Source organism: Cervus canadensis, chromosome 1 (genome assembly GCF_019320065.1).
Source record: "Cervus canadensis isolate Bull #8, Minnesota chromosome 1, ASM1932006v1, whole genome shotgun sequence".
In the NCBI taxonomy this organism is placed as follows: Eukaryota; Metazoa; Chordata; class Mammalia; order Artiodactyla; family Cervidae; genus Cervus; species Cervus canadensis.
This window is the reverse complement of record NC_057386.1, coordinates 50,541,578-50,792,381: the sequence shown is the minus strand read 5'-3', so window position 1 is coordinate 50,792,381 and position 250,804 is coordinate 50,541,578. Positions and strand designations below refer to the sequence as shown.

General features: G+C 45.5%; 7 protein-coding genes, 1 long non-coding RNA gene and 1 pseudogene across 24 annotated transcripts in view; 2 read left to right on the top strand and 7 right to left on the bottom strand.

Moving 5' to 3' along the window:
* Positions 1-15,338: 15,338 nt before the first annotated feature.
* SUPT4H1 (SPT4 homolog, DSIF elongation factor subunit) lies at positions 15,339-20,672 on the bottom strand. The gene is made up of 5 exons (XM_043483033.1): positions 20,556-20,672; positions 20,034-20,140; positions 17,116-17,171; positions 16,778-16,831; positions 15,339-16,348 (listed from the first exon to the last, which is right to left on the bottom strand). The coding sequence occupies exons 1-5, from the start codon at positions 20,622-20,624 to the stop codon at positions 16,281-16,283; spliced, it is 354 nt and encodes a 117-aa protein (XP_043338968.1). The 5' UTR covers positions 20,625-20,672; the 3' UTR covers positions 15,339-16,280.
* A 1,452-nt stretch (positions 20,673-22,124) lies between these two features.
* RNF43 (ring finger protein 43) lies at positions 22,125-87,522 on the bottom strand. Of its 4 annotated transcripts, XM_043483029.1 has the most exons (10): positions 86,955-87,522; positions 85,267-85,903; positions 38,802-38,924; positions 32,782-32,856; positions 32,526-32,657; positions 31,837-31,941; positions 29,203-29,364; positions 28,320-28,422; positions 26,149-27,504; positions 22,125-23,504 (listed from the first exon to the last, which is right to left on the bottom strand). In XM_043483029.1, exons 2-10 carry the CDS (start codon positions 85,516-85,518, stop codon positions 23,461-23,463), a joined length of 2,352 nt encoding a protein of 783 aa, XP_043338964.1. In that variant the 5' UTR covers positions 85,519-85,903; positions 86,955-87,522; the 3' UTR covers positions 22,125-23,460. The 4 variants fall into 4 exon arrangements, with proteins under 4 accessions (XP_043338964.1, XP_043338967.1, XP_043338965.1 ...); XM_043483032.1 differs by lacking the exons at positions 38,802-38,924; positions 85,267-85,903; positions 86,955-87,522 and adding an exon at positions 33,956-34,175; XM_043483030.1 differs by lacking the exons at positions 38,802-38,924; positions 85,267-85,903; positions 86,955-87,522 and adding an exon at positions 32,980-33,872.
* LOC122450780 lies at positions 33,621-53,616 on the top strand. The gene is made up of 3 exons (XR_006272228.1): positions 33,621-33,730; positions 36,867-37,001; positions 53,387-53,616. It is a non-coding gene; the product is annotated as an uncharacterized LOC122450780 (long non-coding RNA).
* A 2,900-nt stretch (positions 87,523-90,422) lies between the features above and the next one.
* HSF5 (heat shock transcription factor 5) lies at positions 90,423-140,324 on the bottom strand. 2 transcript variants are annotated; one of them, XM_043483027.1, is made up of 7 exons: positions 139,593-140,324; positions 132,597-132,971; positions 123,941-124,038; positions 120,667-121,188; positions 118,623-118,800; positions 92,631-92,697; positions 90,423-92,376 (listed from the first exon to the last, which is right to left on the bottom strand). In XM_043483027.1, exons 1-7 carry the CDS (start codon positions 140,236-140,238, stop codon positions 92,244-92,246), a joined length of 2,019 nt encoding a protein of 672 aa, XP_043338962.1. In that variant the 5' UTR covers positions 140,239-140,324; the 3' UTR covers positions 90,423-92,243. The 2 variants fall into 2 exon arrangements, with proteins under 2 accessions (XP_043338962.1, XP_043338963.1); XM_043483028.1 differs by having other exon boundaries at positions 90,423-92,697.
* Positions 140,325-141,232: 908 nt separating this feature from the next.
* Positions 141,233-165,498, bottom strand: MTMR4 (myotubularin related protein 4). Of its 5 annotated transcripts, XM_043483025.1 has the most exons (20): positions 164,769-165,295; positions 164,579-164,682; positions 164,112-164,150; positions 160,386-160,475; positions 159,920-160,036; positions 159,320-159,402; positions 156,406-156,566; positions 156,208-156,304; positions 155,911-156,024; positions 154,925-155,121; positions 154,555-154,686; positions 153,948-154,059; positions 153,276-153,471; positions 152,856-153,041; positions 152,617-152,787; positions 152,314-152,468; positions 145,581-146,985; positions 143,988-144,098; positions 143,706-143,794; positions 141,233-143,482 (listed from the first exon to the last, which is right to left on the bottom strand). In XM_043483025.1, the coding sequence occupies exons 3-20, from the start codon at positions 164,112-164,114 to the stop codon at positions 143,305-143,307; spliced, it is 3,597 nt and encodes a 1,198-aa protein (XP_043338960.1). In that variant the 5' UTR covers positions 164,115-164,150; positions 164,579-164,682; positions 164,769-165,295; the 3' UTR covers positions 141,233-143,304. The 5 variants fall into 5 exon arrangements, with proteins under 5 accessions (XP_043338960.1, XP_043338957.1, XP_043338958.1 ...); XM_043483022.1 differs by lacking the exons at positions 164,579-164,682; positions 164,769-165,295 and adding an exon at positions 165,306-165,498; XM_043483023.1 differs by lacking the exon at positions 164,579-164,682.
* A 1,488-nt stretch (positions 165,499-166,986) lies between these two features.
* On the bottom strand, positions 166,987-178,502 carry LOC122450607 (septin-4). Of its 5 annotated transcripts, none has more exons than XM_043482991.1 (12): positions 178,353-178,475; positions 173,162-173,455; positions 172,719-172,812; positions 172,000-172,086; positions 171,404-171,527; positions 168,621-168,755; positions 168,390-168,507; positions 168,197-168,298; positions 167,901-167,997; positions 167,645-167,807; positions 167,393-167,492; positions 166,987-167,209 (listed from the first exon to the last, which is right to left on the bottom strand). In XM_043482991.1, the coding sequence occupies exons 1-12, from the start codon at positions 178,353-178,355 to the stop codon at positions 167,150-167,152; spliced, it is 1,377 nt and encodes a 458-aa protein (XP_043338926.1). In that variant the 5' UTR covers positions 178,356-178,475; the 3' UTR covers positions 166,987-167,149. The 5 variants fall into 5 exon arrangements, with proteins under 5 accessions (XP_043338926.1, XP_043338948.1, XP_043338918.1 ...); XM_043483013.1 differs by having other exon boundaries at positions 173,412-173,455; positions 178,353-178,463; XM_043482983.1 differs by lacking the exon at positions 178,353-178,475 and adding an exon at positions 175,541-175,749.
* Positions 178,503-185,561: 7,059 nt separating this feature from the next.
* Positions 185,562-189,735, bottom strand: LOC122436692 (uncharacterized protein C17orf47 homolog). Its single transcript, XM_043460705.1, has 3 exons — positions 188,163-189,735; positions 187,391-187,491; positions 185,562-185,579 (listed from the first exon to the last, which is right to left on the bottom strand). The coding sequence occupies exons 1-3, from the start codon at positions 189,733-189,735 to the stop codon at positions 185,562-185,564; spliced, it is 1,692 nt and encodes a 563-aa protein (XP_043316640.1).
* Positions 189,736-190,474: 739 nt separating this feature from the next.
* Positions 190,475-192,507, top strand: LOC122436638 (annotated as a pseudogene).
* Positions 192,508-204,573: 12,066 nt separating this feature from the next.
* The window catches only part of TEX14 (testis expressed 14, intercellular bridge forming factor), a 151,014-nt gene continuing 104,783 nt past the window's right edge, over positions 204,574-250,804 (bottom strand). For 3 of the 5 annotated variants that reach the window (XM_043482934.1, XM_043482938.1, XM_043482948.1), the window contains exons 14-33: positions 239,098-240,026; positions 236,118-236,224; positions 233,659-233,784; positions 233,371-233,456; positions 232,151-232,417; positions 231,208-231,308; positions 229,014-229,142; positions 227,555-227,621; positions 223,086-223,167; positions 221,093-221,155; positions 220,445-220,572; positions 219,096-219,304; positions 217,745-217,841; positions 216,316-216,390; positions 213,364-213,441; positions 212,325-212,424; positions 208,641-208,733; positions 206,640-206,749; positions 205,348-205,399; positions 204,574-204,930 (exon numbers count right to left, since the gene is read on the bottom strand). In XM_043482934.1, the coding sequence (XP_043338869.1) occupies positions 204,894-204,930; positions 205,348-205,399; positions 206,640-206,749; positions 208,641-208,733; positions 212,325-212,424; positions 213,364-213,441; positions 216,316-216,390; positions 217,745-217,841; positions 219,096-219,304; positions 220,445-220,572; positions 221,093-221,155; positions 223,086-223,167; positions 227,555-227,621; positions 229,014-229,142; positions 231,208-231,308; positions 232,151-232,417; positions 233,371-233,456; positions 233,659-233,784; positions 236,118-236,224; positions 239,098-240,026 (2,936 nt within the window). In that variant the 3' untranslated portion in view covers positions 204,574-204,893. The remainder of the gene's footprint in view (positions 204,931-205,347; positions 205,400-206,639; positions 206,750-208,640; positions 208,734-212,324; positions 212,425-213,363; positions 213,442-216,315; positions 216,391-217,744; positions 217,842-219,095; positions 219,305-220,444; positions 220,573-221,092; positions 221,156-223,085; positions 223,168-227,554; positions 227,622-229,013; positions 229,143-231,207; positions 231,309-232,150; positions 232,418-233,370; positions 233,457-233,658; positions 233,785-236,117; positions 236,225-239,097; positions 240,027-250,804) is intronic. The other 2 variants (XM_043482959.1, XM_043482967.1) reach the window with 2 other exon arrangements.

Here is a 250,804-nt window from a genome sequence, read left to right as displayed (position 1 = left end):
GTGGAAATAGGCTGAGATAATTGCTTTCGCTTCCTCCTGGCTGATGCATTTTGGGGGCAACCTGGCATCTCAGGCCAGCGGGGAAGGCCACGTGGCTTGTGAGGCTGGCTTAGCCCCAAACTGTCAGGAAGCTCACCTTCTGTCTCATCCTAAGACTTTTCGTTATGGTAAAATGGCATTTTGGGGACAAGGATGTGGAACTCCTCCACCGTTAAACCAGCCTCTACGTGGTGGCAGAGACCTAGATGGAGTCCCCAGGGACACGGATGTTAGGATGGACCTCAGAGAGGCCTCTGGACCGGATTCTCAGTCCCTCCCAACCTGAGGCTCAAGCCAGTCTCGCCTAAGGGAGGGGGCCCCCGTGTGGCAGCCCCAAGGGATAGCACCAGTAGTGCTAAGCCACAGAGCCCCTGATAGTGAGCTCTACCTAGGCCAGAGCTGATGGAACTGTTGGTGGTGGGGGAGCATGAAGAAGACGTGTCATCCTCACTTCCCTAAATCAGTATACAGATCCATACATGCAGGGTGTATGCACGTGCCATTATGTGCATGCATATGTGTAGTACACATACATAGGACATAAATTTGTCTCTGTGTATGTGGGTAGACATTGTGTTACTTTATATACACATGCACACACATATATGTATGCATGCATGTATGCTATTATGTGTCTGTGGGCCTCATTGGGTATACACGTATGCATGTTTCTGTGTATGTGCCATTGCATATATACTTGTCACATCATCCACATGCTGTGATGTGTATGTGAGGCTATGATTGTGTGAGTGTATAAATTACAACATGTAAGTCATCATAAATGTATATGGATGACATCACACAATATAGCACACTCTCATATAGTCATGGATATGTAATGACATACAGTGACATGGTTTTATTTATATGTAGTTATATATATAACTATATACATAGTTATATATATATTTGTAGTTATATATGTAGTTATATATATCACCATGTCTCTCTTGTGTATTGTGTATGAACGTGTCACTATATGTGTATGTGTACACATACGTGTCACTATATGTATATGTGTATGTGTACAGAAGCAATGTGTTTATTATGTGAATGTCACTATGTGTGTATTTGTATGCTCTTTTGTGGCACACATTATATGTATTTATATCATTGCATGTGTGTATACTATTGAATATATCTGTGTCCTGAGTGTGGGTATATCCCTGTGTGTCACTGCGTGACATGCTGCCATGTATACGTACCAGTTCAATTTTTTTTTTCTTTTGGCTGCACCATACAACTTGTAGGGTCTTGGTTTCCCAACTAGGGATCAAACCCTGGCCCCCACCCCTCATACTGGAAGCGCAGAGTCCTAACCACTGAACCATCAGGGAAATCCCGACACAGTTTGTATTGACAGCTTATGTATACTGGGCCCTGTGTGTGATTGCACTCATGTGCTGGCGTGTGCTCTGTATATTAGCATCTGTGCCCTTGTCTTACGTATAAGACACTTTTTGTGTGTGAGACACAGTGACTTTGTTCCCAGTTCTTAGACTACCAAGGAGCCCCTAGACTGTCTGAGATTACAGCTTAAAGGTAGGCCGCCTTCAGTCTGCGGGTGTGAAAAGCAGGTGGAGGGCAGCGCAAGGCCGGAGCTCAGGTAAAGGGCAGGAGGTCCTCAGAGCCCTGCCCTTGACGTCCTGCCCACTCTCCTCCTTTGCAGAGAGGTCCTCCCCCCCGGATGGCCCTCCGCAGGCCACCAGCGGACCAGGCCCAGAGCGCCCTTCTGGCCCCTTAGGCAGAGCCAAACCCATTTCTCTCAGGAGAGAGTGACTTTCCCTCCGGCCTTTCTGCGCATCCATGTGCCCATTCGCCCCACCGCACCCAGCAACAGAGTCTCAGACAACAGAGAGGAGTCCAGTCTTTATTATTGTCGGGGTCCCGGGCACCGCTCCCGCCTCCATGACGTCTCCTCCCCCACTTTCCCGCCTCTTTCTCATCCGGCATTCGTCCACCGACGGCCGGGCCTCTCAGGGGGCGCCTCTCCGGCTGCATCGGGTCCAGATGTCCACCTGCCGGCCCTCGGGGCAGCCGAGGAGCCTGGGCCGCCTTTCTGCGCGGGCCACGGCAGGCAGGGGCGGCCGTTCGGGGGTCCGGGCGGCGTGCGGGGGCGCCTGCGGGGCTCACCTGTCCCACGCGGCCCCGATGGCTGGGGAATTCGGCGGCGGGCGGCGGCGGCGGCGTGGTCTCCGAAGCCCACAGTACACTCATCCATAAAGTAGGAAACACTACACCCTCCAGTGCTGTTAGTAGTGCTTTCTACTTTATGGGTGACTGCACTGTCTGTCTGTCCGTCTGCGGTACTCTTCAGGCCGCCGGCTCTTCCTCCAGGCTCCGGCCCGACGGCCCCCCGGGCCTCCCCCTGCGCCCCGAGACCCCGGCCCCCTGCCTGCCGGCCCGGCCCCCTGCCCGCCTGGGCCCTGTGGGCGGTGACTCAGCATGGCGCCAGACCGGGCCTCCCTCCCCCACTTCCTCTTTGGTTCCCTCTTCCCTTCCCCCTCACCCCCGGACCTGACTCCACCCCGTCGCCCCCACATTCGGGGCACTCAGGTGGAGACCGTGGCCACTCAGGAGGCCTCACCCTAGTCCCCGGTTCTGACCCCTGACGTGATGCCCTCCAGAGCCAGACCAGAGGCCTGGATCCCCGGCCTCCTCTCCAGCCCAAGGCCAGAATCCCTCACCACCCACCTCTGTGGCTCCCCACACAGCAGCCCAAGGCCTTCTTGACAGAGATGGTGGCCATGTTGGGTGGAGGGAGACCCTGAGCACCTCTCAGTGACACCAAATCCACCTTTCCAGCCTCTCGCCAGCCTCTGCCATCCCCGCCCTGTTCTCCCGCCCTTGTCCCTTGAAGCCTTGGACCCCTCTTTCTTCACTGAGGGCCAGGAGCCATTTTCACTCCCTTGTCTAGAGAGAAGTCAAGGATTTTGAGGTGCTGGCCTACCACAGAAGCTGTAGACCTGAGGGGTCTTGCCCCTCTTTGCCCAGCGCTCGGCTTGGAAGCCTTGGCACCAGAGCCTCCCAAGCCCCTCCCCAGCGCCTCCACCCAAGGCCTGCCGCCCACGTCTGCGGCCCAAGCCCCTCATCGCCCCTTGAGGCCCGTAGTCGGGGAGCCCCAGCTGGGGCTGAAGTGAAGGTTCAGATCCTTACCTAATGCTGCAGGGCTGAAGGGTGCAAGCCTTGTGCGCCAGGCTCCCAAGTGGGGTTCCCTTCAGGGCGGGCAGGGCTTATAACCCCGAGGCCACGTGGGTCAGATCTCAGGGCGCCCAACGGTCTTGGAGCCCGCCCCCACACTGCGGTGCCGATTAGCTGCCCCTCCCCTCCCTGGGGAGGACAGACTGACAGGAAACCAGAGACAAGGCTGGGTATTGGCGGGAGGGGGCTGAAGAGACCATGGCACACACCCTGGCAGGTGGCTTCCGGGACCCCAGGCCTGCCCTTCCCCCCTGACACCAGCCGCGGGGGTTGTTCAGAAGTCTGGGGGCTGCCATGGGAGTGACCCCAGGACGTAAGGGCTGTCTCTCAGGGCCTAAATTCTAGCACAAAAGAAGAACCTTTTCTCCGAGCTCCACCCCCACCGACCCCAGCCCAGAAAAACTCCCTTCCCTTTGGGACAGCTGTGGCGCTCAGACCGGGCTGTGGCTCCTCTACATGCTGCCCAGAGAGGCCACCGAGGAACAGGTGTCCAACGGGGGTCTAGGGCAGCACGCCACAATACCCTCCAAGTTGCCCCCAGCACCCCACAAGGCACCCCTCCCCCTGCACCGCCTGCAAGACCAGGCCCGGCCCTCAGCACGCTGTGGGGGTCACACTCAGGCCAGGTGGGCCTGTTGGCCCTAGACTTGGTGTTCCCATGCCCCGCAGGGCCTGTCAGGATAAGAGGGCAGGGCAGGGCGGTGATGAGGTCTGGGGTCTCAGGCAGGGCCTGGGCGTCATTGGGCTTGGAGGGCTGGAGGGAGAGAGGCTCGGAGAGCAGAGGTTCTAAGCTGCTACCGGATGTGGGCACGGGGCCCGCCCACCTGCATGCCACCCCCGCTTTCCCCATGGGGAAGGCAGGAAGCTGCCCATCCCAGGGCCCCTGGCTGGGGGGGCAGGGGGAGCGGGAAACAGGGTGTGGGGCTGGCTGGGGGGCTAGGGTGAATGATTCTCCAAGCCTTTCAGTGGGCTTGGCTCTGGCATCAAGAGGGGTGGATTGGGCCAGGGCCAAGGAGGTGAGGGAGCAGGTAGGAGTGGATGAGAATCACCTGGGGACTCCTTCCCATGGGCATCTTCTCTGGGTCCCCCATTCCGGACCAGGCATGCACAGACTGCGGGAACTCTCAGATTCAAAGGCCTAAAAGAGGACTGGCCTGCCAGGGAGGCAGCAGGGGAGAAAACTGTCTTGCATCTTTTCCTTCAGGCTTGGCAACCTGGAAAATCGTTACCCATCTCCAGGCCCATAAATAGGACGGAGAAGGGCAAACACAGTCCTTCACCTGCAGGCCTGAAGGGACAGTGGTGAGGAAGATGAGCTGGCCAGAAATGGGACAGTGCTCCTTTAACAGACCACTGCAGCAGACCCTGGGTGGAGGGGAAGTGGCTGCCCTGGGCGATAAGAGGATAAGAATATCAGAGTCGTGCAGTAACCTGGGTTCCTGGACTCCCACCCTTCAGGGTTCCTCCTCCAGGAGCGTCTTGCCGCCCCCCTTCTGTCTAAAGTATCGCTAGAGTCATCACCTTAGAGGTGTTTCGTCCCAGCTAACGAGTCACAGGCTGGAGGCCAGGGGGCCTGGCTTTGGGGCCCAGCTCTGCCGCAGGCTCCCTCAGCGTGTGACCTGCAGCAACTCAGACCTGAGCTTCCTTCTGAGAGACACGCTTGTCCCTCAACAGTCCCCAACCCCAGCCTGGCCTCTCTCCTGACCCGAGCTGAGTGGGGGGCACCCCTGATGCCTGCCCGTCTGTGACGACAGAGGCTGCTTTCCCTGTTTGTCCTCAATGCTCTAGGCCAAGGACCACTGATTTTTTTTTAAGGAGAGAGCTGGAGGCTCAGCCTCTCCAACCACAGAACTTCCAGGGTTGGGCCGTTTCTGGACGGGTTGGGCCTTTCCCTAGTTCCATCCTGAGGCTGGGGTTGAGGACGCATGGAACTGGTGCAGGGGTGGTCAGGACCTTCATACCCTGGACTTCTCCCCCAGCACTGCTGGGCCTCAAAGGAAGAGAATGTGGACACCAGAGACAAAGTCAAAGACAAGGGAGGGTCAGGGTCTGAGATAAGGACACGGAGACAGTAAGAACCACCCAGGTGAGTCGAGCAGGAGTGCTGGGCTGGAGGCCCTGCTCCGTGCTGCACAACCCGTAGGTGTGGCCTGAATGAATGGCTGAGCAACAAGAGCCTCAGCGCAGGCATGCACACACGCACGTACACACATGCACACTCATACACACATGTATATGTACACACACGGATAGACACATGCATACACATACACACATGCATATACAAACACACACAGGCACACACATATACATATACACACACATACATATACAAATACACACACATACATATACAAATACACACACACACAAGCATGCACATATACACACAGGGCCTGGAGAGTCCAGAAGGCTCACAGTCCCTAGCCTAGAGAGCACAGCGAGCCCACAGACAGATCCACACAGACGCCCTGCGAGTGACACCCCAGCTCAGGCCTACACTCTGAGGAAGGCCCCCTGTACACTCCTGGACACAACCTGCTCCCTAGAAAAACCCGGGGAGGCTCACTTGGGAATCTGAGGCCTGTGCTTGGGAGGGTGACTAGGCGGAGGTGGGAGTAGCTTCAGGACACTGGCACCCTTAAGAAAGGAGCAACTCTCACTCCTGCCTCCAGAGCTCCCCAGGATGAGAGAAAACAGCCTTGCTGATGGCCTGTGGCTGAGTGAGGAGGTGGCCGAGACAGGGGGCCTCTCTTTGTGAAGGAGAGAGGAGTTTGAGTCAATCCTTCCAATTCCACCCCATGGTGACTGGCAGGTCTGGGCTCAGCCAGGCACTCAGTGGGTAGCCTGGGCTCACTTAGACTCTGCTAGAAAGTGTCCTCCACGGTCCTTCCCATTTCTGACGCTCCTGGAACCCACTCAGAGGCAGCAAGAGGGGAAAAGGAGTCGGGACCAAGCTAAGAAGGAGTAGGGATAGGGCAGCTGACATCAGAAACAAAGTGGGAACAACCTTTCCACCAGGGCAGGGCCCTGAGGCTGTTGGGTCTGGGCCTGGCCTCCTGGAGGGCACGAGGCTCACAATCTCCAGCGCCACCCGACCTTGCTGACCTTGGGGACAGTCTGTTTTGTGTGCCGGGCTGAGGCTGCAGGCAGGTAAAGGTGAACCCGAGGAGAAAAGGACATAGCCCTGTCTTCAGGGCTCCCCAGTCTGAGAGATAGGACATATACACATGCAGGGTGTGGGAGCTCCACGTGTCATGGTGAGCGAGCAGCTTGTACCTAAAGCAGGCGCAAGGCTTCAGGCCTAATGGGGACACAGGACTCTTGCTTGAGCAAGCGCTGAATCTGCGGGGTGGGGGGGGGACACACACACGTGCCTTCACACATGCCAACATCTTACAAAACGGCAGCAACAAGAGCATGTCAGTCCTGAGTGGAGCTGAGGGGCCCATGGGGCTGGACGGACAGATGCTAAAGTGGCTGGGGCCCGTAGGAGAAGGCTTCCCGGAGGAAGTGAGCACGGATGGAAGAGGATTTGGAAGGGGAGGAGATAAAAGGGAGCAGTTGACCAGGCAAGGAGAAACGGAGAGCAAACGGCCTTTTGAAGGCGTAACACCTGCAAGGGAGAACGGACCCCAAGGGTGGGAGAAATCTGAGGGTCTTGTCTGCACAGGAAAGTACAGCAGAAAACCAAGCCTCCTCTCCAGCTGCATGGTCCCAGGGCCCTCACTCAGCAGGGAGGCAAAGATGGCAGCCCAGATAACCTGCCTGGTGCAGAGACAACAAGACAGAAGCCACGGGGCCCGCTGCACAAACAGGAAGTCAGGGGAGAGCGGCCCGCCCTCCCTCAGGCGAGGCTGGGGGACGGGCCTGGCCACAAAGGAGGGAGATTGAGCCCCCGGTGCTGCACAATGGGGCTAAGGGCGATTGTAGCCCCAAATGTTAGGATGTCACACTCCCTGAGGCGGGGGCTGCCAAGGGAAGCAGGGGCTGAAAGAAGGAAGCCCTCCGAGAAGCTGACAGGCTAGGTCCCCAAGGACGCTGCAGCACCTAAGAAGGCCGGTGTCTCAGCCCAGAGCCTGGGGGAACGGGAAGGGGCGCCAGGAGTACAGAGCAGCCTTCAGACAAGGAGGGTGGGCACCCTCTGCCCTTGGCCTTGCCTGCAGGGCCCAGACACCCTCTAAGTTTAACCTCATGCCCTCCCACGCTGCTCTGTGAGGGGCGGCTGCGGTGAACCCTGGGAGGCCAGCTCCGTTCCGGGACGAGGTCAGGATCAGGCAGCAAACTGTCCTGAGTGAGGAAACGGAGCTGCAAGGCCAGAGACAGGCCAAAGGCGGCCTGAGGTCACAAAGCAACACAGGGCCAGGTTCAGGGTTTTGTCCGCATCGTCCAGGAAGAGGCAGGGTGGGCTGGGTAGGAAAGGGGGTGTGGGTGTGAGGAAGAAGGACACCCTGACCACTGCCGTGGGAGTGCCCATGGAACCAGACACATCCTCCACCGGGATCCCCTAGGGACACAGGAAGGACAGGGAGAAAACAGCTTCCTGGCTCCCTGCACACATAGGTACGAAGGTGCCTGGTTTAACTGCAGATCTGCACGGGCTCCAGTTTTAACTGCTACATATAAACTCTGTGTGTGTGTGTGTGTGTGTGTGTGTCCCTAGAGTGGGGCTGGTCAGCTCATCCCTGCCTGGAACCCACTATGGTCTCTCATCAGGCTAACTGCCTACCCCCAACATCAGGACCATGGAAGAGAGGGTAAACCTGGGAGATGGGAGACCAGGAGTCCAGTCCCCACCCTGGGGCTATTCACAGTGTAACTTTGGACCCGTTCCTGAATCTGGCCCCCAGCCCCCAGCCTTTGTTCCTTTGTCTATAAAATTGAAGAAGAGGTTGACCCAAGGACCTGTGTGTACTCTAGGAAGTCCCCAAGAGCAAGGGGCCCCAAGGCCCTTGGAGGAAGAAACAGCAGGCCTGGGTTCCAGGGCCTGCCCATGGATTTCCCCACTGAGTTCACAGGCAGACCTCCCACAGCTCAGAGACGGCCGTGGCTGGGAAGGCAGCTGGGGCTGAATCCACCCCTCCTCGTGGCTGAGAACAGGGGCAGGGGGCTGGGGGTCCCCTCCGCCTGTCTGTTCCCTCCTGCCCACATCCTGCCCTCTGCAGCCCTCCTCACAGCCCAGGGGGGCAGCTGGAGAAGCAGAAGGTGAGGGGGCGGAAAGAGCCGAGAGCTTTATGGGGACTGCTCCATGAACCGCCCTGGGCTGTGTCTTCATTCACCTCCACGGTGTGCACACTGAGCTGGCAGGGCGGTGGGGGAAGGACGGCAGCCAAGAACTTTATAAAACCTCATTTGATCATCATGCTGACCCAGTGATGTAAATGATAGTATCCTCATCTCAGAGATGAGGAACCGGAAGCTTAGCGAGGTTAAGTTTCACCTTCCTGAAAATCAGCCAGCAGCCGGCAACTCATTTCTGTTTCCCTAAGGAACTCTGTTCAAGTATCCCCCAGGGGACCAGGCGGACTTCAGCGTGGACACGAAACAGGACAGGGAGAGGCAGCCTGCCTCCCTCCTCACCAGCCCAGCCGGAGAAGAGGGTTGGAAAAAAAGCAGAGAGAGGAACCCAGGGCAGACTTCCCAGGCCCCCAGGCTCAGGAGTGGGGGGAACAGAGGGGTCTAAGTGGGTCCCCAAGTGGTCAACAGCAAGGGGCCACCCGGCTTCTTCCCTCGGAACCCGTTAAAGCAGTCGGGTGGGGGGCGGTGGCCACCAAGGCCGGGAGCTGCTTCTGCAGCCGCCGGCCACCGCCGCGACAGCTCACAGCCCTGGAGCCGTTAAAAAAGTGACTCAACCAGAAAGTGCGTTTGAAGCGACGCCCGCCAGGGCCCCAGAGCCAAACCTCAAAAAGACGAAGTGAGAGAGACGGGCCTGCGGGGGCTGGGCTGGGGGTGGAGGCGGCCTGGAGCAGCCTGGCCAAATAAGGGCAAATGCTCCCAGGCCGGCCAATGGGGCGCGGGCCGCTGTGTCCTGGGGTTGCAGCTGTGGGGGGAAGGGGTGCTGGGGAGAGTCCTGGGGCCAAACGGGGAGCAGGGACAGGGCCGGGGGGCGGGGGGCCCAGGCCCTCCAGGAAGGGTCCACGGGCCAGTGAGTCCGGGAGTGAAGCGGACGCCTGGTCCCCAGAGACCTTGGTGCTGCAGTCAGCAGACCCGCACCTGCAGTCTGGGGCTCAAGGGGGCAAAAGGAAGAACTAGCCCTCACCCCTGCCCCAGTTTTGTGCCCCGGTCCCCATCTGCCGCGGAGGAACCGAAGAGACCCCGTGAGGACAGCTGCGCTGAACCCCACCCCACCCCACAGCCTTGCCTGGCCACGGACCTTGGGCAAACGATGCTCCCTGAAACTCAGTTTTCTCATCTGGGAAAGGGAGATAATGCCCCACGGGATGGTACTGACGAGCAAAGGCGATCATGCAGGTGGCCAAGTCTTTGAACCGAGTAATTGTCATCCTGACAGAACAAATTATGACTGTGGAAGCTCTGGCCCAAAGGCCGCTTCTCCCTTCTCCTCTTCGCCTCCCAGTGGCTGTGAAGAACCCTGGGCTGGGACACCACGTGGTCCCCAGTTCTGGCCTCTGGTAGGGGAAGGAGAGGTGCGGAGGCCGGGGCGGGCAGGGTGGGGGCGGGTGGTCTTTCCAGTCTGAGCTTAGGCCCCCCCTGCTGCAGACGCAGTAGGTTCTCCCAGGTTCCGTAAGCAGGCGTATCAACGCCCACCTGGACCCCCTCTAGCTCCTCACCGCTGGCCTGGCTCTAGGGGTTCCAGACCCCACCCCCCTCCCCTGCTCCCCCAGGGTGCAGGGCTGAGGAAGTGAGTCTACTCAGATGCCCAGAGAAAGTGCCAGTGCCACCGCGTGGCTGCCTGCCCAGGGTGGGTGGGGGCAGCTGCTGGCTTCTCCCCGGGCCTGTGATCACTCCCTGGCCTCAGGCCCCGCAGGAGGACCATCAAGCCCAGGAGGAAGGCTGAGCCCCGGCGGCCAGCGTCATCCTCCCCATGGACTTCTTCTCTCTCCCTCTCTCCCAAGCACAGATTTGCATTTTCCTCTCTGCCTTCTGCCACTCAAGCCCCAGGGGACCAGGTGACAGTTAAACCCCCTCTTCCGCCTAGTGGCCCAGAGCACCCACTTCCTTTCAGGTATTTTCCGGGCTCAGGGGAGGGGTCGAAAAGGCGGCAGTGGCTGGGTTTGGGGAAGAAGGGATGAGGACTCCATTTTGCTTAGGAAGCTGGGGTCTCCCCACCCTGGTGTCCAAAGCTGTTCCTTATCTCCCCCACACCCAGTTCTCTCTGGAGCACAAGACTCAGTGCAGAGGAAGGAGAGGAAGCAGTCAGGAAGCCGCACAAGGTCTCGAAGCGGCCTTCTGGCTCCCTGACTTCTAACAGGCCTCCCTCTGCTGTGGGATGACCCCCCTAAGGAAAGTCCGGGCTTCAAGTCCTGTGTCCACGCCCCTGTAAGGCCTGCCGTCCTCTCCACAGTGGGCAGTAGTGAGACTAGGAATGCCTAGGTCTAGAGGGGAGATGGTTTCTGTCGTATGCTCAGAGGTTCTGGCATTGCGGTGCCAGCAGCCCAGGGCAGCGTTTTCTCTGCACTCAGTCCCTGCTTCCTGAAATCTCAAAGCAAAGAAAAACACCAGTGTCTATAGGTGAAAGGTGCTCAGTCAGGCAGTGGAGGACATACAAAGGCGTAGTGACCCCTCTTGAGGGCAGCCTGACCCCTGACTCCGGGGCTCCGTCTCCATGCCCACACAGCGAGGCCTGTCGTGACTCTCCCAGCCTGCGTATTCTCTGCATGGCCTGCCTTCACTCTCTCCCCCGCCCCAATGCTCTGGACCTCCACCTCCCAGTGGTGAAGGCCTCTGAGTCCAAGGTCCGTGTGCTTTCGTCCTCAGTCCAAGTCTTACTGGCTCACACAGCAGCGATTTTTATCAGCGTGGCTATCTGTTCTCCTAGTTCGAACGAGAGTGAGGACTTCCTGAGCGATCCGGTGGTTAAGAATCCTCCTGCCAATGCAGGAGACATGGGTTCAATCCCTGGTCCAGGAGGATCCTACGTGCCTTGGAGCAACTAAGCCCAAGCACCACAAGTACTGAGCCCGCGCTCTGGAGCCTGTGCTCCATGAGAAAAGCCACCGCAATGAGAAGCCTGCACCCCCAGCCAAGAGGAGCCTCTGCTTGCCGCACCTAGAGGAAGCCCGCACACAGCAATGAAGATCCAGAGCAGCCAATAAATAAATAATTTTTTAAAAAAACCTGAAGGGGCCAGCCATTCATGAGCAGCAAAAGTTACATCTGACAGGCTGACATGAATCCAAGAGGTAGAAAATTAATTAGTCCTGGAATCATTTCACCACATGATACAAAAATGGAGGTCTTATAACAAATGATCAAAGCCAAGTAGAGGTTAAATGACATTCACAATCTCAGATCCAAATAGAAAGGAAGTACATATTTTAAAAAAACACAAAGTAGGTCATAAAAAATGAAAGAACAAAGAGAGTAAGATAAAAAGCCATGGTACTTGAAGGAAAATGTTGCAGTTTTGATATATTTGTGAATGATAGATACACTTGAAGATCTATTGCCCAAGAAGGTTAGAGTGATGACATTCATAACTTAGAATTTATCTAGAGGAGGACAACTTTACATGGAAGTCCCATGTATAGACTTAGTAGTTTACAGCTCTCAAATTGCTCTTACCTGAATGCTTACATTTGATTCTCAAAACTATCCTAAAATAAGAAGTGCCGATTCATCTTTAAGTATTTCAATTATAACTTACAAACAGAAAAGTGAACAAACGGTGAGTACATAACTCGGGAAATTTCCAGAAAGTGAATCGACCTGTGTACCTAGCATCTAGATCAAAACACAGACTGTAACCAGCACCTCAGGGGCCCCTGTGCCCTTCTCCAACCCCGCCTTTCACAAGTAACCATTGTCTTGTCACCTAACACCAGGGTTTTGTCAACTGCATTTTATAAAGAGGAAACTTCTTTTGGAGAAGTCAAGTGACTTAGAAAGGTCAGGGCTAGTGGGTGGTGGAGGCAGCAGGGCTGGGAGGCAGCGACATTGCCCCTGGTTCAGTGGGAGGGCGCAGATGGAGGGTGGTGGCCAGCAGAAAAAAAGGCAGGGGAGGCTGGAGAGGGTCTGACAGAGGGCAGCAGATACCTGAGAGCTGATGGATGGAACAGAGGATGCAGCCAGGCGGGAACTGGAGGCCTGGACCAGTTTCCCAATGATCCACTCGGGGATCCTTCTGTAACCCCCAAGCATCTCCTCCCTGGGCCATTCTCCCCACACGTCCTCCCCCTCTCTGGCCAATTTTAGACTTGAAGACTAGAGATGTAGGTAGTGAGAGTAGGGTGGTTGTGGCGGCTCCATGTGCGGGGACATGTAACTTGCTGTTTCTGTGGAAAAATCATGAAGGGAGCAAAGCTGCTGTGTTTGGGGTGAACCGTGTCAGAACGCAGCCCTAAACCGGGCGTAGGCAATGCATTTCTCGAGCTAAGGCTCCACCGCTTAATCGTGGCCCAGGCACTTTACTTCTTAGAGCCTCAGTCTCTTCATCGTTCCCTCAGGATGTTAACCACGACACAGGGGGTTTTGTCGGGGGTCAAATAACAGTGGATGTGAAAGCCCTTTTGTCAACTTGTAAAATGCTATTTTTTTGTTTTGGGGGGTATTTTGGGAGGAGTGGGTATTTCTTTTTTTGGCTGTTCTTGGTCTTTGTTGCTGTGTGCAAGCTTTGTCTAGTAGTGGTGAGTGGGGGGCTACTCTTCATTGAGGCGCTCAGACTTTTCACTGTGGCGGCTTCTCTCATTGCAGCAGCTCTGGGTGCACAGCCTCAGCAGTTGTGGTACACGCGCTTACTTGCCCCGAGGCCAGTGGGATTTTCTTGGACCAGGGATCAAACCCATGTCCCCTGGATTGGCAGGTGGATTCTTAAGCACTGCCCCAGCAGGGAAGTCCCTAAAATGCTGCTTAAATGAAAGACTTTACGAATTCTAAATATGAACCAGAGTGCCAGACAGAGTGAGATGTTAAGCTGTTCTTAAACATTTTCTACCTGACTCTTTTACACACACACACACACACACACACACGCATGAACCAGGTGTCATGGAAGGGACTTGAGGACAGAATTGCCGGTCACAGACAGGCTGGGAATATGAAGGTAATGACCAGGCCAGAGGAGTGAGGCCTCAGTGCCCAAACCTGAAGAGAACAGTTTGAATTTAGGCCCGCGCCAGTCCATCCCATCACTCTTAGGGAAACTGCTCCCTCCAAGACCAGAGTCTGCTGACCCTTGTTCTATCAGCTACCTATCCCTGCTTTGGGCTGGAAGCTGCATGCACCGTCAGTCAACCCCTCCATTTTGGGGAGACCCACTCTTTGTTCCCCCATGAACTGTAGCCCGCCAGGCTCCTCTGTCCATGGAATTCTCCAGGCAAGAATACTGGAGTGGGTAAGCCATTCTCTTCTCCAGGGGATCTTCCTGACCCCGGGATCGAACCCATGTCTCCTGCGTTGCAGGCGGATTCTTTACCATCTGAGCCCCCAGGGAAGCCCAAATCGCCTGCAGTGCAGGAGACCCGGGTTCCATCCCCGGGTCAGGATTCCCACTTTTTCAGGTTCCTGACAGGGGATGGGACTCCAGCGCCTTCTCGCCTGTCTGGGCTGCCGGGTGGGTTCCAGGACCAGAGAAAGCCAGAAGGTAGGTTCAGAGGCAGCTCCCAGGAAGAGGCTGCCAGCACCCTGAGTCTGTGAAATCCGGTCACCGTGACGGGCCGGCCCTCCCCCACAGCCACCAGCGCCCGTGTCTCTGGCTTCCTGTGGAGCTGACAGTTAGGGCCCCTCTGGTATGGGGCTGAGGCAGCGTGAGTGCGGTTATTTGTGCACAGCTCCTCGCCCCCCCTCCCCACAACTGTTTCCATTCTCACAGAGCAGCCACGTCCGGGTCAGACACGCAGGACGGCGGCCGGGGGATTTCCAAGGGACTTTCTGAGAACGCCAGTGAAAGTTGGGCGTTGGCTGCATGGCCTGGGCACTCTTGGTAAAACCCACTTCTTCCCTGCAGGACGTGTCAGCTCCAGCCTGGTGGGGCTGCTTCCCAAGGTCCCCTTTCAGACTGAAACTGAACAACAGAAACCACTACCCCTGGAGCCCGGTCAGCTTGCTGGGCTGGGGAAGTCCTTTAAAAACTCAGTTGGGGTTGGAGTTAACAGAACACTCCCTGAGCTCGAAGGCATCAGAGAAAATGGTTCCAGTTTGAAGAGGACTTGGCAGTGACGTGAGCAGCCTGGACGGTCCCAGCTTCCTTCCCTGGGCCTGTATGCAGAGGGTCACTGGAGAGGCAGCACGTCCCCACCTTCCCACACACTCCAGGTCACAGGTAACCTGAGACACTGACTCACTAGCAACACCAGGTGGCCGAGACACACACAGCCCCAGCGCAGGCACCTCGGCTCCGAGTCAGAGCTCGGCGGGCCTGCCAGTCCTCACTTCCCCACTATTTTTGGTTGTCTGTATACAGCTCAGATAGTCAAGATTCCACCTGCAATGCAGGAGACCTGGGTTTGATCCCTGGGTCGGGAAGATCCCCTGGAGAAGGGAATGGCTATCCACTCCAGTGTTCTTGCCTGGAGAATTCCATGGACAGAGGCTCCTGGCAGGCTAGTCCATGGGGTTGCAGAGTCAACACAACTGAGAGACTTTCACACATGTTGTATGTATATTTAAGAATGGCTAATAAAAGAGTGAATGTTTTACCTTTTATAAAACTGAAGTTACAGAATTTTCACATCACTTTATTTTCATAATCACAAAAATCCTGAAGTAAATGAAATCACTTTCGTTCTGAACAGATGGGGAGCAAGAAACGCAGGGAAATAAAAATGAGGACCCTGGGGCTTCCCTGGTGGACCTGTGGCTACGACTTCATGCTCTCAACGCAGCAGGCCTAGGTTCAAACCCTGGTCAGGGAACTAGATTCCACATGTCACAACTAAGACTTGGAGAAGCCAAATAAATAACAACAATAACAACAAAAATGGGGACACTAACAGGATTTATTGCAGAAATTTAAATAGATGAGAATGTATGATAAATATTTAATTCTAAAACAAATAATTCACCTTGGCCAGTAACATGACATGACTCAAGAACCCCTACTAGGCCAGAGAGAAAAGGAGAGGCCCCCTCCTGGGGAGGCCGGAACTAACCAGAGCAGGACCCAACAGTAACCTGAGGGTCTCCAGTTAGGGGAACGTAGGGAAGGTGGGTAGGGGGAGGTCAAGGGTGCCACTGGTGGGCCTAGAGTATAGGAAGAACTGAACAAAGAAGGGAAAAAAGGTATTAAACACGGTCAAGGGCCACTAATACTCACACAGGTATTATCTGCCCTCAGGATTTCAAGGGATACCTGCTGTGCCAGGTCTAGAGGGCAGAAGGCTGCAACCACCAGACACCAGGACTGCCGGGCTGATACGGTTGCCTAGACTCGGGACAGCAGACCTTCTGAGACCCCAGGAAGCACATTCGAAAGGCTACAACCCCGGAGGCTCAGAGGTGGATCACGAAGAGCAGAGAGCTCTGCTGCTCTGGGAAGATGCCGACTGGGCAGTGCGTTCTTACTGCGCCCACCTAAGGGGAAGAGGGAGGGAAGGCTTCAGTGTGGGCTTAAGAACATTCCTAGGGCTTCATGTTTATTGGCATCTGACCCAGAGTCCTGCCTGTGAGCAAGGGTGCAGCCCTGGGCTGAAGGTAGGAAAACTAGCATCCTACTCCCCACTGAATTCAGTCTCTACCCACCCCCACAGTCGTCCAAAGAGGGTAAAAATGGCCCAAGGACACACTGGGCTGATCTGGTGACAGTCGGCTGAGTCTAGTATCGGAGGGCAGGATGTGTTTTAAGTTCTGCCCATTTAGCTCCACGACAGAAAACAAGCAGCGGCAGAGACGAGGAGCCAAGATGCTGGCAGCCGTGCGCCTTCCTAGGTCTTTATGGCCGTATCTCTGGACTTGTAGGCCACGCCTCGACTCTTCAGCTCCCGTACAATTCCTGCAGTGGGAAGAGAAACAGCTCTGTGAAGGGAGAAGACTCCAGAAGACAAGAAGTGTCCCCTGGCTCCCATGTGGGGAGGAGAGGGGATGGTACACTCTAGGCAAACTGGAATTTCTGGACTGCTCATCAGGAGAACTGCATGGCTGGCATGTCACCCCCTTGAGGACTCAGGCATGTGCTTGTCAATGACTTAGTAAGGTCGGGAAGACCACACCGCAGCTGTCAAAAGCAAGGGTTCTGGAGCCAGGATGCCTGGGTGGAAATTCTGGCTCCTTACTAATTGAGTGACCTTGGTCAAGTTATTTAACATCTCTGAAGTTTTGGTTCCCTCACAGAGCCGTGAGCACTGGCATTAATTCACATGAGAAACCTCCATAGAGCCTGGCACAATAAATGAACATGGGCTGTTACTGTAATTATTACTACCTTGGGGCAGGCGACCAGTGACGGACACTGCATACACGCCTGGCTTAAAGTTACCTGAAAGAGAAGAAAGAGACTGTGGTTAAGTGTGAGTTACGACGAAAGCCCAAACACAATCTTAAGCTAAAAATGAAAGAAATGCTGGAACTCTAAGAGAACAGCAATCGCTTCCTTTGGCTACAAGTTTTAAGTGACAGGGCATAGGATACTTTTTGTGGCTTTCCTCTGACCCATCTTTCTCACTCTGGGGCCACTTACCTGCTGATTGAAGGCTCCCCACCCCACCCCCCCACCCCTGACAATACATCTAGGCCAGGATAAAGACAAAGGGAGACACTTACTGACTCGCTGCCACTTGGAGACCCAGCTGTCCTCTGGACTCATCATCGCGATGATTCTAGGAAAGGAAAAGAAACAAGAGTCAGCCTGAGCCACCTCCACTAGAGAGTGAGATTGAGGGCACCGCCCACCCCCAGCCCCACCCCCACTTTACTCTGCTCCCAGCCAGCACAACAGTTCTGGGAGAGGAAACCTCGGGAAAAGCCAAGACGTGAGTTTCTACTAGGAAGCACGGAAAACTCTGCAGAGTTCTAGTGCTGGCAAGGGACTGACTCAGAGCTAGTACTGACAGTCCTTGGGTTTACGTCCCCGGCCCCCAGTCACAGGTCAGTCATCACCCGCCCCCCGAAAAGACTGATGCCCTGGGGAGTGGGACAGCTTTCAAGGTAGATGGCTGATTACAACCAGCACGACCACTGAAGGCTGGGGCCTAGGGCAAAGGGGAGGTTGAGTCTAAACAGTGGGTCCCCTTAGTAGAAACAAGTTAGATTTAATCAAGCTCTGTCTCTAATGAGCTGTCCAGCCTGACTTGCATATGAAGAGCTCCCTCAGAACTTAAGATGAAATTAAAAGGGTGAGCTAATACCTGAAAGAGCCCTAGCACAGAGTAGATGCTAAATAAACACTAGCTCTCCTTACTATCCTAATCATTCCTCCCAGGGTAGCTGTAAACCCAGAGCACAGGCCACAGAAAGGGCCAGAAGCCTGCTACTGAGCATGACAGGTAAGCTTCAGGTGCTTTCAGAAGCTACAGAGGTCATTTCTGTCATCCCCCCATTCAATCAGATATTTACTGACTGCCTCCTGGGACAGACCTGCACAGAGCACTGATATCTGCTGACTGCCTCTTCAGTATCCACTCCTCCTTCTCTTGCTAACCATCTTGGATTCTTACTTAGGAAGCCTCCCTCCCCAGCCAAATCCTATATTCACAGTCATATGCTTCGAGCGGAACTGACCTCACCTCTAGAGGTGGCAAGTAGGATAAGGCCCACTCTGGCCTGGCAGGCCAATCTGGGGTAGGCATGCACACAGGCTGCTCTCATGACCAAATGTGTATTTTCCTCTGGCCTTCTGTCCTTCAAAATCTATCCTTCCAGCCTCACAGTGCCTGTTAATCCAATCTGATGATTTAATCTAATCAGAATCCCCACCATTCTCCAAACATACCCTGCTTTACCCATCCATTCCTTTGCTCAAGTCAATCCCTTTGTTTAGAATGCTTTTTCTTCCTTTTTCTCATCTTGGCCTCCTCAAAAATCCTACACTTCTTTCCTTTATTAAGAGCCTGATTCATATGCTATCTCCTCCACTTCTGGCTGACTTCATCAAGTCCTCCTCTAATCTTCGTTAGCCTTCGATATACTCACTGTTTAAATCCTAATATGCACCAAAATACATAAATAACTCTTACAACTCAATAACAAAAGACCAAAACCCTGATTCAAAAATGGGCAAAAAACTTAAAGAGACGTTTTACCAAAGAAGATATACAAATGGCCAATAAAGATATGAAAAGATGCTCAATTTCACTAATCATTAAGGAAATGCAAATCAAAGCCACAATAAGATAACCACATCACACCCAATAGGATACCTATTACCAAAAACAAAAAACAAAGCAACAAGTGCTGACAAAGATGTGGAGAAACTGGAACCCTTGTACTCTGCTGGTGGGAATGTAAAATCATGCTGCTACAGAAAACAGTATGGCAGCTTCTCAAAATGTTAAACATAGAATAATCCAGCAACTCTACTTCTGGATATATATCCCCAAAGAAGTGAAAGAAAGCAGGGACTCAAAGAGGTATTTGTAAACCCATATTCATGGCAGCATTATTCCTAACAGCCAAAAAGTAGAAGCAATCTAAGTGTCCATCGATAGATGCAGATTTGGTATATACATAGAAAAAGATAACATTACACTTAAAAAGGAAATTCTGACACATGCTACAATGTGGATAAACCTTGAAGACATTATGCTGCATGAAATAAGCAAATCACAAAAGGACAAATATTGTATGATTCCACTTATATGAAGTACCTAGAGTAATCAAACTCACAGGAAAGTTAAATGGTGGTTGCCAGGGGCTGGGCGAAGGAGAAATGAGATGTGCTAACAAACGAAGGAAAGAACTGGAGTATCTGAACGTGTACATGCATGTGTACACATGTACAAAGTAAAGGTTCCATGAAACATCTTCTCTGCCCAATCCTTCACTCTCCCTTAAAGGAAAACAAAGAAGAATGAAGTGGGCCCACCTTGAAGTAGTTTTAGCAAGCACTGGTTTGGGCCCAGTTTATGTATAAACTGTTCATTGGCCTAGAGACCAAAAGAAACTTAATAGTACCAACGTAACGGCCAAAGAATACTGCCTCCTGGCTCCTCCCTTGGGGAAAGAAAACCGAGACCCATCCAACTTAGGTTTCTCTCATTCCCCTGCCTCCACTGACAATCTCACTAAGTGAAAACTTTTCTCATAGGTCCTCTTAGACACATCTAAAGGTATCAGCTTTGGAGCCAAAATTTACCCTTCATTTTCAAAAATGATCCTCCTGCATTTAATAAACATGTATTAAGGCCCTATGCCAGGTGATGGTGCACGAGACAAATACAATCCCTACCAGAAATTCCCTAATAGTCTAGTGAAGAACTGTCCAGTGAAAATATAATGAAAGCCACACAATTCATTTTTAAATTTTCTATAGCCATGTTAAAGGAGTAACGACAAAAAGTAAATTAACTTCAGTAATATAGTCCCCTTAACCCAGTATGTTCAAAACGTACTGGACAGCACAGCACTAGTGTGTCTCAAAATAAGTGAGACCAACTCATATTAGAGTCTCAAGAGTCTGTCCAAATTTACTTGGTGGGGTTGGGGTAATATAAAGAATGAATGTAGCAATCCAAAGGGCTCACCCATCAAAAGAAGAGCTGGTGCAGTCATATACCATCTCTCGGTTACCCTTCATCTGAAGGTATGCATCACAATTGTCACAGCCATCATATTCAAACTGGTCTATAGTCTTGGGAGAGGAAAAAAAAAGGAGAAAGGTGAGCCAAAAGAAAAAACAGCCTTTCCATACTTCTACTTAGTGAAGCACAAAGCTCCCTATGTTGGCTGTCTCATCATGTCCCCCACCCACCATTCCTACAGCTCCTTTCCTAAGTTCCACTCTCACACCCCTTTTCTTGTTGTAGTTATGCCTCTGCTGAAAGCTGAAGTTGCAAAGGCATGTGAGAGCCCCCCGCCCACGGCTTCACAACCTAGCAGTGTCCCTGCTGAAGTAAACGATGGCTTCCTGCTCCTTCCCACACTCTGCCACCGCCCCGAGTCCTGGATCCGACTTTCTTTTTCACTGTTCCCCCCAGATCTATTCCACCCTCTTTCCCCCAGCTTGGTCTCCCGTGAGCCCGTACAACCAGGTCCCCGACAGACACCTTGACCAGCGAACACAGCAGACACGCCCGCAGATGCCGCAGATCCTTCGGCACCGTCTCCAAAGCCATCCTCTCGCACCGAAGAGCAGCGAAGGAATGAACCACAATCACCTCTCCCTACGGATAAATAGTAAAAATTACCCAGAATGCCTGCACTTCCTCTGCCTCAGACTTCCCCTTCCGGCGCGGCGGCCCCGCCCCGCCCCCCGCCTTTGATATGGTTTCTCCCGCCAGGAGGCGGGGCCAGCCGAGAGGCACCTGGGTCGGCGCGGGGGCGAGACTGCGCCGCCGTCGAGCGTGTGGGCGGGGCCCGAGCGGCGGGGCGGCACGGTTGGCGCCTGCGCGGGAGCACGCCGCGGGCCGGGGGGTCTGTCCTGGACCGCTGGTCCCCTGGAGCGCTCCGGGTGACAGCAGAGGTGTTTTTTGTCTTCCTGTCTTAAGAGTGAGGGCCAGAGAGCCCACTGTCTCCCTCTGGATTATCTCAGCGGAGCTGAGAAGTCCACGGACCGCCCCCCTCCTTCCTACCAGCGAGAGCGTGATTGGGTTTCCTACCTGCGAGTGATCGGGTTTCCTAGAGTGTGGTTGGGTTTCCCTTTGCGTCCACAGGAATGCTGGTTTGTGAGCCGACTTCCGAAAAAAAAAGCATAGTTATTTCTAAAAACTCTTTATGTAAGTTTCCTCGTTCCAACTGATAATTTACGCTTTGTGCAGCTTTTAGCGTTTAGATCCAGTTCCTCTACTTCAGATGGTCTGTAGGAGATCGTGTCCTTTTTATTTTGCACCCTATAGGAAGATTTACAAATGCTTCGTTGTCTGGTTCAAAACTGGCACCAGACAGCCCCCACCTCTACCAAACCTTTGCCGAAGTAGCAGGAAGGGAAAACGCTTTTTGTGAGAAGAGGATAAGCCCCTGCAGGCTCTATGGAATTCTCCATACCCACGTAGCACCAGCTCCCTTGAGCTTCACGGTAGGCAGAGGACGTGTCTATCTAGACTGGAACTGTGGGATATAGATGGTTTCAGGCCCTGCTGTTGTATCCTCCCAGCCAGGCCTCCTGAATTGAAACGGAGCTTCTTCAAGGCCGGTCTGCGCCTGGGGCCCGTCCCATGTTGTGTTCAGATGGGTGCTGGGCCTGGTTTTAGGATGTTCTTTATCACTGCATACTCTATACTTTGAAACACACTTCACCCTGTTTGTCTCAGGAGAGCTCTCCAACAACTCTGTGAAGTGGGCCCATTTCATGGGTGGAAAAGTGAGGCAACAGTGTTTTGCAGGGTCTCAAAGAAAGTCCCTGAAGCATTATAGAGTGTGAAGTAAACATACAGTAGTAGTACAGATGACACAATGAACCACAAGGAGAATCCAGTCACACTTTGTCTTTCCCTGATCTCACTAAACAGTGCTTTTAGGGGCTTACCAGACAGTTCTTGTTGCCAAGCCCACCACACTACTCTGTCCTTTCATAAACCAGAGCCTAACCTGTGATGTCAAGAGTATTTTTGCCCATGTAGAAGATGAAGTTGTTACCCTGAGCGACAGTCATGACAGAAGAAAACCATGAGACCAGATCAAGTTTATGGATAAATATATTAGCAAATAAATACATTTCTCATCATAATGCCTGAATTCAAGCGTCTTTCTGCCTGTTCAGATATAAATACCCACGTGGGTGCCTAGGTGCTAGTTCCCCACTGACTCTGAGGGAAGAGGATCCCCAGGTGGGGTGCTGCGCCCACTCTGTTCCCACATTCACATTCCAAATGGGATAACGCCTGAGGGGGCCAGCGATGGTCCAGCTGCCCTAGGGCGAACGTCGCCCCGAGGAGGCCCCTCAGCTCTTGCCCACTTGGGATCAGCTGCCCCAGGCCCGACTTCCTTCTCTGACCCCACTCCACACTGTGTGGATCTGACCTGCATGGCTTATACTGGGAAGCTGGGCCTCCGGGCCATCTAATCCAAGGGCCCCAAACTGCTCCTCCTTTGTTCTACCTATCCCTGCTCTGAGAGGAAGTGTCGAGAGAAAAATTCTTTGTTCAGCTGTAATTCAGCCTTTTCTACCTTCATCCCTTCCTCCCTCTTCCTAAATAAAGTCCAGCAGAAATCCTCTTCTTCCACTTCCTTTGGGATTTCCAGCTAAGTGATCTCCAAGGAAGAGTGAGTCCCTTCCCACTACCCCCACCACTCTCGCCCAGAGGGACTGGGGCTGCTGGAATGACCAGGGAGCCTGAAGATCAGAGGCTTCACCCCAGGTTCTCAGGGACTGCACACCCTGGCCTCTCCTCGGACTGAATACAGAGGAGCTGACAAGTAGGGACAAGGAGGGAAAACTCCTCTTGTGCACCAGGGCAGGCCATGCCTGGTGAGGCTGCAAAGCCCGTCATCTTTTGGCAAAGAAGGAAAACAATAAGAACCGGGTTTGCCATTGATACAGCAGCCTTACTGAGGGGAAGCCAAAGCTGGTGCGCAAGACTGTCTTCAGGAAGGAGGTGAGCAGGGTTCATTCATTCAGCTGAACCCATTTGCTGGTATGAACATGAGGCCTGGGATGAAGGAGAAGTCCTTAGGCTGGTGAAGGAGCACCACCTTTATCACACCTGTCTACCTGTGCCTAGCTTCCTGCTCTCAGAAAAGTACAGCCTGCAAGGGAGCCCACCCACACCAGTGGTAGCTGGTTGCCTGGCTGGACACAGATAGTTCTGCAGACAAGGGCTGGAGCTGGGAGCAGGAGAAGATACCTGCCACCCACCATCACCACCCTCTGCCAGTGGTTCCAGGAATATGGCAAAAAAAAAAGGGGGGGGTTGTTTTCTGAAGTCCTTTCTTTTCTGAGGAGCAGGACTCTGTGCCAGGGAGGGCCCCAAGTCATCCGGCGAGCACTCTTGGTTGGAGCCAGGACTGAACATCTCACACGGCCTGTTCACACAGCTCCTCCAGCTCCTCTTCTGTGCCTGCGTTTAGAGAGGGGAGGAGAGAGGTCACTCAGGGTCAGGCCAGCCTCTTACTTGTTCTACCTGTAAGAGAGAGGCAAGAGCAGGGAATGGGTCCAGAAGGGTGACCAGATTGAAAGCTGAGAGGGACTCCCATTGGGACACAGGGGAGAGAAAAACAAATCCAGAGTAAGACACATATATAGCAACCAGTGTGTTACCAACACTTACTATTCATTCATTCACCCAATAAATATTTATTAAGCACCAGTGGATCTGGCCTGCAACCTTGTGCCAAAGAGAAGACAAAAAGACTAAGCAGGGCCCTGGCAACCCTGTAGGAGAGGTGTGCGTTTAGTAAGCTGCAACTATGCCAGGGGGGGCAGACTGGGCTCATAAGAAACGAATCAAGGGAGGAGAGAAACCATGTCTTAAGTGGAGCGTCAGGAAGGGCTTCCTGAAAGTGGAGATGCACGAGCTGGTCCTACAGGAATAGCGAAGAATTCCATCTATGGGAATAGGAAGGCAGCAGAATATTCTGAGCTGCAGAAGCTGCAAGAAGTGTTTACCTAGTTTGGCTAAAGCTTGGAGCAGGGGAAGGAAAGGCGAACAGTGGAAAATAAGGTTGGGAAGGCAGATGGGGGCTAGCTGGTACTACAGCCTTGAAGGTCAAACCAGGTTGGGTTTTTCTTTACTCTGAACAAAACAACACTTGAAGATTTCTGGACAGTTTATTTGAGGAGGAGGACACTGGCCGCAGCAGGGAGGGGACGTGAGCAAGATCACTGTACTGCATGGCTCGACAGGGTGGGACACTGATGCTCCATGCCCGGTCTCCAGGGCCCTGTGAGAGGAAAGGAAGGACCCAGGAGGTTCCCACTTCAATCTTTAGGCAGCACCTAGAACACGGACAGGGGCCAGCAGTACTGAAAGAGAATATGGCAAAGCTGGCAGAGATACGGTTAACAGACCCTGGGGTGGATTGGGTTTGAAGGGCAGGGGACAGAGAGGCACTGAAACTAGTTATGAGTTTGGGAGAGAGAGGAGGTGGTGGGTCTGGCAATGGTGGCAGCGAAAGTATAAGTAAGTGCGACAGGATCCACATGGAGCCATCAAACACACGGTCAGAGTCTATGTCACGTGGCCCTATGGGAACAATTCTTTTCTATATGATAACAGTTTGCATGCCCATCTCTCCACAGACCTGGGTCTCCTGGTTGACAAGTTCCATGTCCTGAGAGTCTGGGACCTAGCACATAGCATGCGTACAATGCAGAAAGAAAAATGGAAGGAAGAAATGAATGAATGGATGACAGCAGCTCCCAGGTCCTGCCTGTGGATTCCCAGACCCTAAAGTCTTATAGTTCAGGACTTTCAGGGCCCCTTTAGGGGCGGAGACATCCTCCTAGCAGTGGCAAAGAGCACTGTCATCCACACAACAGGAAAAGATGGAGAAGGACTGGAGTTGGGGGACCGGGAAGAGGAAGGGGAGGATTTGAGCAAATAAACACCAAGTTAAAGTTGAGGATCTACATTCTCACCATCGGCTGCAAATCAGTAACAGGGATGCATGAAGTCTCCAAGAGAATAATGTTGGTCTTATCAACAAAGGTAATAGAAGGGAAGCCCTGGTTCTTTTAGTTCCTTTAACCCAAGGGAAAGGAAAAAAGCACAGGGCTGCTGGGAACCCCCTGTGATCTCCACTTCCCGCCCCCCCTCCCCGCATCATTCACATAACTCTTCTCGTATAGCCCAGAAATGTGTGTGTGTGTGTTAGTCACTCAGTCCTGTCTGACTCTTTGCAACCCCATGGACTGTAGCCCACCAGGCTCCTCTGTCTATGGAATTCTCCAGGCAAGAACACTGGAATGGGTTGCCCTTCCCTTCTCCAGGGGATCTTCCCAACCCAGGGATCATATCCAGGTCTCCCACAATGCGGGCAGATTCTTTACCATCTGAGCCACCAGGGAAGCCCAGAAATATGGTTATCTCTAGTTATGTCTCCTATAAGATTTCATATGGCCTGGAATTATGTTTTTCAGGAACTATTTGTCCATACTCTTCTTGGCTTCCTTTGTATTTACAGCTAACACTGAGCTATATGCACTGGTATAGCTGTACCAATTTTTAAAATATTGAAACACTTGTGTTTGGACTATGCTGGTGGACTAGTGGTTTAGAACATGGGTTCGATCCCTGGTCTGGGAAGATCCCACATGCCACAGGGCAGCTAAGCCAGGGCTTCACAACCAGAGCAGCCCGCAGGGCACCGAAGAGCAGCCCCTGCTAGCAACAAGTTGAGAAAGCCCACGTGCAGCAACGGAGTCCCAGTGCAGCCAAAACAGATAAATTATTAAAACCAACAAGCCAAAAGAAACACTTGGGTTTGCGTTGCTGCCGCAAACCACCCCAAGTGCTTTCTGGTGTCAACCACACTCTGACCTCACCTAGACCTCCCTACAATCTGGCAACGGAAGGATTAACACTTGGCAGAGCCAGACCACTCAAGCCAGCATCCCACACTATGCCAGTTGTCCAGTATTTGAAATGTCACCACGTGGGGCCCTTCTCAGCTTCCATCAGCCCCCTGGATGACGCCAACCGTTCTGCCACATCCAGCTCTAGCCCCTTCTCCCCACCAGCCCCACTTCCCCTGAGAACTCACCAGGCTGGGCTGGTAGCACCTGGAAGTGTGGGTAAGGGCATGGCCTGCCCTCCGGGGTGCCAGAACTCCACGCGGAAGGCCCCTCCCCAGATGGGTGCGGTCCGAGGGGCTGGCGTGGAGTCAGACACAACCACACTGGCTGGGAACTCGGGTATGTGGGGCCCAGGGCTTCTGGTAGCAGCCTCCTCTCCAGGCCTGGATGTCCGAAGATCAGTGGGTGGGCCTCTGGGGACCAAGGGTGTGCCAGACTTGGGCCATAATGGGGGAAAATCTGGCAAGTTGGGTGGGTAGTCAAGTCCTGGGATCGAGAGGCTGGGGTGGGCTCCGGGGGTCCCCCTCGCCGTCTCCGCTGTGGGTGTCGGACAGAGAGGCTGGATCTCTGTAAGTGGAAAAGGCTATTGGCTGCGGGGCTGGGGCTGGAGGCGGCGGGTGGCCCGGGGGCTGGCTCGGTGAGGGCCCGGGGCCGCGGCAGGGCGGGAGGCTGCCCTGAAAGCGCTGCTGGGCTGCACCTGGCCGCGTGCAGATCGGGCGAAGGCGGCTCTGGCTGGAGCTGTGTCCGAGGAGCGGCAGGCCTGGACGGGGGGACTCCAGTTTCGGGGTCAGCCTTCCTGCCGTGCCACTGGAAACGCCTTCTGTAGTGGTGGTGCCGGTGGCGGTGGTAGTGGACGTGGCTGGAAACCTGCGTTTCCCCCGCGGGCACCACTGAGTCCAGAGAACGGGGCCGGGAGGCCAGGCGAGGCGGAGCCGCCCTCCCCGCGGGCTCCCCGTCGGGGCTGCAGTAGACCAGGGGGTCGAAGTCACTGCTCAGGGAGCTGCGGAAGGTGGAGCTGCTGCCGTGGATGCCCTGCAGGCTGACGTCCGTGCAGTTGACCACCGAGTCGCTGGAAGAGCCGTGACAGGGCCCGGAACTGGAGTCGCTGGCTGGCCCGTCAGCCAGGTAGCCGCTGCGTTCCGTGCGGTAGCTCTCTCCGGACCCGCTGCTGTCGTGAGGCCTGGTCCGGCGAGGGGGCGCGGGGCAGGTGGCCGGGTGCTGGGAGGTGCAGCGGAGGTGGCTCAGCCCCCAGCCCGGCGCGTAGGGGCGCGGGGCCGCCGCCAGGCGCTGGGGCTCGCCCGGAGCCCGGGGGTGTGCGGTTCTGGGTTGGCGGTGGTGCCGGGTGCCCACGCCTGGCTCCTGGGACGGGAGGAAGGGGCCGGGCCGGGTGGGCCGAGCCACCGCGCTCCGGGAAGGGCCCAACAGGTAAGCAGCGGGCAAGTGGTAGTGCGCGTGGCCGGGGTGCTGGCGAATGAGGTGGAGCCTCCGGCCTGGTTCCTGGTAAGCTCGAGAGGGTCCCAGGGACTGCGAAAGCGAATCTCCCTCTGGAAGAAAGAGCCAAGAGCATAGGTGTTTGACTCCACCAGCCGACGGAGGGTACATTCAGGAAAGTGGGGCTCTATTGCACGTCTTCAGCCTGCAGTCGCCCACAAGCTCCGTCAGAGTCTGGAGCACCCAGGATGCTCCTTCCCTGCCTGCGCCCCGGGACGCCATTGCCCCTTCCCATCAGCTGTCCCCTGGGGGGTTCCGCTGAGCACGGCTCCTCCCATCAACTGTCCTTTGGGGGCCACCGTGAGCCCACACTGAACCTTTGGGTGAATTAGGAAAAGGCTCTGTTTTCGCCAGATACTTCCCTCTCATCTTTTAGAAGATGGTCATAATATCCTGGTTTTGTTAGAATAGGATACTTTATTGCCAGAAAAGTGGAGTAATAAATATACCCATCGGCCAGATTTAGAATCAACAAAGCTGTCATGAAAATACACAGTAAAGCTGTCTGCCCGGCTCAGGGGAGGTACCCTCAACCAGCGCACAACTTCTATTTTGTAAAATTTTATTAACTACTGTTGTTGTTTTGGCTGCACTGGGTCTTCATTGCAGTGTTTGGGTTTATGTTTCTTAGTTGCCCTGAAATGTGTGAGATCTTAGTTCCCTGACCAGGGATCAAACCCACATCCCCTGCATTACAAGGTAGATTTTTAACTACTGGACCACGACGGAAGTCCCAAGGGCACAGCTTAGAGAACAACTGAGGCAGTCCCGCCTTCTGCTCCACTTCAAGGCAAACCATTTGCCCAGAAGGCAGCCCCTTCTCTACCCATCTGCCTGCACACAGGGGAGCCCTTGGCCCACCTCCTACCTACGATGTTGAACATGCAGAGGGGGCAAGTGCGATGCTGATGCAGCCAGGGGTCCACACAGGTACGATGGAACTCATGGAGGCAGGAAATAACCCGGAGCTCCTGGAGAAAACAGGGTCAGAGCCAAAGTTGACGGCAGCTACCCCCGTAGCTAGGAAGCAGGGCATCCCTGACTCCCTCGCCCTCCCCTTTTTAAAACTTTGTTTATTTTTGGCTGCACTAGGTCTTTGTTGCTGCTTTCCGGCTTTCTCTGGTTGTGGTGAGCAGGGGCTACTCCCTTGTGGTGCATGGGTTTCTTGCAGTGGCTTCTCTTGTTGCAGAGCACGGGCCCTTAGGGCACACAAGCTTTAGAAGCTGTGGAGTGGGCTTAACTGAACCTGTGGCATGTGGAATCTTCCCAGACTAGGGATTGAACCCATGTCCCCTGCATTGGCAGGCAGTTTCTTAACCACTGGACCACCAGAGAAGTTCTTGGCCTCTCCTTTATTGCCAATACCTGCTTTCAAAGAGCTCCTAGCACAACAGAACAAGTATGGGCTTTGGTATCAAGAGAATCTAGACTTTTGCCACTGCATATGACCTTGGGCAAGTTTCTGAACAGTTTTCTTGTGTAAAATGAGGCTAAAAAACTAATCCACCCCCACCCTTCACTGTCATGAGGGTGACAGACGATGCCTCTAGAGCACCCACTGCAGAGCTTGGCATGTGGTACACACTCAACAAACAGAAGTTCTCTTTCCCTGGAAAACCAGGAAAATGACCAAACCTCAGGGTTGTCCACGCAGGATACACAGGACACAGATGCAGACCACACGCCCACACCAGCTTCACCCGCCTCCCTCTCCAGCCTGGGCACAGGGGCGAACCACAGCCTGGCCTCACCTGGCCCTCGGAGAACTCCTCCAGGCAGATGGCGCACACCGGGGCGGAGCTGCAGCTGCTCCCGGAGTCTGGCCACTCGTTCCGGGCGCCCCGGCAGCCGGCCCGGTACCTCCTGGTGGTCAGCTGGCTGATGGCCCAGGCTGTTCGCTGCTGAAGGGGGTCCTGGGGAGAACAGTGGGCCAGAATGGGGCCAGGGCTCCTCTCCCCGAACCCCTGGACCCTGCCCTGTGCTCAGGTCCCGGTCACACAGTTAGGTCACACGACCACTGGACCACCTGGGGAGTTTATACCCTCAGAGTCCTTCCATGGCCCTGCTAAGCATCCCCATCCCATTCCCCCATGCATACTATTAACTTTCCTTCCCTTGATGACCCAGGAGAGGTACTTTTCTCCCAACTGCCCCACCTTAACATCGTATCCTGAATATCTAACAGGCACATCCAACTTCACAAGCTCCACATTCCTAATCCCATGAATCACCTCAACCACACACTTGTCCTTCCCCAGTCATCCTCCCCTCAGTAAAGGGCAATTCTGTTCTTTTAACCCCTCAGGCCAAAAACATCGGGGTCATTCTTAACTATTCTCTCACCCTCCATGATCAATTCATTAGAAGACCTGTTGGCCCTGAGGTTCTATAGAAGTGATGGTTCCAGGAGTTAACCTTTTCTCCTAATAATATTTTGCCCATTTAGAACTTTACTGTTAAGAGTGGAAGAAAACCCCTATGAAGGAAGATCCATTCATACCATGGAGTAAGGATGCTTTGGGCATGGGTAATAGCTGGTGGTAAGGCTGTGATGGTTTTGATCACTTGTTAAGGAATGCTAAGGGGGATCTGGATTGACTGGAATGCTACCATCTGATGGGCACTTGGGATCTTGTGTTTTTGAACACCAGGGGAGTAACTGTGGGTATGGTAGACCCGTTTTATGGAAATCTACAGAAGGGAAGTGGAGAAGGCAATGGCAACCCACTCCAGTACTCTCGCCTGGAAAATCCCATGGATGGAGGAGCCTAGTAGGCTGCAGTCCATGGGGTTGTGAAGAGTCGGACACAACTGAGCAACTTCACTTCCACTTTTCACTTTCATGCATTGGAGAAGGAAATGGCAACCCACTCCAGTGTTCTTGCCTGGAGAATCCCAGGGACGGGAGAGCCTGGTGGGCTGCCATCTATGGGGTCACACAGAGTCAGACATGACTGAAGTGACTTAGCAGCAGCAGCATAGAAGGGAAGGCTGTGTCATACAATGTTATGATCCATTAGGGTGGATGGAGTCTTCCTAATACTGGCACCAAATACACTGAGTTAATCTTTTTATCAAATAGATTCATTAACTACAGTAAGTCTCCGATTCTTGAATGGGTTATAGGTTTTGCATTTTCCCTTTTAGTTTACTAAAGTAGTACTACTAATTCTCTTATTTCAAATAAAGAAAGAAAAAGAAAACCTGTTGGCTTTGCCTTCAAAGTATGAAAAGCTCAGTCGTGTCTGACTCTTTGTGACCCCGTGGACTGTAGCCTAACCAGGCTCCTCCGTCCATGGGATTCTCCAGGCAAGAAATACTGGAGTGGGTTACCATTTGCTCCTCCAGGGGATCCTCCTGACCCAGGGCCCAGGGATTGAACCCGGGTCTCCCACACTGGAGGCAGAAACTTTAACCTCTGAGCCACCAGGGAAGAATCTAATCCTCATCACTTTGACTCCTCCCTGAGCCAAGCTACATTACTGTCACCTGCAATCTGGTAATAGCCTCTGTGCTGGTTGCTCTGTCTCCAGCCTTGCCGCCCTGTAATCTGGTCTCACCACAGTGGCATGAGTGATCGTGTTAAAAGTTAAGTCAGATCATGGCTCTAGTTCTGCTCAAAACCATCCCATGGTTCTCATTTCATCCAGAGTAGGGAAAAAAAAAAAAGTCCTGACAACAGCCTAGAAGTCCAATACCACTGGGCCCGCATGAACTCTGTCCTCACCGCCTGCTCTGCCCTCTTACTCACTGGATTCCACCGCATGCCTTCGTGCTGATCCTCAGACATACCAGGCACACTTCTGCCTCAAGGGCTTGCAGTGTCCTGTTTTCTCACCTCAATCACTTTCTCTCCAGGCATCTGCACGAATCACCCCCTCACCCACTGAGGGTCTTTCCTGTAATGTCACCCTCTCAATGAGGCCTTCCTTGACCTTACTTTTAAAAATTAACATTGTTCCCTTTGCATTCCTTCCCCTTTTTTATTTTTCTCCCTGGACTTACCACCATGGAAGGTATTCTATATTTTACTTACTTTGTTGTCTATTCCCACTGGAATGAAAGCTCCCGGAGGGGAGAGAGCTTTTGTCTTTTTGCTCACTGCATGAGCCCCAACACCTGGAATGTGCCTGACACATAACAGGAGCTCTCTATTTGTTGAATGTTTTGTTGAATGAATGAACAAATGAGGACACCTGTGCAGAGAGGCTGCTGGAAATTAACGAAGTCATTTGCAAGCAGGGAGCGGGGGAGGGGACAGAAGGGGGGTTGGTGTGACTGTTTCACAGGCATAAGGCACCTTCTTTCCTTACTTTTCCCTTCCTGCTCCCCACCCTCCCCCACACGCGCTTGCCCCCCTCCACCAGGAAGCCCACCCTGCTCACCGGCCTGGTGTGGCGGGGGCGGCACCGGATACGCAGCACCGAGGCCAGGATGACCACAAAGATGGTGCCCACCACCGTCAGGAGGATCCATACATCGTAATCTGGCTGGGGGAGTGAGCAGAGAGAGAAAGGGTCACACCTGTGGAAGGAGTGGGGCCAACTTGGGAGAAACACAGGAGATACATGGGGAACAGGGGGGCCCCCTGAGTCTCCAAGAAGGGGTGGTGAGGTTGCAGGTGGGGTTAGGTGGTCCCTTTCTGCCTACAGACACTCACTGGGGAGGGTCCTCCAGACGCCAGTTGTGAGAGGTATGATCTCAAGGTCTGTGTGCTGGGGGAAAAGGGGACAGCGACCCCGCTGCAAGGTGGGAGCTTCCCAGTGGGTGGAGAAATACCGGCCAGGCCTCAAGGGGCCCAGGGCCCAGGGTTTCATTCTGGCTCTGCTACTGTGTTCCATGAAACCAAGATGCTGAAAAACCACTTCAGAACTCAGCTGGCCCAATCTGTTCATCCTACCCAGACTGGGGAAGAAACTTGCCCAGAGGAGCACAGCTGGAGATAGAGTTGGCCTGGGGGACTTCTAAGGTCTATTGAGCTCCAGGAGTCTGAGGGCTTCCGTGAGAGTCACACAGGAAAAGGCGGGGGTGACTGCAGGGGCCGGGGCCAGGGCTGGAGACTGGGCCCGCTTACCCAGGTCGGGGGCTCCTTCAGCTCAATCCTCACGTGCGCCTTTCGGTTCTTGTACACAAACTCCATCAGCTTCTCGGCATCGTGACCCCAAATCAACACCACGGGCCACGTCAGCCCCAAGGGCTGCTGCAGCTGCAGGAGAGGAAGTGCCCACGAGGGTGGCTGTGTCCTGACTTCTGCTCCCGCAGCACCTCTCTCTCCCTTCTCTTCCTCCCTCCGCCCCCCCCACCCCCCAGGCACCCCTCATCCAGGGTACCTGCTCAGCAGCAGCACGATCCTCTGTGATGTCAAAGAGGACGGCGCTGGCTCCCCGCTCCCCCGCCATCCGGGCCTGCAGAGATACACAGCAGAGGTCTGGCGGGGGGGTCAGACACAGCCCGTCCACACCCCGGGCTCACCCCCTCACACGTCCACCCCTGCCTAAGGCACACCCCACACCTCTGCACACTCACACCTTTAACACACGCAAGGGGTCAGTAGGGTTAGGGTCCTCCTGCCCCGCCCTGAGCCCAGGGCCACTGCCTTCAAGGACCACATTCAGTCCTTCCTTTTGTAACAGAGCAAATCCTTAACAGGGTTCAGTAGGTGCCAGGGGGTGGACTAGGCTCCAGGCCAGGGGACAAGTAAGATGGCCCTGCCATGGAGGTATCTCTAGTCTGCCTTCGCTAAGAAGGGTGAGAACCGAGAGCAGGGAGTGACCGCGGTCCCTCAACCCCGGGCATTGGGGGATGACCGGTCGCCTGTTCAGAAGGATGGAGAGCTGCTTCAGAACAGAACTGGGCTTTCCAGGGTCCAGCGGTGCCCGACAAGAGGAGGGCGCAGGGCATCCCCTCGCCTCCGCAGCCTCCACAGGCCGATCCAGGAGCCCGGGGCGTGCTCTCCCCAGGGGGTGTCAAGGACAACCCCGGGACCAGCCCATCTGTCTCCCACCGAGGTCCAGTTGGCCAACTCCTCCTCGGCTCCAGTTCGGGGCCTTACTTGAGGCCCCGGCCTTCTGCCCTTCACCCCTCCCTGAGGGGGGCGACAGAGCCTGGGCCGGGGAGGCACCCTAGGGGCTGTTCCCACAAGGACGCCACATGCGAGCTCGCCAAGCTCCCAGAGTCGAGCCAAGCGGGCGGAGCAGACGGCAGAGCCAGAGAGAGAACCAAAAGCGAGAGTCGAGGGGCTCTGGGGGTGCCGGAAGACGCCGGAGCTGAGAGCTGAGGGTGCGGTGGGGGCGCGCGGGCAGAGGACCGGCAGACAGAGCGCTCCGCGGCCTCCCTCGGGCGCAGACGTCCTCCAGGCCGTCTGCCTGGCGCGGGGGCACCGCCCGCCGGCCTGGGGCCGGAGCCTCGGGGGACGGGCCCGGGGCCTTCCTGCAGGCGCTGAAGGAGTTAACCGCTCCGCACGCGGTGGAGGCAGGAAGAGGAGCCCGCGCCGGGCTTACTCACTCGCTCACACCCCCGGCGCTTTGATCTCGGCTTCCCTTCCCGGGAGAGCCTGTCGGGGCAGGTCTCCGGGCAGGTCTCCCGCCGGGCCGGCCGGGGGAGCGGCTGCTGCTCCCGGCTCCCGGCTCCCCACTCCCCGGGCAGCCGCAGGGACCCCTCAGAACAGGCAGGGGCGCCCCGGGAGACTGGTGGAGACACTCCAGCGGGGCTTTTTCGGTCAGGAGGGCAGCTTCCCCCTTCCCTTCCTCCTTCCCTGCGGAGCTGGGCCGGGCCCTCCACCAGCGCCCAGGCCCAGGCTCGGCAGGCTGTACCTGTGCGAACTGCTGAAGAGGCGGAGAGCTCACAGCTTTCATCCTCCTCTAGCCTGCTTACGCGCTGGAAGTCTCCCCTAGGAGACCCCCTAGGCCATCTAGGTGACCCCAGGAAAAAAAAAAAAAGTGGTCCAGGGACTTCCCTTGTGGTGCAGTGGTTAAGACTCTGCTCTTTTAATGCAATGGGCGTGGATTCCATCCCTGGTCAGGGGACTAAGATCCCACATGCTGTGAAGGTGGCCAACCAAATTAAAAAAAAAAAAAAAAAGTTGTCCAATCTTCAGAGACCTCCAAACCAGAGCATGGGAGCTACCCCAGGGGAATAGGAGAAGGACTCCTGCTAATCTCCTAGTCCATAAACTGGCCAAGAGGTGGGCACAGAACTGAGACTCCTGGATCCTCAGTGCTACCAAGGCCTTCTGTTTCTCACCCCTAGGGTGAGACCTTGAACCCAGCCCAGCCGGGAAGAGCAGGAGGGAAGGGCATAAACTTCCTCCTCTGGAGATGTTCTGCCTTCTCCACCTCTCTCTCTTTGAAGGGTTGGGGTAGGAACAGTGGAAAGTAATTACCCTGACGTTCAAACACCCCAGCCGAATACAGCCCATAATTACAAAGTTGTAAAAGTGATCAAAGAGAGAGGGTTGGCCAACAGGGGAAACAAACAGGACTTTCAGGCAGTGGGTGCCTGTGTCCAGAGTTCTAGGAATCAAAAAGCAAGATTTAGGGCCAGATGGCTGCGCTCCTGCACCTGAGCAAGAGGGAGGGAGGAAGAGAAGCATTTCTTCAAGACCAGAGCCTGGAAGAGAGGAGATGGGCAGGCCCTCAAGATAGAAAGATAAGCTTTAGAAAGACATCCCAGAGGCCTCTCTGGGAGCTGCAGAGGCAGCCGGCCTTCTAAGAGCAGCAAGCAGGCTGCCCACAGCCTAGAGCAGGGAGGCCAGTGCGTCCCAGGACTCGGGCACGTCTATGCTCTGCACTGCCCCGTGCCTTAGATCTCCCTCTCCAGACACATCACTGTGGATCTCCCCCTCATCACTGACTGACTGAGCACCCCCTGTGCCCAGGACACCAAGCTGGGGAAGGCCAAGCCCTCCAGAACAACTCATAATCTAGTTGCAGAGACAAGGCATATATGTAAAATTATAATGCTGATAACAACATTCTAGAATACAAATAAATGAAACAGACCAGTCATTTCCAAACCTTTTTTCGCTGCAGAAAGCCCTTTCCTCCATCTCCCCCCTGCCCCCCTCCCCACCACACACACGCACACACTGACAAATCTTCAACACAAAAGAGATAGAGGTGAGTTGAGGTTGAGGGTGGGACTGGGGGTAAGAAGGACCCTTGGCTTCCCCGCCCCAACCCTGCCCCTGACAAGGCCCTTCCATGAAGCCTGGTGTGTAAAGCATGGCCAGAGACCCTGGCAGCATGCCTGAAGGTAAGGGCTTCTGCTCTCAGTGGCCTAGCTGGGCTGAGTCAGCCAGGACAGATTCAGTAGAAGAGGTGGGCTTCATCTCACCTTGAAAGTGAGGGTAGGAGGAAGGAGAAGGGATAACACCTTTATTGAGAACCACTCTGCCCGGACTGAATCTGCTATTATTAGCTGTGAAACTTTGGGCAAGTCATTTAACTGCTCTGTGCCACAGTTTTCCTTTCTATAAACTAGGGGTAATAATTGAACCTACTTCATAGGGTTGTTTTGAGGGCTATATAATTTAATCCATGTTAAGCCTTATAATAAGTGCCTGGCACAGAGTAAATGTTCCGTAAGTGTTAGTTATTATCGTATTAGCTATTGTCATGTGCTTTGCGTGCGTGATTTCATTTGCTCCTCACAACAACTCTATAAGACAGTCATCAGCCCCACTTCTGAATTGAGGAAACTGAGGCTCAGAGAGACTGAACAACTTGTCCAGGGTCACACAGCTGATAAGCAGTGCAAGCAGAATTCCCACCCAGGACTTCAGCCTTCTGAGTGCCTGGTTACCAGGGGGTGGTCTCTATGGTAAGAGAAGCAGGGCTTATATCCATCTTTTTGCCTCCAGAGCCAGCTCCTCCCACCAGGCAAAAGGCCACTTTCCAGTCCAGGCACAGGGTGGGAAGGGCCTGGGGAATCACAGGGATGGCTGTGGAGCCACTAATAGAGAAACAGGGACGGGGACTTCCCTGGTGGTCCAGTAGTCAAGACCCCACCCTTCCAGGGCAGGGGGCTCCGAATCCATCCCTGGCTGGGGAACTAAGATCTCACATGCCATGAGGCATGGCCAAAAAAATATTAAATAATAATAAAAAAGAAACCAATCGGGGTGACTGGGCAGGAGGAGGAAGGTGGTGGTGCTGACAAGAAGGAAAGAGTCCAGAAGAACTACAGTGAGGGTTTCAGAGATGGAGAGAGAACGGGGAGAGAGAAAGACCAACCTTGTTGCCTGTGAAAGTACAAGATAAAGATGCCAATAACCAGGGCCACGATGGCCGCTGCAATCATTTGTTGAGTGATCGCTGTGTGCTAGGTACAGACCAAGAGCTTCCATCCGCGCTGTCTCTTCCACCCCTCCTAACTACTACATGACGTCAGCCCCTTCATTGTTCCCCTTTTACAGATGGGGAAGCGGAGGCTCCAAGAGCTGAAATGTTCAAGTCACACTGAGGGCAGCGGAGACGCTGGGCTCCAGACGCAGGGCTGCCTGGCTCCGGAGCCCCACTTCTGGGGATACACCAACGCAGAGCTGACGGAGGTCAGTGGTTTTCAAGTTTCCTCACCAAAGAGCCACCTTTCCCCTATTCCTCCCATGACCCTAGTTTTAAATATGTTTAACCAAGCTAACTGCATTTCTTAGGCACAGTTCATTTTCCTATGAGAAAACTCGTATTAACACATGGAACTGATAGAATTCCAACCAAAAGCAAAAAACAAAAAAACACTGAAGAGTTTAGTTAAGCCAGTGGGGTGTCTAAAATTTTGGGAAGTCAAGGTGCTTCTCCTGAGCTGTTGGTTTGGCATTTGATATAGCTCAGGCACTACTTGGCACTTGGCAGACACTATTTCCAACCTCACCTTGGTCACCAGGGTAGGAAATCAAAGTCCCATTTTATGGGAGTGGAAACAAAGGCCCAACCAGGTTCATTAAGTACCTCAGAGAGCACTAACCGATGTTCCTCGTGACCCAGCATCTCTGCACGTGGCTCACGTCTCCTACAGAAACCTGGTCCTCTAGGGGCGACAGGAAGCCTTCTGTCCTACATGGGCACATCCTGACGGGTTGCTGAGTGTCCACGTGTGTGTGAAGTCACTCTCTGCTTCAGAGGGACAGCAGGGCTTCTCAGAACCTGTCCTCCCCATCCGTCTGTCTCCCCACCTCTCTCTGCTCACACTACCTTCCTAACAGCAGGCAGTCATTTACCAAATACACAGTGAGTGACATTTGCCCATACTTTGTCAAGCGATGGAAATGAAATAGCCAGAAGCAGGGCAGCTTTGGCCTAACAAAACGCTGCTGCCAGCAAGGCCCCGCACCATCCTGCAGACACACCACAGTCTCCAGCAGCTCCGGTGGGCCCTGGCCCCCATCTCCCCCTCCCTGGGAGCCCCTTCGGCATCACCATAACCAGAGAATATTCTCACCGGTCCATGGGTACCACTCTGCCCACTGATTCCCCTGGGGAATCAGAGAAGAACGGAGGCTCTTCCCTTGAGACTCCTAGCCCAGGAAATAGCCCTCAGGAGGACCACAAACCCCCCGGGTGGGCCTGGGCCTAAGCACAAGGAGCAGGCCCACAGGGTGGGGCTGTCACCCCCCTCTCACCCCTACCCTGCGAGCAGGAACCCCGCCCTGACATCTGCCTGACTTGTCTTCTACGTCAAATAGAGAATGACAGTGTCTAGTTTTCCTGATCGTTGTGGAACATAAATGAGAATTAACATGCAAGAAGTGCCTGTGCTGGGTCCCACCCTCATATCAGCACAAAGAAAGCAGTAACTGATGTGAAAGCAGGGGTCGTGAATGCAGATGTGTGTGGGTCCGTGAGGTGGCAGGCCGGTGGGCAGCGTGCCAGCCAGAGAGCCCGTGCCAGTGGACAGGTGGCAGCGGCTGCCAGCTCCAGCCAGGGGCGCCCTGTGGAAGCACGGGCCGCCACTCTGCAATCTCAGAGGAACAGTATTTTAAGGGGCACTGGCTCTGTTTCTGCTCCTTCTGCACGGTGCTCAGTGAGTCCACCTGAAAGATGGAAAAGCCCTCCGGCTGACCCCTTCTTTGCGCTGATGCTGGGCACGGGGCGGGGTGTCGGAACGTCCACATGATGGGGAGCAGGAAGGAGGGGGTCCCAGCCCTAGGGGCCACCAGGAGGTTCTGCTGGCCCATAGTTGGTGGGGAAAGGACGGGGGCCTGCATTTCCATGTCTCTCAGACTCGTCATGGGCTATAAAAACCTCAGCTGAGCACATCACTCTCGAGAAACGAGTAGACGATGAGCACAGGACCTCTCACACCCCAGAGCTGGGGGACGTTCCGAGGGTGTGGGGGCCAAGGGTGACGCTACCTTGCTGGCCAGCGACAGGCAGGGGCGGGGGGCCCGTCGGGGACTCTCCAGCTTGACGATGCTGATGAACCCAGGCTCCAGATTGTCGTCATCGCTGGCGTTGCACAGGTATAGGGGGTGGGACTGCGGGGAGAAGGACAGAGACAGGTTAGGAGGCTCTGGGAGCAGAAGGCGCAGCTGGGCACACCGGGCGCTTCCTCACTGTTCCCACGGGGGCCTGGCAGGCCTCCTGGTGCCGCAATAGAGGGGGCTTCCTATCAGACGGTCTCATAGCAAGCTAGGAGCCCCCAGTTGTCGTTTCAGGGGCACCAGGACCAATGATGCATGGAGGTGGGGGCAGACAGGAGTGAGGGCTGTCCAAAACGCGCACCGAAGTAAAGAGCCTGTGGCAAAGCTGCTCCAGCCACCCTCAAGCCCTGCTTTTCCAAACCGGTCAGCTGCAGAGGGCTCTCCTGGCCCTAGCCTCTCCCACCTCCTAATTCTGCTCCAAGACCCCAGGTGCAGAGCCACTCTCACTGCACTCAGAATCTCGCCTTCCCCGCTTGCTCTCCAAGGGCAGTGCTGGGCGCCGCTGGTGCCTCCTGTCCCCTTGGCAGCTGTTGCCATGGAGATGCCCATCGCTCCTATGGCCTGAGTCTTCTCACTGGGTGCTATCTTGCTCCCCTCAGCATCCCCCTGTGCCTACCCTGGGAGCAAGCAGGCTGCTGATAGGGAGAAGAACTGTTTGGGGATAAGGTTTGGCTAAGAGTTAAGCCTCGAGTAGCACAATTCCTAGGAGCTCATCCTGTGCCCTGGAAGGATGGATAGGAGGATGCAGCCTGCTCTGCCCACCTGCTCTGAGGGTATGGCAGGTCCAGCCAAGACCTGGGGCCTCCAGCCTGGCTGGTGCAGAGCAGTGACTCAGGGGAAGCAGGCCAACAGGCCTAACAGAGACTACAGGTCCCCGTGCCAAGGGGATGAGACTGCCCTTCTGCACACTCTCTTCTTCTTCAGGGTGACTTTTTTTTTTGGCCACACCTCACAGCATGCAGGGCTTTTCTGAAGGCTCAGCCGCTTGCAATGCAGGAGACACAGGAGACTCAGGTTCAATCCCTGGGTCAGGAAGATTCCCTGGAGGAGGGCAGGGCAACCCACTCCAGTATTCTTGCCTGGAGAATCCCATGGACTGAGGAGCCTGGTGGGCTATAGTCCATGGGGTCACAAAGAGTCAGACACGACTGAGCAACTTCACTTTCATGTTTCACTTTCATGCGCTGGAGAAGGAAATGGCAACCCACTCCAGTGTTCTTGCCTGGAGAACCCCAGGGACAGGGGAGCCTGGTGGGCTGGCGTATATGGGGTCACACAGAGTCAGACACGACTGAAGCGACTGAGCAAGTACACATGGCATGCACGTTGGATCTTAGTTCCTCAACCAGTGATTGAACTTGCTACCTCTGCATTGGAAGCATGGAGTCTTAACCAAACTTCCCTAGACTGCCAGGGAAGTCCCTCCTTCAGGGTGATTCTAATACCCACTCAAACCTAATTTTCCCAGAGTACTGTGAGAGCAAAACATAAGTCTATGGGCCAGGGATTCCCATATGGCAGAAACCCAACGTATCCTGGCAAGAATGGGACTTCCTACTAGGGAGTTGCCCATGATTCCCTGGTTCCTGCTGTTGAAGTCTAAAGGACTTCCAGGAAGAACCAGAGAGAATTTGGTCAGAGGAACCAGAACAATTTTGAATTTATGAAGATGTTTATGAACATGATAATGCCAATGCTGGATTTAAAAGCACAATCACTTTTTGAAAGCATTTTTGGGCTGTTTTCTCATACTGTGTCACTGCAGCCCCTTGAACATAGTAGGTTCTCAATAAGTATGCACTAGCTCACTTTGAATTGTATCCCTGTGAATAAAAATCTCTGAGCAGGGGGTGTTGAGAGAGGAGTGAGTTCCATTCTTGCTGCCAGAAATTAAGGACTATCAGGCCAGTGGTGATCAAGATTTAGTGTGAGAGAAAGTTTCTATATCCCCCAGCCCCCGGAAATGGTGTGTGGCATAAAGTTGGGGGCTGTAGTGAAGTTTGTAGCCCCATCTCAACAAGCTCTACAAGTCTGTCCATCTGCTCATTCATTTCTTCATTTTACCAACACCGAAGGCCTTCCTGGGGCCAGGCACTGTTCAATGAGTGGAGGAGTCAACAAAGAATACAGTAAGCTCTTTGCCTCAAAGAAGCTCAGCATACAAGAGTGCAAACGCATTGTATTGTGCTGTCCTGATGCAGGTTCCTTCAGGGGCCCACTGGAGGGCCTGGGGAGGGGGACCTCCAATCCCACGGGAGGTCAGAGCGACTTGTGCTCCTTTGGGGACTTAAATGATGTGTGTTCACCCAGGGGACCCACAACAAACGGGAGGTCAGCTTCCTGGCAGAGGAAGCAGCCTGTGCTGAGGGTTGGGAGGGACCGCAAACCGAAGAAACCCACGGACTCAGGAGCCTGACAGGCTACAGTCCACGGGGCCGCAAAGAGCTGGACAAGACTGAAACAACTGAGCAAGCATGCACGTAGGATCTTACCTACGATGTAGGCCGTACGTATAGTCCGACTTTCTCCAGATAACTCCAAGATGCTTCTCCCTGACCAGAGGGTCAAGGGGGACGGAGAAAGTCACTTTGGAGAGGAGCAGTCTTTAGAGAAGGATTTGCGAAGATGTAACCACCACACTGCCCCCAGGTCTTCTTGCAGGTGTGGGAACCAACATGTACTTGCCTATAGTGCTCAACAGAGGGTGCTGAGATGGAGGGGGAAAATATGGTGCAGCGTCACCAGACTTCCCTGGTCCTGAACTAACAACCACAGAAGAAGGACATGGAGGAAATTAACCATTAGTAACTGCCTTTGGCATGCCAGAGCCTGCAGATATTATCTCACTACCAGGTAGGTGTGCTCGTCCCTACTGAGAGGAAGAAGCTTGAGGCTCAGAGAAATCAAGGTCACACAAGGTTAGAACCTGGCTCTGTCTGACTCCACCCTCTGGAGTCATGTAACTCTAATTGTCAATCTAGATTGTCAACGCCATAGTCAATCTAATGATGAGGATGATGATGAGAGTTCACATGGATTGAGTAAATATGGTGGACCAGTGTCCTAACCACTTTTGTGTATTCTTTTTATCCTCTTAACAACCCTATAATCATCTCCATTTTAAAAATGAAACTGAGGCACAGAACAGTTAAGGAACATGCCCAGGATTACACAGCTGAGAGCAGATCATTAGAGGGATAGAAAGAAGTAAGATGAAGTTTAAAAAAAAAAAAAAGAACAATCCGTTTGACTTTGAAAACATGGTACCTTCCCCTAACTCATAAGCAAGAAAACCTGGCTTTCTAATTATACATTCCTAAAGCATACGACCCAAACACAAGTCCCTGAAACGCTGGTGGTGACTTCCAGGAATATTCCAGGCTCTCTTTTAGTGAAGAGTGCTCCATGGTCCCCCCCGGGTGACCCCAGCCAAACCCTCAACTTTGGTTTCCACACTGAGATGGTTAATTACATTAGTGCAGCCCAGACCTCTCTTGAGTTCCAGACCCTCAGGAGGGGCCTGGACATTTCTGCCTGAAGAACCTTAAATGAGACACCTCAAACTCAGCATCAAACTAATCATTTTATGCCTCAAAACTGCCCCTCCAGTGTTCCATTTTTGAGGGACTGGAACCACCATCCACCTATTACTCAGGCGACTTCCTAGTCTCCTCTGAGCGCCTTCACCTCCTACCACCACCTCCAACAACTGATCACCAAATTCTTTTCTTAATATTTACTTATTGGGCTGTGTCAGGACTTAGTTGCAGGACTTAGTCTCTTCACTGGGGCACATGGGCTCCAGAGTGCGCGGGCTTAGCTGCTCCGAGGCATGGGGATCTTAGTTCCCAGACCAGGGATTGAACCTGTGCCCTGTGTTGCAAGGCAGATTCTTAACCTCTGGACCACCAAGGAAGTCCCCAATCATCAAATTCTAGCAATTCTATCTCCTAAACATTTCTATTCTTTGTCCTCTTTCTGACATTCCCATACTAACTCTAACACAAGCCACCATCCGATTTACTGAAATAACCAGTTAACTGGGGTCAACCCACCTGGCTTAGTTCCCTATACTGAAGCCAAAGTGGTCTAATGTGGGCATCTCTCTTCCCTTCTGGGCTTCCCTGACACCTCAGTTGGTAAAGAACCCACCTACAAGGCAGAACACCCTGGTTTGATTCCTGGGTCAGGAAGATCCCCTGGAGAAGGGAAAGGCTACCCACTCCAATATTCTTGGGCTTCCCTTGTGGCTCAGCTGGTAAAGAATCTGCCCACAATGCAGGAGACCTGGGTTCGATCCCTGGGTTGGGAAGATCCCCTGGAGAAGGGAAAGGCTACCCACTCCAGTATTCTTGCCTAGAGAATTCCATGGACTGTATAGTCCATGGGGTCACAAAAAGTCAGACAGGACTGAGCGACTTTCACTTTCACTCACTCTTCCTCTCTAGGAGCTGAAAAGGCTCCTCATAGCTCTTAGAATAAAGGCTGCACTTTTAAACATGGCTTAAAAGGCTCTGCCCACTCCAGGTCAAGCCTTCATGCCTCCTCATGGCTTACCACCCCTCCAACACCTCTCCCCGCTGGCAGCCCATGCTCCAGAAAGAACCTGTTTCATGTCTTCAAAACCTTTGGTGTTGCTGCTCTGTCAGGGTAGGTTGGAGACCCTCCTCAGGGCCTTTGTGTGTGTGCTAAGTTGCTTCAGTGGTGTCCAGCTCTTTGTGACCCTACGGACTGTAGCCCGCCAGGCTCCTCTGTCCATAGGCCCTTAGAGCACTGTAATTCCCCAGGCCTAGACTTACCCTGGCCTGCCAATGCAGGAGACGCTGGTTCTATCCCCGGGTGGGGATGATCCCTTGCAGGAGAGCATGGCAACCCACTCCAGTATTCTCGCCTGGAGAATCCCATGGACAGAGGAGCCGTGCGGGCTATAGTCCATGGGGTCACAAAGAGTCAGACACGACTGAAGTGACTTAGCACACACACAGACTTACCCCAAGGTATTTTAGTTATCAACTTACTTCCCTCCCTCCCTCCTGCAGCCTGTGATAGACCTCCACTGCCCCTCTAGTGCCTGCTACATAGGTTTTATTTATTTCTTTTCAAAAAGTATTTATTTGGCTGCGCTGGATCTTAGTTTTGGCATTCGGGATCTTTTCATTATGGCACGTGGGATCTAGTTCCCTGACCAGGGATCAAACCCAGGTCCCCTGTATTGGGAGCTCAGAGTCTTAGCCAGTGGACCAGCAGGACAGTCCCTGCTACATAGGTTTTAAAATTAAATACTGAATGCCTACAACCACATAACTGATAGTTACCTATGAAGACAGCACGAATTACCAAAATCCTGATAACCATGGCTTTGGGAGAGGAATTAGAGAAGAGATGGAGAAGAGACTTTGGTGTTTTGCTGAGTACTTCAATCATAGGACAATGTACAAAAGATATTAATTTGAGTTTTATTTTGTGTTGTTGTGGAAGAATAAAAAAGAACAAGAGCTATTTATATATTGCTCCTGTTTTTTCCCTCCTCTCATTCCAAGAAGAGAGGCTTGCATTCTCTTTCCTTGCCTTGGGGGGCATTTACCAAAAGCAAAAGTTGCTAAAGGTCTCTCCTCCTGACTTTGGTGAAAGACTGAAGTCACTGAGGACACGGGAGTGTCCTGAGGGCAGAAAGGAGTCTGTCTGCAGAGCTGGGTGGGCGTAGCGGGTAGTCAGAGTCCCCAGAATCTGAAGGATGGGGAAGGGGCCTGGACAGTGCCACGTGGTGGGAATCTACAGCCTGTGCTCCAGAAGGAGGGACCCCGGAGGCTGGATCCTGGCAAAGATGCTGTGCCCACCTGGACTCCAAGGGAACACTTGTGCTCAGACAGTGGTCACGTTGGTGGCGACCAGTGTGGACAAGTAAAAAGTATTAGTTTTCTCAGTTTTGGCTGCTCTGTGAGGAGGATGCTCAGTCGCTTCAGTCGTGTCTGACTCTTTGGGACCGCATGGACCCAGTCCCCTAGGCTCCTCTGTCCATGGGATTTTCCAGGCAAGGGTACTGGAGAGGGTTGACATGCCCATCTCCAGGGAAACTTCCTGACCCAGGGATCGAACCTGGGTCTCCTGCAAAGTGGGATAGGACCTTTAAGTCAGGAATTCCATTTAAAAAAAATAAAGTACCATGGTATTTCTTGCATAGTCATATCTGTGGCATGAAAATCATGCTGACTGTGCTTCTGTGTGGAGTCTTTTACAATGAGAGTTTCTCAAGTACGTATTCTCAGTTTAAAAACAAAAGCCAAGAAAAGGTCATTCAATTCCTAGCAAGGCAGGGTTGGTCTCCCTGGGGTGTAACACAGAGACTGTTTTTACCCCCTCCTCCAGGGAATTTTCAGCTGGGAAGAGGGCTCCTAAGAAGAAAGCAGATCTAAATGCATCCACTTCCTTGGGAAGCAATGTCTCCTAATAATGCAGATGTAAACATGATTTCCACATCGGCCACCCGTCCTGTCAGTGATATCAGGAGAGAACCAAGAGAAATGGGCTTGCAGGACCTGGAGATGGTGTGGCTGGGGAGGGCTCCTAGAAACCAAGCCAGCTTAAGAACTACTTGCATCTTGCTGAAAGGCCAGGAGACCCAATGCCCAATTCCAGACACTGCTATGAGGAGAGAAGCAAATTACAAGGACTTCTTCCATAGGATCCAGGCCACTCCAACTGAGAACTCAACTCTGCACACACATTTTGAACACCAATGTAAAGGTGCAGGTCTTTGCTGGTGTGTGCTGCATTTCATGCTCTGGTCTGTATGTTTCTGCCCTCCTCCTTCAACTTATTTGTTCTGATTTTTCCATTCCCTTCCCAGCCTTTAGGTTCATTTTCTGACTCCATCATTTAGCTGTGTGACCTGGGACAGGTTGTCACTTAGCTTTCTTGAACTTCCTATTCTTCATGTTCAGAATGGAATAAAAAATGCCTCCTGATTATCATGAAGTCTGGAGAAAATGGCCCTAAGTGCCTAGCATGGAGCCTCCCGACACTAAGTGCTCATTACTATTTTGAAAAATATTTATTTGTATGTATTGATTTATTTGGCCGCACCACGTATTAGTTGCAGCCTGTGGGATCTATAGTTGAAGTATATGAACTCTTAGTTGTGGCATGCGGGGTTTAGCTCCCCTGTATTGCAAGGACTAAGTCTTAGCCCCTGGATTATCAGGCTTGTCCCAATAAGTGCTCATTAAATGGTCATTATTTTTATTGACACCGTTGCATCCACAATAGTAAAATGCCTTCTTATTCTCGGAAGGGACAAAGCCCATCCTGACAGCTTCTCCCTCGGCGGTCGTCACAGCACCTTTGAATGCCAGCGCTCCCCTCAGCCCTGTCTGGGACAGCTCATTATCCACGGTCACTTCCCTCCTGGGCTCAGCCCTCCAACCCCACTGAACAAGCTCTTCCAGTTCTCAGCCCGCCTCCTTCCCGTGTGATCTCATTACCTCCTCACAAAGGGCATTCCAGGGCTCAACTGAGCCCCGAACTTAACGCGGGTCTTATTTAATCCATGGCATCTCCTCCTCTCGGGGTGTGTGCTCTTGCAAGCAATTCTCTGCTGTCTCCTATTTCCCAGCCGCCCTCGTCCCCGCCCAGCTCAGCCGCAATAATCTCTTATTCTCTGAGTCCACTCACAGACCTTCACCCAGGCCTTGGACGGGTAACTTTACTGCCTGCTACAATTTTGCCTTTGTAATCGGGAACATTGGCCAGGCATCAAAGGCACCTTCTCCCCATTTCCTCTTTTCAGATTTTATAATGATCCTCTCCCGTGCAACCTCCATTACCTGAACTTGGAACTACCTGACTTTTATCTCCGGCGACAGGACCCAGGAGCATCGTAAAGTCACGCCCCTGGAGCTGGGCGTTGGGAAAAGCAGACTGGCCTGGAGTTGCTGCTGCTGCTGTAATCTCTGGGGGCCAGTGTGGGCATCTTGCCCGTTATTTAAAGAGGCCGATGCGCACCTCTACAGTGTAGATCCTAATGGCAATTGTTTAGGATTTGGAAACTTCTAGACTGCATTTCCATCCATCCTTAGACTGCATCTCTGCCTCTTTGGGGTGGCTGAGTTTCCTAATCAGTTAAGTTGGGAGGCTGGAGGATTGTCAAGAGGAGTTTCTTTTTATCTATTTGTTAAAATGCTTTTACAAGGAAAATGTATGCCGGCTTGATGGTGTGATTTCTTTTTTAAAGATACGAAAGAAAATAATGTTGGTGGGAGGAGAGAAACACAAGCATACCCTTGATGGAAAGGGACTAGCAGAGACAGGATGGATGATAGAGGCCTCCAGTATCTCTTGCTTGATCCAGAGAACACTTCCTGGGGACAGGGGTGCTGGTGAGTAAGAGGGCTGATAAGAGAAGAGATGAAAGGACCCGCCAGCTTCCAGCAGAAGGCAGGGGGCAGTCTGAGGTGAGGAGCTGAGCTCGCCGAGGGTCCAGTCTGGGACTTTGCATCTGGAAGCTCTTAGAGGGCTTCCCACTAAGTGGGTGGCTCAGATGGTAAAGAATTCACCTGCAATGCAGGAGACCCGGGCTTGATCCCTGGGTCAGGAAGATCCGCTGGGGAAGAGGATGGCTACCCACTCCAGTAGTCTTGCCTGGAGAATTCCATGAACAGAGGAGTCTAGCGGGCACCGAATCAATGGACCTGAGTTTGAGCAAACTCTGGGAGATAGTGAAGGACAGGGAGGCCTGGTGTGCTGCAGTCCGTGCAAGAGTCGGACACGACTTAGCACGCAAGAACAACAGGCCCTTCGTATTTGGCGAAAGAATGAATAAAACTCAATTTGAATCCAGTTGCCATACAGTTTATAAAAGAGATGTGAATTGCTAACAGTTGAGCCTGGTTCAGACCTGTAAGGTACCTTTAAAACTTGCTTTACACAGACAAGGAATGTGAGCTTCATGCTACAGACGGCCATGGTTACATAAGGGGGTTACAGGAGGCCAAGTCTCCTAAATTCAACCCCAGTTCCCTGAATATTATACCAGTCCGCCTCCAGGTCTATGTGTTGGGAAGTATTCTGGGTGGTATACCAAACATCAGCTGAGTACTAGAAGGCCTGGACGGAAGGCTTCAGGATCTACATTTCTAGAATTTTCCAACTTGAATCATTCTTAACAACGAGACAGGAGTTGTCTGCTCCTTTTCCCTCTGGGCCCAGGCTCTCTCTGCCCAGCAGTCTCAGCTTCCTTCTTCCCCTCTAGGGCTTATCTCATCTCTCCTAGCCACAACAAGGCAGTCAGACCCAGACGCTGCTCAGAGATGCTTTCCCAATGAATCGTCCATGTTTGTCTAGGATGAGAAAGGTGTATCCTGAAATTAGAGGTCACACAAGCTCAGACCTAGATAATGGACATTCAGGCAGACTGCCACCTCTCTCACTGTCTCCTCCCACATTAGTCTTCATTCTTCAAGTAAAAAAGTTACCTCTCCTTGTCTCAGATCGTGTCCAACTCCATGATGTGACTGGACTCCTTTACCCTACGATGGTCCTATGGTGGGCCTTTCCCGACCCCATCCTCTGCCTGGCATCCTTGTGGTTCACCAGGGTCATGCATGCTCATGCTCAGTCACTCAGTCATGTCCCACTTTGGCAACCCCATGGACTGTAGTCCACCAGGCTCCTCTGTCCATGGAATTTTCCAGGCAAGAATACAGGAGTGGATAGCTATTCCCTTCTCCACGTGATCTCCCCAACCCAGGGATCAAACCTGCATCTCTTGCATGAGCAGGCAGATTCTTTACCACTGCATCACCTGAAAAGCCAAGGTCATCACCACCTATCTGTAATTTCTTTTAATAAAATACATATAAGGAGGAAGTATAATATTAAGTATTACTCTATCTTTCTGGAATTTTAAAATGACACATGCACACATTTTTAAAAGTTACACATATTAAATAGATACAAACTGTAATTTCTTTTTTAAAAAATCTATTTACTTATTTTGACTGCACCAAGTCTTAGTTGTGGCATGTGGGACCTAGTTTCCTGATCAGGGATCGAACCCAGGTCCCCTAAATTGGGAGTACACAGTCTTAGCCACTGGACCACCAGGGAAATCCCCAAGCTGTAATTTCTAAAATATATCTTACAAATTAAGCAGGAAGGAAGAAGAAAGGGTGGAGAAAGAAGAGAACTGACTATCTGGGTTGATTTTGAAATAAACTGATATCAGAGAAGAAACCTTATTTGGTGGAAATCAGAAAAGGAGAAAAATCACAACCACCAAAAGATAGAGGTTTTAGTTTTGTTTTGTTTTTTAAACTTTTGGCTGCACCCCATGACATGCAGGACTTAGTTCCCTGATCAGGGATCAAACCCATGCCCCCTGCACTGGACGGTGGAGTCTTAACTCCTGGACCACCAGGGAAGCCCCTCAAGAGGTAGATTTTTTTGTCCATTACATTCCCATAGAGAACCAGGGTTTGTCCTGACTCGGTCCAGAAGGACCTCTAGTTATAGGGGCACCAAGAAGCTATGCATGATGTTAGGAGCAAAGGAGAGGGAGGAGCCCATCAAATATCATTTTAGTTACATCAATGTGTTTTGGAAGGAAGGCTGGGAAATAGAATACTAAGGCTCTGAGGCCAACAAATGTCAAGACCTTAGAAGACACCTCAGTCATGTGGTTTGGAGTCTCTCCCCACAGCAGGTAAGGAATTCACCTGGCCTCAAATGCTAACAATCCTACCAAGAGATCTGACATGTCAGCTGCATTTTGCTGCTCAGCTAGTGACCACTGTCGTGGGAGATTTTGACACCCACATTGACCTCCATCCTATAGGAGGCACCGAGGCCCCTCATTTAGCCAGGTCTTGTTCAAAGAGGTCCTCTGCAGGAAGGCTGAGGTCTGGACACGGGTGGCAGCATCACAAGGGTTTAATACCTGTTCCGCATATTTCCAGGATAAGGGTCTAAAGAGGCTTTGGACAGGGCCCTTCCCAGGCCCGGCCTTCACTCTTCCCACACGTGAAAGTTCACTGAACTCTCCACTTAACCCAATGTGCTGCAAACAGCCTTGACACAGTCTGCTTTATTATTTTGCTTTTCTGTTCTAGCCAAATGCATGCCAGAGATGGTAGGAATTTAGAAACCTGCTGGAAGCAGGCAGTGTTTGTTTTTAAGTAATTATTTAGATTCAGATGTTAATGCTGCAAAGGCCAAAGACTAAAACCAAACAGTCCCTGTGGGGGGAAAAAAAAAGAAAAAGACCAAAGAAATGAAATTTGAGGAAGTCAGATTATTCATTTAAATATGTCATCGGTATATGAGGACTATCAGCAGGGCTACTCAAGCATTGCTAAGTTCAGTGATTTCAGTGTGTGTGTGAAACGGCCACATAAACCTGGCTGTTTCACACACACTTCACGTGTTTTTCTGCTCAGATGTTGTAGGAATTTCCAGCTGCCTGCAAACTCTGCTTCATGCTGCTGTCTTCCACGACTGGTTTGGAGGCCCTCTGAGGGCAGATATTGTATTCAGTACTATATTGTTCCAATACTTTGGCTACCTGATATGAAGAGCTGACTCACTGGAAAAGGTCCTGATGCTGGGAAAGATTGAGGGCAGGAGGAGAAGGGGGCCACAGAGGATGAGATGGTTGGATGGCATCATCGACTCAACAGATACGCGTTTGAGCAAACCCCGGGAGATAGTGAAGGGCAAGGAGGCCTAGCGTGCTGCAGTCCATGGGGTGGCAAGGAGTCGGACACGACTGACTCAACAACAAATTGTATTCACATGGGCCAGGTCAACCAAATCTGTGCCCAGGTTGTTTCCTTGTTGTTGTTTGTTTTCTTGGTTTTTTTTAAAATCTTTATTGAATCTGTCACAATACTGCTTCTCTTTTGGTTTTTTGGCCAAGAGGTAGGTGGGATCTTAGCTCTCAGACCAGGGACTGAACAACCCCTTGCGTGGGAAGGCAGTGGGCCCCCAGGGAGGTCCCTCTGCCCAGGTTTTAACGGTCACACTGTGAGTGGGGATGAGGTGAAGCTAGGGAGTATGCTTGCCTGATCCCAATCCCCAGATCCTGGGCAGTCACAGACTGCTCCATTTACACTGCAAAGTGGAAAAAAATATGGATCATGGGCCAGTGCTTCAATAAAGAAACAACAGAGGAAATACAGGGGCAGCTGCCTTGAGAAATTACATCAGGAGGATGAGGAGGACACAGTGGTTCAGGCCACAGCCAACACAGATGCCCAGAGTCTCTCCTCGAAAGCCACTGGGGTTTGAGATTGGGCCAAAGAGGCTTCTGTTCAGAAGAGGCAGCAGCCAGGGGAGGCTTGTGTTGGAGACAGCCCAAGGGCTCCAGCCTGACTGCTGACAGTCCTTTGACCACAGCTCTGAACCCCCGTCCACAGGGTGGCCCTGGGGAAGAGGCCTGCTCTGGGGGGACTGTTTAATGATTTGCCAGCAAAGAACAAGGCAAACAGACTGCTGGCAGCTGCCTGGATGCAATGGGAGAGTCGATTTTTATTCCCACCCGCAGTGCAGCCTTCTAGGCAGGGGATAAAAGAAAAAGTGAGAGAGGGTATCATGAGAGCCTAGGAGAGACTACCATTCTGGGCTCGGCATTTACTGGGTCTCTATGGATGGAGCCTGGGCATCTTGGCATTGGTGCCAGTTAGTATTTCCATCCTCTGAATACTTGAGTAATTCCTAATAGCATCTCTTGAGCTCCTAGGAACTACAAAGTAAGATATCTAACTGGCTTCTTGTAGCAGAGTTCTAGACATGAAAGACCTGAAAAACACTGTCTTTGCTATAAGAAATCTTTTACAGGAAGTGTATAATATGGGAAAGTAGTTTGGTTCGCTAATAAATTCCTTTTACTTTCTCTTCCCATGAACCTTTCCCCTATCTCCTTGGCTCTACAGAAAAAACAAGTGGCACCTCCCAGTCTCCTGTGAGCCAGAGGCTCCGAGATCTAAGTCCTACAGCTCCCCACCCTTTTTATCCTTGACCTCTCAGCCCAGGCCAAACTGGGCCCCTCTCTAATCCTTTCTCCAGCCTTCAGTCCCCCCAGTTACTTTCTCCCGTAGAGTCTCCTGGGCTTTCCTGGTGGCTCAGATAGTAAAGAATCTGCCTGCAACGCAGGGGGCCTGCGTTGGGAAGATCCCCTGGAGAAGGGCCTTGCTACCCACTCCAGTATCCTTGCCTGGAGAGTTCCATGGACAGAGGAGCCTGGCGGGCCATCCAGGGGGTCACAACGAGTTGGACGTGACTGAGCGACTAACACATATGTGGAGTGTCCTGAAGTGATATATTCAACATTCTTAAATGACACTTAATAACCCTTACAATTAGTTGTATCAGTGTTTCACTGTGACCCACCCTCTCTCCCATTTCCTCCAGGAGAACACCTGACTCTTAAGAGATGTTCCACAAAACTACTTCACTTCCTGTAAAGTCGACCCTGAGCTCCTTCAAGTAAGAAGGACTTGTACATGCTAGATGTTAAGAAAAATGCATGTTGAATTATCTGTTCTAATTACCATATTTGAGATAAGTTTGGTGGTTGCCGTGTCATTTGATCAGGATATGATTATTTTCGTATTTCTGCTTTCTCTTTAGAAACCTTCTCTATATTCCCTGTAAGTTTACATTTTAAAGCCACTTTTATTATATTTTGGCCTCTAAGCAGGGGAGAGTTCTCTTCTTTCCCTTTTATATAATGCTTAAATCTCTATAACCCTGAACAAAATCACTTATTTTAGGAAGAACTTTCTGCTTAATAACCCATACCCAGGTTACTCTTATTTATGGTCTTTCTTCAGTATCAATGTGCAGAAATGAGCAGAGTCCTTAATGCATTGCCTCACCCCAAAAAAGGGACTAGTTCCTGCTCTCAAAAGATTAAATCTGACAGTAGATCTATAGCCATGTATACACCCACTTATGTACAAGAATCCCAAGGCCATCTGTGAAACAATACACAGGGAACGGACTCACAGAGCACAGCGCATGTGTGCTGGGAGACCGTGAAATGAAAAGGGAGACTCACTTTCTTACTATGTCTCTTTTAGGGGATCCCCCGTCACTTTGGGTTCTTTGGTCTGTCCCCTAGATCTGATCGGAAGCTCTTTCAGGGCAGGAGCCATTTAGAGACTGTTAAAAACAATTTTATTATTTATCACCCCTACAGAAATGACGCAAAGTTTTGCCTCCCATTGGGTTTAGCCCACAGTGTTGGCTGAGTATCTCTGGTTCTCTGGTGGCTTTAGTCTCTACTACTACGATTTTACAAGAACTTGGACCAGTGATCTGCACGGAAAATTCATAGTTGATTTACTTTCAACGGTACTCCATGTTTTTTCTGAGTGGTTTCTTTTATCTTACCTTTAGTGGAATGAGGGATGAATTATATTTCTTTTCTCTATTTTTTTAAAGATTTTTTTTTTAATGTGGACCATTTTTAAAGTCTTTATTGAATTTGTTACAATACTGCTTCTGTTCTATGTTTTTAGTTTTTTGGCCACAAGGCGTGTGGGATCTGAGCTCCCAACCAGGGACTGAACCTGTACCGTCTGCTTTGGAAGGCGAAGTCGTAACCACTGGACCACCAGGGAAGTCCCTCTCTTTTCTTTATACCTTAAAAAGTTGATGTATCTGAAGCCCAAAACGTAAAGACTTTAGTTGAGGGGCCATTTGCTATCGCCCCCCTTGCCTTTGTTTCAGGTTCCCGGGAGCCTGATCAGCTGTCCAGTCTCTACTGGCCCTGAGGACATGGCATGAGGCTGCCTCACACCAAATGTGACTGTGTTCAAATATTCCAACATCCCCTGACTTGCTCTTTGTGAACTATAAGTTCTTTGTTACCTCATAATTGCCCAAACCTCTTTATTTTTCCTGCTAAGTGCAAATGGTAAGAGATACCAAAAGATAATCAAAGTGCTGATAAACAGAAGAAGAATCCTCTCAGTTATCAAGTTAGCTCTGCTGAACACAAGCTCCTGTTTGCATTTGTCAGGAGATTTGGGGAGGTACCATCATCAGACTGAGTGGGTGAGGGAAGTACTTAGTCAGGGAGGTGAGCCAAATTCCTGGGTTGAGAGTTCACAGTGCAGTAAGGATCAATAGGCACTTCTGATTTGTACACTGATTATCAAGGTACAAAGCAACACTACCCTTTGTCCTTTTTATTTTCACTCTGCTAATCGAACCCTTCAACCTAAATTAAGACTATTATTCAGCTTTGATGTTGTATTTTATATTAGCAAAGTGCTTTATAATCCTTCATTAGCTATTTTATTCTCCTTTATTACTACCACCCATTTTAACAAATTAGGTTGAAGATACAACGCAATGCATGTTGGGCTTGCAACCAGGAATCCTGAATTTCAGGCGTGAATTTCGTGTATAATGAAAGGATTGACCACAGGAAGAATCACAGAGTAAAAGAACAGAAGCACCAAAATTGTAAGAACTTTCTTGGGAGCTAAACCTCCAGTGATTTAGGGCAAGACCTGAATTTTTTTATTTTATTTTGGTAGCACAAAAACAGAGCTTTCACTAGCTTCAATCAAAAATGTGACTACCAAACATGTCTTTAACAGACAATTCCCTTGATTGAATGTGGAGTGGCGGGGGTGGACAAATCTGAACCCAGGGGTGCCAGCTGTTTCCTAAGGAAAGGGATTGAGGCTAGAGGAAGACATATATCTCTAAATTCCTTCTCATTTGTTGGATACCCATTCTTGACACCCTCTTCACTTGCTGGTCATGACATAATGCTACTTCTCCGAGTGCCCCTCATGTGTTGCCTCTTTTTGTTCTCTTCTTCTGCTCATTTTAATATAAGGATATATCCTCCGATTTCTATTACAGAGAGTTCTTATCATTCCAATATCTTCAATGATAATTCCCAAATTTGCTTCCAAAGTCAAATTCTCGTGCACTTCCTGTTTGACATTATTTCTTAATCATCTTACTGGTACCCTCTAATCCACCTTAAACCAGTAAGCCCTCTTAACTAACCCATCTTTGTTAATGACACCATCATTTTCCTAGAGATACAGCCTGAGCACCTCAAAGTCACCATATCTAATCACTCAAACTCATAGTTGGAAACCTACCTTCTCTATGTCTCCGGGGTCTGAACAATTACAATAGACTTCTCACTAGTCTCCAATGTCTCGCTTTTCTAAATCACTATACAATCTCCTAAAGATAGCCCTGATCATGTCACTGTCCTGTTCAAATACCATAATGATTCTTGTCTGCCTTCTGAATTAAACTCAAACTCAGCCTACTGAATCAGGGCTTGGCACTCGCTTGGGAATCAGACAACTTGGTTTCACATCTCAACTCTGTCACATACAAGATGTGTGTGACTTTGAAGGGTGGCCTAATCTCTTGAGTCTTGGTTTCCTTGTGGGTAAAAAAAATGTGGGTACCACCACCTACCCAAGAGCATTGCAGAGATTAAATGAAATGAATGTAATTAAAGTACCAACCATTTCTGCACACAATAGGTACTCAAAAAGTACTAATTCTTTCCTCTTCGCCTCTCCCTTTTCAGCTTTATCTCCACTTCCCTTCTAAACATACTATATACCACTTGTCCAAACCAAATCGTGTTACTCACTCTTATATCCTCTTGGAATGCCTCTTACTTCTATCCTGTCACTTTCAAACATCCTACTTATCCTTCAAGGACAAGTTTACATGCCACCTCTTTCATGAAGACTCTCTTCTTCATCTGAAATGTCCCATTGACTTGTTTGTATTTATTGAGGTACTTTACATCTTCAGCATAAATTTATATACTCATCCACCACATTGAGGTCAGGGGTTTCCTTATATCCCCATATATAACACAGTGCCCTAACAGGCAATCAATAAATGTATGCTGAATTAAAACTGAAAGCTTGAGCTTTTGGTCTCCCGAGACTCCATTCATTTGTGATTCATACTTCACACTGAGAACTCTTTAGAAACAATCTCTGGCGGGATATCAGAATTTCAAACAACTTTAACAGAGAAGCTGAGTCAGTCTAGGATTAAGTTCAGTCCTAGTTCAGTCAACAGGAATTGTCTGGACCCTGTTCCTGCTTGAGATATCACAATTTGGCAACTTGTGTGAACCATGGGGGCTCATTTGAACACATTTATTTTTAATTTTTTGGCCATGCGGCACTTGGGATCTTAGTTCCCCAACTATGGATTGAATCTGCACCTCCTGCATTGGAAGCAGAGAATCTTAACCTCTGGATCATCAGGGAAATCCCTCATTTGAATATATTTAAATGAGAACATGTGTGTACTTAGTCGCTCAGTCCTGTCCGACTCTTTGTGACCCCATGGACTGTGTAGCCCACCAGGCTCCTCTGTCCATGGGATTCTCCAGGCAAGAATACTGGAGTGGGTTGCCATGCCCTCCTCCAGTAGATCTTCCCAACCCAGGACTCCTCCATTGTAGGCGGATTGTTTACCATCTGAGCCACCAGGGAAGCCCATGAATACTGGAGTGGGTAGCCTATCCCTTCTCCAGAGGATCTTCCCAACCCAGGTATTGAACCAGGGTCTCCTGCATTGTAGGCGGATTCTTCACCAGCTGAGCTACCAGAAAAGCCCCAAATGTGAACATATATTTGTCTTCAGAGGCAAGAAAAAATGCATAACACCCATAAGAATCAACCCCTATTAGGCTGACAATAACAATTGCTTCACAGGTACAGAAAGGAGTCCTGAAAAGCCATTCAGCTTCATAGGTCCCGAGTGTGGCTCAGCTAAGAGGTAACTACGCCTCACTCTGGCTTTCATCCAGTCCATTTCCTCTTGGCTTGGTTACAAATGGGTAATTATACAACATCAGCCACCATGGGGTGGCGGGAACATAAGGTGGCTTCATGGTGCCATATAATGTGGCACCAAGTTTCTGAATCACCAACCACAGGTGCATCGGCGGCTCTTCCCCCCAACATACCTCTCCCCATAAAAAAAAGCACCTTATCTGATATCACTGTTGACTCAGTGACTATACTGAGATCTTGGGCACTTTCCTTAGCTTCTTCTTAGTGTTTGTTCGGGTGGGTACCTCTGTGCGGATGCCTATAAATGAGTTCTTACGGTGTAGGAGTCATCAGGCAGCCAGTCATCAGGCCACGCTTTTGCCTTTAGATAGGCGTACCTCAGAAAGTATCAGCATATCTCAGTGCTAAGCCCACACCTACCTGAGATGCTTCAGAGGCTGAACTCCCTTCCTAGCCAAATTCTTAACTCGCAGAGTTGCTGTCTGTCACTAAATTTATCCTTAGCCTGGACTTTATCAAGCCTGTTTCTGGAGCCATCTTTCTCCCTAAAATAGCAACTGCTACAATTTCCCCCCAAACCATTTATAACAGGGAAGATAAACAGCTCCCCAGTGTTCCTTGTCAAGATACAGAGTCACATGATGTTACTATTGAGTAGGATGCTAAATGGGGATGTGTGGAGATTCTCCCCAGGCATACTTCAGAAAGGGGCTGTAATGTGGCCTCTTAGTTGGCAAGTATCTCCCTCTTAAAATTGTGTGAGGTCCTTCCCAGGAGTCACAGTCTCATCGGGGAGATAACACATACACAGTAAATGGTGGGACAAAATGATTTATTATCAAGTGACACACGGTAAGGGAAATAAGTGTCAGTCGCCCAGTCATGCCTGACTCTCTGCGACCACATGGACTGTAGCCCGCCAGGCTCCTCTGTCCTTGGGATCCTCCAGGCAAGAATTCGGGAGTGGGTTGCCATTTCCTTCTCCAGGGGATCTTCCCGACCCAGGGATTGAACTCAGGTCTCCTGCGTTGCAGACACGGCATAGTACAGCCAGTAAAGTCCTATGAGCTTTATGGAGGAGACAGATCTTAAGCCAACTCTTAAGGTTGACAGGATTTAAACAGGAGAGAAATAACCGCGTGAGTAAAACAAGCGGCATCTGGTCCACAGGCATCTGTCAGGGGCCTCCCTGGCAGTCCAGTGGTGAAGACTCGGGGTGTTTTCACTGCAGGGGGCATGGGTTCAATCTCTGGTTGGGGAACTAAGATCCTGCAAGCTGCGTGGCCAAAAACAAAGCCATGACAACAACAACAAGGACACTTCTATGGGCGCCTGTCAAATGGATTTGGGAGATTTCCCATCTATGACCTTCAGAGAAAAACAAGGACTAAGTGAGAGGAAAAGTAGGGTTCTTGACCAGTTTTTCTCAGGTCTTCAAGGTACATGATGTGATGACTTAAAAAAAAAGAGGTCTGCAGAGACAGTTTGGATAGCTGAGGTAAGGTCTACTTGCAAAGGCCATGACTGACAAGGTAAGAATTAGACCCTGCTGGCCATCTGTGAAAAAGGAATCATGCTAAATCCTGAAGCAAGGGGAGCTCGTGATCAAAAGAATACTCTAAGCAGAACAATTTAGTATCAGAGTAAACACTACAGTGGAATGAAATTCTAACTGGTGGTGGGAAAACCAATAATAGATCTATTCCAGTAACCTATTATTGGCATGATGAGAGCCTGAACGCTGGTGGTAATGGTTAAAAGGCAAAGGGATGAATCACAGAAATTATGACGGAAGTGTTGAAAGCACTTGCTGACAGATTGAACTATAGAGGTGAAGGAGTTAAAGGTTTCTAAGCCTAGAGAACTGGGGCAAAATGTTGCATCACCCAAAAGAGGCATGTTGGGGAAAGAAGTTAATTTTGAGCAGGTAAAATTTAATTTGGTCTTGGGAATGACAAATTTGAGATGAACATTCAAATCCTATAGGCAATTTGAAATAAAAATTGGAGTCTGAGTGAAAAGACAGGCCCGGAGCTATTAATACAAACTTGCCAAACACTGTTTGTACCTTCAGATATAGTAGTATTGATGTAACATATTAAACGTTAAATTTAATGCATGAAAACACTTAAGGTTAAAATGACTGCATAAATGAATCCTATTAAAAGTAGAGCTTGTGGTTGTTGGTTCACTTGAGCAGGTCCCACTACAAAAAATCCAGAAGGGCAGATGCTGTGTAGGCTGCTATGCTAGAGTAAAACTTGAATCACTTAGCTTCTAAAATGATCAAATGTAAAACCTGAGAGGTCCTGTAGTTAGGGAAGTGGAAAGAAGAAAAATGAGAGTTCCAAAAGGCAAGGCAACCTTGGAATCTTTTCCTTGAGGATGACAAAGAAATTAATCAAAAGCACTGGTTTTAACCTACTGTATTAGGACATGAAACTCTGCTCAATGTTATGTGGCAGCCTGGATGGGAGGGGAGTTTGGGGGAGAATGGATACATGTATATATATAGCTGAGTCCCTTCACAGTTCACCTGAACCCATCATGACATTGTTCATCAGCTATACCCTAATACAAAATTAAAAGTTATAAAAAATTAAAAAGAGCTATAAAATCCATGGACCTAAAAAAAAGCATTGGTTTTATTCCCCTTATGTCATATTATTAGTTCTGTAGTCCAGCTAGTCGATTTTCCAAAAGCAAACTCCCACCTGGTATCTGCAACCTGCTGCTTAGAAGAGTTGGTAAGCCATCTGCCTGGTGCCTGCAGGTAAGTGACCCAGCCTTCAGGCCACTCTTAATCTCTGCAAGTAGGCCAAAATCTCTCATAACTAAGCATTCACTTTCAGAGAGGAAAGCCTCAGTCACTTCAACACAAGTTGGATGTTCTGGCCCTGTGAAGATGGTCAATCTCTGTTAAAGTCATCATGGTTATAAAGTAGGCAGTAACCTCAGCACACTGGATCTCAAAATGTGGTCCCTGAGACTTAGCAACATCAATATCAGCTTGGAATTTGTTCAAAAAGTGCAAATTTTCAGGGCCCACCTCCGACATACCATATGAGAAACTCAGGGATAGAGCCCAGCCATCTGAGTTTCAGGAAGCTGTCTAAAACTGATTCTGCTACATATTAAATTTTGTAAACCACTGACCTCAAGGGGCCAAAATAACTTGAGGAAGTTTCTTTACTAACAGGTCCAAGGAAAGGAAGGAGGCTGGGGAGCCAGAATTTAATCATTTCCCAAAAGACAGGCTCTAGTCAGGTGGAAAGAGCAGGGACTTCCATTATTCTCCATCATATTAAACCCGTAAATGACCTCAGAATTCACCAAGGCATTGAACTGAATGGATCAGATAGTGTGCCTCAAAGCTTCCTCATAGAAGTACCTTATAAATTTTGTATTTCTACAATTCTGCTGTACAAATGTGATTTAACACACCCTTTCAAACCACTGTTTACCATGAACAAATAACAATGCTGAGCAAATGGTAAAGAAACTTGATTTTGTTTGCTCTAGTGCCTTTTTTCTTCTAAAGGATTTAATTTCTTTAAGACTGAGCTTCTTTGAAAATACTGTCAACCTAGGTAAAAGAAAGGATTTACTGGAATTCGTCCTCGGCAGGCTGGTAAATCAGAAGCTGAGCCCAGGATGGAGTACAAGCGTGCACATCTTCAAGGCATGCCTTCTCTTTTCTTTTATCCACGCTCTTCTAAAGCTGCATTCAGAATCAAAAGCTTGGATGGTAGGACAGAGGCAAACCCCAAGTCCAAAATATGAAAAGGGGATGAGAAGGTCACCCAGAAAGCTGAGCAAAATGGAAAATGAAACAAAGAAAGTAAGAGGCATGAGATCAGAACTTTCTAACTAACAAATCAAGAGATCCCATTAAGTTAATTATATCAGGCCACCCCCTCCACCCCTGAATACCCCTTTTTCCTCTGGAAAAATATCTTGGGCTCTGTCACTTTCCTTTAGTTGAAGTTAAGCGGGGCAAGTGTTAAGACATTGCTTTGTAGAGGAAAAGAATACAGCTGCTTTATAGTTGGGATTCTGGTGTAAGGGGCATAACCAAGGCTTTGATGCTCACCTGTGATTACGAGGAGCATACGATTTTATTTCACATGTTTACTTAACATCTGTGGCCTAATCTAAATTTTGCTCCTATGCTTTGTGGAACATGGGCTTCCTGGGTGGCACCAGTGGTAAAGAACCTGCATGCCAGTGCTGGAGACTTAAGAGACGCGGGTTCCATCCCCAGGTCAGGAAGATCCCCTGGAGGATCCCCTGGAGGACATGGCAACCCGCTCCAGTATTCTTGCCTGGAGAATCTTATGGACAAAGGAGCCTGGCTGGCTACAGGCCACGGGGTCACAGAGAGTCGGACAGCACTGAAGCAACTTAGCACACACATTCTTGATCCATATCTAGAGAGAAAACTGCTAGGTTGGAGAGGATGCACACATATGGAACAAACTGTTTCAGCAATAGTGACCTTAAAACGAATCTGGAAAACTTCAAATATAATCTTCAATAAAGGTGCCTCTGCAATTAAGATGCTTAGAGTAAGTTGTGCTTGGTTTTCGGTTTTCCTGCACTGTCTTCTAGTACCAGAATGCTCAATAGGAAGACAAGTCCGTATTTCCACCTCTGTAAAATTCTACTTATCAGAATAATTCTAAAAGAGGCTTAGTGACTTCATTCACTAAACACCTAGATCACTCAGTGTATGCCTAGCATAAACCTGCAATTTAATGAAAAAGGCAAAAAGACAGTGGATGAGAAGATGAAGGAAAACAGGTCAATTTTCTTTAAGTACTGAAAACAGTTATCTCACAGAATTGGAAAGGAGTTTCCCTGATCAGCCTTGTTCACACTGCTATGAACACCAGTAGAAACTCAGTGTATACCATGCTCAGCACTGATAAGCACTCGTGGTGGTATTCACCTCTAGTATATGTCTGGTATCATCTTAACGTCTCCATCAGTAAGCACCTTGAGGACAGGAATGCTTGTAATTTTCATGCTCCTTTGGGCTCAGCACTGTGGCTTGCACTTGGGATCTAGTAACACTGAATAACTTGAAAGCTTAATTGGAGGCATGAGGTACACTGAGGACCAAACTGCAAATCTGTCTGGAGGGACTTCCTTGGTGGTCCAGTGGCTAAGACTCCACACTCCCAGTACAGGGGGCCCAGGTTCAGTCCCTGGTCAGGGAGATCCTGCAAGCTTCTACCAAGACCCAGTGCAGCCAAATAAATAAATATATTTTTTAAAAAAAATCAGTTTGGAGTAAAGGGGTAATAAAAAGGTCAATGGTTAGCTATAAAGCTTTCAAAACATGAATGTGGGTAGAAAAATTGAGCTGAAAAATAAATTTCCAATCCCAGATAATATAATTCCTTCCTCACTATTTTATTCCTAGTGAAGGGTTTTCTGGGGGGTTTTTTCGCCTCTTTTTTCTTTTGTCCTTCCAGCATCATTCAGGTGTAGAACAAAAGGAAATGAATGGTTTAGTTGCTGCTCTAGTGCTGAAAGCTTGAAAGGCAGTAACTGGAGCAGCCTCCGGCGTCCGTCCACGGTGGCTTCGGCCTTGTGGGCTGTGCAGAGGGTTCCAGGGCTCCAGTGGCCACCGTAGGGCCAACGCTGGACGCCTGGCTTCTAAGCAAGAGAGATGAAAGGCTTCTTCTAATATAATAACTGACGGCCTCTCGGTGCCGTTTGAACTGTTTACAGACTGAGTTAACGATTACAGGCAATGTGTATCTTGGCCAGGCGCCCGAATTTGTTACCCACCCATCAGATAGTATCAAAAGAGCCCTTGCATGCCTGACTGGAGTCCTTCCAAATCACCTCACAGGGATGCCGACACAAAAGGAGGAGTGTTCAGAATGTACTCTCTCTCTCGGGGCCTGAGTAAGAAAATCGGAGTCCCAAGCATGAAGCAGGCACCGAGGGGGCCGAGCTTCAGGGAGGCGCGGGGCTGGGGAATGGTCAAGGTCAGCTCTGGGGTCAGAAGAACCTGATTCTTTTCCAAGCAGTTCAGGAGGTGTAGGCAGGAGTCCTCACGGCTGACAGCTAGAGGATGCTGGGGGTGGGTCAACTAGACCTTGAGCTGAAGCAGAAATCTGCACTGCCACATGCGCAGAAGCCTCGAGGACAGCAGAGCTGCGAGGCTGGGTTTATTATTGCAGGGTAGCAGACACAGGAGGAGGGACAGTATATTGTATTTTTTTTTTCTTTTTTCTGAGAGCAATGTGTAAGCTGAAAAAGAATATCACCTTGAGACTAAGATAGGATGAGAGACTCCAAAAATGATAGTAAATAAACTTCGGAAGCTAAGGGTGACCCTCTTCATTAGGGTGACTCCCAAGAGACTGGCATCTGTTTGAACACTGTCAAAATATTTTTTACACAAATACAAATGAGTTGCAATATGAGTATTAATCATGACTTACAATGGGAAACCAGCTAGCTTATGATGGGGAAACAGACCTAGCACCAATAATGCCAGAAAAGCTTTCTGGGGTCAGCAAGTAGTAAAAGACCACTTAAGCCAGGGAACATTGAGTCTAATTATCTTTGATTACATGCTAACTTATAGACTTCAAAGAATGATAGCAGAAACTTTGACTATTTCTTTATTAAGTACCTATTGGCCTCTGAATACATTTGAAAGCAGAGGAAATGGCAACTAAGACCTATAAGTCTGAAGCCAATATGTAAGATAGTTGCATATTTACTCCAAAGTTATTATTACTACAACTCTCTCAAAAGGAAATACCTATCTTCAAAATCTAAGGGGGGGTTAGATTTATGGCTTTTTAATTTCCATACATGGTCTGATGTTGAGGGAACAGATACTGTATAACATCACAATATGCTCTCACAAGAAAATCTGGGGACAGTGGACCAATTCATGCTCTTCTGTCCATGCATGTATGATAATAATATATGAGATCATTATCACATGGTGCTTCCTTGAATTCCTTTGCTGCTTCCACTGGCCGTGGTTGTTTTCTTCTCCTGTCCTAACTTGCTGGTGATGCTGCTATTACGGGACAGTGAGTGACCCACCCTGTGTAGTGGGAGATAGCCCTTCATGTTCAAAGACAATTCTTCAGACTGTCTACTTTGAGGTGGAGATGAACTTGACATTACTATTTTGATTACAGTGTAGGTCAGAAAACTGACTGATTTTTGAGATTCATTATAATGTTTTGTATTTTCTGCAACAGAAATGAGCATTTACTCACACCATGCCTTGAGCAGAAACACAACTGGATATTGTTGTAGTGTTTCCAACATTCTCTGGACTCCTACCTAGTGAGGGTACCCTTTTCTCCTAGGGAAAGATTAGAGTTCATGTTAAGTTTTAAAATATAAATTTTAATCTTGGTTGCACTGAAACTGTAGGGAGAAAATGAGTCAGAAGTAAGTTTGAGAAGTAGAACTACAAAAATAAAACCTCTTCACTGATGGTGAATTTTATGAAGAAATTCCAGACAATCCCAAAGAATCTAGCCCCAAACACTTTGAGAAAAACAGCCTCAAAGAGGAAACAGAGCATGTCTCCAGTCTTTCCCTACACTGGTGGTTAACAATGACTTGACATCAGTTAGAATGAAAAAAAAAGTAATGCACTGGATATTACACAAATGGAGAGAAACCATTAGAAATTTATTAGGGAAACAGAAGACATCACGTGAGAAAGAACTTTTCTCTCGCAGTTTTGAAATGCAGAAATTGACAGTTGGACAACCCTCCTCACACAGCGTGGCTGAGAGTCTGCCTAGAGCATTTACTGTCCCTGGTTTAGGGCCCTTCACTTTTGTAAGGGAGATCAGTACACAAGTTCAAAGCAGGACTGCAGAAGGATAGAAGAACTTGAGGAAGTGATTCACAGGGAAGGGCAAGGGCCACCTAGATGAATACCTTCGAGGATAACAACGGAAGACCATGGTGCGACAGTTACTTTTCCAGTTCCTGGGCTGTTCCTGATACACTAGCTCTACAACGCCAGCTGCATCTTTGAACTTTAGGGCTCTTTAAGGAAATGGCACCCGCGCATCTTCCAAATCCTCTCACCTTTAGGGTTTTGAAAAATCTATGGAGGCTCAATGGTTCAGCTCTTTTACAGATATTCTGCCTTATCTAGAGAGCTGAAACTCTGCCATAGGGTTCTCCAAAGTGGGGCATGGTGCTGAGTAGGCAAGTATATCAAGAGAAAAACAATGTTCCTTATCAGGTTTCCATATAGTAGGTTTGTTTGGACAGATTGACAATATATGGAAAATAGATAAGAAATACTGATTTCCTTCTTCATGAGAATACTACTACAACCTCTTTGCCTTGGTACCTAGTAAAACTGGCAAATATTAAACAGGATGTTATGGTAAGTTCCCTAACTTTAAATATACACATGACTCAATTATTCCAGAGGTCTGGACCCATGGTAAGATGCATCCAAATCTACTATCATAGCAATAGCTATGAAATTATTCCTTATTTCGAGGGACAGTTTATTGCCGTGTACCCTTGAACTCCTATAGATAGTCACAGTTCCCTGATAAGCAAATCGACCATGGCAATGAAATTAGAAAGCCATAAAACACAAAAATCTGAGAAACATCCTTTTGCAAGGAAGATCATGTAACTTAAGTCTCTCACCATAAAGATCAAGTGTTAAACTAAAAAAAAAAAAATTAGACTGGTTTTGCAGCTTGAGAAAGAAAAGAAATGTGGTTTCTCTAGCTAAAAGTTTTCTAGATGATGCAGGAACTTCTGCTTAGAAATTACTTTCTAAACAACTGCAAAGGGATGACTATAAACATTCCCTCAACCTATTACAATAAAATCCTCCAGGAAGCTGCCTTACCATTAAGGATAGAGAAAACCGCAGATGCTATGATTTCAGTTCTTCTCTCTCATTTTCTGTATTTTGTAGTTTTCTCTAAAATCTAAGCTTTCATTTGATAGGGAGGGAAAAAGGATCCTTTTCTGATGGGAAGGCATGGCTGTCAGCATGCAATCTGGCATGCAGTCGCCTGTTAATGCAGCCTGCAGAAAGCAGTCTCCAGGTGAACCGCGGCAGCAGCACACCAGTGTGTTCAACAAAGTGATGGGCATTTGATGACATCCACTGAACACATACAGTGAACCTGTGCAGTCCATGACATAGAAGGGAGTAGACCTGGTCATCAGAATGCCAACTGAGTAAGACCAACGTAATATTGAGGATACAAAAGTGATAACTTTGCATAGTCAGAAGAGACATTTGATCTGACAGTGGGCACAGATTTTTTTTTAGTGGCTATGAGATGCAAAGGAGAGAAAGGAAACAGAAGCACCATCATGTAGGTTAACATTCTTGAGAGAGACAGCCAACGCAACCTGGGTGAGGTGAGGGAGCAGGGCTTAGAAACTTAACTCCCACACACTGAATCTGAGACAAGGCTGAAACAGAGAGAAAGACATCACTTTGGGGGGGGATTAGACCTGATTGTTTGCTGCTAAGTGATATTAACTAAAATCATAAGTGGAAGAAGGGACTTCAGGAAAGAGAACAGAGAGGGGGGAGTGTATTAAATTTATCCATTCAGATGTGACCATCTTCTCAATAGGCAAAATTTCTCAAAGGCCAGGTGATTAATTTGGCTGCAGGGTCTCCAAAGGCAGCTGTTTTCAGACACTGATCCTAGGTTTGCTTAAAGGAAGGAGTTTTCCCTAAAGGACTGAAAATACACAGTCATTTTCAGTCCTTTGTATGTGTATCATACAAACACATATATTAGCAGAGTAGATTCAGGGTGATTGTTTTTACATAAAGCTAAAGATGATGTTAATTTCAAATAATTTTCTACTGGTGGTTAACAAACACCATCCTCATCTTCAATTTCTGTGGAGTTCCTTTGATTCTGATGGAAATCTCAATTCTTTTTCCATCTTTACATTTATTTGGTGACATCTAAGCTTAGAAATAAAAAAAAACCTGTCTATGCAGAGATGCTGAAATTAGGGTGGGGACTAAAAAAGAATAAAACAACTCAACTGAAAAACTAGAAGGGGAAAAATACACGTGTGTATAAGCAAACTTGACTGTAGAATAAGTATTTTAAAAAATAATTCATTAACTAATTAACTAGAGTTATGAAGAATGTGTCCACTTTTTTACAAAACATGCAAACCCCACAAACCCAAAAAAATAAAAAAAGGACTGGCAGCATTTAAAAAAAAGAAAGAGATAATAATTGATAATTCTACTCAGTTCTCAAAAAGAACTGTCAATCAGGGAACAGGATATTCTGACTAGCACAAGTCCTTCAAGATAGAAGGCACAAAATAAAAGTTTGTGATTTATTCAACCCTCCAAAGACCTGAAGGAAGTCCTTTTAAATTCAATTCACACTAATGAAACCCCTTCATGTTGGTTTTTTTTTTTTTTAATTTAAATTTTTACAGAATTTATTTATCTGGGGCTGTGCTGGGCCTGGGTCGCTGCACAGGTTTTTCTCCAGCTGCCGCGAGCGGGGGGCTCCTCTCCAGCGGTGGTGTGCGGGCTTTCCCTGCTGCGGGGCACGGGTTCTAGAGCGCGTGGGTTCAGTGTTGCAGTTCCCTGGCTCCAAGTGTGAGCGCAGGAGGTGTGGTGCACAGGCTCCCTTGCTCCATGGCACGTGGGTATCTTTGCAGACCAGAGATTGAACCTGTCTCCTGCATTGGCAGGGGGATTCTTTACCACTTGAGCCACCAGAGAAATCCTGAAACCTTTTCTAAAATGTGTACATACTGAGACTTCCCTGGCAGAGCCCAGGTTCAATCCCTGGTTGGGGAACTAAGATCCTTAAGCCATGGTGCAGCCTAAATAAATGAAATGAAATGTAATGGTATACTTTCCCATTTAAGTACATTATACTGAGCATAATTTAGCCTTTATTTAGTATCTTTGATATCTTGTAACACTAGAAGGATATCATTATGGCCATTTTTAGCATGAAATAATTTAACCTTCTGATGTGCAGGAAACTGGAATGTACAGGATCCCTAGAAAGTATTTATATTATTTCCATTAGTTCTCATAGTATTTGTTTTTTAGATCTTTTATATCTGCTTCATTCTTTTATCTCTAATTCATAAGCAAAGAATAGAAAAAAAACCTAGCTAATTTGGTATTTATTCTACTTGATGAAAAATTTCCTTTAAAACTCTGGTTCCAAGGTAAAGAATAGAATTGGAAATAAAAAAAAAAAAATCAAAGGATGAGGTATTAAGTTTGCTACCAAGATTGTCAAACTTGGGAATAACAGGTGTCCAAAACAGAAATCTCTATTGTTCATTTTAAACACATTTTAAAAAATGGAGTCTAGCAGTTCATTCATTCTTAACACACCATATTGCTTAGGATCTCAAGACTTTGTCCAACAGCCTCAATAAATGTATAAAGATATCAAGAGGTAAAGGTCAAAAAAGGAACTAAGAACATCAAACAAGACCGCTGGAACTGACCCAAAACATCACATGCTGGGCTCTCCTTTTTAATGATAATAACAGTGATACTGAGTGTTTATCCATGACTTTATTTCAAAGAGCTTCAAACGCTTTGCAGACATCTCTCACTAATCTTTCCTAGGCCTTGAGAAGAAAACAGTTTTCCCCAAGAAGTACCTTCAGAGGAGAAGGACGCTTCCCAAAACCAATAGAAGAGATAACATTTGCCTCTTTCCATCATCCCCCAAACACACTTGCCTCCGGATTCCCACTATGCCACACTGCGATTGAAAGGGATTATCATACCATGCAAGTGTTGAGAGGATAATAATGGTAAGTGAGTTTGTTTCTAAAAGAGTTAGAAGCTACGTGTATTTAATCATAACAGCGACAGGTAAGTAGAAAAGATGAGAAAACCCATAATTACGTTTATCCCATTATTTACCTATTTGTGGGGGGAGTTTCAAATTGGTAAGGTTACAGGATGGAATACAGATTTTCCATACTGCATAATAATAGTCCCTGAGATGGCTCAATGATGATCCTTACCTGAAAATGATTTCCAGACCACAAACACTTGATAGGTGCTACGTCTGAAACTGCGCACTCTCATTTTGATCTAATACTTCTCAGGTGGGGGACTGGGAGTCGCAGGGACTTGTGGGATAATTTCCAAGCAGGCTATAGAACCTCATCTGCTGAGCTTCAAAGACCTACATGTTGGGACCAGCACAGTGCACGTATAAAGAACTGGGTGAATTGGTTCCCTGATAATCCTGAACTCCTCTTCCAGCCCTTGGAAAATTGCTGCAAAGCTGGGCAGCTGAACCTTCAGCAGTCTGAGCAGCTGTTCCAGGGCAGCAGTCATTAAAACAATACTCTAAAAACTTCAAATATGAAAATGTGAAAGTGATGTGTAATACGGCTCTAGGATCCTCTGACTCTGAGAAGTAAAAACTTAGACAGTAGCTGTTTTACGTTGTGTCAGTGATTATTACCTCACTGACCACGGAAGGAAGGTCATGGGCTTACCCGTGTGCAAAGGTCCAAGGAGGGCACGTGATTCACCACGGCACAAGGAAGGCAGTTATGGAACTTAGGTTCCTACCCTAGAGCCTCCACACACTTAGTCACTCTCTAAGTCACCATGGCTATCTGTTACTGTATTATGGTTAATGTAATCAGCTCTTTGGCCCACAAAGTTTTGAATCTAAAGCTTTGTCTTCTTAGCTACAGAAAAAACACAAATGGTCTTGCTTAGTTATTTCGGGATAATGCCAGCTGAATTCAAACAGGTCAACTGAGCCAAAATCAATAACCCTCAAACTTAATATTTCTTACAGTAATTAGGTGAAGAAGAAACAGTTCATGTCAAATTACTATTAATAACAGTACCTTATATTTGCAATTTTCAAAGACAATGCTCATATATTATTTCATTTCAAGTAGGCAGGCTATTTATTACTATTATCCCCATTTTACTCATGAGGACACAGACCCAAAGAGGTTAAGCAAGTTTCCTTAAGGTCACAAAGCTAAGAGGGACCAGAGCTGAGACTGAACACAGGATTACTGAGAGCTCTTTTCACTGCAGGATGCTGCCACTCATTTTGGAATGTACTTTATGCCTTATTATCATATTATATCATCATATGTGGATACTGTGCAAAGAGCACCATTTGGTGGGCATAATTATCTTCAATTACCCGATTGGTGATAGAAATTATGCACTTAGGCCAGAAGGTCTCCAGTTATACATAAAGTTAGAAGATAATGAAGTAACTCTACCCTAAGGGAACCCAAGAAATGCTCTGATAATTCAAAAGGAGAAAAGTCCTCATCAAGGGAGTTCGATTGCTTCCACAACAACTGCCTAACCAGACAGCATTCAGCTGGAGGCCCACAGGGTAATTTACACATCTGGGAAAAGGAAAAAGCAGCAGGGACAATGGTGACTCCTCACTCCTGGAAATGCTGCCTGGTGTTCTGACTTCAGAGACACGTTCCTGATATCCTTCAGGTAGATCATACTTTCCTTCATGCTTACTAGGTGTATAACTGCACAAGAAAACTTCCAAATAATGAATTACCAAACGATTCATCATTATTAATCAACCCTCACAAAAATCCTGAAAACCAAGTGGACCAGGGAGTTACATCTCCTCCATTTGATAAACAGCGATCACTGAATGCTCTGCAAAGACTACGTTAGAAGTCAGTGGGAGAACTAGCACTGGTCTTCCTGAACTGCAACATCTAAGTCCCCACCTGGGGTGTATGCACCCCCTGTTCGGGTGTCAGCTACGGTAGTTTCTGGGTAGAGGTTGGCAACAGGAGAAAATCAGAACTTCTGGCAGCACTTATAAGGCAGGTGCAGTCATAAAGAACTTGACTTTTGATTCCATTGTCTCTGCCAGGACAGGTGGTTTGGTAGAAGTATGGAATCCTGCCAGACAGGCTCCAATTCAAACATCCCTTTAGAAAACAAAACAATAAAAATGGAAACAAAACACCAAATCCTGTTCCATACCCTGAAGACTGATACTGCCTGAAAAACGGCATTTTCTATAATAGCATTAATTTGGTTCAATCATACACCAACTCAGGAAGAAATGACATGACGAAAATGAAAGGTCTGCTGCAGGTTGGGTGCTTCCCTTATAGTTCAAGTTATTCCTGCATATAAGCTAAAGGGACACACACTTCAGTGAATTTTCTCCATATATGCTTAGTGTTTAAAAAACCTCAAACCAAGTGTGAACCCTATATAACTATGCAGGTGACAATGATGTGTGGGTTCACCGACTGTGACGAACGCACCACTCTCCTGGAGGACACTGATAATGGAGGCGGCTCCGCGAGCGTGGGAAGGAGGGGCATACGGTTGATTGCTATGCCTTCCTCTCAGTTTTGCTGTGAACCTAAAACTCCTGGGCCGTGCTGCGCCATGCTTGGTTGCTCAGTCGTGTCTGACTCTTTGCAACCCCATGAACTGTAGCCCACCAGGCTCTTCTGGAACTGTGGAGTGGGCTGTCATGCCCTTCTCCAGGGGATCTTCCCAACCCAGTGATTGAACCCAGGTCTCCTGCATTGCAGGTGGATTCTTTACTGTCTGAGCCAGCAGAGAAGCCCAAACCTCAAACTCCTAATAAAATAAATAAAGTCTTGGGACCTCCCCGGTGGTCCAGTGGCTGGGACTCCATGCTCCCAATGTGGCAGGTGCCAGAGTTCAATCCCTGGTCATTCACATACTGCAACTCAAGATCCCACGTGCTGCAGCCAAATATGTAAGCATTTAGAAGATAAAGTCTTAAAACAATCAAAAATAAGTAAATGAAATAAAACCCCTCAATTGCAATCTAATATCTGCATAGGAGTAACACAGGCAAGTTAGCACTACTGAGTAGAATAAAAACCTTTGGTAAATCCTGCTTAACCCACCCATTCAGACAGTTTCCTAGTACTATAAACTAGTGTACTTAAAGTTCTGTGAAAATGGTCAGTTGATGAGTCCATCAAAGAGGCTGCATTTCTCTCTTAAAAAAAAAAAAAAAACTATAGCATGTTAGTTCACAACAGAGTAAAATATAAAGAATTATTTCTGATGGCAAGGACAGATAACTGACATTTTTAGCAGGTCTGTCTTCAGGGCAAGCCTTTGTGATTGATGATGTGGGCTCCTAACCACAAAGAGGCCACAAGAAGGCCCTGAGGAAGAATGCTCAGAGATCCCTGTGGGGGCACTGTAGCTGCCACTACTGAAATTGTGAGCATTTTTGGTGTTCCTGGAATTCTATTTCCAACCACTACTTTGTGGTTGCGATGAAGGGATAGAAAGAGATTGGAAATCTTCTAGAGCAATACTCTTTTCTGTTCATATTCACAGAGCCAAGAGTAAAATAACAAGAATGTACTTTACCCAGGGCATAATTCTGCCTAAATCTGCTTGATCCATCACTTTATTTTTCCTAATTCTTGTTTTTGTTGTTGTTAGAAGAAAAGTTAGATAATCTGCAAATGGGTTCCAGAAAAACTGGAAAAAATTTGTGGATTCAAGAGAAGGATATTTAAGAAGGAGCCATAATCTGAGAACAATGCCCTGTGAATGTCCCTAAGCACAAGAACCAAAATATCAAGTGAATCATTGTTCTTACCCAGAAAATAATTTCTTAAAGTTACAGTCTTAATTTTCCCTAAATGATAAATTCTCCCTAGTCAGGCCCCAGAGATGAGACTAAGAAGCTGGTGCTTAACATGGTCGTGTCTTTTTACGCCTGACTCAACCCAACAGTTTAAGTTCCTCCTTCATTTACCTGCCAAGACCTGAGTTCAGGCCCTGGGGTGCTGAGGGTTTCCTTTGTGGGAGAAAATGACATCATCAACACCTCGGAGGCAGTGGGGGAATGCAGGGAATGCGGCTCCCAACACTGGTGATATCATCAACCGTCCTGGGAGAAGTTAAAAGAGTTGAAGTACTGAAGGTTAAAAAAGAGGGGGTTTTGTTTCGAGTTTATCAATAGATTTTGATGTTCCCTAATATCAGATTTTAAAAGGGTAGGTGGAATAAGGGTACCTTTCCCCTTGCGAAGAACGTCAAGAACCAAACATACAGGAGTTAAGTCCTGACAGAGTTGCTCAGCTCATTTGTATCTTACTGGGGTACCTGACATGCAACCAAGGAAAAACAGAGCCTTGGCTATATTAGGCTCGCTCCCAGTCCTTAAATGAGTATATTCTTTGGGAGACTTGCTAATGTTGCAAGTTTGCATTCAAAATAAACTCTAGGCACTCACATAATCCCCCAGTCTCCTCCAAACTTTCTTTGATGTCCAACAACTAAGGACAAGAATCTTTGATTAGAAAACAATTTCTTTGGTTGGAAGAAAATTCTTTGCAGGGCGTGAACAGCAGGAGAAAGAAAAGATTTTTCTGAAGTGCAAACTAGTTGGAAACCCCCTGGGGAAAGAATCTGATTCCCAGTCTTTGAGAGGAACGGGCCTGCCTGTACAAGCCGCCTCCGCTGCAGGCCTCTGAGAAGGCGCTTTTGTGTCTACTGTAGGGCCCTCAGCAACAGCACGGCAGCCCTTCTCTTTATTTTTGCCAGCGGAAGTTTTCCAACTCTGGGGACACACAATGCAGAAAGTCACGGTTTAATAACAAGGCACAGTTACTAATCAGATGGCCCCACTTCCACTCCTCCCAAATGCCCCCATATGCTCACATACTAACGCTCTAACCCCCAGCTCCACACAGGAACACCCATCAGCTATCCTGAAATTTTATTTCTAGCCTAACTATTCAGCTTAACTTCTAATAATTCAACTTTACAAATTATTTTAGGGGCAGGTTCATAATCTTCCTTTTACTACAATGGTTCTGGGCTATCTCTGGCTTTTTCAAGCCTTTCCAAAGGTTCGGTCGGATTCACTTAGACATAAGCTCGTCATTGATGTCAGTGTGATTTGGTCACTGGGAGAGCCTTGATGAAGGATTTAGAACAAGGGTCCTCAATCTACTACACATATTTTAAAATATGAAACTCCAAAGAAAAAGTCCTTTCTATGTGTGTTAACTGAATGCAAACACAGTATAGGACCAAAGGACTAAAGTGCAACTGAGTTTAGGGCTTAGTTTGGCTACTAATTTGTTGTGTGACTTTAAGGAATTTGGTCAGATTTTCTTCTGACCAAAAAAATCTGTGACCACCTACCAAATAAATTTTATCTCAAGGGGAAAAAAATAAGCAAATTGCATGTCCTTTTGTTTAATAAGTCTACTTCTGAAATAAGTATAACCTCTAAATGTCTAGAGCTGGAAAGAAACTTAAAGGTTATTTACTTATTCCACCAACCCTAACCCAACAGATGAAAGGTTAAATGACTTGCCTTTACCTTTTAAATGGTCACAAAGCACCTGTGAACTTTTCCTACGTCCAAAGGGAGACAACTAAATTTCAAATAATCTCTGACAGCAATAAAAATATATGATGTATACAATACAGTTTACTAAGTTCACAGTAGGTAACAACCTAGTGTTTTTGTCATAGCATACAGGTAAATTATACTAAAACCAAGAGAATGAGAATAACAGTTAATAATGACTAAAGTCAATGATAATAATAAAAGCCTTGGTATTGAAGGCTTTTTCTAAATTTTCTAAATATAGATGATATTCAAATATTTTTCCTCCAATTAAATAAATTAATTTAAAAAATATTTTTCACCTTCTATATAGTCCTAGTATTTATTTTTTCTTTTATGCAGTTTATGAAGATTTAAAATGAGCCAATGAGATTATCAATTCAGACAGAACTCCCAATGTGTTGAATTCTGTTTAAACCTAAAATTTTTTATTTAATTTTACTACAATTTAACAGGAACTTCTCATTTTAGAAAGCCAGTTTGCAATTTTAAAAGAAAGCCATTGTGTTTAGTTATTTGGACCTCTAAAGAAAATGCTACTGATGAATATTATACATACAGGCACTATTATAACCTATACTTAACTGATAAAAGTGAAAATTAGAAGGTATGACTGTTTGGGCTGTAACTGTCCTCTAGATTTAAACTACTTGAAGTTGCCTGGGTTAAATTTTTCATTTTTTGTTTATTTTTTTCTTCAATCATAGTGGACCTCGAGACAGAATCACCAGTCATTTGAATGACTGCTGAGAAAATGAAAGTTGGCACTATGATGCATTTATGCCTGCACTTCTTGTTTGGCGTTCATCACATACTGCTTTCCACTGTTAAGCTGTATCTCCTCAGTTGGTCTAGGCAAGGGTGCTGTCCTTTGTATCATTCCCACAGGACCTGGCCCAGAGTATGGAAGTAAAGACCCCACAGCAGAAGACCCCAAGTATAAGACATGGAGAGACTCCAGAGCAGTCCCCACTCTCAATAAGGATCTTGGCCTAGAGTTCATAAAGAGCCTCTGTTGTTCTGAGAACACAGTCCAGGACCAAAGGCCACCTCGTGCAGTGATTCTGTGGCATAACTTACTGTATGCATAGCACCATGTAAAGTAATGCTAAGTTGCAGCAAGGTATTTTTCTGTCTGTTCACTTGTTTTTAAGTATGCCTTCTAGTTGACTAGGGATCAAAGACGAAAGAGACCCTACGGCACTCCATAATATCTTCTTAATGGAATGTTCAGGGAGAAAATCTCTGCCAACATCTGCTTTTTAATCTTCCCACAATGACCCAAAAAAGTTTAAAATACATAAATAAGGTTTGCTAAAAATGCTGGCCAGTAAGATATGGCAGTAGATTGGCAATTCTTTGACTGGCAAAGCACTAATCTGAGTTTATTTCTTCCCCTGTAAAATGAAATGATTGGATTAGGTTTTTTCCTAACTTGACATCTGATGATTATATTTTACAAATGGGGGCTAGTCCTCTGCCCTCCCACCCAAAATTGTATTTTACCCTAGGTAAGGAAAACTGAATAGGACCTAATTCCAGTAAAAGGCCAATAAAGTCCTTCACAAAATTTAAAAAGAATTTGGCCACAAGATTTTTAAAGTTAGATTAGCCAATATGATTCTAAGTAGAAGATATAACAGTGAAAGAACACAAAACTGGAACCATGTGAAAGATTTCTTTTTAAGAATGGATAATTCATCATACTGTGGAAAGCAGGAGGAAAAAAAACAGAAATCTATAATCGATTTTTAGGAAACAGCAAGATTAGTAGGCATAAAACATAAGGTCTTCAGTCTTATCCAAGTTATTCCACAGAAATAACAGCAGCAGTGTTTGTCAATTTTCAACTATCATATAGTTAGTTATGCACAATAGTGCCCTTTTGATATATTAACATACACAAAATTGATAGGTAATGATAACTGACTATGCTATTTTAAATTACAGTAATATATGGTTGATTTCCATCAAATAGAGGTGCTCTAGATTTTTAAAAAACAAACAGGGGTCTTGAAGATAGTTATATTGCCATCCTGAAGAAAAAGCACTGCTTCAGATTCAGGATCGTAGTATCTAAATAATCTAATTTCCTCTCTCCAGGAAAACTGTGAGACTTTGTGTTTACAATTTTAAAAATCCTAATTTAAATCACTTTGATTATTTTGATGTTTCTAAATTTGAAATTAAATACAAACTCTAATATATTTAAAAATATCAAAAGAAAATGAACTGTAATGTTTAGAACCCAGATAAAAAGAAAAGAGTATGTAAAGTAGCTTACCTGTTATTTAAAAACAAACATACAAGAAATAATAAATGTTTTTTAAAGAGATTCAAAGTTTTCCGTTATAGCAAACTGAAATTGAAGTGCCCAAGGCCTCCTACCTTAGGAAAAGCAATGGAGCTTAAAGGATAGAAGACAAACAGATGTGGAAAAGTCACCAAAGTTAGCTGGTTTTACAGCCTCTCTTCTCTGACTTCAGGGACCAAATGGGCACACAGGGCCACAATTGTTCTGCTTATATCAAAACAAAGTAGTAAAATATCTTTTATTCTTATGTGTCTTTGAGTGAAACCACCATGATGAAGGGGTGTAAGGAAATGGCACCCCACTCCAGTATTCTTGCCTGGAAGATCCCACGGACAGGGGGAGCCTGGCGGGCTGTGGTCCATGGGGTCACAGGGATTGGGACATGACTCCAGGGGCTTAGCACACACGCACACACAGGCATTTCTTGATGCGGTTTCACTTAATATTTGGGGAGCATAATTCCTTAACCACACACAAGCAGTCTTGGTCAGATACCAATTTTTGTATCTAAGGTCATCTTAGGTCAGGCCAACCTTCTTATAACAGCACCGTAATATTGTTGTCTGTCTGACTTCTCCTAATGTATACAAAGATTTTTCAAATTAAGTAAACTCAAGGTAAGTTAGTTTTGAGAATTTGGTTTCATTTCTGAAATAACTGGGATTATTCTAGGATAACAGCTCTTAATCTAGAATCTTTAGATTCTTACATGTGTCTCAGAGATTCTCTCCACTGGGATTTTATACAAAATTGTACGTTAAAACGTACATTTGGTCAATCACTTTCATCACATTCTCAAAGGGGCCAGTGATCCCCCTCCAAAAAAGAAGATCAAAAACCACTGTGTTAGGGTATCTCAGAATCAGAATTGGGATTCACAAGCCCTAAGGACTAAGAAGGTAAGGTCCTTTGGATGCATGCTAATATCTTATAATCAGGTTTGCCAGCTGGTTGAGTGGTAAAGAATCTGCCTGCTAATGCAGACGACATGGGTTTGATCCCTGGGTCGGGAAGATGCCTTGGAGGAGGAAGTGACAGCCCACTCCGGTATTCTTCTTGCCTGGAAAATTCCATGGACAGAGGATCCTGATGGGCTACACTCTAGGGGGGGTCGCAAAGAATCAGACATCACTGGGCACGGCACACATGCACATACCATCTTATAATCACAGATTTAACAGCAGTACCCCGATGCATTTTTCTTGGAAAATGAGAATTTCCTAAAGAGCAGGGATTGGGCTAGTTAAACTATTTTAACTAGTTTAATTAACAGTTAAACTATTGGGCTATTAAAACTAAGTAAGTGCTGTGTAAAGGATATTGATTAAACCAAACAAATTGTTTATAGCCAAATTTACAGTTTGAAAATGACAATCAAGGAGACACTATGCTGTCAGTAATAAGTCAGAGAAATAACAGAATACAGCATGCTCTATCAAGCCCAAAGCACTCAATAATTGACTTCAAAAAATGTACTTAAAAAATGTGATGAGATAAATAAGTCTGTTTCATCCTAGAGTGATCTCTGACCAATCGCAGCCACTCAGCACCACCATAATGTTCCTTATATTCGATCAGTAAATATTTACTGAGTACCTGCTATGTGAAAAGCACTAACGTATACGAAAGCCCTATTCCCCAAAACACAGCTCTGAACTGAAGAGATGAAATCCCTGCTTGCACAGAGCTCACAGCCTCCTGAGGGGAGACAGCATGAAAGTGTGTGCCCCTGCAGCAAGTTTATAAAGAAGAGAAAAGCGGGGACGGAGAAGAGGAGCCCTGGGGAAACAGGAAGAGTCCTCAGAGCAGGAAGGCCCAGGAAGGCCTCGTGAGAAGGTGATTTGACACTTGGGGCTGACATTGGAGGGACTAAGAGAAGAAAGTGCCTGGGATGTAAATGGGACGTGGAAGCGGAAAGGCCCTGAGGTGGGAGCAGGCCCGGTTCAGCTGAAGGACAACAAGGTCACAGCGACTGGAGCAGAGTGAGGGCTGAGGAGGTGAGAGGTGCAGGTGCCGGCCAGGTCCTGCAGGCCCTCAGCAGCTCATTGTAAAGGCTCTGGCTCCCACTCCAACAATTCTCAACAAAACAATGAATGCAGGTCACAGAGTCAGCTCAGAGGGCTTTTTGAGACATATATTTGGCACTCTGCTTCACCCATAGCTGAATTGCCAAATTGAGCAACATAGGTCCCAACAGAGGATACTGGGACCATATCCCATATCTCAGCCATTGACAATATTTTAGCTTTTGAGGATTTCCCTGAGAAAAGCACATCCGTGGATAACTTAAAAAGTGGACTACTAAAAAAAAAAAAAAAAAGTGGATTATTCATCTATCTCCTGCAAAATACACAGGGTCCATTTATTTCTGTGTGACTTTGTTCTAAGATAATTAACTTGCTTTCTCTCTCGTTAAGTTCCCTTTTCTATAAAAGGGAGTATCACCCATATTTGGTTTGCAAGTATTTGTGAATCATTTTAAGCTCCCTGGAAGAAAAGCACTACAGAAATTTGATAGAACATCATCACACACTTCTCTAACAATAATACCCTGCTATCAATTCTGGTTCCTGACAGAACATTTATAATAGTACACTGCTCATTTATAATATCTTTTCCTCTACTGTACTTAGTAATTTGAAGGGAGTAAGGGATGGGGGGGAGCACATAAAGTTCCAATAAATACTTCTCAGTGGATAAAATGTAAAGGCTTTTTTTAATAGAAAACAAAACAAAACCTTGAGCCTCACGGATATCTTTAAAACTGTAAAAAAAGTTAACCATGACTAATTTATAGATAAAGAAAATTACAACACACACACACACAGTTTACCACAAAAACCAAGGAAATGCCTACCCCTGGAATCAGCTCAAAGGACACTAAATAGCCTGATAGGGGCAATAACCAAGGGCACCGCTCATTCATTACCTCCTACAACCAGAGAGATTTATGAATTTGAACATATAACAATTCTGCTGGATTTCCACATGAAGTGCAGAATGATTATATATACAAATCTGTCTGATGGGTGCTTTTACATAAGTGAGATATCTCCTTAACCTGAAAAATTATCATTAAAACAATCTGCAGCTTTCTTCTCTCTTCTGGGTGCCACGCTTCTAACAACAAAGCCAAGTCAGGCTGGGATGCCAGGGGGCAAGCACCTCAGCCTGCTTGTGCGCAGAGGATTTACATCCGATGGTACACTTCTGACTACATGCCAAAGTCAGTTATCAATTATAAACATAAACATAATATAAACATATAAACAATTATAAACATAAATAACTGAGAGTTGACTGTACTTCAAATAGTTATACTTCTTTTAAAGGCTGGCCTCAAAGCAAAATTACAAAATCTTTGAAATCTCTGCTTCCAAGAAGCTCTGACTTGAGCAATGACAGTTAGATGCATGCTACTTCAAAGTTTATTATTTCATGTTCCTATATTAAATAACTTACTGTTATAAAATGAAGAGACAGGTAATAATAATTGTTACACTAAAACAGATATACCAAGTAAATCACATTCTGATTTACAGATATCTTTGTAAATGAAGCACAAATGAAGAGAAAAAGAAGAAATATATATAGTTTGGATTAATTGCAGAGAACAACACTCATCATTTGCATTCTCTTCTATTCTGGATATAAATTCATCATTTATATAAGGCCTACCCTGGTGTTCATCTGCAGCATTTCAGATGTACGAAATTTTAGAGCGAGCAAAGCAGGATCTCTGGGGTTCAAGCTTCAGCTGTGCCACTTACTTTTAGACTTTGACCAATAGCTCTGAGACTCACTTTGAGCCTCCGTTTCTTTACCTATAATATATGAAAATAAAAGTACTGTATGTCTACTGTATGATATCACTTAGATGTGGAATCAAAAAATACAACAACTAGTGAACACAACAACAACAAAAAAAGCAGACTCACAGAGAACAAACTAGTGCCTCTCCCAGTGGGGGGAGGGAGGAGGAGCGGCAATACAGGCGAGTAGGAGGTACCAACTACTCCATATAAAAGAAGCTACAAGGATAGATTGTACAACGCAGGGAATATAGCCAATATTTGATCATAACTATAAATGGAGTTATACCTTCAGTAACTGTGAATCACTACATTGTATATTCGTAACTTATATGCTGTCCTGTGTGTGCTCAGTCGTGTCCAACTCTTGAGACCCCATGGACTGTAGCCTGCCAGGCTCCTCTGTTCATGGGATTCTCCAGGTCAGAATACAGGGGTGGGTTGCCATTTCCTTCTCCAGGGGATCTTCCTGACCCAGGACTCGAACCCGGGTCTCCTGCATTGCAGGTAGACTCTTTACCAACTGAGCTACGAGGGAAGCCCTGTAACTTATATAATATTGTACATTAACTCCACTTCAGTTAAAAACACAATTAAAAAACATCTGCCCTAATCTCTAAAAAAAGGACTGTATTTCTCTCTTGAAGGTATAATGAAGATTCAGGGAGCTGATACACGTAAAGTGCACGGCCCAGGTTCAGTTATATAGATGCAAATCTAAAGCCTAGAAAGAAAAATAAATAAATAAATAAAGCCAAGAAAGGGAAAAGGCTATTTTGTCACCCAACTGAGTGGCAGGGTTGGAGCTAAAAGTCAAGTCCCTTTAGTTACAGTTTAATCACTTTGTCAACTGCAAGTTTGCCATATAGCAGTGTCTCTCTGGCTTTGGCCAAAACTTACTAAACTTTGAAGTTTTCTCCTCCTCCCCAAAGCGTTCACTTCAGACCCTGACTACAAATAAAGTGAGAATGCCAAGATAGGATAACTATGAGCTGACTAATAGGTAAGTGAAGGGGCAAGCAGAGACACCGTGCGAGGGGGAATTTGTCCAGGAGGTGCTCCCTGCTGCTGGCCAAACACTGCCCTGCCACAGCTTCCATAGCAGGTCTGAAGCCCCAGGGCAACACATTCTAATCTTGATCATAACTTTAACCTGGAGTCTAAGAAAATCCAGGACAACCAGCTGAGCAGGAAGAATGTGATGTTTAAAGAATCAGTGACCTCTCCTGCGCTACACTCAAATCCTCTTGGGCTTCTGCTTTGAAGAGAAGGAAAATGAATTTTGGGTTGTCCCTCTAAGTAACGTTTATTAATAAAGAGCAAGAATTGAGAAAGAAAACAGGACTGTAATCATTTTTAGAAGTGGTAGCAACAATATCACTAAGAAATAATATAAACAAATGTTGATAAGAGGTTAACAAACCAGAAAGCTGGATAATGAGACAGTGCATAAGCTACAGCTGATTTTCCCTCTACAGTTGTATAAACCAGGAGGAAAAAAAGAGTATATTTGAAAGAATGGTCAAAACAATAATAATAATAGTGTAAGCGCTACCAGTGTCTATCACACTGCCAAGTAATTAGTTTCCTTAACATGAATTTTTGTGTGTGTGTATCCCCCACATTCTGTTTTTTCTTTCTGAGATATAATTGATATATAACACTGTATTATTTTTAGGTATATACTGTGAAATGATCACCACAATAAACTTAGTTAACATCCATCAATACTCATAATTATAAAAAAAATTTTTTTGGACCTGGATTTTTGATGGCTAGTTAGGGAAATACTGAGATAGAAGAGTGGTAGAAGGTTATCCTAAACATAAACATTAAATGGGAAACAGATTTAAAAAGTAGCAGGAAATCAGAAAAGAGGGAGAGACAGGATTTTGGCAAATGTAGAGGAAACCTAAGAAGTAGACACTTTAAAGACAATGGCAAACCCTCACAGGGATTTGAAATAATACGGTTGTGCAGAGAAGCGGTTCTTGGGCCAAATAGGAAGGAAAACAATATAATTTGGTCAAGACTAAGATGGGGAGTTTTGAAACGGAGAAGAGACAGTTTGAGAAATGGAAGAAATATGGCCAAGGCAACATTTCCTCTTTTATTTTGACTTTATTATAGTACTTTAAAGAGAATATTATATTTAAGACTCTAAACATATACTATACAATGGATATAACTCTTGGTAAAGAGAAAACGGAGGAAAAAGAATCAGGGCAAAAATTCACCAAGACCTGGTCTTGTATATATAGTCATCAGATGAAGCTGAGACAAACAACATTATTTTCGGAGAAAGTTCTATGGTCTATTTTATTATTAAAGAGAATAATAATATTTGGGGCACACTGTCACAGGATGTTTCTCTTTGTTTAAGGAAAATCCAAATTGTAATACAAATGAAAATCCAGTTAATTTGGTCCTTATGAAATAGTACATACACTGAAATAACTGAACAAAATGTAAAGACATGTCAGATTTTATGAAACTTCTGAAAATTACAGAAACCACAATAACTCGGTCATTATTATTTTTTTAAATCATTGTCCTCATAACTTCACATTTCCTGATGCATAGCATGCCCAATTTTACAAAGACTTAACTGTATCTTTGAAGATAATCAAGCTTAACAGGCAGCTAGAATAATTCATAGGTAGAAGGACACATAGAATTATCCAAAATTCTGCAACGCCAACAGAGAAAACTGTCTTTGGATTTGTGACACCGGGGGGACAGATATCCACCAAGAAAGCTAAAGTGCAGCAAAGCAGAGCTCTAGGACATTTAAACAGAACTTGAGCTGAGTGGAAGGCCTGGTTAACCACAGTTGAGTAAACCTGCGTTGCAGTTTAATCTGATAAGGAACAAACAGCATGGATTCTAGAAGTGTACACCATGTGTCCCTAACACGCTAGACTTCTTTGAAAGAGTTAATCAAATAGTGGATAAAAAAGAACTGATGCATCTCATTCAAAAGTTTTTTTTTTTTAAGTCTCTCATAGAGATTATTAAGAAAATTTAGTAATTATTGTGGATTAAAACTTGATTAATAGACAATAAACCAGGACCAATACTGAAAATCTCCAGAGGTTAATACTAAGCTAGTATACAAATTCATTACTGACCCTGACATAGAAGAGGCTTGCATGGAGAGAAAAGGTGAAGGAAAGACTGAAAATTGCCAATGACGCAAACTAGCCACTGGAAAGCCTGGAAAGGTCTTGCTAAATAACAATGAAATTCCCTCTTCACAAAGTGAAGAATCAATACTTAAGACAGTGATAGACTCAAAGTTAATAGGTGGAAAAAAAGGATTAAGCAATACCTACCAGCATGAGAAAAAGGTTAAAATAGGAGAAGATATGATAAAGATTGACAAAGTAATAAATCGCAGAGAGAATGCCAGCTAACATCTCTTACATACCTTTTCCTTTATGAATACACAGAAACTTTACATAGAGATGTTTATAATAGAAGACAAAAAATTTAAAATAAAAGAGGACACTATTTAACGCAGCATATAATTAACCCATTGAACATGCTGCCACAGGACATTAATAAGGCACAAAGCTTTAGTACAGCTTCCAAGGCCTCAGAGCTACCAGAATACGATTCCATACTGAAATTACTTAGGGCAAGAAATTAAAATGGGGTACATACCTCATGCTTCAAGGTATTGACCAGGCAAAGTCAGGAAGGAAGTTTCCTTTCTAATTGTATTCAAAATGATTTATGGTTTCAACTTTTAAATATTCCTAAGTCTGTCCTAAAAGTTCAAATTAAACATACTCTTTTCCAAAAATTCTTACACTATTTTTTCCAGATATATTCTTTTTGCCTGTCTATTTTTCTAAATAACAGAGCCCTCCTTTTCACCCAATTCTTCTTCCATTTCACTTATCCCAGCTTCAAAATATTGCCTAAGAAGTGATCATGAAGCGCCACTAAGTGATATACATAAAACTCCATGTTGGGCAAAGAGAGTTCTGTAATTTGTTAAATTTTCTCATCTTTTTCCTTTGAGTGGACCAAAATTTAAATTAATACAATATTTTGGTTCCGTTCATATCATGCAATAAAAATCTGAGCTTGGATGCTAAGATGAATCATATTTAACAACATTTTCACCTGTGACTGAGAGCTACAGCAAGAAATGTCCTTTGATAAAATGAATTTTAATCAACAAGTAATATAATTTTATAGAATAAGATACTAGAATGCCACATTAAAAAGGCAGAGCCCCCCAGGCTCTACCTTTGCAGGGTGGGGGGCGGGTATGAGCAATTCATCTATGAAATGCTATGGCCTCAGTCAGTTCATAAATTAAGCACATATAAGAGTAGGCTATGAATGAGTTATAGGCAAAATTCACAACCGCAAAGCCTAAGAAACTGTGTCTGAAACACTCTGTGGGTCAATAAAAAACAGATGTTAAATTTAAAATTTTTGAAAATAATAAAGTGTAGACAAGTCCAAAGTGATCAGGAGGCAGGTTTACACCTTGTGTCCATTTTGTAATCCAATCCTCTCCATTTTGGGCTTAGCAATAGGGTGCCACACACGGTATAAAGCCAACCATAGCATTCAAGCTTGACTGGATTTTAAAAGTGACACAGCGATCAAATATGCTCCACAGGCATTCTAGAACCTCAGGGTGCTGCTGACCATCAAAATCAACCTCCTTCGTGGTCACCTCAAATCTAAAACAGGATATAAGTACACTCTTTGGGTTAATTAAATATAAGCCCACATATTTCATCTATTTAAAAAAAGTGTCCAGAATATATCACTTGCAAAGAAAGGTCTTATTATGTAATGCAGTGCAATACCAGAGTTAAAAATAAGCAGATGATCTTATAAAATACAGCATTTATGTTTCTTCTCGAGTATAAACTCAGAATTTGCTTTAGAATGTCAATAAGTAACATGTTTAACAAGATGAAACAAATAGAAAGCCACAGAACCCTTCTGTGGAATTCCATTTGGGAGACAAAAGAAGGAAGGTATATTTCAAACAGATGGAAAGTGAAAAATAATAAAAGTCATCCTTACCTGCATTAATTTTCCTTCTGCTGGAGTTATTTCAGCAACACCAGCAAACACGCCTTCCAAAGTGAGATTCAGTTTCCCTGTGGGGTCCATTTTCAAGGGGATCACTCTGATAATAGCCTTCTGCTCAGCTGATCTTTCAGACTCCACCGCTGCTGCCAGTACCAGTCCCGTGCGTCCAAAGCCTGCCTGCAGGGTAGCCATCAGCAGCCAGGGCCAGAGGGCAGCCAGCTGTAGCTGGTGGCCGCCACTCATGCTACCAGCTGCAGCGATGCACTTCGGCCATACATACTGCTTCCACTAGCTAAGACCAAACGCAGGTTCTCAAATCCAGACAAACGGAGGAAAAGAAATTTCTGCTTCAGTTTCAGAAAGCCGAGTCGTAGTTTTGGCCCTTCCTTTCTCTAAAGTATATTCCCAAGGACAGGTGGTATTCCTGCTCAAGCAGGGAAGAAGGTTATTGTCAGCCTACTTCTGCTTCAAGTATGTCATTTTCTCCCATCTTCACTATGATTAGTAAAGATATCGCACTTCTCTTTGGAATTTTCAATGTTGCTTGAGGTTGAATGTCACATCCTGAATTTTTATTATGTCAGATCACCTGGTGCTGGTCTTGCATATGCAACAACTTCTTGAGCCACTAAACCCAATGTTAATGAACAAAACAAGGCAAAGTAAACGACTAAGGCCATGCATCAAAGATGAGAGTGAAAAACTCCAGCTCGGAAAATGAAGAGGTGGCCCTTGGAAGTTACAAAACTTGTCAATGGAAAAAGACTAAAAATCACAGAGCTTTTTTTTTAAGGGGAAGGAGAGGGAACAATATTTCAGACCACACCTTGAGAGATGGCCAAAGATGCTACACATATTCATAAAAGTTTCAGCATTAAACCGTATTTCAGTGTAGTCAAAGTTCCAGGCCCACTGAACCTATAACACTTTTCATGAACTTAAATATACTATGAGTTTTAAATTTTCTACCTAGATTTGCCGTTAAGTTAGGTGCTAATTATGTCTTCACATATTCACAGGATAAATCTGAGCGTCACAATCTTTTCTAACTTTCATAATTAGAAGAATATTTGAAAAGGTTGGCTTTCCAATTATCTTTTCCAGTAGAAATTCATATTTCTATCTTTATTTTCCTTTCTATCTTAGGGATTCCACCTTTTATTCCCCTACTTGAGAATGCCAAGCACTGTGATTTCCCATGAGATGCTTTTGGAAACTACTTTATTATCCAGATCTTATAATCTGTAATTTTCTGGGTTCATAGTAAAACAAAGGACTATTCCTAACACGTTTTCAAATTCCTTGAGGGGGTGGGGAATAAAAGATAGGGGGAGTAAGGAGGTGATTAGCCTACAGGCTCTAAGTAGAATGCCCTGAAAAAGTAAAAATAATCCTGAGTAGAGTAGGTTTGTGCTATTTCTAGGCACACTTGAGAATTTGGGTCTTTGTACAAACAAAATCTTATTCTAAGATTTCAAAATGTGCACCCTTAAGCAAATATAAAAGCCCTTCAATCACAAAGCCCACTGTGTTCAGAGGTCAAATTAAAAAATCTTATTAAGTCTTCAGAATAAGTGCTGAAAAGCCAAACAATTGAATATGAACCTGTTATATAGATTCTTTTCTTTCGCTGAGGCAAAGGGAGAAAAAAAAAAGAATTTCAAAAGAAATCTGCAAACCTGTTGTGCTGTCGGGCCCACTGGAATCCACGGGGGTGAAACAAATTCAATTATGCTTTTATAGATCCTGCTCAAGAAAAGGTTTCAACTGCTTAACCAAGTACAGTTCATTCTTCCACCTTCTTACTCTGCAACCAAACCAAGTGCCCCACACTGCAGGTAGGAGCCGAGAAATTCCGCAGCCTGAAAAAATAATCCATGCAGGTCAAAGGCAGAAACTTACTCCAAGGTTAGAGCTACTGTCCCCAAGAACTCTAAAAACACTTAGAGAGGATCCAAAACCATTTCTGAAATCTCCTTTCTAACAAAAGTCCTTTTTCTCCCCAAACCGCATATAAAAATGATGAGATCTTGAAAGAGCAAAGAAGCAAATACACCAGCAACAATTCACTACCAGGAACACAGACAATCCCAAAGGGAGAAGGCAAGGTCTCTGAATCATGGAACTTGGAAAGTTCGGAGGGATTCGAGTGCTTCCCTTCCAGAAAGACAATTCTGGATCAGCTCCCTAGAGGAGGAAGCCTGTGGTTTGTAATTGGTGTTCTAGCTCGGACTCCCTCCCCTGGGACTGCAATCACGCTCTCTACCTGCTGACACAAAGTGAGGGTGGAGCAGCCAGAGGCAGCCGCCCCGTCCCGCCCCCTCCTCCTGGCTGCCTGGGGCACGGTGCGCGCACACTTCCCCAGACACGTTCCTGAGTTCGCCCTTCTCTCGGCTCCCCAACTCCCTCTATTGTGCCATGGCCAAACTGCACCCAGTCCAGTCCTCAGTACCTTTCTCTGAGTAAGCAAGCTCCCACACGTAAATCAAGGCCACATGAACAGATAGGTAAGCAGATTCTGCACCCAGGAGAGAGGGATGGCGGGATGAGGAAATAAAGACCAAAAAAAAAAAAAAAAGGAAACCCAGAAGATAAAATAATGGACAAATAATGCAAATGTAAGTTCAAAGGGATTTCTGCTCTTCCGGGTTTCAGTGTCTATAAAGGCCACAAAGCCAGAATAATGTGATCCTCTGCTGTAGATCTCACTGATTTATTGCTGTCTTAAGTCAGCTACCCTGGCAAGGATTCTGTCCATTTTATGCAGTTTTTCTTCAGCTCTTGCAAATTTAAATTCAGTAGCTCTTTTCTAAACTGTGCCTGTACCAAGCTTTTACGTTAGGTGATGTCAGAGGGCTGGAATCTGTTCTTTTCTTCTTACATCCCTGGGATGTGAAATAATACTGTGGATCAGACCTGGGCCTTCAATGTGAGACTGAAAGTAAGTCTATATCATAAATACAAGTAAAGGGGTAAATATATATGCTTAATAAGAGTGTAGGCAAAAAGAAAACTAATTTTTGGTTAATTACCACATTTGTGAAAAATAATCCTTCTAGTAACTTTTACCACATTTGTGAATAACCCTTCTAGTAACATTGTCTTTAGAAAGAATGCAAAAGTTTTTGATGTATGTTTCTAAAATTTGAGTTTTCAAAATGACCAGATTGTATTTGACTGTGGCCAGACATTTTATTTTTAACCTGAGGCCAATAATCTTTCCAAATTGTACAAATGAACAATGATGTGAATATGATTAACATTACACTTAAAAAAGGTTAAGATTTATGCTACATGCTTATTGTGGTAAAAAGCACATTTTAAATTGTGGCAAGAAGCACATAAAATTTAAGACAATTTCTAACTTGTACAAAAGAATTGTGCAAATTGATCACCTGTAAAATGTGGAGAATAATTGCATTGTAAATTTGTTGTGAAGATTAAATGACTTAATGCCTCTGAAGGCAAAAGGTATGCGTGACCTAGTCACCTTGAGAATTTTATCCCTAAAGAGGGTTTACAGTCTAATTTGAAAAGATACATTTACCCCAATGTTCACAACAGCTCCATTTACAATAGCCAAGGCATGGAAGCAACCTAAATGTCCATTAACAGATAAATGGATAAAGAAGATGTGGTACATTTATACAATGGAACAGTACTCAGCCAATAAAAAAGAATGAAATAATGCCATTTACAGCAACATAGATGGACCTAGAGATTATCATACTAAGTGAAGCAAGCCAAAGACAAATATCAGATGATATCACTCATATGTGGAATCTACAGTATGACACAAATGAACTTAACTTATAAAACAGAAAGAGACTCACAGACATGGAAAACAAACTTACGGTCACCAAAGGGGAAAGAGGTGGCGGGGAGTGAATCAGGGAGTCTGGGCTCAGCAGACACGACGACTGTGTGTAAAACAAACAACAAAGGCCTGTATCTTGGAATAAACTATAATAGAAAAGAATCTGAAGAAAAATGGGTGTGTGTGTATATATATATATGTGTGTGTGTCTGAGTCAGTTTGTTGCACGCTGAAACTAGCACATTGTAATTCAATTATATTTCAATTAAAAATTTAATAAATTTTTAAAGAGGGTTTATGGGGATAGTTTTGGCATTTTAGGCCTAATAACACCTAAAGCTGAGAGGTAAATTCTAAAGTAAATTCTTAATTCAGCACTTTTTCTTTATTGGTTGGACCATAAGAACATAATGCAAATATAGACCTTTTATAGCTCCTTTCCTAAAGGACAGGAATAGATCTAATTCTTCTGGAGAGAATTTTTTAAAAGTCTGCTATGATTTTATGTTTTTATGTATTCCATATAAAAGTATAACAAATTTTAAATATACATTATTATATATCTGATATATGCAAAAACACCTTTAAACAAACAGTAACCTACTGATTGATTTGGCCTCACCTATTCCTGCTTAAAACTTGCAAAGGAATTAAGATACCCAACCTAAAAGGCTTAATATGGATACTTAGTTGAAAGGAAAAAAATACAGATGTGGTTGCTCTCTCTTGAGGAAACCCTGAGATCTGAGAATGACAATAATAGGTATCATGAGGCTGGGTACCTTGAGCTACTTGGGATCAAACCAAACAGCTCTATAGGGCTTAGTTCACTGATATATTGTGCTTATTTACACAGTATTGACAAGAAAAGTCAGCAGAATTGATAAGCAAGAGAAATTATTCTCTGGCTTCAAAGTTTTGGAGTCAACCCTGGGCGATTTTAACTTCCACAGAGATGGCATACAAATGGCATCACTGCGGTAATGAAGGGCCCACACTGACACCTACTACCAACCTTCCACATGAGACAGATCACCCTTCAGGATCTACCTTCACATCTGCACTGACTAAAGTTACTGAAGACTTTGGTTCTTTCCCCAAACCTAGGTTTCTATAAGCATGTCTAAGAACTGTCCTTATCCTCAATGGCATTTTAAGGATTCAATCTCTATTCAAGTGTAAATGAAGAAAACTAAGGACTTTTTTAAGTTAGATTCTTTGAAAAACAGAGCACATTTCCTTTTGAACTTTACTAATATGATTACCAGTCATGATGAATGAGGTTTCTATTGATCACCAATTCAATAGTAAAAACAAGCAAGACAACAAGTCTAGTTGAAACACTCACTTTATTGTTGACTGATTGAAATTTATTGTGTTTAAGGTGCTGAAATACTGAGGTGCTAGTCAGGAACCTTGTTAGCATGTATCAGACCCTACTGACTAATTTACACAAAGATTTTATGTTATCTTTTGCCACTTTTCCAAGACAGTAATGATAGCTTTAGCTGATGGGTAGCAAACATGTGAGTATAGCAGGAGATCCAGCTCCCCGGTCTGTTGTATCAATATATAAAAAAAAGTTTGGAAAGCTGATAAAGGCATTTCATTAATTAAGCCTTAAAACAACTGAAACCAAATCCATGTCAAGGTTCCTGCTTGACACACATTCCTCAAAAGATATTATCTCTTTCAACAAATAGGAAGCCAAGAAAGGAATAGTTAAGGGAAGGAATATCACTTACTTAGTGATATTGTACTTATCAGCTTTTTCAACATGACAGAGAAAAGGCAAAGTTCCTTCATTTAGAAACTGGGTCTCCTCTTCACATACTCTACCAAAATATAGTCTGACCAAAAGATGTAGGAGTCTTGATAATCCATTCATCTTTTAAACCTTGCTGATAAAGATGAATAAATGTTCATCACATGGACATGGACTAGTCTAATCAGATGGAACAAAGAGGTCACTTTTCAGAACCTATTTTCATATCTAAACTGAGTCACTGCAGACCAAAACAGAGCTCATCCTTTTCTAAAATACTACTATCTCTGTAATACTTCTAGGGTTTGACATCATTGGGAAGGCACAACGCAATTTAAGAAATGAATTGTTACACCCACCATGGCTGGAAGAGTATTTATGTCACATATCACCATGTGCCTTTCCTTTCTCACTAGTTTCATATTCCTAGGCTTCCCTTTTGTTTCTGCAGTGCTTATAAGGAAAACTGAGGCAGAATCCAATAAGAAAGTCTAGTCAATTGAGAAGACTTTAAAATCAGAAAGCTTCTTGCTGTCATTGGATGAGCAAGTGAGGGATCAACCACAGAAACTGGATATCCAAGATACCTCTCCTAAAAACCAGTTTCACAATTCTACTATTCGAATTTAGGATCCTAAAGAGGGGATGAGATAAAAATGTTAGTCTATCCCACTATCCAAACTTCTCTCAGAATTAAAGCATACATAAACTGTTAAAGGTATAGCTTCTGTTAGGTGACTACTAATCAGTTAGTCCCAAAATCTGCACACAGTATCTTTTACAGCTGAGAATTTATACTTACTGACTGTAAGTATAAACACTGTGTTAAATCTCTGAATGGTTTTGCTCACACATTGTACATTTCCCTTTCAAAATAAAAATATTACACAGGCATCCTTTATCCTTCTACCCACAATATTAATAAAAATATAAAGCTTTAAAACTTTAAATCTACCAGCATTTATAAATACAATTATATTAAACAAGTTAAAATACTTTTCTTTAGAAGATATATTAAACAAGTGATACATTAACAAAACCTTCTTACCATTTATGATACTGTATCATTAAAATTAAAGAAAGATATGAAAATAGAAGAATGTTCCCATTAATACAAAAGAATAAGGGACTGTTAAGTATGATGGATGGTCCAAGTCCGGATGCCTTGCTCTTGAAACAGAACGCTGGGTTAGGAAGTCAGAGAATTTCCTGGTTAATCATTTAGACAATTAACTCTTCTCCCAGAGTTTCTTCCCTGGAACTCCTGACCCATTTAGATCTGTGATCTTGGTGACCTCACATGTCTTCGTTTCTCACAATCTTCTCTAAAAGGATCACACTGCGACTTGAAACAGAAGACTGAACTCCCCAGTGGAGCTGTACTGACTACTGTTTCAAAGTGGCAAGACGACAAATCGGCACACCCACACACAGAGTATTCTCCGGGACCATACACGCAGCTGTTTTTAGATGCTTCTTGACGGTAACAGAAGGCCAGGACTTTTCATTTGAAAGGAATCTGAGCAGCAAACAAACAAAAAAGAAGACTGCTAGATGTTTTGTAGTTTGTCAAGGTAAACCATCTGAACTGAACAGCTGTAGTAAATACCAAATTCCCAATTCTCAACTAACAAAATTCTCAATTAACAAAACAAAAATACTTTTCTTTTCCTTAACAGAACTGAAAAAACCCCAACAGTGTGTCACGTGCAAGGCTAGCCTGCCTCCAGCTACAGCTAGTGCACGATGTCACATTTGTCATCCATTCCTCACTCTTTTAATTCTTCCTCCTTTGGAAAGTGTTCCTGCTTGCAGGCAACATCCACCAGCAGATGAAGATCTAGAAAGAAAAACAAGGTTTGTTTACTCTGGTTCTCAAACTGTAGAGTTCGGACACAAGCCTTTCAACAAGAACAAGCTGCTATGTTTCACCTGTAGAATGGGCTCTAAAATTACATTATCTCATCAGATTCTCAATTTTTAGGGCATTTCTGTACCTCTTAAAGCACAGATGCAGCTCAGTCATTAACCCAAAGAGACTAGCAAAGTTTAAAATGTCTCTCCTTTTAGTGATGTCACTAAGCCTTTTTTCATTTCAACTGACTTTCATTATAAGTATAAATTAAGAAAAAGTGTCAGAAAGATCAAAGTACAATAAACACACATATGAAAATTCATTTCTTCAGTGTTATAAAAATAGGTTCCAGGATTATGAAGTAATGCCTTACAAACAACAATGTTAAAATAAGTAAACACTACCTTTCCAAAGTTGATTGCCTCCATAAGATTTCCACCTATTGACTAATGCAGCTGATTCGCTTATAAAAGTGTCTATCTGAACTGTCTGTAAAAAAAATAAAGTATACCCTTCAAGGAGGTCAAGAGACAAAAAGTGGGTTCAGTAAGAATGGGAAGAAGTAAAAAAGTGAACTCTCAGCTCAGGTACTAGGTTCTATAACAAAAAAAGCTAAAGCCATGTATAGAAACAGAGTTAAACAGCCTCAGTAACTAATGTGGATTCCGGGCTTCCCAGGTGGCTCAGTGGTAAAAAAAAGCCGCCTGCCAATGCAGGAGCAGCAGGAGACATGGGTTCCAACCCTGGGTCAGGAAGATCCCTTGAAGAAATGAATAGCAACCCACTCCAGTATTCGTGCCTGGAGAATCCCATGGACAGAGGAGCCTGGCAGACTACAGTCCATAGGGTCGCAAAGAGTTGGACACAACTAAGCAACTGAACAAAGGTGGCTTTTAGATTCAATCTAATTAGTTTACAACTTCTAGAATAACATGGCTTCCCTGGTGGCTCAGCTGGTAAAGAATCCACCTGCAATGTGGGAAACCTGGGTTCGATCCCTGGGTTGGGAAGATCCCCTGGAGAAAGGAAAGGCTACCCACTCCAGTATTCTGACCTGGAGAATTCCATGGACTGTAGTCCGTGGGGTCGCAAAGAGTCGGACATGACTGAGTGACTTTCACTCACTCACTCACTCAGAATAACATGACCTAGGAGCCTTTTTAAGGTTGATTTGTAAGCTTACAGTCTTGTCCTAGTAGCATTTTGGAATTAAACTAAACTACACAGAATGAATCCTTAATTTCCTACTAGACATACAGAGACTTCTGTTAGGGTATTTGTAAAACACAACTTCTGTGGGACTGATCAACACCCTGAGCAGGAGAGATGAGACAATAATTCTACCACCACCTTTGAGAAAATCTAGAGGGCATTTGGAACAGTACTTAATTTTTGCCCTCTTTTGTAAAAGGAAGATCAATTACTAAAGAGAAGTACTAGCTCATCTGGTGAAGAGGAGTACAACCTATCCATAAAGAACAAGCAATTTCGAAATTCGCTGGCAATCCGGTGGTTAGAGCTCCACGCTTTCACTGCAGGGGGCATCGGTTCGATCCCTGGTTGGGGAACTAAGACCGTGCATGCTGTGCCTTGCAGCCAAAAAAAAATTAGTTAAAAAAAGAAAATGTAAGTGCAAGTCACTCAGTTGTGTCCGACTCTTTGCAACCCCATGGACTTTACATTCCATGGAATTCTCCAGGCCAGAATACTAGAGTGGGTAGCCCTTCCTTTCTCAAGGGGATTTTCCCAACCCAGGGCTCAAACCCAGGTCTCCTGCATTAAGAACAAGCAATTTATCCAAGTAAGCATCTTGCAGAAGAACAGACATCAATTTATCACTTAAAATGGGCTTCTTGTATATCTCGGATCATGGCAGCATTATTTACAATAGCCAAAAGATGAAGGTAATCCAGGAGTCCATCAATGGATGAATGGGAAAACGTGTGGTAGATATATACAACGGAGTATTATTTAGCCTTAAAAAGGAAGGAAATTATGACACATGCTACATGAATGAGTCTTCAACATGAATGATATACAACATGAAATAGTCACAAAAGGACAAATATTGTACCATTCTACTCATATGAAGTAGTCAAATTCATAGAAATAAAAGTAGAATGGTGGTTGCCAGGGGCTGCAGGGAAGGATGTAATGGATATGGAGTTTCAGTTTGGGAAGATGACAAAAAGTTCTGGAGATGGATGGTGGTGGTGGTAGTACATAATGTGAATGTACTTAATGCCCCTGAATTGTACACTTAAAAATGGTTAAAAAGGTAAATTTTATGTTATATATATTTTACCACAAAAATGACTTCTTTACAGTCTAAATAACAGGGATAATGATTAGTTATATCTTAATTTATAGAACATCTTTTTTTTTTCCAAGTAACTGAAATGCAGTTATATGGTCATCTAATTAATCCTGAGTAATAAAGAGATGACTGAAAGAACCTCTACACTAGATGACTACTAAAGCCAATGGTTTCTAAATCTTGCTGCACACTGGAATCACCTGGGGACCTTTAAAAAAAAATACTGAGATCTAGGGCTTCTACTCCCACACATTCTGATTTCACTGGTACAGAGTGCAACCTAGGCATCAGAATTTTTAAAAGCTGATCAAAGGATACAGAATGAGTAATATGTAAGTATGATCATTCTCTAAACACTTCAACTCCACATCAGAATAAGGAGGACAGGCCATATGGTAATAGAAAATACTAAAATAAGACTTTGGAATGTGAACAGACCTAACTGCAGCCCTATTTTGAAAGCAAAGTAGGAATTCTTGATAATGACAAAGATTGTTGTTGTTGTTCAGTTGCCAAGTTGTTTCCAACTCTTTGCGATCCCATGGACTGCAACATGCCAGGCCTCCCTCTCCCTCACTGTCTCCCGGAGTTTGCCCAAGTTCATGTCCACTGAATCGGCGACAAAGGTAAAGACTATAAAACAAGGGTTAAGACTATAAAACAACTACAGACCTCTTATGGGGAGGTAGACTGAAGAAGAACAACAAATCCTCTTTTTTTCAGTGGACAACTGTCATTTATTTAATTAAAGACTTTATCCTTTTGATAGGTCCAAATAATGAACAAGAGCACATCACAGATAAGCATGTTTAAAGTAACAACAGCTCAGTGGAAAACCAGCAAGGTCCTACTGTGTAGCCCAGGGAACTGTGCTCACTGTTATACGTCAGCCTGGATGGGAGGGGAGTTTGGGGGAGAAGGGATACATGCACAGGTATAGGTATGGCTGAGTCCCTTTGCCTTCCACCTGAAACTATCACAACACTGTTAACTGGCAATATCCCAAAATAAGATCTTAAAATCTATAATAGCCTCGGAATGAGTTATGTAGTGTGAGCAACAAACCCTCTTAGCCTTAATGACTGGGATTTGTTATTGTCCAGTTGCTCAGTCATGTCTGACTCTGCGATCCCGTGGACTGCAGCATGCCAGGCTTCCTGTCCTTCACCACCTCCAGGAGCTTGCTCAAACTCACGTCCATTGAGTCAGTGTTGCCATCCAACCATCTCATCCTCTGTTGTCCCCTTCTCCTTCCACCTTCAATCTTTCCCAGCATCAGGGTCTTTTCTAATGAGTCAGCTCTTCAAATCCGGTGGCCAAAGTACTGGAGCTTCAGCATCAGTTCTTCCAATGAATATTCAGGATTGATTTTCTTTAGGATTGACTGGTTTGATCTCCTTGCAGTCCAAGGGACTCTCAAGAGTCTTCTCCAACACCACAGTTCAAAAGCATCAATTCTTCTGTGCTCAGCCTTCTTTATGGTCCAACTCTCACATCCATACATGACTACTGGAAAAACCACAGCTTTGACTAGACGGACCTTTGTTGACAAAGTAAGGTCTCTGCTTTTTAATGTGCTGTTTAGGTCTGTCATAGCTTTTCTTCTAAGGAGCAAGTGTCTTTTAATTTCATGAATGCATCACCATCTGCAGTGATTTTGGAGTTCAAAAAAATAAAAGTCTCCCACTGTTTCCGCATCTTTTTGCTGTGAAGTGATGGGACTGGATGCCATGATCTTTGCTTTCTGAACGTTGAGTTTTAAGCCAGTTTTTCACTCTCCTCTTTCACCTTCACCAGGGGCTCTTTAGTTCTTCTTCGCTTTCTGCCATAAGAGTGGTGTCATCTGCATACCTGAGGTTATTGATATTTCTCCCGGAAATCTTGATTCCAGCTCTGCTTCATCCAGCCCAGCATTGAGCATGATGTACTCTGCATATAAGTTAAACAAGCAGGGTGACAACATACAGCCTTGATGTACTCCTTTCCCAGTTTGGAAGCAGTCCATTGTTCCATGTCCAGTTCTAACTGCTGCTTCTTGACCTGCATGCAGGTTTTTCAGGAGGCAGGTAAGGTGGTCTGGTATTCCCATCTCTTCAAGAATTTTCCACAGTTGGTTGTGATCCACACAGTCGAAAGCTTTAGTGTAGTCAATGAAGCAGATGTTTTTCTGGAATTCTCTTGTCTTTTTTGATGATCCAATGGATGTTGGCAATTTGATTTCTAGTTCCTCTGCTTTTTCTAAATCCAGCTTGAACATCTGGAAGTTTTCAGTTCACATACTATTGAAGCCTAGCTTGGAGAATTTTGAGCATTACTTTGCTAGTGTGTGAAATTAGCGCAATTGTGCGGTAGTCTGAATATTCTTTGTCATTGCCTTTCTTTGGGACTGGAATGAAAACTGACCTTTTCCAGTCCTGTGGCCACTGCGGAGTTTTTCAAATTTGCTGGCACACAGTCCCCAATTTGGGGCTTCCAAAGTCCCCAGTTTGGCACATAGCTTCTAATAACAAGTATCTAAACCTGATAATTTTATTAAAGTGAGCTTCCTTCATTAACAAAGCTGCCAATCAAGGAATTAAGAGCATAGAGACCAATAAAAATGCAAAAAGACAGAAACTAGTCTGATGCTACCAAAGGGTTCTAGGACTTTATTCAGGAGAGAACCTTCTATACTCATCAGAGAAGTAAATATTTAAGAATCAAAGCAGCTGAGTTGATCTGAGGGCCAAAAGGCCTCCAAGAACAGGAGTATTGCATCTACTCACTTGGGAATTTTTTTTGACTGCACCTCACAGGATTTTAGTTCCCCAACCAGGGATGGTACCCAGGCTCTCCACAATGAAAGCACAGAGTCCTAACCACTGAACTGCCAGGGAATTCCCTGGAAATGCAAATTCCTACTAACAGCACTCTCTAGGGTTTGGGGGCTATTACCTTCATGAAATCTCATCCAGAATCCTGCAATAGCTGCAGGAAAATGAGGAGTCCTTTCTTCAGGAATGGACTGAACTTTGCTCTTAAACATCCAATTTCCCTTAACTATAAAGTAACCTATCAGAACATAAGAGAGTGTAGCTTCTACAATAAGACTAATATCTGGGTGTATTTGGTTTAGAATAATTTCATTGTAGAAACTGGACGAGCACTATTGAGTCTAATTTTCTCTACCCGATTTTTTTTCTTTGATTTTTTTTTTTTAATCTGAATGGTATTTTCTTAAGTCAACACGTGTTCAAAAGGCCTACACAAAGCATGGCAATGACTGTGGTTAACAGCCTCCTTCTAACAAAATGCACATCTACTGAAATCAGTATAATCGGGATACCTTATCAACTTGAAGTCTCTTACTTGAAAAAAAAAAAAAGTCAAAGAAATCTTAAAGTGTGAGAAGATAAATTTTCAAAACGGTGTAGTTACAGAAGGGCACTGATTAAGTTCTGAGATATAGGATGCCACAGTTCAGTGAGCTACTAAGCAACATAATGACATCCTAACAGTTAATGTTGGAATCACAGTACTTCAGAATTTGGGGCCAAAGAAGTCTTCAGAGATGATTTTAATAAACTCTCTTATTTTTACCATAAATAATGTGAGAGCTGGAACTTCACTGAGGGAAGATACTCTTAATGATACTGACAGTTGAAATTTAAGTGATACTTTAGAAATTTTACATTTAGTTCCTATCAATAATACTTTAAACTTAGAATTTGATATCTATTGAAATAAAAAATACTTAAGTCATCTATGAGAACTAAATTGAATACTACAGTTCATTTTGAGTGTTCCCCACAAGTATCTACTAACTCCTTTTTTGGAGGACGCTGAAACACAGGAACAAACCAAGGACCCCTCTTGACTCTTAAGGGCTTCTCTGGCCATCAGTGATCAGGGCTGTGAAAAAATTAGAAGCTAAGAATTAGGACTTTCTAATGCAGGGTGCAATAGACTGAATGTTTGTATCTCCTCAAAATTCTTGTATTGATATTAAAACCTAACCCCCAATGTGATGGTGTTAGAAAGCAGGATTTTGGGGAGGTGATTAAGTTCTGATGGTGGAACTCTTATGAATGAGATTAGAGTCCTTTATAAAAGAGACCCAGAGAGCTCCTCTGCCCCTTCTGCCACGTGAGGACACAGCAAGAAGGCAGTCTATGAGCCAGGAAGCAGACTCTCAGCAGACACTGAATCTGCTGGCACCTTGATCTTGGACTCCCCAGCCTCTGAGACTGAGAAAACACACACACAAACTGTCATCTATAAGCCACCTGGTGTGTGTGCTCAGTCGTGTCCAACTCCTTGCGACCCCATGGCCTGTAGCCCGCCAGGTTCCTCTGTTCATGGGACTTTCCTGGCAAGAATTCTGGACTCGGTTGCCTTTTCCTACTCCGGGTGATCTTCCCAACCCAGGGATTGAACTTGCATCTCCTGCATCGACAGGTAGATTCTCTTCCACTGAGCCACCTGGGAATAAGCCATCTAGTCTATGGTATTTTTATTATAGCAGCAGAATGAAGTGAGACGCAAGAGTAGGCTTCATGCTTAGCTTGCAGGCCATATAAAAACAAGGAGTGAGCTAGATTTGGTCCACAGGCTAGTTTACTGACTGCTGCCCTAACAGCACACACTAGGGCTTTAATCCAGATAAATTTAACCAAAACAGGAGAATATTTCATCAAATGGAGTATTATTATTTAGTTGTCAAAAATATCTTTCTCTCCAAAGAAGATCTACAAATGGCCAACAAGCACATGAAAAGATGCTTAACATCATCAATCATGAGGGAGATGGAATTAAAACTACAATAAGATAGATACCATTCCACATCTACTTAAGATGACTATAGTGATGATAAAAAGTGGAAAATAACAAGTGTTAGGGAGGATGTGGAGAAATGAGGACTCTGGTACATTGCTGGTGGGGATGTAAAATGGTTCAGCCATTATGGAAAATAGTTTGGCAATTCCTCAATAGTTAAACATAGAAATACCATCAATTCAGTTCAGTTCAGTCGCTCAGCTGTGTCCGACTCTTTGTGACCCCAAGGACTGCAATACACCAGGCTTCCCTGTCCATCACCAACTCTCACAGTTTACTCAAACTCATGTCCACCGAGTCGGAGATGTCATCCAACCATCTGATCCTCTGTTGTCCCCTTCTCCTCCTGCCTTCAATCTTTCCCAGCATCAGGGTCTTTTCCAATGAGTCAGTTCTTCGCATCAGGTGGCCAAACTACTGGAGTTTCGGCTTCAGCATCAGTCCTTCCAATGAATATTCAGGATTGATTTTCTTTAGGATTGACTGGTTGGATCTCCTTGCAGTTCAAGGGACTCTCAAGAGTCTTCTCCAACACCACAGTTCAAAAGCATCAATTTTTTGGCACTCAGCTTTCTTTATTGTCCAACTCTCATATCCATACATGACTACTGGAAAAACCATAGCTTTGACTAGACAGACCTTTGTCGGCAAAGTAATGTCTCTGCTTTTTAATATGCTGTCTAGGTTGTTCATAGCTTTTTTTCCAAGGAGCAAGCATCTTTTAATTTCATGACTGAAATCACCATCTGCAGTGATTTTGGAACCCAAGAAAATAAAGTCTATCACTGTTTCCATTGTTTCCCCATCTATTTGCCAAGAAGTGATAGGACCGGATACCATGATCTTCATTTTTTGAATGCTGAGTTTTAAGCCAGCTTTTTCACTCTCCTCTTTCACTTTCATCAAGATGCTCTTTAATTCTTCTTCACTTTCTGCCATAACGGTGGTGTCATCTGCGTATCTGAGGTTACTGATATTTCTCCCGGAAATCTTGATTCCATATGATCACAGAAATACCATATGAGCCAGCAATTTCACTCCTAGGTGTATCCCCAAAAGGACTGAGAGAAGACACTCAAATATATGCACAATGTTTACAGCAGCACTATTCTCAATAAGCAAAAAGTAGAAAAAGCCCAAACGCCCATCAGGAGATGAATGGATAAAAAACTGTCATATATATGTATTAATATTGTTTAGCCATAAGAAAGAATGAAGTTCTGATACACATGTTACCTTGTGGATGAACCTTGAAGACATCATGCTAAGTAAAATAAACTATTAGGTTGGTGCAAAAGTAATTGTGGTTTTGCATTGCTGAACCTTGCCTTTTGATATTGGGATACATTCTTAAATAAATGTGGTTATATTATACATCATTTTAACGCACATTTCTCACTTTATGTTTTTTTGCTAATGACATTATTTGCTGTTTATTTTATATTCATTTTAGATTACAGAAATGATGTTAGACAAAAAACAAGTTTGAGCAATTTTTTTGTTTGAATCCAAAATGGGTAGTAAAGCAGCAGAGACAACTTGCAATCTCAACAATGCATTTGGCTCAGGAACTGCTAACACACATCCAGTGCAGTGGTGGTTCAAGAAGTTCTGCAGAGGAGATGAGTGCCTCGAAGTTGAGGAGCATAGTGGACAGGCCATTGGAAGCTGACAACGACCAACTGAGAGCCTTCATCAAAGTGGATCCTCTTACAACGATATGAGAAGTTGCCAAAGAAATCAATGTCGACCCTTCTACAGTCATCTGGCACTTGAAGCACATTGGAAAAGTGAAAAGGTTCACTAAGTAGGTGCCTCATGAGCTGACCAAAAATCAAAAAAATTGTCATTTTGAAGTGTCGTCTTCTCTTATTCTACCCGACAACAGTGAACCATTTTTCAATCGGATTATGACGTGTGATGCAAAGTGGATTTTTACGACCAATAGCAATGATCAGCTCAATATCTGGACCAAGAAGAAGCTCCAAAGCACTTCCCAAAGCTTGCACCAAAAAAAGGGTCATAGTCACTGTTTGGTGGTCTGCTGCTGGTCTGCTCCACTACAGCTTCCTGAATCCCAGTGAAATCATTACATCTGAGAAGCATGCTTGGCAAATCAATGAGATGCACTGAAAACGGCAATGCCTGCAGCTGACCTGGCACTGGTCAACAGAAAGGGCCCAATTCTTCTCCATGACAATGCCCAACCGCATGTTGCACAACCAACGCTTCCAAAGTTAAATTAATGGGGCTACAAAGTTTTGCCTCATCCACCATATTCACCTGACCTCTTGCCAACCAACTACCACTTCAAGCATCTCAACAACATTTGCAGAGATAACACTTCCACAATCAGCAGGTGGTAGAAAATATTTTCCAAGAGTTCGTCGAATCCTGAAGCATGGATTTTTACACTCCAGGAATAAACAATCTTATTCCTCATTGGCCAAAATGTGTTGATTATAATGGTTCCTATTTTGATTAACAAAGATGTGTCTGAGCCTAGTTATAATGATTTAAAATTCATAGTCCAAAACTGCAATAACTTTTGTACCAACCTAACAGACACAAAATGTCACATATCCTATGATTTCATTTATACAAAATATCCAGAATAGGTAAATCCATAGAGACAGAACACAGATGGGCAGTTGCCACAGGCTTGGGGGAGGAGGGAACAGACAGCGGCTGCTTAATGAATGGGGTTTTCTTTTGGAGTGATGCAAAGTCTTGGATCCAGACAGAGTGCACCGACACTGTGGATGTCGTAAATGACACAGAACCTTTCACTTTAAAGTGTTTATGTTATGTGAATTTTCCCTAAAAATGTATACTTTCTTATCAGTTTGAAATGATGGGACAAAAAGGAGAGGAAAGCAGGAAACGGCTATAAAAAATAACTCACAACCAAACATATCTCAGTTTTCACTGTCAGAGCACAATAACGAGACACAGAATGTTCACCTTTAGTAAGACATGTGCAGTTCTTAGTTCCAGCAGAACAGAACTTCGGAGGACATTACTTTCGTGTCCCTAGGGTCCCTAGTACTGTACTGACCCTAGGGAAGTTATTAAAAAGTACTCATTAAAAGCAACCTATGGGGGTGACTGACTTTTCAGATGTTCAAAACTTATCTTTTGGTGGCTAATTAAAGATTGTTCATAGAGACAGAAAGTAAGATAGGTTTTCCAGGTGCTGGCGGGTGAGAAGAAAAACAAGAATTGTTTATAAGCAGAGTTTCGGTTTTACAAAATGAAAAGAGTTCTGGAGATGGATGATGGAGATGATGCAGAACAGTATGAAAGGACTGAATGCCACTGAACTATCCACTTAAAAAATAGTTAAGATGTTGAATTTTGTTTTGTGTATTTTACCACAATTTTTTTAAAGATCACTTTTTCCCCCAGGATCTTTTAAGTATATGAATAAGATCTAATGGTGCATAAACATTGAATGCCACAGGCAATCATGCAGGGGCTGGAGATGAACACAACAAAATTCTTGTCCTCATGGAACTTACCTTCAGAGGGAGAGAAAAATAATATAAAATGTCAAGTAGTGATGAACACTATAGAAAAAAAACAAAGATAAAGAAAAAAGAAATAAATAAATAAAGAATAGGAAAAAATATGCACAAGGGAGGGCAGGACATGGGGAATAGGGTACCTATTACAGACAGGATAGTCAAGAAGGTTCCTACGATGAGCTGGCATTTGAGTAGAGAACTGAATGTAATGAGAAAGCCATGTGAATACCTGGGTAAAGACAAATTTCAGGCAGTGAGAAGACCAAATGGGAAGGCAGGACCACGCTTGGTGTGTTCAGAGAATACTGAAGAGGCTACTGTGGCTGGAACAGATGAGGGAGATGGAAGGTGGTAGGAGATAAAGTCAGAGCAGTTACCAAAATCATAGTAAGGATTTTTAGATTTTCTTCTAAATGTGATAGAAAACCACTGGAAAAATTTAAGCAGGGAAATAATTTTAAGAGGATCAAATTGTAGGAGCACACAGTGGAAGAAGAAAGATTAGGCAAGAGATGCAGCAGCTTGGACCACGGTGGCAGCATGTAAAGGTGGTAAGTGGTCAGATTCTGGATCTACACTGAGATAGAGCTGATAGAATTTGCTGATGCATGGGATGTGAGCGAAGAGAGTCAAGGAAGACCTCTAGACTTTTGGTTGACTAGAGGTAACTAGAAGTACTATTTACTGGAATAAGCAAAACTGGGGAAAGGAGCTACAGTGTATTTGGGACACTCCTGGACATACAAACGAAGAGGTATGCACATTTGGAGTTCAGAGAAGATTGAGACTTAAGATGTAAATTTAGGAGTCAGCACTATGAAGACGATAAAAGCAATGAGACTTGTTGATATAACCTGGAATTGAGTAGAGAGAGAAGAAAAGAGGTCCAAGAATTGAGCTCTGGGATTCATCAATATTTAAAAGTGAGGGCAGACAAAGATTTAGTAATATAAACTACGGAGTGGCCAGCGAAGCTGAAGAAAACCCAGGAAAGGGTGATATTCCAGAAGCCAAGTGAAGGTTGAGGTTGTTGGTTCAGTGCTGCTGAGGTGCAGGGTACGGAGAGCAGGCCACTGGATTTGGCACCACAGCAGTAACAGAAAACTTTGATAAGAGCAGTTTCAGCTGAGGAGCAGGAATGAAAACCCAATTAGAAAATCTGGTTGAGATAAGGATATGCTTTCAAGGAGCTTTTCTCTAGGGGGAAGAGAAAAAATGTAGTAGCTGGATGAAAATATGAATGAAGAGAAAGTGTGAGGAATTACTTTTAACACAGAACCTATGTGATGGCATGGTTGTATGCTAATAGGAATTATCTAATATAAAAGGTAAAACGTGATTATTGAAGAGTAAGGCTAAGTCTGTGAGTACACAACAGGGGATTCTGTACACAAATGGAAGGACTGGCCTTTTCCCATTATAAAAGGAAGAAAGGCAAAGTGTAGAGTTACACAAGTGGTAGACTGATAGATTTGTTGGTGGAGAGATATGAAAGTTCTCTTCTAGCTGCTTCTATTTTCTCAGTAAAATAAGAAACAAGGTCAAAGCTGAGAATGAAAAGAGAGGAGTTGTGTTGGAAGTTGGAGCAGAGAAGATATGATAGAGTGGCTTTGGAAAACGGGGAAGGTACTGATTAGGGAACTATTACAGGGCTGCCAGGAACACTAAGAGCTCTCATGAATTAAAATGAGACCATTCATCTTGAAAAATACTTGACAGTAATAAACATCAAAATAATAAGTATGAAAATAACAATTTTGCTAAAATTCTATTGCTACCATGTATTTTCTATATACCAGGCACCATACTAAGTCAGTTATGTTTTATATAAACATATGTCTTATTATCCTCATTTTACAGATCAAACTGAGGCTCAGTAAACAACAAAATCCAGATTTTAATTTAGTTTTTTTCTAATACCAGAAGCTTTCTTCCTGTTGACTGTATTGTACAGCCTCTAACAGTATGTAAATCTTACACTGAATGTGGTTAAAATCTTTTAATGCCATAGGACCTTATATGTACCAATGTTCTTATAGCCCAACTGTTTGTTAGACTAAGTTCTATCAAGGAAGAATAATTTGCAAATTCATGAACTGTATTTCTTCTTATATTTGCATACAAAAGCTAATTCCTGGGAACTTCCCTGGTGGCCCAGTGGCTAAGACTCCATGTTACCAATGCAGGGGGCCTGGGTTTTATTCCTGGTCAGGGAACTAGGTCCCATGTGCTGCAACTAAAGACCCCACGTGACACAATGAAGACTGAGGGTCCTGCAGGTGGCAACTAAGACCCAACAGCCAATAAATACATTTTTAAAAATAAATATTTAGAGCTAACGTTTTAGCAAGGATGTTCTAGTTTAAGCACAAGTCACTGGCTCCCTGCCCCTAATAATATGAAGGTGTGATTAGATGTCATAATAATGTCAACATTTCACAACTCCTCTGTTTCACGGCAGGAAGCCAAGGTCAATTAAGACTCACCTATCAACACCACTGACCAAAAAAGAATTAGGCTTTACTGGGGAATGGAGGCGGGGTGGGGGTGGGGTGGAGGGTGAGGGGGTGGGGACATAAGAGTTAAGAAAAATAATATGCTAACTGCCTTATCAGTTACACTTACAACCACAGTATGGAGGGAAAGAGAGGAAATTATTTTAACAGCAGGCACCAGAGTCTCCCTTGGGGAGGTAACTGTCTGCTGAAGAATGTATCTTGACAATATATCCTGTTTTCTCTGGGCAAGATGAGGTCTCAAGGCCTGGTTGGGAAGCCGACGCCTAGCCTTCTCTGCCTGTGACACAGAATTAGGGGTGCACTGGCAGAACAGGGGAAGAAAGGGACCAGAGAAGGGAAGCTGTGGTACCAGTGCAGGAACGAGGGCGCCGCGGCAGGAGCCCACACCGGCCAGCGACAGGCAAGGGCCAAAGACTGTGAAGTAACTGCAGCTCTTTAAAAAGAATAGTTCACGTTCCATTTAAATTATCTGCAATATTTTAAATGCAAACCTTTTCTACGCCACCAAATCAGAAAATTATGTGACACATATGAATACCTTATATAACTGCTGGGGGTTGCAGGCAGAGCAGTGGTGGGTGGGGTGGGGGGTGGAGGGGGCAATCAAAGCAAGAAGGCTGACTCCACACGTGGTCCAGCAAAGAGCAAGTGGTGAGAAATTAATGTTTCTGCAAAAGCAGAAACTCAAAATTAAAAGCCATTGTAAACCCTAGAAGTTCTCAGAAGTCCTGAAAAAGAATTTTTAGTGTGGGATAAGGTTAGCTTGAGTCAATCATATCTAAATCTCAAAAGTCACATTGATATTTGGCATATAAAATTTTTTTTCAAAATACTTTTTAAATTGATCACTTCTATCATTTTGAGGCTTTTATATTCATACTATAAAGTATAAAGAAACTCTTTACAGTATTTAAACTATATTAAATTTTTTTCAATTTTAAAAAGCTACAAAAATACAAAAAGGTAGATTTCCCCATAATCCCACCATTATGTATACTCATACACAAATTAGAAAGTAAAAAATACCTTTCTACACCTCCAATTTTACTTCCCCAGAGGTAACCACTGTTACATGTATCAGTTTTATTCATTTTCAGACTTTTTAATATAATTTTACAGTGTATATATATATTTCCCATTCTAGAAAGCAGGTTGTACTAGACATATTGTACTGTAATTAGCTTCATTCACTTAACATACTGTGAACACTATCTTTCCAAGTAAAAAACATATCAATCTACTTTATTTTGTTAAATGATTGCATAGTATTTCATTACATGAATTTATCAGTTTGTCCAGTTCTCCATTATCAGGCATTTATGCTTTTTTCCAAATGTTTGTTACTATAAATAACACACTATAGTGAACTTTGTAAGAAAGATTCCTAGGAGTTTCTAAGTCAAAGCATATGAGTATTTTAGTTATTTACAGACCATGTCAGACTGCCCTCCAAAAGGCTCTACAAATTTACATTCCAATTATCAAACAGTGTATCCTACATCTTTGTCAAACCTGAATATTATCAACAGTTCAAGTTTTTTTTTTTTTTTTTTTTTTTTTTTTTTTTTTTTTTTATTAGTTGGAGGCTAATTACTTCACAACATTTCAGTGGGTTTTGTCATACATTGATATGAATCAGCCATAGATTTACACTATTCCCCATCCCGATCCCCCTCCCACCTCCCTCTTCACCCGACTCCTCTGGGTCTTCCCAGTGCACCAGGCCCGAGCACTTGTCTCATGCATCCCACCTGGGCTGGTGATCTGTTTCACCATAGATAGTATACATGCTGTTCTTTTGAAACATCCCACCCTCACATTCTCCCACAGAGTTCAAAAGTCTGTTCTGTATTTCTGTGTCTCTTTTTCTGTTTTGCATATAGGGTTATCATTACCATCTTTCTAAATTCCATATATATGTGTTAGTATGCTGTAATGTTCTTTATCTTTCTGGCTTACTTCACTCTGTATAATGGGCTCCAGTTTCATCCATCTCATTAGGACTGATTCAAATGAATTCTTTTTGACAGCTGAGTAATATTCCATGGTGTATATGTACCACAGCTTCCTTATCCAGTTCAAGTTTTGTCAATCAGATTGAAAAAAAAATGTTTTTGGTTCATTTAGTACTTACATTTCTCTCATTACTGATTTTGCTGAATTGGTTCAACATCCTTCTCTACACTTACTGGTCATTTGTATCTCTCAGTTGAATTACACAGTAATATAACTTTATTTCTTTTTATTGGATTGCTTTCTTTTATTTGTAGAAGCTTTTATGTATAATGAATACAATGTTTTATATATTGTGTTGTAAATATTTTCTCAAAGTCCATGAAACAGAGACTTCTGGTTGTCTCCTAATATTTACTCTTCTTTTAAAAAGGCAAATGACCCCCAGCTAAAGGTCAAATTTCCAAGCTCCCCTGCAGCCTGTTCAACCAGGTGACCAAGTTCTAGTCAGACTGATGTGGCACAGCAATGATTATGCTCATAAAAGAAAGGGATGTTTACAGCAATCTGCTGGCTGGTGAGGGCAGAGTGATGAGCCATCTTTAACCATGTAACACCTGAGGGCCAGCAGAGAGGTGAGGCTGCCACATCGCCTCTGGACAGCTTACTCTCAGACTGTAACACGAGGAAGAAAACCAACTTCTAAATTGTTTAAGACACTGGTATTTTGCTTTTTACAGTAGCCTAATTCATACGTGGATTAATATGGAATTTGGAATCTGTAAGTGAGGTGCTGCTTGTAATTCCAATAAAAATATGTGATTCTGGCTCAGCAGTCAGACAGCAGGTAGTTGAGACACAGTGGGCTAGAATGTTGGTGATCTCTGTAATCCATGTCAAAATATTTGGTAAAATCATTGCCTGTGATACCCTGGAAAGCAGACCACATGCCAATGGGCATGTAACCAGAAGGGGAAAGGCTGAAAAAATTCACAATGTGTTGGCTGTTTCCTGATACATTCAGCAAAACCGGAAAAGATAAACTCTAGCTAGAGGTAGCTGGCATGCAAGTAGAGACGCAAGAAAATATTCCTCTGCCTGAGGTTGGTCACCAACTGACTAGCGTTCAGTAATTTGAGGTGTGCTTTAATATCCCAACTTGAAAGAGTAGTAAGAGGTACCTCTAAGCTTTTCTCAAGTACTTCTGATTGACTATGACGAAAATCAGATCAAGAGTGTTATATTCCCAATCAAACCCATCTTTTCAGGTATCTCAATATAAAGTGCCATTAGGTTGAGGGAAGAGGATGGGCAAAGTGCAAACAGTAAATCAAATACCAGACTTTTCAGGCTTAAAAACTACCTAGATGAGATCTCTAACACATATTTGGAACGACCAAAGAGAAACAAAAGTCTTCCAAGTTCTTTTGAAAGAATTAAAATGCCAGAGAAATAAAAAGCCCTGGCCTGTTAAAATGTGTGATTAAAATGTGTGATTGTTCAGCCTCTGAAGTAATCCTCAGACACTTTAGGTCCCCTCTAGCAGAAGCAGGCAACAAAAACTGGATTGCTTCAAAGACATGCGTATTCCCCAGCACCACTTCAACATAATGATTTGTGTGTATCAGCGATGTGTTCCTTTTGACTGCTGAAAAGTATTCGGCAGCATGGGTACACTGCAATTTGTCTATCTGTTCACTTTTGAATGGACATTTGTAGTCGTTTCTAGGGCCTCTGGGTACGTGTGCTTAGCTGCTCAGTCCTGTCTGACTCTGCAACTCTAAGGACTGTAGTCCACCAGGCTCCTCTGTCCATGGGATTCTCCAGGCAAGAATAGTGTAGTGGGTTGCCATTCCCTTCTCCAGGGGATCCCCAACCCAGGGATTAAACCCAGGTCTCCTGCATTGCAGGCGAATTCTTTACCATCTGAGCCACCAGGGAAGTCCAAGGCTGTTTAACTACTACAAATAAACTGCCAAGTATATTTGTGTAATAGTCTTTCTCCACCCATCATGGGTGGGTTGGGTAGCAGAAACATGTTTAACTTGATTTTTAAGAAACTGCCAAGCTATTTCCAAAAGTGGTTACACTATTTTAAATTACCAGTTCCAGATGCCTCGTCAATACCTGGTATGGTTATATTTTTAAAAAATATTAGCCATTCTAACTGGTGTGTGCTGCGGTATCTCTTTTTTTAATATTTATTTGACTGCGCCAGGTCTTAGTTTTGGCAAAATGGATCTTCAATCTTCACTGCAGCATGCTGGATCTCTAGGGGTGGCATTCAAACTCTTAGTTGTCATATATGAGATCTAGTTTCTTGACCAGGGGTCAAACCTGGGCCCCCTGCAGTAGGAGCTTGGAGTCTTAGTGATCAGACCACCAAGGAAGTCTCTCTCATTGTAGTTTTAATCTGACTTGTCTGATGATTAAACATCTATTCATGTGCTTACTAACCATTTGTATATCTTCTTTTGAAAAATGTCTCCTCCTGTTGTCTCCTCAACTTTCAATTGCATTGTAAGAGTTCTTTTCACATTCTAGATACTGTCTTTGTTTTGATATATGTGTTGTTAATATTTTTTGCTAGTCTTTGGCCTGCCTTTTCATTTTCTGAAAGATATCTTTCAAAGAGCAAGAGTTTTAAATTTTGATGAAATCCAGTTCATCAATTTTTTCTTTATTGATCATATATTTTGTGTCCTAAGAAATCTTTGCCCAGAGAAGCAAAGCTTGTCTTTTTTTTTTCTAAGAAGTTTTATAGTTGTAGGTTTTAAATTTAGGTCTGTAAAGTATGTTTAATTTCTTTTTTATTCCCCTTTTTTTTTAGTTAATTTTTATGTGAGGTGTCAGGCATGGGTAAATGTTAATTTTTGTTGGAAACACTTTCCTTTCTCCATTGCATTGCCTTAGCACCTTTGTTGAAAGTCAATTGACCACATAGGTGTGGATCTATTTCTGGACTTTCTTTTTTGTTTCATTCATCTCATTGCCTCCCTTTTCACCAGTACCAAACTATTTTGATTATTATGGCTTTATGGTAATTCCTCAGTTCAGCTCAGTTCAATCACTCAGTTGTGTCCAACTCTTTGCGACACCATGGACTGCAACACACCAGGTTTCCCTGTCCATCACCAACTCTCACAGTTTACTCAAACTCATGTCCATCGAGTCAGAGATGTCATCCAACCATCTAATCCTCTGTTGTCCCCTTCTCCTCCTGCCTTCAATCTTTCCCAGCATCAGGGTCTTTTCCAATGAGTCAGTTCTTCGCATCAGGTGGCCAAACTACTGGAGTTTCAGCTTCAGCCTCAGTCCTTCCAATGAATATTCAGGATTGATTTTCTTTAGGATGGACTGGTTGGATCTCCTTGCAGTTCAAGGGACTCTCAAGAGTCTTCTCCAACACCACAGTTCACAAGCATCAATTCTTCGGCGCTCAGTTTTATAGTCCAACTCCCACATCCATACATGACCACTGGAAAAACCACAGCTTTGACTAGATGGACCTTTGTCGGCAAAGTAATGTCTCTGCTTTTTAACATGCTGTCTAGGTTGGCCATAGCTTTTCTTCCAAGGAGTAAGCGTCTTTTAATTTCATGGCTGCAGTCACCATCTGCAGTGATTCTGGAGCCCAAAAGAATAAAGTCTCTCACTGTTTCCACTGTTTCCCCATCTACTTGCCATGAAGTGATGGGACCAGATGCCATGATCTTAGTTTTCTGAATGTTGAGTTTTAAGCCAACTTTTTACTCTCCTCTTTCATCAAGAGGCTCTTTAGTTCTTCTTTGCTTTCTGCCATAAGGGTGGTGTCATCTGCATATCTGAGGTTACTGATATTTCTCCTGGCAATCTTGATTCCAGCTTGTGCTTCATCCAGACAGGCATTTCGCATGATGTACTCTGCATACAAGTTAAATAATAAGGATGACAATATACAGCCTAGATGTACTATTTGGAACCAGTCTGTTGTTCTGTGTCCAGTTCTGTTATTTCTTGACCTGCATACAGATTTCTAAGGAGGCAGGTAAGGTGGTCTGGTATTCCCATCTAAGAATTTTCCACAGTTTGATGTGATCCACACAGTCAAAGGCTTTGGCATAGTCAATAAAGCAGAAATAGATGTTTTTCTGGAACTCTTGCTTTTTTGATCATCCTGATGATTCAGGATGGTAAGTCTGGTAAAGCCTCCTCCAATTTTTTATTTTTAAAACTTGCCTTGGTTAATCTGTGTCCTTAGAATTTTCTTTTAAATTTTAGAATCAGCTTGTCATTAAAGAAAAAATGTCTACTAGAATTCTGATTAGCATTGCATTGAATTTATAGATCAATTTGGGGAGAACTGTCACTTTAATAATACTGGGTATTCTTATCCATGAACATGGCACATCTTTCTATTTAGGTTAATTTCTTTATTTATTAATTCCTTTCAGCAAAATTTGTAGCTTTCAGTGTCGAGTCTTAGACATTTTGTTCAGTTTATACCTAGGTATCTTTCGATTTTGGTCCTATTGTAACTGTCTGATTTTTTTAAATTTCACTTTCCAGTTGTGTGCTAATTTATAAAGAAGGAACGGTATTTGCATATTAACTATATGTCCTTCTAAGCAAGACATAACCTTGCTAATTCATTTATTTGTTCTAGTAGTTTTGCTACATTCCCCAGATTTTTAACATAAGTAATCATATTATCTGCAAATACAGTTTCACTTCTTCCTTTCCCATCTTTACATCTTTTATTTCCTTTTATTGCCTATTGCAATGGCAAGGTCCACGGGTACAATACTGAACACGAGTGGTACAGGTGGGCATCCTTGCCTTGTTCCCAATCTCAGGGGAAACAGCTTGGTCTCTCACTATTGATCATGATGCTTTTTAAACATATTTTATAGATGTTTCTCTATCAGTTTGAAAGTTTCCCCTACCCCTATGTTATTGAGAGATTTTATTACTAAAGCGTGCTGACATCTGTCAAGTGCTTTCCTTGGGTCTACTGACACTGTCGTAGTTTTTCTCCTTTATTGTTAGTATGATGAATAACAGTGTTTAACATCTGAAGTGCAATCAAGTCTTGCATTCCTGATCCAAACTCTCCTCGGTTTGTCCATCATTTTTACACATTGTTGGAGTCAACTTACTAATATTTTGTTAATTATTTTTGCACATATATTCATGCAGATTATAAGTCTGTGATTTCCTTTCTTCTTGTGAGGAAAATGTTTGGTAACCAACTTCTTGAAAAGAAGTAGGGCTATTCATTGGATCTTCTTGTGTGAATTCTGGCAAGTTGTATTTTTTAAGAAATGTGTCTATTCCATTTATGTAGCTGTGTTCATTGACATAAGACTCTCCATGGTATTGTCTTATTATCCTTTTACCAGACTCTCCATGGTATTCTCTTATTATCCTTTTACCATTCATAGATTCTGAGGTATTAGTCTCTTTTTCATTCTTAATAGTTATGATTTGTGTTCTGTATGTGATCTCCGGGGATCAGTCTAGCTAGCAGTTTGTCAAAACTGTCAATCTTTTCAAAGAGCTAGCTTTATATTTGTTAGTCTTCTCAATTGTCTGTCTTCTATATCACTGACTTCTACTTTTATTTATTTATTTTTTGCTGTGTTGCGTGGCTTGTGGGATCTTAGTTCTAGGGATCTTGGACTAGTGATAGAACCCACACCCTTGGAGGTGGAAAGTCCAAAGTTCTGAGTACTAACCACTGGACCACCAGGGAATTCCCTCTGCTTTTATTTTTAACATTTACTTTGGGTTTATTTTCCTCTTCTCTTTATAGTTTCATATGGTAAAACCTCAGGTCATTGATTTTAGGTCTTACTTATTTTCTATTAGCCTTTAAAGCTGTATGTTTGATTCTAACACTGCTTTAGCTGCATCCCACAAACTTGGATATTGTATTTTGATTGTCAGTCAGTTAAAAATATTTTCTAATTTTTCTTGTGATTTTGTCTGAGTCACAAATTATTTAGAAGTATGTTTATTTCCAGATATTTGATCTTTTCCTAATTTCTTTGTTATTGATTTCTAATTTAATCTGTTGTATTCAGAAAATACACTTTGTATGACTTCAATTCTTTTAAATGTATTGAGACTTGTCTTATGGCCCAGTGAATGACCTATCTGGTAAATGTACTATATGCACTTGAGAACAATGTATATATTCTGCAAGCACTGGATGCTCAGTGTTCAAAAAATGCCAATTAGATCAAGGTGATTACATTGTTCATATCTTCTATGTCTTTAACTGCTATTTTGTCTAGTTATTCTATCAACTGCTTATATAAGTATTAAAACATCCTAGTACATTGAGGAATTGTCTGTTTCTCTTTAATTTTTGTTATTTTGTATCTTGGATTTTGAAGCTCCATTATTACACAAAACACATTTATAATTGATGTGTTGCTGTTTTTCAGTCACTTAGTCGAGTCCGACTCTTTGACCCCATGGACTGCAGCACACCAGGCTTCTCTGTCCTTCACTATCTCCCAGTCTGCTCAAACTCATGTCCAGTGAGTCACAGATGCCATCCAACCATCTCATCCTCTGTCATCCCCTTGTCCTCATGCCCTCAATCTTTCCCAGCAGCAGGGTCTTTTCCACTGAGTTGGCTCTTTGCATCAAAGTGTAGGAGTAAGGTCTTTTCAAATGAGTCGGCTCTTCTCATCAGGAGGCCAAAGTTTTGGAGTTTCAGCTTCAGCATCAGTCCTTCCAGTGAATATTCAGGGTTGATTTCCTTTAGGATTAACTGGTTTGATCTCCTTGCAGTCCAAGGGACTCTCAAGAGTCTTCTCCAGTACCACAGTTCGAAAACATCAATTCTTCAGCAATCAGCCTTCTCTATAGTCCAACTCTCACTTCTGTATATGATTACTGGAAAAACTACAGCTTTGACGATACGGACCTTTGTCGGCAAAGTGATGTCTCTGCTTTTTAATATACCATCTAGTTTGTCATAGCTTTTCTTCCAAGGAGCAAGCATCTTTTAATTTTATGGCTGTAGTCACTGTCCATAGTGATTTTGGAGCCCAAGAAAAGTCTGTCACTGTTTCCATTTTTTCCCCATCTATTTGCCATGAAGTGATGGGACCAGATGCCATGATCTTAGTTTTTTGAATGTTGAATTTTAAGCCAGCTTTTTCACTCTCCTCTTTCACCTTCATCAAGAAGCTCTTTATTTCCTCTTCACTTTCTGCTATTAGGTATCATCTACATATATAAGGTTACTGATATTTTTCCCAGCAATCTTAATTACAGCTTGGGATGCATCCAGGCTGGCATTTCGCATGATGTACTCTGCATGTAAGTTAAAAAAGCAGTGTGACAACATACAGCCTTGATTTACTCCTTTCCCAATTTGGAACCAGTCCACTGTTCCAAGTCCAGCTCTAACTACTGCTTCTTGACCTGCATACAGGTTTCTCAGGGGACAGTTCAGGTGGTCTGATATTCCCATCTCTTTAAGTATTTTCCACAGTTTGTTGTGATTCACACAGTCAAAGTCTTTAGCATAGTCAATGAATCAGAAGATGTTTTTCTGGAATTCCCTTGCTTTTTCTATGATCCAGCGGATGTTGGCAATTTGATCTCTGGTTCCTCTGCCTTTTCTAAATCCAGCTTGAACACCTGGAAGTTCTTGGTTCATGTACTGCTGAAGCCTTGGCTTGAAGGATTTGGAGCATTACCTTGCTAGCATGTGAAATGAGCACAAGTATGTGGTAGTTTGAACATTCTTTGTCATACCTCACTGATAAATTGTTTATCATTATGAAGTGGCCCTCTTTTTAACACTCTAGGTCTTAAGGTCTGTTTTATCTGATATTTAAGAATAATCATAACAGCCACCTTATACTTCCTGTTTGCTTGTTCTTTTTCCATCCACTTACTTCCAATACATGTCTCCTGTAGTCAGCCTACAGTAGGCCTTTCCCCTCTAATCTACTCTAGCAATCTCTGCCTCTGACATTTTAAGACCATTTACATATATAATAGTTGTATTGGTTGAATTTGGGTCAATCTCTTAAATTATTTGTTTTCTCTTTTCCTTATTTTGCATTTCTTTCTTCCTCCTTTCCTGCCCCCCCCCGTTTTTTTTTTTTTTTTTTGGATTGTTTCTATTATGTTGGTGATTATCCTACACCAACTACACAAACTACAATATGTCTCCTTGCTTTCCTCTGCCTGAAGAACACCCTGCAGAACTTTCTTTAATGTTTATCTGCTGTGGTGCACGCTCTTGATTTTGTGTTTATCTGAAAAGGTCTTCATTTTTGCCTTCATCACTGCTGGGTATAGATTTCCAGGACTGCATATTTCTTTTAGTATATTGAAAATATGATTCTACTCCTTTCTGGCTTCCATTGCTGTTGTTCAGAAATAAGCTGTTAGTCTAACTCAGGGCTTGGCAAATTACAATCTCTAGGTCAAACTGGGCCCAGCACCTGTTTTTTGTAAACAAAGTTTTACTGAAATGTAGCCACAACCATTCACTTATGTATTATCTATGATTGCTTTTGAGCTACAACAGCAGAACTGAATAGTTAAACAGAGATCATATGGTACTGGCATAAATACAGAAAAACAGACCAATGGACTGGAATAGAGACCTGAAATAAATCCTCACACATATGGTCAATCACCTTGAACAAGGATGCCAAAAACACTCAATGGGGAAAGCTCTCTGCAACAAATCGTGCTGGGAAAACTGGATGTCCATATGCAAGAGAATCAAGGCGGAACCTTGTCTTACATCATCTACAAATATTAACTCAAAATGGATTAAAGACCTAAATATAAGACCTAAAACTATGAAACACCTGAAAGAAAACACAGTGTAAAAACTGTATGACACTAGGCTTGGCAATGATTTCTTGGATACGACACCAACGGCACAGGCAACAAAAGCAAAAATAGACACATGGGACAATGTCAAACTTAAAAACTTCTGTGCATCAAAGGGCACAGTCAACAGAAGGACTGTGAGCAGAGTATTAGCTAAATTAATGTGATCTTGAACAAGTTCCTTATCCTCTCCAAGCTTAAGTTTCCTGATCTTTCAAGGAGATGACAATACCACTTTCATCAAGTTTGTAGTATGGCATAAAAATGAGTATGCAGTGAATATTCACTACTGTCCTTTTCTAAATTGCCTTTAAAGTCTATGCCATTGTTTTGAACATCTTCGGTGGTAAGAAATCTTAATCTCTGATTACAGACTGGATCATATACTCAACTAAAAGCAACTGTACAAGTTAAGTTTACCAAATAAGATGAGTGGTCCAGATAGTTTTTGTTCAGTAGGGAAAGAGCAAATAAGCCAAGATGGTGGTGGTCAGGCTCTCTCTCCTCACGCCCTCTCTCTCGCCCCACGTTTTGTGAATAATGATTATGTAACTGAGATCATTTATAAGGCTTCCCTTGTGGCTCAGCTTGTAAAGATCAGCCTGCAATGAGGGAGACCTGGGTTCAATCCCTGGGTTGGGAAGATCCCTGGAGAAGGGAAAGGCTATTCACTCCAGTATATAGTCCATGGGGTTGCAAAGAGTTGGATAGCACTGAGCATGTGTGTCATGAGGTACGTGCTTGGCCATGGGCTACTTGTGTTCTGTAAGCATATATAAGTTCCACCTGGAAAGCCCTTGAGGGAGGTTATGTTATGTCTGCTGCTACAGCCGCTGTACCAGCCAAGAGAGAAGAAACAGCTGCAGTTCCTACAGCTCCTCTAGTTTTCTTCCAACCTCTTAGCTCACACCTTGCCTACCCTGCATTCAGCAAACAGTGCATACAGTATGAACGGGGAGACATGGTCTAAATGGCACTTTGCAGAAAAAAACCCTGTGAGTCTAAACAACACCTTGCGGGATGGGGAATAAGTGTAAATCTATGGCTGATTCATATCAATGTATGACAAAACCCACTGAAATGTTGTGAAGTAATTAGCCTCCAACTAATAAAAAAATTTAAAAAAAAAATAAATAAACAACACCTTGATCATGTTACTATTAGCTTACTTTTGGGGAAAATTCTCCAGAAGTTCCCAAGATTCTTCTAATTTTTATAGGTTAACATGACTGTTTGACCTGACTGCTTAATTCACTGAATTGCACACATCTGACATGCATATAATTTAATAAAATTCACATTGTCTACTGAAAACTTTGATGATTTGGTTTTGGATCATATCATACAAGAAACATATTTTATTAAATGTCACTATTTTCTTTAAAAAGATTCTGTCCATACCCCTAGAAAGAGTAACACCAACTGTACTAAAACAAACACCAACTCTGGGTTCCTACAAACCACAAGAAAAATCCTACTGATACAGAGTTATACTTTATAATATGCTCAGGGTAATATCTTCAATGTCCATCTAATTTTTTCTTGCCACAATTTAAGAACATGCCCTTTTGTACTATACTCTGCTAATAAAAGAACAAGTACTCCTGTAATTACAAAGTCTTTGGCATCTGAAGCAGTTATTAAACCATCTTTCATCCTTGCATTCTCCTAGTTAAATAATCCAAATTGTTTTGCTTTTACTCACTATGTTCTCTTTGCAAAAGCTCATATTTTTACATGCAATACTGAAATATAATGTGGACTTAACTTTACAGGGATAATTAAGAAAATAGAGTTAAAAATCACAGTTATATTAAGCAGCAATGTGATAAGTGTAACCATGAATAATAGCTGAAGACCACTCAGAAATTAATTCCACACTGTGAGCCTACCGCGAGTGTTCCAGATCACAACAGTCCTTACCAGGGGACTTTCCTTGCTGTGAGTTGCTTCTTCGCTCTCTGTATCTGGCTGGAGTGGATAAACCCATGTCTTTACTAGGCTTGCTAGCAGGCCCCATTTCGGAAATAAGGAATCCCATTTGTTCTGAAGGCAAGATATTCTCAGGTGGATTGGTCTGGCATTTTATACTGGCATCCACCTAAAATATTAAACCCACTCATTATTCCAAATTACCCCCAAACAGCTACTAAAAATTAAGATATTTTATCAGAGGAGTTCTATTATAGAAAAATGATTAAACAAACATGATCGTTAAAGCTTTTTAATCCTTATGAATGATGCTACCCAATTTTATTAAGCTAACCTGAATCTTTGGTAGTAAGATGTATATTTCCCCATACAGAAACCACTGAAATGTCTATGCAGCTAAAATATGTACCTATGACCAGAGGAAGATTCACCATGAAGCTTCATTTTTTAAACAAAATTCACACACACAATTTATAACTGGTTAACACCACTATCTTTTCCCATTCTAACATCTCTTCCATCAGATTTCCCCTCTTGGTGATACTGGAATGGCCGTAGGTATGATCCTGTTGGATGATGTCAGAGGGGCTGTGAATACTTTATTCTACTAATTTTGGTTTCTTCGTCTTAATAAGGCTCTCAAAATTGCATAAGCTTCAGCCCCTATAAAATCTAGATCTGCCTTGCTTATGATACATAGATTTGTTTCTTGGAGTTCCTATGTTTTCTTCAGAATACCTAATCCCTTTGTCAAGTTGACCAATTTCTGAAATATTCTATATAATAATGAATTTATTTTAAAATAAAACTATATGTTAAAGTAGGGCTAGAAGTTCAAAATACAGCTTTCAAAAGCTGTGATATCCAAATTTTTTTAAAGAAACTATGTGAATGCAATTTTAAGGTATGAAATCTAATATTTTGGATGTGACTATGAAGGAATAAAGACACATTTCATGATCTTTTCACAGGCGTATTTGAAACACAAAGGGCCTATCTCTGGTCTACTGAATTTATAATATTATTTTAATACATAGTATACTGGGTCTCAATGTTTGGGCTCAAAAAGGACAATGAGTTGATAGAAACCTTAAGACATTTGGCTCTTAAGTTAGCCAGAAAAGAATGCCTTAAGAAAAAACGGCCCGGGGGCTTCACTCACTGTCCAGAGGTTAGGACTCCATGCTCTCACTCCTGAGGGCCCAGGTTCAATACCTGGTTAGGGAACTAAAATCCCACAAGCCACGTGGTGTGGCCAAAATACACACACTGCTGCCAAAAAATTATCTTGTGAAGCTCTAAAGATGAAGACATTTTCAACTCCATTAAAGAAAAAAATCCAAAATGAAATACATATATATCAGGCTAGGATTGAGAAAAAAATACTTAATCACAAAAGTGATTTTAATTTGGATATACTTTTATATTTTAGAATGCGAGTTTATTCATTTTCTGGTCATAAGCTAGCAGTGATAAAGGATTATTCTCTACTTTCAGAATATATCTCTCAAACCAGAGTCAGAATTCTACTTTAGGAATGAGAATATTAGCAAGGACATTCACACGCAATATGCTCTCAAGTCAAATTAGAATCCAATAATGCTGTAAGAAAGTATGAAAATACTTCCAAGCATCTCTTTACCTCCACGCTACAAATGGCCAGGAAAGTCCTGATGTTATCTATGAGATAAACCATCCATCTGAGAAGTGGAATTTAATCAGGCAGGCACACCTAGTCCATTCAAATTAAGTTTGGAAGTGAAACTCAGAGGATGTTTTTAACATGAAAATATTGGTAAATCTTATACCACAGTGCTCATTCAAACCATAACATAATGAGAGCATGCCTGACAGTTCAGGTTACTTCTTTCTGAAATGCTTTGTGCACAACCACTGGGACATGATCCTTCCGGAAAGCATAATGAACTCGTATTAAACCCAAATAAAACCAGGACAAAGTCCCCACTACAACAGTCCTTAGCAAGAAGCACCAGGTACCTCTGAACATTACTAGGAATTTTTCTTTGCCTCTTACCTGGTGCGTGCTGAATGGTAGCCCTTCCTGCACAAACACTACTGGAGATGGCGATGGATTATGACTCAGCTGCTCCTTCAGTTTGATGTGAGCTTGCTGGTTGATTGCAGGCTCTTGCATTGTAGTATTTTCAACAGGCTGAGCTGGGTGGATGGTATAGATGTACTCAGGTGACTGTGGTAGAGAGCAGGTAATTGCCTGTTCTGTTCCGACCACAAAAGACGTAATATCTGAGCCTACAGGAGTAAGTGGCTCCAGCTGGCTAGCCTGACTTGTGGAAGATGGATTGCTGTTGTTTGAATTAGCTAGGATATGTTGGCCTCTACTAGACTGGGATGTTGAGCACTGATTCTCAACAGGCTCCACCTTGACCATCTCCAATTTAGGGGAGGAATGCAACTCATCTACTATCTGAAAAACAGCCTCTAGGTTTACTTCTGTCTTTTTACTTTCATCAGTAGCACTGCAAGGCCAATTAGAAGGCAGAAATTCAACTGGATAGGAAGACTGCATTGGAGGATTCTGGGAAAAGAGAAAATAGGATTCTTTGGATAGAAAATCAAATATGAGATTAAGGAGGAAAGCAAAAACATTTACACTGATGAATGCTAAACATAAACAAATTAAACTTGAAGTTCACTAAGAAAACTTGAATGCCAGTCAAGTTTTCGGCAGTGGTACCTTTAACTCTATTGTTAGCATTAGCACACGAACTATTATATGTCAACCACTATGCTAAGTTTTAATATTGGAATGGATCAATAATTCTCAGGGTTAAAGTACACAAAATCAAAAACAAGCTATAGTATCCAAATACCTATTTGATGATAAAATGTCTATGTATCAAATTCTATCAGAAAGGTTGACAGACAAAAACATACACTGTTTTAGGAATGTAGTAAGGAAATAAACACAGGCTGCTCACAAGTCCGCCAATGCTTCAATAGATTCAGGGGGAAATACTGATATTCTGTTCCAAATAATCTGGGGAAAAAATGGATGGAATATCAAATGTCCTTTCTTGAGATTATTTTAATACTAAAACAATAGATTAAAATAGCTGTCACTTTTAGACTGATATCGTCAAGATGTATTCTCTTATACATAGTACTGTGCACAGTTACATCTGATGGTAGACAACCTCAAGCCATGAACACAGAATGCTGAAGAGTAATGATTAAATAAAATACGTACTGAGTTGTTGCCAAATGCAGAGTTTTGCACAGAATAGGTATTCAGTAATTGTTTGCTGACTATATCAGGTTATAAACATAAGATACAGAAGAGTTATAATTAAACAAAATAGGTAGTGAGTCAATGTCGCCAAACAGACTACAAAGATTGCATCAATAATTCAAAGGCCACTAATGCCAAATAATGTAAATCTAAATGGCTTAAACATCAAGCTACTGGACTACAGCTGTACACCATTTATTGAGTTGTTACTACATTGCAGGCATACACAAAGTGCTTTCTGTACATTATTTCATTTAATCCTCATAAGAGGTTAATGAAATGTGATAATCTCCATTTCCAAATAGTGGAACTAAAGTTCAGAGAAACTTTATAATTTATTCAAAGTCACAATGAAATAACTAACAGAGCTAGGTTTCAAGCCTAGGTTTGCCTGACTCCAGAATTCTTGCTCTTAACCATTACAATATACGAACCATTCATGCACAGTCACCACATCTACAATCCAACAAAACTTAACTGCAATTATTTTCAGAATGGCATCTGAAATACTTCCCTTTTTTCCATTTAAAAATTTTATGTCAGACTTCCCTGGTGATGCAGTAGGAAAGAATCCACCTGCCAGTTCAGGGGGACACGGGTTCTATCCCTGGTCCAGGAAGATTCCACATGTTGCAGGGCAACTAAAGCCTGCATGGCACGACTACTGAGCCCAAGTGCTGCAACTCCTGAAGCCCACGAGCACAGAGCCTGTTCTCCGCAATGGGAGAAAGTAGAGCAATGGGAAGCCCTTGAACCATAAGGAAGAGTAGCCCCCCCTCGTCACAGTAGAGAAAGTCAGTGCAAAGCAGTGAGGATCCAGCACACCCAAAAATAAATAAATACATAATTTAAAAAAACTTTTTAAAATAAAAGTTTTATGTCTACTTATCTCTGTTTTCCTACAATCAACATGTATTGCCTTTGCAGTAAGAAAAAGTCTTTAAAGATGTTTTAAATGACTTATTTAAAACATAATCAAGAAACACCAACAGAGTATCTCTAGTATGACCCAGGTGAGAGAATGCCTGAATCTACAGATAAGAGCATCTAATTTGTGAGACAGACATGTCCTTCCAGTGAAAATGAAACAGCTAGACTAACATGCTTGATGATATCTGCATTAAATATGTCCATCTAAGTCCCCTTGCGGGATTCTATACTCTCCAAACAACAATCTGATTATAATTTGACTTCCAATGTACATTTTCTAAATTAAAAAAAAGAAAAAAGGAATGCTCTTTTGAGTACTGGAATGCCACTAGTAAGCTATTTTTTAAGAATGGAAGCTATCGTGATTACATGATATCAAAGGAAAACAACTCCAATCTTTAAGCAACTGCAACATAAAAATACAAACAGGATTTAATTTTATCCTAAAACTGGTAGTCTACAACATTTAAATCAAAGAAACTGTTTCCTAATAAATAATGAGAAAATGATTGAAGTGTGGTGTTTACAACATGGGGGCTTTCTCATTTTTTACATCATTTTCCCTTTCTCCTTTAAAAAAAAATAAGTAATTATCTGTGCTATCTTGGAAGGATCTGTCATTTGGTGATTTATATACTTTTAGAGCTTACCTGGAAAAATGAATTATTTTACCACTGTATTCAGTTTTACCACCGCTGACAGTTGAACAACATTGTTTCAACTAACTGACAGCAATGATGAAAATGTTCTGTGCGCTATAAAATTCGGTAGCCCCTAGCCATACGAAACTATTAAGCATCTGAAATGTGGCTAGTGACTAAGGAATGATTTTTAAATTTTATTTAATTATAATTAATTTCAATTTAAATAGCCTACATGTGGCTAGTGCCTAATAATAGGCCCAGAAGTGTAGGCCTGGAAGAATCCTCAGACATCATTTACATCAACTCTTTTTTTTTTTTTAGAATTGAGAAAAACTGAGGCCATAATCCATAGCTTACCTCTGGCTACTCATTAAGATAAAATTACACACTGAAACTCTGCGTGGTCAACTGGCCAACCGTACTGTTCCTGATGCAGAGAATGTCCACGGCTCCCAGCCTCTTACCTGAAAGTAGTTGCAGTGTGCGTAGGAAGAGGCAGTGGGGCTGACACAACTACTGAGCGCGTCCATGTGCGTGGAAGGCGAGCAGCACTGCAGCACGGCTGGAACAAAGCCACACAGAAAAGCTGTCAACACACATAAACCTGCAGCCTTCAAGGCGCTCCTCTCTTTCAACCTGGAGCAAAAACTTGCAAAAGTTTTCCTTTGTGGGTGCAATATATTTAGTCCGATGAGGTGCCATTATTTGTTGAAAACAAACAGTAATAAAGCAATATTAAAAGTCACTTAAAAGGGTCATTTCTACTTTTATAAATGAATCCTTTAGCACCTAAGTATTTTGCTACATTTCTAACCAAACGTTTATTCTTACTGAAAGTAGTAATTTCCTTTTATTGAAAATATCAGAACATATTCAGAATTCTAAAATAATTATTTCAATCATTTTAACAGTAACAAACATTTGGAGGAAAGTGTGTTTTTAAGTATAAAATAAGTATAAAAACTCTCGAAACACTCCTACTGTATATACAATGCATCCAGTGAAATCTATGGAAAAAAGTGTTTTAATCATTTAGCCAAGTGGTTAGGAACTCAGACCTAGAGCTAGACTGTCTGCCTTTGGAGCCTAGTTATATAAACCTGAGGCTTCCCTGTTGGCTCAGTGGTAAAGAACCTGCCTACCAATGCAGGAGATGCAGATTCCATCCCTGGGTCAAGACGACACCCTGGAGAAAGAAATGGCAACCCACTCCAGTATTCTTGCCTGGGAAATCCCAAGGACAGTGGAGCCTGGCGGGCTACAGTCAGCCCATGGGGTTGAAAAAGAGTCAGACACGACTTAGTGACTAAACAACAAGAACATAAACTGGAATAAGATCAATTCCTTTGGGTTCCATTTCTGTATCCTACTATAGAATAGGAATAGTAACAGTACCTACTAAGAACAACACTGACATACAGTAAGCAATCAGTATACAAATAGCTAATCATTTTAGTTAAGGAAATACATTTTTTCCAAACTTCCTCTTTATAGTTAGGATACCATGAAAAGACTGAATTCTTTGTACTGGTATAGTCATACTTACAGTGAAGTTAAAGTCATTCAGTCGTGTATGACTCTTTGTGACCCCGTGGAATAGTCCACGGAATTCTCCAGGCCAGAATACTGGAGTGGGTAGCCATTCCCTTCTCCAGGAGATCTTCACGGATCTTCCCAACTCAGGGATCAAACCCAAGTCTCCCACACTCCAGGAGGATTCTTTACCAGCTGAGCCACCAGCGAAGCCCAAGAATACTGCAGTGGGTAGCATATCCCTTCTCCAGCAGATCTTCCCAACTCAGGAATCAAACTGGGGTCTCCTGCATTGCAGGCAAATTCTTTACCAGCTGAGCTACCAGGGAAGTCCCCATACTTACAGATGCAGCCTTAATAATTGGTTGAGTCTCCTCTTTTCCAGAGAGAGAATCTCCAGAACAAATGAGAATCAGTTATAACATCACACCTTTGGATTAAAGAGAGTATGACATTTACTGAGCACCTAACATATTCCAGGCACAGTCCAAAGCCCTTTACATGTACTGTCTCATTTAATCCAAACAACTGAATGAGATATTAACATTACTTTACAAAAATAAGGAAATGAAAGCTCAGGGATGTTAAAAAATGTGCTGAAAGTTCACAAAGCTGATAGTGACAGAGGCAATCATCAAACTGCAAAGTACGTGCTCTTCAATGTATCATGATATTTCCCTAATCTTTCTTTCTAAAATATAATACTTTAATTTTACTAGAACTCCACTTGTGGAATATTTTTAAGGTGTCTCTATTTACAGGTGGCAACATTTTTGGTCCACATTTCTCATATTCTGAATATACTAGTAAAATTACTAAATAATCTTATTCTGTAATCTTCGAAGTAAATTAGCCTAACAATTGCAAAAATTCATCAAAATGCTTCCCTTTTTATCCATTACTGACCATGGATTTTTAAAATGTCACAAGTTCATAAAGGTATAAGAGAAATATTTTATTATATCATGTGCATTTTAAGGCATTAAATTTTACACACGAAAATAAAAAGTTAAAATAATGGATAGAATTCTAGTTCAAATAAGAATATAAGGGTTGATGTTTTCTGAATTACATAATTTTAACAATTCCAGTGGTTAAAAAAAACAGATATTACTAGGATGGCCACATAAAATTCAAGCAGCTGTCACTTCCCATATCCTTGGAGATTATTCAAATACACAATTTAAAATTTTTGGATTGGAATTTGGTTTCCCAGAATATTTAAAAGCATAAATACCCTGGGAAATAAGTTAAATCCAAAAAGCTAAGGAGGGGTCTGCAGGGTTTGCTGAAACTGAAAAAAACTGGGATGATCCTTTTTTCCAGTTTTAACAGCTAAGGAAAACTGCCCCCTAGTGGCAGAAAGGACTCAGTCAGGGGCTGTAGATTTTCTCTTATCGCGTGTGTGTGCGCTCAGTCATGTCGGCTCTTTGTGAACCCACAGACTGCAGCTCCTCAGGCTCCTCTGTCTATGGAATTTTCCAGGCAAGAATGCTGGAGTGAGTTGCCATTTCCTCCTTTAAGGGATCTTTCACCCATCAGGGCACCATAAAAGTGTTTTGTTACAAATAAATCAATGAAAGGTATTAGCTTTATTTTTCCAATAGTGCTATAATCAATCTGACGCCACTGTTTACCCATTATGAATAGCTGTTAAAGTGTACCTCAAAGTAAATTTCTTGAAAAAAAATAGAATATACAACAATAAAATATAACATACAAGTGAATATATTAATATATAGTTGATAGCTGATTTGGTATCTAAGGAAACAGCAAAATAGTGACTGTCCTTTAAAGTGTCCAGTTGCAAATAGAAAGTAGAAAGGTACCTGCATGAAGAAAGGGAGGTGAATAGGTAATCCAAAAAGACTCCTCAATGGCTATTTCCTTACCAGTTCAGTCCTACTTCATACACTCAACAAACCAGAACAAAGCAAAGTATTAATAAGTTCACTGCATATGAAAATCTAGTTATAAAAATACAACTGTGTGCTTCATACATGACAAATTAATCTAGTGTGTATTAGGAATAGGAAAGCACTGTGAAAGTACTAACACTTCTAAAACTGAGTTTATCACTATGAAGACACATTCACCTCCATAAAGATCCTTCAGTATCTTTCTGAAGGCAGGGTTCATTTAAGGCACTGAATCGCATGTAGAATAAAAAGCTGGAAATAGTGAACAATTTCTATTTCAAATATAAGAGTTGATGACATCTTTTATGGTAAAAATAGATTACTAAAAATTTATCTAAAAGTAAAAATTTTCACATCCACTATATGTTAGGAAAACAAGTTCATACACTTTTTCCAATGTAGGTAATTCAAATTTATAATTAAAATGTTTTGGACTTGAAGCTACTCTGGAATAGTACAGTATCAACAGCGAAGAAACAATCAAAAGGAAAAATATCCTAATAGTAAAGTTAATTTCAAGGTAAGTTACTACAGCAACTAGAACCTCAACATCTCCTCATCTACAGTGAGGTAAAGAAATGGTATTCGAGTCTATAACCATAAGAAGTCAAAATAGAACATATTATTGTAGAACCAAGTTCAGAGCACCAATGGCCAAAAGGTGGAAGCAACCCAGTGTCTATCAACAGGTGAACTGATAAAATGTGGTCTGTAAATATAGAAATTTCAGAAAATTATTCAGCATTTAAAGGAAGGAGATTTTTTACTCATGCCGCAATATCAATGACTCGGAACAAGTGAAAGATGCTAATCACAAAAGGACAAATATATGATTGCCCTCATATGAGGTTCCTAGAGTTATCGATTCTTCAAGACAGAAAGCAGGACGGAAGAGGGGAATGTGAAGTTAAGTGTTTATTGGGTACAGAGTTTCAGCTGGGGAAAGACGAAAACGTTCTAGAAAAGGATGGCGGTGATGCTAGTACAACAATGTGAATGTATTTAACGCCACAGAGCTGTACACTTAAAAATGGCTAAAATAGTCAATCTTACATGTATTTTACCTCAATGAAAAGAAAATAAAATATAATTGTGCTTTTGCTTAAAAATCCTTCTAGTGTATCTATGCCAAGTCCCTCTCTCCATAAGAACAAAATCAGACCTCACCAGAGAAACTGACAATACAGGCTCCCAGAGCATCAGAAAGTTCTTATAACTTCATATTCTATACTTGTTTATGTACATTATGTAGAATGAAAAGCCTAAAGATCAAATGTTTAAAATTTAATGTACTTCAAAACAGTAATAATCAACCTTCTTTGCCCAAGAGTCAATTCAGAAAATTTTTTAAATAATAAAACACATGCACCTTCATGAGAAGGGTATATTCTTATAAATCACTTCAGTCAGCCTTTAAAGTGTTAGTAGCTAGGCTCATTTGAAATATAGCTTTTAAAATATGTTATCCTTTATATGTAAATATAAAGTTTTTAAGTGTTTTAAATCTATTCAAATTCTATACATTAATTCATTTAATCCCAGACCCAAACTATTATTGCCACGTTTTGGAAAGGGAAATTGAAACTGAGTGACATGAAATAATCCACAGTAAGTCACAATGTCCATCAGATGACTAACTGCAAAGCTGAGGCTAGAATTACTTCGTTTACTCAATAAATATTTACTGAGAGCCCATGACGGCCAAGCATGCACCAGGTGCGGGGTATACAGGAATGAGTCAGACACAGCTGCAGACGGAAGGCCCACTCCAGCAGCTGGATGGAGTCTGCCTCTCTGCTCGACCAGAGGGAGTCAACAGCCCAGCGTCAGTGCCCCGCCATCGGCAGCACAGAAGCCGAGGTCCCCCGACCAGTGTCTGTCACCCACCCTCTCTGGAAGGAACTGACTCTGGGGAAGAGGTATATCAGAAAAGAGTCTCTCAAAAGGAAAACAAAACAAACCAAATGTCCTCTCTGTATTACAAGCAGGCAGGCGGCAGCAAGCAGAACATGACGGCTGAACAAATGAGCTCGAGAGAATTTGCCTAGATGTGGTTCCTAGCGCTGCCTGTGCTGAGCTGTGCTTCTGCGTCTAATCTCTAAAATGAGGATGACTACATCCCCTAGCTTACAAAGTTGTTCTGAGGATTAAATGAATTAATACTTGGAAAGCACTCAGCATAGTACCTGGTCACAGTGACTGCTACACAAATATGTTACATAATATACGAGATAAAGGGCAGCTACAAATCACCAATCACTGCTTTGAGCTTAAAACTTAACTTGGGGAAAAAAGTCAAAGTTAACTTTGAATCAGTTCAGCATTAGAACATGAGTCAAAGGAAAACAATTCCTCAAATACAGGATTCTATATATAAATATGAATATACTAATATTCTTATATATGTTCAAATACATACAGAACGAGCAAAACAAAAAGGTCTAAAATAAAGTTTTTTATAAAAAAGGGAAATTAAATTATAGTAGCACCCTGAAAACAGCATTAGAGAAGAAAGCTGAATTCAAGACCAGGCAAGACTAAAGAGAGTCCACTAATGGTGGACCTATAACATTTTGTCTTTGAAGAAGGGGTAAGAGTGGAAAAAATGTAAACGAGTTAGGCAAAGAAAACAGATGCTTCAAGAGAGGAAAGACAAATGCAAGAAATCAGTCAGGTGAGTCCATTTATGAGTCAGTCTGAGAGCAGTTTTTTAGTCTCAAAGTTTGGCTTTACTAGAGAAATAATTTACGAAATATTACAAAATACAAATTTTACTGGTTATACCACATGAAGACCACATCCAAGTTTATTTTCAATATAACTGATTTTTAAATGAAGTTGAGTATTGTTTTTTTTTACTAAAATTTGATCCAAATCTCAAGTCACATAGTTTACTTTGAAAGGATTATAAAAGTATGACCATTATTCCAAAATTAGTTACTTTATTAGGATTTGGAGAGCTGGATTGAGAGTGATTATTATCCTGCCTCTGAGAGTAGTATTCTACTTAACTTTGGTAAAGTCATTCGTGAAGCCCTTCACAAACAAGTATTCACTAAATATTGGTTAAACTGCTCACTACGTTTTGCCTCCTTCACCTGAGATTTGGAGGAATTAAGCACTTACTTGTACAGTTATTTCTTTGGCATTTTCTTTTCCTTCCATAGCAGGTCTTTTGTATTTAACAATACAACTTTTTATTTCTATAGTACTTCAGAATGTTCAAAGCAATTTTGCCTACATTATATCACAGAACTACTCTGTATATTAGAATTCATCATGAAATCATGAGATTTTTCTTTTTCTCATAACCTCAGAACCTTCACAGTAATTTCAATCATCCATATCAAAGAAGACAAAACAAAAATTCAGATAATGCAAGATTCTATTTCATATGCACTCTATAGTATCAAAACATTAGCACTTGTTCTTTTAATGTGTCTCTTTCCTAGCCCTTATCTTGGACTCCTGGAGACAATTTTCAATGTAATTATTAAATCAATAAATTTATTTATAATTTAAATCCAAACTAACACAAAATATTTTTAAATGACATAGATCCTAAATTGTAATAATTTAACAAATAGTACTTTTATAACGAATAATATTAACTATTTGTAGTATTTTCTAGTAACATACAACTAGTTCTCATAAAATTTAGAACTAGGAGTTTCTAAGAGGATTGTTCAGAACTTGGAACACATTTTCCCGTAGAAACATCATCATACAGGCTAGTCTGGCTCCTAAGCCAGACTATAACCATCCGTACCTTAACTGCGGCACTAACAGTAATATGGAACCTAACCGCCATATCTAATATGTACACAGGAAAATTTCTCCAAAATTCCAAGTTAGAAGGCCAAGCACATTTCTCTCTCTGTGGTAGTCCTTCTAAATTTCAACTCCCCAGAAGTTTTTGAGTCTTTAGTAGCGTAGAGGAGGGGCGTTTAAGGGAGGTTAGGAAAAGAAAGAGAAACATTCATTGCTAAAAGGAAGACAGGGGTGTTGTCCAGTAAATGGGCTACATCACGTAAAGCAAGTATAAGAAAGACAGACTGTCTCTCTCTTATGTGTGTGTGTATATATTCTATGCATTTAGGGAATGCAGCCAAATTATAATTTAGATAGAAATGCCTAATTTATTAAAATATTGATTAAAAACCCCTCAGGAAAGATCTGACACTATTTGTTGCTATACATAAGATATATAACATAAAATGTCATCTTCTAGCTTTCAAGATCACCCAGATATTTTTGTTCTTCAAAGAATTAGCTGAAAGTCTGGGGAAAAAAAGAATTAGGCCTCTACTTTCTTTATATATAAGGTTAAAAAAAAAGATTTTTTAATTTCTAATAGGCAAATGATTAGAAGTGCTATATCATCTTACTCCATATAATTTCTTCCCTTTATCCTTCTCCATCCACCAAAACAGTAGCAGCTCCAAAAATCTATAAAACTCAATCTAATTTAACCTCTGGTTTTATTATTTTGATATTATTGAACCAAGTGCTTTGAGAAAATAAAGTAATCCCTTTTACTGTCTGTAAAATTTAGGTAGACTGCAATGAGCCAATAATACATAAATATGGTTGGATATTACCAGCATTACTATAAATGGAACAGTTTTCAAATTTATAGCTTTTAAAAGACAACCAATCATTTAACCCCCTTATCTAATTTACATGCCTCCCACTTATTTTAGTTTTTGATTTCGGCCTGCCTGGGAAGAGTGGTCTAACAAAAATACCGCTGGAGACTGCTTCCAGCTCTACTTACTTAATATGCCTAAACTCTTAGTTCAAAGGGCAAAGGACTGCCCCCTTTTTTCTCTTCCTGGTCTTTTCTGAAAGCCTTGACCCTTGACTTTTTTCTATTGCCCCTTTTCACCATTCTTTGTAAACACTAATGAAAACACACATCACCTCTATGGTGCTTCTGCAAAACAATAAATTGTTTTTAACTAAATAGTAACATTATCATTCTGCAAAAATGTATCCTCACAAAGACATCCCCTGGCCCCAAGAAGCTAAATGCATGGTCACTATCACATGGATTCCCAAGAGTGGCCTGAGCTCTTTTGGCAGGTCTTCCATGCCCTTGGCTGGGCTCTAGGTCAGTTGTCAGGCTCTTCTCAGCCACTCCCAGCTGTTCGCTGGCTGAGATTAACTCTGCAAGGACTGCATTGCCAAACCACACCATTACATTTTTATTAAAAGAATATAATTTAGTCTTAAGGGATGGTGAGTAGGCTCTTTTATTAAACTTCATTACTGAGATACTAAGATAATTTCATTATGAGGTAGTCTCACCTACATAACTTTTTAATATAAGTATTTTTTTCTAAAAGAAAAAACCCACAAAAAACTACTACACCAAGAACAGTGTTATACCAAGATCTGGTGTACTAAGTCTTACCAGAACATATTTCGAGGATACCAAAGTTTCACTAAAAACATACACTTCTATGTGCCAACAATTTTTACAGCCTTTAAGAACACAATGAAATTTCACATATTGCTAAAAAAATGAGTACTCATGAGAAATCTTTGACATTTCTTAGGTGCATATTCCTATTTTTTCTTTATGCATACAAAAATGCATTTAAAAAATATAAGTTCTCATTATCAAGTACCTTAAAAGAAACCACTGAACTTCAATTTCTCATACCTGTTGGATAGTAGGCTTGGGAGTACTGCGCTGAGGGTGTGTAGTTACTGTATTTTTGGGAGGAGCTGACCATTGTTTGAGGACCTTGCTGAACGTGTACGGATGTGGCACTGGGCTGCAGGGTATACGTGACCTCAGTTGGAAACCTCTGTAGTACAGGAAATGGAACCCCTTTATCTGAAAAAGTGGGAGACGTTTCCACTTGTCCTGGGTGCATTCCAAGAGAGTTCTGCCATGTTCTAGGAGGGATCGGGGTCCGATCTAAACCTTTCAGAGGAAAAGTACTGTGGTTGTGGGACGAGGTTGATACGTAGGAGTAAGGAGACAGACTATCTCGCCGGAACGACCGGTGAAATTGTCCTACAGCCACTGGTCCTGTATAAAAGAGGAAGAGCACATTTACTAATTTTATATTACACCACCAGACGTAGTAAACCAAAAGTCACAAAATACACACTACTCTTCACTTGTGAATATGCTGAGTTCCCAGCCATTCTCAACATGACAAAAATGTATTGGTAAAAACAAGTTCAGAATACAGAATATGAAATTACAAATATAATGCTAAAAAAATAATCAAACTTGTCAATATGATTGTAATATGAGACAAAGTGGCCAAACTCTAACATTAAATCAAAGGTTAAATGTCATCTTACCTTCCACCTCAACTGACTGACCCAGATTTTCCCAATCAGTAAACTATCAGTATTTCCTATAAGTTTTAGAAATTCCATTTGGTCTTTCAAATCACTTAGGAATCTTAATAATAGGTACAAAAATAAGCACTCAACCATATTCATGAAAGATATAAGTATGGAAAAAATAAAAATTATACCACAAAAAGAAATTTCATGTTCTTCGATCCCTTTCAATTTTTAAAAAAAATTTTAGTAACAATCTTTGCAGAAAAGTCAAGCTTGGAAACTCTGACTTATTCATTCCTGAATCAAAAATTTTCCATGGTCTCTTTTTCTTCAGAGTATCTCTAGTCCCTTCCTAGATATCAATCAATCTCAAACATTGATTTACATTTGAATCACTTGGAGAGTGTTAAAAATCCACACACTCAGGACAAGAGATTCCTAGATTTGCTTTTTCTTATCTAACAAGGTAGAAAGGAATTAATCAGTGGAGATGAGGAAGAGAGAGAAAGAGCAATACTACATAATGAAGAAAAGGAAAATATAAAAGCTGCAAGCTGAACTTATTTTAAAGACTGTGGTTCTTGAAGATAAAAGTAGCCTAATTTATTCCTAGGAAGGATTTTACCTATTAAATTACATGGTTCACAAAGCCTTTTCAATTTGTTTTTGTTGTATTAAACTATATCTATATAAATAAAATAGATATAAAAACTATATAATCTATAAAACAGAGGGAAAGTCTAATTTACGTGCTACTCATCTGCTAAAGATGGCACTCACATACCTACTTTTCCAAATATTTAAACCTGTTATACATCTTTTGTTCTAGTATTCCTATAATGTTTGAGTTCTTCTAAAGAATGAAGCATTCGTAAGTGCTCATAACCACTTCTGTTTTGGCGCTGCCTGATTCAAATTGATTTTGCTCAAATAAACTCTTAAAATTTAAAAAGAATAAAGCATTAATGCCAAAAATAAGCACACACAGTAGTTTGGGGCAGATGTGTACACACGGCTGTATTTAAAATGGACCTGTCCTGTCACACAGGGAACACTGCTCCATGTTACGTGGCAGTCCGGATGGAAAGGGAGTTTAGAGGCAAATGGATGCATGTACATGGATCACTGAGTCTCTCTGCTGCTCACCTGAAAGCGTCCCAATACTGGTAACTGGCTATACTCCAGTATAAAGTAAAAAGCTTAAAATAAGACACAAAAAACAATTCTGGAAATCAAGAGCTAATGGAGAAAATAATCCAATGGACAAAAAAATCTCATTCAGAAGATTAAATTAAGTATTTAAATGATACACCTCTTAAAAACTACTTTTCTTTAAAATACAAAATAGTTTTTATGCTGACTAGCAAACACATGTATACACACTTTGAACTACCACTGACAATTCTTTGTTTTAGGACCTAAAGAAACATTTTTTTGTGTGTGAGATCCCAAACTGCCCATCACTTATTTTTTTTTTCTTGGATGCTAAAACTTTATATTGCTAGAGTGTGGAATAGCTCACTAACCCTTCTTTACCCTCTTTAAGGTTAAGTGTTGATGAATTTTCAGACTGTCAATAACAACAGATAATTAAAGAATACTCTACCCTGATTTCTCAAATTCTAATTTAGATCTGAATTAAAATACAATTCTACTTCTACTATGATAAATTCTGAGTGATGCACAAATATTTAAATATTTTAGATGCTCCTGATGTAAGGACACAGGACACAAATTAGAAGGATATACTTTTTTTTTAATTAAGAACTAAAACATGTTCGGCTCTTATTCTTCTGTTAGAGGTTACTTCGTAGGGTACTAGTCTACCAACTTTATAGAACATCACCTACATGTCTTCAGGACATCTAAGATATATATTTGGCAAAGCTTAAATCCAGGATCCTAAAAATGTAAGGCAGACTGAATTTCTGTTGTTCTTTCTATTCCATCTGTAAAAGTGAATCTGAGCTAATCAGTCCCCAGGAGAGAAATTGCCTCTTTCCCAAAACTTGGTTCTTAAGAGTTAAGTTTAGAAAGCTTTAACAAATATTATGAAATAAACTGCCAATAAAAACAAGATAACAATAGTGGGCAAACAAAAAAGGAAAAACACGTGACCCTCACATTTCTTATCAAGTACAGAGGATAAGAGGGTTGGATGGCATCACCGACTCAATGAACATGTGTTTGAGCAAACTCCGGGAGATAGTGAAGGACAGGGAAGTCTGGCATGTTGCAGTCCATAGAGTCGCAAAGAGTCAGACACGCCTTACCGACTGAACAACATTCTCAGAAGGTGAACAGGACAACTAGCTCAATAGACCTAGGTAAAAGAACCAGGTCCTAACACAGAGGATTCTACTGTAAAAGAGAAGTATTTACATCAGAAGCTGCAGTAGAACACAGAACACAAAAAGGAAATGAAGAAAAAGCAGTATAGTCAGGCATATAATCAATGCAAGAATTAAGCAGAATAAAAATTAGTGAGCCTAAAGAGAAAAACCAAGGACTCAGAACAGGGAAATAAAGCAAAAACAAAGTTGGACCTGTATTCTTAAACTTAGAATTACATTCCACCCAAATCAGTAACACAATTTCCTAGTGAACCAAGTCTATGTTGTGGACAATCCACACCTGACACATTTTCTATACATACCAACAGGCAGAATGTATGAAATGTATGAAAACTATGATAATGGAGGTATATATGAACTGATGGATTAGCGATACCAAAATTAGCTATGAATTAAATTTATGTTTTTCAACAAATAATCTTTAAAATGCTGACCAACTGAACTATAAGTGAGGAAAATCAGATCCTACATAGCCCCTGTGCTTCTTCAACTGAAATGAACTCTATACTTAAACTACAACTGGGTGTAGGATAGGGCAGGGAAAAAAGAAATCAGAGAAGAGGAAAAAGTGAGCAAGAATTGGTCTCTATGTATGCATGTGTGTTTCTTTCTTTGAAGTAGTGATCCTGTTTTTCCCAAGAACACATTTTCAGTCTTTTCTCCTTATGCCCACCAGATACACAATCTGAAAAAACAAGTATCTAAATGAATGCCAAGGTATTGTATCCACTGCCTTTCTCCATTTGATTCCCCACTAAAATCAATGGACATTGCATGAAAGTAAATGTTAAATTTAAATGTAAATGTTAAATGTAAACATAAAATTTAAATGTTAAATTTAAATGTAAATGTTAAAAGTAAATATTAAGTAAAGGCTTAATATTCCTTTAGAATTCCTTTAGAACACTCCTATGCCACTGTTACTTTTCCAACTAGTTCCTAGAACTCTAACCTAATCCCTTATCTTCTAAACTCCACAGATACACAACCTAATCCATCTTCTAAATTCCAAATGAAGATTGCTCATTCCTTACCCTGGGCTCACATTAAACTGAACACTGTGTTACTTTTATTTGTATATTTAAAATTTTCCCATAACTGAAAAGTAAGCCAGACACTTTAATGCTAAATCTCTGTTAACATGATGAAAACGTCTCTATTACTCTCCTAGTTGAATGTAAAGAATGAATTCTCATTATTATATCCTGTTGCTTTCTTGGTATGCTGCTGCACATCACCCACTCTTTAAACAAGGAAAGGGAATACTGTCACCCTCACCTTCCTGGAAGAAGGGGGAGGGTATTAGAAATCAAGTTGAAAATAATTTTAAAAGTCAAAGTAACTTTCTATCACAGAGAGTTTTTTAAGTTTGAGTAAACATAGACTTGCATGTAAAGATGGGCATAATAAAGGACAGAAACGGTATGGACCTAACAGAAGCATAAGATATTAAGAACAGGTGACAAGCATACACAGAAGAACTGTACAAAAAAGATCTTCACGACCCAGATAACCACAACGGTGTGATCACTCACCTAAAGCCAGACATCCTGAGTGCAAAGTCAAGTGGGCCTTAGGAAGCATCACTATGAACAAAGCTAGTGGAGGTGATGGAATTCCAATTGAGCTATTTCAAATCCTGAAAGATGCTGCTGTGAAAGCGCTGCACTCAATATGCCAGCAAATTTGGAAAACTCAGCAGTGGCCTCAGGACCAGAAAAGGTGTTTTCATTCCAATCCCAAAGAAAGGCAGTGCCAGAAAATGTTCAAACTACCGCACAATTGCACTCATCTCACATGCCAGCAAAGTAATGCTCAAAATTCTCCAAGCTAGGCTTCAACACAATATGTGAACTGAGAACTTCTAGATGTTCAAGCTGGATTTAGAAAAGGCAGAGGAACCAGAGATCAAATTGCCAACAATCACTGGATCATAGAAAAAGCAAGAGAATTCCAGAAAAACATCTACTTCTGCTACTATGCTAAGCCTTTGACTGTGTAGATCACAACACACTGTAGAAAATTCTTCAAGAGATGGGAGGGAATACCATACCACCTGACCTGCCTCCTGAGAAACCTGTATGCAGGTCAAGAAGCAACAGTTAAAACCAGACATGGAACAGTGGACTGGTTCCAAATTGGAAAAGGAGTATGTCAAGGCTGTATATTGTCACCCTGCTTATTTAACTTCTATGCAGAGTACATCATGTGAAATGCCGGGCTGGATTCCACAAGCTGGAATCAAGACTGCCGGGAGAATTATCAATAATTTCAGATATGCAGATGACATCACACTTACGGCAGAAAGTGAAGAGGAACTAAAGAGCCTCTTGATGAAAGTGAAAGGACTGAAAAAGCTGGCTTAAAACTCAACATTCAGAAAACTAAGATCATGTCATCTGGTCCCATCACTTCCTGGCAAATATAGAAGGAAACAATGTAAACAGTGACAGACTTTATTTTTCTGGGCTCCAAAATCACTGCGGATGGTGACTGCAGCCATGAAATTAAAAGACACTTGCTCCTTGGAAGAAAAGCTATGACCAACCCAGACAGCATATTAAAAAGCAGAGACATTACTCTGCCAACAAAGATCAATCTAGTGAAAGCTATGGTTTTTCCAGTCGTTATGTATGGATGTAAGAGTGGACCATAAAGAACGCTGAGTATTGAAGAAGTGATGCTTTTAAACTATGGTGTTGGAGAAGACTCTTGAGAGTCCTTTGGACTGCAAGGAGACAAAACCAGTCAATCCTAAAGGAAATCAGTCCTGAATATTCATTGGAAGGACTGATGCTGAAGCTCTAATACTTTGGCCACCTAATGCAAAGAGCTGACTCATTAGAAAAGACTGATGCTGGGAAAGACTGAAATCAGGAGAAGAGGATGACAGAGGACAAGATGGTTGGATGGCATCTCCGACTCAATGAGTTTGAGTAAGCTCCGGGAGATGGTGAAGGACAGAGAAGTCTGGCATGCTGCAGTCCATGGGGTCACAAAGAGTCGGACATGACTAACCAACTAAACAACGACAAAATACAGACTTACACATAGAAACTTTTTTCAAAACTGAAAGACTGAAGCCAACAGTGAAAATTTCCAAGGCTGTAAACATGAGCTTTCTAAAATCATTTTTAACTAAAAGCGGACAGTTGTTATAAAAAAAAAAAAATTTTTTGGTTTTACGTGTGTCTAATCGTAACACCTTAAATAGGCATTGGGTCTAATCAGCTACTATGAAAGAACTGTTTAGCCAATTCATTCTACCTATGAGCAATACCTGCTAAAAACAGGAATATATATTATTATATTTATGCTTTCAAGTTACATACAGTTCTACACATTACTCCGGAACTTACAATATGATCACTGTGAGAACACTTCTTCCAAGATTTCTTAGATGTGTCAATGGGTGGAAGACGGCATGGCTCGTCAAGGACAGACACCCACTCAAAGTACCTTGATCACCACTTTCCCTGGGCTGGCATAAATGTTCTACGTTCTCTCGGCTATGACTGTTCCTTCCCACCTTGACCTTTGCCATATCCTCACCCTGTATAGGAACTCTGTTCTGCTTCCTATCAGAACGCAGGAGCCAGTTCTGTTTCTTCCAGACCCAGGGCTTCAACAAAGGCCTACTTATTTTTAGGTGTTCGCTGTGAAAAGACCGGGTCTCGAGAAGATACATGGCGATAGAGGTTTAGAGCCCACGAGGGTTCCGGGAAGACTCAAAAAAGCCAGCCTAACGCGGAGGTCCCCGTGACCGCCAGTGGACACAGAAGGGCCTCAGCGTCCATGGGCCCCGTCCAGGAGAGGTGCTGGCGGGAAGGGGGCCGATGCCGGGACCGCGGCCGACTTCTCGGCAAGCACGGCCGACAGCGGCTCCCGGGCGCTTCCCTGCCACCGCCAAGGAAATGCCCGCGGGCGTGGCGGTTGCCCCCTCGACGGCCGAGCGCCCTGCCGCTGGCGGAGGGCAGACGAGGAGGGACGGGACTCACCCTGCGTCTCCGGCCTGGGCCCCGAGGGCGACGGCGGCGGCTCCTGGTGCTGCAGCGGGGAGGTGGAGGCCGAGGCCGAGGCCGACGTGATGAGGAGCCTCTGGAAGCGGTTGGGCGGGCGGCAGGGCACCTCCAGGCCGGCCGCCAGCTTGGCCTTGTTGGCGCTGGTGAGCCTTTTGAGGTGCACGAGCAGCTGCGGCTGGTCGCGGCGGAAGTGCGGGCTGTGGAAGTGGTGGAGCGGCCCGTCGCCCGCCGGCCCGCCGCCCCCCGGCCCCGGCCCGGGCCCCGCCGCGCCCGGCCCGCCCAGCACCACCTTGCGGAAGCCGTAGAGGTTGAGCTGGCGGATGAAGCTGGTGAAGTTGGTGGTTTTGAAGAGCTCGGGCTCGGCCCCGGCGCCCCCGACGCCGGCGACCCCGCCGCCGCCGCCGGCCCCGCCGCCCCCGCCGCCGCCGCCGCCGCCGCCGCCCCCGGCCCCCGCCCCGGGCGGGCTGAGCAGCTCGGCCTCGAAGAGCGGCTGGTCGATGAGCAGCCCCTCACCGCGGCCGTCCCAGCGGATCGAGCGGTACCGGGGGCTGTTCACCAGCCGCCACAGCTTTGCGGGGAAGTTGTTGGGGTTGATGGGGGTGGAGAGCAGCGCCTCCTCCATCGCCCCGCCCGGGCCCTGGGCCTCGCCCCACCGAGCCTGGCTCTCCCACCCCGTTCTCGATCTCCCCCCGCCCCCCGCCGCGGCCTTCGCTCCGCCCTGCCCCCTCCAACCAGCGCCCCGCCGCCGCGGACCCGGGGACCGTTGGCGCACGAGCCCCGCGCGGCGCCCGCCGGCGCGACCAATGGGACCTCGAGTTGCCGCTGCGCGGCCGCTCGCGGCGCGAGCCGACCCGCCCCTTGCGCCCCGGCCACGTGCACCGCGGAGAAGGCGTGCTGGCTCGGCGGCCTCCAGAGGGAGCCGGAGGCTCTGGGGCCCGGGGCCCGCGGGCTGGTGTCGCGTCCTGCAGAGAGATCCGCCTGGGTATCCGCGGTCGAATGCGGAGACCCGTGAACTTAACCGCGACTGGCGGCGGGCTGTGGGGCTTTAGAATTCAGGAAGTGCCAAGTGGGTGATAACAAATCCAGCCATTCTCAAGAACAAATTCTATGCTCTTATTAGTCCTAACAGTTGAAATTGCTTGTCTCTCCAAATAAAAATGCCGATGACGGTATATAGTACCCTGAGCGCACAAATTCACCTTTTAAAGAGTAGCATTTTATCTGTTCTGAAATATACTCTTTTCAACCAATGCTTTGCTCAAGACCATTTACCCAAGGTGGAAAGAAAACAGGGGCCTATGAGGAGGGAACCGGGCAAAGATAAGTATAATCCTGTGTGCCTAATCAACCAGCTGGTGAACTTTTAGACAAAGAGAAATAAAGCTCACATCAGATGGGACCAAATTCTATGGGATCCATAAGGATAGTAGCCTGTCTGATCAATAAATGACAATACAGCAGGAGCTGTGCTGATAAAAAAAGAGAGCGCCATTTTAAACATGGAAATAGCTGGGAGATAGGGGAGTAATGTTTCAGTCCTTTCTCAGGGTCAAAAGAAAAAAATGAGTGTTGTTTTCTTAGAAGTTAAAAATGAAGAAAAAGACCCAACAAAGCAGCACTAATATAGAGATTTTATTTAAATTGTATTGAGTTTTTACAGCACATTGCATGTTTGTCACAACGCAACTGCACAGTTTGGATTTTTGGCCACATCATGTCACTTACACCCACAAGAGCTCTGAAAGGAGTATTTGATGAATACATCTGAGCCAAGAGCCCAGAGTCTCTCTCCAAGGCCATGCAGTATGTTCATTGATGGGACAGTCCCTCAAAACAGCCATTCAAATTAGACAGATACAGTCTCCTCAAATGTCGCCAATCGAAGTGCAATGAAAGTCGAGTTAATTAAAAAGCCACTCACAACTGGCAGTAAATTGTAATGACTGAGAAAATGCTTATTTTACCTATCGGAGACAAGGAATAGTTTGTTACTTTTTCAATGAATTCAGGAATTTCCCAGACACAAAATCTCCATTATTCAACTCCATTTAAACGAAGAAAGTTCTGCTAGACTGACCTAGATACACCAAAACTTTTTAGGTTACATCCATGGCAAGTATAAAAAGCACAGATGCTTCTCTGTAGGGCTGAAGAAAAGGTCAGGACAAATAACAGTTCTTGTTCTAAATGCAGATCATAGGTATTTTCGAAGGAAAAAATTTTTTTCCAGGAAGCAACATGAACAAGTAGCAGTTAGACAGCTACCATAGTTTTAAAACAGGCTGAGCCTAAGTGTAATTTACCTTTTCTACACCAGTGAATCAAGGAAAACATATAAGGAAATCCTAGTGGTTTCATTATAAGTCAAGGAGACTGTATCTGTCCTAACCACTGTACAGGCTAATATCACTGTATCTTTTGGTTAAGTGCCACTGGTACATATTAAGATGAAAACAAACAAACAAAAACAATGTTTGGTCCAAATGGACATGTTTTCTCTCCCAATTTTGGTATCAAGGCTTTATTCTCTTCTTCTGTTTGGGTTCCATTGTTAAGTGCACAGAAATAGACAGCAGCATTTGTACCGAAACCCTCACATACCAAACAGCGTATTCTAGGAGGTAAAAACCAAATGCTAAATTCTACCCTCAAGGTGTCAAGTGTTCAGGATAAGAAGCAGTGTGACCCAGAGGAGGCAGCAGCCAAGGGAAAGACAACATGTGGGAAGTGGGCAATGGAACAAAGACCAAAAAAAAAAAAAAACAAAACCATTGTTTTATTTTCATGCCAGGAGAGGATCAAGGTGTAGCTCCTGTGTTAGCACCAGGACAACTAGGAAAAGTCAGGCGCAAAGGGTAGGGCACAATCAGCAAATATTTCACAAAGATAATTTCTGCTTTTCCCTTCTCCTTCACAGTGCTTACCTCCAGAGCTGCCACTGAGTAACAAAGACTACTGCCTTCACAGCTCCAAATAGCTGACTCCTGCCAGGACTGAACATTAACAGAGTTTTCCTCTGCTCCTGAAAAGGTCTCACTCCCTAAAACTGTCCCCCTAAACTGAATGTTCACTGATGCTGGCTGATGAGCCAAGTAAAAACACAGCAAAACCTCCACTAGCTGGACCAGTCTTTAAAACCAAACTCCACAGAAAGACAGAACTAATGCAACTAGAGGGAGTGCCTCTCAAGACTGAGCCTTCATGCACAGACAGAGCACAGAAGAGGTGCAGGGTATAGTCCATTTCAAACAGGATAGGAATTCCTGTCTTATATACTATAATCTGCCTTTTTCAAGGTGGACGAGAGATGGATCTAGTTATCACTTGGAGTTTGGTTATACATATGCCTTTCTATTGCTGTTTAGGGCACGCATCACCAGGCAGTATCTATGAAATCATCATCTTGTGACCCCAGGAGAAAGAAACTGGAGTCACCAACTCAACGTTAAGCTTCCAGACTCTGGGTCTGGATGAGGACCACTACCCCAAGGTGAGGGTCTCACCAGGAGAGGACTCCCGCCAAATTGGAATTCCTCTGCTCCAGTCTCATGGTCCCAAGGAGGATTTCTCAAGACTGTATCTTTGAGCTCTGTGATTTCATGAGCCACTCCAAGGAACCTTCAAAAACTATACCTGAAGCACATCCTCCCTTCAAACCTGCTAAAATTGGACAGGTCTTCTCTGGCATTCAACTGGAAGCTGTAGCAATGGGTTTCTTCAGATGTTGGCTCATGAGTTCCCTGGCCCGAGATACTTGGATATGTTCGTAACATGAGTTACAGACGAGAACTGGGTCATAGAGTTGTTGATCAGGAATGGGCAACTTCAGGTGGCAGCAGCCAGCACAAAATACATTTCCACAATTTCTGCCAAAGCACAAAGAAGGAAGAGTTCATCAGAGATGCCGACATACTGAGAATGAATGATACTTTAAAAGGCCTTACGTGAGTAAATAAAGAGGAAAGTTGGGAAAAAGCAAAACTAGTTCCTATAAAGGTATCTCCGTTTTCAGATTAACTCAATTTAGTTCATATCTACGTCCCTCTCTATGGCTTTATGAGCCCTACTGAATCACATAAAACATCTTACCTGCAATGGTGTCTGCGTTTGGCCAACCAGAATTCACAGTCACAATTATAGCAATGTGATGCCATGTGGTCTGGAACCCAGCGAGTCACCTAACAGAGGGCAAAAGGAAAAATTCCAGCAACACTGCAGCAAGGAAAGCATCCTGGAAGAAAAGGACAAGGTCTAGATGGCTACTACTTGCCTACAGAGAGTTAACTGGGGGAGAACACGTCACCGGTCTCTGAAAATTATGAGAACTCCCTACGTTGCGGAAGGACCCGCCACGTATTTGCCTGGACATACCTCAGTCTCTTTCTTATCAACAGGTTCCCAGCTGGCTTCTGAAAGGCAGTCGTCACTGTGATCAGAGCCAAAATCTTCTGTATCACTGCCATCTGACTCCTTCAAACACGTCTAAAGAAAAAGCCAAGGCATTACCACCATCACCTTCATCATCTCTAACACTGATTGTTCACTATGTGCCAGGCACTGTTTCTAAGTACATCACATGCAGGAACTTATTTAATTCCTGACAATCTTATAAATGTATGCTATTATTATCCCCACTTTTACAAATAAGGAAATAAAGCCACAGAGAGAGTTAAGAGCTGATAGGCAGTAAATGTGGGATTTGGACCTAGCATTCTGGCTTCAGACCCATGCTCTTAACCAACATGCTGCATCATGGTATGGAAAGAATACTTCTGTTACATTCTAAACCAGGAATTCACAAGCTCTGGCCCACAGGCCAAACTGGCCCACTGCCTGCTTCTGTAAGTCAGGTTTCACTGGAAGACAGCCACACTCAATTCATTAACACATGGTCATTATGGCTGCTTCTGTGCTATGACAGAAGAGCCTAGTAGCTGTAAAGAGATGATACGTCTCTCAGGGCCTAAATTATTTACTATCTGGCCCTTTACCAAACAAATCTGCTGACTCCCGTTCTAAACCATCACTCTAAACAGTAAGAAAGAAGCTGTTAGCCCTGACCATCCCACCAGCAGAGAAGTGCACAGCAGACAATTGGGAATGTTCTAGAGCTTCTTCCAAGAAGCTCCCTGAAGATTGCTGTGCCTCGTCGTCTCTCACCTACCCAGCTTATTCCAAAAGGCCCTAACCAGCCTCCCTGGTTTTCAACTGCTTCATCCACTTAACACACTGGTGCTAGGGTAGTACTCTTTCAGTACTATTTTTTTTTTGGAAGGGGGCAAGCCATGCCCTTAGTTTCCTGACCAGGGATGGAATCCAGTCCCCTGCATTGGGAACTCAGAATCTTAACCACTGGACCTCCAGGGCAGTCCCTCTGGGGCAGTACTCTGATCATACGATTCACTAGCCAAAACTTTTACTGCCCTGAATCCACACAAAACGAGCTCTCAAGCTGAGCTTTCTAATCCCTTTCCACTTCCCAGTATCACCTCCCACCACACTACCAACTCCCTCCCTCACAGTCCCAGCACAAGTGTGCACACATGCACGCACATGTGCAAACACACACACCCCTTTATTCAAGCCACACCGCTGGAGTACCTCCATGCTTCTGCAAAGGGGGTTCCTTTTTCACTGTCTGTGTAGCTAAAAGTGACCCATTCTTCAGCACTCAGCTCAAGCATTATCTTCTTAGGAGAGCCTTCCCTGACCTTTGACTCCCCTCGGGCCCCCGACACCTGACGCTTCCGACCATCTTGTCACTTAAGAACAGTGTTCTAATGGTGGGCTTGACTCTCCCAATAGACTGTGAGCTCCCTGAGAGCAGAGCAAGGTCTCTCATCCTACAGCCCAACCCCCTAACTCAGGGGCACACAGCAAGTACCCAGTGAACGGCTGTGGGGTGGCTGAAAGGCTGGATGGGCGGACAGAACGAGAGGCTGGGGGCAGGCCATGGGTACTTACAAAATCGTCCTCATAGTCCATGGGGGGCTCCGCTGGAGGGGCGCAGCAGTGGCGGATATCCAGCCTCATCTGAAGCTCACGCACCTGTCGACGGAGCTGCTCCACCTCCTGCTTGTACCCTGCTTCGATCTGCCGTAACCTGTGCTGGATCACATCCGTGGGGAAGGGGAGTCCATCGTCGTCCAGGTAGAGAGGAGGCACTGGAGAAGGGCAGCTCAGGGGGACAGGCTTCGTGCTGGGGACCTGCTTTGGGTGACCGGACAGCCACATCCGGTGGTTTTTTCCACCTGAACCAGTACAGTGTCCATTGGAATGACTAGAACAGACTGGCGACTTCACCCCTTCTCTCTGAGCCCACTGGCCCCCAAAGCAGGGCCCCGGTGCCCGTGTCTGCTTACTGTTCGCCCTCTTGCTACAACAGCCGTAAGCAAGCAGCCGTCGAGGGGTGGTCTCCCCACTGGGAAGTGAAGTCACCATCCCATGGAAGCTGTCCCAGTTGGATCCTAAGAAAGAGAACTCGCTGATCTGGCTCTGAGAAATCGGCTTTCGGGCCAATTCCAATGGCACTTTCCCAAAGCGGGGGTTCTCCAGTAACTGCCCGTTCCTATGATTCCCTCTCTTGCCGCTGTCTTCCTCCCCATGAACCATATCTAGCACAGAACTAGGCGGTTCCTGGTGGGCGACACTTGCTGCAGACCCTCGGGGGTCCTGGCTGAGAACATCGGCGCTGGGGCCTGGAGGAGGAGTTTGGCAGGTAGCACTCGTTGGGTTGCAGAGGGTGCCCAGACCATGATCTGGGGCACATTTGGAGGGCATGCCCAGCACACAGTCCAGCTGGGCCTGCTGGGGGGCACCTGGGAGGGGGTTCTGGGAGGACTCAGGAAAGTCACCAGTTCCTTCACACTTGTCCGAGACAACTTTAGAGAGTGCGTGGATAGCTGCTTTTTCAGGACAGTGTTCAGGTGGCTCCTCTGTGCCATCCGAAGTCCTATCCAGCTCGTCCTGGGCAGGAGGGCCTGGAACTGGGGCCTGAGTCTCTGAGAGAGCTTTGATCTCAGGATCAGAAGTGCTGCTCTTCATTTCCTGGGGCACTGCGGCACCGAGCGGTTTGTAACCTGGAGAACCGTTTCTATGACTCTTGAAAGGTTTATTGCTCAAGTAGTCTTTCTGGCTGCTGGGCACCGAGGGAGGAACCGCCATCTCCCCTATAGCCTGCTGGGGACCTCCAGCCCCAGACTCCACGAAGGTGGTCTGCGATGCCTCGGGATTGCCATGCCAGGGCTCCAGGCCTGCTCTGGCTTCCTGACAGTGGTTATTCAGGTTGGGGTCACTGGATGTGCGTGTCAAGGGGCTGCTTGTGTCACAGGCAGAAAGAAGATCATCCACAGATCTCGTTTTAGGTAATCTGCAAGGACAACACACCATCTCCAGGTCAGGAACTGAGAGCTACCTCCAACAGACAGAATTGGGTCATCAAAGCAATCAAAGCCAGAGTTCACAAGAAATAACATTTAAGATTACAAATAACCAATGTTCAGGTTTCCCTGGCGGTCCGGCGGTTAAGAATCTGCCTGTCAAGACGGGTCACAGGTTCAATCCCTGATCCAGGCAGAGCCCACATGCCGCAGGCAACTAAAACCCGTGTACCACAACTACTGAGCCTGTTTGCCTAGAGCCTATGCTCTGCAACAAGAGAAGCCACTGCAATGAGAAGACCCTCCGCAGCCAAAAAAATTAAATACATAAATAAATCTTTAAAAAGAAATACAAAAATAAATAAAATTTAAAAATTGAAAAAATACAAATAGCCAATGCTCACTGCAAAAGTCTGCTCTGGGGCTTCCCTGGCAGTGGTTAAGATGCTATGCTTCCACTGCCGGCGGTGCAGGTTCGATCCTTGGTCAGGGAACTGAGATTCTGCATGCCACACAGCATAGCCAAAAAAAGTAGAGTCTGCTCTGCAAAAGTGGAGGACTTGAATCCTATCCTCAGGAGCCCAACCCAGGCTCTGTCCTCAGTTTTCATCAGTCTTTCCTCACACTCACCCTTGAATCCTCAACCACTTCCATGACCTCAGCTGCCTTCTAAGCTGACGCCTTCCAATCTACCCTTCCAGCCAGGAATACAACTCAGCCTCAAACCTTACATGCAACTGCCCCTATTACAGCAAGACAGAAAGATGGTAGGTCCTGGAGTTGGATGATACCGGTTCTGACACTGATTAGATACATGACTACAAGTGAGCTATTTAACCTCTCAGACACTTGGTTTCTCTCCTCTATAAAATGACGATAAATTACTTTGCTGAGATGCTATGAGGATTCCAAGTATAGGCAGCCAACCACAAACTTATTAAGGCTTCACTCATGACCTCATTTTTATAACCTTCCTTATTATAAATTATTCCTCCATCACAGCAGAGACCAGCATGGCTTTTTACAACCATTTAGCGGCAACATACTCCTCTGAGGCCCAAGTCACCATGGAAACTTCCCCAGTATACAGTTCTAGAGACGTTCATGTACACCAAATGGGCAACCAACATCTTCAAGAATGAATGCCCTCAGCCCGGATGGGAAGGGAGTTTGCAGGAGAACGGATACATGTATATGTATGGCTGGGTCCCTATGCTGTCCATCTGAAACTATCACAACAGTGTTAATCGGCTATACTCCAATATAAAATAAAAAGTTGAAGAAAAAAAAAAAAAAAGAATGACCACTCTAATTTTTAATACAGTTCTATAAAGTGTTCAGAGCAACAAAACTGAGGAAAATTTGCCAGGAAACTGGAGACTTTGCTGGACTTTCTTTTTCAGAGGCCTCACTCAGCCAAGCCCACGCTGAAAAATCCCTCAAATGAAGTTACAATAGAGCTGATTTTTTTTTAAGTGTTTGGTTTTTGAAAATTATTAATACTTCTATAAAAGTACTCTTGTGTTTGATTTTACTCTGTGATCGATTTTGATTGCTGTGTGTCGGTGTGGTTAACAGATTCCATTCCAAGAGGGCAATAACAACATTATGATTATAGCCTCTGGAGTCCCATAGTCCAAGCTTGAATCTCAGCTTGGCAACTTTTTAGCTTTTTTCTTTCCTTGTTTTACTTTTTATTATGAAACTTTCAAACACACAAAAGAAGAAAAAAGTATGAAGAATTCCAATGTACTCTTTAGCCAGACTCAACAACAGCAACAGCCTGCTGTCCTCCACAGCTGAGTCCTGTGTGCACCAAAGGTCTAATTAATAATGAGGGGAGCAAGAACAATGTCTGAGGGGTTTGGAACCACGAGAGAACTTAATCCAGCAAATCTGGTCAGGGACAGCTACGCAGAGAGGACAGAATCTGAGCTGGGGATGGAAGAATGTGTTGGACTTTAATGGAAGAAGAGGAAAGAGAGCAGGATGTTTTCGATCTAGGGAAAGGTAGAACCGATGGTGAGTCACGTCAGCTGTGAGAGAAACTATTTCCTTTAAAACCCTTATCCATGAAATCCAACTCCACCTTGAACTGCCTACAGCACACCTCCTCTTTGTTGTCAAGGTATTTCAGTCCCAACCTGCATGTATCTTTTCCATCTCTCCGAACTGACTCATCTTCTCAACTTTACAGTGTCTACGTGCAGGCATGTTCAGTTGCTCAGTCGTGTCTGACTTTGTGATCCCGTGACTGTAGCCCGCCAGGCTGCTTTGTTCATGGAATTTTCCAGGCAAAAATACTGGAGTGGGTTGTCATTTCCTTCTCCAGAGGATCTTCCTGACCCAGGGATCAAACCCGCATCTCCTGCATTGCAGGCAGATTCTTTACCACTGAGCCACCTGGAAGCCCCTCAGTTTCTACAGATGGTACTAATATCTTCCTGGTTTCTAAGCTCAGAGATTTGGGACCTGACTTTGGTCTCTTAACTTTTCACTTCCACCTTCCAACATTCAGTCAACACCACAGACTGCTAATGACTTCTCAACAACATTTGAATTTAATTCTTTCTCTTTTCAAAGGGCTCTTCCCTTCATATCCGAATTATAACAGTGCTGGCTGGCCTCTGTGCTTCCAACTACCCTGCTCACTGGTTAATTCTCGAAAAATCCCTTTGTCACCAGGTCACAATGACTTACTACTGACACCTGAATCAAAATAAATTCCTCAGTATAAAAGCCCTCAAGGAACTATTCTGTTTCTTTCTTTCTATTCTTCAAAATACCCCTTCCCAGGGATTCTCTTCTGGTCCAGTGGTTCAGAATCCACCTTCCAATGCTGGGGACTCGGGTTCGATCCCTGCTCAGGAAACTGATTGCACATGCCTTAGGGCAACTAAGCCTGTGCACTGCAACTACTGGGCCCACACCTCCACTAGAGAAGCCTATGCGCTACAACTGAGACCCAACACAGCTAAAGGTAAACAAATAAATATTTTTTTAAAATGCCCCTTTCCAACCCCTGCCAGCTCCAGCTCCAAAGAGGTGGTGCTTCTTTTTAAAAGAAATTCTCTCTCATGTATCCTATTCTTTTGGACCCCCTCTCCACTAACCTTGTTACCAAGCTTATAACTCCCTTTATTCCATTCACTTGTTCATTTAAGCGTTTACTAAAGCACCTATTATGTTCCAGGCCCTGAGCTAGGTACTAGGGACACTAAAAAGCCATGGTTCCTGGGACTTCCCTGGTGGTCCAGGGGCTAAGACTCCGTGCTGCGATGCTGGGGCCCTGGGTTCAAATCCTGGTCAGGGAACTAGATCCCACATGCTGCAACTAAGACCAGGTATAGGCAAATAAATATAAAAATAAGTAAGTAAATAAACTTAAAACAAACAAACAAAAAAAGCCATGGTTCCTGCTTGGTCTTCCACAAAAACCTCTGCATCAACAGTCACCAAATGACCCCTTTCTTACTTCCCATTTCTCTAATGGCTTTGAATAAGACACATTCTATTTATTTACTTAGATGCTAACTTAGAACTGTTCTCCAGCTGTCCTATGCCTTATCTCACAGTTTTTTAAAAGTATCTTAAATAGGATCAACATCTTCTATGTCTTTGGTATAGCCTGTAAAACTGAGTACAGTCCTAGGCAGGTTGTAGGTATTTAAGAAACACTTATTGATTTGAAAAATTAGATATTGATTTAAGGCAATGGTTGTTAAATGGGTCACAGAACGTGCTGAGAATCTGATAAAAAGTTATGGCCCATCTCCTGGAAAAGGAAACTTATGAACTGGTACTCCAATTCTGCAGTTTGTGGAATAAGAATATCATAGAATTCCTAAAGCCTATCCATAGGCCCCTGACAATGGACTCAGTTCCAAAGACCTACAATTTATAGCTTAGGAGGTTGGGGGTTTTGCTTTTCTTTATAATATTCAACCAATTATGTTAAATTATATTTTAATTTTAAAAACCTTCCACCAATAAACAAAGATCAAAATTTGAAATGAACATATCCTTTGAACCCAGTATTTTCATTTCTAAGTATTTATCTGGCAGAAACACTAGCATAAATGCAAGGTATATGGTAACACTACTGTTTTAAAAAATGGTTTAGATGGTAAATATTGTGTGTGTGTGTGTGTGTGTGTGTGTGTGCACTCAATCATGTCCAACTCTGTGACCCCATGGACTGTGGCCCACCAGGCTCCTCTGTCCATAGAATTTTCCAGGCAAGAATACCGGAGTGGGTTGCCATTTCCTTCTCCAAGGGATCTTCCCCACCCAGGGATTGAACCCACGTCTCTTGCATCTCCTGCACTAGCAGACAGGTTCTTTACCAGCTGAGCCACAGGGGAAGCAAATACTGTTTGTATTGTATCAAAAAACTTTTTAAAGATATGTTAAGTAAAACACCCCCTATAATGATTAAAAAATGGAAATCACTTAAATGATCAATTGAAAATTGGTTATGTAAATTTCCATACACTCTACTTTTGGACTTATGCAGCCACTAAAAACAATAAAGCAGCTTTATATGTGCTATCATGGGTTGACATCCTGGTACACAGTGGGGAAAACAATTTTCAGAACAATGTGAAAAATACTGTCATTGTATTTTAAAAAATGTTTCTACATAAGAGTAATAGGTCTAGTGTAGAGATAAACATATGGGAGGCACCAAAATGGCAACAGTGAACACCTGTGGGGACAAGGAGCAGGGGGGTAGGACTGTCATTTTCTACATCTATATTGTTTGGTTTAAAAAAAAAAAACCAACAGATATTACTCTTATAATTTAACCAGTCTCCATTCTATCTCCCCACAGATAGTCAGCCAGAATGTAACTTTAATTTTTATGCCTCCTTTTAAATTCTGAGGGAGTGAAGGACGTTCCCCTTCGGGGGACCCATTTCCCTGAGAGCCAGATGCTGCTGGGAGCTCTGGACACAGCAAAGGTTATTACTGAGATAGCAAGCTCCGCATCTCTTCTGTCAGTTAATATAAAATCAGGACCATTCCCACAAGCCTTCCTGAAACAGTCCTTTCAGTTCTGTTCTCCTCTCTCCTGGGTGTGTCACAAAGGACGATGGCAGCTTGGAAAAAAGGTAACCACTCTTATCTTAAGAGAGGGCCTTGAGAACATACAGAGTGCCCTCCAAGCTAGCTACCAGCCCTGAGCCAAGTTTTGCCTTCAAATGACTCAAGAAGTTACTTTAAAGTATCTCATAAAAGGAAGAGAACAGCATGTGGGCAAGACACAAAGCAGCCAATGCCTTGGTAGCAGAGAGGGGAGAGGAGCCCCCCCTTACCTGTCCAGAGAGCGGCCGGAGAACTCCTGGCTCTGAGCCACCGGGGAGAGGTAGAGGTCCATGCTCTCCTCCCCAAGTGTGCACGGAGATGACGCCGGCAGGTACACGGCTGTCCAGAGGTGCAGCGCCCGGACGTGACACACGGGATGCAGGACCTAGGGAAGCAGCCCCGTACCCGGGTTCTGGAGATGTCTCGGGTCCCCATTCCTTCCCAAGCCTCTGGGTCCTTGTTCTTCCCACTGCCTCAGGACAGCGCCCCGCAGGCGCCTGAGATGCACCTGGGGGATAAGGGCCAGGACTCACCATTTCTGAGCCAGGTGTGTAGAGGAAGTTGTGGAAGTTCTTGTTGCCGGCTCGCAGGAGGGCCCACACAGAGCAGGTCCGCTTGTAGATGTTGCGCTTCTCTCGCTCACAGGGGTTGTTGGCCAGGAAGGTGCCATAGAGGCAGGAGTAGGTGTGCTGCACTAGCTTCACCTAGACAGCGAGCCGGTTGGCACCGGGCCGGCCGCCGCCCCCACCCCGGCCTCGGGCACACCACTTACCAGGAAGGCCTCGTTAAACTCAAACAGGCAGGGAAACTGCTTGAGCAGCTGGTGGACAGAGTCGAGCCACTGCAGGAACACGGGGCACTGCTCGTTCTGGTCCTCTGCGTTCTCCTGGTGGCCGCAGCGGTCCCCGAACTTGTGCCCGAAATCCAGCCAGTCAGATTCCACCAACACCTGGAAACCCTGCAACCAAGAGGGGGTTCGAGTGGAGGGCCTCTCCAGGAAGGCCGCGGAGCTCCCCGCCAGGGATGCTCAAATCAAGGGCCTGGCAGCTTCAGAGAAGAACAGGCCCAAACCTGGAAGAGGACTCCGAGCCACCAGCGTCCTCCGGGGAAAGAGCCCCAGGCAGATCCGGGGGCTCAGTACCTCCCCCAACTCCCCTCGTCCTGCTCTCTCCCGCCCAAGCCCTCTGAGTACCTCCAGCGTCCTGTAATACGGGTCCAGGAGAATCTTGGCCAGCGCGACGATCTGCGGCGTGCGGTCCCAGCCGTCTGAGCAGTGCACCAGCACGGGCCGGCCTTCCCGGTCCACTGTGTTGGCCACGAGCACCGCCGCCTTCAGCATCACCGACAGGTGCTGCAGCCACTTGGTGCTCTCCAGAGCTGACAGCCAGCTACGCGGGGGCAGAGGTCACACCTGTCACTAGGGGGCCGAGGCTGCAGCAGTCTCTCTGCCGGCCCGGCCCCCCACACCTTAACAAAGTCCCCCGCGAGAGCTGAAGCCAAGAGGTCTATCCCAGGGCCCTCCTGCCAAGAGACATCTATGGCCAACCTACGGCCAACAAGACACTCTGCAGATCAACAGAGGATCTGGGAAGCATCACACGTGCGTCCAGCCACTTTGCCTCCCAGTTCTCTGTGTTCTTGGAGGACAACTAATTCAAACAAAAGGAACCCAGTGTCCTGCAGCCGCGCCAAAGCGTTGGCTGAGAAACGGAAGAAGCGTTCTTGGCACTGGCTCACTGCACCCAGGCCCTGGAGTTTCTGGTACCTCAGAACTCCCACGTCCCCACGGATCTTCCCAGCACGAGAAGCACTGGGTGAGGGATGAAGCTGGAGGGCGGATGGAATCGGAGCTGGGCACACCTACTTGCTGGGATCCGGCATCTGGCTACACACAGCACGGAGATACTGGAAGCTGTTCCGGATGGCGTGGATGTTGGCCATTCCCATGAACACGACCTCACAGTTGGGGTAGTACTCTGCACACACGTGAGGAAAGCGGAGTATGAGGACATCCTGGAAACAGGCCTCCAGAACAGGAGCGGTCCCAGCGGGTGAAGCTCCCCTGGCAGGCAGGCCACTCCAGGCTGGAACTCAGTGTAGCTCGGAAATCTCAATACCCCTTTATCTCAAGTGCCATATACTAACAGTGGGAACAACAGCACGAGTGACAATGACACCTGAGTATGACTAGTAATGACAAGGGACAGTAAATCCTCAACAAACAGCAGCTGCTCTGCCAGGAACTTTATACATGTAACCTCTGATCATCCAACAACTTTGTGAGGGATGTTCCATCCCCATTTTGCAGATAGGAAAAGAAAAATCAGACAGATTAAGCAATTTCGGCACAATCACAGCCAGCGAGTGGAGTCCTGATCCCAGGCCGAGTTTGTTGGGCTCCTTCCACCCACAGACTGCCCCCAAGGCCCCCGCACCCAGGCTGGCTGCGGACGCTGAGGTAACAGCAATACCTTCGCACTCACAACCGCCGCCCTTGGCCCTGTTGGCCACCGCTGCCGTGTAGGATCGGGCATCCAGGATCAGCAGCTTCTGGGGGGTGGCCGTGCTGCTCTCTACTCCGGAGCATGCCGTCAGGGAGGAGTCTGAATACACACACGGCAGGGGGAAGACCCTGGGTCAGTCAGCGCTCAGGAGCACCCTGCCCCGGCCACTGCCTTTCACAAGACCCCTCACACCGCCGCCCCCGCCTCCCAAAAGGCAGGAACCCAGAGCCCTGTATGTGTCTACTTCTCCTCCCCCTTGCCCTGGGATCTCCCTGGGAGCTCAGGAGGCCAAGGTAAGGGCCTACTCCCCCGGGGGCCAGCACCACCCACACCTTACCGAAGTCAGTGTCACATGCCTCGCTGGCATCACTGTTCCCGGTGCTGAGGGAGCCCCCACTGGTCCTTGGCCCTGGGTCCAGGGCACAGGCTTTAGCAATGGATGTGACCAAGTACTCGTCATCAGCATTGCGCCAGCCCCACCAGCTGATCTCGGGCTGGCTGCAGCGGGCAATGGCAGCCCCATTGCGTAGGTGTCTGACAAAACAGAAGAAACTATCATGCCCTTGGCATTCACAGCCCCCAGAGGCCTACCGCTGAGAGCCCAGGGGGCCAAGCAGAGATCTCCAGAGCCAGCGGGGACCACCCGATCATCCAGGCCACAATAAGAGGAACCAAAAGCCTTTAAACATCTCTTGAAGGCTTTACAGCATACAAAGCATCGTCACATACATTTCTCAGATGCGCTGTGGATTCCCACAGTGATACTGACACATCACGTCTACACAGCCCCTGCTCCAGGTAGAAACCCCCAGCAGGAGAACGAGCCTGAGCCCAGAGCATGAGCAACTCCAAACCTCCTGGCTACTACCTACCTTGCAAATGTTTTCTGGTGTAGAACCAGGCAATAAAGTTTCAGTTTTAGGAGTCATAGCCAGTCTCTGTCATGTATTCTTGTGTTTTCTTTTTTAAAATAACACTTTAAAAATTTAAAACTCATTCATAGCTCACAGGCTATACATATAATAGGCTATAGGCCGGTTTGGTTCACAGGCCATGGTTTACCAACCCGTTTTAGTGCAATATTTCACACACACACACATATGTCCTCAAAAAAAGGCAAAGAAAAAAAGCAAGTGAATAAATTTCCAAAAAGCCTCATCCTTAGGAGAAAGAAACAACTAAAGCAGCTTTTCTTATATGATTATGTCATAGCCACTTCCTGAAGAGTGTCAGTTCCCAGTTAACCACACTACCGCAGACCTCCACCTCTGTCCTCAATGCACCAAGAAGGTCTCACTGATGCCTTGGTCCCCACTGCCTCACCTATACACCACCACGGGGATCCGCTTCCAGGAGCGGAAGGAAGCCACGTTCTCCAGCTCTTTATCTGTGATCCACACGGGAACCAGCAGCTTCTGGGGGTAACTGGGGCACAACCTGTGGATAGACCAGAGGGGGTCATGGAGCTTGGTTAGAGACCTGTGATCACAAGGTCCCCTGGGATGGCTCTGCGGGGAGAGGGACCAGGAGCCCCCCGCCCTCAGGGAGCCAGGAGCTGTGCCCACCCTGCTCTACCCACCCGGGGAGGAGGTCTGGGTTCCCTGCCCCCCAGCCTCTCACTTGTAGTTGCTGTTGATGTGCGAGACCCTCCAGACATTTTGCAGGTCAAAGCCCATCCTCGCCAGCTCGGCCTCCTGCCGACATCGTATGTGCTCGCCTGCAACACAGCCCCACGCCTGTCAGCATCGAGGGCCGGGGGCCAAGAGGGAGGAGGAGCAGGAGACAAGGAGTGTCGCACAGAGAGCCGCCGGGCCTCACCTGGCTGACACAGGTGGGTGTGCTGGTCCTCCTCAGTCAGCCCCAGGCACCAGGCATGGTAGGCAAAGGCAAAGAGGTCCTCGGGCTTGGCAGGTCGTGCTGTGGCCCGGCTTAGCCGCGACAGCCACTCTTGGCACTGCTTGAACGTGGAGAAGTGGCACCTGCCAGGCAAGAAGCCATGAAGAGAGGCAAGAGGCAAGTGTGTGCAGGGGCCAGGAGGGCCAAAAACCCAGCCCCGGGAAGGTGTGGGGAGAGGACCCTGCGGAGGATCAGGGACACTGGCCAACACCCAAGGGACACTGTCACAGGGTGGTAATTCTCTTCTCAAGAACTCCTATTTTTGAGACATAAGAGTCCCCTCTAATGGAGCCTGTTTCTTATATCAAATCCAAGCGCTATCAAATCTGGCCCTGGGGGACTTCCCTGCTTTCCAGTGCAGGAGGTGTGGGTTCGATCCCTGGTCAGAGAGCAAAGATCCCACATGCTTCATGGCCCAAACCCAAAACATAAAAATGAAACCATATTGTAACAAAAATCAACAAAGATTTTAAAAATCAAAAAAGTTTTAAAACTCTAGCCCTGGATGTCTGTTACCCCTTGTATTATCTCCCACAACTCCCCAGCACAAGCCTTTTGTTTCAGGGAAGAAGTCCTGTCTCCTGGTGTTTTCACTTCCGCTTAGTAATGTCTCCTCTCAGCCTAGCCATGTCTTCCAGATACTCTGAAGACAGCTGTAGGCCCACCTCTTCCTTGAGGCCTTCCCAGCCTAACCCATTCCACAGACCCCTTCCTCTGTTATTCTTAATGTGCTGGGAGTATTAAACAGTAAGTTTTCCCAGAGCCTACTTGAGCTGGCGGGTTTTGCACAAAGGAATGACGTGGTCTGATTATAGAATCACTCTGGGTGCTATACTGAGAGTAGATGGAAGACCCTCTCCCACAGATTAAGTCTTCCTTCCACAACTAGACTTTAATCTCCCTGAAGGGAAAGGCAATGAGAATTCCTGTTCTGAATGCCAACAGTCCTGAGAGCACAGCAGGCTCTAAACTGGGCATCCTTTCCTTAAAAAATTAACTTTTATTGGAGTATAATTGATTTACAATGCTGTGCCGGTTTCAGGTGTACAGCAAAGTGAATCAGTTATACACATATCCTCTCTTTTTTAGATTCTATTCTCACATAGGTCCTTACAGAGTATTTACTAGAGTTCCCTGTGCTAGAGAGTAGGTTCTTATCAGTCTTATTATCCTTTTAATAATCCTTAGAGTCATCCCTCTTTCTCTCATATCCAATCTGTCAGCAAATCCTGTCACCTCTACTTTCAAAAATCTGACCACTTCTCACCATTGTTTGCTACCAACCTGGACCAGCCATCATGACCTCCCACCTGGAGTAACTGCAACAGATTCTTAATTAGTCTCCCAGCTTCTGCCCTAGCTTTCACCCCCACCCTGCTTCCATCTCCTCTCAATACAGCAGCCAGAGTGATTCCATAATTAGACCACGTCATTCCTTTCTGCAAAACCCTCCAGTGGTTTTTTCACTTCCCTCAAGTAAAAGCCAATCATTATGACAGCCTGACGCCCTCCCGACCTCTCTGATCTTGTATCCCCCTAACCTAACCCAAGTGCACTCCACTCCAGCCACGCTGGCCTCCTTGCCACTGTGCCAGGTTCCTACCCGCCTCAGGGCCTTTGCACGCACTGGTCCTTCTGTCTGGCACACACTTCTCCCAAATACCCACAGCTCACTTTCTTCAGGTCTCAAATGTCACCTTTTCATTGCATCCATTCTCTGATCATTTTGTTTAAAGCTACAACCTTCACCCCCATAGCACTCCATACCCCCTTCCCCTGCTCTATTTTTTAACCTTTACACTACTTCCCTGATAGCTCAGTTGGTAAAGAATCCACCTGTAATGCAGGAGACCCTGGTTTGATTCCTGGGTCAGGAAGATCCCCTGGAGAAGGCGTAGGCTACCCACTCCAGTATTCTGGCCTGGAGAATTCCATGGACTGTATAGTCCACGGGGTTGCAAAGAGTTGGACATGACTGAGCAACTTTCACTTTCACTACCATTTAATATATTCTGCTACTGCTGCTGTTTAGTCGCTAAGTTGTGTCCAACTCTTTTGCGACCCCATGGACTGTAGCCCACCAGGTTCCCCTGTCCATGGCATTCCCCAGGCAAGAATACTGGAGTGGGTTGCCATTTCCTTCTCCAGGAGATCTTCCTGACACAGAGATCGAACCTGCGTCTCCTTCTTGGCAGGTGGATTATTTATCACTGAGCCACCTGGGAAGCCAACATATTTTATTCACTTCATATTTACCATTCATACCTCCCCATTGGAATACAAGCTCTATGAGGGCAGAAAATTATGTCTATTTGTTCCCTGCTTTATCCCTAGAGCTTACAACAGTCTGGCATAGAGTGCTCAATAAATTCATGTTAAATGGATAAATAAATGAGCCAACAACAATGTGAGTGCTTTTTTTCCTTTTTAAAAATTATTTATTTGGTCATGCTGGGTCTTAGTTGTGGCATCTGGGATCTAGTTCCCAGACCAGGGATCGGACCCAGGCCTCCTGCATTGAGAACTCAGAGTCTTAACCACTGGACCACCAGAAAAATCCCAACGTGAAAGCTCTGTGCCAGGTAACACCCTAGGTGCTCTCGGGTGCATCATCTCATTTAACCCTTATGAAAACCCCATGGGCATTATCCCCATTTCTTTAGTCAAGACACTGTGGGTCAGAAAATTTATTCTGCCAACTCAGACAGTGTTTTCACTGTTTCTTCCAAATGGGAAAGGGGAGGCAGTATTTTTCCCTTCTCATTCCAGAGAAACCCTGCAGCAGGAGGTCTCAGCAAGATTAAAGAGGACCTGAGCGAGGTGCCGTCATTCTCACCTCACCACTTTGGAGTCCTTGCAGGCGATGTGCAACTGGAACATATCCCGGCTCTCCACGCTGTCAATCATCCGGAGGGGGACCTGGGGAGGAAGGGCGGACTGGCACTCAGACCCCGTGCTCCACATCACTCCTCACCCACCTCCGCCCAGAGGTCGATGCATCAGCAGAAGGAAGGAAACCGACATTTACAGACAGCCTGCTGAGGGCCTGGTAACTGTGCTGGGTCCTCCACATATGTGACCCCAATTAAAAATCACCAGAAACCACAAGGCAGGTGTTTTCACACCGTATTATTAAGGAGGAAATTGCACCTCAGCTGAGTGATTGATCAAGGTCACACAGTTGGTAAGTGGTACTCTTCCAACCAAGTCACTGTGCCCCTAGAAGGGCCAGCAACAGAACGAAGGAGAGAGAGAAGTGAGGAGGGGGAGGGAGAGTGACAGAGATAGAAAGACAGACCTTCCGCTGAGAGACAGTAAGAAAAAGAAGGGAACCCCAACTCTTTGGAGATGCAATCAAGTGGAGCACTGATGCAGTCCCACCCTGAATTTCACAGCGATTGTGGCTTGGGTGTGGGAGAACGAGACTGGAACTCACGTTAATGACAGAGTCCTTGAACTTGATATGCAGCCGGTAGTTGGAGATGGCGATGAGGGCATCAGCGGCGCGGCCCAGGAACTCCACTCCCTCGCCCTGCAGCACTGTGAAGGGCACCTGCCAGGAGCAGCGGGACTTCAGTCCAGGAATGAGTCACCCTTCACTCCCCTCTCCAACCCTTGATTTGTAGGACCCCCTCTGGAAAAGCCAGGCCAAGGCAGGACAAGTTCTCCATGGTAACAGCACCAAGGCAACAGCCTTACAGGAAAGCTCTCGCCTTCCCTAGGGCCCAAGGCTCAACAACAGACAGACAGACTCCCCTCCCTCCAGAGACCCAGGAGCAGGAAGCCAGAGCTCCCATACCAGATCCCCTTGGAGATATTTGGAGGTAGGGGGAGGAAAGGGAGGGTGTTTTCTGAACCCGGCAGGGAGTTCTACCCACCTCGGGCCTCCAGCTCTTCCTTACCTGCAGATTCTCCTCCTCTTTCACTAGTTCCTTGGGGGGGAACAGATCCTTGGCTTGGATGTACTCCAGGCTGGGGGGCCCCTCCTCACCCTGTGGGGAAGGCCTCAGCCCTAAGTCATCAGGCTCCACCTGGCCCATCAGGCCTCATGCTGCTCCCCTCCCCCCAATAAACCCACATACACCCCTTAAAAAGGTTCTGGTCTCCAAAAGAGGGAAGAGAGGCCCGGCTTTGTGTGTGAGGAGTAAAGCGGAGGGGGAACTCAAGCCTCTTGAGCCTAAGAGAAGAGCAAGGTCCACAGAGTCACTGGGAATCTGTGCTCCCCAAAGAGAGACTCTGCTGTAGAGCCCAAACTGCCCAAACGAAGGAGAGGAAACGAAGCAAAAGAAGGGCGAACTGGAAGTGTAAGACAGAAGTGGGAAACGGGAAGTGCTGCCCTGAGGAATAGGAACCAGGTGTGCAAGCTGGTCACAGAGACAGGAGGGGACGCAGGCCGCCTAGGCCACTCCACTGAGGCTTCAATCTGGTGGGTGAAAGAGACAAAGAGGATGAAGGCGCGGGATTCAGGCCCATGCCTCTAGAGGGCCTTCACGGATGCTTTCTAAAGGAGGATGTGATTTGGAGCAGGGATTCCTTTCCAGTCAGGCCCTCACTGCTAATAAGCCCCCACCACCTTGCCAAGCAACCTGCCCTGCCTGACGATCTGAGGGGAATTCCTGAGGAATCCCACAGCAAGCAGAAGTAACTCCTTTCCCAGCCGCCAGGGAGGGCAGGGAGAGGAGGGGATCCACGCGCCTGGGAGGAACCAGGAGACCCAAGGACAGAGAGAGGAGGCCTGGCAGTCATGGGGGAGGGGGGTATGGGGGGGCGGTGAGGAGGGGAGGGGTGGGAACGTCTGAGGGGACAGATGGGAGAAGCTGGGAAGGAGAATTAAGCCAAAGAGGGAGGAGGGGAGGGCGGGGAATGATGCAGAGGTACGGAGGCCCGCAGAGGCAGAGTGGCAGGGAAGATGGAGAAGAGAGGCTGTCTGGGGGACAGTCAAGGAGAAAAGACTGGCGCGTCAGGTGAGGGGTGGAGTGGTGGAAGGGGGAGGGGACCGGAGCCAGGGAGACAGCTCAGACATCCTGTGCTCCCCGACCAGCCCCCGAACATCCCAGAAGGCCTACTGGCCACATCCCACACCCCCAAGCAAGGATGCGGCGTACGGGACCAAGACCGAGAGGCGGAGGTAAAGGAGGTACTCGCGCAGGGCGGGGCCTCGAGCTCTGCAGTCAAGGGCAGCGGCTTCGGGGCCAAGATGGGTCACAGAATTCCCATCCCCGGCCTTCGGCAATCCTCGGCACCCAAAGATGAAAGCAAGTCCAGTAAAGAAAAGGGGTAACATCCCCTTTCCCTGCCAGGGCCCTTGGGAAGGGGGATGGGCTGAAATTCGGAATCTCGAGGGCCGGCCCTGGGCGGGGCTGCGGGTGCAGCCGGCGTCGGGGTTCGGGGGGCCCCCTCCACCGCAGGCTGGGCAGGCACTTACGAAGCAGCTGAGCATGGAGCAAGAGACGCGGGCGGTCAGGCTCATGGTAGCGGGCGGTCTGGGCCAGCGCACATGTCCCCGGAGACGCTGCGCTGCCCGCCCGTTCCGGGCGCCCGCCGCATCCCGGCTGCGGGGCCGGCCAGGTGCAGCCGCGGCGGCCAGGAGGCAAGCGCGGGCGGCGGGGCTCGGCGCGGCTCCCGCGCGCCTCTCCCCTCCGCTCCACAATGGAGCGAGCCCAGCTCCGCCCTCGCTCACGAGCGCGGAAGGGAGGGGAGCCCGGCGAGGGGAGCGCCCCGACCGCGCGGCGCGGGGAGGGCGGGGGCGGGGCAGGCCCCGCCCACAGCCCCGGCTCCTCCCTCCCCACCGCCCCTCCGCGGCGTAGGAGCGTGTCCTCGGGGGGCTTCTGGGGTCTCTCAGGAACCGGGGCTAAGCAACTGCGCCCCCACCCCCCAGACGGCATGGGAGGGGACGACGAGGCCGCCTACATCTTTTCATTCCCCTTCTTCCCAAGTGAGCCACCCCACACCCCTCTTTCACACGTCCATCCCCACGCTCTCCCCTTTGAGTCCCCCTAAATCCTGCTGTGAGTCCCAAGATGGAACTCACCTCCCTTCACCGCGGGCCCTTTCCAGTTTCTAGGCTTCCTTCCTTTCCCTCCAAAACCACCACTCACCATTCCCCTGTCCATCGGTGTCTTCCGGTCGCCCCTTGTGCCCCTTAGAGTGGACACAGGTCTAATGACAGTTGGGTCACTGCACACTCCTGACAGGGAAATTCTCGGGGTTTTTTATTCTAAGGCCCCTGCCCAGCTCCAGTCCTTCAGCTCCACCTCTCCCCTTGTTTCACATCCTGTGTCTTCTGGGTAAGAAAGTCCTAAGAAATTTCTTAGACTAGAAAAGAGAAGAGCTGGAACTATGGACCACAGAAGCTATGCAAACACAAAACTCAAAACCCAAGGGTAGGGGAATGGAGGGAGTTGCGTAGAGGGCCAGAGAATAAGGGCAGTGATAAGACGCTTGAAATGTCACTGAGAGTCACAGGAGGAACTGTTTGAAACCCTACACTCCCAATGCCCGGTAGCTTTCAGAAACCAGGGCTTTTGTTTGGGTTTTGGTCTTGGGGGAAGGGAGGAATAGGAGAAACCTGACACTTTATTAAGCATCTACTATGAGCCAGACATGTTTCAAACATTATCTGGCTAAAACCATTCAACTCAGAAAGAATTTCGTGAGATTTGAGGCTTACAGAGAAAGTCAGTTCACCTAAAGTATTTAAGTGGTGGTGCTAGGATTCAAAATTAGATCAGGTTGACTCCTTTCATGGTATCACAGAGGAGAAAAAGGACAGGGGCTATCACTGGGTGGGGGCCAGGACCAGCAGGCTTTCTGAGAAGAGACCAGAACAATACTATACACACCACACACCCACATGTCTATGGAAGGAAAAGAGCAAGTCCTCTCATCACCTGAATGCTTTGACCTGTCCCTGAGCACTGGGGACATGTGAAAGAACTAAAGAGATACAGCCAGAATCAAGGCCTGGTCTGAACCTGGGCCTGCAGCTCTCCACTCCCTTCTCATCTCACTACTTCCTCCTCCCAGCTCTCAGGGATTAAGGGGTTCCTTGTATTTGGGGTGAAAGAAGGGCAGTTACAGTTAGTGGAAAATGTATGGGATCATTACAACACACACACACACACACGGCCCCCAGTGATATTCCGGGCACCTTGAGGGTGCTTCAGTCAGCTGCTGCCTATAGTAGCTTAATGGAGAGCAGCACTCTGGAGCTAGAGAAGCCCCACAGTTTTACAGGGGTCACTCCTGATGCAGCACCCACAATATTTCAGGGACTTAGTAGGAACTACAAGGATCTAACTTTTCAGACCAAAGCAGAGAGCTTCACCCAAGGACCAGGAGGAGCAAGACAAGGGCCGATATGAAGAACTAAGGGAGACAGTGGTGGTGTGGGGAAAGCATGTCAGAGCACGTGCCGAAAAAGACTTGCAGAGGCCTCCCCTCCCAGTGCTGTGTATCAGCTGATGTTTTGCAACCTAAGAAGCCCTAATTTATCTCCAGGGCAGATGAACCTGTTTAGTTGCTGAACAGAGTTGCCTGGAGCTCAAGGTCCAGGAGGGGCGGGCAGCTTCATGGAGAAAGACACCAGGATTACAGAAAACACCACAGTCTGAGGAAAGAGTACTCACCATTCTACCGTAGTGAGGGTCCTGGCTGCCTGCTTCTCACTGTAAGGAGACAGAGAAACATATGAGTAAAAAGCACAGTTAACATCACCACAGAATCAACAAATGCCACACAACTACTCCTGAACTTCCCCACAACTCTTTATCTGCCTCCCTCACAGAGAACCCAGCCTCTCCACAAGTCAGCATGCCAGACAGAGGCAATGGGAGCTACATGGGGAGAAAGCAACAAGTGACTCTGCAGGGCATGAAGACAGCCACAAAGTCCTGGAACAGGACTCAAGAGTCCTGATTCCCAGTCCCAGAAAGAGAATTAAAATGCTCCGAACCCCGTTCTTCGTGGGAAAGCAAAAGAACCGCCAGCTCTGAAGAGATAGAGGATGCCCAACCAGGGCTCACTTCTGGCCCTGGTGGGAACATGAATCCACAAGAGCACTCTGCCAGCCTCTGAGTCTGGGAGCAGCACCCACCTGACCTGTTTACTGGGGGCAGAGTCCAGAGCAGAGGCCAAGAGGGAGGGGACCACAACCTGTGATCAGAAGGCAGCAGGGCTGGACGTGTCCCTCTGAGAGCCCTTGACACCAAATGAAGTGCAGGTTAGTGGGAGGAGGCCACCCAACAGGGACAGAATCAGGCAAGTGCAGGCCTCAGAGTCAGTACCTGTCAAGTGGGCCCAAGTAACAGGAATGTCAGGATGGGCCTCCTTGGCCCACTTAGGGAGCCACTCAGGGAACCAGGCCCAGGTTTCACTGACAGTTTTCTTCATGCCTGCTATCCGAGCTCAGGGGGCAGTCCAGCAGTACCCCGAAGAAGGCTGTGTCTCCATCCGTAGCCCTCCCCGCCTCCGTGGTCACAGCCCACCCTTCCTCATGGAGGCGGCAAGGCGGGTTGCTGCCTCACCGCCCACTGGCAAGCAGCCTCAGAGAAAGCGAGAGAGAGCGAGAAAAGGACAGGCCTGGGAGGCCCACGGTGTCCGGACCTCGGGGATCTGGTCACGGGGTGGGGGGGGGGGGGCGGGTCAGGCTGACAGGGAAGCCCAGGTGCCCAGGTTTTAGGGGCGGAGCCTAAAGATTCGGAGGCGGAGCCCCGAATGACAGAAGGCGGGGCTCTCGAAAGCCGGTGGGGCCGGGGCGGGGCCGGGCAAGACGCGGTGGTTGCGGTTCCCAGACCGGCAGTGCACGGGGCACGGTGACTCACCCAGCCGGCGTCCGCCCGACCCTCCGGAGGCCGCGCTCTCGCCACTTCCGTCTCCCGCAGCCGCGGAGGCCACGCAGCTCCGACCCACCGCGGCGCCCCTCGGCCCAACCAATCCTACCTTCGGCCCGTGCCCGCCCTGGCCAATAGCCACGCCGAGTCCCACCCTGCCCCCACCACGCAGCCACCGCCCTCGCTCTTCGCGCCGCTCGTTGGTCCAGTGGGGCAGACGCCCTCCCAGCCTTTAGCCTATCGGCTTCCGGGAAACGGGGCTGCGCTTGGAGGGGAGGTGCGGCGCCGGGGTAGAGACGCAACCAATGGGAAATCACAGCGCGTCCCTGCGGTAGCCAATGGGAGAGCAGGAAAGGGGGGCTGCAGGCGAAGGCTCCAGGGACCGGAAGTGGGGGCGGCCCGTCGCCTCCCGGTAGCGCATGGAGGGCGGAGCCTCGTAGGGGCCCGGGCTTTACAGCCACTTCCGGTGACCGGCCCGCCTCAGGGGTACTTCTCGGTGAAATCCCGGGCGGCACCTAAGCTTTATCCACTTCTCCGTTTGGTTTCCCTGCGGTCGTGCGTCGCAAAGCCCGAAGGGAGAGAAAGATTCTGAATGCTGAGAAGGGGACGGTCTGGGCCTGAGGCTCCGTCTCGGTCTTCGACTGGTGGGGGTTAAGAGTCTCCTCTTCCGCACCCTGACGTCTTCCTCCAACCCTCCCTCTGCGTCGGCACCTGAATGAATGGTGCTTTCCGTTTTGAGAAGTTCTCTCACCTGAGAGATGGGGCTGAGACTGCCACGAGCAAGTTGCGACCCTTTGGTCTGTAAAGGGTGTGGGGAGTCGGACTCCCCTGAAGATGCAGTTCTTGGCGCCTCCCTTCCTCTCTGCCCAGGGGAGCCAGAGCTGGCAGCAGGGCGGAGGATGGCCGCTGGAGGCCGCTCTGGCCCCGAGATACCACCAACCCGACAGAAATGGAGAACAGTTGGTTCAGATTCTCAACCGACAGCTTCAGTTAGAGTGGACCTGAAAGCTTTAATATCAGGTCCCCGGGCCACATGTCTTCACTTCTCTTTTGCAAAGGACATTGGAGCTTTTACTCCGTATTTAGTAAATCCCGGGAGAACTGGAACCTTACCTGTGTTCACTGTTAACTCCCAAGGTTTAAAATAGAGTCCGCAACCTAGCAGATGCTTAATAAATATTTGTTAAATGAATATTGAATTCTTACAGGACGACGATTCTACTTTTTCCATTCCCAGCACTCACTATAGTGTTTGGTGATTACAGGGGTTTCAACGTGTGTTCAGTGCGCTATCACAGGCTTCCTAGGGTGCAGTTTAATTCTGCATATCCCTTTCCCCCCAGAGGAAATATGAAGTTGGGAGGCTGCATGCAATTAATACCATGTTTTCTTGAGGGCAGGTATCAATTCTAAAACGTCTATGGGATTCTCAGTACTATATGTGGGAAAGATGATGGGCTCCAGATAACAGAGGCAGGACAGATAGCGTCGGGAAGATGGACTGGCCAGGCTGGATTATGGGCAGGGACTGAACTCGTCATGGGAGGGTAAAGTTTTTCCTGTTCTCCTGCCCCTACTAAAAGCCAGAATCCAGCACCCTCCTCCAGCAACCTTTCAAATTCTTGGTTTCCATGAGATGGGAAAGATACAGACAGTGACACCGGAAGCCACCTACAGATTTGTTAAACTTTATTTCCTCTGAGTCTCTGGGGAGGCAGCAGGGATGTAAGGCGAAGTGGCAGTAGCTGCAGGGGCCTGAGCAGAGCTGGTGCTGGGAGGGGCCGACATAGGCAGGACGAAGAGGCGGCGTTTAAATATTCAGGGCTGAAAGCCAGCTAATGGGTCTCCTTCATCTGTCTTTGGATTTTGTGCAGCATCTCCTGCATCCGCCGCAGCTGGAACAGGCACACGCATCAAAGTGGGGCCTCTCAGAGTCCTACAGATTTAGGGACGTCCCCCCACCCCCAACCTCTAATCCCTTCCGTCGGGCCATTGGTAGCCCTGGGGTGTGATGGGGTTTATAATTAAACAGGGGTCCTCTCAGGCTGGCAACCCCTACCACCCTATACTAGCCTCACCTCCTCATCCTTCTCTCGGATCAGCCTCTCAGTTTCTGGATCTGTCCCTGGTGGGACGGCAGGAAGGGGGAAATCCGTACCACTCTCTAGAGTCAGTTTGCTGAAGGGAAGGGGGAAAGGAGGTTGGTGAGGCTACGGGAACCCCAGCACCTGCTTGGACTGAGCCTGCGGAACAAAGGAGGGGCTTGGTCTCCTCCGCGGCGGCGCTTGGGACCCCGCCCCTGCCGGCTCCGTCCCGGCCTTTGGCCATACTTGCGATTCCGCTCTTTCACCACCAGGCGGGTCATGCTCTGGATGCACTGGGCCCGGTAGTTCTCATAATGCGTCTCCCGCGTCACGTCCTTCAGGTCCTGCATGTGAGTACGCACCAGCATTGTCCTCAGCTTCACAAAGTCGCAGTGCCCTGGGTTTTCCACTGCACAGCAAGGCTAGGGGTCAGCCAGGGGCACGGGTAGAGGAGACCCGTTGAGGGCAAGGAGATACCCTGGTCACAAGCTCAGAGCTTTACCTTCCACGATGCCCCAGGGGTAGAGCCGGCCCCGAACTCGACGCCCTCTGGCCTCTACCACAGTGTTGCTGCCAATGACAGCAAATGGGATGCTTTCCTGGAAGAAGTTAGGGGTGTCTCTCAACACCCCCATTCTCACCTGTTCCTTTGTGCCTGTATCTTCATCTTCCTCTGCTTCATTCTGGGAAACCAGGGTCCTCTTCCACCCCAAGAGCCCCTCCCCGTTACACAGAATTCTACTCCCTCTTCCGCCCAGAAGAAACAAGCTGGGAAGGGGATCCCTGGGGTGGCCCCACCTTTAGGGCCAGGTCCTGTGATTTGAAGTCCTCATCCTCGTCAGAGTCACAGTCTGGGAACTGGTAGACCTTGATTCCAAAGTGCTCAATCTCCTCCCGGATCTGGCAAACACACAAGGGGCCCATGGATCTGGGGGAGACTCCAACCTTTCCAGGAGCCCACCTGCTCCCCTCCCCCACCAGCTCCCCTCACTTTGCGTTTCTTGCGCTCCACTTCAGGAGGGGTCAGTGTGTCCGCCTTGGCCAGGATAGGCACGATGTTGACCCGCTGATGCAGGGCCTTCATAAATTCAACATCCAATGGCCGGAGCCTGGGGAACAGGAACCCGTAACCACCTGCTAGTGGCAGCCCTGCCCCGGGTGCTCTTGGCCTGTCCCCTTGGCAGCACCTGGTGGGGCCAGGAGCCTCAGGCTCAGACCATACCCGTGGCCGAAGGGCGAGATGAAGTACAGGCAGCAGTGCACCCTGTTGTCTTGAATATTCTTGCGGTTCAGGCCACTCTCATCTCGGAAATACTGCTCAAACTGCTGGTCGATGTATTCAGCCACAGGCTTCCAGCTGAGGCAGGGAACACAAGCAGAGAAACTGCAAGTGAGCGCTGCCTAGTGAGATCTGGGGCTGCGAGCAGCCCACGCCCTGGGCAGACTTTTCACGACTTTGCTCTTCCCCGACTTGCTTTACTGCATCTTCAGGGAGGTACCTGAGTAGGTCACGGTACATCTCAAACATCCTGATAGAAAATCAGACGAGGCACGTGGGCAGAGGTCGTTAAACCCTTAGTGTGATGAGAGGAAGAGAGCCCAGGTGACCAAACAAAGCAGGAAGACTAGCAAGATGCAGTGAAAACCAACTGGAGGCCAGGGCAGCCCTAAATCAGGCTCACAGTTCAACTTCAGGGCCTTTACTCAGGTGGGTCCAGCCTCTCCTCCACCTCTCCAAGCCCACTCTGTCCTTCAAAGCCATGTCCAAGAACCAGCTCTTCCACAAAGGTTTCTGTGACTACACCAATGCACACTGCTCTCCCTTCCCTTCACCACACATGAAGGTCATATACATATATGGTATATATCATCCATATCTATGTTCAATATATATATTCAAGAACCTCAGTTTTCAAGTCTCTTGCTCTGCTGTTATTGAGTTTTGTCCTCACTGATAGATGCCCTGATAGATGAACATTATAAGTATCATTGTTCTCATCTTATACACGAAGAAGCTAAATCCAGAGCAGCTAAGAGACTTAATCCAGATCATTTTAGCCAGCAAATTCTCTACCCATCCAAGTCCCTGGGCTCTGACTCCTAGTTCAGTATGTTTGCCACTACACTGCCTGACCCATTTACTAACCTAAGTTTTAGCCTGACTGACACACATGTTAGAGACCTGCCCCCTCCCTTCTCCCACTCCCACTGCCACTAGACTGTAAGCTTCCCAGTGACAAGGATTATTCATACTTGTTCTGTATCCCGTAAAATGTCCAGCATGGGCTGGACACCTAATCTGTGCTCAAGAAATTCCTGCTGGCTGACTAAATGAGCACATGTGCAGGTCCACTGTAAACTGGGAGGTGCCAGGCAAGTGGAATTATTACTACATTATGGAATGTCAGAGGAAGTAAGTAGACTGATTGAAGGAGGAAGCGATACTTGCTAAAGCAGGAAACAGGCATTGGTTGGGGCTAGAATTTCAAGGCAAATCAGCTGGCTGAGACATATTCCTAGATTAGGAAGGGTGATGACATGGAGGCCACCTCAGACCAGCAGGAGTATTTACAGAGACCATGTACTACGCATTAGCACAGTGCTATGGTAAGAACGTACAAAGTGGCCCCCCCCCTCAAGGCTTGGATCAAGAAGTTGAAGATGAACCAGTGTACTGAGCCAAGGTCTCATGTTGTAACGATAAAGCATGTGAGGTGCGTTCAGGTCACAGAAAGATCTGTGAGATCCTGATCAGTCTGGGAGGCAACCATCCAGGGCCAGCTTCCTGGGCATGTGACCTGTGCAGTCACACGCGGGCCCCGCACTCAGAGGGCCCACATCTGGTTTACTCTCTGCTGTGGCCATCTTGAAATTCTTAATCATTTTGAACAAGGGACCCCGCACTTTTATTTTGCACTGATCCTGCAAATTTATTTTGCAATTATCGTCTTTAAATCCATGAGTGTAGTGTACACAGCCCTTTACAGTTTTCAATGCACATTTACATGCATCTTTCTGAGATGATTTTTAGATCAACTGGTAAAGCCAGCATTTTTCAACTGAAGAAATGGGAGTGCAGTCATTTGCTCAAGATCGCACAGTTACTAAATGCTGAGTCAGGATCTGATTTCTCAGTCCAGGAGTCTCAGCACCACCCTACCTAATGTTCTTAACAAAGGCACCACCACCTTTTCCCCTGTTTCTATCACCCATTCTCCTCTCATCTACTCCCTTAGGTCTGACCACTATCTAAGCATCTTTCTAGTTCCTGAAAAAAAAAAAATGTCAGGGATGACTGGGGAGGTGGGGAGGTGTTGTTGTTTAGTGACTAAGTTGTGTCCAACAGTTTTGTGACCCCATGGACTGTAGCCTGCCAGGCTCCTCTGTCCATGGGAGTTTCCAGGCAAGAATACTGGAGTGGGTTGCCATTTCCTTCTCCAGGGGATCTTCCCCACCCAGGACACCAGGGAAGCTTAACGGAGGGGAGGGGGAGTGGCGAGTAGCCACTTTTCTTTTGGCAAGTAGCCCAGAGGGTGCTTGGAGTTTAAACAAAGTTCCACCCACACCTTCCCTTTGCCTCTTCTTTCTCACCTTCCCCTACCCCTCCACGCACTCTCACCCCTTTAATAACTTGCTTGTAGCACCTAAAATGTTGCTGGTGAAAGGAACAGATGGAGGGAGGGGGACCATTATTGAGCACCTGCTATATGTCAGGTCCTTTGCTACATGTTTTCACGTTTGCTTTTTGAGGCTCTTCCCTCAAAAAGGGGGGTGCCCTCACCCCTATTCTAGAACTGTAGGTCAGAGTCAAAGGAACACTAGCGGTCATCTATCCCAAGGCTGTCCCTCTCACCTGACAGAGGAGACAGCCATCCAGTAAGGGGCAGGGGCACGCTCGAGGGCACACACCCCTTCTTCCTGACATCAGGGGTGTGTCTGCACCTCTGTGTGCCTGCGGAGGGAATGGGTGGGCTGGGGGCAGGGTCTGTGCTCGGTCAGACCTACCACTCTGTGTTGTTGACGGCATCCCCAAAACCTGGTGTGTCCACAATGGTGAGCCGCAGCTTCACGCCCTTCTCCTCTATGTCCACGGCATGCTTAGTGATCTCCACCGTCTGCATGATACGCTCTGGAGAAGGGGGAAACTGAGGCCAGGGCGAGGCCAAGGACCTGCCCAGTTGGGACCACACGGCCCATCCCAACCAGCTCTGCTGCCCAGGCTGCCGCACCCTCCCTGCCCCCTCCCCGCCCCCTGGGGCTGCCCGGGGGCCTGTCTGTTCTCTGGGAACCAGCGAAGAGCACATTTCCCAACACAGGAAATGCCGGTGGCTGTTGGCTCCGGCCCCAGCCTCTTCTCTGCTCCGGCCTCTTTTCTCGGATTCCTGGAATCCTTTGGGGGGTCAGAGAGGATTCTGGCCCCTGCCCTGCTTCAGCACCCAAGTCTTTAGGGAGCTGGCTGGTGGGCTGCCAGGCTGGACAGCCCTCCGGAGAGACGTGGCAGGCTCTCTAGGAAGCCGCAGCTTCCTGTATCCCCCAGACCCCGAGTGAGCTCCATTTCCCAGGTCAGCTCTGCCCGCCTGTCCCCATGCTCCTTCCCTCACCTTCTGCGCTGAGGAGCTTCCGGTCCCGGTACAGATCCGTGAGGAAGAGGCTGTTGACCAGCGTGGACTTCCCCAGGCCCGACTCTCCTGACGGGGGAGACAGGACAGGCACACAGCAGTCACCAGGAGGCCACCCCACTGGGCCAAGTTTGTGGGGGAGCTTCTTGCCTATCTCACTGGGAAGAGACTAACCCAAACACAGCAGAGCTGGAAGCAAGCAAAGACAAGAGCTCATCCAGCCAGTGAGTCCCAGAGAGGATAAGGGGTTCCCAGGGTCACACAGCAAAAGGCAAATGTTAGGACCCTGAGGGTTGAGGGTTCTCTGGACCTCGTCACTGCCCCCTCCCCCACAGCACAAAGGATGCAGACTTTGGGCCGCCTACGGCTTCTGGCTGTTCTGCAAAAAGGCCCAGCCACTTGCTGCTTTCTCCTGCCCGGGCCATACCCCAGCGGCTCAGACAGTAAAGAAGCCTCTTGCAATGCAGGAGACCTGCGTTCCACCCCTGGGTTGGGAAGATCCCGTGGAGAAGGGAATGGCAACCCACTGTAGTATTCTTGCCCGGAGAATCCCATGGACAGAGGAGCCTGGTGGGCTATAGTCCATGTGGTCACAAAGAGTCGGACACGACTAAGCAACTAACACCCATACCCCCCCCACACACACAGACCATCCCCACCTGAAACGCCTCTTGCCCAGCTCTGCCCAGCCCCTGCTCTACCTGCCACCATGAGGGTAAAGTCAAAGCCTTTCTTCACAGACTTCCGGTGGACTTGATTGGGGAGGGTCGCAAAGCCCACGTACTCCTTGTCATCCTGGGGGACGATGAGAAAGCAGAGTGCGTTAGGGCAGGGGCCGAAGGACCCCAGGACCCAACGCCAGCCTTCTCCCTGCCTCTTGGGTCTTTGCCCAGCCTTCCAGGATCACTGCCACACTCCTCTGAGGCCCCAGGTGGGGCCACCAGCTGGGCTCCTGTCCCTGCTGACACTGTTGGGTTCCAATGCATGGGGGGCGTGGGGGTGGCCCCACAGAGCTGGGGCCAACACAGGACAGAGCGCGTCTCCAGCCACGTGTGGGTGCACACACAAACTCACACACATGCGACACACACTTCTGGGGCTCCCTCGGCTCCCTCCCCGGCACGGAGGGGGCTGGAGGCTCTACCTCGGAGGAGTCATAGGGATCGAGCTTGCCCCACGGGCTGCGGGGCCGGGCTGAGGGGCTGAGGGGGGCTGAGGCAGAGAAGTACTGCTGGCTGTCAGAGGGCTGGGGCCACGAGGGGGGTTTGAACTCCAGGTCATCCTGGCAGAGGTCTGAAGCCTGGGGCCTCGGCTCCTGGATTTGGGGCCTGGGCACCAAGGTCTTGGCCTCTGGTGGGTGGTAGGTCTCGCTTCCTGGGAAATCCGTCACGAACTTGTTCAGTTCTGCGTCATCCGCGTCCTCCAGAAAGCGCTTGATCTGAGGGGCAGGGGCGGGGTGGGGTAGGCGGGTCGGTGGCAGGAAGGGAAGAAGGAAGGAGCAAGACAGGAGAAGGCAAGAGGGAGAGAGGAAAGCACGTGTGGTTAGAAGGGAAGGAAGCTGCACAGGCGGCCGAGCCAGAGGAAGCGCTCGCCACCCTCCCCTAATCACAGGCCTCCCAGCCGGAGGGTCCACGACAGCAGGAGACCCCAGGGAGCAGCAGCTGCCCCTGGCACCCTAGCAACCGCTCTGGGGACCCGACAGCTCCGGTCTGGATGCTCCCTCGCAACAGGGTGCTGGTCAAGGCTGCCCCTCCACGCCAGGGCCAGGGACTGCCCTAGAGGCCAGGAAGCCAGGCCGAATGAGCGGAGCAGACAGAGGCTTTAGAGCGGAGAGGAGAACGTGGCTCAGGACGGAAGGAGAGCACAGACCGCCAGGAATGGTAGGGGCGGGAGGCGGGAGGGAGCCAGGGCGGGGAGAAGGGAGCCTCCAGCCCCGGGCGACTCAGGAGCCAGCAGGGGGCTCCTCAACTCCAGCCGCTGCAGCCCTGAGCCCCAGGACTCGGGAGCCGACTCTCCCGGAGGTGTTCACTCCCGGAGCCCAGAGCAGCTGACCTGAGCCCCCTGATTCCAGACCCTGAGCCTGGGTTCCAGGGGCGAAGGAGAAACATGCCACCTGATGCTCGTGAGGGTGGGAAGGACCGGGTGAGGGAGGCTGGGGGAACACTGCGGACAGCCCCCAGCTGTGAGGGTTGTAGAGGTGGAGGCGCCCCCGGCTGCTCCCTGCCCCCTGCCCCCTGCCCCGAGCTAGGCTTCAGCTGGCAGTACTGGAGGGGGTCTGGTCTCAACTGTGAAGCACACGGGGGTGGGGGGAGCAGACAGTGGCTGGCTCCTCTGCGGAGACCTGTCCCCCCACCATCTCCAGCTGGGAAGACAGGCCACGTCCCCCTCACTCTGACCCTGAGTTCTAGACCCCGAAGCTTCCTCTCTCCTTCGGGGGCCGGCCCCCTTCGTGGAGTGCCTGGCGGTGCTGGGCTCAGCTCTGCCTCACAATACCCACGTGCCACCCCCAGACAATGGACAAGAGCCGGCTTCACAGGCTGACTCACCCCCTGGGAATCAGCCAAGCTAGTGGGGGCTACCCCAGACCACAGTGGAGTCCCAGTCAGGGGAGATATGACAGCCACTGTCTTCAGCAGGTTCCCATTTAGGGCGGGAAGAACTGAGGGATGCAGTCCTACGCACTGCCAGCTTTCTGCAGAGGGAAGGGACTAGAAGGGGGCTAGAGGGAAAAGCCGCCTAAGAGCTACTTCTGGGCTGTAGCCTCTCAAGTGCCCCCGCCGGCTTAGAGCCACAGTCTCCAGGGCTTGCCTGGACAGGAAAAGGGGTCTTTTAGCCTGAAACTGGAACCAGCGTGTGGGGGCCAAGTGGCCAGAAGAGACGTCCTGAGGCAGGCCTGACCCAACAGGCTTTTTCTCACCCACAGTATCTTGGGGTCCAGTGGGGTGACCGTTCATCCTGGTTTATGTTTGCTGTCCTAGCAGAATTGCCACTTTCCACTCTTAAAAGTGTCCCAGCTCAGACGATTAATTATACAGCAACGGGGAAGGGATGCGTGTGGGGGGCGGGCGGAGTGTGTGTGACAGGTCTTGTTTTCTGGCAGCCCAAGAGTCTGGGGAATTTGGGGAAATCCTGTCCCTCTGCACAGCCCCACAGGAACCCAGAAGTCCGTCTGGGGGTAGACTGAGGGTGGGAGAGAGGGGGGCTGTCTCCGCCTGGTTCCACCAGGAGCGCTGAGCAGAGGGGCAGCAGCCCAGGGAGGAGGGAAGGCCCTGACGGAGACCCCCAGCCTCCTCAGACCTTCCAGGAGAGCCGCCAGCACCACTCTCCCTCCAGCGAGCACAGGAGGGACCCACAGGAGCTCCAACCAAGGGGTCAGGACCCCAGGGGCCTCATCGGCCCCCCGGCTCTGCCACGGAGCCAATCCTTCTGCCACAGACCCAGTACTTCTCTGCCTCTGAGCCCCGATCCAGCCAACGCAAGGGGGAAGACGAGGCAGGTCCACCCTTTCCCGGAGCAGCCTTACCCCAGCTTCAGCCCTCTCCTCGGGGACAGAACTGCCTTGCCGTCCCAGGGAACGGTCCATGTCCCACGCTTCAGACTCCCTGTCAGCAAGCTCTAGGTCTAATTTTATCTGCCAGGCAAAGTTCCTCACGCACAGAAACAGCCTGGTCTTGGTGCTCTTGTAACCCGGCGTCCTGACTTGCTCCTCTCCCTTTCTCTCTGACCCTCCTGTCTCTGTCAGGGGCCAAAAAAGCCTGTGGAATGTCGTTCCCCACCCCCTCCCTCCTCCCTTCCCTTGGCTCCCACCCTCCAAGGACAGCTCAGCTGCAGCGGGACCGCTGCTTTCCTCTGCAGTCCCTTCCTCCTCTGATTGGCTCCCCTGTGATGCCTGCCCGCTGCCTGCCCTGGTGGGCACAGCGGCAGCCTCCCAAGTCCGTCTGCAGGCTCCTGATCCACTTGGCTTCTCTTGTTAACCCCCAAGGACGCCGAGGCCTATCAGGGGCTTGAGCCCTGTCCTCAAGGTGACCTGGTCCAGGAGACTTCATCCCCAAAGGATTCCGACCTCTCTCTTTCACTGTAACTTCAAGCAGTGCTGAAGTAGGGTGGGGTGTCCTACCGTCCCCGGCGTGTAGGTTCTCATGGGAATGGACCCACTTTTCTTCCCAGTGTCGCTGTGGGTTCCTCCCAGCAGAGAACTGCACTACCTTCAGAAATCGTCGTCAGAGATTTCCCTGCGGAGGGCCCCAGGCGCAGAGGGGCCTTTGCCACACAGACGCCTCCCATCCTAGGATACCTGCCCTCTCAACTCATCCAAATCCCTTCCATCCCCCCATCACTCTCAGGGAGTCAGCAGCTAACACGTGGTCTCTGTGGGGCACGACCTCAGGGGGAGGAGAGGCTGGCATCCCAGAGGCTTCCAAGTAACTGATCAGGCGGGACACGCATAGAGCGGGACCTCGCTGGGCCTGTGCACGTGGAGACCTGACCAGCAGACCGCAAGCCAGTGTTTCCGGTTTGACTAGAAACACCCTTTGTGACTCTGAACAGTGTCTTAATTTCAGGGCCTTAATGCCCAATTGTGAGTGGCCCTTCCCTGTCCCAGGAAGGCTGAGGAAAGCAAGCACTCCCAGATGACAGGTACACCTCAAGCTGCTTTGAACCTGGGGAGAGAAGGGACAGCTCAAGTCACAGGATGGTTATTAAAGTGAGCCGGTCATTCTTTCTATATGCCAATTAAGCCCTCCTGGGGGGCTCCCAGGCTGGGGAGCTCTCCCCACTGGTCTCCCAAGCACCTGGGTCCCTCATCTCCTCTCACAAAGAGACCCTCCCAGACAAGTTTGGCTTGTCACGACCCGTCAGCCTAAGGACGGGGCTGGCTTGAGGGCAGGGACCTGAGGCGGAGGACTCTGGTCGTGACAGGGTGTCTTTAATTACAGAGGAACAGGCCAATTACAACTCAGCCAAGTTGAAGCCCCAAGACCTCAGTTGAACTGAACTTAATGTGTGGCAGAAAAAGCCTCCCTCGGCCCCTCCTGCACTAGGGACATTTGGCACTATGAACAGTCAGAGCTCCCCTTGGCTCCCACCCCGGGACCATCAGTTGTCTGTCCCCACGTGGGGAGAAGGATGCGGGCAAGGATAAAGGCAGGCACCACTTGGCCTCTCCCAGGAACCCCCCTTTGGGGAAGGTCACAGTGTCACCCAGACTTCCTGGCCAAGACTTGGGCCTCGGCCTGGACACAGCTTGACAGAGAAGAGACCAAAAGGTTGGCCTGTCCATTCCTGGAAGCTCCTGATTCCACAGGGCCCAGGGAGCGCCTTTCTGGAGGCTGCCCACAGCCAACATCCTGCCCCACAGGCTAGCGACAGATCTCCCACTGCCGTAAACAGCCTGGGCCTCCCACGCAGAGGGCAAAGGCGAGGGGCTTCCAGACCGGGAGCAGAAGCTGGCGCAGGGCCTGAAGGCCCTGACACCCAGCACAGTGTGTCTGTGGCAGGCTCTGGCCTTGAGGTCAGGACGAGAGCTGGCACCCTCACAGTCAAACCTCGACACTTCCTACCTGGGGGTCTCCAGAGAGGCGGGCTGCGGTTACTGCTTCTCCGCCCATCACAGGCAGGTGGCAGGAATGAGTTCCCTCCACCCCCCATCACTGCAGAGGGACCTGGTTTGGGGGGGCGGGGGGACAGGTAGGATGCTGCAGGAGGAAGATTCCCTAGGGTCCCTATCTCAGGGGCAGAGGGATGTGGGGTGCTGGCTGGGCCGCTCTCTCTCAGAGGTCCCTGGGCAGAGGGTGCTGTGGGAAGGGCCTAGGAGCGGCCCCTTGCCAGGCGGTGGGGAGGAGGGCCCAAGCGTCTCACCAGCCCTCTCGGGGAGGCAGCAGTGCTTGTGAGCCTCCTGTGTATGTTTTCAAAGGAAGTTGCTGCTGGTCCCTGAGCCCTGGGTAGGTGGGGGTGAGGAAGGGTCACCCATGTAACAGCTGACCCAGGCAAGGGCGGGGACCCTCAACTCCGCCCCTGCCGGACTCGCCCGCCCCAGCCCACCTGCGCGTCTCGACCGCCGCCCTCTCCCGACCCTGCACCGACCCACCCCTTCGTCCAAGAAGCGGGCAGCATCCCGGGGGCCGGGGCCCACTTCGTGTCTGCTCGGATCAGAAGGAGAAACTTGGGAGCAGCGACGCAGTGCCGTCCGCCACCAGCGCCTGCCCGTGCCCCCGGCGGGCGACAGCGCCTCCAGCCCCGCGCAGCCGGGTCTGCAGCGCCGCGGGTCTCGGCGAAGCCGCCCGGGAGCAGCGGGCCCTGCGCGCCCGGCCCTGCCCCGTGCCCGCCCGCCTTACCATGGCTGCAGCCCGGGCCGGGCCGGCTCCGCCTGGACAGCGCCCGAGCGACCCGCGGCCGGAGCTGCGCGCCGACCTCGCCGCACCGCCTGCCCCCTCCCGCCGCCCGGAGAGCGGACCGGCTGGGGGCGGGGCCCTAGGCGGGGGCGGGGCGGGGCGGCCCCGGGGCGGGGCCTGCACCTCCGCGGAGAGCGGGCCCGCGCGGGCTGAGCCTGGGGCCGCTGCGCTGGCCTGCGGGTGGGCCTTGCAGCTCGCGACCCTCAGAGGCAGGGTGCGGAGAGGCGATCGGGCAGGGTTTCGCTGGTCATCTGGCTCTCCCTGAGCCCCTCAAGAGTGGCCTGCCCAAGCGGCGCGGCACCACGGGGGCTTGAGCCAGTCCCCAAAGAAAAAGGAAGGGCCCACCTGGCAACCCCTGGAGAAGCCTTTGGAAGGAGAGGGGAGTTTGCCCCATGGGTTGGAGAGAAACAGTTACCGCGGAGAGTCCACAAGGTTTGTGGGAATTGAACCCAGCTGATGTCCAAGTTACTGATCGTCCATAACGTCTGTATACCTCCTAAGGTGGACGTCAGAGAGTCCCCACCTCCAGCCAAGCTGTGAAGGAGAGCCAGGAGGTTCCCTTCGTGCAGGACCCTAGATTAAAGATTAAAGAGGATTTGCTGCATAAACTACCCTGGGATCATCTGCTGGAAGAGTGGAAGGGAGAGGCCGAGTGGCCTTTCTGGGCAGTGAAGCTTTGCCTGGGGCTGTGGAAGGTGCGGAGGGCCTCAGGAGAGGCCAGGCTGGGCAAGCAGGTGAGATGCTGTGGAGAGAGATGCCCCAGCAGCTTTAGAGGCATTAGAGGCTCAGGAGGGTGAGCAGCAGCTCAGAGAAAGTAGATGCTTGGGGCGGGGAGTTGGTGGGGATTTCCTGAGCTAATACGGGTCTGAGCTGGTCAGGCTTCTGTAGAAGTTTCCAGAACCAAGCCCCTCTGTGACTTCTAAGAGTCCTCCTCCAGGACAGACTGGGAGGCCCCAATACACTTTGGACAAAACTAAGGCCACACATGGCCCCCTCTATTGGTAGGAGTGCCAAAGGCCTGCCTACACTCTTTGGGTCTGATCCACAGCCTGGTGGTCTTGGTTGGGATCCGTCAAACGCAGCTGGGTACCCCCAATGAGATCAGATTCAGAAAACATGGGACTGCCATTAAATATCTGGCAGTGGTGGGAGGGAGTAAAGAAGAGGTGTCATTCCTTAAAGAAGTCAGGGCATTCATGAGCCAGCAAGTCAAAGAGAAAACTTTCTATCTGGGTAACCTCACTTCACCTCTCTAGGCTCAGTTCCCATACCTCAAAATGAGGGAATTAAACTAAGCTAGAGACCAGCAGATTGGCTCCAATGAGAGGCAACTTCTGAAAATATAGGAGGTTCCTGGAAAAGGTCCAGGGTAGATCAGAAGATATGAAGCTGTACTCAGGAAAACAAACACATAAAGGAGTTCCTTTCGAGAGAGACCACTGTCTGTTGGAAGTCTGCAGAAACAGCAGCACTTGCTGCCATTGGACCCAAATGTCAAATTCGGGCTACACAAAGCCCCTCTGTTGGGAACTAGCTGCAGCCACTTGTTCTTATGTCCTCACTCCTCATAGGAAACTTCTCGGGTGTTTCAGCCCTCAAGGCCTGGGCTGGGGGTGCTGGGCCCAAGGGAGAAAGCCTACATCAAGGAGGACAGGCCCCATCACAGAACCTTGTTTTTCACAATCATAACGTGCCTCCTCCCCCCGGTTCTGGTTGCTGTCCAAGCATGGACACAGACACATCTCAGCTAGCAGCTCATCTTCCGCTGCAGCTGGAACCCCAGGCTCTGCTCTGGCACTGGCTGCCCAGACTCCAAAGAGCCCTGTTTCATGAGACATGTTGGCGCCTGCTTGCTTGGAAGGAAGCAAAGCCCCCAGAGAGACTGGGGACCATGAAACTCATCTCTAAGCCAAGAATCTTAGGGTCTTAATGGTCACAGGCCCGCATGAAGCATGGGCTATGAGGAATGGGCTGGGCAAAAAAAAAAGCCTAAGACAGACTTTGGGTCACTCTATCTGCACAACCCCACATGCTCACCCTGCTGCAATTGAGGAGTCTCCATGAGAACTTGGCCTGGGAATAAGTCCCTGAGATAAGTGCCAAAATTATCTCAATGTAGGCAAGTCCCTTCCCTTCCCTGTGTTTCTGAAAGAAAGGACTGTTCTACCCTCAACACCAACTCTCATGTTCTGTGTTGGGACAGGTGGAGTTGGACATTTGGAAGCAGGGCTGAGATACAGCAGCCCTCGTGTGCGTCACTGACCACTGAGCGCTCAGCGCCACCCCCAGCCAGCAGGGAGCCTGGCCAACCCTGCCTCAGTACCCTCAGCTCCTGGGCTCCGGCTCCCTCTCCCTCTTGAAATTCAACATCCCGGGAGTTCCCTGGTGGCCTAGTGGTTCGGATTCCACGCTTTCACTGCTGGGGCCTGGGGGAACTGAGATCCTGCAAGCCATCCCAGCCTGCTGTCCTGGGCTCCATCCACTTAGGCCAGGCCAACATGGTCTGTATGGAAACCTCCTGGCCCCGCCTCCACGGGGGCCCAACCCTGGGAGACGGGTGTGCAGCCCAGGGATGTCAAACAGGGATGCTGTACTTGGGCCCAGGCAGGACCCAGGTTCAAAGCCAAGATTAAAGAGTAATTACCACCAGAAATCAGGATTTCAGATCTGCCTGACTAGCAAAGATCACTTTAGTCTCCTGGTAGCAGTTTCCTTTAAGCGGTGCAAGAGCTAATAGTACCTGTGCCCCAGAGGTGCTGAGTCAGTGATAATTTAAGTCAGCGAGCCCTGGTGGAGCCGAAGGTCTATCACTGGGTTGTATCTTTCAAGGAAACCTTAGCCAGTCTGTACATCAAGGTCTGTACAGAGAGGCAAGAAACCAAAATACCCTACGCCCGACTCCTCTCATTGTTCCCCAATGTTCCATGATCCTGGGACAGGAGTGAGATGTAGGCGGCAAGGTCCGGGAACATGGTGTTTCCTGGCACCTGCTGAAGGGCTGCAGCAAGGAACAGTAGCCAGTCAGAGAGCCCTTCCAACATCCTCTGTGCAGCAGGACAGGGCACGGGAGGCCCAGAGGTGGAAGGCACTTACACGCCTCCTAATGCTGCTACCCACTGTGTGTCTGACACCCTCCAAGGCCCACTCCCTTGACCTTCCAGCCTCTGCTTAAATATCTTCCCTGCTCAAAACCTCCCTGATTCTCACAACTGCCCTTCAGTCTTTGGGTGGTGAATTACCAAGGTCTTCATTACCGAGCCAAAATCTGCCTCCTCCTGGTCGCTCCCCTCCAAGTGCTTCCGTGCTAGAAGCTTTGCTGACTCATTGCCCTGGACTTTGTCCTTTGATATTCACTTCCCTTCAAGTGACCCATCTGTATACTTTTCTCTCCAGATCAACCACAAGCCCCTCAAGGACAGGGAGAATGTTTTTCTATTTTAACCTCTACTCATTTCCACTCAGCAAATATGTCGTGTGATGTCTGCCTAGGTGACCAGGCCTCTGCCCCCAAGAGATGTCTGATCAATATGGACGGACTGAGAGGATTCACTGATTAGTTTCTGCTCTGATTTTGGAGGACAGTCAAGCCCTGAGGCTCTGGGCTTCACTGATCCATAGCCTGCCCTTTAATCTGGCAGTTTCCTAGCTCACACCTACCTCCCAGCCTCTCAGTTCAAATGCAGAGACACAGATCTTACCCCTACTACAACCTTTCCTCTCACAGTTCTTGATATCTAAAGATGCTGCTGAAATATCACCAGTTATCTTCCAGGAATATGTGACTACAGAAAAAGGGTTTATATACCACATAACCCTTGAGGCAAGATTCTCCCCAGAGACTGCCAGCATTGATGAGCAAGCTCTGAGCCTTGGTGTCTTCATCTCTGAAACAGGGAGAAAAAGTCTACCTCATAGGTTTGCTATGAAGAGCAATTAAGACAGCACATGTAGTGTTAGGCGAATCACTAAAATGAATGGTGGCTACTATCTCAGCTAACACCAAAATTATCAATACCACACCAGCAACTTTCAACTGTGACTATTTCAAATGCCTTCCCTCCAAAGAATTAGGCACGTGCTTGTGTAATGGGTGTAGAGGGATGGGAGAAAAGCCTTCAAGTGACACTGGAATGACCATACTGCCACCAACTGTGGAGTCAGCTTCTCCAGTTAGCCAACATTCTATCTCTAGAGAACAGGTCTTGGTTTCAGACTTACTGAACTGAGTTCCCCAAAACAGCCACTGCTGAGATCCCTGGAGCTAGATGATTTTGCCAGCGGTAGGTGTGCCGAGGAAAGGGCTTTGTCTGGCCCAGTCTGCCTGCCCAGTGTCGGAGTCGGCACTCCCCTCAGGAACTGCCTCGCATCCTGTCCCCCTCCTCCAGGCCTCCCTCAGCCCCCAAGGTGCAGCTGTCTCTTGCTTCTTACCACCCCCCCGCCCCCCACCAACAGCAGCTGGGCCAAAGGCAGCTGAGCAGAGGCGGGGGAAGGGACACGGTCATTTCTGTCACTCAGGGCAGCCTTCCTCTGGCTGAACAGCTGTCAGATGGCTTCTGCATTACTGATTTTCTTCCGCATCCAAGTGGGCATCTGAAGCGAAGCTCCCTAGTCGGCTGGGGTCCACTGCCTCTCATCTTCCTTGAAAAACCCACCATTTCAAACACCACCAAAACACTCCAACAGAAATGTGTGATGCTGGAGACGGGTTCCGGGCAGGGAACCAAGTAGCTTCTGGAAATGCACTAGAAAGTCCAAAACAGATGCGGCAGATTCTTCCCTATGTGTGCCCATTCTGGGCGGAACTATAAAAACGAAAGGACTTTGCCATCAAACTGGCGAAGAAGGCATCTTCCTGCCCTCACTTTGTAGGCAGAAGAAGAGATCTGCCTGCGTCTCCCGCGGGAGGTAGAGCACCACCCCCTGCCCTGTGCTGCCAGAGGCGCCCACTGAGGGGCCACACCACCTGTCCTAGGGCGACCCACTGTCCAGGCTCGCTCAGGACTCAGGGACCTCCCAGGATGCAGCACTTTCAGTGCGAAAGTCAGGAACGGCCAGGGCAAACCCTGAGGAGTTGGTCAACCTAGCCTGTCCCCAGAATAGCGAGCCTGGGCCGGAGGTCACCAGCCTCCCACCTGCTCTCGATTTGGCTGCCGGTGGTAGCTGCAATGAACAGGGTAACATCTGACAGGAAAAGCAGCGGGGTGGTGAGGGCCAGGCTGCCATAAAAAGCCTCCCAAGGTGTCCTGCCCCATTTTCAGCAGCTCTGCTCCATCCTCTCAACAACCCCCTTTCCTCTCAACTCTAAGTCTCTGTACCCAGCAAGAGAAAATGAGGCTAGTGGGAAGCTGGTTCTGGGGTTCCTTCCAGAGGGCCCATATCCGAGGATTCCGCTAACGTCCCGGGAACACAGCCTCCTGAGCTGCTCTCCCTGAGCAAAGCTTCCTTGTGGCTCCGAAGCCGATGGGAGGCTGGCCATCCCATCCCCAAGGCCAAAAGACACGGCTCCCTGAAGATACTGAAGTCTACCATAGGGAACCCTGAAACAGCCTCCTCTGGTTCCTGGCCTGTTTTCCGGAGTTGATTCCTCACCTCATTGATGGATGTGGCAGGGAGTAAACCCCCTTGTCCCCTGACAGCCCGAGAAGGCACATCCGAGGGCAAGTCAGTTAGCTGCCTGAAGGACACAGGCTCTTGGGACCAGGGCAGCCTCTCCCAACAAGAAGTGCTTTATTCCAGGGAATTTCCCCAGGGCTGTGTGAGAAGACAGCCCCTGCTGACCCCAGAGGCGCCCTCAGGACCTTCCAGTTGAGCTGCTGCTAATTCTGATACCAAAACAAAACAAAACAAAATCAAAACCCCTCAGGAGTGTTTCTCTCAGTCCAGCTTAACCTCCTCCAGGAAGACTGCATCCCCAAAGTCCCAATCCAAGGATGAGAAGCATCTGTCTGTCCTGCTCCTTAGACAAAAGCTTTGAGGGACCGCCTGACGAAGAGACAGAGATAGGCGGAATCACGCTCTGTCCCCAGCTATGGACCCTGGAGGCTTCAAGAAGCTCCACAACAGGCTGCCGACCACGAGCCCAGCACCATGGTGGGGCCACTAGAGACTTCCTGCTGGAAGTGGAATCCGGAACAGACTCCACAGTCCGCCCGGTTTCTGGAGGAGAGGGGCCAGAGGACACCAGCTCCCCAGAGTCTCCATCCTGGCACCACGCCGCTGGGGGACAGTCTGAGGACGGCCTCGCGCTTGCGTGTCCTGCGAGGAGAGTACCAGGCCCACCTCCATGTCACCCACTTCCAGAGTCCGGAGAAGACTGGCAGGCCCCGTTGCCGGCCGGAGAGACTTCTCTTGCCGGCTTCTGGGGACAGCTCTGCTGCTGAGCAGGGCTGGAGAGCTGCAATTATGGAGACAGGATAAGAGCTATTTTGGGAAGAAGCCGTCGTGCTGCCAAGGCTTTTGACTTCCTAAACTAAAACAAGATGCACAAAGAAAGAGGGTGAGGGTGGAGACCAACAGGGAGAGACTGGCTCTGTCAGAAACATCCCATCCAGAATAAGGGGAAATATAACCCCTTCCCAGAGGTATAGATTTGCATCAAGAGGGGATCAAGAGGCTGGCTGTTAAGCTCCCTGAGCCCTGGCTATGGGAAAGAGTGGGCAATCTGACCACCTCCCCCCTGAATTCCCTGCTGACTCCCTCCCACCTAAGACCCTCCAAGAGCACTTCTTCAGTCTGTTGCATTTCTTTGAACATTTGAGCACAGATGATTTTGTAATGTTGTTGAAATATTTTCTGGCCATGTCTTATCTCCCCATCCAGACAGTAAGCCAAAGAATGTGTGTGTTGTGCAGCGTAGATGGTTTCCCCAACTGTGCCTAGCAGAGTGCTAAGCTTCTGATAAAAATTGCTGATGGAAGGAAGGGAGGGAGAAAGGCAGGAGAGAGAAGGAGTACTGTCTTGCATGGAGATAATCTAAAGGAAGCTGCTCCCACCCAGAGCTGAGCTCCGGGTAGAGCGTGAGATAAGCAGCAAGGCAGAGGGGGTGGCAGCCCCATTCCTGGCACCTCCCCTGCAGCCGTGCCGTTATCGGAGTTCAGGCTGTTCTGCCCCCCAATTTTATATACACACATCTCATTTGTTTTCCATCTGCAGTCAACCGTCCATCTTGGGCTAGTCCACGAACAGGACCCATTACAGGCCATGCTGGGCTTTGGATAAGGGAGAGATAAGGCAAGAGAAAGAATAAAGGCAAGAGAGCTTGGACTATCTTATCAAACGTGGGTCAAGAAGAATGAAAGTACTTAGAAGAACAACACGCTGTGAAATCAGGACACTCTTTGCCAAATTCAGGACACGGGGCTGCCGAGAGCAGAGTTCACCTTGTCCCTTTCCAAGTTAAGGACTCGAATAGTGTGTAACCCAGAAAAGCAGCCCCTTTGTGGAGAGCCCTAGGCCAGAGAGGGGACAGCCAAGTGGGGACGGATCCAACCTATGGCTCCCCAGACAGTCTTCCCAAGGAGAACCTGGCAGGATTCGTCGTTTGCCAAAAGGTCTCTACTCTTCCTCTCCAGTGTTGCAGCGAGCTCTGGTGTCTTCGTGTGAATGTCTCCCTGGAGATGCCACCCCATAGGTGCCCAGCTTGGCAAGTGGAACACAGGCTGGATTTCAGCCCCTGCCTCTCTGCCAGGTACCCATGTGCAGTGAGCAACCTGCTCAACCACAGGGAGCACCTCTGTCTGTCTCCTTTCATATCTGCTTCCATGAAAGGGTGAGAGGGGCACTTGGATCAGGGGGGAGCACAGGAAGACTGGAAGTAACTTCCCAGGGGCGTTCTTACCTCCTCATCTGTCATAATGGAGAGAGTAGAAGCCAGGCATTCCCAGGGGGCAGCAAATGGAATTCAGAGAGTGCCAACAGGAGGGGAAAAAGAGAATTTTACTAAAGACATCCAGTGGACTTGGGCATAACCTGGCCCAAATTCCTTCCTAGTCCAAAATGGCCCAAGTGAAAACAGCTAGCAAGTTTCCAGGCACAGTGAGCGCTGAGCTTTACATGTTAATTGCTTAGCGAGGCCTTGCAAGAACCTTCAAAGGAAGCCAATAATAGATAGGGGAACTAATGACCAGAAAGGTAAAATAACTTACCCAAGGTCACAGTCAGAAAATAGAGAGACCAGGGCTCACACCCAGTAATATAGCTCGAGTCCTTATTCTAAAAACCTCTCCTTTGTGGAGCTTTGCTCCCTCTGGGGGGCAGAGCTGCTGGCAGGGACTGGGACTGCATCCCAGGGCTCTCCCCTTTCTAGAAACGTCTTCATCCAGAGCCCTGGCCTCCCTCACACTCACAGGCTGGAGTCTGTTGTCCACAACACGTGAAGCAGGAATTCCTTGGCACTAAGGTACTCTGTATTAAGATTGACCCCGGCCTTCCCTCCCACCAGAGAGGTCAAAAGCACAAAGTGAACAGGGGGTGGGCTCAGACCCTGGGGGTTCTCCAGCTGGCTGAAGACCCACTGATGTTCTTAAGGCTCTCGCCTAGACATCCCTGGAGATCCTGCTTCGGCCACAGCCAATAAGTACTTCCCTGGTCCTGGGGTGGGGGTCTTGAGGAGGGTTCTGAGGAAGCAGAGAGACACACGAGGAGACCCCTCAAGCTGCATTAGTTTGGAGTTAGTCCTGAGTAAGACCGTGATCAGGCAGTTTATGTTAGTGGGGCTTTTGACATTTGCTTTTTAATCACACAATAGGTTAAGACCAGCTTGTCTGAAAGGCCATGGGCTTATGTCATTCTCCATTCCCAACATGACTACTTCCTACCAAAAGGAGACTCTTGAAAATGCAGAGAGATTCCAAGTCCCAAACGAATGACTCTAACGGTAGGATTTTAGGCAACGTGAGGAGTTCCTCTGCCCCCTGAGGTCAAAGCCCGGCAGGCACCATGCTGACAGACCTAGCTCTGGGATTCAGAGGCCACCCTCCCACCTGTTCTCCTGCCCCCAGCCCCCCAAAGCGGACCCGCGGGAGGGAAAAGCACAGACCTTTTAGCCACCAGAAGACACGATTGTACATTTCCTCAGAGACATCTGAAAGTAACAGAGATTGTTGCTTTTTTTTCTCTCTCTGTGGGATGCGCTCCCCGCCCCTCACTACTTCACCTCTCCCTTCCTAGCTCTACATTTCTCCACCCAAAGCTGCCCTCAGCCCTTGGCGCTCTCCCCAAGAAGCTCCTCCAAGCTCCTCCAACCTAAGACCAAGTGCCGCGTTCCCGCTCTCCTGCTCCCCCTTCTCCCCACCCTCCCTCGTGCCACTGTGAACGCCTCTCCCCTCTCAGAAACCTAAGTCCCAGCTCATTTACGGCCCCGCCTTCTCCACTTGGTTGCCAGAATATTTACCTGAGGACCTTTATTCTCGTCACCAGCCCTCACCCCGCTCAGTTCTTCCTCTCCACCCCTGGGAAGTAGCTTCCCACCCTGCAGACCACTCTCTACTACCTTCCATTGAAAGGTTAAGCAGCGCTGCCTGGAAGAGTCAATGCCTGACGCCGGCCCAAGCATCGTCATCGGCCTCATTAGCTTGGAGCTCAGAGAAGCTGGTGGGGAAGGAAGGGAGCAATGGGCTCAAGGATGGGTCTAGCTTTGGCACTGGCGGGAGGGCAGCTCTGAGGCCCAGAATGAGGAGGGGGGACGTCCTCCCACCCCGGCGTCCCACCTCACTAAATCGGGGCTGCACCTGGGCAATCTGCTTCTGCACATACCCATGAAGAAAACACTAAACCTTTGAGTGGGATGTCTGGAGGTGTGCTTGGGGGCCTGTGGCACTTCCCTCAATGGTGACGGACTCGGAGACTCCTTTGGTGATGATAGTGGTGATGGACTTGCCTTCTGTCTCTGGAACATCAGATCCTCACAGAAAGGGCTGGTTTCCATTTCAAAAAAAGGCAGTGAAGGGTCTGGGGGAGGAGGGGACTTGGGCTCGAAATCAGGTGTTATCGGCCGACTGTTGGGCATTTCACCTTCAGGGCTGAGTAAGGCCCACCACGTGGAGTCTGGCCCGTATCTCGGTAAGCACCGAGGGGGCAAGGGCCGAGGGGTCAGTTCCAGCTCTGCGTGGATCGAGTGCTTTCTAGAAGAGGGCTCTGGAGGCCTAAGTGTGGGTCGTGTGAACTCGTAGATACTGTCTGAGCGTTTTGTGGTATGTTGCTTATAGAAGGGCCCCAGAGTGACAAAGGCAGAGGATTTGAAGGGGCTCTCAGATGCTGCTCGAGACGTTCCGCGGGAAGCTGACTGTGCCCCGGGGGAGATGGTGACCCTGCGACCACCCTCACTCTCTCCTCGCATTGAGGGCTTCATGCTGGGCTCCACTTCTGATGGTATTAAAACCTTTGGGGAGGACTTGGTTTCGTTGTACACAGAGGGCCTGTGGACGGGCTCAGGCTCAGGGCGCACAGCCTTGTGTCCACTGTTCAAATCTTTAAGGACAGAGAATGTGAGGGATGATTCCATGTTCACACTTCTATGCAAGGCCTTAGGTTCTGCATAAATTGAGTTCTGACGGCCCATTTCATATTCTGGCCCAGGAATTCTTCTCTGGGGTGACCGAGAGTCTGGATAGATGCGGTTGCCGCCATGTTCTGGGCTAGGGGGTCTCCTTGGAAATCTGATATCCCCAGCAGTCACACTCTTTCTAATGGGCTCAGTTTGGACCGCTTGATCCTTTGGGCAAATCAAAGGCCTCCGGGGAACTCTGACCCCTTGTGGGTATTGGACCTTGGAGGGTGGCTCGTCTTCTAAGAGTATGAAGTCATCCTTCTGGTCGACAAAACTCAACCGGCGAGAGGATTTGGCCTCTGGAATTAGCGAGAAACGATTACTGATGTCACGCCCTGGCCTGGTCTCAACCCCTCTTCTAGTTGCTTCCTCTCTGGACGGACTGACGTTCTGAGGCACCTGACCGGTGTAGGGCACCGACTCGCCCTGAATCAGCTTTCGAGGAGGAGAGGCCTGGCGGGATGTATCAGTTCTGGATCGGGTCTCGGATCGAGGGTTGAGTGCTCCAGAGGGGCCAGGCCCTGACTGAGGGGAGCTAGAGCGAAGGTAGTCTGATGATAAATGGAGAGCAGTGGTGTGCCCAGCTTCTGATCTTCGATGGCCTGTCGGGATCGTGGAGGCTGGGCCACTCCGCTGGCTCGAGGAGACAAGGTACCCCTGTCCCCGCTGAGGGGTCATGCTAGCAACCTCGGCCCCTTTCTGTGCTGAAACTGCCACCCTGGACCCAGTTTTATTTGTCTTGACCACATGATATGTTGTGCCTCTTTGGGTAGAGCCCATATTTTACCGGCTGGCTTGTATTCAGGGTCCTAACAAAGCCTGAATATTTATCCTCAGTTTTAAAAGCCGCTGTTCTTGCACTCCCACAAAAGTGGCTGTTGTTCTCCAGGTGTCTCTACTAGTCCCCTTAGCTACCTGCCTGGTGATGTCATAAAGGAAGGAGCCTCCTATTAAATATTCTGGCACACAGACACAGTTCTTCAGAGACTGTCAAGCAATAATGGCAACTGTGGATTGTCTTTCATGTTAACACCACCAAAGCTTTGACCAAGTTCTTAGCAAAACCAGGATTTCCTGGTGTAGAAGGAAGGCTCTAGATCCTCCCTTACTCTCCCCAGGTTCTAGGAACTCTCAGAGACTCATCCAGAGAGAAGGAACCAGTTTGAATATCCTACTAAGGCAGGGCTCCTCAAATCAATCCCACTGTGTTAGCCCCAATTTTAATAAGATGCAATGTTACAAAACTGTCCCAATTTGGTTTGGAGCTGCACTGAATATCAGTCACAAAATAGAATCCCAGCTTTCTACAGGTTTCGTGGGTGGTTTTGTTGGCCGTGGGGTGAAAACCCAGGTTGCTCAGATCATAAATTCTCACACATTCTTGGCCCAGGAGTGCGTGTAGGCTTGTAGAAGGAGTCAGTCATCAGTTTCAATCACAAACGGCTCTTTGTGTACCTTGGACAAGTTACTCGACTTGCCGGAGACTTGGCTTCTTCATCTGGACACCACTGCCTGATAGATGCATGTCACACAGTGAATGGTACTCCTTTCTCACAAGCCCCTCCTCTCAGCTATCCTGATCAGCTAGACTCCAGTTCTTTCTTCATTTGAAGAAAGACTTTCCACCTTGGATGACCATTTATTGATTCATATTTAGTTTTGGTGGCCCTGGGTCTTCGTTGCTACCTGTGGGCTTTCTCTAGTTGCAGCAAATTGCAGCTACTCTCTCCTTGTGGTGCATGGGCTTCTTGTTGTGGCAGCTTCTCTTGCGGAGAGCAGTCTTCAATAGTTGTGGTGCATGGACTTAGCTGCTCCATGGCATGTGGGATCTTCCTGGAGCAGGGATCAAATTCACGTCCTCTCCACTGGCAGGTGGATTCTTAATCACCAGGGAAGTCCTTGGGTGATCATTTTGGATAAGAGAGAAACACAGTCATCTTTCTCTTCCTTTTGCATGCTAGTTCTCTCTCTCCCTCTCTGAGACAGACCCTACGGTATCCAGCATTCCACTGTTGACTCTGAAGGGTCATGATAGTTATTGGATATTCAGGATCACAGTTTCTGGATCTTTATATTCAGAATTGATTAGAGACATAAAGTCAAAATTTAAAAAAATTTTTTTTTTTTTTGCCTCGCTGTGGGTCTTGCAGGATCTGAGTTCCCTGACCAGGGATTGAACCCAGGCAGTGGCATTGAAAGCACCAAGTCCTAATCACTCGATCACCAGGGAACTCCCCAAACAAAAAAACATTTTTACATATCAGGTATCTCAATAGATTGAGAAACTTTGAGCTAGTGACACAGGTCTCAAGAATACAAAATTCTGGTCCTCAAGCCTGCCAGGCCCCTGACAGTGGGGGCCCAAGGGACTGTTTGGCCTTCTCTCACTCCTGAGTCCCGGGTCCTTCTCTCACTTCTGGTCCCTGCTGTCTGCGTGTACCCCAGACTCAGGGAGGAGCTGCACTGGAGTGAGACACCATGCTCTGTCCCGGTGCCTGCTTCCGTGGTTGAAGTGATTCCACCAAGAAGAAATGAGAGATACAAACGCCTGCTCCACTTCCAAAAGGCAAGGTTCTGTATGACACAGAAGGAGAACAATAGGTATGGAGCAAGATGACTGGCTCTGGAGAATTTGGTTTGATATATTTAGCTTTCCCAACAAAGAAACTGGACTTTCTGGGTGGCTCAGTGTGTGAAGAATCCACCTGCAATGCAGGAGACACAGGAGACGTCAGTTTGATCCCTGGGTTGGGAAAGGCCCCTGGAGGAGGGTATGGCAACCCACTCCAGTATTCTTGCCTGGAGAATCCCATGGACAGAGGAGCCTGGCAGGCTATGGTCAATAGGGTCTCAAAGAGTCAGACACAATTGAAGCGACTGGACATGTATGCACAAGTAAACCAGATAAAGACAGGATATACATAATAAAAGCAGAATATCAAGAAAATGGCTATTATCAGAATTTAAATTTTTTCAAAGAGCTCCCCAAAAAATACTATCAAAAGGTGGATAGAACCCGAACTACATGCTTATTTAGGAATTCCTCTGTTTTACAGATCTGGTATGACTGAATTCAAGGGAAGAAGTTACAGATTTATGGTAATGGAAAGACTGTGCTGTGTGCTTAGTCACTCAGTCCTGTCCGACCCTTTACAACCCTGTGGACTATAGCCCCCCAGGCTACTCTGTCCTTGGGATTCTCCAGGAAAGAATACTGGAGTGGGTAGCCATGCCCTCCTCCAGGGGAAGTGGACTCATAGAAGATCTCAGACTAAAATGGTACTTTAAAAAAGGCAACTGTCTTGCAGCTAGGTATCCAAATGTTGGATGTACTGGAAAATATACATGAAAATGAATATGCTCATGGTAGAAAAGCAGTGAATCTACTTTTGGGTTACAGAAATCCAGATAGAGTTTATCTTACAGATTATGGCTTTTCCTACAGGTATTGAGAACCACAAACAGTATCTGGAAAATCCTAATAAAGGCCAAAATGGGACTTAAGAGTTTATCAGCTTGGATGCTCACAAAGGAACAGGTGAAATAGCCTAGTACTTGGCGTATACTAGTAACTCACTATATGATGATATGAAGAAAAGCCAAACTACCAGTGCTCAAGAAAATTATGAACCCAAGTGGAATGAATACCTTTAAGATGACTGGAATTTTCCACTAGAGGAGAGGGTGTAACTGCATACTCCAGTCAAAAAATTGATTCATGAAAGGCTGCCCAAAGCAAGTTAATCAAATGCAAAATAGGTTAATGGAAAAAAGTCCACTTTGAGAGAAGTGCTGAATCCTGGGCAACATGGAGACAAGAGCAAAAGAGGAGAAGCTGACTGGACTGCTTAACAATGAAACAGCTCAGGAAAGACAAAAATACGGTGAGTCTTAAGAACTGTTGAAGTAAAAAGTTATCCACAAAAATCCAGCTGTATACAATTCCCAAATGCATTTTATGAACCCTATCAAGATCTTACCAGGCCAGATGTATTCAATTGGTAAAGTTCTCCATTTTGATACACATACACTTTTTTTTTTAATTAGTTGGAGGCTAATTACTTCACAGCATTTCAGTGGGTTTTGTCATACATTGATATGAATCAGCCATAGAGTTACACATATTCCCCATCCCGATCCCCCCTCCCACCTCCCTCTCCACCCGATTCCTCTGGGTCTTCCCAGTGCACCAGGCCCGAGCACTTGTCTCATGCATCCCACCTGGGCTGGTGATCTGTTTCACCATAGATAATATACATGCTGTTCTTTCGAAACATCCCACCCTCACCTTCTCCCACAGAGTTCAAAAGTCTGTTCTGTACTTCTGGTACTTCTGTGTCTCTTTTTCTGTTTTGCATAAAGGGTTGTCGTTACCATCTTTCTAAATTCCATATGTATGTGTTAGTATGCTGTAATGTTCTTTATCTTTCTGGCTTACTTCACTCTGTATAATGGGCTCCCGTTTCATCCATCTCATTAGAACTGATTCAAATGAATTCTTTTTAACGGCTGAGTAATATTCCATGGTGTATATGTACCACAGCTTCCTTATCCATTCATCTGCTGATGGGCATCTAGGTTGCTTCCATGTCCTGACTATTACAAACAGTGATACACATACACTTTTTTAAAACTTATTCTGTGTTGGGGTATAGCCGATGAACAATGTTGTGATAGTTTCAGGCGGACAGCAAAGGGATTTAGCCACACATGTGCATGTATCCATTCTCCTCCAAACTCCCCTCCCTTCCAGGCTGCCACATAACATTGAGCAGAGTTCCATGGGTACACATACACTTCTGCAACTGGTGTGGAAGACACAGAATTTGAAATTTCTAAAGAACTTTGGCTTACAATTTCCCAGTTTACTCTTAATGAAAAGACAAAGGCAGATGTGAATTATTATAGCTTCTTAATTCTTTTTCTTTTGATATTACTCTTTCTTTGTATTTTCTCTGTAGATACCGAATAAAATACTTTTGAAGTGAAGTGAAAGTCACTCAGTCGTGCCTGACCCCATGGACTATACAGTCCATGGAATTCTCCAGGCCAGAATACTGGAGTGGATACCCTTTCCCTTCTCCAGGGGATCTTCCCAATCCAGGGATCGAACCCAAGTCTCCTGCATTGCAGACAGATTCTTTACCAGCTGAGCCACGAGGGAAGCCCAAGAAAACTGGAGTAGGTAGCCTATCCCTCTTCCAGGGGATCCTCCCAATCCAAGAATTGAACCAGGGTCTCCTGCATTTCAGGCAGACTCCCTACCAACTGAGCTATCAGGGAAGCCCCAAAATAAATTATATATATATATATATATAATGCTTGGTTAGCCATTATATATCTTGTTTTATAGAAAACGATAGAAGTGTAAGGGTATTTACAAGTCAGCTATCTTGAGGCCACTAAGGGTAAACCAGATTGAAGTGAAGATAGCTTATTGATTATGCTTATTTGATATCTTGTCATATCATAAAATTGAGACTGGTTGACTTGAATAAAACTTTCTCATGAAATTTTACTTTAAATATGATGGTTTACTTGTTTGTCTAGGGAGATTATACTTCTCTTTGCATGTTTAGAATGTGAATTTCCCTATCAACATGTAACATTGTGTGCTACCACTTTTCTGATCTTAACCAAAATCAGCTTGGTTGTCCGAACAATTTTTTGCATTTTCCTAATGTTGGAGAAATATTTTCCTCTCGGTGTTCAATTTAGGTATGAGTGAAGATAAAGGGTGATTTTAGCAAAAATGTTGCAAGAGACAACACAGAATCTTGACACTTTTCTCATCACAAAATGTTTGCTTCTATTAGCCTGAGACATGGATGGGTTCTTTGAGGGTGACCCCTACTTTTCTTGCTCTCCTTACTGGCAGTATGAAAACAAAAGGCGATGACAGGTGTAAAAGCTATGGTACACTCTTTTATTTTGAATGAAGACATGTAGTGAGCTCAGGGATGGCCACTTGGTTAACTGGTTCTGGGACAGCCAGTCTCTGAGATGGTTCCAGGGATCCTCACCTCCTAGCACTCATGCTTTTTTACAGCACCGCCCCCCCAATTCTGTATCAGGGCTTTCCCTGTGTGACTGGTAGAATATAACAGAAATGATGATAAGTGGTTACTGAGACTAGATCGTAATGACATTGTAACTTTTGCATTGGTATCTTGGATTTTCCCCATTCTATGGGTTGCCTCTTTACTCTGTGGATAGTGAAATTTTACATTTTCATTAAGTCCAACATGGCTATTTTTTCTTTTGTTGCCAGTGCCTTTGGTGTCATTACCAAAAAAATCATCGCCAAATCCAATGTCATAAAGCTTTTACCCTGTATTTTTATCTAAAAGTTTTGTTTTCAGTTTTACATTTAGGCCCTTGATCCATTTTATGCTGACTTTTGTACATGGTGGGACTTCCTTGGTGGTCCAGTGGTTAAGAATCCACCTGCCAATGTAGGGAACACAGGTTCTGTCCCTGGTCTAGCAAGATTACACACGCCATGAGGCAACTAGACCCATGTGCCACAGCTACTAAAGCCCGCACACCTAGAGACCGTGTTCCACAATGAGAAACCCCACTCGCCGCAACCAGAGAAAGCCTGCACACAGCAATGAAGACCCAGCACAACCAAAAATAAAAATAAATAAATAAAACTATAAAAACTTTCTGTATATGGTGTTAGATAAGGGTCCAATTTCATTCTTTTCTAGTTTTCTCAGCATCATTTGTTGAAAAGATTATCCTTCCCCCATGATCCTGGCCCCCCTGTCAACAGTTATTTGACCACATATAGCAGGGTTCATTTATGGGCTCTCTATTCTCTTCCATTGATCTCTATGTCCCGATTACTGTAACTTTGTAAGTTTTGAAATCAGGAAGTATGAATATTCTAGTTTTGTTCTCTCGCAAGATTGTTTGGACTACTTGGGGTCCACCAGGATTTCATATGAATTATAGGACTGAGACTTTGACAGGGGTTGCATTTAATCTGTAGATCCTTTGGATACTATTATTTTAACAATATTATTCTTCCCTTACATGAACATGGTATGCGTTTCAACTTATTTGTCTTCTTTAATTTCTTTCAGCAATTTTTTGTAGTATATAGGTTTCACAGTACAAGCGTTTTACCTTCTCAGTTCAGTTCAGTCGCTCAGTCATGTCTGACTCCCTGTGACCCCGTGAATTGCAGCACGCCAGGCCTCCCTGTCCATCACCAACTCCAGGAGTTTATTCAAACTCATATCCATCGAGTCAGTGATGCCTTCCAGCCATCTCATCCTCTATCATCCTCTTCTCCTCCTGCTCCCAATCCCTCCCAGCATCAGGGTCTTTTCCAATGAGTCAGCTCTTCGCATGAGGTGGCCAAAGTATTGGAGTTTCAGCTTCAGCATCAGTCCTTCCAATGAACACCCAGGACTGATCTCCTTTAGGATGGACTGGTTAGATCTCCTTGCAGTCCAAGGGACTCTCAAGAGTCTTCTCCAACACCGCAGTTCAAAAGCATCAATTTTTTGGCGCTCAGCTTTCTTCACAGTCCAACTCTCACATCCATAGATGACCACTGGGAAAACCATAGCCTTGACCAGACGGACCTTTGTTAGCAAAGTAATGTCTCTGCATTTAGCATGCTATCTAGGTTGGTCATAACTTTCCTTCCAAGGAGTAAGTGTCTTTTAATTTCATGGCTGCAATCTAGGTCAAGCTGATTCCCAAGTATTTTATTCTTTTTGATGCTGTTATAAATGGAATTGTTTTTATAATTTCCCTTTTAGATGGTTCATTGTTCATGTATGGAAATACAATTTATTTTTGTATGTTGCCTTTTCATCCTGATACTTAGCTGAATTCATTGATCAGTTCTAACAGATTTTGTGGACTCTTTAGGGTTTTTCACATACAAGCCCATATCATTTTCAGAGATAATTTTAATCCTTCCTTTTCAGTTTGGATGACCTTTATTTTTCTTGCCCAATTGCTCTGACTAGAACTTCCAAAATTATGAACAGAAGTGGTAAAAGCAAGAATCCTTCTCTTGTTCCTGATCTTTGAGGAAAAGCTTTCAGTCTTTCCATACTATTGAGGATAATGCTAGTCATGGGATTTTCATATATGATTTTTACTATATAGAGGTAGTTTCCTTATAGTCCTAGTTTATTGACTGTTGGATTTTGTCAAATGTTTTGTCTCTATCAATTGAGATAGTCATGTGGCTTTTTCCTTCATCATACTGATATGGCATATTACATTTTTATTTTTGGCTGTGCTGGGTCTTCACTGGTGCGTGCGGGCTTTCTCTAGTTGTGGTGAGCGGGGCTACTCTCCAGTTGCAGTGCAAGGGCTTCTCTTTGCGGTGGCTTCTCTTGTTGTGGAGAACAGCCTCTGGGGTGTGTGGGCTTCAGTAGTTGTGGTGCTTGAGATCAGCAGTTGCAGCTCGAGGGCTCCAGAGCACAGGCTCAGTTGCCCCATGGTATGTAGGAGCTTCCCAGACCAGGGGTCAAACCGGTGTCCCTTTCGTTGCAAGCCAGATTCTTAACTGCTACACCACCAGGGAAGTTCTACATTGATTTTTATACATTGAAACATCCTTGCATTCCAGGAATAAATCCTAGTTGGTGATGGTGTATAATATTTTCAATATGCTAAATTCTATCTTCTATTATTTTGTTGAGGATTTTTCCACCAATGTTCATAAAGGATATTGGTTTCTATCTTCTTGCAGTGTCTTTGTCTGGCTTTGGTGTCAGGGTAAAGCTGGCTTCAGAATGAGTTAGGAAGTGCCTCCTACTCTTCAGGTTTTGTTTTTTTTTTTTACTCTTCAGTTTTTTGGAAAAGTTTGAGAAGGATTGATATTAGTTCTTCTTTAAATTTTTGGTAGAGGACTTTCCTGGTGGTTCAGTGGTTAAAACTCTGCACTCCCAATGCAGGGGGCATGGCTTCAATCTCTGGTCGAGGAACTAAAGATCCCACATGTCACATGGTGTGGCCAAAAAAAAAAAATTTGGTAGAGTTCACCAGTGAAGCCATTAGGACTTTTCTTTGTTAGGAGATTTTTGAATATTAATTCAATCTCCGTAAATTTTAAGTCTATTCAGTCTTTCTATTTCTTTGTGATTTAATCTTGCTAGGTTTTATGTTATGAGGAATATGTCCGTTCATCTAGGTTATCCAATTTGTTGCATATAATTGTTCATAATATTCTCTTATAATCCTTTTCTTGTTTTTTTTACTGGACATTTGAACCTAATAATGTTATAACACTGGAATCACTTTTAACCAGGGTCTATAATCCCTCTAATCAATCTCCAGCCTTCTATCACCCTCCCCACAACTTACTTTGCCCAACCACACTGACCTTTTGCTGCTCCACCATAATGCTTCCTGTAGGGGAGCATCTGCTTTTCTTTGCAGTTGCTTCTGTTTGCTGGAATGCTCATCCCTCAGTGTCACAAAAACAGGCTCCTTCTCTTCATCCCAGTTGAAGTTCAAAGGTCACTTCTTCAGAGCAGCCTTCCCTTGAATATCCTTTCTAATGTTGTGTCCCCCTGTGCAATCATTATCACTTTACTTATTTTCTTCATAGCACTTATCACTATTAAAAGTATCTATTTATTCATTTAATGACTGTAGGCTCAAGGAGAGCGGGATTTCTGCTTTGTTCACTATTTCTCCATCACCTAGAATGGTGCCTGGCACAGAGGAGTCATTCAAAAATTATTTGTTGAATGTGGGACTGGATGCAGTAGGCCATTTGAGGAGGCTGTTGCAGTGGCCCAAGTGAGAGTGACCAGTGATCAGATGAGGGTAGCAGCAGCAGAGACACAAAGAAGTGGGTATAATGGACATGTGTTTTGGAGATTGAAACAAATAAACCTTTTTTTTTCAGTTTTTAAAATTACAATGTTGTGGCAATCTCTGCTATACAACAAAATGACTCAGTTTTATATATATACACACACACTCTTTTAGTATTCTCTCCCATTATGGTTTATCACAGGATATCGAATATAGTTCCCTGTGCTGACCCTGTTGTTTATCTATTTTTATACATAGTAGTTTGTATCTGCTAATCCCAAACTCCTAATTTTTCTCTACCCCACCCACTTACCCCTCAGCAACCACAGGCCTGTTCTCTTGAGTCTTTCTGTCTTTTGTAGATAGGTTCATTTGTGCCTATTTTATATTCCACACATAAGTAATATCAGATAGTATTTGTCTTTCTCTTTGTGACTTACTTCACTTAGTATGATAATCCCTAGTTGCATCCATGTTGCTGCAAATGACATTCTTTCTTTCTTTTTTATGCTGAGTATTATTCCACCATATATATGTACCATATCTTCTTCAACCATTCATCTGTTGATGGATATCTAGCTTATTTCCATGTTTTGGCTATTGTGAATAGTGCTGCTATGAACATAAGGGTGCATATATCTTTTTGAATTATAGTTTTGTCCAGGTATATTCCCAGGAATGAGACTTATGGATCATATGGTAATTCATTTTTTTGTTTTCTAAGGAACCTACATACTGTTTTCCATAGTGGCAGTATCAACTTAGATTCCCACTAACAGTATAAGAGGATTCTCTTTTTTCCACATCCTCTCCTGCATTGAAACAAATAAGTCTTAATGACTGATATTTCAATGTAAGGAGTAAGAGAATGGGAGGAGTCAAGAATGACTCCTGGGTTTCTGGTTTGAGTGCCTGAGTGAAAAGAAATACCATTAGCTGGAAGGGAAATTCTGGAGATGAAGGAGATCTGTGATTGAGACTATGGGTTTGGTTTTGGGTATTATCAGTAAGACACCTGAAAGAAACCCAAGCGGAGACACTGAATACTTGGGTAGATATATGGGCTGAGAGGAGAGGTCCGGTCATAGACTTCTAATACATATCTGGAAGTTGTCAGCATACAGAAGCTAAGCCAATGGATGTGAGCAAAGTCTCTTAGGAAGAAAGCTTGAAGTAAGAAAAGGAAGAGGTAAAAGGGAAGGTAAAAAAAATTCCTTTTAAAATAATATTAAAAAAAAAACACAACTTAATGATAATCCTGACCAAAGAGATGAAAGACCTATATGCTGAGAACTATAAAACATTAATTAAGGAAACTAAAGATGATTCAGAGAAATGGAAAGATAACCCATGATCTTGAACTGAAAGAATTAATTGTTAAAATGGCCATACCACCCAAAGCATTCTACAGAATTAATGTGATCCCTATCAAATTACTAACGACATATTTCACAGAATTAGAGCAAATAATCCTAAAATTTATATGGAACCATGAAAGACCCAGAATTGCCAATGCAATCCTGAGGAAAAAGAACAAAGTAGGAGGCATAGCCTCCCAGACTTAAGATGATACTACAAAGCTACAGTAATCAGAACAACATGGTATTGGCACAAAAACAGACATATGGCTCAATGGAACAGAACAGAGTCCAGAAACAAACCCACACACGCGTCGTCAGTCTTCGACACAGGAGGGAAGAGGAAACAGAGGAGAACAAGTGGTATCTTCAGCAAGTGGTGCTGGGAAAGCTGGGCAGCCGCGTGTGAATCAATGAAGTTAGAACACACCCTCACACCATACACAAAATAAACTCAAAATAGCTTAAAGACTTAAGTATAAGACAAGACACCACAAAACCCCTTGAGGAGAACACAGGCAAAACATTCTCTGACATAAACTGTACCAATATTTCCTTAGGTGAGTCTCCCAAAGCAACAGAAATAAAAGCAAAAATAAACAAACAGTACCTCGTCAAACTTACTGGCTTTTGTACAGCAAAGGAAAGCATAAAACAATGAAAAACCAACCTACAGATCAGAAAAAAAAATTTGCAAATGATGTGACTGACAAGAGCTTAATTTCCTCAATTTCCAAAATATACAGCTCATATACAACTCAGTAACAAAAAACAAACAACCTAATTGGAAAATGGGCAGAAGAACTAAATAGACATTTCTCCAGAGAAGACATAGAGAGGGCCAACAGGCACATGAAAAGATGCTCAACATTGCTAATTATTAGAGAAATGCAAATCAAAACTACAATGAGGTACCATCTCACGTTGATCAGAATGGCCATCATTAAAAAGTTGACAAATAACAAATGCTGGAGACATGTGCTGGTGTGGAGAAAAGCAACAGCTTCCTTCACTGTTGGTGGGGATGTAACTTGGTGAAGCCACTGTGGAGAACAGTATGGAGGATCCTTAAAATACTGAGAAGAGAGTAGTCATATGATCCAGCATTCTCACTCCTGGGTATGTATGTGGACAAAACTATAATTCAAAAGATGCATGAACCCCTACGTCCACAGCGGCACTATTCAGAATAGCCAAGACATGGAAACAATTTTATCTATCAACTGATGAATGGATAAAGAAGATGTGGTACATGTGTATACAATGGATTGCTACTCAGCCATAAAAAGGAAAGAATGCCATTTGCAGCAACATGGACGGACCTAGAGATTATCATACTAGCTAAAGTAAGTCAGACAGAGAAAGACAAATACCATATGATATCACTTATATGTGGGCTATAGAATATGACACAGGGCTTCCCTGGGGGTTTGGTAGTGAAGAATCCACCTGTCAATGCAGGAGACAAGGGTTTGGATCCCTGATCCAGGAAGATCCCACAGGCCGAGCAACAACTAAGTCTGTTCACCACAACTATTCAGCCTGTGCTCTAGAGCCTGCAAGCTGCAACTACTGAAGCCCATGTGCCTAGTCTGTTCTCTGCAACAGGAGAAGGCACAGCAATGAGAAGTCCACATACCACAACTAGAGAGTAGCCCCCACCCACTGCAACCAGGGAAAAGTCTGAGCACAGCAACAAAGACCCAGTGCAGCCAAAGGAAAAAAATTTAAAAATGAGAACGCTAACTGCTGTGGAAGGGAAAAGATGCAACAGTGACTGGAAAGGGATGTGGGATCCAGGGAATATGGGGTTTCCTTTTCTTCTTTGGCCACACCACACAGCATGCGGGATCTTAGTTCCCCACTCAGGGATCGAACCAGCACCACTTGCAGTGGAAGCATGGAGTTCTAACCACTGGACCCCCAAGGAAGTCCAGGGAATACTTTTTAAAGATGGGAAAAATCTAAGGGTGTCAAGTGATGAAAAGAAGCTAATAAAGAAGGCGTTGAAGCTATTAAGAAGGGAGATGATAACCTGAGAAGGATAACTCTGAGCAGACAAAAGATGAGACTGGCCTTGGGTAAGAAAAGAGATGCCTCCTTCAGGGTGGCGTGGAGGGAAGTAGAAAGCATACGTGCAGAACAGGTCCACGTCGAGTTTAGGGCAGACTGCTTCACAGCTCTCCTAGTTACAGAAACAGATGTGATCTTGTTAGTACTTCTGGTGGTAGGAAGCTGAGTTTGTTCCCATCCAATGGCTTCTAATTTCTCTGTAAAGTTGGGGTTAAGTCATCTGTTCACTGCTAAGAGGAAGTGAAGAATAGGTTTGCAATAATAGCTGGTGAAGCCCAGGTGGGATGCATGAGACAAGTGCTCGGGCCTGGTGCACTGGGAAGACCCAGAGGAATCGGGTGGAGAGGGAGATGGGAGGGGGAATACGTGTAACTCTATGGCTGATTCATATCAATGTATGACAAAACCCACTGAAAAAATAAATTTAAAAAAAAAAATAATAATAGCTGGTGAGAGTAGGAAAAATAGCGTACTAAAGAAATACAATGAGAGTGCCATGTGTAGGAAAAGTACCAAGTATATCAAGTACCTGGAATATAATAGGTGCTCCATAACTAATAACATTTACCAACATTATTACTGTTAATGGCTAGACAAGAAGATTACAAACCACATCAGGGCAAGTTTGTGTAGGACTTGTAGCCTTAATGAATACTAATAGATAATGCTCACCCTTTATCATGATATGTCTGCTATTAGTTCTCACATTTTTACATATGTTGGTTTTGTCTCAATATAAAATTTTTTGAGAGGAAGTACTGCATATGACCAAGTCTCTGTATTCCTCAGTTTCTTATACCTAGTATTATTTGTAAAGTAATTTGTCTTGCTTTTCCTCTGATTACAATGGCAAGCAACTGTTTCCCTGCTTTTTAAAAGGTCATATTAGGGAGGGAGGCGGGAGGAGGAATCGGGATAGGGAACACATGTAAATCCATGGCTGATTCATGTCAATGTATGGCAAAAACCACTACAATATTGTAAAGTAATTAGCCTCCAACTAATAAAAATAAATGAAAAAAAAAAACCCATAAATGGTCATATTAACTTGTACCTTCCTGTTTTATTTGTGTAGGGTAAAATTTGAGGGAGCTAAGAACTGTATTGAATATGACCATCCACAACAGGAACTATCCAGTTTTCACAGACAAAAGATCTACTACTTATAAATAAAATGTTAGCTGGCTAGCACTGTACAAGAGGCTAAATTAGAGAAAATACTATGATCTTTCTTACCATAGTTTCATTCTTCTGAGGCACTAAGGATGTGAGGTATACAAACTGAAATATAGAGATGATGTTTGTTCACTTAAAGAGTTCAAAATATCTTGGGCTTTTATTCCTACCTATACGTTTATCATGTAAGTCAATTATAGCTGGAATGGGAATATGGCAATCCTGGCAAAGAGGAGGGCAATATTTCTATAATGAAACATGGATGGGGTCCCTGGTGGTCCAATGGTTAAGAACCCACCTTGCAATGTAGGGGATGCAGGTTTGATCCCTGGTCAGGGAACTAGGACCCCACATGCTGAGGTGCTACTAAGCCTGTGCCCATAGCTGCTGAGCCCACACGCTCTGGAGCCCGTGGTCTGCAACAAGAGAGCCTGTGTCCACAACAAAAGATCCCACATGACGAAACAAAGATTCCCATGGGACGCAACTAAGACCCGATGCAAATAAATAAATAAAACTTAAAAAAAAAAAAAAAAGCATGGATGACTGGTGCCCATTTGTATGGTGGTTTCTGGTTGCTGTTTAGTTGCTAAGTTGTATCCAACTCTTTTGTGACCTAGCCTGCCAGGCTCCTCTGTCCATGGGATTTTCCAGTCAAGAATACTACAGTGGATTGCCATTTCCTCCTTCAGGGGATATTCTCAACCCAAGGACTGAACCTAAATCTCCTGCAGTGGCAGGCAGATTCTTTACCACTGAGCCACCTGGGAAGCCTATGATGGGTGGTAGCAATAGTTAATTATTTGTCAAATTTTATAACAGAAATTAAAACTTCTTCGGGTGGCGGTTCCTTTCTCGATAACTAAAATACAGAAATATATCTTACAGGGCTTCTCTGGTGGCTCAGTGGTAAAGAACCTGTCTGCCAATGCAGGAGACATAGGTTTGATCCCTGGTCCGAGAAGATCCCACGGGCTGCAGAGCAACTAACTAAGCCCATGCGCCATGACTACTGAGCTCACATGACCACAGCCCATGCTCTACAAGAGAAGCCGCCACGGTGAGAAGTCTGCACAGTGCAACTGGAGAGCAGTCCCCGCTCACCACGACTAGGGAAAGCTTGCAGCAACGAAGACCTAGCAGAGCCAAAAATAGACAAATAAATAAACAGAATTTTTAAAGAAGAAATACATCTTACAGGTGAAATCCAACGTGTATTAAAAGGAAACATTTTATTAGATAACATGAATTTAAAGTTTTTGAAAATCTGTATCAAAAAAAAAAAAACAAATGCCATTTGGGGCACAATGAGAAAGTTTTACAATCAAAACACCTTTTACTTTCCAGAAATCTGACTGAAAACAAAAAATGTGCTGCAAACAAACGAGCCATTCTGTTGATAGTGGAAGCCAAACAAAGTGTGAGCTACAGACCCACTGCCCTAACGGTGACCGCAGCAGACGGGGGAAGAAGGGAGCTCAGGAGCAGGACACTCAAGCTCAGGCCAGGAGTCCACCTACAGTCCACTTCTGGTCAGTCTGACAAGTCACTCTGATCCAACACGATTATCCTGAACAAAAAAAGGGATTTTTGAGTTGGTGTGTATGTTTTTTAAAGACACAAACAACAGCTTCTTTCTATTCAACTAAACTCAAGGCAAAGAAACTTTGATCTTTATCATCAAAAGAGCTTATGATAAACTAGTGTATCCTGGGAAAGCAAAATGACTGCAAAGCAAGCGACGGCATCATCTTCTGTACCCTCCACCTAAAGCCTTCCTCTGCTGACCACCAGTTACGTAATCAAAGCTGGCGTTTGTTTCCCGTTCTATTTTAATTAAGTATAGACATCAGCATTTCAAACCGAGCAACTCTGAATTCAAGTCTCTGTCACTAGTGTTTATGTAGACATTGGTAAATGTTTAAAGTCTGTTCATGTTGTCTATAAACAGTGGACTCTGACTTACAAACATCTGATATCTCATTACCTGGATGGTTCAGACCAACCCAGTCGCTTCCAAAAACAGGGTTTCAGTTCCTCTTGATGAAATATAGGAGGAAGAAAAAACAACTTGATTATTCTCTGGATCAAAGGATGCCAGTGTTCAGAAGGCCCACTAGTACTCTCTCCAGTTTAGGGTGGACTGTTTAACCTCCAACAATTGTTTGCTTCTACAGAAATGAAATATGTCTAAAAATAATTACTGGGCTTCTACTCCTAATATCCTACAGCTCCCTCTCAAGTCAACAGACACCAATAATGCTAATTTCACAGAGTCCCTGCGTCATGTTCTCAGTGAATTCAGTGCTAGCTAAATACTCGCACAGTCAGGGTCCTGGAGGAAACAGAATGTACCTCCAGGCCCTTTCATGAAATGCCTGCTTACAGAGGTGTTAGAGTTACGGGTGCAAACAAGGGATGGCAAAGCATCCAGTGACCAGCAGCAGTGGGAAGCCTTACCACCCCTAAGTCTGAAGGGACTAGGGGAGGGCAGCGGTAGGGACAGTTAGTGGAACACAGTGCAAGCCAGAAGTGGAAGGACGGGACAGAAGCTGTGGCGGGATACCATTTCCACACAGACATGAGGTGCAGGGGCAGGCAGGTAAGTAACACCCAGCTACTCAGCAGCCCTCTGATCGGCTAGGGCCTCTCACTGGCCAACAGGGAGCCGGCTGACCAGCAAGCCCAGCAGATTCAGTTCACACAGGTCAGGAGGAGAGTGAGCATGGACTGGGGAAGGGATGAAAGAGGTACACCGGGTAATCTGAAAGAATTAATGACCGTCACTTCCCGAGTAGGAGGATCTTAAACGTAGGAAAGCACCATTTGTGGATGGTCTCTTAAAGCTCTATCAAAAGTTTTGAAATTACGGTTAATTTATACTTCTCACATTACTTGTAGGCACCACTTAAATTCCACAATTTATGACTTCTGATTGGATTCTTATTTAGCCTCTCTGTGAGATAAATTTAGAACTCTTTTGAAGATACATTAGGAGCAAGACATCTTTCCAGACAGTATATATGGATGATGACAGTAGCTGAAGACTTGATTTAGAAATAAAATTGGATGTTGTCACCGTTTTGTGATGAAGACATAATTGGCAATTAATAGAAAACCTGGGCCGAACTACAGGGGGAAGTATGGGAGGACTGTATACAGCATCAGGGAAAGTATAGGAGGACTGTATGCAGCCTCTGGGAAATATTTCTAAATAACTCTGATGCTCATTGAAGCCCAAGGACTTCAGGTTACATTATAATGACCATCCATTCATACCTTCTTCAGAAGTCCCTAAAAAGCTCTCCGATTTCCTTCTCTCTGGCTTCATGCTTTCTTCCCCTTTCCTCTTCTTTTCACCAACTTCTTGATCTCTGCTGCTTGCCTCCCTTCAATGACAATGATTCTGGTCATTAAATCATGTGCACAATGGCCAGAGGGAGAAGACTGTGCTCCCAAGGAAATATAGCAACAGCTAGCACTAATTGTGTGGGTTCCCTATGTGTTCAAGTGCTGTAATGTATATTAACTCATTTAATTCTCATCACAACTATGTAAAGTAGTTGAGCAGTGAGAAAACTGAGGTACAAAGAAGTTGAATTATATGCCCAGTATGTTCTAGAGCTGAGGTCAACCCAGAAAGTCTGACTCAGGACTCTGCTCTCAACCACTAGGCTATATTGCCTCAAAGGAAACAAACATTTCACATATGTTGTAACTGATGTCCTTTTTACAACCACATATATTTTATTGCCTTATCTTCATTTCCTGAAACTCTCAAGTGAAATATCTAATTGCAGTATCTAACAATTGAAGACCACATCTGTCAGACTAGTAAGCAGAAACCATCTCCCCCACTCAGCTTTAAGCTCCCTAAGGGCAGAGATCGCCTATGGCTCTGCACCTCAAGTGCTCAAACAGATGATGGCAGAATCAAACTGATATGGTGTAGTGACTTTTCTTGTTTTCATTTGGTGGATATTCAAAACAAAATATGCAAAGTGAGAGAGAAAGTAAAGCTAGCTGGGATGAAAAGAATTTTTTTCTTCCTAACCTTTCATCACTAATAGAATTGCAGGCTCTAAAGTTGGAGGAGGTTATCAATTACCTCCATCCAAATGCCCTGGACCAGAGTCATCCAGCCTATGCCTGGGTGGGAGGAGCTGTTGTTAAAGTAAAGGCAGCTGTCTTCTCTTTCAGATGGCTGTGGTTACTAGAAAACTTGTACTTTATTGAACAAAAGCCTTTTACTCTGCAGTTTCTAGTCAGTAGCTCTGTCCTTTCGGGCAGAAGAGAGTAAGCTGACTCTCTTCACTTTACAGTATTTCAGGTATTCAGAAACAGCTATCTAATTCTCTATTCCATACTCTTTTCTCAGACTGAGCCTCCCCGGCAACTTCAGCTGTTCTCACATGACAAGGTTTCCAGACATCGAGCTGTTCTGTGGCCACCCTCTTCTGTTTATGACTGTCCCTTTTAAAATATGACACCCCACCAGGAGCCCCACAGTGAACGAGAGTTCGAGGAGTTCTAGGAGTCCTCTAGCCAGTCTGAGTCGTCACCTTGACCTGGACAGCACATTTTCTGCCTGTTCAGTGTTACTGCAGCATCGACCTTTTTAGCAACCATATCAAACCGAGGTCTCGGGGGTCTTCAAGGAGAATGTCTTGAATTCTTACCAAGTCTCAAAATGCATGTTAAATGCTGGGCGTATAAAAATAAGACGTATTTCCCATCTTCAATGAAATTACATTTGAGTACGAGCTTCTGATCAAAAAATTGTTAGGTCAGCCCTCTCACATTCAATATTTTTGGATCCAAATGCTCACCTTCATCTTGCAGAGAAATTCAACATTTCCACCTGTCAAGATCATTTTGAATCCACAGTCTATCACCCATCACATTAGCATTCATCCTTAGACTATGTTATCTAAAAATTTGATAAGCATGCTTTTTCTGATTTAATTCAAATGACTGATGAAAATGTTGAAAGTGACAGGGCCAAGATACAGCAATTTTAGAGGCCTCTCTGTACTGATATCAATCTGCTAGTCAGCATAGTAAGCACGGTAGGCAGCTGGAAGGAGAGGGGCAGACAGGAGATGGGGCCGGCTTATCTACAGTGACATGATACCTTGGCCAAACATTCATTCTCCAAGAAGTCGATGTACTTTCTAAAAAGCTAATAATAAAATCTATTAAAAAAAAAAAAAACTAAACTAAAATCTAGTCCCCCTTCCTGAGAAAGAAGGAAAGGATGCCCTGGTGGAGAACAAGAACCTTGCCGGGCCCCTGGGCAGATCCGCTAGTTGCGTGCTGTCCTCGGGGGGCTGCAGCCATCTCTCCAGGTCCTCGTCGAGTGTAGAGTGAGCTCTGTCCAAGGCAAAGGAAGAGAATGAGACAGCGATCACTCCCCCTCTCCCCTGACAAGGAGGCACGCCCTCTAAAGTGGGAAAGGACCTTCACACTGCACACAGGAGAGAGCGCGAGCTCGGTGAGACTGTACCTGAGCCGTGGAGGTCACTGGGAGCCCATGTAAATGCGCACCAGGACCCTCCTTCAGCCTCTTGACAAACAGCCTCAGCCCCGGGACGTCCCTGTTACCGGTACAGTGGTTGTACCACCTACCTGCCTCAACCTGATCTTAGACCTCCAGCCTCCACAACAGTGAGAAATAAATTTCTGTTGTTTATAAGCACACACAGGCTTCCCAGGTGGAGCTAGTGGTAATGAACCCGTCTGCTGATGCCAGAGACGTAAGAGACATGGGTTTGATCCCTGGGTTGGGAGGATCTCACGGAGGAAGGCATGGCAACCCAGTCCAGTATTCTTGCCTGGAAAATCCCATGGACAGAGGAGCCTGGGGGGCTACAGTCCATAGGATCACAGAGTCGGACACGACTGAAGCAACTTAGCATGCACGCACACGCATAAGTACATACACAGAAAAGAATCCACCTGCCAATGCAGGGGACACAGGTTCAATCCCTGGTCCGAGAAGATCCCATATGCCACAGAGCAACTAAACCCATGTGCCGCAACTACTGAAGCCTGCACGCCTACAGCCTGTGCTCCAGAAGAGAAGCCACAGCAATAAGAAGCCTGAGCACCACAAAGAAGAGTAGCCCCTGCTCCCACAACTAGAGAAAACCCGTGTGCTCAGCAGCGAACATCCAGTGCAGCCAAAAATAAAATTAATTTTTTTAAAAAAAGCCTCAGCACCCACAATATCACTGCCTCCCAAAGTGCGATACTAGACTCTGTCTCAATTCTAGGTCATTACGTCAACTTCCACCTGGGGCTAGAATTGCACACTCATTCCTGCAAGTTTTCCAGATTAAGAACTGCCTCTGAGGCTACAGGACGAGGATAATGTGTTTTCAGAGGCCTGAAAAGTCCCAACTGTCTGAAAAAAATCTCTTCCACTCTGGCTTGGTGCAGGACTGAGATGACTGAGCAGCTGTGGCCATCCACCCGCGGCCAGCACAGCCGGCCCTTCGGGAAAAGGGAGAGGCAGTGATAACAGCAGCTAACTTCTGATCATGTGCAAAGCAGTCTGTACTTGTATAACTGAATGTAACTCAGCCTTCTTGGGCTACTCTCCTTTTGCCTTAAATAAAGGCACAGATGTTTACTGAAGATGCGCTAGGGAGATGGAAGGAATGGAGTCACATCATACGTCACAGACAAAAGCTTGCCTCCTGCTTTGCCTCTTTGTCTTCTCCGTCTCCCCACTCAAAAAAACCCTCTCCCTCCTCCCTCTCAGGTCCCAGGGCCCTAGTCTCCTCATAAGACCTTCCCACCCAGGTCTCTCTCTTTTCCTTCTTTGTAAAGAATAGTGTAGCCCTTGAAGAGTGTGACAGAAACGGGGTTCACTACCCAGAAGTTGTTCATAACCCTCTCCTCCCTTACCTTCCTCTTCTATAGCAGCTGAAAGCTAAAAACTCAATTTCCAGTCTCCCTGGCAACCAAGGGTGGCCATGTGTCCTATTTGGCCAAGAAGATACAAGTAGACATCTGCTGAGAAGGGCTTCTAGGAAAATTTTTTGCTTTCCAGATAGACAAGCACAGAGTGGGCTAGACTCTTGCCCCACCCTCTTATTTCTGCCTGGAATGGGCACAGAAGCCACCTTGTCCAAAAGTTGACAAGTCTGAAAACAAAAGGCTACCTGCTGTGTCTGGCAGAGCAGAAAGATCAGAAGAGCCTAAGTCCCCAGAGGCATCACTGATTCTACACCAGCCAAGCCCTGCCAACCGCTGGTGAGACAAACTCATCTCAACAGAAGTGGTATTTTTAAGTGCATTTTTCTAATATTTGCAGCTGAACGTATTCTGCATGGCTTCCCCAGGTATCTGCTGGGCCAGGAGGAGGTTGAGGCAAGTGGTGTTAAGTGTAGATTCACAGCCTCTCTTCCTTTAAAATGTAAATATTCTGTGCATCAAAATATGGATTTTTTTTTGCAGTAGTATTGATTTTTACAAATATGGCATTAAAACAGTACTTTTCTTGACTTCTGAGTTTTTTGGTGCCTCCTTCAATTTTGTGCCCATGGAGGGTGTCGCCTTCACCTCCCCTGAGTCCTAGCCCTGAGTCTGGGACACAGTTTGACAGCTTGGACAAAGTTAGAGAAGTCAGGAGGCAAAGGAGTTGCACTGAGGTGGTTTACCTTGCAATGCAGCTCCAAGGAGAGCTCCAAGTCAAGAGCAGAATTGGGTCCCTTGAGGGAAACGTGTTTTTAGACTGAATTGTCTGGATCACTGCCCCCATCTTTTCTTATTTGGCTAGGAAGACCTAAAAATTCTCTTTAACTAAATGTTTTGAAAGAAATTGAAACCTATGTTTGCCTCACAAAATGAAGTAAAAAACCAAAACAAAAAACAACTTGACGAGGAAAAAAAAAAACCAAATAATCCTATTTTAAAACTGGGCAATTTCTCCACAGAAGATACACAAATGGCCATCCACATACAAAAAGATGCTCAACACCACTAATCATTAGAGAAATGCAAATCAAAACCACAATAAGATATCACCTCACACCCATTAGGATGGCGACTAACAACAACAACAACAACAAAAAACAGAAAATAAAGCAATTATCCTCCAATTACAGATAAATTATAAAAAAGATAATAAGAATTGGTAAGGATGTGGAGAAACTGGAACCCTTTTGCACTGTTTGTGGGAATGTAAAATGGTGCAGCTGCTGCAGAAAAAAGGATGGCATTTCCTCAAAAAAATAAAAATAGATTTATCATATGATCCAGCAATACCACTCCTGCATATATATATATCCAAAAGAAATGAAAGCAGGGTGTCTTAAAAAGATATTTGTATACTCACATTCACAGAAGCGTTACTCATGACAGTGAAAAGGTAAAAGCAACCTAGTGTCCACCAGCAGATGAATGGATAAACAAAATGTGATACACACACACACACCGTCTCAATGGAATTCAGTCTTAAGAAGAAAGGAAATTCTGACATGCTATACAGATGAACCTTGAGGACATTGTGCTACGTGAAATAAGCCAGTGACAAGACAGCAACTATGGCGTGATTTCACCTACAGGAGGTATCAAGAGTGGTCAAACTCAGAGAAAGAGAGTAGAACTGCCGGTTGCTAGGGAACGAGGGGAGGAGGAAATGGGGAGTTGTTGTTTAATGGGTATAGAGTTTCAGTTTTGCAGGATGAAAAAGATCAGTTGTACAACAATGTGAATATACTTAGCACTACTGAATTGTACACTTAAAATGTTTATGTTGTGAGTATTTTATCACAATTAAAAACTTGGTAAAAAAAAATACTTTTAGGTCTTTTACAAAAATACTTACAGGGGCTATAAGGGTAACATGAAAAAAAGACCCTTTTTTCCTTATTTGTCAATATCAGAAGAAAAACTAACATAAATTAACTGTACAGTTTTCTAAACCCTTAAAAAAAATACAGCTTTTTCTGTTACCTCTCTGTGTCCTCTTCTAGATCCTGGGTTTCTTTGGTCCAAAGCATACTGCTGTCTTCTTTATTACTGTGAGTTTCTTGTTCTTCTAAATGCTTTTGATCTAGAAACAGTTGAAAGGCTTTATTAGGGCAAAAAAAGTTTTTTTGAGAAAACCTGCCTTAAAATGGAGTGCAAAAAATGAGGGCTAATCAGTGGACCCTGAAGCCTGCAAAGCATGAGTTCCCCTCTGCCCAGAAGAGCAGGGGGCCAGGTGGCAATCTGCAGGGTGCCCGTATCCACAGCAGCTGCTTCGGAGGTCTGGGGAGCTCTCTGCCAGGTGAAACTATAGGAAACCGTGCCTGTGCCAAGGCTCAGAGAGACAGAGGAAAGAAATGGCACATAAAAGAGGCCGCAAGAGACACAGAAAACAAGTTGTACAGATTTATTTCGGGGGACCACCCTCTTCCCACTTGTTAGATGCTTCCATATTGAAGCCAGGGAAGGAATTTGGGTGGGGAAGGGCAGTGCCCTTTAATGTATGCCAGGCATTTTACATATGCTTTCCCATTTCATCCTGCCAGAAGTTCTATGAGAGGAAGGAGACTAACACTTGCTAAATATCTTACAACGTACCAGGCACTGTGCATGAACACCGTTAGGTGGAGTTATCATTCTCGTTTGACAAATGAGGATAACTGAGGCTCAGGGACGTAAAACAGTTTGTCAGGCCAAAATAAGCCATGGAGTCAGAATTGAAGCGGAGTGCCTGACTTCAAAGTGCACAGCCCCCAGGTGTACCACTGTGCTGCCAAGGACAGTTACAGCAAAACCTGGTGAAAGGATCGGCGTGTGCTCAGTCACATCCAGCTCTTTGTGACCCCGTGGACTGCAGCCTGCCAGGTTCCTCTGTCCACGGGACTCTCCAGGCAGGAATCCTAGAGTAGGTTGCCATTTCCTCCTCCAGCGTATCTTCTTGACTCAGGGATCGAACCAACAACTTCTGTCTCCCCTGCACTGAGCCACCTGAGCAGCCCAAAAAAGATGTGACGATCTGGCTTACCATTTGCAGCGCTGTCCGGATGACTTGCTACGTTCTCATCCAAGGCTGTGGGTGAGACCTGCTGCTGCTTCAGGTGCTCTGTCACAACAGAAAACAGATCTGCACGTCACGTCATTCTCTGGGGCAGCGGTTCTCAAAGAGTAGCTCCCAGACTCACAGCCTCAGTATCAACTGAGAACTTGTTATATCTGAAGATTCTCAGGCCTCACCTCAGACTTACTGAATCAGAAACTCTGGGGGGGTGGATGTTTTACCTAGCCCTCCAGATGAGTCTGATGCCTGATGGCGCTTGAGAACGACTGTATTCAATCCCACGTAACACTAAACATAAACGTAAAAATGATGACCATAATAGGTAGCACTTGCAGAGCAGGTACTATTTCCAATTTGTATACATTAATTCAAGATTCCTTCCTGAATGCACACTCAATTGTGTCCAACTGTGTGTGACCCCATGGACTATAGCCCGCCAGGCTCCTCTGTCCATGGAATTTTCCAGACAAAAATACTAGAGTGGGTTGCCATTTCCTATTCCAAGGGATCTTCCCAACACAGGAACTCAACTTGTGTCTCTTACGTCTACCCACATTGACAGGCGGGTTCTTTACCACTAGCACCACCAATCTCAACTCAGGATTAATACCTTGAGTTAATCTTCACAACAACCCTATGAGATTGATCATATTATTGTTATTCCTGTTTGACAGACAAGCAAATTAAGGTGAAGAAAGGAAAAGGAATCACAAAAGGGAGGAGATATATTTATACCTATGGCTGATTCACGTTGAGGTTGACAGAAAACAACAAAATTCTATAAAGCAATTATCCTTCAATTAAAAAATTAATTGAAGAAAAAGAAGGTAAAGGAATTAGATAGTAATGTGATGGAATTGGGATTTGAGTACAGGCAGTCTAGATCTAAGGTTTACGCTCTTAATCTCTATTTTATATACTCTGGCAAAGAATATAACTTAAGATTCCTAAAGAATTGACCACTAGACCAAAACAAGCATCTCCTAAACTCAGTATACTGCTTCACAAGTGTGAGGTCCTCCCTTTCCTCAGAGTGCTCCCCAGAGCCCAGCAGAGAGACAGCTGGGAGGCAGCATAGATGGGCCCCCAGGCTCACTGGCCCTGCTGTGTGCGGGCACAAGTCTCTCTCTTCTAGCAGGTCAGGAAGCAAGCCCTACCTGGCAGCTTCTGGGCACTAAGGGGCCCCATAAAGCTCATGTAATATAACCTTAAACTTAAAAATCCATTGTTATCCTTGTTAAAGTAGTCCTTGCTGATCTTACAGGATTCTAAAGGACCCCCTCCTTGAGGCCCTGGACAGAAGCCTGGAGCTTTGCATAAGTGCCCTTCAAAGGAGCAGGTGTCTGCTGTAGGTCACTCCCCACAGCTCTCCGGAGGGGAGATGATGACAGCGATGATAAGCAATAATCAGGTAGGCACACCCACTACTCAGGTGCCCTCTGCCCTTTATCCTTCTGGAAAATTACTGACCCATCTCAAAGTATAAGACATCGCCTAGAAACCTGGCCCAGAAAATTACCATAGGTGAAAAGAGGGAGAGTTTCTGCAGAGCATGCTGGGGTATAGCAGTGCCGAGAGGCTGGGGCCCAGACGGAAACCTGTGACAGCTGCCGAGATGGTGGGGGGGTGGTCCACATGGGGACAGCAGAGAGACAGCAGGATCCAGGGGAAGGGCATCACTGAGGTCACTCTGCAAAGGAGCCCACAAGTCCCGTCCTCACCCAGGACCGGAAACCAGACGGCACTGAGAGAGGACAGGAGAGGGTGACCATGCCTCTCACCAGCAGCAGCTCCATTATTACATGAAGGAGAGCAACTGCAGAGGAGGAATTTGCACGGGTGCCGCAGTGGGCTCCAGAGGACGAAAGCTGGTGTGGGGTGAGAGCCCGAGAGCCTGACCCCAGCCCTGTGACCCGTATGGCCCTGTGGCGCCAGGGAGGGCTGTGGTGAGGCAACAAGGGCCTATGACTGCAGAAAGAGAAAGAAGCCAGGGAAGGTTCTGGCAGGTCTGACCGCCTTCACCCAAGTTCACAAGGCCAGTGACCGGGGGTTAGGGGTTGGGCAGCCTAGACCATATCTGTACATTGAGTCCGATCAGCTAAGGCCTCATTCACCTCTCTCTTCCTGATGAGACACCAGACCTCAGAGACCCTGCCAACCAAGAGATGCCCCTCAGGAGACCCCCTCCGGGTCCTATACCAAGAACTGGCCCATCAGAGGCCTGATGAGATGTACCCTCTGAGAGTGAGGGGCTGGTCAGCTAGGCTGGCAAGAAGACAGCAGTTTGTCCTCCCTGCCTGGGAAACAAGCCACCTGGCCCAGACGCTTCTACCACCGGCACTGTTTACTCTAGCCACAGCTCAGCTGGGCAGGGCCCACGCATCAGCTGCAACCAACATTGAGCGGGTATCCCTCAGTCTCTGCCTCAAATGAAAAATTCTGGTCTCATGAGATCTTGTGCCACTGACTTCCCTGCCCTCAGGAAAGGGATTCTTCCACAATGCCAATACCTTAAAATCTCCTGCTAATGGTAGAATGGAAAGCGCAGGATGTTTTGGCCCAAGATGCCAGAATTCAGTAGTGCTGAAGTATAGCTAGTTTGGTTCAAAAGGGAGGTGAGAATTCCTTTCATAAAAGAAGTTCATCATGATAAACCACTTGGATGTTGTATTCCCTCTTAGAATCACTACCGTAGACCCTTAAGGAACATGACCACAGACACAGGCCACATATGCTGGCCAGGCTTTAGCAGTAGTCTGAGGCCTATCATCGGAAAACTGCCCCCTCCTGAATTCTGTCCATCCAGACCTTCATAGGGCCTTCTGTACTAGTGCTCACACCTGAAACAAAGAACCATACGTGGTCAGTGACCACAACAAGCAGGGCCATGAAGGATATTCTGCATTGTGCATGCCTTACCAATTTCGTCAAGCAGCTCCTGAGATGGTGGTGGTAGCTCATCGATGTGATGTTGCGAGATGGCTTCTACGAGTTCTTAAGAAAGATAAAGGGAAAGTGACTGAACACCTTCCTGGACCTGAACTAGACTCGCTAGGCTTCCATACAGATTTGACTTAGAGTTTCTCACTGATGAAATAAGCTAAGACAAGGAGAAATCCTCTTACATGAACAGTCCTATTGAGACTTCATGTGTGAATGGCTTTACTCTCCCTTTTCCTCTAAACTCTCTCCTACCTCCCTGCTCGCCTCAGTACCACTTGATCTGTGGCCCTCTCCAAGGATATTTGGGGTACATGAGGTATAAATTCTTACTAAAAGGCCAGGGGTCCAATTTGGACCAAGGCTGCTGGAGGAATAAAGAAGCTCTAGACCCGTCAAAATGAATAAAACACAAAGTGGGGGTCTTTCTGTGTAATTACCCAGGCAGGGGATATGGAAGACCATACTTTGGACCTTCACCTAAGGGATCAATTATAACAGTAACCAAAACCCCTCAGCACAGTTTGAAATAACTCTAGCCCCTTGAGGGAAATTCTAAGACTTATAACAAAGACACAAGACAACAAGATTAGTGGAGCAAAGGCCTCAAGAGCTGTTAAAACTCTCAGACCCTTTAATCTGAAAATTGTCTTCTAAGACTCTATCCTAAAGAAAAGACCAAAAAAAAAAAAAAGAAAGAAAAGACCAGAGGTTCAGATAAAGATTTCTGTATAAAGAGCAAAAATTAGAAAACAACATAAATCTTCAATATGAAAGCAAGGTTAGGCAACATATGTAGAATGCAGTCATCTCATATTTATGAGTAATTTTTACTGTCAAGTGGAAATTCTAAAATATATCATTGAAGAAAAAGAAGCAGTCAGAACTGATATACTATATGATCTTAGCTATGCTAAATACATATATATGTGTGTGTATATATATATATAAATATATGAAGGGGTATAGTTCTAAAAACATAAAAAAAAAAATATGTACCAAAATAGTACAAGGGGTTAAAATATGATGGTAGAATGGTGGTAGTTTTCTCTTTTAATTTCTTTTAAAAAAAATTATTTATTTGGCTGCACCAAATCTTAGTTGCAGCATGTGGGATATTTAGTTGCTGCATGCAAACACTGTTATGACATGTGGCATCTAGTTCCCTGACCAGGGATTGAACCTGGGCCCCCTACATTGGGAGCGTCTTAGCTACTGGACCACCAAGGAAGTCCCTTAAGCTCTTCTTTAATCGCCAAGTGTTTTATAACAAGTATGTTTAATTTTTATAGTCGGGGGAAATTAGCAGTTTTGTTTAAACCTACTATAGCATCAAAGATGAGATGAAGGCTCTCTTAAATAGGCCTACTAATTATGAGCTTATATTTTAATACTAAACACAGGGTACCTTTCGGCAGGCTCCTTCTCTGAGTGGCACTGCATGATGCGTCAGGCGCCTTAGCAGCGCTGGAGGAACCAGCCCCGGTAAAGGTAGGCAATCTTTTCTATAAATAAGACATAAACATGGTAATTTACACACACATTATTAAGCTAAAAAGGCCTGTTAAGCTCAGCCATTTCCAAAATTAAGTGTGTGTATCATTCATGGAAGAAGCCACTTGTTTTGTTGATTGAGTCAAACTCATTCAAATGTCACCTTCTCTTGGAAGCTTCCCACCCTTCTTTGCCTACACAGCACTCAGTTTATACTGAAAACTCTGTGTTACGTCATGCCAGTCCTTCTCACTAGGCTCTGAGCTCCTTCAGCGCAGGGGCTTTTTTTACTCACCTTTGGATGCCTATCAGAGGGCCTGGCATAGTGTCTGGCCCTTAAAACCTGCCCTATTAATAGTACATTGAACAAAAGCATGTAATTCTTAAATTCCCTACTTCAGAATGAGACTTTTTGTGAGTCAAATGCCCAAAGAAGATGACAGTGGTTTTTTCATTGAGGGCCAAACAAGTAATCAATCTGCCTATAGAACGGTCTGTTCGTTGTTTAATCACTAAGTCATGTCCAACTCTTTTGCAAACCCACGGATTGCAGCCCGCCAGGCTCCTCTGTCCATGGGATTGCCCAGGCAAGCATACTGGACTGGGTTGCCATTTCCTTCTCTAAGGGATTTTCCTGACCCAGGGATCAAACTCGTATCGCCTGCATTGGCAGGTGGATTCTTTATTTTTCAGCCACCAGGGAAGCGACACAACGGTTAGTCAACGGATTTTTAATCAGCAGTACCAAGTAAGGAACTTGTAGTTTTCCTGAAAGGACTACATATGAAATATGAAGGAGAGCGAGAAGGAAAAAAGCAAACAGCACCGGGAAGGGGAGGAAGCCAGGAGAAGGCAGCGTTCAGTGTTTTTACTGCAGATTACTGGTTCAGGAACAAGGTACAGATCAATCAGAACTCTCTTGAGAACTAACCAGAGGAGGCTTCAAGGAAGAAGCAGAATGTAAAATATGGTTAGACTGAAAGAACAATACAGATGAAGGTAGCACCGTAAGCTATGGCAGAGGCCAGCTCTTCAGAGAAATTGCCAAACATTATCTCTGGTGGGGTCGGGGAGAGGAAAGGGTACAAAAGCCAAAGATCCCTTCTATAATACAGATCAGAGAGGAGCCCCAGGGAAGCCTGGGGAGGATCCAGCTTATTTCTTCCTTTCTCTGTAAAATAGATATGGAGAAATCTTGACCTGTTGGATCACTGATGCCTTTGGAATCACTCCATGAGGGTGCAATGCAGAGTCTATATACTTACACGATTAGTCAGTCTTGCAGGGAGAATTTCAGAGGAAGTAAGAAGGGAATCTAGGCTCTTTACTTTCTCTCGGACACTTGTAAATTTATCAGACAAAGTCTGAGTAGATTCTTGACTGGTCCAGCACGAGGTAGATCCTGTTTTAGTATCCTGAAATGGGATACTTTCAAGGCAGTCCTTATACTGACTAGCAACTGAAGAAATTGACCCTGTTGTAGAAAAGAGGACAGTGTCTGAATACTTTACATTATTTAAAAACAACAATAACACACAAACAGACACACACACAAAACCCATAAAACTCTATATCTATAACAGGAATTTCCCAAATTGTCAATAACTGAAATAATCACTGATCTGAGACAAAGCTCCATAAGGTATACAAAATGATAGTCTCTAAACTTGGTCATCAAAATAAAGGGAGATTATTTGAACCACAAATATACTGAAACAAGGACACTAAAGAGAAGGTGTTTGATGCTGGCTGTATGCGGTTACAGGACTGTATGCTTAAGTACAAGATACTGTTTTAAGTTACTAACTCTATAAAAAATCCAATGTGAAAGTGTTAACCACTCAGTCATGTCCAGCTTTTGTGACCCCATGGACTATAGCTCGCCAGGCTCCTCTGTCCATGGGATTTTCCAGGCAAGAATACTAGAGTGGGTTGCTATCTCCTCCTCCAGGGGATCTTCCCAACCCAGGGATTGAACCTGGGTCTCCTGCATTGCAGCCAGATTCTTTACCATCTGAGCCACCAGGGAAGCCCTTGTAGAGAACCCACTGTATTTGCCCAAAATTCAACAGTGCTTCAGGTACAAAGTAGACTTGGCATTTACAGGTCTCTATTGCTAGAGTTTGGAGAAGGAAATGGCAACCCACTCCAATGTTCTTGCCTAGAGAATCCCAGGGACAGCGGAGCCTGGTGGGCTGCCATCTATGGGGTCGCACAGAGTCGGACACAACTGAAGCGACTTAGCAGCAGCAGCAGCATTGCTAGAGTTAAAAAATCTCCTTATAGCTGGTTGGATGGCATCACCAACTCAATGGACATGAGTTTGAGCAAACTCGGAGAGATAGTGAAGGACAGGGAAGCCTGGTGTGCTGCAGTCCATGGGGTCACAGAGAGTCAGACACGACTGACCTACTGAACAACAATAGCTAGTTAATCACCACCACCATCACCATCACCCATGGGATCATCCCCTTCCGCTCTGGCCCTAAAGAAACCCCACTGCACTGTGAGGAAACACCCATCTGCAGGTCTGCGCCCACAACCTGGCTTCCCACAGCCAATGAGACAGGAGCTATTGGCTCCCCTCCCAGAACAGCCCCCTGTGAGACAGTACCTGGGCTGAGCGGAGTACTGACACTAGTAGGTGCGTGGTTTATTTTGGGTGTTTTGCATGAGACTTCCTTGAAAGAACTGTCATGTTCATAGGAGATACTAGACAGGTCCTGAATGTCTGTCAGTGATCTAAAGTATTAAAAGCACAGAGTAACTGGGAGATGCTTAGAAAAATCAAACACTATATTCCTAAGAGGTACTTGTTAAAGATGCTCTTCACAAAAATCTTTATTTGGCAAGAGGCCAAAATCAGAGAATACTTTAGAATATCCATAAGATAGCTATAAGATACTTAAGATATCTTAAAGAGAGTATCAGAGAATATCTTAGAAAGAAATACTAACTTCAAACATATCTCAGCAGCTAAAAATAAATTCCAAAGGTGAAAGTATATTAATGTGGAAAACAGATTTAATCTACCTTAAGTATAAGATTATATTCTTATTATCACTGTATTCCCTTGATTGTAAGATGCTATCAATTTAGATCACATCATCACAGCAGCTTTTTGGTGAAAGGAGAAACAGGCTCACGTTACATGTATACATAAAAATAGGAAGAACACAGAAGCTCTTACAAATAAGAAAACACCATTCCCCTAAAACTAAGACTTTGCACAGAATCCTTAAGCAATTTCTGGTGGCCATACATATCTTTCTCTTTCATTTCCTTTGGTGGTTCCTTTAATGTCTCGTCTTGTTCACCTTCAGTACTGTTAAGAGAGAGAGTGAGAAAATTACATAAATCTTCTGTCAGCAGAGTGCAACAGCGTGGTCCAAGGACAGTGTGAGATGCAGCAGGAAGGGCACTGAGCTCAGAGGGTAAAGTGAGGGCTTCAATCCTGACTGCTCCTGATGAGCCACACGTTCACAGGCATGTCTGGGCCACTGTTTCCTCTTCAGAGACTAAATAAACACTCTCTATGCTTTCGAACCACGGTGTTGGAGAAGACTCTTCAGAGTCCCTTGGACAGCAAGGAGATCCAACCAGTCCATCCTAAAGGAAATCAGTCCTGAATATTCATTGGAAGGACTGATGCTGAAGCTGAAATTCCAATACTCTGGCCACCTGATGTGAAGAACTGACTCATTGAAAGAGACCCTGATGCTGGGGAAGATTGAAGGCTGGAGAAAAAGGGGATGACAGTGGATGAGATGGTTGGATGACATCACCGACTCAATGGACATGAGTCTGAGTAAACTCTGGGAGTTGGTGATGGACAGGGAGGTCTGGCATGCTGCAGTCCACGGGGTTGCAAAGAGTCAGACAGGACTGAGCGACTGAACTGAAATGAACTGAAAGGTCAGCCCACCTGCAGTCAACCTATGATACTACCGGCTGAGCAAGCTTCTGAGGAAGTCAATGGAGTACTTTGCTGGGGATGGAGCTTGGAGCAACAGACACAGCCACGGGGCCTCACCAACTGTGAGGCAGCTTCCTGGCATGGAGGATCAGGGGAGGCCAAGAGAGGCTTGTGTCAAAGAAAGGCTAGAAAAGAATTCTGAAGACAAATTTGACTTGTTTCTACTTTAACCAATATTTAACCAATATTTAACATTTTCAATACTCAAACACCAACTATAAGCCAGATCTCATGCTAAATCCTCCCAAATGTTTCCACATTTCTAATCTTTGTAGCAATCCCTATGAGACCAGTGGTATAAAGGAAAGAGAATGGATTTTAGATTGGGTTGTGACTATTAATTCGTTCAAAAAATATTTCTTTTTCTGAGCACAACATAGGACAGTATTTTCTGGTCCGCCTAATTTACATAAATGACCATATGACTTGCTTTAACCAGTGAAATGTAAGTGAAAGTGATGTGATTCACTTTGGGGCAGAAACTTTTAAAAGTCCAGTGCACAATTCACCATGTTCTCTTTTTCCTGCCTCAGCAAAAAAGGAAGCACAAAGATGGAGTCTCCCGCATGGTGGATTTCTGAGAGAAAGTAATACAGCACAGAACACTTCTGGCCAATTCCTGATGGACATGGAACATGAACACAAAAGCAGTTTTTGTTGTTGTAAGCCACTAGAATCTGGGGGTTGTGCACTACATAACATTAAGTAGCTCAGCTGGTAAAGAATCTGCCTGCAATGCAGGAGACCCCAGTTCGATTCCTGGCTGGGGAAGATCCAGGAGAAGGGATAGGCTACCCACTGCAGTATTCTTGGGCTTCCCTGGTGGCTCAGCTGGTAAAGAATCCACCTGCAATGCGGGAAACCTGTGTTTGATCCCTGGTTGGGAAGATCCCCAGAGAAGGAAAAGGCTACCCACTCCAATATCCTTGCCTGGAGAATTCCATGGACAGAGAGCCTGGCAGGCTACAGTCCAAGGGGCCACGAAGAGTTGGACACAAATGAGCAACTAACACACACACACACAACTGGAAGAGAAATCTGACCAAGGTCGTACAGTTAGAAAAGTAGAGTCAAGATCCGGATGCAGATGACAGCTCCTTTCCATGACCCTTCATAATTCTGCTGAACAAGTCCTAACAAATCTAAACTGCCTAAAGCTTATTGTTATAACATGGTGGCTGTTATATTTGAAGAAGAGCAACATATATATATGGGGCATTACCATCAATTAACATTACGTCTATGAGTCTGAAACTGTGAATAAAATAATGGCATATACCTTCGTATAGGTTGGAATTGAGACTTGGTCAAAATTTCAGCATTCTTTCCAAAGTTTTTTCTCATTTGGAACTTTTCTTCACCTGAAAGAACAAAATAAACGCATTTTTAATACATTTTTGCAAACCTAGATTATGATTTTCATTCTCTGGAGTTTTCCTGGTCTGGTCTAGAATAATAAATAAACTACATAAACAAAGTGTTTCCTAATTGGGCTTGGATTGAGTACTGTAGAAGAGGTTTTTGCTCTGAAAGTTTATTTTCCTTGCTCAGAGGGGAGAACTATATTCTGACACTCAGAATACAATCAAGCCATTTACTGGCCTTTCAGTTATAGCCGCACAGTTATTTCCGGAGACAAATGGGGTTTTGTCTTTTCAGGAAGGCAAACTGACCTGATTCCTGTCAACAGACACCAGGGGGCGTTGAAACCAAGAACTGTTTGTTCACTGCCGATTCCAAGCAGAAAAGACCATTAGCTGGGCATTCCCAGGATGCTAACTGTGTCTCCTGGCCACCAAACACCACTTAAAGACTGGGGGTGGGGTCTTGAGTACTAATGAGCTAATTCAACTGTCTTCTGTTCTCGTTGGCCTCAAGCATCTCAAGTCACTCCTCCCCAATTCTCAGGAAGATACTTTGCAGGCCTATGGGCACACAGGACCAGTATCCAATTTTCCTTCCCACATTATACAGCTCTGGTTTATGGAGAAGTGGACACACAGACTAGCCTGCCCTACTGGCAAATGCTCACGATCCCCCTGCCATTCTTTAGGTCCAGAAGGTGGCCTGGTATGCAATGGCAAGCCCACTGTAACAAAGTACCACCTTTAGCAAAAGCCAAGATAAACCCATTTGAATGCAGAGTTCCAAAGAATAGCAAGGAGAGATAAGAAAGCCTTCCTCAGTCATCAATGCAAAGAAATAGAGGAAAACAACAGAACAGGAAAGACTAGAGATCTCTTCAAGTAAATTAGAGATACCAAGGGAACATTTCATGCAAAGATGGACACAGTGAAGGACAGAAACGGTATGGACCTAACAGAAGCAGAAGATATTAAGAAGAGGTGGCAAGAATACACCAGAAGTTATACAAAAAAAGATCTTCATGACCCAGATAGTTATGATGGTGTGATCACTCACCTAGAGCCAGACATCCTGGAATGAGCAATCAAGTGGGTCTTAGGAAGCATCACTACGCACAAAGCTAGTGGAGGTGATAGAATTCCAGTTAAGCTGTTTCAAATCCTAAAAGATGATGGTGTGAAAATGCTACACTCAATATGCCAGCAAATTTGGAAAACTCAGCAGTGGCCACAGGACTGGAAAAGGTCAGTTTTCATTCTAATCCCAAAGAAAGGCAATGCCAAAGAATGCTCAAACTACTGCACAACTGCACTCATCTCACATGCTAGTAAAGTAATGCTCAAAATTCTCCAAGCTAGGCTTCAACAGTACGTGAACCATGAACCTCTAGATGTTCAAGCTGGATTTAGAAAAGGTAGAAGAACCAGAGATCAAACTGCCAACATCCATTGGGTCATCGAAAAAGCAAGAGAGTTCCAGAAAAACATCTATTTCTGCTTTATTGACTACGCCAAAGCCTTTGTGTGGATCACAACAAACTGTGCAAAGTTCTTCAAGAGATGGAATTACCAGACCACCTAACCTGCCTCCTGAGAAATCTGTATGCAGGTCAAGAAGCAACAGTTAGAACCAGACATGGAACAACAGACTGGTTCCAAATGGGTAAAGGAGTACATAAAGGCTGTATATTGTCACCATGATTATTTAACTTCAGTGCAGAGTACACCATGTGAAATGCTGGACTGGATGAAGCACAAGCTGGAATCAAGATTGCCAGGAGAAATATCAATAACCTCAGATATGGAGATGACACCACCCTTATGGCAGAAAGTGAAGAACTAAAAAGCCTCTTGATGAAAGTGAAAGAGGAGAGTGAAAACACTGGCTTAAAACTCAACATTCAGAAAACTACGATCATGGCATCTGGTCTCATCACTTCATGGCAAATAGATGGGGAAACAGTGGAAAGAGTGACAGACTTTATTTTTTTGAGCCCCAACACTGCAGATGGTGACTGCAACCATGAAATTAAAAGATGCTCGCTTCTTGGAAGAAAAGTTATGACCAACCTAGACAGCATATTAAAAAGCAGAGACATTACTTTGCTGACAAAGGTCCATCTAGTTAAAGCTATGGTTTTTCCAATAGCCATGTATGGATGTGAGAGTTGGACTATAAAGAAAGCTGAGCACAGAAGAATTGATGTTTTTGAACTGTGGTGTTGGAGGAGACTTCAGAGTCCCTTGGACTGTAAGGAGATCCAACCAGTCAATCCTAAAGGAAATCAGTCCTGAATATTCATTGGAAGGACTGATGCTGAGGCTGAAACGCCAATACTTTGGCCACTTGATGCAAAGAGCTGACTCATTGGAAAAGACCGTGATGTTGGGAAAGATTGAAGGAGGGAGGAAAAGGGGACAACAGAGGATGAGATGATTGGATGGCATCACCGACTCAATGGACATGAGTTTGAGCAAGCTCCGGGAGTTGGTGATGGACAGGGGGGTCTGGCGTGCTGCAGTCCATGGGGTCGCCAAGAGTCGGACACGCCTGAGCAACTGGACTGGACTGACTGAAAACACTGAACCCCGACCCATGGAGAAGCATCGCGGCTCTCCTTCTTGCTGCTCTCTTCAAATGCCCTAGAAAGCATAAATGAATTTCTAATAAGCACAATTTAGAGCTGGAGGGGAAGTTAGAGATTTGAGAGTCTAACTCTCTCCTTTATTTTATACGAAGGAAAGGTGGGGCCTTGGGGTGGAATGACATGCCCAAGATGCCAAAGGTCATGCAGAAAAAAGTCAGCAGCAGAACTGGGCATGGAACCCAGTGTGTACCCCACTGTTACCCCTGTTGTATTGCCTGGTATGGAGAGGATGTATATCAGAGCCGTAGTGGGAAGGGGGGAAGAGAAGGGCTGAAAGGAGGAAATGGAGTAGAAATCAGAGGCTTCTTCTACATGTACTTCAGATGTCTGCAGACAACTAGCTGTGGTTTTCTGACCTGCCTGCCGCATAATTTCTCTCTCCTACTCACCCCTCTTTCAAATGCAAGTGAAGTGGCCACGCACAGGTCAGGCTCACACAGAGAGTGATCATGGGCAGAGGCTCCACAGAAAGAACTGCGTGGCCAGAGACCCAGGTTTGGGTCTCTGAGAATTTAAGATTAAATTCTTAAAATTAAATTAAGATTAAATTAATTAAGATTAATATTTTCCTGAGAATTTAACTGTTCATCTAAAAGCGTACAGCTTCCTAAAACGCTTGCAACTGTGAAGGAGGCCTGAATCAGGTTAGAGACGCAAGCTGGAGTGTGCAATAGAGGAGGGGAGTACGTTCAGAACCTACACCTGCCCAGTCTGGGTTCAGACAGTTGAGACATGACCATGGACCGAGCTGCATGGTTCAGTAGATGGATAATCCTGGCTTTAAAAACAGATGGTTACATACCTTAAAAAAGTGAAAGTGCACAATTTTTTAAATGTCTGTATCAGTACCTGTGGTCCATTTATATCTTGTCTTGTGCCATACCCCAGCTGTTGATCCGAGGCTAACTTCTCATATAACAGGAAGCAACTGCTAAGTTACACAGAACCCAAGGCCCCAAAAGGGCACGATGTTATGTTGACTGTAGTGTTGGCTATTAGTAAAGGCTTAGCCTTAATAAAGGCTAACCCTTTTGCTAAGATGTCATGCAAGGAAAGGAAAATGATGATAAAACTCAGTCTTCTGGAGTAGGGCAGGACATAGAAACCTAGTAGTGGTTGTCACCATATCAATAACTAGCTGTGTGGCCCAGGCCAATCCTTCAGGTCAGCTCAGCACAAACAACTGAACTCCTGCTATGTGCCACAAAGGAGCCTGAAATCTAGGGAAAGAGACTACAGGTGGAAAAAGAAGCAGCAACTGCTGTAACGGATGCTATATGAATGCAAGGTGGGGGGACTTCCCTGGTGGTCCAGTGGTTAAGACTCCACAATCCCAATGCAGGGGGCCTGGATTCCACCCCTGGTCAAGGAATTAAAGCCCACATTCCGTGACTAAAGAGATCAAATCAGCAACTAAAGATCCTGTGTGCCGCAACTAAGACCTGGCACAGCCAAATAAATACATAAGTATTTATAAATAAATAAATAGCAAAGTTAAAAAAAAAAGCACGCAAGGGGAAGTATATAAATAACATGATGTATGGATGCCATGAGGCTGGTGAGCAGCTGGGGATTCATTCTAATGAGGGGAAACCACTGAGCCTAAGTTTTCTTATCTGTGAAATGAAAGGCCTGGAAGGTTATCTCTAAGAACCTTTCCAGCTCTAAACATGTGTGATCTGACAGAAAGTGAACAGGAGATAGTCTCAAAGGAATTTGCCCTGAGGGTGTATTACCAGAGACTTGAGGTCGGGCACAAGCATGTTGTATTCCTTCAAAGTCTTCATCAATGGGACTTGAGGTCTATAAAAGAACGAAAGAGCAAAGAAAGGAAGTTCACTAGAGGAAGATATATCATCAAAAGATGGGGAGAGGATTTCTTGATGTTCTTAAACTTTGAAAATCTTTATAAAGTTCCTGCATCTTTTACAGAAAAAGAACAAACCTTCACAGACATTAAGAACTTATTTGTACTATACATTCCTCCTCCACAACAAGCCCTCCTCCCCCTCCCATTGTGAGGTGGGACTGGGTTCCTTTTCCCTTCTTTATATAATTATCCCCTCTCCTCACTCCAGCCATCCAACAAAGATGTTTTAATTCCTGGGAGCTTTACTAGAAAAGCCAAAAAAGGTAGGAAAGATGGCCCAGGCTCTAAAGCTACTCTATGGGGTGAGAAGTCAGAACACCGGTTCCTTTGAGGCGAAGCAGTGGGTGGGAGGAAACACAAGGTCTTCTGGGGGTCAAGAATGTTCTATTTCTTGATTTGGGTGCTGGCTCCATGAGTGTGTTCAGCATGTAAAAGTTCATGATCTGTACCCTAAAGATGCGTGTACTTTTCCCTGTTACCCTTTTTATATATGTGTACATATTACATGTATGTACATGTATATGTATATACACTTTATATTTTTTATTAATCATTTTCTTAATGTCACAGTCCACAGTAATATCAAGAATGTTCGAAGGACTGATAATGGAAAACTGCTCTAACTGAGTTTTCAGAAGTGCCGACGAGGGAGAACCACGCTTTGTGATGCATCACTGAATTCTTCCCGTCAGTCAAATGTGGTGGATTGGCATGTACAATCTCTCTTTCCCCCACTCTACCTTCCATATTGGTAAAAGGTGGCAGGTTAGGGGACAGAGGAGGTAAAAATTACAAGAGTAAATAAAAGACTCCTATGATTTTCATTTTATAAATAAAAATACTCTGTGCACAAACAGGTTCTTGCAAAAGCCAAGCAGATCCCAGAGAAAGGCCCGTGTACTGGACAGCCTCACCTTCTCTGCGGACCCTGTGCCGCTACTCCTGGCTCTCCGGCCACTAAAGCCTGTCAGTCCTGGGCTAACTCCCTAGCCTACTGTCACCAGTGCTTCTTCACACAGAGCAATAATAGCAGGCTGCCTTCTCTCTCCCCAAGAAAGGACTGAATTAAGCAACAAGAAGGAATGGGTTTTGAAAAAGAAGTACAGAGTGCTGCACAAATGCTGGAACCACAATTCTGCGGTAAGACCTTCATTATGAAAAATCTTACTTTTCACATGTTTTTTCAAAACATATGAAAACACTGATAAATTGACATGATATTATTTTACGTATAAGCTATTTTTCTTAATAAAAATAATTTTAAAGGAATAAAGCAACAGAGAACGCTGGAGATGTACTTTATCCTGAACTTTGTAAATTTTTACCTCTAGAGCCAAATTTTCTTGAGCAATTGAGGAATAAAAATATTCATGGTCTGGAGTTAAAAACTCATCTGTCATGTCTTCAGTGTCTTCAGAAGACTCTGGTGAACAAGTTGATTGTGCAGACTGATCCTATTAATAACATAGGAAATCACTTTTCAATTGGTGTTTATTGTAAACAAATCCCTTTAGAGCTGGCTGCACTGTTAGTAACAGGACATCTAAAATCACCCTGCAGTTGGAGTGATGCTCTCAGAGCCCCTCCCGCCACGTGCGCACCTCTGCCCTCCTTCTGCACAGCCAGCCATGAACCCCAGAGCAAGTGTGACAAACCACAGTCCTGAATCTCAACATCCTTACCTGCACAATGGAAGTAGGGGAGGCTGGGCAAACTTTTTGCTCTGCAATTCACAGGAAGAAGAAAGGCCCTAGACAACTCAAGCTGGGGACTGAATTTAAACACCCTGATCCCCACAAGGCACAGACACAGTCCACGTGCTGGAGTCAACTCCAGGCTGAGGCTGCTCAGACCTGGGACTCCTTCAGGTATTCCCATTTAAAGGCAAGAGAAGGAGCATGATTTTAAAAATAATAATACAATCTCAATAATAAAAATAAAACAGGGATTTCCCTGGTGGCCCAGCAGATAAGACTCCATGCTTCCACTGCAGGCAGTGTGTGTTTGATCCCTGGCTGGGGAAGTAAAATCACACAGCCATGCAGTCAAAAAATTTTTTTTAATTTAGAAAAAAGGGAGAACTATTTAAAAAATGAAATAATTTAAAGTAAGTTACTGGGATTTCTCTGGTGGTCCAGTGGCTACACACACTCCCAATGCAGGGGGCCTGGGTTCTATCCCCGGTCAGGGAACTAGATTCCACATGCTGCAACTAAGACCCAGCACAGCCAAATAAATTAATTAATTAAAAGCAAGTTATTTTGTCAGCATCTCTGCTCTCCTCCTTCCTTTTCTGCTACTTCTCTACATCCAGGCCCTCATCACCACGTGGCCAGACAGCTGGCTCCTTTCCTTACCTTCAATTATTTCTTTGCACAGGTTTTGCGGTTTATTTCCCTGGACACTGCCTTTGCCACACTTCCTCTTCTGTGCACTTAGCAGCTGCTTTCCTTAACCCCTCATATCAAATTGAAATTTCTCAGACAAGCCTGGCCTCCCACACCTTCTCCACTTTCCTGACAGACCTGCTTCTCCAGCCAAGCCAGTATGCTTAATGTGGTACGTCCTCCCAGGCCTCACAGGAGAGAAAGAATAAACTGTCCTGTGAGTGGTCTGTGTACTGATTAAGATACAAAGGTATGTTCTTTGAAAAGCCTCAAATGTTATCACAATCAGCTTTTTACATTGTTTGTTCTCAATTTTTGTTTATATTCTTCCATGTAAATGGTGATTACAAATTTTGGTTCCTTACGCTGGCTGGACCATGGCCCAATTGCACACTTGAAGAACACATTAAATCCCTGAAGCAAGGCTGTAACCCCAGTACAAATGCTGGGAAATGACTGAATCCCAGGGATCTTGCTGAGGCATAGAGTTCAGGCATGAACACACTCCTTCCACTGAGCTGAGAACTGAATTTCGGTCTTAGATGACATCCCAGGCAAAGGCACTCTCATTGCAACCCTGGCCCTGCTTTTCCTACTTCAATCTGACTTCAGTCATGAGCTTTGGTAACTGACCTCACACTGAGCTTTACGAGGTGGTCTTTTCTACACAGTTAGACAGAAAGCTTGGGCGTCCCAGGTAGTATAGCAGTAAAGAATCCGTCTGCCAATGCAGGAGACACAAGAGATGTGGGCTAGATCCCTGGGTCAGGAAGATCCTCTGGAGAAGGAAATGGCAACCCATTCCAGTACTCTTGCCTGGGCAATCCCATGGACAGAAGAGCCTGGTTACGACTGAGTTACTGAGCACGCACACAGACAGAACGCTCAAGGGTCAGAGCTGAATCTAACTGTGTTTTCCTCAAGCTCCAATATTCACAGTGCTTTGAGCTGAACTAATTCAAAAAGTATTAGACAGGGAGGAAAAGCTTCTTCACTCATGTCAGAGACATGAGGGCGCATGCTCCAACTAAAAAGAACTACTACAGATATTTCAATGTCATAATACGTAACAACTCAGTTTTACCCTACTAGGTCTTTGGGTTTGAGTTGGCTCTCCAGCTGTATGACTTACACTGTAAGATTTCTCAACCGCCACAGATGCATCCGAATTTGCTTGAAAGACTTCACTGTGCTCTGGCTGCTCATCTTTTCTGGGGGGCAGGTGCCTGACACCTAACGATTATAACACAATAATTGTCATTCGGTAATTTTTAAATGACATGAAGGGGCAAAGGATACTGTGAGAGAAATGTATGCATTTTCTGCCGAATGTGGCCATGTGTCATGTCAGGTTCTGTCTAGACAGTGGAGACTGTTAGGTTAGCCTGGCTCTAGCACGCAGCCGTGAATCATTCTCCCTTTCGCCCACCAGTTCAAGAGTGATGCTTGACAAGGAACAGATTTTAAACACCAAAAAAATCCAAACCAGTATATTTTTCTATCTAAGATGAATGATAATTTTAGATGTACCTTTCCTTGATTTTCAAACAACTGTGAAATGATATCCCATGCCCTGACTGCAAGCAAATTACCAGGTAGAAAGACACGGCGTGCAGTTTTCACCCACAAATCTATAAAAGTGACGGCAGTAAACACCATTTGTCTCTAAGTTCCTCAGGCATAGACTCTCTGAGAGACGGTCGCATTTTTCTTGCCTAAAATGCAATGCAAAGAAGTGGGCAGCAGGGGGTGGCCTGCCACCGATGCTCTCTGGTGAAAGGTTCAATTCTTTGCCAGGTTAGATCCAGGAGCAGGGTCAGTGCATGGAGACTATTTACTTCCTTTGGACAAAGCAATCTCCTCCAGTAATAAAAAACTTTCGAGTCTCTGGACTTTTTCACCTGTCTGAAGGACAGTGGGATTTGATGGGTGTGCTACTTTCCCCTGGAATTCAGGACCCCCAGACAGACAGGAAAGGAGAGAAGCCAAAGGAAATATTCCAGGAGGTTTACTTATTGTCGAGAGCTGACAGCTTGACAGAGCTCACCTACCCCAGCTCCTCCATCTGAACTTACTGGTGAAACGCTGAGGCCCTGACTGTCTGCCACGCTGGTCACTGCTGTCTGTTTGACCACACTTATTTCCTCCTGGCTCATCGCTTTTCTTGAGATACTCTGCAGCTTGCTGCCAATCCACATGCTCGGAGACCCTGATGGGGAGCTGCGGCAGGGGGTCAGGCTCATGTTCAGCCTCACTGTCTAAAGCCACACCACTCCGAGGATGCCAAGGAGGTACTGTCAGCTGTCCAGTAGCTGCTTTCGCTGCCATTTCTTTCACCTCCGCTGGACGTAAGAGAAAGCAGCTTTTAAAAAAGCACTGTGAATGCTGGAAACAAAAGCTTTAGTTCCTTAAAGAGTTACGTCATGGTTTATAGCTTATATTGTCACAATTACTCCCTGTTTAGAACTGCATCATCTTTAGCTTGCCCTGCTTGGCTTGAAGCAGGAAAGAGGAGAGAATGGATAACAGTGAGGGACAGGCAGAATTTCAGTTAGTTACAGCCCTTTATGCTGAATCAGACTAAAAGGCAACAGAAATTTGTAGACAGACCTTCTTGCTGTAAAGATTTTGTAAGAAAATGACATGTGAAGCCCCTAGCCTGCAGAAACTAATGGAAGGAATTCTATTTGAGTTTATATAACCTTTCTAGACCAGACTGAGCTCATATTTTGGGAGTACATATATACATATATATGTGCATGTGTGTTTTCCTCAAAATTTTCTATCCTTTTCAGTGCCACCTAGCATTACTATCAAAAAACACAGATGCTGTATTCTTTTACGCTCATAAGATTAAACTGATACAAAAGGATAATGCCCACAGGATAGGTGAAAGTGACACTGCAAGCTCTCTACCCTAACATTATAAGAATCTATACTGTATATTTTTTTACTACCTTTGTTACACAACATACATATATACACATATACAGAGTGTAGAAGGATTTCCTATATAGTCCAGAGATTAAAAAAAGCACTTCTCTTTCACAGTTTGTAATCAGAAAGGTCTTACTTTTAAAATGGAATGATCTAACAAGAAAAGAATATGAGAAGACAGGCTGTACACTTTGAGATAACAACCAAGCTAGAAAGGTACTTTAAATTTCATTTTGTCCAACAGACAAAATATATATATTTTTATTTATATATTATATTATATATTATAATATTTATTTATATATAATGTTATATATTATAATATATAAATATATAAATATTCATATATTATACTCACTTATCCATTTTAAGTGTATCTCTCCATCACCTTCATTTCTTGACTTTGCGTTATAGATTTCAGAAGACACAGATTGCATGCTGATCCTGAATTGCATTTATTTGGGGGAAGAGGGCAAGTGAACACAAACACATCAGTTGACTCAAGTTCCTGACACAACCCCAAGTCCATGAGCCCACCCAGAGGACTGTCCCCTATTCTCTGCGTGGTTCTGAGGTTGCACTGACTCCTATGCACCACCAGAGGGCACCAGACCCCCCCAACAATCGGCCCACAAGGCTGTGCTACCTGGTGGAGTCCTGGCCAGGGCTGGATGAGGCGGGTGGTCCCTGTGGGTGGCTTGGCACGGTGAGGAGTGCGCTACTGAGCTGTGTCGTTTTGCTTTGAGGACTGGACTCCCTAGGCCTTCCCTGGCTAAGAAATGAAAGGACTAGGTTAGAATATCTTGAGATTCAGCTTCACAAACAGAACCCTGGTCCTCAGGCTGTAGCAGAGCACAGCATAGGTGATGGTTCAGTAGTTCCCTGCCCTTTGATCAGAATCCTCTGGTAACAGGCCCACCTGCATATCAGCGATAGCACAACAGCTAACACTTATAAAGATGGGCTCAAGGCACCAGGGATTCTTAAAATCATTCAGAGACTTCATCCTAGTTTCACTGAGCTATGGACCATGTCCTGCTACTAGCTAGCTGACTCTGGCAAACTTCAATCTCTCTGGGCCAAGGTCTCCTCATCTGCACAACAAATCAGTCTCTTTTTCCTCTAAATACCCCATGATTATATATACTTTATCACATGTTAAACTAATTCTTTGAAAATGTTTCATCTAGGGGACCTCCTTGGTGATCCAGTGGCTAAGTCTTCATGCTCCCAGTGCAGGGGCCCAGGTTTGATCCCAGGTCAGGGAACTAGATCCCACATGCCACAACTAGAAGATGCCACTTGCCGCAACTTAAGACTTGGCACCGCCAAATAAGATAAAGAAAAAGAAAACTTGTAATTTATGCATACATAGGAATTCTCTTTTATCTAGAATAGCCCAGTCTCCTGCTGTATCAGAGTGCAAAGAGAGGCTGTTGAATTAGAAACATCATGTCTGATCAGCTTCTTTGAAGAACAATTTGGCAACAGCTATCAAGCATCTTTAAAATGTTCAAACCCTCTGTAACTCTGCTTCTGGTAGCCCATCAAGGACATAACCCAAAATGCAGAACAAAATTTACTGACAAGTCACTATAGCCCTAGTCATAACAGAAAAAAGAAAGACTGAAACAACCTAAAATTCAACAATGGGGAAAAAAATAAAGGGGAAAATTCAATTTTTCCCCAGTTCAAATTTACAATTTCAAAGTAAGTTTACAGAATGTTTTTAATAACAAAGGATAAAAACGTTCTAATGTAAAGCAAAAGCTCGGGATACAAAACTGCCTTTTTGTTTCGTCGCTCAATCATGTCTGACCCTTTGTGACCCCATGGACTGTAGCCCGCCAGGCTCCTCTGTCCATGGGATTTCCCAGGCAAGAATATTGGAGTGGGTTGCCATTTCTCTCTCCAGGGGATCTTTTCCAACCAGGGATCGAACCAGCGTCTCCTGCATTGGCAGGCGGATTATTTACCACTGAGTCACGTGGAAAGCCCACAGAAATGCCTACATGTATATAATTAGAGTTATTTTGAAAGCACACAAGACTAGGTGGACTGACAGCAAAGCATTAAAGCTTTCTCTTTGACCTGTTTCTGTTCTCCGGGGGGAGGAGGGTGCTGAGCGGGGGAGGAGGGTGCTGAGCAGGGGAGGTCACAACTACAGCTTCTGCTTTGTCCTCCAGTGGCTATACTGTCACCCTATTCACTTTTGGCAATGATGTGAGTGCTAAACTCTCTGATGCCGATGATGGTTCTTCAGTTAATTCCCTTTGTAAAGGTAAAATGCACTAATCTAAAATGTCTGGGCACGTTCCTCGATTCCCTCTTTGGTACATATTTAACTGAAGTGAAGAGAACAGCAAATTCTTGTCATTATTCTCAGTCACCAATGAGGGCAGGAATAAAAAAATTTTTTTCCAGGAAGACTGACTTCAAAGCTGTGGATTAATGCTGCCTTTTAACCACAGAAGAGGAAAACTAAGTTCATATTACTACTCATCCTGAAAAACATTTATTGCTCCATTAATAATTCTTCCTATGCAAAAGAAAATTTGTTTTTCTTAAGTTCTTAAAAACCCAGCATATGTATACACTTTTCTTCTACTGAAGGAAAATTGGTTTGTGTTGAAATCAATTCATTTCATCGATCTGGCTAAAAATCAGAGTCCAAAAGGTGACGATGATATCGTTCAACTTCCTCCTCCTGCCCTCCAGAGTCAGTGACGCTTATTTTGAACAACACTGGTTTTCATGTAGTTTGGTTTCTGGAACACTGGCACATGGGATACTTGGCACTTGTTTTTATCAGAAAAGCAATCTGGACAGTTTCAGAAAGGCAGGATGCTCTGCTCTGGACCTCTGAGGAGTTCTGTCTGGCTGACCTGCCAGCAACTTCACCTCTGACGTCTCCTGCGAGTTTCCATTATACTGCTCTTCTCACTCACTCAACAGAGAGAATCTGCCAACATCTCCTTCTGTGTTACTACTGCTCAACTCTCACAATCTCTTCGTCATCAGCAACATGAAGATCATTAAGTGGCCTAAGGGTCACATAGCGTCTAAAGACATGGTGACGCAAAGAACAATGAAACCTTAACCCACCTGCTGGTATTCTGGTTCCTGTTTCTTTCCAAACTGTCCTTGGCTCCGTGAGTGGGCTGAAACTGTTCACCTCCGCTCTGTTTTCCAGGGCCATAACGAGCTGGCAGCTTAAAAATCAGCAGACATGTTTCAGTGCTTTGATGAAGGAATCCCTCTTCCCTTCACTCTCACATTCTATTTTTAAAGTCATTCTCGCTCAGTATGTAGAACTAACCAGACCTCTCAAGACAATTTCAGTTCGCATGTTTCACATTTAATAACTTATCTCTTAGCTGGAGGCCTCTTCATAGACACATTGGCCCTCAGGACTTCAGTCCGAACAGGGTGCAAGTGGAAAATGAGAGACAAAATAGACATCAAAAGTCCCCAAACTTTCCCCTATGTGATTATTAAGGCAGCAGGTTTTACGGCAGGAGTCCCAGGCCCTGGGTTCTCGTCTGATCTTTACTCAGACTGACCTAAGTGAGCCCTATGTTTTGGTTTCTTCATCCATAAAACAGGGACAATAATATGTGCCTAAATCTACTGGGGGAGTGGGGGGAGGAGACGGGTGCTATGAAAATAAAACACAACCAAAAAAAAAAAAAACCAGAAGGCTACAATACTTCCAAAATAGTGTAAGTAAAATAAATTAAAGCCAATGCCCTTTAGCGTAAAAAAGAGACCTGCGATCTGCTTACTGCAATTTCAACTAACTTAGTTTAATTATATTTCCTAACCTACAGCAAATAAAAGGAACACATATGAGATCTGGGGATGGTAGCAAGACACCTAAAGGTGAGAAGATGCATAAAAATGATCACTGTCTCTGTGGAGTATGAGTTCCAGAGGCTGTTGAGGGGAGGCAACAGTGTATCACAGAACATCACAGTGACAGATATTAAAAAAATCATCATGGTCACCAAGGAAAGGCTAGAATAGATTTAGAATATATTCAAATTGGTATTTAGAAAAATGGCTAATCTGCAGTGTTTTCATTCAGTATGATTAAAAATTTAAGAATGGAGAAATTAAAAGAATGAATTTCAAATGTTTGAAAATTTCACTTATGTGAAAATGCCTTATTCCTTGATTATGCTAGAAAACTAGAGTAGGCTTTTTAAAGAACAATTTTAAAGAACAATTAAAATATGGTATAGTTGCTTCACACATAGTCATATGTACTAGTAGATAGTTTCCAACAACGGCTGCCTTCAATGCCTTCCCTCCTGGTCCACATTGCCATGAGAGAGCTGGAATCTACTTCCCTCCCCTTGAATCTATGCTGCCTTCCTAACTGTGACCATCAGAAAAGCAGCAAAAGTGATAGTGTCCTAGTTTTTAAGAGACCTGGCAGCTTCAGCTTTCACTTGGGAAGCCAGCTGCTGGGCTGCAGAGAAGCTTGGGTGAGACTATTAAGTGAATGAAAAGAAACCAAGCGTAGAAAGAGGCCGCCTGGGGGAGCCAGGTAACTGAGGCCTTCCTGGAACTTCTTGCTCAACTCAAGACTCCAGCTGAATGCAGCGGAGGGGGTGGTCCCAGCCAGCATCACAAGGGATGGAAGAATCAGTCAAGTTAGCCCTGTCATACTCAGAGCCCACAGAATGATGAGAAGTAAAAAAAACACTGCTATTTTATGTTATGCAGCAACAGGTGATCAACATACAGTATACAATAAAAGTTATTTCTAGTAGTTTTCTAGTAAACTCTAACTTACATTGTGCCTTCTCTTTGTGTGTGTGTGTTAGTAGTAGCTCAGTTGTGTCCAACTGTTTGCAACCCCATGGACTGTAGCCCACCAGGTTCCTCTGTCCATGGGATTCTCCAGGCAAGAATACTAGAGTGAGTTGCCATTTCCTTCTCCAAAATCACCTTCCTTCTCTTTACATAAAAACAAATGCCAAGGTTTTTCCAAATGTTCTAAGTGAGGACTAAAGTCTCGCTGAAATGCAGCAAGGAACAGTGCAAGAGCACTAGCCTGGGAGTCAGAAACCCAGCTGGGCCTGGTCAGTAGCACAGCAAGGGGTGGGGTAGTGGGAGTCGGCTGCCCTGTGCAGGCCAAGAGGGTGCACTTCAGGTGGAGGATTTTAAAAGAATTAAAAAACCCACTAAAAGTTAGCCTGCTTTTTTTTTTTTCCACCATGAGCCAGCAACTCTAAATAATTTCAGTAATAAGATCCTCCTTCCAGTGGTGCTGACCTCTCCCACTCCACCCTGTGCTCAGTCACATCCATGGATCTCAGGAAGTTTAAGTCTCTGAGCTTGAGCTTCACACTCTGGAAAAGGATGGGCTTGATCCATCTCTAAAATTCTGATTCAACAGGCAGCCAGCTCTGCATGTGTGAACTTGTTAAAATTCATCCATTTATTGATTCCCTCAATGACCACTTACGGAGTACCTTCTACTGCTAGGCCCCCTTCTATGTGTGGGGACATTCAAGCCCAGAGCCTACAAGCCATGTGGTGTGGTCAAAAAAAGAAGAAACAGCAGCAGCTCACAGGGGAACCACTCTTCAACCTCACATCCTCTGAGGCATTTCCTTTGACTACAAAGTCTTTCCATTCCCCATTGGTGTCTGAGCTGCTCCTAGCAGAGCTTGTGGCTCATTCATCAAATCCCAGGGTCTAATAAACAGCCTCTGGCTCTATGCTTATCAAATGAGTGAATGAATGAATTAATAAGCAATTCAGAATGGGGATTAATACCTGCCCAAGATACCATATTTGGTGAGTTGAACTATATAAAATTGTCAATACTTGATGATTTTGACCTACAAAACAGCGACTTCACATAGTTCATAGAATTTTATAGAGGACAGGGCCTGTGAGCTGGGTTCCAAATAGAATATGAAGAGTATCTACCTTGGAATTCCAACCTAGAGGCCTCGTTTCCCAAAGCAAAGAGGACTCGCTACGAGTTGGCGGTGCTGACGCCGCCCTTTCAGGCGGGTCAGGGTATGCAGATCCCGCGTGCTGCCCTGCCCCCCCACCTCAGCCTCACCTGCCGGCCCTTCTCCGGCTGATCCCCGGTGCTTTCTTCAGTGACTTTGGGGAAAAAAGCTAAAGGTGTCCAGCCAGAGTCTCTTCTTTTCTTGGACCTTTTGCCAAAATGTCCTCCTCGAAAGTCTTTCGCTGTTCTCGGAGACCTTGCTAGAGTCGGACCGTTGCCCCCCGGGTCGGGCTGCTGGTCCCCCGGCCACTGCACGACAGGAGGGACGTAGCTGGAAGCCGGGGGGCCGAGGGCTGAAGGTGAGTCGTGGATACCTGCAAACTCTCTCGAAGAAGCCCACAGAGACCTGCGCTCCGCCTGCACCTTCTGTATCATCTCAAGCTTTTCTATCTTCTGCTGAACATTCCTCAGCAAATCAGCATTCTGGTGCATCAAGGTCTGCGAAATCTTCAGGTTCAGCACACACTTACTGATGTACTCCTCAGTCATGGACCGGTTGTTCACGCCGCCCTTGGCTCCTCCGGCTGGCGCAAGCAGGCTAGGGGAACGCAGCACACCATTCTGCCAGTCCCAGTCCTCACAGGAGAGCTCCGTGTCAGCGTCCGAAGAGCTCTCGTCTTCGTCGCAAAAACAGCACGCCTCTCTCTCCATCTTTTCCAGCTCTTCTTCCATGGACTTCAGTTCATCTGTCTGATTTGGTGTGGCTCCCTCAAGAGATAAGCCAGTTCCTGGATGCTCCTCCTCTTGGTTATCTGCTGTGTCCAGGCAGCCTGAGTAGATTTCATTGATTTCGAAGCTGCAGAGGCTTGTCTGATCTGGGCTTGGGCTCCTGGCCTCTTCCGCCACAGAGCAGGCAGGAGAAGCAGCATCTTGGCGGTCAGTCTGCTGGGCCACTGGATTTACGTCTGGGACAGGAGGCTCTGGTGTTGCTCTCTCAGTGGGAGAAGAGTGACCCCTTGGGGAATGAAACTGACCACCTGCTGAAAAGAACAGCAACATGCAGCTGACTAAAGTGACCACAGCAGCTCAGCACCTGCAGCTTGTTGCTCAAGTGGCAGGAGAACACAGAAAGAAGGTTCTTATCTCCTCACTCACTCTTAATTAGAAAGACTGCCAGATACACTCACAGAGAATGAGAGGGTCTTCCCAACTTTTGATGAGAGTTGAGATAGAAAATCTGGGAAGGGCTTTCCTGGGTGGCTCGGTGGTCAAGAATCTGCCTGCCCATTCAGGAGACACAAGTTTGATCTTTGATCCAGGAAGATCCCACATGCCGAGGAGCAACCAAGCGAGTGTGCCACAACTATTGAGCCTGTGCTCTAGAGCCCAGCAACTACTGAAGCCCACATGCCCAAAAGCCCGAGCTCTGCAACAAGAGAAGCCGCCACAATGAGAAGCCTGTACACCGCCAACTAGAGAGTAGCCTCTGCTCACTGCAACTAAGGAAAAAGCCCACCCAGCAATGAAGACCCAGCACAGCCAAAAATAATAGGTAAATAAAATTATTTTAAAAACAAGAAAATTTGGGAAGGATCAAACCCAGGAAAAAATGCTTATGCTTAAGTTATAAGATGTTCAAAACATGCCTAACTATCAGGACAAGTGAATTACAGGCCCCTGAATCTTAGGACTAAATTCATACTTTCTTTACACAAAAAGTGTTTGAATAATCATGTCAGTTCAAGTCATGCTCTTTGTGAGCATCTGATAAAAAGAGCCGAGACACTGCCCAAGAAGCCACTGCACTGTGAGAGAAATAATACCTTAAAAAACAGCGCCAGGACTGACCACCCACCACCCCCTGGTTGCTGTGTACGGCTTGTAGAAAATGGGATGGAGGAGTCAAAGTAAAGCGACCTCGGAGAGCCATTCTGGAGGCCTCCAGGCCTGCGCAAAGAGTCAAGGGAATAGTCGCTTGGCTAGAATCCAAATGCCTGAATTCCAACTGTGTAATCAGCCTGGAATCACGAGCAAACCACACCTCTCTGAACCTTAGTTTTCTCATCTGGAATATGAGGGCATCAACCAGATGACTGCAAGGTTCTTTGCAGCTCTGAGTTCAAAGGTTTCCAAGTACACTAAAAAGTAGTACGGCTTTAAGAAAAAGGAAATACCAGAATGTTAACAAATTATTTCTAAGAAATTAAAATCTTAAGTAATCTTCTTCTTCATATTATTTCAAGTTTTCTATAATGAACTGTAGTGAGAATTTCTGATAATGTACACTCAGAGCCTTGAGAAATTTCATAGAAATAGCACCTGGGAAAACAGCATATATCAAGAAACTGTGTTGATGATGTATCAATAATGATGAAAAACATTTTTCATGTTTTTCTGAGAATAACAGCCTTCTTACAGACCCCAAGGCCAGACCCAGAAGGGAGTATGACTGGGGTCATAAAAGCATGGACCTTGGAACAGCGGGTCAGCGTTAGGTATGAACACTGCCTACACACTTGCTGACTGTTGCCGAGACTATCCCACAAGGGAACGGCCTGGGGTCAAAACAAGGAGATCTGGACTATGTCAATGTAGAGTCTTGGGAAAGATAGATCAGAGAAAGTTTTGCAGTCTGCAAGCAGGAGTAACAGCTGGACTCAGTGGACTCTGCACCTCAGTCCAACAGAGGCTGCAGGTCCCCTGACCCACTGCACCAGATTTCGTGTCCGGTTCTCATTCTCGTTGCTCGCCCCCGGACCTTTACAGCAACAACTGGCGCACAACGTGGGGCTGGAGCAAAAATGAAAACACAGCGACACAGAACCTGGGACGGTTGAGAGACCTCTGAAAATTCCCACTGGTAAGTCCTCAGGCGTTTAATCAGGGTTAAAATGGGAAATGTTGAGAGTGCAGAACACTATTTGTTTATTAAGACAGCTCTTGAAAGCGGGAGGAGCTTCTATTAGTGAAGGGCGATTATCAGAATTGTTACAAGCAGTGGATAAATATTGCTGCTGGTTCCTGTCAATAGGGATCTTAGATTTAAAAGTCTGGGAAAAGGTTGGGGCCGAGTTGAAGAAAGAACATACAAAAGGAACTTCTCTCCTTGTTTCTGTTTGGAATACTTGGACATTGAATAAGTCAGTACTGGAATCTTTGCAGACTTCTGATTCTTTTGATGAAAGTGATGATGACTCTTTTGAAAAACCTCCAAATCAATATAGCAAGACCAGTTGCCAAGTTATATTCAATCAAGGTTATATACCAAGATTGGGACTGGGCAAAAATCAACAAGGAAGAATTTATCCTTTGACGGCTCAAGATTTCAAGCACCACCGCCCCCACCAGACTGCTTTTTCACTAGTGGCCAGTACTCGTGTTAATCTTCCTCCACCCACACTTATATCTCTTAATTGGAAAACTGATCAACCTGTGTGGATAGAGCAGTGGCCTCTAAAACAAGGAAAGTTGGAGGCTTTACATAAATTAATTAATGAACAACCTAGCAAGGGACATACCATTGAGTCCTTTAGCCCTTGGGATTTTCCAGTGTTCATTATACAAAAGAAGTCTGGTAAGTGGAAAATGCTTACTGATTTGAGAACTGTTAATGCTGTTATTGTTCCAATGGGTACTTTACAACATGGTCTACCTAATCCTAGTATGATTCCAAGACATTGGCAATTGTTTGTTATTGATCTCAAAGATTGTTTTTCTACTATTCCTTTACACACTGATGATCAGCCTAGATTTGCCTTTTCAGTTCCTTCCATTAATTTAAAGGAGTCACATAAAAGATTTCAATGGACAGTATTACCTCAAGATATGATTAACAGTCCCACTATTTGTCAAAATTTTGTAGCCAAGGCTTTACACCCAGTGCAACAGCAATCCTCTCATGCATGTATCATTCATTATATGGATAATACACTATGACTACAAAAAAGAGAGATGACATTTTTGACACTGAATGGCCATGATATTCTTTAGATTCTGGAGAAAACTGGTTAAAATAAAATCTTTTTTGAAACTGCAAAACCGGTTCTTCTTGCACGTGCAATTAGGAAAAAGCTGATTTGTTAAAATACTTTTTTGGAGCTCCAATTCTGCCTGGGAAACAAAAACAGGCCTGGGAAAAAACCTGAGGCTAACTCTTATCATATCCTTGGGATATACAGCCCACTCTGTCTGGGACTCCAGCCATAAACAAATTGGCAGAACTCAAACCAAGGGAAAAAAAAAAAAAGAAGGAGCAAAAAGATATTTTAAATTTCAAGCGGAAAACTATGAGATCTCTGTCTGTCTGTCTAAATTCAACTGTGTCTCAGTGTGTGTCTTTGTTTTTGGATACTATGTGGTTAATTTATAAATGAGTTCTATTTAAAGTCAGGTTCACTTGAACTGAAAAATATTCAATATTAAATATCTAACATTAATGTTTGTTTGCTAATCTAATTAAGACATGTCTTTAAGTCATCAACATTGTATAATACTTTTATTGCGCCTAGGTTTAAGGTAAACTAAATTTGTCAACAAAAAGGGGAATTCCCTTGTGGTCCAGTGGCTAAGACTCTATGCTCCTGATACAGGGGGGCTGGGTTTGATCCCTGGTTAGGGAACTAGATCCCACATGCCACAACTAAGACTCTATGCAGCCAAATAAATAAAAATAAATGTTTTTAAAAAAATTTAAAAAATTAAAAAAAAATAAATTTGTCAACAAAAAAAGTAACTCTTTATATATATAAATGAGATGAAAACTTTTAGATAAACTCTATTAAAAATACTTATATTTTAGAAATGTCTAAAATAATCTCTGAGGATTGGGGTAACTTAAATTTCTAAACTAAATGATAAATTACTAAATGGTAAAAGTTTATTCAATAGCTAGGTCACTTCCAAATAAAATAAGATTTTTAAAACATTAATTACTGAACACCAACTTCCTCTTACAGAAAAACTAAAGAGATTTTGGACTATTAATAAATATGTTTGGTGCCATCCTGAGATGTTCTCTATCAAAAAAAAAAAAAGCAAATGTTTTTTAAAAATTAAAACTGGTATTTATGTTCACCAATCTACAAAATGCTAATATACAAGACAGCTCATGGTTGCTAAAGAAAAGTAAGATGTGTGTTTTTAATAAAATTGTATAAGGAATGGAATTACTTTCTATTAAGGAAAAAGGAAGTACATCTGAACTTACAAGTGTCTGTTCTCTGAATGGGCAAATACAGTGATGAATACAGAAGTGTAAAAAAGGTTTGTGGCAAGTGGAAGAGAGTTTTATGCATGATACAGGTTTCTTAAGACATTAAACTGCCTTTGAAATCTTTTACTGTTACTTTGACTAGTGAATAACTATTGTTTCACAATGAATATAGTGAAAGTGAAGTCGCTCAGTCGTGTCCGACTCTTTGTGACCCCGTGGACTGTAGCCCACCAGACTCCTCCATCCATGGGATTCTCCAGGCAAGAATACTGGAGTGGGCTGCCATTTCCTTCTCCAGGGGATTTTCCCGACCTAGGGATCAAACCCACGTCTCCCTCATTGCAGGCAGACGCTTTAACCTCTGAGCCACCAGGGAAGTCCAATGAATATAAGCTGGTACCAATCTGGAATTTGATTTTCTCTTCCTGTTAAAAATCAAAGTCTTCTTGGAATATGGCTTTTTTGATAACAGACTATATAAATTTCTTTGTCTTTAAGTGATTCATACTTTGCTTTTAAAATCTTTTGTTACTTAAAAAAAAATCTTTTGTTACTTTGATAAAATGAATGTTATTTCACAATGATCTATGGAGACTATGACACACATAGACAAAGCTCATACTGTTTCTACAAAATTAACCCCTTATAAGGAAATTTAAAATGGATAAATAATGGCTATAAACCAGTCAGGGCTATGGGAAGTCCAAGACAGCCACTTGGCTTTTCCCGGCTCCCTGACAAGCCTCACTTTTATTTAATAAGATAAAGCCTTTCCTGGCTGTAGGGTTAATATCTCACAATAAAAAAAAAATGCTTAAAATACATTGTCTGAGATCTCCAGTGACTGGGACACCCATTTTGCTGGACAGGTAGTACAGACATTAACAAAAAACTTCACAAACTTCTTGGCTGCTGCTGCTGCTATGTTGCTTCAGTCGTGTCCGACTCTGTGCGACCCCATAGACGGCAGCCCACCAGGCTCCTCCATCCATGGGATTTTCCAGGCAAGAGTACTGGAGTGGGGTGCCACTGCCTTCTCTGAAACTTCTTGAAGACTATCGTTTTTACTGACATCCTTAGTCATCAGGCAAGGATCACAAAACAAAGGGATTGGTTACATGAGATTGAACAGACTGCTAAACATGACTACAGTTTTCATGACTTTTTTGTCTAATATATTACTGGCTTCTAATCTTTGTTTTCAGATGTAAAAAGGCTCATCTCCTCAAGTCACTGATGGTTTAAAACAATTTAGTGATTTACACCTGTGGATAAAATTAAAACATTTTTCCTTTCTCTCTGTCACATCCCTCCAGAAATTAAAAACATTTGGGTTCTGAGCAGGCTTATCAAGGTTAAAAAAGAAAAAAAAAGACTGTCTCCAGACATATACAAAAATCTCAAGAGTATACTGGGGAGCTCTAAAAGAAATATCCACCCAACTGATGTCAGGCCTATGACATCTAATGTTTCACTGAATCTTAAGTTCTAATTTTGTTAATTAAGATCTGTATTTATAGGCTGCAGTCCATGGGGTCGCTAAGAGTCGGACACAACTGAAGTGACTTAGCAGATATATATATATATATTTTTTTTTGAATAGATAAGCATTATTGGGGCAGTAGATTTAATCCCTGAATGAATGGGTGAATAGATACAATTAACATGTATATAATGAGGAAGCTGCTGAGCTAGAGGTGAGAGGTGGTACTCAGGGTCCCTAATTTCCGGTCAGGGTCCATGTGCATTGGTGGCATAGTCCCAGTCTGATAATGTCAGCTCTAGTATCCCAAGGATGCCTAAGAGGCATGGCATTATGGTCCATACAGGTGGTATAGTGTCCTTGGGTTTTACAGAGCTCTTTGTTGTCTGTGTGTGGTATGAGAAGTGGAAACTGGAGTTCTGAGAGACTTTTTCTGTGTGTGTAGCCAAGGGATACAGAGCCAGCAAAGCTGCTAGGGGTGCTGGTTCCTTGTTGAGTGATGCTTTTTCTGTTCTTTTCAGGGAGAAAGTGTAGAATCAGGGACTCTCAGGAGAATCCTTAGATTATATCCGGTCCTGCTTTCTTGTTTTGCTTATGGAGAAGCAACTATGGGTCTCCTATGTTACACAGTCTTCAGTCAGGAATAAAGCTCTATGTGGTGATCCATGCCCTTTCCACTGTTTGCCAATACCTTTTGGAGTCATGTGGTATGGGGGCTGTGAGAAAACTAAACAAGTTATTGGTTGAGCTCCTGGCAGACAGAGCTCCAGGGTTGGCAGCATTGCTGAGCCTGTGGTGGAGGGTTGCTCTCCTTTCACGGTCATGGCAGGATGCATCTAGAATTGAGCCATCTGTTTTCTGCTGGGTTCACAGGGTGGCAGGGCCTGTCTGATTACGTCCTGAGGATTTCCTTGCTGGCTTTTGATGTTGAACTTAGATCCCTGAGAGAAGTGAGGGAATTGCCTCGATCTCATGACTGAGGCCCTTGTTCTGTGCTTACAGCTCACATAGTCCCTGGCACATTGGAGTGCATTTAAAGTTGGCTTAGAATTGCTTCCTGTTCAGTCCTCATTTTGCTCTAGTGTCTTGGTTTTTGTCATTTGGAAATGCTAGTTTAGTAGTGTGAAATGTGGTGAGTGGCAAGTCAGGGAGACTTGCTTCTCTCTTTTACTCAATGCTGTGTGACATCACTGGAGTGATTCTTAATTCTGTTGGTTTTCCTGGTTCCCTTGCTGAAGAATTGCGGGGTGGGCTTTTGAGTACTGTAGCTAGAGAGACAGGAGATGTTAGGGGTGTAAAGTTCTAGAGAGAAATAATGGAACCTTTGTGGTATTATTAACGAAGGAGTATACTAGCCAACCTTAGAACCTGAGCTCCTGAAGTTCAGAGAACTGAGGCCATAGACTGGGGGTGGGGTGGGGGGAGACAGCTAAACCAATCAGACTCTTATTCTGATTTCTCATCCTCCAGCTGTCCTAATCACCTTTCTTCTTCTTTTTATTCTTCTTTTAGAAAAAAGAAAAGAAAAAAAAAGATCTGTATTTACTAAGACTCACTTCTTAGATAATTCCTTATGGTTATGTTACATTGCTAAGAAGCTTCATTAAGTTAAATTTAAAAAGACATTCGTTAAGTTAAATTAAAAAGTTACTTCATTAAAAATGACACTCTAAATTTGTTTCTAAAACTTATCTCGGTAATTAGTCTTTAAATAAAGATCAGATACTCCAGGATCTACAACCAGGAAATTAACAACAAGCTATAGTCATTTAACAAACTAAGTCAGATGACTTAAAGACGTCACTGGGCTATACCTAATAAAAGTTCTTGACTGAAATTCCTTCTTATGATTTTACTATTACTGCTAACTATACTGTTTTCTATAGTGCCTGTTTCAAGAAATATTGTCCCTTACATTATCAAATGTATGACTGAGCCACTGATATAATGATGGTATACAGTTCCATATAAAATCCATAGTTATAATGGATGTAACTCATATCCTCCTCTGGTAAACTCTCTTATGTACATATGACTATTGATACATTCTCTCAATTTATATGGGCCACTGCTCACTCCAGTGAGACTACAAAACATATACAAAGACATTAATATGCATTTTTGCTGCTATAAAACTACCAAAAACTATAAAAACTGATAATGGCCCTGCTTATATCAGTAGAACACTCCAACAATTTCTTAAAATTTGATCTATAAAACATTTTACTGACATTGCTGATAACCCACAAAGACAGGCCATAATGGAAAGGGCTAATCAATCACTTAAACATGCAATACAAAAACAAAAAGGGGGAAATGCCATAGGACAATAAACAATATTGATTAAAGCTTTATTTACTCTCAGTTTTTGAATATTTTGACACAAACTACGGAAACTACAGCTGAGTGACATTTTTAGGCTACATCCACAAATCCAACTAAGCCTGTGATTTGGTGGCAAGATCCACTAACAAATGCTTGGTCACCGAGAAAGTTAATTACATGGGAAAGAGGGTTTGCTTGTATCTCCCCAGGAGAAGGTCTAGAACCTGTGTGGATTCCAGCTGGTAGAGTCAAACTGAGCAGAAACCACCAGTGACTCCAGACAACCTCATCATGGTTATGTTTGCCCCGATAACTATTGCAGTGAGTATACGCCTGGTTTTGGTAGAAGCAAAGAATTATACTTATTGGGCATATATACAAATTCCCGCATTACTAAAACCCATTGACTGGGGGGATTCCATGATTCCCATTTATGTTAGTGATTTTTCCTGGATACCAGGACCTGAAGATACACGCCTTCCTTTTGTTTAAAAAGAGAAAGAGACTCCCTTCAGTGTTACTTATGGGTATGAATCCTGGCCAATTTGTGTAGGACCAGGTACAGGATGTCTTAAATTATCTATGCAAGCCTGGTGGTTCACTAATTCTTTAAATCATAACTATACTAAGGTTCAACTATATCTTCTCTCTGGTCTGAGTTTTGCTTGTAACGACTCAGAATCCAATAATGACACCAAATCAGACAGACCTTTATGTGAACATCGCAAGCTGTGGACTGAAATACAACATCGCATTCAGTGGAATAATTGCCGCGGGACAGGGGGAGTAATTTTGATTAATGGTTCCTATGGAATTGTATGGGACTGGTCCCCGAAGGGGTATGCAGTCTCTAATTGCTCTCATCAAAATCAGTCCCGTAATCCTCACAAAAGGCTGCGTTGGCAGGTGTATAAAGTCTCTGACCATACTAATATTACCACTCATTCAGATCAGCCAATTACATGACATGGTAGTGTCATGTCACCTTCCTTCCCACAACTGGATCAAGGGAGAGGGCAAGGAGAGATTTGGAAATTGGCTTTAAGTCTTAGAAAATTACAAATTTGGGATGGACATTATTCCAATAAAACGAATTATTCACTGACATTTAACACCAGTACAAACTGGGCATTTTATATTCAGGCTTGTGTGAGAGATCATTATGTGCTCTTGAAAGGAACAATTTCTATCAATGAAAGTGTACAAGAACTTTCTTGCCAGGATTACAAATTATATACTTGCTTGAATTCTTCACTTTATAATTCTAATCACTCATTTGTTATATTATGATGGAGACTGGAATCAGTCTTCCAGGAAATCAAACCAGACCATGGGAAGGCTCCCCTGAAATACATGCTCTTTTAAAGGTTACAAATAAAAGTATTGCAATGTTCCAAAAGGTTTATTGGACTCCTTATAACAGCTTTTGTGGGAATTATCGCTGTCGTGGGACAGCCACGACCGCAGCAGTAGCCGGGGTTGCACTGCATCAAACTACACAAACGACTACATTTGTACAGTAGTGGCACCAAAATGCAAGTTCTGCCTGGGGAAGTCAGACCCATACAGACCAAGAAAGCAATGAACGATTGACTGGTTTAGAAAATGCAGTTCTCCTTCTAGTGGATGAAATACAAGATTTGAAATTACAAATTCATCTTAAGTGCGATTAGAGTATCTCTTCATTTTGTGTCACACCTCAGAAATATGATCAAAGTGCATATACTTGGGATCAATTATCTAAACATTTGCGAGAACACATTCATAATAATCTATCCTTAGATATGTCCTAATTACAGGCTACTATTTCTAATATGCAGAATGTTCACTTACAATAACTCCCAGAAACTGATTTCTTTAAAGAAATTGAGGAAAGCTTACATAAACTTAACCCCATGATGTGGATGAAAACTTTAGAAGGAGGATCGCTTGGTACTATAATATCAAGATGCATATTTCTAACTGTTTTGTGTCTAGTCCTCAGATACACGAGAGAAATCATCCAAGAAATGATGAAGAAATAAGTTGCTCGGACAGCGTATCTACTCCTGCAAAAACAAAAAGGGGAGATGTAGTGGGAATTTCTAATAATGTACACTCAGAGCCTTGAGAAATTTCATAGAAATAGCACCTGGGAAAACAGCATATATCAAGAAACTGTGTTGATGATGTATCAACAATGATGAAAAACATTTTTCATGCTTTTCTGAGAATAACAGCCTTCTTACAGACCCCAAGGCCGGACCCAGAAGGGAGTATGACTGGGGTCATAAAAGCATGGACCTTGGAACAGCGGGTCAGCGTTAGGTATGAACACTGCCTACACACTTGCTGACTATTCCCAAGACTATCCCACAAGGGAACAGCCTGGGGTCAAAACAAGGAGATCTGGACTATGTCAATGTAGTGTCTTGGGAAAGACAGATCAGAGAAAGTTTTGTAGTCTGCAATCAGGAGTAACAGCTGGACTCAGAGTGGACTCTGCACCTCAGTCCAACAGAGGCTGCACGTCCCCTGACCCACTGCACCAGATTTTGTTTTCTGCTTTTATTCTCGTCGCTCGCTCCCGGACCTTTAGGGCAACGATGAACAGATGATAATTTTAAATAAAAATCACCATGTTTACTTATGAAATGATTGAATACATTCCTAAATCATACTAGAAAGAAATAGATTGTTACTGCCCACTTCTAGACAAGGTGTATATGGAGCCCATAAAGTTAACTTAATTTTAAGGATCTTGATTTTTTTTCCTAAGGCAGTCATCTTTCCCAGTATAAATTATGGGTATAATTTGG

What these genes read in the sequence shown, in the direction of transcription:
- SUPT4H1 (XM_043483033.1), bottom strand. Translation starts at nt 20,624, where the DNA reads ATGGCTTTGGAGACGGTGCCGAAGGATCTGCGGCATCTGCGGGCGTGT. An exon ending in ACCAGCTCTTCTTTTGATGG is followed by an intron (nt 17,172 to 20,033) that starts GTGAGCCCTTTG and finishes TTCCTTTCCTAG; the next exon opens with AATCATCGCGATGATGAGTC. An exon ending in CTCCAAGTGGCAGCGAGTCA is followed by an intron (nt 16,832 to 17,115) that starts GTAAGTGTCTCC and finishes CTTCTCTTTCAG; the next exon opens with GTAACTTTAAGCCAGGCGTG.
- RNF43 (XM_043483029.1), bottom strand. Translation starts at nt 85,518, where the DNA reads ATGAGTGGCGGCCACCAGCTACAGCTGGCTGCCCTCTGGCCCTGGCTG. An exon ending in GCCCCCGCCACACCAGGCCG is followed by an intron (nt 29,365 to 31,836) that starts GTGAGCAGGGTG and finishes TGTTCTCCCCAG; the next exon opens with GACCCCCTTCAGCAGCGAAC. An exon ending in GGTGCTACCAGCCCAGCCTG is followed by an intron (nt 23,505 to 26,148) that starts GTGAGTTCTCAG and finishes CTCTAAACGCAG; the next exon opens with GCACAGAAGAGGAGCTGGAG.
- HSF5 (XM_043483027.1), bottom strand. Translation starts at nt 140,238, where the DNA reads ATGGAGGAGGCGCTGCTCTCCACCCCCATCAACCCCAACAACTTCCCC. An exon ending in GCCCAGGCCGGAGACGCAGG is followed by an intron (nt 132,972 to 139,592) that starts GTGAGTCCCGTC and finishes TCTTTTATACAG; the next exon opens with GACCAGTGGCTGTAGGACAA. An exon ending in CACACTGCAACTACTTTCAG is followed by an intron (nt 121,189 to 123,940) that starts GTAAGAGGCTGG and finishes CTCTTTTCCCAG; the next exon opens with AATCCTCCAATGCAGTCTTC.
- MTMR4 (XM_043483020.1), bottom strand. Translation starts at nt 161,953, where the DNA reads ATGAGCCTGACCGCCCGCGTCTCTTGCTCCATGCTCAGCTGCTTC. An exon ending in CGTATTACAGGACGCTGGAG is followed by an intron (nt 153,042 to 153,275) that starts GTACTCAGAGGG and finishes TCTTGGTTGCAG; the next exon opens with GGTTTCCAGGTGTTGGTGGA. An exon ending in ACACACCTGGCTCAGAAATG is followed by an intron (nt 152,469 to 152,616) that starts GTGAGTCCTGGC and finishes CTGCTTCCCTAG; the next exon opens with GTCCTGCATCCCGTGTGTCA.
- LOC122450607 (XM_043482983.1), bottom strand. Translation starts at nt 175,600, where the DNA reads ATGGACCGTTCCCTGGGACGGCAAGGCAGTTCTGTCCCCGAGGAGAGG. An exon ending in GAAGCTCCTCAGCGCAGAAG is followed by an intron (nt 171,528 to 171,999) that starts GTGAGGGAAGGA and finishes CCCCTTCTCCAG; the next exon opens with AGCGTATCATGCAGACGGTG. An exon ending in CACAGGACCTGGCCCTAAAG is followed by an intron (nt 167,998 to 168,196) that starts GTGGGGCCACCC and finishes AACTTCTTCCAG; the next exon opens with GAAAGCATCCCATTTGCTGT.
- LOC122436692 (XM_043460705.1), bottom strand. Translation starts at nt 189,735, where the DNA reads ATGGGCTCTACCCAAAGAGGCACAACATATCATGTGGTCAAGACAAAT. An exon ending in GTTTAGTGTTTTCTTCATGG is followed by an intron (nt 187,492 to 188,162) that starts GTATGTGCAGAA and finishes TGTTACTTTCAG; the next exon opens with ATGTCTCTGAGGAAATGTAC.